We start from the raw sequence: 276,045 nt of genomic DNA, 5'->3' as shown, positions 1-276,045 counted from the left end.
GTGACAATATACAGCCTTGACATACTCCTTTTCCTACTTGGAACCAGTCTGTTGTTCCATGTCCAGTTCTAACTGTTGCTTCCTAACCTGCATACAGTTTTCTCAAGAGGCAGGTCAGGTGGTCTGGTATTCCCATCTCTTTCAGAATTTTCCAGTTTATTGTGATCCACACAGTTGAAGGCTTCGGTGTAGTCAATAAAGCAGAAATAGATGTTTTTCTGGAACTCTCTTGCTTTTTCGATGATCCAGCAGATGTTGGCAATTTGATCTCTGGTTCCTCTGCCTTTTATAAAACCAGCTTGAACATCTGGAAGTTCACGGTTCACGTAATGCTGAAGCCTGGCTTGGATAATTTATTAGGGCAATGCAAATCCATTTGGTTTTTTTTTTTTTTAGATTGATTTTACTTCAGCATATATATCATTATTTAGTTTATTTATTCATTGGTCAGTGGACACACTGTGAGTGAGATGGAGCCAGAAGCGTGCTCTGGGGAGGGGAGGGGCCTGACTTGACTCAGATCTTTACAGATTCCCTCTGGCTTCATGTGGGGATCAGACGAAGGGTCCACAGCAGGACTGGGGAGCCCAGGTTGCCGCCATGGTCCAGCTGAGAGAGGGTGGACAGGAGCAGGGTGGGGTCAGTGAGGGAGTAAGCAATGGTCCAGTGCAGCATATTCTTACAAGTAACATCAACTGGATTTACTAATTGGATGTGGGAGATGGCAAAAAGAGAGGAACCAATGATGATTCCAAGGTCTTTGGCTTGGGGATCTGAAAACATGGAGCTTCCATTTTCTAGGATAAGAAAGATTGCAGAAGAAACAAGTTTAGGGTGGGGAAGAGCAGGAGTTGCATTTCTGGCATGATAAGTTTGAGAAGCCCATTAGATATCCAAATGAAATTGTTCAGTAGTGAGTTTGATGTATAAGCCTGGAGTTCAGGAGTGAGGTCTGGAGAGCTACGTTTGGGAGGTGTATCAGTCAGTGTGTGCTGTGTAATAAACAACCACAAAAATCTCAAAGACACAATAACCATTGACTTAGCTCAGCTCTCTGCAGATGAGCTAGGGATGGCTCTGCTGACTTCTGGGGTTGGATGATTCCGATTGGGTTCAGTTGGGTGGCTCTGATTCAAGCTGAGGGTCTGGATGGCTCAGGTCTGAGGCCAGGCTAAAGGAGAGTAGCAAGCCAGGAGAGCTCTTCTCATCATCAGAGCAAAACCCCAGGAGAGCACAGGAAACCCATGAGGCTTCTTGAGGATTGGACTGAGAACAGGCACATTGTTGTATATCATTGCATATATATATATACATACCATTGGCTTTAAAAAGTCACATGGCTGAGTCCAAAATCAAGGGACAGAGAAGTAAACTGTGCCTTCAATGAGGTCATGGGAAGGGTGTAAATGCAGGGAAGGGGAAGAATATGTACCAAGAATTCAATCTGCCACAAGAGCCATGACTATAGAGATGGGATTGGGTTCTAAGCCATGAGAATAGATACATACACCACAGATAGATGAGAGATGAGCACTGTGATGAGCCCCAGGAGATGGAAAAATCAGAAAAGGAACTGAGAAGGAGCCACCAGAGAGAGGAGGAAAACCAGGAAAGTGGGAACCAGAGACAGATGTGTTTCATGGATCAAAGAATGAGCACCCATGTCAATTACTGCTGAAAGATTAGGAAACATCGGTCTGAGTATCAACCATTGGGTTTGGCAATGGAAGGTGGATTCTTAACCACTGGACCACCAGGGAAGTCCCTAGACAATTCTTTTGACAAACATTGCTGAAAAGGGCATGTGATGGTCAACTTTATGTGTCAGCTTGATTAGGCCATGGGGTGCCCAAACATTTGGCCAAACATTGTTCAAGATATGTCTGTGAGTGTGTTTCTGGATTAGAATACATTTGAACTGGTAGAGTAAGTCAAGTATATTGCCCTCCCTATGGTGGGTGGACCTCATCTAATTAATGGCAGACCTGAATAGAGGGAAAAGGCTGAGTAAGAGAGAACTCCATTTGCTTGACTGCACTGAGCTGAGATTGTGCTCTTTTCTGGCTTTCAGACTCGAGATGAACACTGGCTCTTCCTGAGTCACAAACATCCTGGTTTTTGGACTAAAACTTACACTATAGGCTCTCCTGGTTCTCAGGGCTTTGGACTTAGCCTGGAACTACACATCAGCTCTCCAGGTGGCCAATGGAAGACCCTGGGACTTGGCCTCCATACTGCATAAGCCAACTCCTTATAATAAATATATATGTGTGTGTGTGTGTATATATATATGTATATATATGTATGTGTATATATATGCATATATGTATATATGTGTACATATATGTGTATATGTATATATATGTATATATATGTATACACACACATACATACACACACATAGGGCATCTCTGGTGGCTCAGCTGTAAAGAATCCATCTGCCAATGCAAGGGACATGGGTTTAATTCCTGGGTCAGAAAGATCCCCTGGAGATGGAAATGACAACCCACTCCATTATTTTTGCCTGGGAAATCCCATGGAAAGAGGAGCCTGGTGGACTAACGTCCATGGGGTCACTAAAGAGTTGGACATGACTTAGTGACTGAACGATATATATATATATATATATATATAGATAGATAGATAGATAGATAGATAGATAGATATAGATAGACATGTTGTCTATATCTGTATCTGTATCCAGTCAGAGTTCTGTTTCTCTGGAGAATCCTGACTAATACAAGGAGGCAGCGAAGTGTGGTAGCTGGAGTGGGTATAGGATTGAGCTGGAATTTCTTTAATTTTTAAAATATTTATTTGGCTATGCTAGTTCTTAATTGCAGCACATGGGATCTTCAATCTTCATCTCAGCATGGGAGATCTTTAGCTGCAGCATCTGAGATCTAGTTCCCTGACCAGGGATCGAACTTGAACCCCCGACACTGGGAGCATGGCATTCCAGCCACTGGACCACCAGGGAAGTCCCTATTTTTATTTTTTATTTATTTATTTTTTGACCACATTATGGCAAGTGGAATTCTAGTTCCCCCACCATGGATCGAACCCATGCCCCCTGAAGTGGAAGCTCAAAGTCTTAACCACTGGACTGCCAGGGGAGTTCCAGTAAGTAAGCACATTTACGACATGTTAGAAGGAGATATTTGCTGGGGGGAGAGGCAGAAAGTCGAGCACTGGGACATCAGGACCACTAGGGCTTCCCTGGTGGCTCAGTCGGTAAAGAATCTGCCTGCAATACAGGAGACCCTGATTTGATCCTTGAGTTGGGAAGATCCCCCAGAGGGGGACATGGCAGTCCACTCCAGTGTTCTTGCCTGGAGAATCCCCATGGACAGAGGAGCCTGGTGGGCTACAGGCCGTGGGGTCACAAAGAGTTGGACACAACTGAGCGACTAGGCACGGCACAGAGGATTTGCAAGTTTTTAAAACTATTTACTTATTTGGCTATGTCAGGTCTTAGTTTTGGCCCACAGGACCTTTTGTTGTGGTGCATGAGCTCTCTAGTTGTGACTTGCAGACTCAGTAGTTATATCACACAGGGTCTGAGACATGTGGGATCTTAGTTCCCCAAACAGGGATTGGATCCACATCCCCTGCATTGCAAAACAGATTATTACTCACTGAGCCACCAGGAAAGTCCTGGGATTTTCTCTTTTTAACGGTTTGTTGGTGTGGGGTTTAAGGGAAGTCTGCTAGGGGGCTTCTGGGAAAGGTTTTCCTTAGTGATAAGCAGGACACATGGATATTCTTTCCTTTTTCTTTCCAAAGAATTGCCCAAAGGATTTAATGTCTGGAACTGTGGTAGCCACCTTACAACCTGAGATGATCAAACCTGAGGATGCAGATGAAACGCAAGGCTGAAAGATGGGAAGAATTTGAATTATTAATAACATGAGTGTGGTTTTCTGAATTAGCCAACTCCTGATCTATCTTACCATCAGGTTTCTTGTTGTATGAAATTACAAAGTCCAGATTGTTTAAGCAAGTTGAGTTGAAGTTTTCTGTTATCTAAGAAAAAAAAAAAATCCCTGTAAACTTATTTGCATTTCATACACAGTAGGATTGTTCCATTTGATCTACAACCACATGTATGTGACAATATTTCATTTAAAATATCTGTAAGTGCTGAAGAAGTTAACAGGCATTCACCAAGCTCCCAGCAATGGAAGAAACCACCTTCTTCTACCTGTCAGTGGTATTCAGAACCATGGAGAATGGACGCTTACCCTGCCTTCTCAGCCCTGTGGACTAGCTCTTCTTATGGGAGTTTCCACCAGTCCCTTTCTAAGGACCATTATTCAGAAGACGGCAAGAGAACTTCTAGGGACAGAGTCTTTGTTGCTATTGGCTTATCAGCTGGTCCAGTTTGGATCTGAACTTGAGCTGGTTTCTATGCACAATAATAATGCCAATTTATCCTGTCTTTACAGTCAGAGTTGGAGATAAGAACTTAAGATGTTTTATATTGTCTTATCATTCAAAATATCTTCTTCCCGGGGACTTCCCTGGTGGTCCAATGATTAAGAACCCACCTACCAATGCAGCAGATGCGGTTTTGATCTCTGGTCTGGGAGCTAAGATCCCACATGCTGTGTGGCAACTAAGCCTGCGCTCAGCAAAAGAGCCCCTGCACCACAAGTAAGACCAGGCAGAGTCAAAAATAAATAAATATATCTTCTCGCCTTCCAAAGAGAAGAATCCATTTCTTGTGGGAAATTATTAATGTCTACCCTATTGACCTCAGGCATGGCTGTGTCACTTGTTTGAGCCAATGAAATGGGGATGGAAGTGAAGTGATCTGTATCATTTCTGAGCAGAAGTTCTAAGAGCCAGTGACTAGTCCATCGTGTACTCTTGTCTCTCTACTCTCTCTTAAGACCATCAAAGTCCAAGATAGAACTGCACCTTCCTCTTGGGTCCCAGTGAGGAGCTGAGAGTCAACCTGCTCAAGATGGTTGTGTTGCATGAGTAAGATATAAACCTTTGTTGTTATAAGCCTCTGGTTTGAGGGTCATTTTTTACTGAAGCATAACCCAGCCTAAGCAGACTGATACAAAAGTAGTCAATGAGAATATAGTTGGTGAATCCATGAGGATTTGTGAGAAGACTCCAAAGAGAGTATAGAGAAGAGAAATGAGAATCTAGGACAGGTCCCTGAGACACTCCAGTATTCAAGAGATAGGAAGAAGAAAGAGAATCAGAAAATGTGACCGACAGGAAGCAGTCAGATGTGGAAGGAAGACAAGGAGAGGGTGGTATCACGAAGGTCAAAGCAGGAGAGAGTTGCAAGAAGGAGTTACTGAGGAATGGGTTAGATGCTGCTGAGAAGTCTTCTAGGGTGGGAACTGGAGAAGCAATGCAGGATTTAGCTATAAGGAGATTGTTATTGGGGAGTGCAGATCTGGGAACAGAAGCCAACTGTAGGGGTTACAGAGACTTGGAATCGAGAAGGAAGTGGAGCCAGTAAAGGGAGATGGAGAAATAGTTGCAGAAAAGAGGACAGATTAAGAAAGGGATTTAACAAAAGAGGAGACTACCGATGGGCAGGTACTTGTAGAAAGGAAGTTTTGGAAAATGGAGGCTAAGAGAAGGATAATTTATGGAGGAAGGACATAAGAGGGACCAGGATCAGGCACTGGTCCAAGTTAGAAAGAAAGGCGACTCACTGATCTTGATGGGGAAGCAAGAGGAGGGTGGGGACAGGTAGGGTGTGGTATAGACGATGTGGAATTTCTACCTGGTAGCTTCTGTGAAGAAGAGAGCAAAGTAATCTGTTTGGAGAGAGGGGAAAGACATGCTGGAGTCACTGATAAGAGTAAGCAGAGAAGACTTCAAAGAGTTGGAGTGAAGCTTTCAAGAAACAGAGGTTTGAAGGAACAGTGATGTCATAGAGACTGAGGTAGGGAGAAGAGCCTGTTTCCCTGGATTGTAGCCCCAGATTATTCATCTTTCTGCCCCCTTTCCATGGATACTGATTATGAGGACACTTTGCAGCTTTGTATCAGTGACAGTCTTGGGTATGGAATGGAGGCATAACAATCCCATGCAGCCAGAATTTGTCAGCTCTGTGGGAAACCTGCCTTTCATTTCCATGTGTATCATTAAGGATGCTTTTGGCTGCAAGTAATAGTAAGTTTTGGGCTTACCTAGTGGTTCAACAATAATGAATTCTCCTGCAATGCAGGAGACACAAGAGATGTGGGTTCAATCCCAGGGCTGGGAAGATCCCCTGAAGGAGGCATGGCAACCTACTCCAGTATTCTTGATTGGAGAATCCTATGGACAGAGGAGCCTGGTGGGCTATAGTCCATAGGGTCGCAGAGTCAGACATGACTGAAGTGACAGAGCACAGCACAGCACAACAGTAAGTTTTAACTCAACTGGCTTAAAAAATAATTTGAACTTGTTATCTAACACAAAGTAAAGTAATGCATATAGACACAAAAATCCTTAACAAAATGTTGGCACATAGACTTCAGCAGTACATCAAAAGAATTATACCCTACCACCTAAGGGATTCATTCCAAGGATACAAGATTGGTTCAACATTTGAAAACCAATCAATACAATTCACCAAGACAGGCTAAAGAAAAAAAATCACATGATCATATCAATGAAGAAAAAACATTTACCAAACACAAACATCCATTTATGATTTTTGAAAACTCTTAGAAAAAATAGGAGTGAAAAGGAACTTCCTCAACTTGAAAAAAAGCATCTTGGGACTTCCCTGGTGGCCCAATGGCTAAGTCTCCATGGGGGCCAGGGTTTGACCCCTGGTCGAGAAACTAGATCCCACATGCAGCAACTAAGACCTGGCACAGCCAAATCAACATATAAACTTTAAAAAAAGAAAGAAAGAAATGAAAAAAGTATCTACCAAAAAAAAACCTACAGCTGACATTTACACTTACTGGTGAAACTGAATGCTTTCCCCCTAAGATTAGGAAGAAGGCAAACATGTCCTCTCTCACCTTTCTTACTCAACATAGTGGTGCAGTCCTATCCATTCCAATAAGGCAAGAAAAGGAAATGAAAGACACACAGATCAGAAACAAAAATGATTTGTAGCCAACACAATTGTCTACATAGAACAATGCTCACAGTGGAACTGAATAATTTTTGGTGATAACTTCCTCTGTGATATTTCTCCCAGCAAATCTCCAATCTGACAAGCCATCCCAGGTTCAGAACCACAGGTGGTTGGGGTGAATGAACCATGAACACAATTTTAGCACATATCCTTAGACACACTCACAGATACAGACTGTTAAGTCCATGATAAAGACATTGTCCCACTGATCTGACCTAGACCCAGCCACCTCTAGACATCTTATTTCTTAATGTAATGACAGCTTGTGGTGCAATAAAATCTTCCCTTGTTGTGTGGAAAACTCCTTAGTGATTCTTTCACTCCTTGCTCATTCATTCTTTTATATTCTCTTTTTAAAAATTATTTACTTCTTTATTTTTGGCTGTGCTGGGTTTTATTGTTGCATGCAGGATTTCTCCAGTTACAGAAAAGAAGGGCTACACTTTGTTTCAATGCATGGGCTTCTCATTGCAATCGTCTCTCTGTTGCTAGGCACAGGCCCTGCGTGCATGTACTTCAGTAGCTGCACCTCGAGGGCCTACAGCATGTGAGCTGTAGAGTGCTACCTCGTGGCTGTGTCCCACAGGCTTAGCTGCTCCATGGCATGTGGAATTCTCCCCAACCAGGGACTGGACCACATTCCCTGCACTAGCAGGCGAATTCTTTCCCACTGTGCCACCAGGCAAGTCCCCATTCTTTCATATTCTCTTCATTTCTCTCTTCCCATTCCCCCTGCCACATATGCAGTCACATATTCAGACACATATAAACAAGGTCAATGTTAGGAACAAATAGTTTATTTTCACATATTGTATAAAAAGTGCAAAAATAAATATAATTTAGGGGCTTCATAAAAAAATAGGATTCTAGAAACAATAATCCAGTGGAGGTAGTTGGTGCATAAAAATTATCTAAAAAGGTGGGACAGGTTGCAGGTGGGCCTCCAGGGTCAGACACACTGGTCTCCAATGGCAACACATTTCAGGTCCTGGGTGAGGAGGCGGAAGAGGTTGAACATCACAGAGGCTTCGAGGCAGTCCTGGGACTCCTGAGGGGAGAGAGGGATGGTTCAGTATCTCCCACGCCTGGGATCCCAGCTGCCCCAGACATCAGTCTGGCTTCTCCGCTCACTCACCTTCTTCTGGGCCTCCTGGAGCCGGTGCAGCCAGTGGTGGAGGCGGCCCCGGGGCCTGGGGCCTGCTGTGGGCTGAGCTGGGACCTGTGGGCAGAGGAGAGAGGGGTGAGGCTGTGAGGTGGAGCCGGGGGCCGAGGGGGACGTCCGAGTGGTCAGAACCCAGACCCGGCCAGGGGCCCCAGCACTTACACAGGCCTGGAGCTTGGAGTGGATGTGCCGCAGCGTGAGAAGGGGCCGCTCCAGGCTGTGGTCCAGGGATGAGTTAGCCATGGCCTCCAGGACTGTCAGTGTCAGGGCCAGCTCTGCCTTCAGAGCCACGGGGCGCTCCCACACCTGAGGAGGAGACAGAAGACACGTGAGAGCTGCATGTGAGAGAGGGACAGGTGAGGGGACAGGTGAGGGGACAGGTGAGGGGGTCAGGTGAGGGGGCAGGTGAGGGGACAGGTGAGGGGACAGATGAGGGGGACAGGTGAGGGAACAGATGAGGGGGACAGGTGAGGGGACAGGTGAGGGGGACAGATGAGGGGGACAGGTGAGGGCACAGATGAGGGGGACAGGTGAGGGGACAGGTGAGGGGGACAGATGAGGGGGTCAGGTGAGGGGGACAGGTGTGGGGGCAGGTGAGGGGGTCAGGTGAGGGCACAGGTGTGGGGGCAGGTGAGGGGGACAGGTGAGGGGGTCAGGTGAGGGGGACAGGTGAGGGGACAGGTGAGGGGGGTCAGGTGAGGGGACAGGTGAGGGGGACAGGTGAGGTGACAGGTGAGGGAGTCAGGTGAGGGGACAGGTGAGGGGACAGGTGAAGGGGTCAGGTGAGGGGGACAGGTGAGGGGACAGGGGAAGGGACAGAGGAAGGGAAAGTCAGGGTCAGGTGAGAGACACAGTCCGCGTGGTTGGCTGAGGGGAAGCGCAGGGGAGGACAGGGAGAGAAGGACACGTGAGAGGAGGGAGGGGCACCTGCAGAGCCAGAGCAGGTGAGGGCAGGTGGGCCTGACTCTCCCAACTCACCTGCAGGTGCTTCAGGTCCCGGGTCCTGGGGAACAGGCGGGCGCTGCAATTCCAATCCTTCTGCAGGAGCGAGTCCTCCTAGAGAGCAAGGGCAAGGTCAGATCACAGCGGGAGGGACGGAGGGGGGACCCCGGGGAGACCCGAGGACGGCCAACAACAGAGGAGGGGAGGTGAACTTCCCAAAGGATGGTAGAGGCTCATCCAGGGCAGGACAGGCGATCGCCCACTGCGGGGAGCGGGGAGGCCAGCCCCGTGAAGGGAGGGCAGGCCTGCCTGCAGCCCAGGCTCCTAGGAGCCCACAGGAGGGGGCTGGGGGCTCACCCACCGCAGGAGGGGTGGGCGGACTCACAAAGGCATCCTTGGCCGTCTTGAAGGCCTGCAGCTCTTGCGGGGACAGAGACTTGAACTCGGCCACGTGGCAGCCCCTGGCAGGAGGGACGGCCCTGGGGGCAGAGGGCGCGGGAGCTGCCCCTGTCCTGCTCAGCGCCGCGGTCAGCAGCATCAGCACCAGCACCAGCGTGCAGCCCGGGGCCATGTCTGCTTCAGGAAGGATAGAGAGGTGAGGGGGGAGGGCGTCAGGGAGTGAGGGTGCAGGCTGTGGGGAGGCGAGGGTCCCAGACAATGGCGTGGGGGCTCACCCAGCTTCATTCCTGCTCTCTGGTCTCTGTCCGAACGGGCCATCAAGTGTCCACTCTGAGGCTGTTGCCTGGGATCTCAGTCTTGTCTGGCGTCTCTGACTTCAGACTCCTCTTCTGGATCTCAGCTTGTTGCTCCGTTTGTCTCTGAACTTCCAGCTCCGTCTGAGGTGTGACTGCTGCCTGAGCTCCATGGTGCAGCTTTTAGCCTGTGCAGCCGGACAATCCCAGCTGATGTACGAAAAGTGAAAACCCAGCTACAGGCTAACACTGGGAAAGCCCAGAGCAGGGCGGAGCCAGTGAGCCAGGTGAGCAACTTAGCGAAAGAGAAACTGACGTTGATTTGTGCTCACCTCCGAGGAAGTGAGTAATGAAGACGAAGTCAGGACTGGAGTAGCTTCAGCCCCACAGGGGAGGGTCTCCTGCAGAGACCAGGTTGATTTAGGACTGGGCAGGGAGGGGATAGAGGGATTTTCTTTTCTGCAGATGCCCCAGTGCAGGGAATAGAAGGAAAAGGCACTTGTAGAAGCTGTTACCTTGAACAACCTGGACCTTCCAAGAGGGAGGCTGTTCAGAGGATGAGAGAAGATCCAGGGGTGCTGTTGAGGGTGGGGAGAGGGGGTCAGAAAGGCAAAAACACTCTAGAACTAAGAGAGGAGACCAGCTCCTCCCAACCTACTAATAGTGACAGAATGGGGGAGGGGTGGAGTCTGCACTAACCTGTTCTCTGATTGTCAGGCACAGAGTGACCCAGGAATAGGATATGCTATGAAATTGGGATGTGACTAAGACTTCAGAGAAATCAGCTGGGTTTGAGAAGAATGCCTTCATTCACTAAGTAATTATTTATTCCCCACTTTGGGTCAGACCGTTTTTAAGGTGCCAAGAAAACAGTATTGAAAAAAATGAAAGACATAAAATAATCCTTCATGAAGCTATTTACAAGAAAAAGGTACCAGAGAGTATGGGATGGGGGATTAGGCATGTGGGATGTATTATGTCAGATAACATCAGATAATGGAAAATGAAAGAAATGAACCAGGGTTGAGAGCAGAGTGGAAGGGAAAGTTTGCATTAAATAAGGTAATAAAATGACACTTGAGGGCAAACCTAAAGGAAGTGAGGGAGGAGCTCTGTGGAGATCTTAGAGGGAGCCTTCTAAGAAAAGGGAACAGTCAGTGCAAAAGGAAAAGAGAGAGAACCTCCTCCTTTTGTGAGCCTGTCTATGTCTTTGCTGCAATGTGGTCTTGAATACTCGTGATAGCACCAAAGACATCCATGCTTACCTACATTTTAAATACTGAAGACACTGCAGGGACTCAGAAAGGTTAAGAAAGTTGTTCAAGGTCACACAGCAAATAACTAGTGAGAGCAGGATATGAACTGAGTTTTGTCTGACAGCAGACAAGTAACTACTGCACTCAACAGCCCCAGTGTGGCTAGATCTGGACTTAGAGGGAATGGATTTCTCCAACAGAAAGTGTGGAGTCCTGGAGAGGGTGGACCACAGTCCTCATCTGGGAATATCTATGAGCTCCAATGCATAATCATGTTTCCAAAGCAACCACAGGGATGTGCCTTGGGCACCTACCAGTGTTCTGGCCAGTTTCTGTCAATTGCACGCACCTTATATCAGGGGAGAAGATATCCCTACAACAGTGAATCATGAAAATTGACTGTTTATCTGAAAATTCCTAAATACTGTTTCTCTTAGAAAGGAAGTTCAGGGGAGTGGTTAGGAGCATTGGAGCTGGAGGTAAATATTCTGAGTTCAAACCTGGTTCTGATCACTAGCTATGTGACCTTGGGAAACAGTCTTTGCACTTGGCTACAATGGTTGCCCATCCACAGGTCAGGACAAATGAAAGAAGTATAGTTTTTGTGCGTTTATGTGTGTGGTGATTTAATGGAGACCAGTTATTAAGGCCATTCTGTGACTTCAGCTAGAAGCTTCAGAAACATTATCTCAATGTATATTACTCACTGCAAGAGAAGTGCAATAATGTCATGGCATAGATGAAAAAACTGAGGCTAAAGAGAAGCAATTTGTCCAGACACACATCTATAAAGTGGCAAGGACAGAACCAAAACTCAAGTCACCTGATTTCCCTGTCTCAGCATTTTGTGATCAACAGCCCCCCTCACAATGATCACAGGAGAAACAACCAACAGAAATGCAAAAAAATATTTAATAATTGGCAATAAATTAACAACAGAAGACAGAATAGCAAATATACACAGAAACTTCAATACAAAACACACAAGTTATGGAATTAAAAGAAAAAACAAAAAACTGCTTCTCAGGATCTTTGGCCCCTTCACTACCCAGTCTGTCAGGGAATGAGGCCTCTCCAGGGGGGAGCTCCAAAACTCACAGATTCATGGACTCTCAAGGTGACCACTGAAGGTTCAAAGTTGGAATTGGAACCTGTCATGGGACAGGGGTTCCTGTAACTACAGAAGTAAAAACTGGTCCAAGAATCACAGATTCATGGAATCTCAAGGCGACCACCAAAAGTTCAAAGCTGGAATTGGAACTTGTCACGGGACAGGGGTTCCTGTAACTGCACAGTTAGAAACCGGTCCATGGTCCGTGGTGGTGGTCAGCGACCAAGGCAGACACGGACTCCAGTCTTTTCCTGGGAGGTTCTTAGGGCAACGCATCCAACGGGAATACCGCTGGTTTCAGGGAAATCCTCCGGTCTTCAGGGAAAGGGCGCCTCTGGCACCAGCGCAGGCGGCTGAGAGACCCCCTGGGTCAGTGTACCCTCGGAGGAGGGCGGCGCCCGCAGCCAGGCGCCCTGAGCGCTCCGGGTCCAGGCGGAGAGGCGGCGGCATCACAGACAAGGCCCCGAGTGCGCCACCAGACGCAGGTCCCACGCGAGCAGGTGCAGGAGGTGGAAGATGACGGTGGCTTCGTGGCACCGAGGCGAGTCCTGCAGCCCGGGAAGGAGGCAGAGCGAGGCTGAGTCAGGAATCTCCTTCCCGAGAGACCCCCCGCTCCGGACCCTCCGGGCTACAAGCCCGGCCCCCGCCCCGTCTCCACCTCCCGCGGTCCTCCCTGCGGTTCAGCCGCGCTCGCGCCGGCTCCACTCACAGCTCGGCGAGTCTTGGGACGCCTCCCGGGCCGCGGCGGGGGCCTCCTCCAGGAGCCTGGCCGGGCCAGCCCGAGCTGGAGCGGGGAAGGAGGTCAGCGAAGGCGGTGGAGACCCGAGCCGCCCCTCCCCTCCCCGGTGACTCGGGCCCTCTCCCTTCCGGCGGCCGCAGAGCAAAGCCGGGAAGCTGCGAATCGTGTCCGTGCCCGTTTCCGGGCTCAGGGGGACAGCTTCGCAGTGCGGGTCGTGGCCCTGAGACCAGGGGCGCAGAGCGAGGCGGGAAAGGCGCGGGGCCAGGCCGCCGAGCACTCACGCAGGCCGCCACGTCCCGCCCCGCGGCCGCCAGCAGCTCCAGGGTCTGCCCGACGCCGGGGAAGAGCTCAGGGCTCGGCAGGCTGCTCAGCACGGCCTGGGCGTCGGCGAGGTCGCGGGCCACCCGGCGGAGCATCGCACAGGACTGCGGGGACCCGGCTGGAGTTAGACGGGGCGGCGCCCGAGCCTCCCCCCACCACACACGCAAGCCCGCCGGCCTCGGGCCTCACCGACGGCCGGGGAGGGTTCCTCTTTGCGGGGATCGAGCAGTTGCGAGGCCACCAGCTCACTGTCTCTGCTTCCTAACGGACAAGAGCTGGGGTGAAAACAGGGCCTCCTGGCCAGGGCCCCTGGAGCACTGGGGACGTCGAGGATTCCTGTACGTGGATCAGGACTGGTCGGAACGGCGGTGTTTTTCGTGTCCCGCACCAGGCTGCGCTCTGATGAGTGAGCGGAGCTGTAACGCTCCCGCCTTCCCGGTGCGGAGCCTGCGCCTCGACGTGGAGATAAGTCCGCCTGGAGGGGGCGCCCCATCTGTGATGCGCGTCCTCTTGTAGGACAGACCACCAGAGCCTCAGGGAAGGGGTCAGGGTTCACAGTTCTGGACTCTGAGATCCGCCATGCACCTACTAGACTCTAGTTCGCCAGGGCCCCTCGGGACAAAGACTGGCATCTCTGAGCCTGGCGGTGCCAGGGGCGGAGGGGCGGGGGCCTCCTAGCATCACTCACATAGTGGTTCCTCAGCGCCTTGACAGCCAGCAGCGCCCGGGGGTCCAAGGAGCGATAGTGTGAGAGGAGGCAGCGCCGAGGCTCTGTCACGTCGGGGTCGGCAGCTACACCCATGGTCGCCAAGACCCACAATCCCACGACCACTGCGGCCGCGCCACTCCGCCCCATCTCTGCTCCTGCAGCAGGCGAGGGATGTCAGCGAGCCCAGAGAGAAGGCCCTGAGTCCAAGCCCCTGCCTCTGGTTAGACTGGCACAAGGACGGCCCCTCACAGCGTGGATGCTGATCACACCCAGGGGAAGAGGCAGGGAGGGTCCTGACACCCCTCCTACCCTCAGCCTCTCTCCCCGCACTCCTCACCTGCACTGTGTCTTGGGTTCCTGGCACTGCAGCAGGGCCTGTCTTCCACTGGCCTCTGCGTGGTGTCCAGAGTGGTGCCCACCTGGGTCGGCGGTGCCTGCACCCTCCATGGTGGCTTTTAAGTGTTTTTAACCTGGACCAGTGAGCAACCGGGCTTCCCCGGTGCAGAGTAAGCTTTCCCAACGTCAGTGCTGGCCGCTGGCCAGTGTGTGTGGACTTCTACCCTCCTTGGGCCAGTGCCAGCAATGACTCTGCCTGACACTCGCTCCTGAGCCAGTTGCTACTGTTTGCTTTCTGGACTCTGTCTTTTCTGTATGTTGATCTTTCTTTTGCTCTCTAGCGATGAACTGAAAACACACCTTTGCCTTCAACTGGGAGCTGCAAGCTTGGCAGAGGTACCAATACAAGTGCCTGCACTCCAGGAGCTCATACTAGGGTTTCTAATGCTTGCTCTTCCATCACTCTCTTTTGTCATTACATCCTGTCTTCTCTCCCTGTCTTTTGCTTTCTCTTTCCTTGCACAAATATCCCTCCCTTCTGTTTTTCAGCTTTTTTACTCATCCAGGTCTTAGTAAAATTCTATCTTCCTTAGAGTATTATTTCGTGTGTGTGCATGTTAAGTTGCTTCAATCGTGTCTGACTCTTTGTAATTCCATGGACTGTAGTCTGCCAGGCTCCTCTGTCCATGGGATTCTTCATTCAGGACATGCTCAGCATGTATCAGCTATAATTATTGTTAACAATGTCTGAGAAAAACATGTCTGCAATTCCAATTTTCAAAAGCAAATGAACAATAGTTCTATAATTAGTAAATGAATAAATATTATTTAATAACACTCTATTAAATGATATGTAGTCCTTTACCAACTACCAAGTAACAGGCTTAGTTGCTTCACAGTATGTAGGATCTTCCCAGGCCAGGGATTGAACCCATGCCTCCTGCATTGGGAGGCGGATTCTTTACCACTGAACCACCAGGGAAGCCCCACATGTTTAGTTTTTTGAGAAACGACCAACCCTGTTTTCCAGAGGGGCTATACCATTTTGCATTTACACCAGCAATGAGTGATCAGTTTCCTGTATCCTCACTAGCATTTGATGTTGTCACTATTTTTTTAGGCATTCCGATAGCCATATTATATTATCTCATTGTGGTTTTAATTTGCATCTCTCTAATGACCTGTCTCTTGAGAAACCTGTAGGCAGGTTAGGAAGCAACAGTTAGAACTGGACATGGAACAGCAGACTGGTTCCAAATAGGAAAAGGAGTGCGTCAAGGCTGTATATTGTCACCCTACTTATTTAACTTATATGCAGAGTACATCAGGAGAAATGCTGGGCTGGAAGAAGCACAAGCTGGAATCAAGATTGCCAGGAGAAATATCAATAACCTCAGATATGCAAATGACACCACCATTATGGCAGAAAGTGAAGAGGAACTAAAAAGCCTCTTGATGAAAGTGAAGGAGGAGAGTGAAAAAGTTGGCTTAAAGCTCAACATTCAGAAAACTAAGATCATGGCATCTGGTCCCATCACTTCATGGCAAATAGATGGGGAAACAGTGGAAAGAGTGTCAGACTTTATTTTTTTGGGCTCCAAAATCACTGCAGATGGTGACTGCAGCCATGAAATTAAAAGACACTTACTCCTTGGAAGGAAAGTTATGACCAACCTAGATAGCATATTTAAAAGCAGAGACACTACTTTGTCAACAAAGGTCCATCTAGTCAAGGCTATGGTTTTTCCAGTGGTCATGTATGGATGTGAGAGTTGGACTGTGAGGAAAGCTGAGCACCAAAGAATTGATGCTTTTGAACTGTGGTGTTGGAGAAGACTCTTGAGAGACCCTTGGACTGCAAGGAGATCCAACCAGTCCATCCTAAAGGAGATCAGTCCTGGGTGTTCATTGGAAGGACTGATGTTGAAGCTGAAACTCCAATACTTTGGCCACCTCATGAGTTTCCAATGAGTTGACTCATTGGAAAGGACCCTAATGCTGGGAAGGATTGGGGGCAGGAGGAGAAGGTGATGACAGAGGATGAGATGGCTGGATGGCATCACCGACTCGATGGACATGGGTTTGGGTAGACTCCGGGAGTTGGTGGTGGACAGGGAGGCCTGGTGTGCTGCGATTGCAAGGAGTTTCAAAGAATCAGACACAACTGAGCGACTGAACTGAACTGAACTGAATGGCTAGTAATGTCCAACATCTTCTCATATACTTATTTCCCAACTTTCACTCTTTGGTGAAATGTCTCTTAATGTCTTTTGCCCATTTCCCAAATGGGTTGTTTAATTTTTCTACTGTTGAGTTTTGAGAGTTCTCTATCTATTCATGATACTAGTCCTTCATAAGGTGGGTGGTTTGCAAGTATTTTCTCCCAGTCTTTAGCTCATCCTTCTATCTTCTTTTTTTAATTAATTAATTATTTTTGGTTGTGCTGAGTCTTCATTGCTTCACGAGGGCTCTCTCTGGTTGCAGTGCTCTGGCTTCTCATTGCGGCGGCTTGTTGTGGAGCACAGGCTCCAGGCACATGGGCTTTAGTAGTTGCAGCACTTGAGCTCAGTAGTGTGGCTCACTGGGTCTAGAGCATGTGCTCAGTAGTTGTAGAGCACAGGCTTAGTTGCTTCCAGGCATGTGGGATCTTCCTGGATCCAAGATCGAACCCATCCCCTGGATTGGCAGGTGGATTCTAATCCAGTGTACCACGAGAGAAGTCCTATCTTCTTAACATGGTCTTTCACAGAGCAAAAATTTTTGACCCAGTTCAGTTGATCAATTTTCCTTTTATGGATTAATCCCTTTGTCCACCTCTAGACCTTGAAGATGGTCTTCCTAAATTTTTCTAACTTCTATAGCTTTATGTTTTACATTTAAGTCAGTGCTCCATATTGAGTTAATTTTTATTTTCATGTGAGTTTTAGGTCAAGGTTCATTGTTTGGTGTATGGTTGTCCAATTCTCCAGCATTGTTTTTTTAGTTAATTAATTTACTTATTCTTAGCTGTGTCTGGTCTTCACTATTTCACAGACTTTCTCTAGTGGCAGCAAGTGAAAGCTACTCTTCATTTCAGTGCATGGGCTTCTTATAGTGGTGGCTTCTCTTGCTGCGGAGCAGGGGCTCTAGGGTGCTTCAGTGGGGGCTTCAATAGTTGCAGTTCCTGGGCTCCAGAGTACAGGCTCAATAACTGTGCACAGGCTTAGTTGGCTTGGGTCATGTGGAATCTTCCCAGACCAGGGATCAAACCAGGTGTCTAATGCATTGGCAGGCAGATTCTTCACCACTAAGCCACTAAGGAAGCCCAGCATGGTTTTTGAAAGGGCTATTTTTTTCCAGTGAATTGCTTTTGCATGTATGAGTATTTCTAAACACAAGGAGTATCACAACATGTGTATTGTTCTCAACAATTTCCTATTTTCATTCTATGTCTTGAAGATTTTTCCATGTTAATACATATAGATCTACTTCATTCTGTTTAAAGTCCAGCTTAACCTGGGGTTCATGAACTACCCCTATGGTAGGATTCAGGGGAAGGTGAACTTGCATGGGAGAAAGTTACATCTCCTTCTTCACTAACCTCTAACTGAAATTTAGCATTTCTTTACCTTATGAATGTAAGCAACAAGCTACAATAATATTAGCAGAAGTTGTGACTTTGTCATAAAAGAAGGCACAGATATTTCATAGCATATTACAGATATGGTACATGTCTTGCAATATCATTTACTCCTATTACTACTTCAAAAGTATAGTAGTTGTTGAACCTATTGCTCTATCTTGTACTTAGATCGTTAATAAAGAGAAGTATGTATCACTTATTGCAAAGTTACTCTCATGTTTTGATAACTGTGTTTCAATATAATCAATTTTCTTAATAGTCCTGTGTATTTAATTTTATGTCTTTAAAAACACATAGAAAAAAAAACCACATTTTTGAATCAATAAGCAATTACAGCAAGGTGTCAGTATAAAAGGTTAATACACAAAAGCCTATTACTTTCAATGAACAATTTGAATTTGAAATTAAAAATACCATTTACATTCAGCATCCCCCAAAATGAAATATTTAAGTATTAATACAAATCTAACGAAATATAAACAAAATCTGTATGAGAAACACTATAAAACTCTGATGAGAGAAGTAAAAGCACATCTAAAAATAGAACTCTTCTATGAATATGGATAGGAAAATTCAATATTGTCAAGATGTCAGTTTTTCCTAACTTAATCTATAGAGTCAATGCAATCCAAAGTTCCAGCAAGTTAATTTGTGGATATTGACAAAGTGAAAGTTTAAACAGAAATTCAAAAGACCCAGAGTAGCTTTCACAGTATTAAAGGAGAAGAACAACGTTGAAGGATGGACACTCTCACATTAAGACTTACTATAAAGCTATAATCATCAAGACTCTGTTATTAGTGAAAAGATAAATAAATCAATGTAACAGAAGAGAGTGCCCAGGAATAGACCCACACAAATGGAGTTAATTGATTTTCGAGAAAGGACCAAAGGCAATTATTCAATAAAGAAAGGATGGTCTTCCCACAAATGGTACTGAAACAACTGGATAGGGAATTCCCTGGTGGCCCAGTGGTTTAGACTCTGAGCTACCACTACAGGGGGCGAAGTTTCAATCCCTGGTCAGGGAACTAAATCCTGCATGCCTTAGGATGTGACCAAAAATAAATGTAAACAAAAAAACCTAGATGCAGACTTTGCACATTTTCACAAAAATTAACCTAAAATATATCATAGACCTAAATGTAAAGTGCAGAACTATAAAACTCCTATAATGTAGTATAGGAGAAAATCTAGGGAACCATGATGATGATTTTTTTGTATACGCTGAAAGCACAAGACATGGAAGAAAAAAAAATTGATGAATTAGACAAATTTTAAGTTTCAGCTCTATGACAGACACCGTTAAAAGAATGAAAAAGTTACTCCCTTTCTCTCCCCTAGTCTTAAGAAGCATGACTTTGACAAAAGACTGGAAAGAATATCAATGCCCACCAATAGGAGTTTGGGATTGGTTATTCAATAGTCCCTTTAGATTGGAAGCCTTACTAGTGGTACATGCAAATTGTCTTCCATCTGCCCCTCCAAGGTCATTCTTCCCACTTCTCGAGCTTCCTCTGGGCCCCAGAAGCTGGCCTTTGGCTTCCGTTGAATGCAGTCAATGGGGAGCCTAGTAATAGAGCCTGAGAGGGAAAGTAGAATACAGTCAGTGTATTTACTTCTCTTCTCCTCCACCTGTGTGTATGACTCTTCTTCCGGGGTCAGGTGACCCCTCCCTCCCCCATCCGCTTTCTTCAGGCTGAGGGATGACAGACCCACACCAACTGGGCCCCAAGACCTTGAACTACTCGTCCTCTGCCCCTTCACCATCCAGTCCCTTGGTAAACACGCCTGGTATTAAACCACTTCAAGTTATCCTAAATTGATTAGGCCATCTGTTTCCTGCAGGGGACCTCACTGATACAGTATAATTAAAGACGTGGGGGAATACAAATGAGAGATAATGGTAAGACACAAAAAGCAGACTACCAAACTGCATACAGACAAGCTCCAACTTGGCAGAAATTGTTCATAGAGGAAAAAAGAAAAAAAAGGAGGATTAGCAACTAACTGCTCAAAAGATTACCTCCAGGAAGTGGGATTAAAGACTTTTTAAAGTCTCCAAATTGTGTTTTTTTAATTGCCTGAATCTTTATAACGAATGTGTTACTTCAATATCAGAAAACATACACACAAATCAATATATGTAACATTTCTACACATTGGAAAAATTGTTCCAGAGCTGGGGTGAGGCGAAACAGGGTGAGGTGGGTGGTGAATTTACAGATTTTTTTTTTCTCCTTTATGCATGTCTCTATTTTTCAGGCGTTATCCTGCATTACTAATTTTATCAGGAAAAGTAGTAGGTTTTATTATTTATTTATTTAATATTTTTATTTATTTATTTGGCTGCACCAGGGTCTTAGCTGTGGCATGTGAGACCCAGTTCCCTGACCAGGGATCGAACCCAGGCCCCCTGCATTGGGAGCCCAGAGTATTAGCCACTGGATCACCAGGGAAATCCCTTTTATTTATTTTTATTTTGACTCTGTTGGGTTTTTGTTGCAGGCCTTCTTCAGTTGCAGCGAGTGAGGGCTACTCTCTAGTTACAATGTGCAGGCTTCTCATTGCAATAGTTTCTTTTGTTGCGGAGCATGGGCCCTAGAGCACTGGCTCAGTAGTTGAGGTGCATGGGTTTTGTTGTCACTCATCACACGGAATCTTCCCAGACCAGGGATGGAACCCATGTCCCCTGCATTGGCAAGTGATTCTTTACCACTGAGCCACCAGGAAATCCCAGTAGATTTTACTTTTAAACCAAAACAAAGAGACTGACTGAGACACACAAAGACAGAGACACTTGAATGTTTGCGATGTTGACTAAAAAAATAGTCACAATCTAAAAGTTGAGTTACATTTTATTCGGTGGAAATTTTCAGGACTTAAGTCCAGGAGGCAGCATCTTAAGCGGTCCTGGGTTTCAGGACTTAAGTCCAGGAGGCAGCGTCTTAAGCGGTCCTGGGAGAACTACTTGGAGGAGGTGGGAGAGGGAGGGAGTCAGGTTACATTGAAATTTGCATCAAGGGGCAGGTAGTCTGAACATCAAAAGTATTTTTGTGAATTAAAGAAAATCAGATACCACAAGTTAAGGAATTTAGCGCTTTTCCTTGTATGCAAAGATGGAAGAGTCTGGACTCACTGAAATCATTCCTTTCATATGCATCTCCGCTATCTGGGGCCAGTATCCTGAGTTCCCCAGCATTCACCGTAGGAAGTGGTTAAGTTTGGTGGCTGCCGGATGTTGTTCTCCTTCCTGGGCTCAGAAATTCACCTTTGGAGGGCCGGAATCACTGATGGCTGTGACATCCTTGTCTATTGATACGGCAGGAAATACTCCATTTCTCAGTGAGAAAAAGGAATAAGAAACAAATGAAGTTACTGACGGAGACAAAAACAGGATCAAAGAGGTGGAGACAAAAGGGGAGGCAACTAGAGAGGGAAGAAAGAGAAACAGAATGAAATGAGGACAGAAAAGGAAAGAGGAGGCACTAAATCAGATATGGCTGGGGGGTGGTAGTTATGGCTTAGAGATAAGCTTTGAAGCTGGTTTGAAAACAGGTTTAAATTCTGCCTCTGCCGATTATGAACTGCATATCTTGGAGAAGTTCCTTCGTCTTACTGTGCCACAGTTTTCCCATCTGCAAATTGGAGGTATAATAGAACAATTCTTGCAGTGTCATTTTTTTGAACATTAAGTGAGATGAGTACATATCAGTACCTTGGAACAGGGCCTAGTAACTGTGTAAGAGCTAATTGGCATTACAGAAAAGAGATAACGACACCCAGGGTGATGAAAGTGAAAGGATATAGAAAGGGACTGGAAGTGTTGGCAGTTAGCTGGGGTGGCATCATTGCTGGCATTGCCCCACTGTGGGTTAAAGTCCTCACATCCCTGCCTACAACCCTCTGGGCCGATCAATGGCCAGCACTGACGTTGGGAAAGCTTACCCTGCACCGGGGAAGCCCGGTTGCTCACTGCTCCCAGTTAGAAACACTTAAAAGCCACCATGGAGGGTGAAGGCACCACCGACCCAGGTGGGCACCACTCTGGACACCACGCAGAGGCCAGTGGAAGACAGGCCCTGCTGCAGTGCCAGGATCCCAAGATACAGTGCAGGTGAGGAGTGCGGGGAGAGAGGCTGAGGGTAGGAGGGGTATCAGGACCCTCCCTGCCTCTTCCCCTGGGCGTGATCAGCGTCCACGCTGTGAGGGGCCGTCCTTGTGCCAATCTAACCAGAGGCAGGGGCTTGGACTCAGGGCCTTCTCTCTGGGCTCGCTGACATCCCTCGCCTGCAGCAGGAGCAGAGATGGGGCGGAGTGGCGCGGCCGCAGTGGTCGTGGGATTGTGGGTCTTGGCGACCATGGGTGTAGCTGCCGACCCCGACGGGACAGAGCCTCGGCGCTGCCTCCTCTCACACTATCGCTCCTTGGACCCCCGGGCGCTGCTGGCTGTCAAGGCGCTGAGGAACCACTATGTGAGTGATGCTAGGAGGCCCCCGCCCCTCCGCCCCTTGCACCGCCAGGCTCAGAGATGCCAGTCTTTGTCCCGAGGGGCCCTGGCGAACTAGAGTCTAGTAGGTGCATGGCGGATCTCAGAGTCCAGAACTGTGAACCCTGACCCCTTCCCTGAGGCTCTGGTGGTCTGTCCTACAAGACGACGCGCATCACAGATGGGACGCCCCCTCCAGGCGGACTCGGCTCGAAGTCTAGGCATAGGCTCCGCACAAAGAGCGCGGGAGCATTACAGCTCCGCTCACTCATTAGAGCGCAGCCTGGTGCGGGACACGAAAAACAACACCGTCCCGACCCACTGATCCACGCCCAGGAATCCTCGACGTCCCAGTGCTCCAGGGGCCCTGGCCAGGAGGCCCTGTTTTCACCCCAGCTCTTGTCCCGCAGGAAAAAGAGATGCTGAGCTGGGGGCCCCAAAACTGCTCGATCCCCGCAAAGAGGAACCCTCCCCGGCCGTCGGTGAGGCCCGAGGCCGGCGGGCTTGTGTGTGTGGTGGGGGGAGGCTCGGGCGCCGCCCCGTCTAACTCCAGCCGGGTCCCCGCAGTCCTGTGCGATGCTCCGCCGGGTGGCCCGCGACCTCGCCGACGCCCAGGCCGTGCTGAGCAGCCTGCCGAGCCCTGAGCTCTTCCCCGGCGTCGGGCAGACCCTGGAGCTGCTGGCGGCCGCGGGGCGGGACGTGGCGGCCTGCGTGAGTGCTCTGCGGCCTGGCCCCGCGCCTTTCCCGCCTCGCTCTGCGCCCCTGGTCTCAGGGCCACGACCCGCACTGCGAAGCTGTCCCCCTGAGCCCGGAAACGGGCACGGACGCGATTCGCAGCTTCCCGGCTTTGCTCTGCGGCCGCCGGAAGGGAGAGGGCCCGAGTCACCGGGGAGGGGAGGGGCGGCTCGGGTCTCCACCGCCTTCGCTGACCTCCTTCCCCGCTCCAGCTCGGGCTGGCCCGGCCAGGCTCCTGGAGGAGGCCCCCGCCGCGGCCCGGGAGGCGTCCCAAGACTCGCCGAGCTGTGAGTGGAGCCGGCGCGAGCGCGGCTGGACCGGGAGGACCGCGGGAGGTGGAGACGGGGCGGGGGCCGGGCTTGTAGCCCGGAGGGTTCGGAGCGGGGGGTCTCTCGGGAAGGAGATTCCTGACTCAGCCTCGCTCTGCCTCCTTCCCGGGCTGCAGGACTCGCCTCGGTGCCACGAAGCCACCGTCATCTTCCACCTCCTGCACCTGCTCGCGTGGGACCTGCGGCTGGTGGCGCACTCGGGGCCTTGTCTGTGATGCCGCCGCCGCTCCGCCTGGACCCGGAGCGCTCAGGGCGCCTGGCTGCGGGCGTCGCCCTCCTCCGAGGGTACACTGACCCAGGGGGTCTCTCAGCCGCCTGCGCTGGTGCCAGAGGCGCCCTTTCCCTAAAGACCGGAGGATTTCCCTGAAACCAGCGGTATTCCCGTTGGATGCGTTGCCCTAAGAACCTCCCAGGAAAAGACTGGAGTCCGTGTCTGCCTTGGTCGCTGACCACCACCACGGACCATGGACCGGTTTCTACTTGTGTAGTTACAGGAACCCCTGTCCCGTGACAAGTTCCAATTCCAGCTTTGAACCTTCGGTGGTCCCCTTGAGAGTACACAAATCTGTGACTTTTGGAGCTCCCCCCTGGGGCGGCCTCATTCCCTGAGGGGCTGGGTAGTGAAGGGGCCAAAAGTCCTTCTGAGAAGCAGTTTTGGGGTTTTTTTTTCTTTTAGTTCTGTAACTTGTATGTTTTGTATTGGTGACGTTTCTCTGTGTGTTTGCTATTCTGTATTCTGTTGTTAATTTATTGCCAATTATTAAATATTTTTTGCATTTCTGTTGGCTGTTTCTCGTGTGATCCTTGTGAGGAGGGCTGCTGATCACAAAATGCTGAGACAGGGAAGTCAGGTGACTTGAGTTTCAGTTCTGTCCCTGCCACTTCTTAGTTGTGTGTCTGGACAAATTCTCTTTGAGGTTCAGTTTTCTTATCCATGCCATGGCATTATTGCACTTCTCTTGCAGTGAGTAATATACATTAAAATAATGTTTCTGAAACTTCCAGCTGAAGTCATGGAATGGCAGTAATAATTGATCTCCATCAAATCATCACACATATAAATGCAAAACAATTGGACTTTAAAATTTTGTCAGGGGACTTCCTTGGTGGTCCAGTGGTTAAGATGCTGGGCTTCCAGTGCAGGGGACTTGAGATAGATTTCTGGTTGGAGAATTAAGATCCTATTTGCCCCACTGTGGGGCAAAAAAAAAAAGTCTGAACCTGTGGATGAACAATTTTTATGGATAGCTACAGGCCTGTTTCCCAAGGTCACACAACTAGTGATGGTCAGAGCCTGGTTTGAATCCCTGAATCTTTGACTCCAGCTCCCAGGCTCCTACCTGGTGTCTCAGAGTGTAAAGAATCTGCCTGCAATGGAAGAGACCCAGGTTCAATCCCTAGGTCAGCAAGATCCCCTGGAGGAGGAAATGGCAACCCACTCCAGTATTGTTGCCTGGAGAATCCCATGGACAGAGGAGCCTGGTAAGCTACAGTTCAAGAGTTCAAAAAGAGTCAGATGTGACTGGACTAACACGTTCACTTTCTTCCCAAGCTCTTAACCACTCCCCTGAACTTCCTTTGTAAGAGAAGCACTATTATGTATAAGAATTTTGAGGTATTTTGTCAATTTTCAGGATTCCTTTTAGCAATGTCTCCTCCCCTGATATAAAATCCCTGCAATCGACAGAACTAACCAGAACACAGATGGAGAAGCTCTATACAGTCAGCAAAAACAAGACCGGGCTGACTGCGGCTCAGATCATGAACTCCTTGTTTGCCAAATTCAGACTTAAACTGAAGAAACTAGGGATAACCACTAGACCATTCAGGTATGACCTAAATCAAATCCCTTATGACTATACAGTAGAAGTGAGAAATCGATTTAAGGGACTAGATCTGATAGAGAGCCTGATGAACTATGGACAGAGGTTTGTGACTTTGTACAGGAGACAGGGATCAAGACCATCCCCATGGAAAAGAAATGCAAAAAGGCAAAATGGTTGAATGAGGAGGCCTTACAAATAGCTGTGAAATGAAAAAAAGCGAAAAGCAAAGGAAAAAAGGAAAGATATTCCCATTTGAATGCAGAGTTCCAAAGAATAGTCAGGAGAGATAAGAAAGCCTTCCTCAGCGATCAATGCAAAGAAATAGAGGAAAACATCAGAATGGGAAAGACTAGAGATCTCTTCAAGAAAATTAGAGATACCAAGGGAACATTCCATGCAAAAATGGGCTCAATAAAGGGCAGAAATGGTATGGACCTAACAGAAGCAGAAGATATTAAGAAGAGGTGGCAAGAATACACAGGAGAACTGTACAAAAAAGATCTTCACAACCCACATAATCACAATGGTGTGACCACTCACCTAGAGCCAGAGATCCTGGAATGTGAAGTCAAGTGGGCCTTAGAAAGCATCACTATGAACAAAGCTAGTGGATGTGATGGAATTCCAGTTGAGCTATTTCAAATCCTGAAAGATGATGCTGTGAAAGTGCTGCACTCAATATGCCAGCAAATTTGGAAAACTCAGCAGTGGCCGCAGGACTGGAAAAGGTCAGTTTTCATTCCAATCCCTAAGAAAGGCAATGCCAAAGAATGCTCAAACTACCGCACAATTGCACTCATCTCACACGCTAGTAAGGTAATGCTCAAAATTCTCCAAGCCAGGCTTCAGCAATCGTGAACCAAGAACTTCCAGATGTTCAAGCTGGTTTTAGAAAAGGCAGAGGAACCAGGATCAAATTGCCAATATCCGCTGGATCATCAAAAAAGCAAAAGAGTTCTAGAAAAACATATATTTCTGCTTTATTGACTACACCAAAGCCTTCGACTGTGCGGATCACAATAAACTGTGGAAAATTCTGAAGGAGATGGGAATACCAGACCACCTGACCTGCCTCTTGAGAAACCTGTATACAGATCAGGAAGCAACAGTTAGAACTGGAGATGGAACAACAGACTGGTTCCAAATAGGAAAAAGAGTATGTCAAGGCTGTATATTGTTACCCTGCTTTTTTAACTTATATGCAGGGTACCTCATGAGAAATGCTGGGCTGGAAGAAGCACAAGCTGGAATCAAGATTGCTGGGAGAAATATCAATAACCTCAGATATGCAGATGACAACACCATTATGGCAGAAAGTGAAGAGGAACTGAAAAGCCTCTTGATGAAAGTGAAAGAGGAGAGTGAAAAAGTTGGCTTAAAGCTTAACATTCAGAAAACTAAGATCATTGCATCTGGTCCCATCACCTCATGGGAAATAGATGGGGAAACAGTGTAAACAGTGTCAGACTTTATTTTTGGGGGCTCCAAAATCACTGCAGATGGTGATTGCAGCCATGAAATTAAAAGACCTTTACTCCTTGGAAGGAAAGTTATGACCAATCTAGATAGCATATTTAAAAGCAGAGACATTACTTTGTCAACAAAGGTCTGTCTGGTCAAGGCTATGGTTTTTCCAGTGGTCATGTATGGATGTGAGAGTTGGACTGTGAAGAAAGCTGAGAGCCAAAAAATTGATGCTTTTGAACTATGGTGTTGGAGAAGACTCTTGAGAGACCCTTGGACTACAAGGAGATCCAACCAGTCCATCCTAAAGGAGATCAGTCCTGGGTGTTCATTGGAAGGACTGATGCTGAAGCTGAAACTCCAATACTTTGGCCACCTCATGCAAAGAGTTGACTCATTGGAAAAGACCCTGATCCTGGGAGGATTGGGGGCAGGAGGAGAAGGTGATGACAGAGGATGAGATGGCTGGATGGCATCACTGACTCGATGGGCATGAGTTTGAGTAAACTCCGGGAGTTGGTGATGGACAGGGAGGCCTGGTGTGCTGCATTTCATGGGGTCGCAAAGAGTCGGACACAACTGAGTGACTGAACTGAACTGAACTGACTGAACCAGAACACTGTAGGTGCCTTGGGCACATCCCTGTGGTTGCTTTGGAATCTTTATTATGTATTAGTGTTCAAAGATATCCCCAGCTGAAGACTTTGGTCCACCCTCTCCCTGGAATTACGAATGAAGGGAAGAAGGGGTGGGAGGAATACTCAAAAGGACTCCACACCTTCTATTGAAAAAATCCAACTCCCTCCAAGTCCAGGAGATCTAACTATACTGGGGCTGCTGAGTGCAGTGGCTATTTTCTGGTTCCAGACAAAATTCAGTTCATATCCTGCCCTCACTGGTTATGTGCTGTGTGACCGTGAACAACTTTCTTAACCTCTCTGTGTCCCACACCCCCCCCCACCCCCGTCTTCTGTATTTGAAATGTAGATTAAAGCATGGATGTCTTTGGTGCTATCACGAGTATTCAAGACCACATTGCAGCAGAGACATAGACAGGCTCACAAAAGGAGGAGGTTCTCTCTCTTTTCCTTTTGCACTGTTTCCTTTTCTTAGAAGGCTCCCTCTCAGATCTCCACAGAGCTCCTTCCCTCACTTCCTTTAGGTCTGCCCTCAAGTGTCATTTCATTACCTTATTTAATGCAAACTTTCCCTTCCACTCTGCTCTCAACCCTGGTTCATTTTTTTCGTTTTCATTATCTGATGTTATGTAACATAATACATCCCACATGCCTAATCCCCCCATCCTATACTCTCTGGTACCTTTTTCTTGTAAAACAAACAGACAAAAAACTCCATGAAGCATAGTTTTATGCCTTTTATTTTTTTAGTGATCTCTTCCTGGCACCTTAAAAGGGTCTGACACAAAGTGAGGGAGGGGGTGAGTAATTACTCAGTGAATGAATGAAGTCATTTTTCTCAAACCCAGTTGATTTCCCTGAAGTCTTGGTCACACTCCAATTTCATAACAGATCCTCCTATTCCTGTGCCTGACAATCAGAGAACAGGTTAGTGCAGACTCCGCCTCTCCCCCATTATTCTGTCGCTATCAGTACCAGGTGGGGAGGAGCTGGTCTCCTCTCTTAGTTCCAGAGTGTTTTTGCCTTTCTGACCCCCTCTCCCCACCCTCAACATCACCCCTGGATCCTCTCCCATCCTCTGAACAGCCTCCCTCTTGGAAGGTCCAGGTTGTTCACGGTAACACCTCCTACAGGTGCCTTTTCCTTCTCCTTCTGCACTGGGGCATCTGCAAGAGAGAAAATCCCTCTGTCCCCTCCCCGCTGCTGCTGCTGCTGCTAAGTTGCTTCAGTCTGTGCACAGTCGCACAGTCGACTCTGTGTGACCCCATAGACGGCAGCCCACCAGGCACTGTCGTCCCTGGGATTCTCCAGGCAAGAACACTGGAATGGGTTGCCATTTCCTTCTCCAATGCATGAAAGTGAAAAGTGAAAGTGAAGTCACTCAGTCGTGTCCGACTCTTCGTGACCCCATGGACTGCAGCCCACCAGGCTCCTCTGTCCATGGGATTTTCCAGGCAAGAGTACAGGAGTGGGTTGCCATTGCCTTCTCCAGTCCCCTCCCCATCCTACCCTAAATCAGCCTGGTCCCTGCAGGAGAAACTTCCCCACCCCTTGTGGAGCTGAAGCTATCCCCGTCCTGATTTTGTCTTCATTACTCACTCATTACTTTATTACTCATTCGAAGTGAGCATGAATCGATGTCATTTTATCTTTCGCTCAATTGCTCACCTGGCTCACTGGCTCCGCCCTGCTCTGGGCTTTCCCAGCCCGGGTCTCCCCTGGTGGCCACTGTCAGCCACTACCTGGGTTTTCACTTTTCCTACATCAGCTGGGATTGCCCGGCTGCACAGGCTAAAAGCTGCACCATGGAGCTCAGGCAGCAGTCACACCTCAGACGGAGCTGGAAGTTCAGAGACAAACGGAGCAACAAGCTGAAATCCAGAAGAGGAGGCTGAAGTCAGAGACGCCAGACAAGACTGAGATCCCAGGCAACAGCCTCAGAGTGGACACTTGATGGCCCGTTCGGACAGAGACCAGAGAGCAGGAATGAAGCTGGGTGAGCCCCCACGCCATTGTCTGGGACCCTCGCCTCCCCAGAGCCTGCACCCTCACTCCCTGACGCCCTCCCCCCTCACCTCTCTATCCTTCCTGAAGCAGACATGGCCCCGGGCTGCACGCTGGTGCTGGTGCTGATGCTGCTGACCGCGGCGCTGAGCAGGACAGGGGCAGCTCCCGCGCCCTCTGCCCCCAGGGCCGTCCCTCCTGCCAGGGGCTGCCACATGGCCGAGTTCAAGTCTCTGTCCCCGCAAGAGCTGCAGGCCTTCAAGACGGCCAAGGATGCCTTTGTGAGTCCGCCCACCCCTCCTGCGGTGGGTGAGCCCCCAGCCCCCTCCTGTGGGCTCCTAGGAGCCTGGGCTGCAGGCGGGCCTGCCCTCCCTTCACGGGGCTGGCCTCCCTGCTCCCTGCAGTGGGCGATCGCCTGTCCTGCCCTGGATGAGCCTCTACCATCCTTTGGGAAGTTCACCTCCCCTCCTCTGTTGTTGGCCGTCCTCGGGTCTCCCCGGGGTCCCCCCTCCGTCCCTCCCGCTGTGATCTGACCTTGCCCTTGCTCTCTAGGAGGACTCGCTCCTGCAGAAGGACTGGAACTGCAGCGCCCGCCTGTTCCCCAGGACCCGGGACCTGAAGCACCTGCAGGTGAGTTGGGAGAGTCAGGCCCACCTGCCCTCACCTGCTCTGGCTCTGCAGGTGCCCCTCCCTCCTCTCACGTGTCCTTCTCTCCCTGTCCTCCCCTGCGCTTCCCCTCAGCCAACCACGCGGACTGTGTCTCTCACCTGACCCTGACTTTCCCTTCTTCTGTCCCTTCCCCTGTCCCCCTCACCTGACCCCCTCACCTGTCCCCCTCACCTGACCCCCTCACCTGTCCCCCTCACCTGTCCCCTCACCTGTCCCCTCACCTGTCCCCCTCATCTGTCCCCTCACCTGTCCCCTCACCTGCCCCCTCACCTGCCCCCACACCTGTCCCCACACCTGTCCCCTCACCTGACCCCCTCACCTGTCCCCCCTCACCTGTCCCCTCACCTGTCCCTCTCTCACATGCAGCTCTCACATGTCTTCTGTCTCCTCCTCAGGTGTGGGAGCGCCCTGTGGCTCTGAAGGCAGAGCTGGCCCTGACACTGACAGTCCTGGAGGCCATGGCTAACTCATCCCTGGACCACAGCCTGGAGCGGCCCCTTCTCACGCTGCGGCACATCCACTCCAAGCTCCAGGCCTGTGTAAGTGCTGGGGCCCCTGGCCGGGTCTGGGTTCTGACCACTCGGACGTCCCCCTCGGCCCCCGGCTCCACCTCACAGCCTCACCCCTCTCTCCTCTGCCCACAGGTCCCAGCTCAGCCCACAGCAAGCCCCAGGCCCCGGGGCCGCCTCCACCACTGGCTGCACCGGCTCCAGGAGGCCCAGAAGAAGGTGAGTGAGCGGAGAAGCCAGACTGATGTCTGGGGCAGCTGGGATCCCAGGCGTGGGAGATACTGAACCATCCCTCTCTCCCCTCAGGAGTCCCAGGACTGCCTCGAAGCCTCTGTGATGCTCAACCTCTTCCGCCTCCTCACCCAGGACCTGAAATGTGTTGCCATTGGAGACCAGTGTGTCTGACCCTGGAGGCCCACCTGCAACCTGTCCCACCTTTTTAGATAATTTTTATGCATCAAAACCAGTTTTTTTAATTTATTACCTCCAAATAATTATTTCTTTATTTATGGATGACATTTCCCAAACTCAGACCCAGTATGTTTATTTTTCTACTTTTTATAAAAAGTGTACAAATAAACAATGAAAAAATGATACTTCCTCTGGTGTGGGTCTGTGTGTTTGTGTATGTGAATTTTTTTTATTTCTTATTTTTGCTGGCACAACAAATTCTCACAAATTGAAAGACTCCACAGAGCACAAATTCATTATCTCACACTTATACAGGTCAGGAATCTGGGTGGGCTTGGGTAGTTTCTCTGCTGTGGGTCTCACAGGCTAAGTCAAAGTGTGGCTGGCTGGATAGTTTCAGAGGCTCAGGAAAGGACCCCCTTTCAAACTCATTTAAGTTTTCAGCAGGATTCTGTTCCTTATGGTTGTCAGACTAAGGTTCCATTTCCTTTGCTGTGATGGCCCATCCTTAGCTCTTGGTCCGTTAAGGAGGACCCTAGATCTCAGAGTCAACAATCGTGAGTCAAATCCTTCCTATGCTTGCAGTCCTCTCATTTCTCCCTTTTCCACATTTCTCTTCTACCTTCAGCCTGAGAAATTTCCCTGCTTTTAAGAACGTGTGTGTAGATTGAGTCTACTCAGGGAATCCAGAATAATCTCTCTATTTCAAAGTCCATAAATCTTAATTACATCTTCAGATCCTTTAATTACACCTGCATGTGTAATAGGATTTATTCATAGGTCAGGGATGGGAGGTTGGCATCTTTGGGGGACATTATTGATCCTCCCACAGTACCTACGTGATGGTGTGACAGTGTCACTAGAAAGCATTCTTTCTTAAACCCCTTCTTTTTAATTTATTTTATTTAATTTTTTTATTTTTATTAGTTTTTTGGGGTTTTTTTTAGCCATGACTCAGCATGTAGGACCTTAGTTCCCCAATCAGAGATCAAACTCGCACCCCTTGCATTGGATGCACAGAGTCTTAACCACTGAACTACCAGGGAATTTCCTAGAATGCATTCTAAGTAAAGTAATATTAACTAAAAATGCCTTAATAATGAGAACATTTATTACTATATAGGATGAGAAATCTCGAACAGTGAGGTCCATTTAAGCTGAGCTGTTCAGTATGGTCTCCAGATCACATGTAGCTATCGTGTATTTGAGAGGTAGCCAGTGAAAGTAGGGCTGTGTTCTAAGATAAGATATCCTCCAGAATTTAACAACTTCTTGTTTTTCTTATTTTTATTTTTTCAGATGGTGCCTGCGAAGTTTCTCCACTGTACAGTTACTATTTTTCTCTTTGGAGTAAATAAGGATGTGGGTAGACTGATACCATGTAAATCCTATTACTTCTCAAACTCTGACCCATTTGTTTTAGCATCTATTGATGGAGTTTGCCTTACTGTTACTGTGCTGCTAAGTCAATTCCGTTGTGTCTGACTCTTTGCGACCCCATGGACTGTAGCCCGCCAGGCTCCTCTGTCCATGGGATTCTCCAGGCAATAACTCTGAAGTGGGTTGCCATGCCCTCCTCCAGGGGATCATCCCGACCCAGTGATTGAACCCAAATCTCTTAAGTCTCCTGCATTGGCAGGTGGGTTCTTTACCACAATGCCACATGGGAAGCCCAAAATAAGTGCTAGTTACTCAGTTGTGTCCAATTCTTTGCGACCCCATGGACTGTAGCCCACCAGGCTCATCTGTCCTGGAATTCTCCAGGCAAGAATATTGGAGTGGATAGAACAGCAGCAGATGGCTTCTCTGCCACCATCGACTGAACCTTGACCCACCCACAGTGGGTGCAAGAGACACTAGTTCTTCCCCAAGACTAGAACACATTCCCTGGATACATCCATTTCTGTGGGATGCACAGCCACAGAATATCATCTCGGATGGTCAGTAGAAGACTTGATTGCTGGGTTGCTTTGGTCACTGACCCCCACATACCAGAAACCAGTCTTACATAATTGCGTGGGTTCCTCTAACCATTATAGGGCTGGTCCTCTGATTTGAACCTTCAATGTCTTTGGGGGATTCTATGAGTCTGTCACTCTTGGCTCTCCACACCCAAGCAAGTCTCATTCTCTGAGGGATCTGGGGATCACAGATGCCAAAGTTCACAGTTATAATACTCTGGGTCCTGCTATTTGTGTGTCCCCATGTTTGCAAATCCCATGTTTCTGGTGGTAGTCTTTTCTCCTGGTGTCAGTTCATTTTCATTTATTAAGTGGTGTTACACTTACTAGTGAGAGCAATCATTCTGAGATAGGGAGAGTGGAGGAAGCCTGACTTTGAACTTGGACCTGAATTTGATACCCAGATGGGACATTTATCTGCTGAGTGACTTGTCGTAATATATTTACCTTGCCTGGCCTCTAGATTTCTTCATCTGAAAATAACTTAAGGGGACTACCTTGGTGGTCCAGTGACTAAGACCCCTTGCTCCCAATGCAGGGGGTCCGGGTTTGATCCCTGGTCAGGGAACTGGAGCCCACATGCCGTAACTAAGAGTTCGAATGCCACATCTAAAGATCCTATATGCCCCAGCAAAGATAGAAGATCCATGTGCTTCGACTAACACCCAGCGCAGTCAAATAAATAAATAATAAAAATTAAAAAAAAATTTTTTTTTAAAGAAAAGAACTTAAGGATACCTCTCTTTGAAAGATTCATTTATTCATCCCTGCAGCCATTCAGTCGTCTACTCATTCTACACAGATGGTGTTTCCTAGTCGCCTGTTATTTGCCAATATTGTGGATACAGAGCCACAGGCTCCTGTCCTCCCAGGAACTTCAGTCTGGGGAGGATGCTGGTTATTAAAGTTTGAGAAACAGAAAGAAGGCCAGTGTGCTGGAGTCCAGAACTCCTCAGAGGGATGGCTGGGAGTGAGGTTAGACTGTCCGATTGGGACCAGGGCCTTTGGTGTCTATGAAATCTTTAAGCATTTGGATTTTTCTATAAGATACACAGGGAGTCATTTCAGAGTTTTAATCAAAGATACAACTGCTCAGATTTATGTTTCTAAAAGTTCAGGCCTCAGAAGAGGAGAGCTCCCTAGAGTACCTAAGAATAGATGAGGGAGTTTGGGTGAGAGATGATGGTGACATGTATTCAAGTAAAGAGATTCTTCCATAAGTTAGAAACAATATATGCCAAGAGATTAGCATCTCATGTGATAGACAGAAGTATCTCAAGTCTGAGAAAGAATGACAGTCATGGTTGAAAATGCGAGCTCTGAGGTCAGAGAGATCTTGGAATCTCAACCAATGCTCACTTAGTGACTGCATGACCCGGGGCAAGTCAGTTAAGCTTTTAGTTTCCAATCAGTAAAATAAATTATAATATCCTGCCCCCATTGGGAGGTAGTGGGAATTAAATGTGTTAAATCATGTCAAGTACCAAGACACAATCCCTGGCATAACATAAGGACTCATTATTAAATCAATTTATCATCATTAAAAATTTTTTTTCTAACGTGTGAACTGTCGAATAAGAGAGGAAGCTCTATTTTAAGGCCCTATCACTAAAATGGTTAAAGGAGACACGGTTGTGGGCAGCCCAACAAAAATGTCTCAGGTCATTCTTTTTGGCACAGTCCCTTCCCCACATTACTCTTTTAGTAAAAAATAATTTATATATTTTTTATTTTTGGCTTTCTGGGAACTGGATCAGGGATCAGGGATTGAACCTGTGACCCACACAATGGAAACATGGAGTCCTAACTACCGGAATTCTTCTTCCCCCTCCCCTCCATCAACGTCATTCTTGATTGACCTTAAACAGCCTGCAGTCCTCTCGCTGAGGACTAGCGTAGGCTTGACCAGGTGACTGCATCAGCCACGATCCTCTTGATCTTCTAGGGAGACCAAATGATCAGATGGGGCAAGGGATTTACTGAAGCAACAACTGTACAAGATGCGGGTGCATAGCTAAGTGAAACCAACAGAGGGCAGCACCCTCGGCCCAGCCAACAGCCCGAAACTGCCACCGTTCCTCCAGAAGGGACCTGGGAGGGAGTGATTTCCAGTCCCCTGACATAGATTCTTGCAACATCACTGCTGCCAGCTCAGCTGGGAGCTAGTCAGGAGAGTCAATATCCACCTGCTCTTTTCCTCCCTCCAGTTTTCTGCTAACACCTCCTATGGCTGAACCCAGCTGGAAGGCAGAAGGCAAGGGAGTCCCAACGGATGTAATCCACACACCCCCACCTAGAGCAGAGCAGAGAGTGAATCTAGAGGGAAAAGAGAGGACGTGTTTTGGGACTTCCCTGGCAGTGCAGTGGTTAGGACTCCGCATTTCCATTGCAGGAGGATCCATGTGTAGGATCCTCCTGCAGGAGTTTGATCACTGGTCGAGAAACTAAGATCCCTTCGGGCCATAGAGCAGGCAAAAAAAAAAAGAAGAAGAAGACAGACAGGACATTTTTCACAGGGGTCAGATTCTGAGGGAAATTTGGCTTGAGAGGGAGTGACTACTCTAAGAAAGATTTTATTATCTTTCTTGTGGTAGGCTGCAAAGTGACTCTCCCAGAGATATCCATAGCCCAACCCTGGGACCTATAAAAGTGACCTTACTTGGGGAGCGAAAAACAAAGATTTTTTTAAAGATGTGATGATTAAATTAAGTATTTTGAGATGAAATTATCTTGAATTATCAGGCTGAGATGGAAATGCTCAGGCAAGCATCATCATAAGAGAGATATAAAGGGAGAGCCCCTAGGAGAGATGGTTCAATTGCTCTGGGACCCCAGAAGTCATCAAGAAATGTCCTCCCAAATAATTTTGTCCACTTAGTCAATAAACATCTGCTCTGTGCCAGGCCCTGAACTGGGTGATGAGGGGACACCGTGATGACAAAGAGAGCCCAGGTCCTGCCCTCACAGAGTTCCCAGTCCGGTTACTCTCAAGCTCTCCAGCACTTGATTTTATTTTCTTCATTTTGTTTTGTTTGTTTGGGGCTGTGTTGGGTCTTTGTCATGGTGCGCTGGCTTCCCTATTTGCAGAGCATGGCTGGCATGTGGAATTTTAGTTCCCTAACCAGGGATCAAATCTATGTCCACTGCATTGGAAGGTGGAGTCTTAACCACTAGACCACTAGGGAAGTCTCAGCACTTGGTATTTTTAATCCTTATGTTTAAAGTCATTCAGGTGGATGAATAATGGTGTCTTACTGTGATTTTGTTGCCGCTGTTTTTCAGTCACTAAGTCATGTCCAACTCTTTGTGACCCCGTGGACTGTAGCACCCCAGGCTCCCCTGTCCTCCACTATCTCCTGGAGTTTACTCAAACTCATGTCTATCGAGTCGGTGATGCCATCCAACAATCTTATCCTCTAGCATCCCTTCTCCTCCAGCCTTCAATCTTTCCCAGCATCTGGGTCTTTTCAAATGAGTCAGCTCTTCGCATCAGGTGGCCAAAGTATTGGAGCTTCAGCTTCAGCATCAGTCCTTCCAATGAATATTCAGGTTGATTCCCTTTAAGATTGACTGGTTTGATCTCCTTGCTGTCCAAGAGACTCTCAAGAGTCTTCTCCAAAACCACAGTTCGAAAGCACCAATTCTTCAATTTTAATTTACATTTCCCTAATGACTAACAATGATAAGCATGCTTTCCAATTGTTATCTGCAATCCATATATCTTTGTTGGTGAAGTGTCTGTTTGAATGTTTTTTTCTCAGTTTTATTGGGTTCTTTGGCTTATTACTGAGTTGCAAGTTTTCAAAAACATATTCTGGATAAAACATCTTTATTCAAAAGTAGTTTTGCAAATATCTTCTCCCCCTCCATGGCTTGTCTTCTCATGTCTTCACCATGTCTATTTTTTATGTATAATTTATATGTATTCTTGATATACAAATGACACATAGTAAATGGCACATATTTAAATTTACAACTTGATCACTTTTGATATATGAACTTATCTGTGGAACCACCACCACAATCAAGATAATAACCATATCACTAGCCTCTATAGTATTGTCCTGCTACTTTGTAACTCTTCCCTTCCTTGCTGATTTTTTTAAAATAATTAATTGATTTTATTTTTGGTTGCGCTGGGTCTTCATTGCTGTGCATGGGCTTTCTCTAGATGCTGCGAGCAGGGCCACTCTGCGCTGCGATGCGTGGGCTTCTCATTGTAGTGATTTCTCTTGTTGTGGAGCACAGGCTCTAGGCCCACAGGCTTCAGTAGTTGCGGCTTGTGGGTTCTAGGGTGCAGGCTCAGTAGTTGTGGCCCACGGGCTTAGTTGTTCTGCAGCATGTGGAATCTTCCCGGGCCAGGGATCAAACCCATGTTCCCCTGCATTGGCAGGTGGACTCTTATCCACTGTACCACCAAGGAAGGACTTGCACCCACCTTGCTTATTAACTCACTTCTAAATAAGTCAGAAAACTATCACATACTGGGTGACTCATTTATATCATTAGGACTCGGGCCCCAGAAACCGCTCACACTGGGCCAAGCCTTCCTCTGCAGGCTGAGGCAACACACGTGGACATCATTAGGCAGAAACACTGTTCATCTGGGGGCTTTTTCGCTCTTTTTTTTTTTTTTTTATGTTTTTGTTGCTTCAGTGATACATTACCACGCATGTAGATGGGAATTTTGAGTGGGCTCCACTGGGTCCTCTGCTTAAGGTCTGTCACCAGGCCAAAATCAAGGTGTTATCAGGGCTGCCTTCCTTCCTGGAGACTCAGGGGAAGAATCCGTTTCTGAGCTCAAACACGTTGCTGGCAGAATTGTCCCCACAACTCTAGGACTAAGGTCTTGCTTCCTCCCGAGGTGTCCAGCAGGAATTGGTCTTTACTCTTAGAGGCTGCCTACATTCCTTCTGGTGGTTTCTATGCGGGCCCCTTCCAGCAACCCTGGGTGGACTCCTTCTAACACTTTGAACCACTCTGATTTCTCCTTCAGGATCAATTCTCTGACTCCAGCCACAGAAAGTCCTCTGCTTTTATAGGGTTCATGGGATGAGACTGAGCCCACTCATCCAAGCTGCCTGGTGGCTCAGACAGTAAAGAATCTGCCTGCAATATGGGAGACCCGGGTTCGGTCCTAGGTTGGGAAAATTCCCTGGAGAAGGGATTGGCAGCCCACTCCAGTATTCTTGCCTAGGAAATTCCATGGGCGGAAGAGCCTGATGGGTTACAGTCCATGGGGTCGCAAAGAGTCAGACACAACTGAGTGACTAACACTGTTGCTCAGATAACCCAGGATTATCTCTCTACTTTATTGCCTGAAACATCAATTACATGTGCAAAGTCCTTTTTGCCATGTAACATACTTCTGTCATTTTTTTTTTTATTTGGCCATGCCACTCGGCTTGCGGTTTCTTAGTTCCTCCACTAGGGATTGAACCCAGGCCCTCGGTGGTGAAAGTGAATTTTTTTTTTTTTAATTTTTTTTTTTTTTTTTTAATTTTTATTAGTTGGAGGCTAATTACTTTACATCATTACAGTAGTTTTTGTTATACATTGATATGAATTAGCCATGGATTTACATGTATTCCCCATCCCAGTTCCCCCTCCCACCTCCCTCTCCACCCGATCCCTCTGGGTCTTCCCAGTGCACCAGGCCCGAGCACTTGTCTCATGTACCCAACCTGAGCTGGTTATCCGTTTCACCCTAGATATACATGTTTCAATGCTGTTCTCTTGAAACATCCCACCCTCTCCTTCTCCCAGAGTCCACAAGTCTGTTCCATACATCTGAGTCTCTTTTTCTGTTTTGCATATAGGGTTATCGTTACCATCTTTCTAAAGTCCATATATATGTGTTAGTATACTGTAATGGTCTTTATCTTTCTGGCTTACTTCGCTCTGTATAATGGGCTCCAGTTTCATCCATCTCATTAGAACTGATTCAAATGAATTCTTTTTAATGGCTGAGTAGTATTCCATGGTGTATATGTACCACAGCTTCCTCATCCATTCGTCTGCTGATGGGCATCTGGGTTGCTTCCATGTCCTGGCTATTATAAACAGTGCTGCGATGAACATTGGGGTGCATGTGGCTCTTTCAGATCTGGTTTCCTTGGTGTGTATGCCCAGAAGTGGGATTGCTGGGTCATATGGCAGTTCTATTTCCAGCTTTTTAAGAAATCTCCACAGACATTTCTCCAAGGAAGACATACAGATGGCTAACAAACACATGAAAAGATGCTCAACATCACTCATTATCAGAGAAATGCAAATCAAAACCACAATGAGGTACCATTACACGCCAGTCAGGATGGCTGCTATCCAAAAGTCTACAAGCAATAAATGCTGGAGAGGGTGTGGAGAAAAGGGAACCCTCTTACACTGTTGGTGGGAATGCAAATTAGTACAGCCACTATGGAAAACAGTGTGGAGATTTCCCCGTCGTTCACTTCTGTCTTATCCATCCAACAACTGTCTCAGGCCCTGTTGTCTCTTCCAATCAACCTGAATCTGCTCAAACTACCTCAGCTTCTCAGTCTTCTAGATTCACCCCAATTCTTCACTCAACCCCTACAATCTGGTCCCCAGCCTCGCCTGCCTACCATGACTGCCAGTGGTAAAGTTTTTGGGCAGCCTTTTGTTGATGGGGCCAGAAGGTCTAACTGGTCGAGAGGCATGCTTTCCAACCTCCTTCCACTGTGTCAACATGAAGCTGGAAACTAAAAAACCTTTCTCAGACTCATTTCCAGTTAAGCTCTGGATGCAAGTTAGTTTTGGCCAATGAGGTGTAGTCTAAGAGATTTAAAAGGGAGGAGTTAGATACAGATCTTCCTCCCACTGTCTTGATTTTGTTCTGCAGCAGGATCCCAGTTGGGCTCCCCAGGTGGCACTAGTGGTAAAGAATCTGCCTGTCAATGCAGGAGACACAAAAGACTTGGGTTCCATCCCTGGGTTGAGAAGATCCCCTGGAGTAGGAAATGGCACCCCTCTCCTGAATTCTTGCCTGGGAGATCCCATGGGCAGAGGAACCTGGAGGCCTATAGTCCATGGGGCCACAAATAGTCACGTATGACTGACCACACACACACACACACACACACACACACACAGCATTCCAGTAAATTCCTACCAATTCACAAGTATTAAGAATCAGTAGGACAGGACTTCCCTGGTGGTCCAATGATTAAGACTCTGTGCTCCCAATGCAGGGGGTATAGGCTCAATCCCTAGTCAGGGTTAGATCCCAATGCCACGTGGCTTGACCAAACAAGAAACGGTAGAACAACCTCATAATCACTGAGTCCCAACACAAGATGTATTGTTGAAGTCATCAGTTTCAATGATAACCTTGTGATCTTCCATCTCCACCTATTTGTGGCAGAGGGATCAGTCAGGGTTCAGTCAGGAAAATGGAACCACTCTAGGTTATTTCAGGCAAGAGGGTTTTAAATTCAGATATTTGTGCAACTGGAGATGATCATTTGACTACTAAGCGAAGTAAGTCTAAAAGTGAAAGACAAATACCGTATCACTTATATGTGGAATCTAAAATGTGACACAAATGAACTTACCTGTGAAGCAGAATCAGGGACACAGAGAATAGACTGGTGGTTGCCAAAGGGGAGAGGTGTGGGAGAGGATTGGATTGGGAGTTTGGGATAAGCAGATGCAACCTGGTATATATAGAATGGATAAATAAGATCCTAGTGTATTCAACATCCTGTGATAAACCATAATGGAAAAGATTATGAAAAAGAGTATTTTTTGTATTCTTGTATATGTATACATATATACATGTATATATATATATACATGTATGTATATATATATATATATATATATATATATATATACACATGCATGCACGCTAAGTTGAACCCATGTCATATATGTATTAATAACCAAGTCACTTTGCTGTACAACAGTAATTAATACAACATTGTAATTCAACTATACTTCAATAAAAATAAATTTTTAAATACATAAATCAGGTTAATTGGTTGCACAGGTGTTGGAAGGCTGGATGAGCAAAAAAAAGATGTCAGGGTAGCACAAAGATTGTAATGGAATAAATCCACTATCACCTCTGGGACTGAAGGAGCAAAGGAAGACAGGTGGTACTCCCAGAATCCAGGGTTTTAGAGATGAGGCCCCGTTTGGTGGATTCCAAGATTACCAAGAGCTGGGGCTGGGACCTCCCAGGAGGCACCAAGGCAGTTCAGCTCTGGCCTCTGAAGGGAGCCCCTGCAACAGGTGTCCAAGCTTCAAAAGGAGAACCGTGAAGCTGATTTTCTGATGTCCAAATGCAGGTTCCCTGCAGCTGGTTCTTTGATCATCCAGGGTGCCTGACATATTATCCTGCTGATATATTTGTCGGGGGAGGAAACGTACAAAGTAACTAGGACTGGGAACACTGCAGTATTCCAGCTGAAACTAGAGCTATCCATTGTGTAGTAGATGCCATAATAAATGACCCAAACTCCCAAACTCATTTAGGAATGACAAACTTACTTCTCCAGGTGTTGGGAATGCTTAGCCGTCGGCTGTCTTTAGGAATTGCCTAGGTTGAATAAAACGGCTTTGCCTAAGTTCACACCTCACTCCAGTGTAGCCAATGACTGATGAATAAGGAAATGTAAAGACCCAGGAGTCCAACAGGAGTCCAACTCAATACAGGAGTGCAACTCAAGACAATTTGAAGAGCCATCCAGAGCCCCCGGAAGGTCAGGAGAGGTCTTTATTGGGAATACATCACAGCTCAACTTCTCTGCACAAGCCTCATTCAGTCCCCTCGCTTTCACAGGTGTTGATCTCAAGAGCCCTCCCTAGTCTCTCCTCAGGGACCCCAGCCATAATACACAGAGACTGAGAGGATGCAGAGCTGAAGGAAGTTCCTGCTCTATTCTCTCATTGGCAGAATTAATCAGAAGATGGCAAAGGAGTCTAGGCAAATGTAGTTTGTAAGCTTTCAGCCCTATAATCACACAGCAGAGACGAGACAAACAAGCTTGAGGCTGAGACTACAGATGAATAAACAGTCTTCCCAACATGCTCTTGAATTCAACAGTCCTGCAATAGTCTCTTGAATTCCATCTTCCATTTATGGCCAAAATAGCAATTTCTGGTTCAGTTCTGCAGCATTATTTGAGAATCATTTCTGGAGGCCAAGCCCACAGCTTTCTCCTCTGAGCCTTTAAATGATTTTATAAGTGTATTAAGGTTCTCCAGAGAAGCAGAACCAATAAGAAATATAGATACAGATTTACATATAGATCAAGTCAAAAAGAAAGAGACAGAGATTTATTTTAAGGCTCACATGACTATGGAAGTTGGCAAGTCCAAGATCTGTAGGGTGCCCTGAAAAGCTAGATATCCTGGAAAGAGGGGATGTTGCAGTTCAAGTCCAAAGCCATCTGCTGGCTAAACTTCCTCTTGCTCAGACAAGGTCAGTTCTTTGTTCTATTCAGGCCTTCAACTGATTGGACGAGGCCCACCCTTATGGTGGAGGATAATCTGCTTTACTCAAAGTCCACTGATTTAAATGTTAATCTCATGGAAAAGCACTCTACAGAAACATCCAGAATAATGTTTGACTAAATACCTGGGTACCATGGCCCAGGCAAATAGACACATAAAATTAACTACCTAATTTTTACTATTACACTCCTTTCTGTCTAAAATAGCTAGACTGGTTTATTCCTTCTAGAAATGAACCCTGACTGATATCAGTATTGGTCTTTTCACAAGACACTTGTTAACTGCTTCAAAGTCTTTCTCTTTACAAAGTCTCTTTGTTAAGGGCTGAGGTGAGTCAGATGGATAATCTCAGGTGAGATCACTGGATTCAGGACCCAGATCTGCCACTGACTAGGTATATGCCTTTGATCAAATCTTCTAACCTCTCTGTACCTTGCTTTCCTCTGAAATAAAGGTAAAAATAACACCTAACTCATAAGGTTGTTTAAAATCTACGGTTATTTAACATCTAAGTCACAGAATAATTCTCAGCACATCATCTCTGCTCAATAAATGTTAGTTATCATCACGAGCATCATCACCTATTCGTGTTCCTGAAGCTTTATTGCCCACTTGAGTATAATGTTTTCTCCACAAACACTGGAATATAGGGACTCTTGGCCAGTCTTTCCAAGAAGTTCTGAACCAGAAGAGGGAAAAAATCAATAAGGATGGGAACAGGGACAGACAGATAAATAGATTCAGGCTGGGGGCAATCTAGCTACAAAAAGACTTAAGAAAAAAGAAAGAGCAACTTGTTTCTGTGGAAAATCTGCACTGTTTAAGCTAGAACAAAGACGGATATTTTGAAATCTTCAAGGCATTTTGTAACCACCAGTGGAATAATTGATTCAGAAGAGGATCAGCAATGGACACTAAAACCTTTGGGTGAAAAGTTGTTGGATAGGAGTTCTCTGGTGGTCCAGTGATTAGGACGCTGACCTTTTACTGCAGGGAGCACAGGTTCAATCCCTGGTTGGGGAACTGAGATCCCACGAGCTGGGTGGTATGGCAAAAAAGTAAACTAAATAAAATATTTTTAAATTTATTTTTTAATTGGAGGACAATTGGTTTACAATGTTGTGTTGCTTTCTGCCATAAAACAATGTGAATCAGTCATAGTTTTATATATATATATATATATATATATATATATATAACTCCTCCTTGAACCTCCCTCTCCTCCCTCCATCCCATCCCTCTGGGTCATAAAATATTTTTAAAAAATAAATAAAAGTTGTTGGAGCACAGGATATTCACACAATCTCCAGTATAATCCCACAGATGACTCATTAACTAGAAGGAAGGAAAGAAATCTTTACAATGGAGAAATCTGGCAGACTCCACCTTAACCCAAGGACTTCCCAGGTGGTGAAGTGGTAAAGAATACACCTGCCAATATAGGAGACACAAGAGATGCAGCGTCGATCCTTGGGTCAGGAAGATCCCCTGGAGGAGGACATGACAACCCACTCCAGTATTCTTGCCTGAAAAATTCCATGGATAGAGGAGCCTGGCAGGTTACAGCCCACAGGGGTCACAAAGAGTCGGTCAAGACTGAGCACACACACACACACACACACCTTAACCCAATCAGCAAAAAAGGAGAGAAACTGACAGCATGTCCCTCGAGATGTGATACACCAAGGACACAACATCATCTCTGAATTATTCTTGGCCAAAACGTTTAACTTGAATTGAATCATGAATAAAGAATTAAACAAACCCAAGCCAAAATAACCTACAAAACAACTAGCTTAGAGTCTTCAAAAATGTCAGTGTCATAAAAGAAAAAAAAAAAGGCTTGTGGAACGGCTCCAGATCAAAGGACGGCAAGAGAGATGACATTCACATCAAAATGCGACGCACAGTCCTTGACTGGATAGGATCCTGAATTTGAAAAAATATGAAGAACAAAGCTATTGTTGGTATAACTGGATACATTTTAACATGGAGTGCATATTAGGTAATATACAGTTGATCCTGTTACTCTAATGTTAAAATTGTGGAGTATTGTGATTTAGGTAGGAGATGTCCTTGTTTCTAGGAGATTCGAAGACAGTGTTTAGGTGGGAAGCATTGTAACGTCTGCAACTTACTTTCAAGTGGAAGAGAGAAAGGAAATTAACAGTGGTGAATCAAGGTGAAGGGTATACAAGTGCTCATTGTACTACTTTTGTAACTCTTCTATAAGAGTGAAAGTTTTCAAAATAAAAAACTGGAGGCAAATCAACAAGTATATTTTTTTAAAACTTCTCCCACATTCCAAATGATTTTAAGTTTTCTTCCTGCTCCTTGGATTGTTACCCAGAAGCACATTCATTCAATTCTTATTGAGAGCCTATTGTGTGCTCGGCATTATTCTAAGGCACTGGGGAAGCAGTGGTAAACAGAACACCTAAAAATCCTTGCTCTCATAGAACTGTAGCAGTCTAGTGGAAAATGCTTCCCAAGCTCACATTTCTGGCATTCTCCACACCAGCACATTCACCACCTGGCTACAAATGTGTGGCAAAGACTGCTACTGGCCTAGGCTATATCCAACCTCCACTTCTTTAATAACAGAATCCTGATTTAATGGCAGAAAGCAATGGTCCAGGCTAAAAGATGTTTACCAGCCTCCCTTGCACCTAAGACAACAAAAAATCCCTCAAGTTAAGGAATTCCCTGGTGGTCCGGTGGTTAGGACTCTGAGCTTTCACTGCCAAGGGTGCCAGTTCAATCTTTGGTCCAGGAACTAAGATTCCACAAGTCTTGTGGTGCAGCAAAACAAACAAAAAACTCTCAAGTCATCGGATGGGGCTTCCAGGAAAATTTCTTAAAGGGAATAGGCAGCCGGCAGACACCCTTTATGCCTTTTATCCTTCCATGTAAAATCTGCTTTGAATAATGGCTTGGGCTCCAGCAAACACAATGAATGAAGAAATTATTTTTTCTAACATTTATATATTTGACTGTCTTGTGTCTTAGTTGTGGCTTGCAGGCTCAGGGATCTCTAGTTGCAACACATGGACTTAGCTGCTTCTAGGCATGTGCAATCTTAGTTCCCCAACCAGGGATCAAACCCACATCCCCTGCATTGCAAGGTAGATGCTTTACCACTGGACTACCAGGGAAGTCCCAAGAAATGATCTTAAGATGGGAACACATTGCTGAGACTGGCAGAGTAGAAGGCTGAAAGGAGCCTGGATCCCTACTGTGGAGCTGAAATACTAACCCTGCCTCTGGATTTGTTTTGCATGGGGTAGAAATAAACTTCTATCTTGCATAAGTGACTTCTGTTCTAGCAGTCAAATATAATTCACAGCTGACACAAGAGCCCTTAGGAACACCTACAAACCAACCAGAGCTGAAGGGGAAAAGTGTTAATGATGACACTGTTTATTGAGTGCTGTCTACATGCCAGGCATGGATTTAAATATTCTGCATGCATTAATTTTTCTAATCCTCTCATCAACCTATGAAACTGTTGTTCCGTCATTAAGTCATGTCTCACTCTTTGTGACCCCATGGACTGCAGCATGACAGGTTCCCCTGTCCACCACCATCTCCTGGGGTTTGCTCATATTCACATCCATTGAGTCGACAATGCTATCTAACCATCTCATCCTCTGCTGCCCCCTTCTCCTTTTGACTTCCATCTATCCCAGCATCAGGGTCTTTACCAGTGGACTGGCTGTTCGTATCAGGTGGCCAAAGTATTGCAGCTTCAGTTTCAGCCTTCTTTATGGTCTAACTCTCACCTCTGTAAATGACTATCATTTCAGTTCAGTTCAGTCACTCAGTCGTGTCCAACTCTTTGCGACCCCGTGGACTGCAGCACACCAGGCTTCCCTGTCCATCACCAACTCCCGGAGCTTATTCAAACTCATGTCCATTGAGTTGGTGATGCCATCCAACCATCTCATCCTCTGTCATCCCCTTCTCCTCCTGCCTTCAATCTTTCCCAGCATCAGGGTCTTTTCCAATGAGTCAGTTCTTCCCATCAGGTGGCCAAAGTATTGGAGTTTCAGCTTCAGCATCAGTCCTTCCAATGAATATTCAGGACTGAGTTCCTTTAGAATGTACTGGTTGGATCTTCTTGTAGTCCAAGGGACTTTGACTATATGGACCTTTGTCAGCAAAGTGATGTCTCTGCTTTTTAATACACTGTCTAAGTTTGTCAGAGCTTTCCATCTAAGAAGCAAGTATCTTTTAATTTCATGGTTCCAATCACTGTACACAGTAATTGGGAGTCCAAGAAAATAAAATCTGTCACTGCTTCCACTTTTTCTCCATCTATTTACCATGAAGTGATGGTACAGGATGCCATGATCTTAGTTTTTTTTTAATGTTGAAACAACATTGAAACAAGCCAGATTTTTCACTCTCCTCTTTCATATTTATCAAGAGGCTCTTTAGTTCCTCTTCACTTTCTGCCATTTGAGTGATATCATCTCCATATCTAAGGTTGTTGATATTTCTTCCAGAAGTATTGATTCCAGCTTGTGATTCATCCAGCCTGGAATTTTGCATGTTGTACTCTGCATATAAGTTTAATAAGCAGGGTGACAATATACAGTCTTGTATTCCTTTCCCAATTTGGAACCAGTCAGTTGCTCCATGTAAGGGTCTAACTATTGCTTCTTGACCCTCATACAGGTTTCTCAGGAGACAGGTAAGGTAGTCTGGTACTCCCATCTCTTTAATAACTTTCCACAATTTCTTATGATCCACACAGTCAAAGGCTTTAGCATAGCCAATAAAGCAGAAGTAGATGTTTTTCTGGAACTCCTTTGCTTTCTCTATGATCCAATGAATGTTGGCAATTGAGCTCTGGTTCCTCTGCCTCTTCAAAACCCAGCTTGTACATCTGGAAGTTCTCTAAAGCCTAACTTGAAGGATTTTGAGCATAATCTTGCTAGCACATGAAATGAGCACAATTGTACAGTAGCTGGAACATTCTTTAACATTGCCCTTCTTTGGAATTGGAATGAAAACTAACCTTTTCTAGTCCTGTGGCTACTGGTGAATTTTCCAAATTTGCTGTCATATTGAGTGCAGCACTTTAACAGCATCATCTTTTAGGATTTGAAATAGCTCAGCTGGAATTCCATCACCTTCACTAACTTTGTAGTAATGTTACAAAATTTCAAGTAAGGTCCACTTGACTTCACACTCCAGGATGTCTGGCTCTAGGTGAGTGATCACACCATCATGGTTATCTGGGTCATTAAGATCTGTTTTGTATAGTTCTTCTGTGTATTCTTGCCACCTCTTCTTTATATCTCCTGATTCTCTTAGGTCCTTACCTTTTCTGTCCTTTATCAAGCCCACAAAAAGACTTGTACATAGATGTTCATAACAGAATGATTCATAATAGCCAAAGAGTGGAAAACAACCCAAAGGTCCACCAACTAATAAATGAATGAACAAAATATGGTATATCCATACAATGGAATATTATCAGCCATAAATAGAAAAGAAGTATTGACCCATGCTACAATATGAATGATCCTTGAAAACATCATACTAAGTAAAAGAAGCCGGGCACAAAAGATCATATGCTATATAATTCTATTTGTATGAAATGGCTAGAATAGGCAAATCCATAGAGACAGAAAGCAGATTGAAAGCGTGTTAGTCACTCAGTTGTGTTCATCTCTTTGCAGCCCCACGGACTGCAGTCCGTCAGGCTCCTCTGTCCATAGGATTCTCCAGGCAAGAATGCTGGAGTGGTCTGCTATTTCCTTCTCCAGGGGGTCTTCCAACCCAGGAATAGAAATGGGGTCTCCTGCATTGCAGGCAGATTCTTTACCAACTGAACCACCAGGGAAGGCCTAGAAAGTAGACCAGTGGTTGTCTAGGGCGCAAAGAGTCAGAAACAACTTAGCAACTACACCATCACCACCAGGGCTGTATATGAGAAAAGATTGAGAGGAAATGGAGAGTGACTGATCAAACATACAGGATTTCTTTGGGGGGTGTTGAAAATGTTCCAAAATTGATTGTGGTGATGGCTTTGCAACTCTGTGAATCTATAAGAACCATTTAATTGTACTCTTTTGTTTTACATTGAAGAATAGTTAATTTACAATGTTGTGTTAGTTTTGTTTTTTAATAATTTTTATTTTCCCAGTTATACTGACAACACCAAGATTGCTTTGGGGAGAGAAGAACAGCCTCCTCAGATGAAAGGAGATGTCTCCACTGGCCAGGGAGACTAGGTTAGGGTGATGTAGTCGCTGTTTAAAGGGCCCTTTTATTTTATATTTTTTTCTTTTTTAATCTGACCAGGCTGCACAGCATATGTGATTGAACCTGCACCCCCTACATTGGAAGCATGGAGTCTTAACTACTGGACTGCCAGGGAAAATCCTAATGCTGTGTTAGTATTGAACTGTACACTTAAAATAGGTGAATTACTTGGTGTGTGAATTATATCTTGATAAAGCTGTTACCAAAAAAAAATGTAATATAATGTCAGGTAGAGATACAGACTCCTTGCCACGCCATCTGCCAGGCTCCTCTGTCCATGGAATTTTCCAGACAAGAATATTCCAGTGGGTGGGCATTTCCTACTCCAGGGAATCTTCTCAAACCAGGGATCGACCTGTGTCTCCTGAATCTCCTACACTGGCAGGCAGATTCTTTGCCACCGAGAATCTGCAGTTTGGAGTACATAAGACAGACTTGAATATAAAGCCTGGAGCCACATAATAATTGCTTGAGTAGGTTGCTTCACCTTGCTGACCCTCAGTTTCCTCATCTATATAACTGGAATAATAATAATATCTACTTCATGTACTTGTTGTGGGAATTAAATGAAGAAGGCAACAATATCTGGGAGATAAAACGTGCTCAATAAATCTTGGCTTTTGTTGTTTAAAAAAGGAGAGGAGAGAGCTACAGTAGGTGGCCACAAAAACGGAAAGCAGTCATTCAGTGGCTTTTACAATAAAATGCCTCTGGGAAAAGAATCTATGGAACTTCCCTGGTGGTCCAGTGTTTAAGACCCTGCACTTCCAATGCAGAGGGCATGGGTTCGATCCCTGATGAGGGAACTAAGATCCCACATGCCTCCTAGCATGGTCAAAAAAAAAAAAAAAAGACTAAAAAAGAGTGGACATATGTATATATGGGCTTCCCAGGTGGCGCTAGTAGTAAAGCATCTGCCTGCAATGCAGGAGACACAAGAGTTGCAGTTTCAATCCCTGAGTTGGGAAGATCCCCTGGAAGAGGGCATGGCAACCCACTCCAGTATCCTTGCCTGGAGGATCTCATGGACAGAGGAGCCTGGTGGTCTCCAGTCCATGGGATCACAAAGAGTCAGACACGACTGAGCGACTAAGCACAGCACAGCATACTTCAATAAAAATCTATTTAAAGCCTCTGGTTCTTTGGGGGAGGCTGTGAAGGACATTCATGGAGGCTGATCCTGACCTTTAGCGATTCTAAGCAGCAGGTACAGGGTTTTTTTCCCCAAAGAGGCCCTCATGGTGTGGTTGGAGATTAGTCCGGGCTTTTGGCTTCCCTGATGGCTCAGTAGGTAAAGAATAGAGACCCCCGTTCGATTCCTGGGTCAGGAAGATCCCCTGGAGAAGGGATAGGCTACCCACTCCAGTTTTCTTGGGCTTCCCTGGTAGCTCAGCTGGTAAAGAATCCATGTGCAATGCAGGAGACCTGGGTTTAATCCCTGGGTTGGGAAGATCCACTGGAGAAGGGAAAGGCTACCCACTCCAGTATTCTGGTCTAGAGAATTCCATGGACTGCATAGTCCATGGGGTCGCAAAGAGTCAGACATGACTGAGCAACTTTCACTTTCACTTTGGCTTCATAAGCTACCATTCTGCCCTTTCTGATAATCTACAAGCTTCCCAAAGTCTTTAACTGAATGTCTTTACTGCTCTAGCCATTGTGGATTCCGTTGTTTGCAACTAAGAGCCCTGACAGATATAGACAGGAAGGGGTTTGTTGAAGGGACAGTAATAAGGCCATTTGGTAGAGGAGAGAGGGGTGAAGAGGGAGATGAGGTTAGAAGACCTGGAGGGCCAGCCCTCAAAGGGCTCTGTAAAACATGGTAGGGGTTTGGATTTGATTCTGAGTGAAATGGGAGTCATGAGAGGCTCCTGAATAGAAGGGGAACGTAATCTCTGTGTGTGGGAGACAGACTAGGGTGGGAGTGAGCACCAGGGAGGAGGCTGCTGTGATTGTCTGAGCAGGAGGTGGGCATAACATGACCAGGATGGGGAATGTGGAGAGGATGAGAAGTGGATAAATTTGGAAACACTTTGAAAGTACCAGCCAGCAGGATTTGCTGATAAATTGAAAACAGTATGGGCTAGGTGTGAGAAAGAGACAGACAGACAGACAGACGGAGAAAGAGAAAAATCAAGGATGATTCATTGATGGATACAATGAAGCCTCAATTTTATCAACAGGAAAAGGAAAGCAACATTGCATAGGTTCATCTCAGGGAATCTCTCTAATGATGGGTATAGAGCACTTAGCACATTTCGTATACCACCATCATCATTATTTATTATGGAAGGTGTTTGAGACAACTCATCTAAACCCATCTTCTTCATTCTGGCACCCCCCCCAACCCTACATATGTCCCCTAGGATTCCAAGAAAGCCCTCTGCCATGTTCCAATTTATCCAAAAACATCTGCTCCTTTATTTTGTGCTCCTCACAAGGAAAATAGGGGAGACTCAGGGCAACGTCCTCCCCTCCCACCATTCCATGAATGCTAAGGATGTGCCTGTCCAGGGTTCTCTCGAAAGGATCCCAGGATCCCTATTCTAGCCTCCTTTCCTTTTTATTTATTTATTTATTTGGTTGCTCCAGGTCTTAGTTGCAACACAGGGGACCTTCGATCTTCCTTGCAGCATGCGGGATCTTTAGTTGCAACATGAGGAATCTAGCTCCCCGACCACGGATCGAACCCTTGTACCCTGCATTGGAAGCATAGTCTTAGCCCCTGGTCCACCAGGGAAGTCCCTAGCCTCCCAAATTCAGTTTTTCTGGTACTCTCCCAAATTCAGCGTTTCATCTGCCATCTCCTGGCCATGCCCACCGAGGCTTCCCCAGGCTGGACCAAACCCTGACAGCAAATTACAATTCAGCTAGTGGGTTTGTTTACTTACATAAACTAGGATTGTCCCTCCAGCCAATCCAGTGGTTCAGGGTCTTTGCTTGCTTTACAATCACTTGGGGAACTGTAAAGACACCAGTGTCTGGGCTGCAGTCCCAGAGATTTGATTGGTCTTAATTGTTATACTCGATCAGTGGTGCTCTCAAGCTTTAATGTGCATCAAAATCAGCTGGAGTTCTTGCTTAAACCCTAGGAGACTGGACTCCACAACCAGAATTTCTGATTCACTGTAGCTCAGAGAATTTGCATTTCTAAGAAGTTCCCAGGGGACTTCACTGGTGGTCCAGTGGCTAAGAAGCCACCTGCCAATGCGAGGGATATGGGTTCAATCCTGGTCTGGGAAGATTCCACATGCCAAGGGGTAACTAAGTCTGTACGCCACAACTGCTGAGCCCACGCGCCCAAGAGCCCGTGCTCCACAAGAGAAACCATCACAATGAGAAGCCCACGCACCACCACTAGAGAGTAACCCCCGCTCGCCGCGACTAGACTTTGCAAAGCAACAAAGACCCAGCGCAGCTAAAAATAAATAAGTAAATTAAAATTTTTTTAATTAAAAAAAGAAGTTCCAGGTGAAGCTGATACTGCTGGCCCAAGGACCACACTTTGAGAACCACTGCTCTATACCAAGAGGTGGTAACTTATAATGGTTAAAACTCTTGCTCCTCAGGTGTGATCCACAGACCATCAGCATCACCTTGGGAGAGTATTAGAAATGCAGAATCTCAGGCCCAACCCCCCACATACTGAATCATAAATCTGCATTTTAACAGTATCCCCAGGTGATTCATACATATGTTAAAGTTGAGGGAGTACTAGGTTCAATCCCAGTGCTGCCTATTATTAACTATGAGATTAGGAAGTGGTTTCTTGAGGTCTCGGTTTCCTCATTTATAAAATGAGAATAATAATAATACCTACCTTATAAGGACATAACCAGGATTAAATGAGTTAACCTAACTATAACAGTGTCTAGCATCAGATATGCACCCAACAAACACTTGCTATGTTTGCTATATTATCAGCTTCCCAGCTGTTTCTAATGTGAAGCTGAGGCTGAAAAACACAGAGCAAGGCTAAAAGCGGGCCCCTCCCCGGGGGGCCTCAGGAGCCACGAAGATATTGATAAAATATGAAAACAGACTGAAATGGAGATGCACACACCCAGATAGAGGCCAGAGCCGGAAAACACAGCAGTAAAGAGCCAGAGTCTGAAACCCAAGTCAAAAGCTGAACTGAGGGACTTCCCTGGTAGTCCAGTGGTGAAGAATCTGCCTTCCAATGTAGGGTACATGGGGTTCGATCCCTGGTTGATTGGGGATCAGCCTGAGAGGCGCAACGAAGACCCAGTGCTGTAAAAAAAAAAAAGCAAAAGCCGAACCCAGGCTCACCCAACGAGGGAGGCAGAGATTCCAGGAGAAATACACCCATAGAGAAGAAGTACCAACCCTTTCCCCACACAGAAGTTAGAGGCAAATCTGGGTGAGGCCGTCCTCCCTCCCCTGATCAACATCTGTCTGTCTATCCATCTATCCCTCTGCCCAATCTGTGGCCCAGCCATGACTCACCTCTCCCTGCCATGTCCTTATCCCTTCAGCCTGTCCATCCAGCAGGTAGGGCCACAGGTCCAGCTGTGGCCCAAGTGGCACATTTAGGGGCACACACCTGGGAGATACAGCTGTGTTGTGAGGTTGGAGTCCCCAGGAGTTCAAGAGAACAGCTCAAGCTCACCATCTTTGTGAGCCTTCCCCATGAATGTTGCTTCCCAGGTGGTATTAATGGTAAAGAACCTGCCTGTCAATGCAGGAGACATAAGAGACATCAGTTTGATCCCTGGGTCAGGAAAATCCCCTGAAGAAGGGCATGTTTACCCACTCCAGTATTCTTGCCTGGAGAATCCCACAGACAGAGGAGCCTGGCGGGCTACAGTCCATAGAATCACACAGAGTCAGACACAATTGAAGTGACATAGATGCACGCATCCGTGAGTGTTAAGCAGTTCTGAAGTCAGGCAGACCTGGGATGGAATGGACTCCACCACTCATAAGCGGTGTGGCCTAGGGTACTTTGCTTTACTTCCCTGTGTCTCAATTTGCTCATCTGGAAAACAGAAAATAGAAAGAATATGTCTGACTTAGGTCCTGAGACTGTCCTGAGGATTTAGGGGGATAACACAAGTGATGCATTTAGAACAGGGCCTAGTATAGTGTAAGCATTCAAATATCACCACCGTGCTTTATGACTTCCTACTTGTCCCGCTAAAAGCTTACCTCCAGGGCTCCCACTCTCAGCACGCCTCTCTCAGGGCCTCTGTGGACTCACATTCTCCTTCACTGGGAGACAACAGAGATAGCTCTTACTATTGAGGTCTATCCCCCCTCCCCATCCCTCATGCTGTGGGCTGAGACCCCCTCCCACTCTGCCCACGGTACAGGCTCATTAACATATGACGAGAGAGGGACCTCCCTGACAGACCAGTGATTAAGAATCCCCCTTAGAGGGGAAGAGATAGTTAGGGGCTTTGGGAAGGTCATGTACACACTTCTATATTTAAAATGGATAAACAACAAAGACCTATTATATAGCACATGGAACTCTACTCAATGTTATGTACCAGCCTGAATGGGAGAGGGGCTTGGGGGAGAACGGATAACTGTATATGTACGGCTGAGTTCCTTTGCCGTTCACCTGAAAGTATCACAACATTGTTAATTGGCTATACCCCAATACAAGGGGCTTCCCTGATAGCTCAGTTGATAAAGAATCCACGTGCAGTGCAGGAGACCCTGGTTCAATTCCTGGTCAGGAAGATCCCCCGGAGAAGGAATAGGCTACCCACTCCAGTATTCTTGGGCTTCCCTTGTGGCTCAGCTGGTAAAGAATCTGCCTGCAGTGAGGGAGACCTGGGTTTGATCCCTGGGTTGGGAAGAATCCCCTGGAGAAGGGAATGTCTACCCACTCCAATATTCTGACCTGGAGAATTTCATGGACTGTATAGTCCTTGGGGTCACAAAGAGTCGGACATGACTGAGAGACTTTCACTTTCACCCCAATACAAAATCTTTTTGGTGTTAAAAATAAAGAATCCCCAATGCAAGGGATGTAGGTTCAATCCCTGATGGGGGAACTAAGATCCTACGTACCATGGGGTAAGTAAGCCTGAGCTCCACAGCTAGAGAAGCCTGCACTCTGCAAGGGAAGAACCTGCACAGCCAAAATAAACAAACTATACATACATACATACATACATATATATATATATGTAAAATAAAAGAATTCTCAGGGAGTTGGTGGACATGGCTCCTGCTCGCCCCCCAACAGGATGGGAAAACTGAGACCTGCCATAGCATGCGAGGAGTTGGGGAAGCCTAAAGATGGGTATATGTGAGGGTCAAAGCTGAACAGGACAATGGGGTCGGGTTAAGGGGGACAGGAGACTCTCAAAGTCAGGTAGAAGACAGAGAGGTGAGGAGACACATTTGAGTGGTGCAGGCGGTGGGTGCGGGTGGCGGGCACAAGCAAGGAGCAAGTCAGAGAGAAGGAGGAGAGTCCTAACTCTCCTGCCTCTCGGGGTCGCCCCACCCGGCCATTTCATCAGACTCTTCTCCCCAGCCTCTCTCAACTGTCTCTCCTCACTTTTCTCCCTCCCCTAACTCCCCCTCAACTCCCTCAGGGTCCCAACTCCCTGAGCGCGTCACTCCACCTTCTCAGTTTCTTATCCAGCTGTGGCTCCCCTCCCCTACCTTGCCCACCTGTCCCCTCTCAGTCACTCCTCACAGATTTACCTTTACCCTCTTCACCTTTATCCTTCCGCCTCCATCTTTTTCCTCTGTCCCCTTTCACTTGTTTTCCACCTGTCCCCTCTTACGTATCCTTTTTGCTAACAGGGGCTCCCTGTTTCCCATACGGGGGTCCCCTCGACGCCCTCGGGGCTTCTGGGCACCCTGGGCAGGGCTGAGCAGGGTTGGGGACCTCAGGGCGCAGAAGGGATGTGGGGTCAGCGGGTCTTCTCAGACCTGCCAGTGAGGTTGGCAACAGGTGGGGAGGAGCGGCTGCCTAGGAGATGGAGGCCCCTGGGACCTCGGGGCAAGTAGGTGGAGCCAGTCTACCTCCCTTACCCTAGCTGACCCGAAGGGCTCCTTCCGGCCATCTCCCAGTCTCTGCCCCTGAAAACGCTCCCGGGTATTTGCCTCTTGAGGCCCCGCCCCGCCCCGCTTCGCCTGCCCCGCCCCGCCCCGCCTGCCCCGCCCCGCCCCGCCCCGCCTGCCCCAACCCCGCCCCGCCCCGCCCCGCCTGCCCCAACCCCGCCCCGCCCCGCCCCGCCTGCCCCGCCGCCACCACCCAGCCTGCAGTGAGGCTCCTGAGAGGCTCCCCAGAGATTCAAGGTGGCTCCGCGGGTACCGAGGGAGGGGTGGGCAGTGTGAGGTGAGCTGAGAGCACAAGAAAGGTGCCCTGACTCAGCTCTTCCCACCCCAAGCTGGGAAGCCGTGACTTCCCCTTCCTGCTTCCCAACCCTGACCACCCAGGACAAAGTTGGCCAGTTTCAGGAGCACTGTGAAAGGAGAAAAGCAAACTGCAGAGAAATACGTGACCGATGCCACTTTTGTAAAACCAAAGGAGAATATGTGCGTGAGTCTGCATTTCACATAAGTGTACAGAAAAGGCTGTGAGTTAATGATTATCTAAGGTGGTTGGAGTGGGGCAGGGAAGGGTGAAAAGGGAGGTAAGGAAGAAAGGGGGAAAGCTGAACCGAAAAAAACTCATGCAATCTCTTGTTCTCCTTTTAGTACATTTACTGCGTAAAAAAATTAAAGTTTCTAAAATTTTACGATACTGTGGACTCACAAGAAGTTGCAAAAATACTAGAGAGAAGCTCCTTGGATCCACTATTACATAGTTGTAGCACTTTCCCAAAACTAGGAAACTGACATTGTCACAATGCAATTAACTAGACCACAGACCTTACTGGGACTTCCCCAGTTTTCCAATGCACATTTTTTTTTTAAACTTGTATATAATTTGGTGACATTTATATCACATGTGTAAGATGCATAAGTACAACAATCAAGGTACAGATTTATTCTGAATTTCCTGGCAATCCATTGGTTAGGACTTTGCACTCTTACTGCCAAGGACCCAGGTTGGATCCCTGGTGAGGGAACTAAGATCCCACAAGCCCCGAGACATGGCCAAAAAAAAAGATCATTATACAGTCACACCATCTCTGCTCTTCTGTTACCCTTGACAACTACTAATCTGTTCTCTATCTCTATAATTTGTCATTTCAAGAATGTTATATAAATTGAATCCTATAGCATGTAACCTTTTGAAATTGGCTTTTTTCATTTGGCATAGCGTCCTTAAAATCCATTCAATTTGTTTATCACTAGTTCCTCTCTTTTTATTGCTGAGTACTGTTCCATTGAACGGATGTGCTGACAATGGACTATTAACCATTCACCAGTTGAAGGACACAGAGATTGTTTTTAGTTTGGAGCTACTGCAAACTAATAATATTAACTAGTTTAGCTAGTATTAAAAAAGCTTAATGGGCTTCCCTGGTGGCTAAGTGGTAAAGAACCTTCCTGCCAATGCAAGAGAGGAGGATTCAGAAAGATCCTTTGGAGAAAGAAATGGCAACCTTCTCCAGTATTCTTGCCTGGAAAACCCCATGGACAGACGATCCTGGTGAGCTACAGTCCATGGGGTTACAAAAGAGTCGGACATGACTTAGCGACTAAACAACAACTGTTTAATGAGCTATGGAAGCTGCCATGAACATTCATATCAGATTTTTATGTGAACATGCATTTTCATTTCTCTAGGATAAATGCCCAGGATCGTGACTGCTGAGTAATGCAATGTAAGTGTATGCTTACTTTTTAAGAAATCTCCAACTGTTTTCGAGAGTGGCCATACCATTTTACACTCCCATCAGCAATATATGAGTTATAGTTTCTTCTAATTCTCACCAGCATTTGGTTCTCTTATTGTTATTATTATGATTAGCCAGGCTAGTTAGGTGTGTACTGCATGATGGATCATCATTTTATCATGATTTTAATTTGTATAATTTTAATTTGCATCTTCCTAATGGCAGGGCTTCCCAGGTGGGTCAGGGGGTAAAAAATCTGCTTGCAATGCAGGAGATGAGGGTTTGATCCCTATGTCAGAAGATCTCCTGGAGGAGGGCATGGCAACCCACCTCCAGTATTCTTCATGGACAGAGGAGCCTGGCGGGCTACAGTCCATAGGGTCGCAAAGAGTCAGACACAACTGAAGGGACTGAGCATGCACAGTGGCAAGTGATGCTGACATCTTTTCTATGTTCATTTGTCAACTGAATACACCATTCAGTGAAATTTCAATGTTTTCTGCCCATTTTCTAATTGAATTTTTGGGTTTGTTTTCTAATTGATAAGTTTTAAGGGTTTTACAATGTATTCTAGACCCTAGTCCTTGTCAGATATGTGGTTTGCAAATATTTTCTTTCAGTCGCTTATTTTCTCATCATTTTAACAGAGCCTTTCTCAGAGTAAAAGTTTTAATTTTGATGAAGTCCAGTTGATCCTTTTTGGTTTTTCAAGGATTCTGCTTTTTAGTGTCAAGTCTAAGAACTCTGCCTAACCCTAGATCATGAAGTTGGTCTTCTATGTTCTCTTCTAAGTTGGTCTTCTATGTTCTCTTCTAAGTTTACGCTTTTGCATTTTACATGAAGATCTATGACCTGTGTTTGTTTTTTTAATGAGATGTCTTTCAATTTTTTTAAATTTTATTTATTTTTGGCTGTGCTCAGTCTTTGTTGCGGCCCAGGTTTTTCTCTAGTTGTGGTGCACAGGCTTCTCATTGCAGTGGTTTCTCTTTTTCCCGAGCACAGGCTCTAAGGCACGCAGGCTGCAGTAGTTGTGGCACATGGGCTCAGTAGTTGCAGCTCCCAGGGTCTAGAGCACAGGCTCAATAGTTGTGATGTTTGGGCTTAGTTGCTCCACGGCATGTGGGATCTTCCCTGATCAGGGATTGAACACCTCCTGCATCGGCAGGCAAATTCTTTACCACTGAGCCACCTGGGAAGACCTGACCTATTTTTTTTTAATTAATTTTTATTGGAGTATAGTTGCTTTACAATGTTATGTCAGTTCTGCTGGACAGCTAAGTGGATCAGCTATACATATACATGTGTGCTATGCTCAGTCGTGTCTGACTATGTGACCCTATGGACTGTAGCCTGCCAGGCTCCTCTATCCATGGGATTCCCCAGGCAAGAATACTGAAGTGGGTTGCCATTTCCTCCTCCAGGAGATCTTCCAAATGCAGGGCTGGAATCCTCATCTCCTGCATTAGCAAGCGGATTCTTTACCGCTGAGACACCAGGGCAGCCCATATGTGTGCATATATATGTATACATACAAACATACATACATACATACATACATATATATATATACTCATTTTTGGATTACCTTCCCATTTAGGTCACAGAGCATTAAATGGGGCTTCCCAGGTGGCGTTAACATTGAACAGAGTTCCCTGTGCTATACAGTAGGTTCTCATTAGTTATCTGTTTTATACATACTCATGCGTATATGTCAATTCCATTCTCTCATTGCATTCCACCCCCCTTCCCCTCCTTGGTATCCATACATCCATTCTCTATGACTTTGTCTTTATTTCTGCTTTGCAGTATGACCTGTTTTGAGTTAACCTTTGTATGTGGTATGAAGTTTAGGCCCAGGTTCATATATTTGCCTACTAATGTCCAGTTGTTCCAGCACCATTTCTTAAAAAGACTATCCTTCTTTTATTGGATTGTTTTTCAGTTTTTGTCAAAATTCATTTGGGCGGACTTATGTGGCTCCATTTTGGGGTTCTCTATTCTGTTGCATTGATTGATGTGTCTGTACTTCCCCCAGGATCACGCTGTCTTGATTACTGTCACTATCCAGTAAGTCTTGAGATTAGGTAGGGTGATGTCTCTAGTACTTTTTCATTTTTAATATTGTTTTAGCTGTTCTAGTTCTTTTTCTTTTCTGTATAAATTTAAATATAATAATCCATATAAATTTTAAGATAAGTATATGTGTATATATACCAAAAAAAAAATCATGTTGACATTTTGAGAGGAGTTACATTGAATTATAGATCACTCTGGGGAGAACTGACATCTCGACTACATTGAGTATTCCAGTTCATTAACACCATATGTCTCTACCTTTATTTATTTCTCCTTTGGTATCTGTCTGTAAAAAAGATAACAAGCTTGATTCCAATTGGATCTATGCCTTTAATGCTAACCCTTTGTGTTCTGTTGCCCCCACTTCCTGATTCTGGATCTGCACCTTTGTAAAAGCATGTTGCCGCTAGCCTGAAATAGACATGACAGGCCATTCTCAAGCCTCTGACCTTTAAAGATATAATCCTTTCCCTTTCATATAGAGATTAAAAGTTGCAAAAAGAGAAAAACATTGGTCTTGTTGGACATTTATAGGATTGTTGTAATTAAACCTACAGTGAACAGCTGCAAGACCAAAGGATTCCCATACCAAGAAGTCTGCAACAACCAGGCTTACTCAGCTCCCCTTTTAGTATAAAAGGAGCTTGAATTCTAACTCAGGTAAGATGCTTCTTTGGGGCAGTACTCCACCATCTTTTTGGTCTGCTGGCTTTCCAATTAAAGTCACTATTCCTTGACCCAACAACTCATTTCTCAATCTATCTGCCTATGGTGCAGCAAGCAGGATGCACATGGACTCTAAACATTTCAGCAGAATTTTGTAACTTTTAACATACAGATTCTATTCATATTTTGTTGATTTATAGCTAAGTGGGTTTTTTTAAGCAATTATAAGGGGTATTGTATTTTTAATTCTGGTTTTCAGTTGTTTTCAATTGTTTCATGCAGCTATGAAATTAAAAGATGCTTGCTCCCTGGTAGAAAGGCTATGACCAACCTAGACAGCATATTAAAAAGCAGAGACATTACTTTGCCAACAAAGGTCCATCTAGTCAAAGCTATGGTTTTTCCAGTAGTCATGTATGGATGTGAGAGTTGGACTATAAAGAAGGCTGGGCACCGAAGAATTGATGCTTCTGAACTGTGGTGTTGGAGAAGACTCTTGAGAGTCCCTTGGATTGCAAGGAGATCCAACCAGTCAATCCTAAAGGAAATCAGTCCTGAATATTCATTGGAAGGACTGATGCTGAAGCTGAAACTCCAATACTTTGGCCACCTGATAGAAAGCACTGACTCATTGGAAAAGTCCCTGTTGCTGGGAAAGATCGAAGGCAGGAGGAGAAGGGGATGACAGAGGATAAGATGGTTGGATGGCATCACCAACTTAATGGACATGAGTTTGAGTAAGCTCCAGGAGTTGGTGATGGACAGGGAAGCCTGGTGTGCTGCAGTTCATGGGGTCGCAAAGAGTTGGACACGACTGAGTGACTGAACTGACTGATCATTTTGAATTAGAGTTTTGGGCTTCTTTTGGGATATATACCGAGGAATGGAATTGCCAGGTTATATGAATGATAATTTTATTTTTAGTTTTTTGAGAAATTTCTTTACTGTTTTACGTGGTGGCTGTACCAGTTTATACTTTCCACCAACAGTGTAGGAGAAGTCCCTTTTCTCTACATCCTCTTCAGCATTTGTTTTCTGTGGTCTTTTTGATGATAGCCATTTTGACAGCTGTGAGACCGTATCTTATTATGATTTTGATTTGCATTTCCGCTGCCATCTATGGGGTCTCACAGAGTCGGACACGACTGAAGCGAGTTAGCAGCAGCAATGGTTAGCCATGAAATTAAAAGATGCTTACTCCTTGGAAGGAAAGTTATGACCAATCTAGATAGTATATTAAAAAGTAGAGACATTACTTTGCCAACAAAGGTCCGTCTGGTCAAGGCTATGGTTTTTCCAGTGGTCATGTATGGATGTGAGAGTTGGACTGTGAGGAAAGCTGAGTGCCGAAAAATTGATGCATTTGAACTGTGGTGTTGGAGAAGACTCTTGAGAGACCCTTGGACTGCAAGGAGATCCAACCAGTCCATCCTAAAGGAGATCAGTCCTGGGTGTTCATTGGAAGGACTGATGCTGAAGCTGAAACTCCAATACTTTGGCCACCTCATGCGAAGAGTTGACTCATTGGAAAAGACCCTGATGCGGGGAGGGATTGGGGGCAGGAGGAGAAGGGGACGACAGAGGATGAGATGGCTGGATGGCATCACTGACTCGATGGGCATGAGTTTGAGTAAACTCCGGGAGTTGGTAATGGACAGGGAGGCCTGGCGTGCTGCGGTTCATGGGGTCGAAAAGAGTCGGACACGACTGAGCGACTGAACTGAACTGAACTGAATGGTTAGCAATGTTGTGTATCTTATTATGTGCCTGTTGGTCATCTGCAGTTCCTCTTTGGACAATATCCATTCAGTTCTCCTGCTCATTTTAAAACTGGATTGTTTGTTTTTTATGATGTTGAGTTGTATGAGCTATTTATATATGTTGGATATTAATCCCTCATAGGTCACATCATTTGCAAATATTTTCCCTTATTCAGTAGGTTGTCTTTTCAGTTTGTCAGTGCCTTCCTTTGCTGTGCAAAAGCTTTCATTATCACATAATTTTTTTTCTTTAGTCTGTTAATATGGTGGATTCCATTGATAGATTTTCAAATGTTGAACCTGCATTCAGTTCTTCAGGAACTGACTCATTGGAAAAGACCCTGATGCTGGGAAAGATTGAAGGCAGGAGGAGAAGGGGACAACAGAGGATGAGATGGTTGGATGGCATCACTGACTTGATGGACATGAGTTTGAGTAAGCTCTGGGAGTTGGTGATGGACAGGGAAGCCTGGCATGCTGCAGTCCATGGGGTCCCAAAAAGTCGGACATGACTGAGTGACTGAAATGAACTGAACTGAACTGAACTGAACCTGCATTCATGGAATAAATCTCCACTTGGTCATTGTATATGTTTTTTTTAAAATATAAAACATTGGGATTCCATTCTTCTAGTAAGGTTACCTTTTTAAACCTCCTTAATTGTTGTAATATATATACACATAGTAAAATTTGCCACTTTAAACTTTTTTTTTGTCCATACCTCGTGGCTTGTAGATCTTAGTTCCCTGACCAGATATCAAACCTAGGCCCCCTGCAGTGGACATATGAGGTCCTAACCACTGGACTGTCGGGGAATACCTAACATTTAAACCATTTTTAAGTGTATACTTCAGTGGCATTAAGTAAATTCACTATATTGTAAACCATCACCACTATCTGTTTCCAAAACTTTTTCAGCATCCAAACAGAAACTCTGTACATATTAAGCAATAACTCCTTCTCCCCTGCTACTAGTCCTGGGTATCTGCTAAACTATTTTCTGTTTCTATAAACTGCCTATCTTAGATATTTTCTATAAGGAGAACCACACAATATTTGTCCTTTTGTTGTTGTTTTTGTTTAGTTGCTAAGTCATGTTCAACTCTCTGTGACCCCATGGACTGTAGCCCACCAGGATCCTCTGTCCATAGAATTTTCCAGGCAAGAATACTGGAGTAGGTTGCCATTTCCTTTTCCAGGGGAATCTTCATGGCCCAGGGATCAGACCTGTGTCTCCTACATTGTCATGCGGGTTCTTTACCACTGAGCCACCAGGGAAGCCAAGTATAGGGCTTGCAAGTCTGCAAGGTAAATCCAACAAAGGGCAACCCAGATCGAAGGAAACAAGACAGACTCACTTCTTGAAGACATGTTTCAAAGCTACTACAATCTGCTTTCTGGCCATCAAATATTTACATTCCTTCCACATGCAAAATTCACTCATCTCTTTCCTCAACCTCAAAAGTCGCATCTATTTTGCATCAAGCTCATAGTCAAAGACTAGGACCTCATCATCTAACTCAGAGCCAGGTGCTGAGGCATCCACCCTCTTACAGGGATACAGGGTCTCTCAAGCATCTCTGAAGGGAATGAAGCAGGTGCAACTGTATGGGAGAACAAAATGAGTATTTAGAACTGCACTGCCCATTATGGTAGCCACCAGACACGTGTAGGAATTAGATTTAAATTAAAGAAAAATGAGGCTCCGCTTCCGGTGGCAGGGTCTGGGGAAGGGGCGGCAGGCGCCATGTCGGGCCGCGAAGGTGGCAAGAAGAAGCCCCTGAAGCAGCCCAAGAAGCAAGCCAAGGAGATGGACGAGGAAGATAAGGCATTCAAGCAGAAGCAGAAGGAGGAGCAGAAGAAACTCGAGGAGCTAAAAGCAAAGGCCGCGGGGAAAGGCCCCCTGGCCACTGGTGGAATTAAGAAATCTGGCAAAAAGTAAGCTGTTCCCTTGTGCCTGAGGCAGTGATGACCCTTAGTTCCATTCCTGTTTAAACACCTGGATTCCCTGCCATGATATCTGTTGCCGCCTATAGCTAGAATGAAGCGTTGTCTTGGAACCTATTGTACATTTAAGAGTAAACTTTTGTAAAAAACAAAACAAAACAAAACACTTGGCTCATCTAGTCTTTAGATCTTCTCAGCCATTTCTACCTTAGCTATGAGATCTATATAAACCCAGTCCAGAATCCTGAAAAAAAAAAGAAAAATGAAAGAAACTGAAATTTCAGTTCCTCCTTTGCACTAGCCAAATTGTAAGCACTCAGCAGTCACATGTGGCTAGTAACTACCATACTGGACAGTGCAAATACAGAACACTTCCATCATTGCAGAAAACTCTATTGAATGGTGCTAAATAGACAATATAAGGACAGATGTGCCCTGTAATGACTCAGAAATCCTGCTCCTGAATAGGGATCAGGATTTAGTTTGGGGTCTCCCAAGGGCATGCCCTGAACCAAGGGTACAGGAAGTTTATCTGGGAGGTATCCCCAGGAAATTTAAGGGAGTGGGAAAATTGGGATTCAAGAGGAAAGAGCTATGAGTTCCCTAGTGGCCTAGTAGTTGGTATTTGCTGCTATTACTGCTGGGTTCAATCCATGGTCGAGGGGTGATGGTTCCACAAGCTGCATGGTGTGGCCAAAATATTTTTTAATTTTTAAGAAAAGAAAGAGGGGGGAAAAGGCAATAAGTGGCGCAGAGTGAGGCACTTTGGGTGACTCCTTAAATTTTGCACCCTAGCTATCTTGCTTCCTCACATTAGTCCCAACCCCCAAACGGTGACCACCATGAACAACTCGAGGTCATTCCTACCAGGGACCCTCTAAGGAGTTTAGGAATCATGTAGAGCACACCTCAGAACTGAGTCACCAAAGAAAAGGAAACAGAAATACTTCATCCCAGGCTCCTGATCCTCATTGATTGAAGATTGCCCCTGGGGAATTAATCTTAGCACTTCCTGTCCTGCATGCAGACAGGAGAAAGACCTCAGATGGAGAAGCAGAAGGATACAGGGCACATGAGGTGAGAGGTTGTCGATGTGTGTGGCAACCCACTGGATGCACAAGTGAGGGAGAAAATGAGCTGAAGGGACACAGTGGGGGCACCAGGTCAGGGCTATGGTTGTTCCTGTTCATCCTCTGAGTCATGTCCAACTCTTTGCAACCCCTGGACTGCAGCACACTAGGGTTCCCTGTCCTTTACCATCTCTTGGAGCTTGCACAAACTCATGTCCATCAGGTTGGTGATGCTATCCAACCATCTCATCCTCTGTCATCCCCTTCTCCTCCTGCCCTCAATCTTTCCCTGCATCGGGGTCTTTTCCAATGAGTCAGCTCTTTGCATCAGGTAGCCAAAGGATTGGAGCTTCAGCATCAGCCCTTCCAATGAATATTCAGGACTGATTTCCTTTAGGATTGACTGGTTTGATCTCCTTGCAGTCCAAGGGACTCTCAAGAGTCTTCTCCGACACCACAGTTCAAAAGCATCAATTCTTCGGCACTCAGCTTTCTTTATAGTCGAACCCTCACATGCATACATGACTACTGGAAAAACCATAGCTTTGATTAGACTGTCCTTTCTCAGCAAAGTGATGTCTCTGCTTTTTAATATGCTGTCTAGATTTGTCATAGCTTTCCTTCCAAGGAGCAAGCATCTTTTCATTTCGTGGCTGCAATCACCATCCGCAGTGATTTTGGAGCCCAAGAAAATAAAATCTGCCACTGTTTCCATTGTTTCCCCATCTATTTGCCATGAAGTGATAGGACTGGATACCGTGATCTTAGTTTTTTGTTTTTTGTTTTTTTTTCCATTTATTTTTATTAGTTGGAGGTTAATTACTTTACATCATTGCAGTGGTTTTTGTCATACATTGAAATGAATTAGCCATGGATTTACATGTATTCCCCATCCCGGTCCCCCCTCCCACCTCCCTCTCCACCCGATCCCTCTGGGTCTTCCCAGTGCACCAGGCCCGAGCACTTGTCTCATGCACCCAACCTGGGCTGGTGATCTGTTTCACCCTAGAAAAAATATGGAACGCTTCATGAATTTGCGTGTCATCCTTGCGCAGGGGCCATGCTAATCTTCTCTGTATCGTTCCAATTTTAGTATATGTGCTGCCGAAGCGAGCACGATCTTAGTTTTTTGAATGTTGAGTTTTAAGCCAGCTTTTTCACTCTCATCTTTCACCCTCATCAAGAGGCTCTTTAGTTCCTTTTCGCTTTCTGCCATTAGAGTGGTATCATCTGCGTATTTGAGGTTGTTGATATTTCTTCCGGCAATCTTGATTCCAGTCTGTGATTCATCCAGCCCAGCATTTCACATGATGTACTCAGTACATCCTAGAAAACCTCCCACAGAGAGGATGTGTGTGAGCCTCATGGTAATGGAGAGCTGAAGGCAACCTAAGTGTCCTTCACTGGGGAAATAAATAAGTAACAGACTGCTGCAGACACACCGTGGAACACAATGCAGCAGTTGGCAACAGAGAGCTTGAAGTACACCCCTATATGGGGAGATCTCAGAAACATACTATTAGGCTAACAAACAAACAAAAAAAAGAGGGGGAATAAACAGAAGATATATAGCCCAATCCCGTTTATGTAAATTGGAAACAACATATACACATTCAAAATCATTAAGTATAAAGCTACATCTTTGTAGCTATATATCAAAGGCATTAAAGTGGGTGTCTGTGAAGGGGAAGGAGGGTAGGGATTGGGCATGAGGCTGGGGGTAAAACCTTAGAGAGTCTTTCATGGACCAATGGTGATTCTATATTATGATCTGAAGAATATGATTAATATCTTTCTGCACCTTAGGGCCAAGAAAAAGAAATAAAGGAACAAAAAATAGGAAGTTCCTGTACATCAGAGCAATTCCCTCCTCGCTGCACAATGTTTATTACCGCAGGGGATGATGCCAGCAAAGCAACCAGACTCTGCCTGCATTCTGAAAGCCCTCCTCAGTGCCTGCTTTTCAGGTAACCCCAGCAAGTGCTCTTGCCCTGCGAACAAGGAGCCTCCTACCCTTTCATGCTACCCAGAGGGAGAGAAAGGAAAGCTAGGCATCTTGAGCCCCAGAGGTTTCCATCTTATATTTTGGCTGTGCACAGAATAGGGAGTAAGTGCATGGATCTTCATTCAAACCCCGACTCTGCCATTAAACACCTGTGGGACCTAAGGTTAAGTCACTTTACCCTCTTGTGCCCTCGTTTCCTCACCAGTAAAATGGGAGTGATCATAAAAATAACTACCCATGGGAATGTTCGGAGCATAAAATAAGTGGGTTCGTGAAAAACACTTAAACCAATGGAGGAAGCTTCCTCTCTGCCACTCCAGCAGCCTCACCCACACCCACCCCACCCCAGCCCCTGCCCTGTTGTGGTAGCTTCCCACCTCTCCTCCTGCCTCAGCCTCCATCAGGGGCTCCCCAACATCCCAGGGATTCATAGGAACATCTCCAGAGCCCTCCTGGGATTTCAGATTCTCTTTTCTTCTGGGCGTGGTGCTGAGCTCACCTTGCCTCACCCACACATGTCAACTCACCTGGCTCAGTCAACTGGCCATACCCAATCATGCCTTTCAAGTCAAAGTCATTTGCCTTTTCGCTTCACAAACCTCAGCCAGGATAGCTCATTTAGCCTGACTAAAAAGCTGAGCTATGCAGCTGGAGAAGCAGTGGAAATTTGGCCATGGCTGCAGCATGAATGCTAGTTCTGGTGACCAAGGGGCTGGGCTTGGCCAGAGCACGTCCTGTCCCCACCACAACCAGGAAAGGCTGCAACAATGGCATGTTCAAATCTCTGCTGCCAGGTGAGCTGGTGGCCTTCAAGAAAGAAAAGGATGGGAATTCTCTAGTGATCCAGTGACTTCCCAGGTGATGCTAGTGGGGACACGAGACGCAGGTGTGATCCCTGGGTCAGGAAGATCACCTGGAGAAGGGAATAGCACCCCACTCCAGTATTCTTGCCTGGGAAATCCCATGTACAAAGGAGCCTGGTGGGCTACAGTCCATGGGGTTGCAAAGAGTCAGACATGACTGAGCAACTAACACAACACAACCAGTGGTTAGGACTTTGTGTTCTTACTACCAAGGGCCCAGATTTGCTCCTTGGTTGGGGAATTAAGATCCCACAAGCCATGTGACACAATCCAATACAGATTGTGGCACAACGAAACACACACACACACACACACAACCATTAAGTCCCTATTATCATGGGCTAACCTCTACCCCTTCTTCCATAGCCAAGCTGCTGCCCTGCTACTGATGGCTTAACCTCTCTCCTCTTGCTACAGGCTGTGTCTAACTTTTTGTCTACAACTAATCTCTAATCTCTTCAGTTCAGTTCAGTCGCTCAGTCATGTCCAACTCTTTGCGACCCCATGGACCATAGCACACCAGGCCTCCCTGTCCATCACCAACTCCCCGAGTTTACTAAAACTCATGTCCACTGAGTTGGAGATGCCATCCAACCATCTCATCCTCTGTCTCCAGCTATTCCAAAGAATAACACGGAGAGATAAGAAAGCCTTCCTCAGTGATCAGTGCAAAGAAATAGAGGAAAACAATAGAATGGGAAAGACTAGAGATCTCTTCAAGAAAAAAAAATACCAAGAGAACATTTCATGCAAAGATGGGCACAATAAAGGACAGAAACAGTATGGACCTAACAGAAGCAGAAGATATTAAGAAGAGGTGGCAAGAACACACAGAGGAGCTATACAAAAAAGATTTTCATGACCCAGATAACCACGATGGTGTGATCACTCACCTAGAGCCAGACATCCTGGAATGTGAAGTCAAGTGGGCCTTAGGAAGCATCACTACGAACAAAGCTAGTGGAGGTGATGGAATTCCAGGTGAGCTATTTCAAATCCTAAAAGATGATGCTGTGACAGTGCTGCACTCAATATGCCAGCAAATTTGGAAAACTCAGCAGTGGCCCCAGGACTGGAAAAGGTCAGTTTCATTCCAGTCCCAAAGAAAGGCAATGCCAAAGAATGTTCAAACTACCACACAGTTGCACTCATCTCACATGCTAGCAAAGTAATGCTCAAAATTCTCCAAGCCAGGCTTCAACAGTATGTGAACCACGAACTTCCAGATGTTCAAGCTGGATTTAGAAAACGCAGAGGAACCAGAGATCAAATTGCCAACATCCACTAGATCATTGAAAAAGCAAGAGAGTTCCAGAAGAACATCTACTTCTGCTTTATTGACTATGCCAAAGCCTTTGACTGTGTGGATCACAACAAACTGTGGAAAATTCTTCAATATATGGGAATATAAGACCACCTGACCTGCCTCCTGAGAAATCTGTATGCAGGTCAAGAAGCACCAGTTAGAACCAGAAATGGAACAACAGACTGGTTCCAAATTGGGAAAGGAATAGGTAAAGATAGTATATTGTCACCCTGCTTATTTCATGTGAAATGCTGGGCTGGATGAAGCACAAGCTGGCATCAAGATTGCTGGGAGAAATATCAATAACCTCAGATATGCAGATAACACCACCCTTATGGCAGAAAGTGAAGAATTAAAGAGCCTCTTGATGAAGGTAAAAGAGGAGAGTGAGAAAGTTGGCTTAAAACTCAGCATTCAGAAACCTAAGATCATGGCATCCAGTTCCATCACTTCATGGCAAACAGATGGGAAAACAATGGAAGCAATGACAGACTTTATTTTGGGGGCTGCAAAATCACTGCAGCCATGAAATCAAAAGATGCTTACTCCTTGGAAGAAAAGCTATGAGCAACCTAGGCAGTATATTAAAAAGCAGAGACATTACTTTGCCAACAAAGGTCCATCTAGTCAAAGCTATGGTTTTTCCAGTAGTCATGTATGGATGTGAGTTGAAGAAGCACCAAAGAATTGATGCGTTTGAACTGTGGTGTTGGAGAAGACTCTTGAGAGTCCCTTGGACTGCAAGGAGATCAAACCAGTCCATACTAAAGGAAATCAGTCCTGAATATTCATTGGAAGGACTGATGCTGAAGCTGAAACCCCAATACTTTGGCCACCTGATGGGAAGAACTGACTCATTGGAAAAGACCCTGATGCAGAGAAAGATGGAAGGTGGGAGGAGAAGGGGATGAAGAGGATGAGATGGTTGGATGGCATCACCAACTCAATGGTCATGAGTTTCAGCAAGCTCCAGGAGTTGGTGATGGACAGGAAAGCCTGGCGTGCTGCAGTCCATGGGGTTGCAAAGAGTCAGACATGACTGAGCAACTAAACCGAACTGACTGAATCTCTCGACTCAGGCTTTCCTGGTGGCACTAGCGGTAAAGAACCCACCTGCCAGTGCAGGAGACATAAGAGACTCAAGTTTGATTCCTGGGTCAGGAAGAGCCTCTGAAGAAGAGCATAGCAACCCACTCCAGTATTCTTGCCTGGAGAATCCCATGGACAGAGAAGCCTGACGGACTACAGTCCATGGGGTCACAGAGAGTCAGAAATGACTGAAGTGACTTGGCATGGCACAACCGCTTGCCTCTTGCCTATGGGTTAAACTCAAGCCCTCCTGCTAGACCCTCATCCCTGCTGTTAGCCTCCAACCCTCCCGCTGTGATCCAACCTTGTCCTTGCTCTCTAGGAAGACTCACTCTTGCAGAAGGACTGGGACCTCACCTCCCGCCTGTTCCCCAGGACCCGGGACCTGAAGCACCTGCAGGTAAGTTGGGAGAGTCAGGCCCACCTGCCCTCACCTGGCCCCGCCCCCCTCTAGCTCTAGCTCTGCAGCTGGCCTCGCGCCTCCTTTAGCTCATCTGTATTTCTCTTCCTCTGGTCTTTGCTCATCTGTCCTGCACCCCTGTCCCTCCTCAAATGCTCCCCTGACCCTGTCCCTGTCCCTCCCCGGGGTTCACTCTCCTGTCTCCCTCACCTGTCCCTCTCACCTGCCCTCTTCCCTATTTCCTTCTCATTTCTCCTTTTCTCTCCCAGCTCTGTCCCCGACCTGTGACCCTTGCCCTGCCCCCTCTCCCGCCTTATCATCATCCACTCTCAACACTGACTCCCTCTTCCCCTCGCCACTGACTCCCACCTCGGTCCCTCTCCATCCCCACCTCTTCAAACCTCTGTGAGCCCTCCCGTGATTCACTTTTCATTTGTCCCTATTTCAGTTTTTCACCTGTCGCTTCCCCTGTCACTCTGCCTCACCTGTATCCCCTTCAACATTCTCCTTCCACGTGTTCCCCTCTACTTGCTCCCTCGTAACCTGTCCCATCACCTGTGTCCATCATGTGTCTCGTGTCACCTGCCCTCCTCCCCTGGATTCCCTACCTGTCTCCACTTCACTGAGTGTTCTTGCCTATCCTTCCTCACCTTCCCACATCACCTGTTCTCTCTCACCTGTCAGGTGTGGGAGCATCCCATAGCCTTAGAGGCAGAGCTGGTCCTGACCCTGAAGGGTCCTGGGAGCTGTGATTACCTCATCCCTGGACCACACCCTGGAGCAGCCCCTTCTCACAATACACTACATCCACTCCAAGCTCCAGGCCTGTGTGAGTGCCCGGGGCACCTGGGCTGGATCTGTGGGTTCTGGGAAGATGGGACCTCACCCCTCTGTCCCAAGTCCTGTCTCACACACCACACTTTTTTGTGCTCAGGTCCGGGCTCAGCCCACAGCAGGCTGCAGGCCCCGGGGCCACTTCCAGCACTGGCTGCATCAGCTCCAGGAGGCCCCAGAGAAGGTGAGGGACCCTGGAAGAGGATGAATATCTGGGCCCTGGGTAAGGTGGAGGCTGATGCCCAGGCAATGGGGAAACTGGGCATCAGTGGGAAACTTCTCATCTCTCCCACAGGAGTCTCAAGAAAGCCTCAAGGCCTGCCACATTCAACCTCTTCCACCTTCTCACTTGGGATGTGAATTGTGTCACCAGAAGAGATGTGTGCATCTGAGAACCAGGACCTACTCTCAGCCCATCTGAGACCCCAGACCTTCTTTATGCATTAGCCCCAGTCCTGCCTGAAGATATTTCTTCTCACCCCCTTTTAAAAAAATATGTATTTATTTGGCTGCACTGGTCTTAGTTTCAGCACATGGGATCTTCCAGCTTCATTGCAGCATGCAGGATCTTTAATTATAGCATGCGAACTCTCAGTTGTGGCATTTGAACTCTTAGTTGCGGCATGTGAGATCTAGTTCCCTGACCAGGGATGGAACCTGGACTCCCTGCATTGGGAGTGCAGAGTCTTAGCCACTAGAACACCAGGAAAGTCCCTCACCCCTTATTTATAGAGCTGCAGAAATAAACTGTAAGGAGTTGGAACATTCTGCAATAAGTGAATCCTTGAGTGTGTCTGTGTGTGTGTTACTGTGGGTCTGTGACTGAGTGTGGATGTCTGTGTGGTACAAGCAAAATTCATTACAGGGTGCATATACTTGTGTGTGCCTGCCTTCTGTGACTGTGTGTATATGCATCCAAGCAAGTATCTGCCCAAACCGGAGTCTGAAGATGCATAACAGCATATTCATGCCCACACGTGTGTAAGTGTATGTGTATTTGTGCACATGTTTATAAGTCTTTCCATGTTTGTGTGAAATGTGTATCTCTCTTTTCCATGTGTACCTAGGACAGATAGAAGTCTATATCAGGATTCTTTATCCTATAATAGGTGTCAGAAACCCAACTCAAATGGGTAGAACAGAAATGAATGTATTATCATACATAATAAAAAGTAAATTGGCAGGGCAGTTCTAGGATTCATTCACTTAATAATGTCACTGGGAAACCAGATTCTTTCCATCTCTGTTGACCAACTTTACTCTGGCTACCTCATGATCTCAAAATGGCAGCCATGGCTCCAGCTTTCACACAAACAATATCCTCCAAGTTATAACAAACACCCTAAACATAATGGAGTGAAACAACAAATATCTTATTATGCTCACAGATTCTGTGGATTATGAAATTAGAGAAGGCCTAGTGTGGATCATCTGCCTCTGCAGTGGAAGGGCCATGAAATAAGCTAATTTATGTAAATAATTGAAAACAATTGGCAGAGGTTAAGCCCCATACATGCATTTATTGCTGTTATTTTTTTTATTTTAGGATTTTTTTTCTTCCCCAGCAGAGAGAAAATTCTATTTTTTCCTTTCCTTCCTGCTTAGTTCACTGATATGAGGATGAGAGACATGAAGCTGTGGTGGCCATTTTGTGACCATAAGACAACAAGCCTAGAGTGTGAAACTGTTCTTCTAAGGAAGGTGGAACAAAAAGAGTAGGAAAGTTGGTCATTGAGATAAGAAAACATCTTGAGTCATGTTAATTAGGTTTTGTTTCTTGCAGCCTAATGTATCTTCAAAAGTCCATCTCTGTATGCCCAGCCAAAACCCAGAAAAAGTGACCAATTATTATTTGATAATAAAAATTTGAATCATGTAAGACAAAGCTGAGCTCAGACATGAGTAGTGTAATTGAAATAAGATTGCAAACCTCTGTTTGGAGATGCCAAGGCCTAAAAAAGAAAATTTGAACTGGATATATTTTGGTTTTGCCTGCCCAGAATCCCTGTCTCCTGGTAAAGCTTGTCAATTCTCCTTTGGGGCATGAGCCCCCTTCCTCACTCCCTCATTGTTTGGACACGCAACTCAGGTTTGCCCAACCACAGCACTCCATCTCCAGAGTACAAGGACGTCTTCCCTTGTAACTCCTTCATGACAGGCTTTGCATAAGCTGTTCCATCTGCTTGGAACATGTCCCCCCTACTCTCCCATCACCACTATGTCTTCATCTAATTTCTATTCATTCCCTATGTCTCAGTAGTATCACTTCCTCCTCCAAAAATTCTTCTGAGTGGTACTCTGGGGTTTCTATTGCTTTTATATACCCAACAAGTTTTACCATCCTACTTTTCTGATGACTATTTCATTTCAACTGATGAAATTGCCAGTATTCTGCCATTTCTAACCTACAGAACTGGCAATTTCATATGGTTCAACCTAATATTTTTAACTCTCCCCTCTTTTTCCAGGGTCACACAATCTGAACATGTGACTGTGATCTGGCCAATCAAAGCATTCCATTCCCTTGGATAGCCCAGTCAGTGCAGGGTTGGCATGTGACCCTAGTCAAACCAACCAGAGCCCTTCCCTGGGATTTACTTTTATTTAGGACTGGAGGAGATTCTGCCATTTTACCTCTGGGCTGTGGTGCTAGAAGGATTGAGTCTGTGTCTGTAAATATATAGCCATTTTCCCCACTACATGCAGTGGAAGGGGACACATCTGAGCTGAGACAAGTGGAGAAGAGAAATGAATGGAAAGAGTGTCCTATGGAATTGAGTCTCGATTCCAGTCTCTAAGGTCAAATTCCTTATAGTTTTGCCCTTGATTGTCTCCTTCCTAGCTCTAGGAGCCAACAAATGCACACTTTTCCACACCTAATCAAGTTAAGCTGACTTCTTTTCACTTGCAGCCAAGACTCTGGCTAATACACTTCCCTGAACCTCTGGGCATGGTCAGGCAACTCTTCTGTGCTCTGATAGGCTTTATGTTTCTCCCATCACAGCCCTATTGCCATCTGTCTGTCTGAGCTTCAGGAGGGCAAGGACTGGTGCTTTCTGGCTCACTTTTGGATCTCCAGTGTCCAGTATAGGGCCAGGCACAGAGGAAATGCTCCAACGCTCCCCTTGAATGATATCATGCTCTGTCTCACCTAATGTACTATCCCGTGGGTTTAAAGCTCTCAGTTTGGGCAGGGGGGTGGGGGTGGGGGGAATGTCACTGCCATTGGTAAATATTTCTCTGTTAAATGACAGACCTGATGTTACAGAGGAAGGTGGGGGCTATCATTCAAAGGGCTGACCTAGGGACCATGTGGGCCCCAAATATGTCAAAGGGCGCATGCCAAGTTCTGAGGTGGCAGTTTCTGATTTTGCTGTGAGGACAGGCACACTTCAGTCAAAGCTGAATTCCTCACATCAAGTCAAACACTTGACTCAAGTCAAGCCAAACACTGCCCCAGCTGAAACTCACAGCTAAGAATAAAATCTTAACTCTTGACCACAGCCCAAGAGGCTCAGCAGAAGCTTCTCCCTGCTTGCCTCTCCCACTTGCTCTCCTCTCACTCTCCCCCTTACTTCAATCCAGACACACTGCCTCCAACACACGAAGCACACTCCTGCCTCAGGGCCTTTGCACATGCTATTCTCTTTGCTAGGAATGCTCTTCCCTAGCTCTTTCCACGGGAGGGGGGAGGGGTGCGGTTCTCAGCTCCAATATCACCTTCCTTGACCTTCCAGTCTAAAGTAAGTCTCTCACCCAGATGTAGAGAATGGACATGTGGATACGGGGGCTTGATTGAGGGGAGGGTGAATTGGGAGACTAGGGTTGACACATGAGCACAGCCATGTATAAAAGAGATAGCTAGTGGGATCTTGCTGTATAGTGCAGGGAGCTCAGCTCAGTGCTCTGCGGTGACCTAGACAGGTGGGAGGGGGTGGTGGGAGGTCCAAGAGTGAGGGAATGTGTGTATACCTATAGCTCATTCCCTTTGATGTACAGCAGAGGCTAACATACCACTTTAAAGCAACTATACCCCAAGAAATAAATAAAATAAACCTCTCAGTCACTCCATCCCATCACCCTGTTTTGTTTTTTTTTTAATTTTTCTGCTGCACCTGCAAACCACAGGTTGATATCTTTGACCAGGGATCAAACCCTGGCCCCCTGCATTGGGAGTGGGGAAGTCTTAACCACTGGTCCATCAGGGAAGTCCCCCATCAAAATGAGAATGTTTTCATTCTCCATGTGACACTTATTCACTACCAGACACTCATAATTTACTCGCTTGATTACTGTCTCCTGCCTCTAGAATATAAGCTCCATGGGGTAGGGGCCTCTTGTTTCATCTGTTTTGTTCACTGCGGCATCCCTTTCACAGAGCCAGGTACATAGCACATGCTCAGTAAAGCTTTATCGGGTGGAGCTGAGACAGTACAGTCAGACGGTTAGGTGTGCAGGATAAGAAGGCAGTAAATTCTCCAATCATGGCGCTGCCGTTTGCAGACTGCATGGTCTTCGGCAAGCTGCTTACCTGTCTGAACTTGTTTCCTTGTCTAGAAAAGGGGGTGCACAAGGCCTCTCACCTTCTGAGATGGCCCACACTCTGTGGAGTGTGCTTCCCTCTAAGCAAATCAACTTACCTAGCCTAAAATAAATAAGAAGGTGCACACACCGCACACATCTGTTTTGGAGTGTAGACGTGATCACGCTTCCTCTCCGAGTAAGTCCGTTTGGTGCTCTGTGCCAGGGGCTGAGCTGCACGCTCTATTCATGCTTCAGGGAGGATTTGTGAGCACCAAGGCTGGTGTGTGGGAAGCCCTCGGTACCCAGGAGTCGTGATGACTGAGACAGATAAGCGCGGCTGGGCCGCTGGGTGATGCAGGCCTGTGATTCTCTGGTGCCTCTGTCCTTGCTGCCTCCCACCGTCTGCCCAGATCCATCCCCCTCCCTCCTGCTCCGTTTCTATTTCTGTCTTTCTCTCCTCCTCCCCAGGCCTCAGGAGGCTCCTGGTTGGCATGAAGCCTTCTTCCTTCTTCCCTAGGATCAGAAAAGTTTTCACTGCAGGACCCATCCACCCTCCCCCAAAAAACTTCCCTTCCCCAGCCATAGCCCACACCCTTGTCTGAGAAACCCTCCCCCACCCCATGCCAACCTCTGTGCCCTCAAGTAGATCCCTTCTCTACCTCCTAAGATCCCTCAGGTTCCAGGCAGCATGACCCGTGAGTCCTTTCCCATGTCCCCTCTCCCACCAGGCTAGCTTTCGATACCCAGGCTCAGTTAATTAAGGTCCTTGAGGCCATTCCCCAGCCTCCAGACACAGACATCAGAAGCTACATCTTGTAGTAGAGTGGAACAGATACTGAGGTCAAACTGCCAACTCTATTTCTTCACCAGGGGAGCATTGGGCAAGTGACTTCACTTCTCCCTGGTGTAGATTCCTGTCTGTAAAGTGGGGCCAAGTGTATCGACCCCCAACAGCTGTCGGACCTCAGAGAGATGAGCTGTGTGCTTAGCAAAATGCCTATGTGGAAAATGAACACTCCCTAGTTGCTCAGCACTAAAGGCTCAGAAGGCTGCCTGCCGTTTTAAATCCCAAGTTTGTTACCTTCTGGTTATGCGACCTGTAACAAGTTGCTTTAGTTCTGGACCCCCGTTTTCTCATCTATAAAATGGAGTCATGGTACTGATGTCCTAGGGTTGTTGTAAGGATTAAACAATTTAAGTGCTTGGCAATAGTAAGCACTCATTTAACCTTAGCTATTGTTTCTGTTTTTTATGTATTATTCCCCACCTCTAAGTCTCTCAAAGGATAGGAAACTGCAAATCTCCCTGGTCGCAGTCAGCAGTCCTACCTTCAGTCTCACTTAACGTCCTAGTGCTGTAATCGAGGGCACGCACCGCCGCCCCCCCCCCCCCCCCACCTCCCAAGGCACATGAACACACACAGAGGTCAGCAGAGCGGCCTCAGACACAGAAAAAAGTTTAATTCTCCTGCGGCGGAGGGTCCCGGCTCCGGTAGCGAGAGGGATTTGGTTTTGGATTTTGTTTCCTGTGGGGATTTCACTTGGGAGTAAGAGGAAGGAGTCGGGGAGAGTCTGGTCCTTCCGGTGGGACCTGCCCGGGAGAATAGTGTACTGGGGGAGATAATCTGGTGAGACAAGGCTGGACGCCATACGGGAGAACAGACGACGGGACAGAGAAAAGAGATACGAACGGGGAAGGACGGAAGACAAAGACACAGGGCGGGACAGAGACAAACGAGGGGAACAGAGAAAAGGGGACCCCAAGCCAGACCCGACGACGGGACCAGGGAATTAAATGGGGTTGGGGCGGGGGGGGGGCTTTGGAGGCCGCCGCGGGACAGAATAGGATCTAGTCCAGCCAGATACGTGAAATGGGCCCCTCGCCCCTGCCCCGGGTCCCGGGCGGGGGGAGGGGGCTCGTGTCTCAGTGCTGCAGTGTCGGGGGGGCCCTGCCCCTCCCCGCGCTTCGCTGTGTAAGGCACCGGCTCCAGCGAGGTCCGCGAGCGCGCGGGGGGAGGGGCAGGAGGGGGCGTGGCGTCCACGGGGAAGGGGAGGCCGGCGGCCCGCCCTCAAAGCCCCCTGAGCGCGGGGGCGTGGCCTCGAGTCACCGCCCAGGCAGCCCGCGCCCCGCTCCAGGGAGAAGGGTGCTTCTCCCCTCCAGTCCGACGACGTGTTGGCTCGGCGCTTTCACCCCCGAATCCTGCCCTAAACGTCAGAGCGGCTGGGCGTTTGTCCGCGGCACCCAGGCGTCCCGGCGCCCGCCCGCCCGCCGCTCACACGGTACTTTCCAGCATCCACTCGGTGCTGGTAAAGGCCAGGCGCGCCCTGGCGGAGCCCAGCCCCAGGTCTCCGTCCTCCCCGGCCGCGCCCCCTCCGGCCCCGTCCAGGTGCGGCGTGGACCGGTGGCGCTTTGTCCGCCGGGCGCGGCGCGGGTAACTGTGGCTCTGGAAGAGCGCCCCGTAGTCCCCGTCGAACGAATAACGCTGCTGAGGCCTCGGCCGGGCCGGGGCTCCCCCAGGAACCAGAGCTAAAGTGGGGGGCGGTGAAGCCGGCGGTCCCAGGGCTCCGGAACGGCTCCTCCGAGGGCCCGCCGCGGCCCGGGACTCCTCCCCGGAGGTTTCCTCGGATGGCAGCAGGCACAGCGAGGTGGCAGAGCCTCCCAGGGAACGTCCAAGGACCGCCTCCGTTTCCGCGGAAGTCAGGTCGGCAGCCGCGGCCTTCGCCTCGACGGCCGCCGCCGCAGCCGCCGGAGCCGCCACCTCGCGCAGCGCCTCGTAGTGGTCGGGCGCCGGCGGGGGCGGGGCCTGCGTTGCGCCTGCGCCGTTGGTCTGCGAGCACACGTGGCTGACCCGCGGAGGCGACCTGGAGGTGCCCTTGACTCGGCGGCCATCCCCATCGCCGTAGACCTTGTAGCGAATCATGAGCAGAACGATGAAAACGAGGACGGAGGCGACAATGACACCCCCGATGGCGATGATCATGGTGCCGCCCAAGAAATGGGCCCTCAGCGGGCGGCAGGGTGCCGGATCCCCAGCGGTAGTAAACTGCACGCAGCCCACCACTCGGGTGGCCGGCAGCGCCGTGGCCCCATCATCGTAGACGGCCAGCACGCACAGGTCGTAGGCGCGGCCCGCTGCCAGATCATTCACCAGGAAGGTCTGGCTGGTGGATGGGATCATCCTGCAGGAGGGGGCGGGATCAGCGCCGGGTTAGCTCCACTCTGAACCAGGCTGCTTCACTTGCATGTCCCCACCACCCGTGGGGACCTATCCATGCCTCCCTACCAGTGTCTCACCCCTACTGGGACAACAGCAGCCACTCAAGCACCAAATTCCCACCCTCTCAGGACCTTTGGTATAGGCCACGCCCCTTATCTGCAGGCCCCACCGTCAGACCCACTCCTCACCCGTCAGACCCACTCCTCACCCGTGTCTCCCTTCATCTATATACCCTGGCCCCTGCCAGGAAGGAATGCTACAGCTTTTATGCCCTGCTCTCAAGGGGCTTGCTCCCTAGCAATGGCTCATTCCTACTGGGACAAGTGCCATTCAAGCGCTCTTATCTACATATTCCCACCCTTTAAGGGGATGGATGCTACAGGCCATGCCCCCTTACCTGCAAGCCTCACTCTCACTGGGGTGGACTAGCAGGTTACCTCATACTCCCAGTCTTATTCCTACTGGGACAATGGATGCTCTTCTAGTTCCTCTCTTCTACATGTTCCTGCCCCTTCAAGGAAACCGTGATACAGACCACTCCCCCTCATCTGCATATCCCACCCTTGGGTATACATACACCTCTCCTAGAAGCATCTATCTTATCAGACAATTTCCAAGCCCCTCCACTACATATTCCTGCCCACCAAGGAGCCAGGGCTAAAGGCCACTTCCCTTCTGATTGACAAGTGCCTTCCAAACCACAATGGCCCAGGGGAGATGGTTCCCCTACTGGGCCTAGGACCATGTCCACTCTTTGCATGTCATGCACTGTACCCAGATATGTGCACGCCCTGCCCTATACTACCTGAAGTCACTACACCATGCCCCCAGGTAAGTTTCATCCATGATTGGGGCAAATGTAGCCAAGAAAGCATGCCCCTTTCTTGCCATGAACCCCTGCCCTCAAACAAGTGGCCGTGTAGAGAAGTGACTTAGCTGACCAAGTCTGAGAGCCACGATGCCAGAGTTTGAGTTTCTTTTCTGCTGCTTGCTAGCTCTGTAACCTCAGGCAAGTTTCTTAACCTCTCTGTGTCTCATTTCCCCCCCTGAGGTTATTAAGGATTCCTACCCCATAGAAATGGTGTGAAGTAAGATGAGTTAACATCCCCAAAGCCCAGCACTTAATAATTTCATTAGCAGCTGGCATCCTACCCGATGCTGGCTTTGCTGTGGCTCACACGCTCCTACCAGTTGCTTTCCTCCCCGTCTATAAGAACCATTCCCCCTGGGCCTTGCCCCTCTTCTGTTGGGCACATCCCTTCCATGTTTGATGTTGGCTAAGCTGGGACTGCCACACCCACACAGATTTGCATGCACTCAATCTCACAGGCTCTCCTCTCCCACAAAGCTCTTAGCAGGTCATCAGAGACATGAACCGCCTCTTCATCTGCGTGGGGACAATACTGCAGGAGCACCACCTCCTCTAAAGGCCATGCCCCCACCTCCTCAGGCCTCTTACCTCTCAGAAGCATCACCTTTCCTCCAGCCACACCACCTTCTGGTCCTGAACCCACCTCAGTTCCTCCACCTCCAGAAGTCTCCGCCATCACCAACAGCCGTCCTCCCCCCAAAAGACTACATATCAGGGGCCCACCACCTCTCCAACTCTCCCGCTGCCAGCTATTTCCCAGACCACTGTCCCCCCCCCCACCAACTCCATCCAACCTTGGGCCCCTGGCTCTAAGTCTTCCTCTTCCTCTCGTCTTCCCTCTCAAAGAGTCTTGGGCTCCTTTTGCTCCTTCCCCTAAAATAACCAGTTGCTAGGGATTCCCCCCTTTTCAAGGACAGAAGCTGGCTCCTTAAGAAAGCTTGAGCCCGTGAGTCTCTAATTGGCTGTAAGGCCCAAGCAAGCTGCAGAGCAGGCTTCTGGTTGGTTGTCACCTCCTCCCATGGCAGCAGTGAGGGAGTTAACCCCTGCAGTGCTGTAGCACAGGCGTGCAACGAGGGACAGAGGACTGGGACTGTGTAGCCCTGAGGGGAAGGGAAGAGTCCTAGGGTCTGTTGCCCAGTTGGAGACAGAGGGCCATCAACATCTGCAGAAATGCTGGGTCTGGGGGCCCCTGAACCGCCCTCTACCCCACCATGTAGTGACCACGGGTTAGAGAGAGAAGGAAAAAGAGAAAGAGGTGGAGAATCACAGAAACCAGGAGCTGTTTACACAAATCTATTATCCCTCTCCCCTAATCCCAGCCTAGCAAACAGTAGTCGCCTGATAAACAAGTCTTCAATGTAAAAAGGGCAGAATTGGGAGTTAGAAGGGTAAGAGCTGGAATCTTGGTTCTGTCTCTTTCTGTGTGACCTTGAACAAGTGACTTCTCCCACTAAGCCTCAGTTTCCCTGTCTATAAAATGGGAGGGGGGATCATAGCTGCCTCACAGTGAAGTTGGGAAGGTCAAATGGAGTAGTACCCTTTGGTAGTACCTTATAAAAGTTTTTGTTTTGTCCATTTGTTTGCCCTAATGTTTTTAAGACTGGGCCAGTGTCTTATCCATCTCAGTAGGCCCAGGGCCCAGCATGAAACTGGCACAAAGTAGGCATTTATTCAGTGTTTGGTGACCAAATTCAAAACGGGAAGAAAATGAGCATGACCGAGACAAGAGAAAAGGAAGGCATCACCTCATTCAACCAATGATGGGAAAGCACCTACTGTGTGCCAGGACCATGGCCAAGAGAACTGGGTGAGGTGAAGATGGAAGCCAAGAGGCAGGCTTCTTGGTGCGGGTCTAAGCACCCACAAGATCAGGAGCTGCCCACAGGTGGGGAAATGGCTCCACCCCCTCTGGAGCACCCAAGGTATGTCATACAAAGGATTAAACATTCAGCAAGCACTCTGCAATGTGCCTAAGGGAGGCAGAGCCAGGACAAAGCAGAGACATGCACAGAGCCCACAACCACTGAGCAAACACCTGCTGTATGCCAGGTCAATTGCTGTGAGCCACGCTACCGAGATGGAGAGACAAGGCAAAGCCAAGACTGAAATTCATCATATACTCTCTGCCTCCTTCCTCTGGGCTGTGAGCTCCCTAGGGCAGGGCTTGGTCTCTTGGTCTCCTTGTGTCTCTCCCGCCCAGCTGAGGGTCTGGCACATAGCAGGGGCTTAGTTCCTCATGAGAACAGGAAGGAGAGAAGGTACAGAGACACAGACAGAAATGAGAGCAAGAGAAAATCAGAGATGATGGGGGGGAACATCGGTCTACACCATAGGGATCTGTCCATGCCAGGACAATGGCTTCTAACCCAATGGATGGTGGAAACAACTTACATCCTTTTCTCACACTTTTCTGTTTCTATATTGTACCCAATGTGTTGCTACAGTAGCCTTGTATGTGATTTCTAAATATAAATGCAACTGTAACTATATATATGTGAGTATATTCCCTGCTCTAAGAATGTCTAACTGACAAGGTAGATGATCAGACATCTTTGGTGGGCAGTAATGTAGACCCTGGGCCCCATGAGAGCAGGGACCATGCTGGGTGCATTCATGGTGATAAATGGCTCATGTGGGTACTCCAGGAGGATTTGCAAGATGTGTGAAAAACAAAGATAAGAAACAGAAAGAGAAGGAAACAGGGCAAATGGGAGCCACAGACCACTCTACAAGCCCCTCTAGAATCCCAGCTGAGCAAGAAGGCCGAGGGAGGCGGAGGGAGGGCCCCTGAGGCAGGAGGAGGTCCGGGGACTCTAACACCCACCTGTAGACAAGGGAGTCATCTGCGGAGCTGTTGTACTGCACCTGGTACATGCGGATGCCAGGCACGGGCCTCTGGGCCGGCCAGCGGATGAGCACAGAGTTGGAGGTGAGCTCAGCCGCCACGAGCCGGCGCTCAGCCGCCGACTCATTGGCTCCAGGTCGGCCAGGCGTGGCGATGTCCGAGGAGCCAGGCTCCGTGAGAGGTGGCGGGGCAGCAGGCGGGGGTGCCATCAGAGGCAGAGGCACGACGCACACCTCCACGGGTGCGGTGGCTTCCCCGGCGGCGTTGGAGGCGATGCAAGTGAACGTGCCGCTGTCCCGCAAGGTGGTGATGGTCACATCCAGGGTCCCATCCCCCCGGACCCGGGTCCGGCTCGAGTTCCCCAGCAGGCGCCCATCGGGTGCCACCCAGTGCACCACGGGCTCAGGGTCCCCCACGGCGCGGCACCGCAGGCTGACCGCCTGGCCCTCCACCACCAGGGCCCGGCCGCCCGCCTGCCGCGTGATCAGCGGAGGCTCACACAGAAACTCCTCCTCGGGGATGGACCAGAAGTAGCGGTCGGTGAGGTGCTCCGGCGTGGCACACGTCTCCAGGTCGTCCTCCCTGGTCAGCCGCCGCAGCCACAGCAGCTCACAGTTGCAGTGCAGGGGGTTGCCGCCGAAGCTGACCGTGAGCGGCGTGGGCGGCTTGGGTCCCGGACCTTGGGACCGCAGGAAGAGCCCATCAGGGGGCAGTTTATGCAGGCGGTTAGAGGTCATGTCCAGGCGAACCAGTTTGTGAAGCTGCACAAAGGTCCCTTCGGCGATGTGGTCGATGAGGTTGTGGTCCAGCGTGAGGGTGTTCAGGTTCACCATCTGGCCCACGGCCTCCCAGGGCAGGGCCTCCAGGTTGTTGTAGGACAGATCCAGGTCCTCCACGGTGGACAGGAAGGCGTCGAAAGCGGCCGACTCCACCCGGCGGATCTGGTTGTTGCCCAGGATCAGGTGGCGGAGGTTGCCCAAACCCCGGAGCTGGTCGCCTCGGACCTCTGCCAGCCGGTTGCTGTCGAGGTGCAGGGCGCGGAGGGCGCGCAGGTCCGCAAAGGCGCCGGCCGCCACCTGGCCAATGGTGTTCCGCGAGAGGGTGAGGTGTACCAGGCTGCTCATGTTGGCGAAGTCTCGGCGGCGAATGGCCGCGATAAAGTTGTCGGTGAGCCGCAGCTCTACCACACGCCGGTCGATGGCTGGCGGCACGAAGAGCAAGCCGGTCTTGGCGCACAGCATGGTCAGCGTGGGCGCCACGTTCTGGCAGATGCAGCGGCCGGGGCAGGGCTGGCCCCGTGATGCCCCTGCCCAGAGAAGCAGCAGAAAGGGCAGGGCAGTAGGCGGCAGCGAGAGGAGCGCTGAGGAGAAGGGGCCCGGAGCCATGGTGCAGGGGGGAGGCAGGAGGAGCGGGAGGTGAGATCTGCAAGGAAGGAGAAGGGTCAGCCAGGCATAGGGCTTGACCACCTGCCTGGCCACCCTGGGATGTCCCGCTCGCAGTCTGCCCCACATCCATCCCTTCCTGACAACTGGGTCCTGTAGGACAGTGACAGAACTGACCATAAGCTGGCATGCACTTGTGAACAGATCACATCACTTACATGCTGCTTGGTAAATTACCACTGCCCCACCTCTGAGTGTCTAACCCCCACCTCTGCCCCTCTTCCAGGAGCTCCCAGACCTCTCATGACCTCTCAACCAGAGGGATGACATCTGGTCTGGCCTGTGCCTTCTAGTACCCACAAAATATTTTGAAAGACCACTGCTGACTAGGGTTTAAAGTCATGGATGTCAAAGCCATACTCCCTGGGTTCAAATCCCAACTCTGACACTTACTAGCTATGTGATCTCGGGCAAGTGTCTGAACCTCTCTGAATCTCGGTTTCTTCATCTGTAAAATGGAGACAAAAACAGGCCTTACCTCTGTGAGGATGAACTGGATTAATGAGCAAAGTATACTCAGAACAGTGCCTGGCACATAAAACGTGTTCAATACATGTTAGTGTATAACTATTATTATCATCATCATCAAGTGTCCAGTAGGTGCCATGCATAGAAATGTTCACTATTATTAAGAGCAAAGGCTTTGAAATCTAATAGACTCAGGTTCAAGTCCTGGCTCCCCCAACTTGCTAACTCTGTGACCCCAAACCAATGATTTTCCCGAGCTAGGCCATAATTTCCTGATTTGTAAAGTGGTCTGATAATTGTACTATCGTCATTGGGTTGTTGCAAGAGTTCAGTGAGCTCATTCATAGGGGTCACAGAGCATAGGGCCAGGCACACAGTACATATTCAATAAATGTTAAGGATAACACCCCCCGCCCACCTTTGGCAGTGGGGAGGGGGGATTGTACTGAAGGTGGGAGGGGCTGAGAAAAGAGCAGTCTCCCTGCTCCGTCTTGGGAAGTCCTTCTCTGAGCCCGGTTTCCTTCTGGCCTCTGCTGAGGGCCCAAGCAGGGGGCAGACTTTCATGCTCACGTTAATGGGTACAACACAAGGCCCCATACATGCCTACACACACACACACACACACACACACACACACACACACACACAGGCTGTGCCTCTGCTCCAGGCAAAACCTTCCGGCTGGGATTCCCCCTGCGGCAGCTGCAACCCACGACATGTCAGCTCCCATCACAACACGGGGTGGGTGGGGGGTGAAGAGGAAAGGATGGGAAGGGGGTGTCCCTGACACTGTTTTCACCCCACTCCATGCCCCAGTCCCTGCTGGCCCACCTCCCAGGAATCTGCAGTTTGGGGCTGTGGCCTCATGTGGCCCTGATCCTTCAGCCCACAGGCAAAGGGGGACTGTAGATGCAGAGAAGGGACCAAGAGAGTCAGAGAGAGAGACAGGGGGAGGGAGGGATGAACTGGCAGACAAAGAGACAGATTCAGAGAGAGACAGAAAGAGAGAGACAAAGAGACAACAAGAGAAAGAATCTGAAAGACAGGTGAAGAGACAGGGAGCAAGTCAGAGGCAAAGGAGAAAAACTGAGTGGAGACGCACACAGAAAAGAGAGACTGAGACATCGAGATGGAGAGAGGGAGAGACAGGAAGAGAAAATAAGAGTGTTATACAGGTGAAGACCAGAAGAAAGAGACTGAGGAAGACAGTGATGGGGCTGAAAAAAGAAAAAGAGGCAAAGTCAGAGCATCTCTTCATCTCTGAGCGACCCCCCACCACCACCACTAACTGTCATGCACTCCCTCTGGGACACTGCTCTACATCCGATAGAAAATCCTGGCCTGGGAGGTGGCCAGAAGTAGGAGGCACAGCTCTGCACCGCCGTGGCTGTAAGCTCTCTGGGGCTCAGAACCACTATCTATGAAACCAGAAGGCCCACAGCCAGGGTGGGACTCAAGTTGAAACAGTGTAATACTAACAATGAAAATAGCTAACATTTATTGAGAGGCAGTAAGGCATTGCGGACAGAATCTGGCCCCCAACTGCCCAGGTTCACACCCCAATTCCCTGCCATGTGACTTCCCCTCTTTGGGCCTCAGTGTGTCCATCTGTCAAATGGGGATGATAGCACCTACCTCATAGGATTATTGTGAGGATTAAATGAGATAATCCGCTGAAACATACTTAGAGTAGTTGCTGATGGAGTAAACACTATATAAACGTTAACAGCTGCTGTTAAATGATCACTTGCTCTGGCTCTCTCTCAGCCACCAGGAGGTCTGATTATCAGGAGATGTCCCCACATACATGCACATACACACACAAAATGGTAAACCATATCCATGCCGCCATCCAAATGCAGGGTCATTTCATGTCAGGAAACTCTTGCCTCCTTTACTAACATGAAGAAACTTCCCTTTTCTGACCACTTTACTCAGTCTAAAAGGGGATACCTCCAGGCCTGAGACCCCACCTACCATCCACACCATCGTTCTACGAAGCTCTTACCCAAACAAGACATTCTTGACCTTGTCACCAACCCCCAGCCTGGGGGGCACCTGGCCCCTCAGGACACTGCTATACTTGCCACTAAAATTCATACAAGGCAGCACTCCAGGCCTCTGACTCTCAGAGTAAACCCAATCACTTCACATCTCTCTCCCCAGCCTGAGGGACCCCACTCACCTCTCTTCAGGCAGTCAGGGCCTGGGCCAGTACCTGCAAAGGAACAAAAGCACACTGTTAGCATTCTTCTGGCTCCTCTCCCAAGACCCTCCTCAGAGACCATCTCAGCCCAGGAAGCCCCTGCCGTGATCACTCTCTCAGCCCTCCTGCTGTAGGTTCTGCAGGGTCTCAGGTGGACCCTGGAAGTCACCTCTGGAAATCAAGGAGTCTAAGCCCCAGGCTGTTCACCTTCCAAATCCCCAGAGTCTAGGACTTTAGTCCTTTGTCCTCTGGGGGCTCAAGAGGCCAAGATCCCCATCCTCCCCCTCCCTTGGACCCAACAGTCCAGGTCTCAGTTCCCTCCTTCCTCAAGATCCAGGAATCTGGTCCCTCAGCTCTCTATCTCCTTCAAACCCAGGATGCTAGGCTCCCAGCCTCCTCCTTCCAGAATTCACATCCCAGTCCCCAACTTCAAAGACCTGAACAGTAGCAGGAGCTGGGGGAGGATCAGAAGTTCCCATCTTCGCCATCAGACCATGGTCACCCCAACACATGTGGACATGCCAAAACCCACATGGGCCCACAACTCATGACTCTGTATCTGAATTCCCATGGACACAGCAGCATATGTGTGCCCCTGCCCCCTGAAGGCTCTTGGTCCAGGATGTGGACACATTTGTGTCCATGGATCCCAGCATACCACAGGTCATGCCACGTGGGCCCCCATCTCACTGGGCCCATAAGTGGGGTCAGCCTATGTCAAGGACACAGGCATATGTGCACATATCATCCTGCATGTCTGTAAGTGAACATACACAACCCCACTCTTCAGATACCAACACAAATGTGCAAATGGACTCAGAGTACAGATACAGACCCTCAAGGTTGACACACCTGCACACAACCACACATACAACATTGCCTTTTCCCTTGCACACTCACACACAGAGGCACACACACAACTGTGAAACCCATGTGTCCCCTGGTGCATGCATCTATAACAAAGCTACCCTTGCACACTCAGCAACACACATGTAACAGATGCTCACTCACACAAAGATACACAGGTGCATGCTCTTAAATACCCAACACACTCATACAACTTCATGTACCCCTAGTATGCACGGTCACAAAGCTGGTACATTCCCACACCAACAGATGCACAAATGCACACACTAGCCTATACACACCTCACACACATGCACAGAACCACAATAGGAACAGACACTGACAAGGCTGATAACACACTCCAAAAAGCACATAGGTACAAAAAGACCCACCTTTGCACAGACACTCAGAGATGTTCACTCATAACAGGCACATGCTCACATAACTGCCCTGTGAAGGATTTACACACTTACAAATACACACAAAATATTGAACCCCACTGGCAGAGTCAACAGATAGGCAGAGAACCACACTCACACACAGTCATGGACACACATCCCTCCCAGCCCTGAGGCACCCCCGACCCACCTACTTCCTAGGCCAAGGAAACCCTAAGACCTGTCCCTCCCAGCACACCCCCTTCCCCAGCCAGGTCAGAGTTCAGAGGGCCGGGGGCCTGAGCTGAAAAGCACCTGGTCAGAGGCAATCCTCCCACCAGCAGCCCAAAGGTCCCCAGGCCGGCCATCTGGATGTGGGCACCTCCAGCCCCATCTGCAGAGATCTGGCCGGGAGGGGACTGGGGTGGGATGGGTGGGAGAGGGCCGGGTCTGCATCCCTCCCTCGGGCCCATCTGTCCACCCCTCGGCCTCTCATCCCTCCATCTGTCCACCTACCGGCTGCCCATCCCCCCCACCCAGCCACCAGGAAGGGGAAGACATGGCCGTCTCCCCCAAGGACCGCCGAGGACCCCCCCACAGTTGACATGGACCGAGGGAGCGGCAAACTCCCCTCCCCCAAACCCACACAGAGGCCCCACAAGGCGCTGAGCCCCAGCCCCCCCACCCCCGCGGAGAACCTGCCATGGACGCACAGACACACACCCTTGGAGACATACAACCCGCAGACACACACACACACACAAACACAAATGGACACCCGAGCGGGCACACCCGGCTACACAGACCCTGGGATGGACATCCAATCCGGACACAAACACCCAACGCAGCTAACCGCGCGAATACACTCACGCGGGGTGGGGGGGGGGGGAGGGGGGAGAACCCACACCTGGGCACACAACCCACGCACACACACCTGCACACAGCCCCTCCGATGGGCGCGCGACAGCCCCCCAGGCACACAGCCGAAGGGGCAGCCACCCGGGGGGACACACACGCACGGCCGGACACAGCACCTCGGCTCGACACCCGGCACACACCCGGATGGCCACACAAGCAGGGCGCCGCACACGCCGGCGCCGGGCACACACAGGGCCGCGCGAGCGCACGCCGGGCCCGCCGCAGCGCCGCGGACACACACTCACACGCTCGCACGCTCACACCCGCGCTCACACCGGCGCCCCCGCCCGCCGCCTCCCCGGCCGCTGCGGGCCGAGCTCACCCAGCCCGGGGGGGGCCCCGGGCCCGGCCCCGCCGCCGCCGCCTCGCTCCGCGCCATGGTGGGGGGAGGGCCGGGGGAGGGGGCGCGGTGCCGCGGGGCCGCCTCCCTCCCGCCTCCCGCCCTCCCTCCCGAGCCGCCGCCGAGCTCCGCCCTCCGCGCCGCCCGCCGCCCGAGCCCCGCCGCCGCCACCGCCGCAAGGGGGGAGGGGGCGCAGACCCGAGGGGCCGGGCGCGGCGGCCGCAAGCCCCCGACCCCCGCCCCGGGGTCCTCCGCAGACCCCTCTCCACTGCGGAGCCGCCGGCCCGCCCCCAACCCCTCCCCAGCCCCACCTCCAGCCCAGCCGGCTTCCCCGGAGACCACCAGACCACGCCCCGACTGGCATGGGGACCCTTGCAGCCCCAATGAAGACCTCGGATCTTGTCCCAATACCCAGGGGGACTCCAGATCACGTCTTACCGCCTTTGAGAACCCAGACCATGTTTCTCAGCCACCCAGGACCACAAACCACCTCCTGCTCTCCTTGGCGACCTCAGACTGGGCCCCACACCCATCAGGGACCCTAGACCAGACCTCCCAATCTAGGGGGGCCCCAGACCGTATCTCAGCATCCAAGAGGGTCCCTAAATCATATCTCAACATTCAGGTGGACCCCCAGAGCACACCTCATCCCTCAGGGACCCCAGATCACCCCAACATCCAAAGTGGATCCAGACCATATGTCAACATCTGGGGAGACCCCAGATCATGCCTCACTCCCTTGGGGGACCCAAACCATGTTCCATAGCTGCTCAGGACCACAGACCATATCCCACTCCTTCCTGAGGACCCTCTATGCCCCTCTGCCCTCAAACAATTCTCTGCCCCCTAGTAGAGACTCTAGACCATATCTAACGTCTAGGGGTGCCAAATATAACTCTTTTCCTCATGGGAGACCCTGGACTTTTCCAATTACCCCCATTAGATCCCAGACCTCCCTCACCTCCAAAGCACTCCCTGATTTCCAGAATGCCCAATTTGCCCCAAATTCTTGATCATCTTCCCGACCCATGTTGCTCTCCTGAGGACCCTGCCTCATCCCTGTTCTTATTCTCTCTCTTGAACCCTCCAGGCCCTTCCCCCACCCTGTGACTTCTGTGGAACTGAGGATTCCTTGTTCCTTTCTTGTTCAGACCCCTTTGCTCAACTCCTACAGAACAGCTAACCCCCAGAAGGGGACGACAGGGGATGAGATGGTTGGATGGCATCACCGACTTGATGGCCAAGAGTTTGAGCAAGCTCCGGGAGTTGGTGATGGACAGGGAAGCCTGGCGAGCTGCAGTCCATGGGGTTGCAAAGAGTTGGACATGACGGAGTGACTGAACTGAGCCCCTCTCCCACCAGATATCTCAGACCATTCTCCATATCTTTTTGAGATATTCTGGCCTCTAAACCCAGCAAGCTCTCCCCTCAAAATCTGTCTTATTTCATGGGACTTCTCTGGTGGTCCAGTGGCTAAAACTCTGGGGTTCCAATGGAGGGGGCCAAGCTCAACCCCTGGTCAGGGAACTAGATCCCGTATGCTGTAACTGAGATATAAGGATCCCACATGCCACAACTAAGACCCAGTGCACCCAAATAAAAATAAATAAATAAAGGGGAAAATCTTAACATAAAAAAAAAATCTGTCTTATTGCAATCCCCTAGGTCCTTGGTGGCCCAAATCCCTCCCATTTTGGATTTCATTCGGATTCCAAGGTCTTCCCCTAAACCCCTTCTCTAAATTCTTCCTACTCATATCATCACACAGAGCCTGCCCCGTACCCCCAGATCTAGGACATCTCTGCAGAGCTTCCCTCTGGGGAACCTCACTTTAGTGAACCACTCACAACCCTTAGATCCCCCTGGAGACACTCAAAGTCCCACTCCCCACCCCCGAGTCTCTAGATTTCACCCTCCCCACCACCATCACTGGCTTCCCTGATGTCTCAGTGGTAAAGAATCTGCCTGCCGATGCAGGATACTTGGGTTCCATTCCTGATCCAGGAAGATCCCCTGGAAAAGGAAATGGCAACCCACTCCAGTATTTTTGCCTGGAAAATCCAATGAACAGAGGAGCCTGGCAGGCTACAGTCCATAGGGTCGCAAGAAGTCAGACTTTGTGACTAACCAACAACAACAATCACCATCACCACCACCAACCAGGCACCATTCCCACCTTTCACCCTGATATTGGGTGCTCACTGCCACGACATGGAGGACTAGGGCTAGAAGGACAGATGTGGGAGAACAATAACAATAATAGCAAAATTGGACACATGTCCAACCCTACTATGTGCCAGGATTGGATCTAAGGGCTTCACATATATAACTCCACTCCTCTTTTTTGTTAAGTTGCACACTTTATTTTTTTAAATAGTTAAGTTTTGGTTGCTTTGGCTCTCCTTTGTTGTGCATGGACTTTCTCTAGATGCAGTGAGCAGTAGCTACTCTCTAGTTGTGGTGCACAGGCTTCTCGTTGATGTGGCTTCTCTCGTTGCAGAGCACAAACTCTAGAACACGCTGAGGGCTTCCGTAGTTGTGGTGCATGGGCTTAGTTGCCCTGAGCCACGTGGGATCTTCCCTGACCAGTGATCAAACCCATGTCAATCACCGCCCCCCCCCCACATTAGCAGGCAGACTCCCAACCACTGGACCACCAGGGAAGTCCTCCATTCACTCTTCACAGACACCAAATGAGGAGGTCAAATGACTATGCCCATTTTACAGATGAGGAAAATTAAGCTACAGAGAGGTTGAGTCACTTGCCTAAGATCACATAGATAGCAAGTAGCAGAACAAAGTAGAGGCAAAGAGGAAAGAGGATAGGGCAGGTCTGGGATGGATGGGAGTGAAAAAGGAAGGTAGGGTGAGAAGATAATAAAAACAGAGACAGGGACATCCCTGGTGGTCCAGTGGTTAAGAGTCTGCCTTGCAATGCAGGGTACACTGGTTCAATCCCTGGTCTGGAAAGATCCCACATGCCGCAGCGGAACCAAGCCCGTGCGTCACAACTACTGAGCCAGAGAGCCGAGAGCCACGAACCGAAACTACTGAAGCCCTAGAGCCTATGCTCCACAACAAGAAGCCGCCACAAGGACAAGCCCACTCTCAGGAACGGGAGAGAGCCCTTGACAGCAACCAAGACTCAGCACAGCCAAAAAAGGAAAAGAAAGAAGATGCCACATGCCTCGGAGCAACTAAACCTCTGCGCCACAACTAGAGAACCCTTGAGCTGCACAAAAGGTCCCACAGGGCGCAACTAAGAACTGTTGTTGTTCAGTTGCTAAGTTGTGTCCGACTCTTTGCGACCTGTGAACTGCAGTACACCAGGCTTCCCTGTCCTTCACCTTCTCCCTGAGTTTGCTCAAACTTAGATTCACTGAGTCAGTGATGACATCCAATCATCTCATTCTCTGTCACCCCCTTCTTGTCCTGCCCTCAGTTTTTCCCAGCATCAGGGTCTTTTCCAATGAGTCAGCTCTTTGCATCAGGTGGTCAGAGTATTGGAGCTTCAGCTTCAGCATCAGTCCTTCCAATGCATATTCAGGGTTGATTTCCTCTAGGATTGACTGGTTTGATCTCCTTGCTGTCCAAGGAACTCTCCAGAGTCTTCTCCAGCACCACCATTCAAAAGTATCAATTCTTAGGCACTCAGCCTTATGGTCCAATTCCCACATCCGTACGTGACTACTGGAAAAACCATAGCTTTAACAATACAGACCTTTGTCGGCAAAGTAATGTCTCTGCTTTTTAATAGGCTGTCTAGGTTTGTCATAGCTTTTCTTCCAAGGAGCAAATGAATATGATAATAATAATAGAGACAGAGATAGAGAAATAAAGAGCCTGAGTCCAGACAGAGATAGCCTCACTCACAGAGCATGTCTGGCCCTGTGATCTCTGGCTCCTGCCCACCTTTTGACCTCATCCCTGACCACTGTTGTCTTCCAGCCTCAGTGATGAATTTTCTCTTCCTCCAACATATCATGTCATTCCAGTCCCTGGGCCTTTGCGCTGTTTTCCCCTTCCATGGCTGATTTCTTCTTTTCATTCAATTCTCTTTTTTTGACAGGAAATAGCATTTATTGGTGAGCATGATTACGGAGGGGACAGTGCTGATGCTCATGAGTGCAGGGCCCACCATTTGTCCAGGGGACCACGACTAGGGATGTATTTGACCTCACAGCCATCTGGGATGTGTCGCTTTTCTGCCACCATGTTTTCAAATTCATCCACCTTGAACTTGGTAAATCCCCACTTCTTGAAGATGTGGATCTTCTGGCGGCCGGGAACTTGAACTTGTTCTGCAGCTTGGTGCGGACAGACATTATGACCTGGCCAATGTGGACCCTGACCACTGTGCCCTGGGGCTTTCCAAAGGCACCACACATACCTGTCTGGAGTCTATCAGCTCCAGCGCAAGACAACATCCTGTTGATGCGGATGACATGGAAGGGGTGGAACCACACTCAGATGTGAAAACCATCTTTGCCACAGCTTTTCACCATGTACTTGTCACAAATACGGGGCTTCAGAGGAGAGCTGCTCATACTCATCTGACACCATGTGGCCACAGAGTGGGAACTCATCCATTTTAACCTTCCTACGCCCCAAGTTGAAGATGTGGATCTTAGCATCAGGGACAACTTGGCAGAAGCGGGACTTTGGGTACGGCTTGTTCTTACAATACCGGGAGCACCGGGCGGGGTGGCGGCCCATGGCGACACCAGGATCTTCAATGGCGTGCCAAGGGCAAAGAGAGCTTCATTCAATTCTTAATTCAAATGTAATCTCTTAAGAGAGCCCTTCCTTTACCATGACCAATTTATATCCTCACTGCTACCAGTTGTCCTGATGTCCTCAGATTACTTTGAAATACTTTAAAAGTAAAAAGGGATTAATGATTGGGCGACTTCCCTCGTGGCTAAGACTGTGCTCCCAGTGCAGGGAGCCTGGGTCCAACCCTTGGTCAGGGAACTAGATCCCACATCCTGTTACTAAGACCACGTGCAGCCAAATAAATAATTTATTTTAATGAATTAATGGATGGATAGATGGGTGGCTATGTAATAAAATAAGTACAGTCAAAATGTTCATCTAGAATCTAGGTGGTAGGTATATGGGTGTTCACTGTAAAACTATTTCAGCTTTGCTATATGTTTGAAATTTTTCACAATAAATGTTGGCAAGAAGAAACTGGAGGACTCTTCTAGATACTAAAGAAGCAACAACAACGACAAAAAAACCCAAACAGGTCCCACCCTGTTTGGGATTTCTATCATGCCATCACCTCATTTTATTTCCTTCATAATCTTTATCACTCTTGTTAACATTCTTGCTTGCTTGTTTGTTTACCTATTTATTCATTTGTTGCTTACTGTCTCTTAATTGAAATGTAAGCCACCTGACATGTGGCTTGCGCACCAATTTTCCCCAGTCCACCAGATTTCTCCAATAGTCTTGGCACCAGTTGTTGTTTAGCCCACCAGACTCCTGTGTCCATGGGATTCCTCAGGCAGGAATACTGGAGTGGGTTGCCATTTCCTTCTCCAAGGATCATCCTGACCCAGGGATTGAACCTGTGTCTCCTGCATTGGCAGGTGGATTCTTTACCATGCAAACCACCTGGGAAGCCCAATAGGTGCTTGGTAAAAATGTGTTCTTGAACTCCTCTTAGGAGAAGGCCTGGGAGCTCAAGCTGCTGCAGTCTCACTGTAGAGCCTACACTCAGGGATAAACATGATCTTCCAGCCTGGGGCCACTAGAAGGGGAAGGATATACCCCAGAGGCAGGGGAGTGCCCCATGAGGTCAGGGAATGTGAGTTGTCTTGAAAAAGAAGGCAACAGATGAAAGCATATAGTGTGATTATTTCCCTCTGGCCTTAATTCCTGACCCAGACCTCCAAATAGAGATCCAATCTAATGCTTCCACAATTTAGGCCCCACCCAGAAGCATAGGCTCCACCCCCATCTCTAAAGCCCCACCCCACAGCAAAATCCCTGACCTATCTGGTGTAAATAAGAAATACCCCTCAAGCTTAGGTCCCACCCTCACAGCCTGAGCCCCACCCCTTTATCTTAAACACCATCTTAAAATTTGTAATATTCATGTTTCTTCAGTCTGGGTCCTGCCACCACCCAAGTCCCACCCCTCTATCCTAGCCCCACACCTCCACCTTAGACTCCACTCCAAAGGAGTCAAGATTTCAGCCTAGACAAGGGCCCTTCAGGCCTAATTTGGGTACCCCATTCTCAACCCTGACCTAAAGTCCAGTCTTCACCTATTCAACATAAACCCTGCTCACTTTCAAGGTTATCAGGGAGAAATAGCCCAGGGAAAACCTAGGGAGCCTGGATCTGTGGGAACCTAGAAGGGAGTTTTATTTTTTTGCGCTCCAAAATCACTGCAGATGGTGACTGCAGCCATGAAATTAAAAGACGATTGCTCCTTGGAAGAAAAGCTATGACCAACCTAGACAGCATATTAAAAAACAGAGACATTACTTTGACAACAAAGTTCCATCTAATCAAAGCTAGTTTTTCCAGTAGTCATGTTCAGATGTGAGAGTTGGATTATAAAGAAAGCTGAGTGCCGAAGAATTGATGCTTTTGAACTGTGGTGTTGGAGAAGACTCTTGAGAGTCCCTTGGACTGCAAAGAAATCAAACCAGTTCATACTAAAGGAAATCAGTCCTGAATATTCACTGGAAGGACTGATGCTGAAGCTGAAACTCCAATACTTTGGCCACCTGATGTGAAGAACTGACTCATTGGAAAAGACCCTGATGCTGGGAAAGATTGAAGGCGGGAGGAGAAGGGGACAACAGAGGATGAGATGGTTGGATGCCATCACCAACTCGATGGACATGAGCTTGAGCAAGCTCTGAGAGATGGTGATGGACAGGGAAGCCTGGCGTGCTGCAGTCTGTGGGATCGCAGAGTCAAACAAGACTGAGCAACTGAACTGAACTGAACTGAGTTGAGAAGGGAGGTTGGTGGAAAGAGAGGAAGAGGTTCCCAGTTTGTATCGCCCCTCAAAGGTGTGGCCCCAAATGAACAGCCACAGCCCCGCTGTGCCCACTTTGCATTGTACAGCGGGATTCTGTTCTGACCTTTCTGACTGGTCCCTCCACAAGCCCTCTAGTCAAACCTACAGTGCACTGGACTGCCCTTCAGAGTCACCCTCTCTGACTGATGCCTGCTTTCCAAACTCCCTGCTCGTGATGGGGCAAATCCTTGCACATGCCTGTCTCTGATTAGAGCATTTGTGAATGAACCTGGAGGCAGACAGATGTTCAGCTATGGTGCGAGTGAGTAGTAGCGAGAAAAAGAAGACATAGGGGATTCCCTGAATCTCCTATCTAGGAGAGTGGCCACTGACCACGGGCTAGCCTTGGGTTAAAGTTCTAACAGTACAGACCACTAGGTGTGTGACTCTGGGAAACTCTTTTTGGTTTCTGTGCCTCAGTTTCTTCATTTGTAAATTGGGGATAATGATACCATCTTCAAAAATAATTGTAAGAATTAAATTAGTTGTAAAATGCTTATAGAAGTACTAAGCACATAGGAAGCCCTGGGAGTAGTAGCTATTATTACCCATTTCATTGTGTAAGTTCATGACCTTGGACAAGTCCTTTTGCCTCTCTGACCTTGGCAGACCAGGGGAGTTGCTTGACCTCTTCATTGAATGACCCCTCCCATTCCCTCATCTCTAGCCTTCAGGGACTGAGGCTGTGAACAGACAACCCTAGCAGAGAAATGGGGTGGAGGGGTACCAGTATAGGTGAAAGAGAAGGGTTGAGCACCTCAACCCAAGCCCCCCCCCCCCCCGAAAATTGAGAACTATCAGGATCTCTCCATGGCCCAGTGTAGAGTAATTCTATCCTGAATCCCTCAGGCAAGGGGCGTGTCCTGGCTGGGGACGAGGGGGCAAGGGATGGGACAGTGTGGGGCAATTGAAGGCATGGTGTGTTCAGGCTGGGAAGCTGGAGGAAGGGTTGGAGCTGGGCTTGTGGACCCTCCCCCAGGAACGACAGGACTGGAGGAGGGGCTGCCCGGGCCCAAGGTCACTCTGTCATTGTTACCATGGCAACAGCCACCTCTCAACTGGGAACCTGGAAAGGGGTGGGGAGAGGGAGTTCCCAGATCCCCAAATCTGGGGGTAGAGAGAGGAACACTCAGAGACCTGGAGGAAAAGCAGAGCGAGACAGTGATTCAACTCTTTGAAGACCTACCCATCTCAGAATCCTCAGAGCCTAGTACACTGTGGGTGCTCAATAAATGTCCCTCAGAAACAGAAAGCCTGAGAGAATCAAGCAACCAAAGATGATGAAAGAAAGAAGAATCACCACAGGGGGAGGGCAGTGTCCCTTTCCTGCCTCCTCAACTTTTCGTACTCCTCAGGGGTCCTCTGAGAGTTCTGATTCCTCTTAATCTTTCCCAGACCTGGGCCCACAGGCCCACCCAACCCCGCAAATCACTCAACCCCCAGCAACTCCCCAGCCCCTGAAGCTATTATATTTGACATTTGTAACAACTTCAACAACTTTTCTGCCTTCAAAATCTTCCTGCCTGGGGGATCACTGAGAAAATTAGCATAGGTGCAAATACTGCCTGCAAGGGCCTCGCCTCCTTTACTCTCAGGGACTCAGGTGTCCTTGTTCCTCTTGGAACAAGCCCCTCCACAGCTTCAGATAGTCCCCCAATTCCTCTAGGAGACCCTGGCCTCCCTCATTTCTCCTTAGGAAACCTTACAGGCCCCTTCCTTTCTTTCAGAGGAACAGGTATGGTATCCTCCTTGTCCCAGCACCCAGCAGGCGTCCACTGGCTCTGTCTGCCCTCTACTGGTCCAAGACTGGTACTGCAGGAGTGCCACCTAGTGCCCACAATGAGGAACAGAAAACTGAGCCAGCCAGAGCTGAGGGTCTCTGAGAAGTGGCATTTTAATTTCTTTAAGGTCTGAGGTGTTCAGGCCCTAGGGGGTTTGAGTTCAGGTGCCCGGCCCAGAGGTCAACGAAAGAAAGACAACTTCTCTTTGAGCCAGGCCTCGGTGAGGTCATCAGTGGTGCGGATTTCAAACACCTGCGCAGAGAGAGGGTTCAGTTTTATAATCCACTCAAGAACTAAAACAGTGAGGGCTCCAGCCCCTCCCTCCTTCAGACCCAGAAACCCAGCTCCCTCCTCCCTCAGACCAAGAGTCCTGACCCCCCAGTGGGGGACCTCCAGGGGTGGAGCCCCCCACCCTCCATCAGCCCTCAGATCCCAGACTCTCCTCCCTCACACTCAGGAGCATCAGCCCCAGACTCAGACCTTTGTGAGCTCTGCTGTCTGCACCAGCCTGTTTTTGCTCCCTGCGTACATCATCTGTTGTTCAGGCTTGCAGCCTGTGTGAAAAATAGAAGAGGGAAGTATAACTGGGGGATGCCAAGGTGTCCTCTAAGGCCCTGGTAATGTCCTACCCTGGAAAAGGAAATGGTATTTCCCACTCCAGTATTCTTGCCTGGGAAATCCCATGGACAGAGCAGCCTGGTGGGCTACAGTCCATGGGCTCGCAGTCAGACACGACTTGGTGACTGAACAATAACAGTGTCCTAAAGGCCCCAGAGTTTTCTAAGACTCCCAGGCATTGTTCTAAGGAGGTCCCTGGAGGCTACAGTCAGAGTCTTCAGATTTGTTTGGGGGCTGGAAGTTATTCTAAGGCCCCTGGAGATGGTTTAGGGGCCAGACAGGGGTTGCCAGTAAAAGGAAGAGGTGAATGTGCTTACACACCTCAGAACTAATGAAGATGGGGGTTTGGTGCCCTCACCTCCACCCCATTGCCCTCTCAGCATTCACTAATCACACACACCACACTCTACCACAGGCATCTATACACACGCACACAGTCACACACACAAAATCACCAGTCACGTGCACATACACACACTCAAAACACACACACTTACACATCCCCACACATAATCTAAGAGCCCCTTCTCAGGAGGAGTAGAGCTGTGTCTCACCCACGGGGCTGGAGAAGATGAAACACAAGGGGTAGGACACTCGGCCATCGGCGTGCACGTACTTGTAGCTGTAAACCACGAACCTACAATAGTGAAAGGGAATTCAAACTCAGGACTTGGCCTGGAGCTCAGGCCTAATGCTCATCACCTGAGACCACAGCCTAGAAATCTTGCCTGAGTTTGAGAACCTAGGGTTAACAACCGAGACCAAGGGTACTGGCTTCAAACACAATAAAAGATTTAAAAAATAATAATGGGGGAAAATAATAATAATAATAGGGGAATTCCTTGGTGGTCCAGTGGTTGGAAATCAGCCTGCCAATGCAGGGGTCATGGATTCGATCACTGATCTGGAAAGACCAGGGCCGCATGCCATAGAGCAGCCAAGCCTTCACCCAATGGCTCTTGAGCCCATGCTGCAACCTACTGAGGTGCACATGCGCAGAGCCTGTGCTCTGCGACAAGCGAAACTACCATAACGAGAAGCCCGTGCACTGCAGCTAGAGAGCAGCCCTCACTCACCACAGCTAGTGAAAGGCTGTGCATAGCAACGAGGAACCAGTGCAGCCATAAATAAGTTTTTAATTAAAAAAATAATAATAGTAAATGCTAAATAGAATTACCATCTGCTCCAGCAATTCCACTGCTGGGTATTTATCAAAGAAAATGAAAACAATAATTCAAAAAGATATATGCACCCCTATATTTATTGCAGCATTATTTATAATAGCCAAGATGTGGAAAAAACCTAAGTGTCCATTGACGAATGAATGGATAAAGAAGATGTGGTCCACACACACACACACACACACACACACACATATGCACACAATGAAGTACTATTCAGCCGTTAAAAAAGAATGAAATCTTGCTATTGCAACATGGATGGCTCTTGGAGGGCGTTATGCTAGGTGAAATAAATCAGACAGAGAAACACAAATGCCTTATGATCTCACTTACATATGGAATTGAAAAAATAAAAATAAAGAAACAAACCATCAAGCTCATATAGAGAGAGAACAGATGAGTGGTTGCCAAAGATGGGAGTGGGTGAAATGGGTGAAAGCAGTCAAAAGGTACAAACTTCCAATTATTTTATTTCCAGTTATTTATTTTTAAAAAGTCCTAGGGATGTGATATACAGCATGGTAAGTGTAGTTAATAATGCTGTATTGTATATTTGAAAGTTGCTAAAGGAGTAGATATTAAAAGTCCTCGTCGTAAGAAAAAAATTTTTTTAGAAACTATGTATGGTGGCAGATGTTAACTAGATTATCATGGTGAACATTTGGTAATACAGTATATACAAAAAAAATCAAATCATTATGTTTTACACCTGAAATTAATATATCATACATCAAATATAACTCAATAAAGAAAAAAATGTTTAAGAAAAAACGGTTTGGAACTTCCCTGGAGGTGCAATAGTTAAGACTGCAGAGGCAGGGGTTCTATCCCTAGTTAGGGAGCTTAGATCCCACATGCTGAGTGACATAGCCCCCCCAAAAAAAAAAATAGTAAGTGCTTATTTGATTATTCACAACAACCCTATGATGTAGGTACTATTATTATCCCCATACTACATACAGGAAAATCGAAGCCCAGAGAATGAAGCCATTTGCCCAGGGTTCTATGGGTAGATTTGAACCCAGGAAGTTCACTGGTAGAGTGTAAGTGCTCAACCACTATGTTTTACTGTCTAGCAGTCTAGAATCAGGGGCTGAGACCAGGGCCAGCTATATAATTTCCCAAACCCAGTGCAAAATGAAAATGCAGGGCCCCTTGTAATAAACACAGGAGAAAGATGTTTTTCCCTTTCTTCTGCAGTCTCTTTCCAGACTGATCTTGGTCTTTTAAAATTTCCTGTTTCAAGTCATGTGCTGTCTTGGGCTTGGAGACACTCATGGGGGGAGTGAAATTGCTCACGGGCACACTCTGGAATTTATCTTTCAGGAGTGAGTGCTGCCCCCTGGCCCTGACACTCCCTGAGGCTGCGATTAGGCCCCCTGCCCAGGGCAGAGGGCACCAGCCATCATTGGGCAATGTGGGAGTGGGGAGCTGAGAACCCATCTAGGGCTGGAGGTGTGAGTTGAAGGAGGCTCCAAGCCTCCAGCACAGGCTCCACTGACCTGTCAGACTTCACACGAAACAGATTCAGAGATAAAACTAGAAAGAATTTCAAGATAGCAGGCATCAAGCCCTGCCTTCAAGGCTCCCTTCTGGGTAAGGGGCCCTGTGTGATTGCACTTGTCAGATGCCCAGGGTGCTGACTGAGATCTAGAGCCTGGGATTGAGTTTCAAAGTCCTAGGACCCCCAAAACTCACCCCAGTCAAGATGAAAAAATCTAGAGACCAGTTTTCATAGAAGTGTCAAAAAACTTCTCCATACACAAAAAGCACCAGGCTCCTCTGGCTTCACACAGGATTCTCCCCAATCATTAAAGGTCAAATAAATCCTTTCCTACTCAAAGTCTTCCCAAGCATTGAAAAATAAGGAAATTTTAACTTTTTTTTTTTAATGAAACAAGTGCAATGTTGAGACCAAAACCTTACGAAGTATGTACTAACATCACATATGACTATTAGCATAAAATTCTGCAATAAAATCCTGGCATACAAACCAAAAGTCCTGTGATAGGAACTCAAAGACATAGTTTCAAAGTCCATGAATAAGACTGGACCCCAAGTAGTCCCTCAGTCTGCATCCCTCCATGGCCTGACCTTCCCCTTCCTTGCCCCAGGATACCTGGGCTGTCTCTCAGGCAACTCCATTTTTAGTTCCTCTGGAGAAATATTCTGTGAGGGGTGGGGGGAGGAGAGAAAAAAAAAAAAAGACTGCCATTAAACGAACTTGTGCTGTGTCAAGGCACTCATCCAAGAAACACATGTGGATTATTAGCCCATTGATCTCTCCCCAAACCCAAAGGGGTAGGTCCTGTTATTACCCCCATTTACAGGTGAACAAACTGAGGCCCAGAGGTGTTAAGACACTTGCTTTTTTCTAAGCAAACTACAAGGATTAAATCACTGCATTCACAGACAACCCTCAGAGGTAAGGACTGTTATCACTATGTCACAGATGAGAGGCCTATACAGGCAGAGTCTCTCGCCTAGGGTCACAGCTAAGCTGGAACTTGACTTCCTGGTTTTTCTGGCTCCCAACCCCAGGCTCTTAGCCTCAGTCACAGCCCTCTGGGTCTCCCAGTCCCACCCCCCAGCCCCTCACCTGAAATTCTTCCTCCAGCACCACCAGCTGCCGGTCTTTGTCCACCTTCACTGAGGAGGGAGGGCATGGGTGGGTTAGACGCCCCTCCCATCTGTCCCTATGCTCCCCCCACCCCCCATCCGTCAGGAGGGAAGAAGACACTCACTTATTATGGCTGCATTGTCCGTCTCTTTTCGGAAGCGGAATTTCCTCAGCTTTTCCTGTAGCTCGGGGTCCACCTCACACACCACCAGGGAGTCGGACTGCCAGAGGAGCCCAGTCAAGAGCTGAGTCGCCTGGCCTCAGCCCTGCCCCTTTCCCCAAACCTCAGTTTCTCTGTCCACTAATAACGAGGAGGGGGCCATAGCCCATAGATTGCCTGTGTAAACACTGGGGAAAGGTACCCTTTCCTCTGAGCGGATGCTGCCCCTCAATGAGCAGAGGCTGGACTGGGGAGCCCTTTCGGCAGGTGCCCTTGGGCAACGCCCAGGGAGGCTCGGGGATCTGCTCGCCTGGGGCTAAACCCGGAACCGCCATCTCTCTTTCCCCAGCCTTGACCTTCCATCCACAGCCTGACGTTCACCCCGGCGTCCTCCCAGCCCCAGTCCCACTCCAGCCCCTAGCCCTTCCCATACGACCCTGGCCCCCGACCATGACTTTACTGTCCAGGGGCCTCTTCTTTCCTTGGTTCCGCTGTCTTCTAGGGGTGGGGACCACAGCTACAGGGGCGGAGTGTGGGGTAGGGGAAAAGTTTCATCCAACACCACATCCTGTTTATGCCCATTCTGAGACAACTGTCACAGATGGCTCCTCCCTCTCCTTCCTTCCCCTCATCTGTTGGGACCTCCCAGGCTTTACAGTCACCCAGACTGGGGTTCAAGTGCTTCCTGACTGTGTGGCTCTAGCTAAGTAACTTCACCCCTCTGATTCAGAATGGTTACAAGGCTAACATAACTTCACATATCTCCCAGCATGGTGGCCAACACCCAATACACCACAGGTGGTGATGAGCTCTTTTTTTTTTTTTAATTTTTCTTGGAGTATAGTTAATTTACAATGTTGTGTTAGTTTCAGGTGTAAAGCAAAGTGAGTCAATCAACTATATATATTTGCACTCTTTTTTAGATTATTTTCCCAAGTAGGTCATTACGGAGTATCAGATGGAGTTCACTGTGCTATATAGTAGGTTATTATTAGTTATCTATTTTATATACAGTAGTATATACTTGTCAATCCTGATATCCCAATTTGTCACTCTCCCCCTTTCCTTCCTGGTAACCATAAGTTTTCTACATTTGTGACTCTTTTTCTGTTTTGTAAATAAGTTCATTTGTAACTTTTTTTTATATTCCACATACAGCAATATCATATAATATTTGTCTTTCTTTGTCTGACTTACTTTATTCAGTATAACAATCTCAGGGACGGTCCATCTGTGTCATTGCAAATGGCATTTTCACTCTTCTTTATGGCTGCATAATATTCCATTGTATATATTGCTATGTACCACATCTTTTTTGGAGTGTACCACATTTTCTTTATCCACTCCTCTGTTGATGGACATTTAGGTTGCGTCCATGTTTTGACTATTGCAAACAATGCTGTGTGTACTTTTTCAAATTATTGTTTTCTCCAGCTATATGCCCAAGAGTGGGATTGCTAGATCATGTGGTTGTTCTGTATTTAGTTTTTTAAGGAACCTCCATACTGTTTTCCATAGAGACTGTACCAATTTACATCCCATCAACAGTGCAGAAGGGTTCCCCTTCTCCACACCCTCTGGCATTTTTTTGTTTGCAGACTTTTTTGATGATGAAATAAGCTCTTTAACTGTTCCTCCAGGAAGCCTTCTTGGATTCCACTACCCCCTAATCTGGAATATTTTAATTCCAGAGCTAAAAGGGGGAATTTAGAAATGTTTGCTGATCAAACTGCAACTTATTAGGTTGATGGGGAAATGGAGGAGAAAGAGGAAACTCACCAGCGCTCAGGTAATGGTGTATTTTTTTTCTGCAGTTATTCAACCTCATGGGCCTTATAATGGGTACTACAACAATGGTGTTTAATCCTATCACACCAGTACCTCCTTTATTATGAAGAGCATTTTGTATTGTCCTCCTCAGTTCACATCCTGGAATGAAATTCCTAGATAAGGCAACCTATTTATACACATAAATTCTCCCTAAAATCAATATAATGTCCTAACTATCATATAAAGTAGAAATAAAAGGGAAGTAATTTATGAGAACCCCCTCTGTATTTCTATGAAAAAAACACACACAAACGACAGAGTGTGTTCAGAGGACCTAGCTTCACAATGTCTGGCCCGCTGTGCTGAGTTCGCTCGCGTAGCAGAACGCAGATCCCACCCTCTCTAACCTCCTCAAGGCCATCGCTGCAGCTACCCTTCTTCTCCCCGTATCACCAATATCCTTATCTCTACTGGATCTTTCCCCTTGGCCTACACACCATGGTATATCTTAAAAACTAAAAACCCTGGGACTTTTCTCGTGGTCCAGTGGTTGAGAATCCACTACAAAATCCCTGCTTCCATTGCAGGGGACACAGGTTTAAACCCTGGTCAGGGAACTAGGATCCTGCATTCCACAAGTTTCAGCCAAAAATAAATAAGCAAAATTTAATACTAACCTATAAACTTTCTCTCTCCTGCCTATTCATTTCCTTCCCTTTTCAGCAAGACTTTTGAAAGAATTGTCCACACTCACTGCCTCCAATATCTCCTCCTAATTTGCTCTTCAACTCTCTCCCAGCAGGCTCACTCCTGTCTCTCTCCAGTGACAGGGAGGGCCAACGACCACCGTCAGAGGGCCACCAAGGAGCTTTGTGGCGCTGGACCCAACAGTCAATTCTTAATCTTCATCTGCCGTGCCCTGTCAGCTGCATCTGATATCATCCATCACTCCTGTGCCCAAAACACTTTCTTCACTTGGCTTCCGGAACACCACCCCAGCCTGGATTTCCTCTGGCTCTTCTGGCTGCTCCGTCTCAGTTCCTTTCTTAAAATTTTATAGAAGCATAGTTGACTTACAATGTGTTAATTTCTACTGTATAGTAAGGTGATTCAGCTAAACATGTATATACAATCTTTTTCATTTTTTGGCTGCACCATGAGGCTTGTGGGATAAAAGTGCCCAGACCAGGAATTGAACCTGTGGCTTTGGCAGTGAAAAATGCGAAGTCCTAACCACTGAACCACCAAGGAAGTCCCTCATATTCTTTTCCATTACGGTTTATGACAGGATATGAATGCAGGTCCCTGTGCTATACAGAGGACCTTATTGTTTATCCATTCTCCATGTAACAGTTTGCATTGGCTAATCCCAAACTCTCCATCCATCTCTTTCCCACCCCTCTCCTCCTTGGCAACCACAAGTCTATTCTCTATGTCTGGGAGTGTATTTCTGTTTCATAGATAAGCTCATTTGTGTCATGTTTTAGATTCTACATATAAGTGATATCTTACGGTATTTGTCTTTCTGATTTACTTCACTTAGTATGACAATCTATAGGTGTGCCCATGTTGCTGCAAATGGCATTATTTTTTTCTTTTTTATAGCTGAGTAGTATTCCATTGTATATGTACCACATCATTATTCATTCCTCTGTTGATGGACACTTAGTTTGCTTCCCTGTCTTAGCTCTTGCAAATAGTGCTGCAAGGAACATTGGAATGTATATATCTTCTTGAATTATAGTTTTCTCTGAATATATGCCCAGGAGTGGGGTTGCAGGATCACATATCAGCTTCCTTTTAAGAGTCATGAGTCCCAGGGCTCAGCCCTCAGTCTGCTTCTCTTTTCTATCCTCCTTCTCATCTTCCTGAAAGCATCAGTCTCTTAGTATTCAAAGGGGGATGCCCTAGTTACTTCCCCAGTCTGGGCCTCTCTAGGCTCTTATGTCCAACTGCCAGCATGACTCCATCTGGATGTCTTGGAGTCATCCTTGACCCATCTCTTTCCTCTGACAATGTACCTTTAAACCTTCCAGCTCTGAACTTCCAAATATAACCAGAACTGGCTCTCTCCTCCCCTTCCACAGCCTATATTCTGCCCTTGCCACCTTGAACTTCTGCCTGAACTCTCATAGTAGCTTCCTCACTGTTTTTCTGCTCCCACCCCCTCCCCACACTCTATTCTTTATAGGACTGTCAAGAGAGATCCTAATAAAACCCCAAACCAAACTTAACCCTGGTGGTCCAGTAGTTAAGGCTCCAAGCTTCAACTGCAGGGGGTATGGGTTCAATCCCTGGTCAGTGTGAACTTCAAACATTGTGCAGTGAAGCCAAAACAAAAACAAAAACCAACTGACATACCTGTTCACTCAATACTCTCTCCTGTCTCCCATATTATCTGGGTAAAAGCAAAAGTCCTTATAGTGGCCTTAAAAGCTCTTAATTACCTGCCACCATCCCTCCTCTGTTACCTCCTGGATCTTGTCTTTTCAATACTCTCCTCTTTGCTCACTCCTCTCCAGCCACACTAGCCTCTTTCTGGTTCTATGAGTGATCCTGACATCAGGCCTTTTCACGTGCTGGCTCCTTTTTCTTGAACCCTCCTTCCTTCATGGTTCACCTCTTCACTCCTTCAGATTTCTGTTCAAATGTCACCTGATCAAAGAAGCCTTTCCCTTATCTAAAATAGTGCTGATCCCACCTCTCCATCCCCTTAGTTTGCTTTAATTTTCTCCATAGAACTTATCACCAAGTTACATCGAAATATACCAAATAAACATTGAAAGTATCATTTGTTTCTGTCCCCCAGCTAGAATGTAAGCTTCATGCCTGCCTCATTCGTTGTTGAATTTTTAGTACCTTGAGCAGTGCTTGGCACATATGAGATACTCAAGAAATATTGAATAAATAAATGAACTAGTGTCCTTGGAGCCCAACCATTCTATATGGCATTGAAAGTTGTTGCTTAAATGGAGGTGGCAATGCTTGCGGTTAGTGATGTACCCCCGCCGTCTTTTAAAAGGGCCTATCCTCACAGCACCAGAGATGCCTGGTTTTCCTGGTTTACCTCCTCTCTCTCTCTGGCTGCTGCTTTTCAATCTTTGTTGAAAGTGTCAATTTCTTTGCTCAAACCTTATGTGTCTCTTCAAGGTTCTATCTGGTGTTTGTTTCCATTCATCCTTCATACCCTCCCCAGGATAGGTCACTAACTCCCACAGCTTTACTATCTTTGATCATCCTCAAATATAGGTTTCTGGCCCCAGACCCAGGGGTTGTGGAGCCTCCTAAATCCTGATGCTGGGTAGCCAACACTGGACTCAGCAACTTCCTGACCTGCTTCACCTCTGGGTCTCCTTCCCAGGGAAGCCCCCAACCCCTTCCCCTCAACCTTCCAGCCAGAGGGCCTTGTCTTGAATTTCTCCCTCCCTCACCATCTGTGCCCTAGGAGTCCCAGAGCAGGTTCTCCGAAGCTCCTGGGCATCGGTCCCTGGCACCTACTCCTCCTCCTCCTCCCTCCTCCCCTGATGCAAACGCCCCTCTCCCACCCCAGCTGGCTCCCCGAACACCCAGCTCCAGTTCTATTCCCTCCAATCCATCCTCCATATAGAAGCCAGGGACAGCTTTCCAACTTCCCTCTCCCTCCAACCCCCAGACTCTCCTTGGGGTGAAGACCTTCCATGGCTCCTCAGTGCCCTCAGGACAAGTCCAAACTCTTTCAAGTGGCCAAATTTCTGGCCACAGGTTATTTCCCACCACTCCCTGCCTTCAATTCTACATTCCTCTCCGACTCCCTTTCTTTGGGCTCCTCTAACAACCACGTCATCTGGTCAAGGCTATGGTTTTTCCAGTGGCCATGTATGGATGTGAGAGTTGGATTGTGAAGAAAGCTGAGCGCCGAAAAATCGATGCTTTTGAACTGTGGTGTTGAAGAAGACTCTTTGAGAGTCCCTTGGACTGCAAGGAGATCCAACCAGTCCATCCTAAAGGAGATCAGTCCTGGGTGTTCATTGGAAGGACTGATGCTGAAGCTGAAACTCCAGTACTTTGGCCACCTCATGCGAAGAGTTGACTTATTGGAAAAGACCCTGATGCTGGGAGGGATTGGGGGCAGGAGGAGAAGGGGACGCCAGAGGATGAGATGGCTGGATGGCATCACCGACTCGATGGGCATGAGTTTGAGTAAACTCTGGGAGTTGGTGATGGACAGGGGGGCCTGGCGTGCTGCGATTCATGGGGTCGCAAAGAGTCGGACACGACTGAGCGACTGAACTGAACTGAACAATCATGCCTCTGTCACCTGGGAGCCTTCAGTGAGTGCCCCCGATATGCTTACTTAGTTCACGCTGCTCCAGGGCAGTATGTGAAATGAATAGGTTACTACTGGCAGAGCAATGACTCCCATTTATTGACCGCCTGCTTTGTGCCCAGCGCTTTGTATGCATCGTCTCTTTCACTCCTACTCCCAATTGAGAGAAAGAATAGACTCAGAGAGGGTTGCGATGGAGAAACTGACTCCAGCTGCCCTAGCGCCTACCCGCAACCTGGATGATCACCTCGGGGCGTGGCGGGGCCCAGGCCTAGACCTCGGCTAGCGTGCCAGGCGGATCACCGGGCCTTGAACGCCACAATCAGGAATTGTGACTTAGTTGCAAAGCTGAGGTAGACAAGCGCGAGACTGCCCCCTGCGGGTCGGGAGGTCCAATCCCGCGCGCCGCCGGGCCTGTTGCCCATGGCAACGCCGCGCGCGCCCCGCCTCTTCCCCCCCACCCCGCAGGACCGACTGCCCATCAGCTGAGCAGCCGACCAATCCGACGGGGCGGGGGTTGGGCCTCGTGGGCCTTCTTCAACACCCCCGGCCCCCCTCTCCGCCGGGACCCCGCCTTTCTCCGCGCACACCTCCCGCCCTTCGGGCTGCCCTCGCCGCCCGTTGGCGAGTGCGCCGTTCGTCACCGCGGCGTCAACTAATGCTGGCGCGCGGCGGTCCCGTCGGGGAGGGGCCAGGGGCGGTGACGCACGGCGCGGTGACGCAGCGCGACGGCGGCGGTGGCGGCGGCGGTGGTCGGTGCGGGAGGAGGGAGGGGAGCTCGCGGGCCGGAGAGGGGGCGACGGCGGTGGCGGTGGCCTGAGGAGGCCCGGACGGCGGCGGCTGCAGCCGAGGCGGTGAGTGGCGATCAGAGCCGGGCGGACGCGGGGCGGCGGCGGGTCGGGGCGCTCGGGGCTCACCTCAGGGCGCCCCAGGCCGCGCGGGCGGCCCCGCCCCCTCAGGGACCCCGGGCGGCGGCGGGCGCGGAGCGCGGGCCTCAGGGGTCCCGACCCTCGAGAGAATCCCTCACACCCGTACCCGGAGTCTCCCTCACAGGCCGCTTCTCGAGCTTCTCCCCGAATTCCTCGCCCCTCGGGGTGGCCTGGGAACCCGGCCAGCGGCCCATCTCGTGACCCCCCCCCCCCACAGGTCTACCTCAGACAGCTCCCTAGAGGGCACGCCCACAGACGCCCCCCCCCCCAATCCACTCGAAGCCTTCCGTCCCCTCCCGCCGTGCGCAAGGCTTCTCGAGAGACCACCCCTGATATTTCCATGTCTGCTCCAGACCCTGTCCTACGCCTCAAAAATTTTCCTCAGAGAACCCTGCTCTGGCCCCGGATCCCCCATCCTCCTCCTCAGTCTAGAAATATTCCCCCGGGGCCACTCCTCGTATTCCAACAATATGTGTCAGATATCTTCTCCAGGAGCCTCCCTCATAAGCCCTAAAAATCTTCAGATCAGAGACTCCCCGAAATCCCCTCCAGACCCCGTGCATTCCAGAAATCTCCCCCGGCGACCTACTTCACACATCCCAACAATATCGCCCAGACTTCCTTCTCACACATCCCAAGAATTTTCCCTCCCACCTACCCCCATACCAGCAATCGCCTTGGAGATTTTCCATTCATGGCCCCCAAATCTCAGAGCCCCTCCCCTGGAATGCTCCAGAATGCCCCTGATATCCCCTGGAAAATCTTCCGAAGTGACCCTCTGAAATGGCCTCGGATCCTCAAAACTCACCTGGAGCCCCACCCCTCCCCCAATTCATCTCCCATATACACTCCCCCTTCACACATCCCAAAAGTCATCTGTTTGGACCCTTCCACAGGTCCCAAAAATCCCTCCCAAAGATCTCCTCATGTTCCTCAAATCTCCCCACCCTGAAATGCTCTATAGAGCACCCTCACATACCCCAAAAATCTTCCCCTGAGACCCTCCTCACTTACGCCAAAAATCTTCTCCAGAGATTAACCTGAATCTACAGAGAACTCTTCTTCCACATTCCATGAGCCTCTTCCAAAACCCTTTTTATGTATCCCAAATCTTTCCCAGTAACCCACACAAAATGTTCCAAAAATTGCTTCCTCAGGATTCCAAAAGGTTTCCCACAGTTTCTCTCTGATATTTTCTTCAATCCCCCTTAGAATCCTCCTTTCAAGGTCCCTCCTTATAGACCTACTTTCTGATGAACTTTCCTCCTGACAACCCTTGTAAACCCTAAGACCCTTTCTTCTCAACCCCTCTGAGATACAGTTTTTCAAGACCTCCTCATACCTTCTCAAAGACCCCAACAACCCCCTCGAGCCTTCTGAGATATACCCTTGAATTGAAATCTCTTCTAGAGACTCTTCCAGTAACCCTTGGATCACCACTTACAGACCTCCTGCCTTACTGAGAGTGGAGAAGGAAATGGCATCCCACTCCAGTATTCTTGCCTGGAGAATTCCATGGACAGAGGAGCCTGGGGCACTACAGTCCATGGGGTCACAAAGAGACACAACTAAGTGACTAACACTACCACTACTACTACTTACTAAAAGACTTTTCCTAGATAATTCCCTCCCTGAACTCACCATCACAGCTTCCCTCAAATCCTCTAGAACCCTCTGTGGAAGACACCCAACACCATGCAGTCTTCCCTCAAAATAACTCTGAGCTCAATTTCTTAGAAAGTCCCAGAATTCTTTCTGAAAAACCCTTTACTGTGACATTCCCACATTCCCCCTCAGAAGAGCCACCTTCCCCATATACCTTATTGAAGGCTTTACTCAGAGATTTCTCATCTTAGCTCTTTGAGAATTGTTCCTAAAAAGACCTCTGTTATCCTGCTCCAGTAAACCTAAGATCTCTCACAAAAGACCATACATCCACAGATTCCTTTTAGAGAATTTTCTCCAAAATTGCTATGCATCAACAACCCCACCACTTTGTGAGACTTCCTCAGAACACACTCTCAGATTCCCCCTCTGACATCTCCAAGAAACCTTATTCAAGGCCTTATTACATATCCGTTTTAGAACCTCCATTTATACCCTTTCATCTCCTCCATTCTCTTTCCTGTGAAATCAACTTAGAGATCCTTCTCAGATTTGAGCTTCTTTCCCCCATTATCCCACCATAGGCCCCCAGCATCCTACAGACTTCCCCTATCAGGAGCCTCTGTGTCCCTTTTTATTAAAAGATTCTCAGGAGATACCCTTACCCCTTGAAGTTCCAGCCCTCAGAGCTCTTTCTCTCAGGACATTTTTCTTTGGTTCTATCTTCATAGACCCCTCCTCCCTTCAGATCTTCCCTTCAGAGATAGACAGACCCTTCCTTAGACTTTTCTTGAGGACTCCCTCAATTTTCCTGTCAGAAGTTTTCTCCTTCCTTTTCCACATTGAGAGCTTCCTCAAAAAAGAGTCCCTCCCCCTATAGTAGTCGTTCTCAAAGTGTTGTCCCTGGACCAGCAGCACAAGCATCACCTGGTAACTTGTTAGAAATGCAAATTCTTGGGTCCCAACCCGGACCTGCTGAATCAGAAAACTTGGCAGTAGCTATCTGTTTTTAGGAACCTTCCTGGTGATTCTGATGCATGCTCAAGTTTGAGAACCACTGCCCTCTAAGAGGATTTCCCTTTCCCCACATAAAGGCCCTTGAAAGATGCCTCAGGGTATGCCGCTGTGCCCTTCTGCTCACCCCCATTTTCCTGGGAGCCCCCTTTGCGAAGTCCCCACCTTCCAGAAGATTCCTTACCTTCTTTGAAAGGTTTCTGGCTTCTCTACAAGGTTACCCCACCCTCTGAGCAATTACTTCAGATTCTGCCTTTGAATGGTTCCCTTTTAGATCTTCCTCAGCATTTTCTCCTGGCTTCCCCTCTATTGCTCCATACCATCCCATATCCTTCAGTGCTTCTGCTTCCAGTTGCTCCCTCCTTGAACACACATGTCCATCTCTTCTGACCTATTCCTCATCTGTCCTTCTCCACATAAACACCCTTCCCTTAAGGCATCTTCCAATCTTCATTCTCTTACTACCCAGAGCCTTCCATTGTACTTTGTAGAGCGCCACTCATCTTCTCCCTGGTAATTTTTCATGTACTTGTCCACTCACACTGACTAGACTCGGAGCTTGGAAAGTACTGGGATGTAACTTGTTCTTTGAATTCCACAAAGTGGGCTCTTCCCTCTGTAAGTTGTAGGGAATCATTGGCTAACCGGCAGCTAAGTTCGAGAAGAATAAACAGATCACAAGGGTAACACTGGGGCCTGCCTTCAGGGAGCTCATAGCCCAGTAAAGAGGTTGGTCAGGTACATGGGACAGAATGTGAGGTAAAAATTATATACTGTGGGAATTTGGCAGTGAGAGAAGGAACCCTCTATCTGGAAAGACTTCATAGAAGAGATGGTAAGACTGGGTGCTGTTCCACAAGAGTTGGGACAAGGATGATTGGCCTTCCAGGCAGAGGAAGTGGCTTATGCAGTTGGTCAAAAGCAAGAAAGACTCTTCACGTCTAACCCATGGCATCTCTTCTCTTCACCTGAAGGACACAGATGAAAGAAAACAGATCTCCTCCATCTGCACTGTATTTGCCAGGTGCACTTTAGTGACCCAAAGAGTAATAATGTTAATGATCATTGTTTATTGAGTAATTATTATCTACCAGTCACTGTTTAAGTACTTCACGTGTATTGTCTCATCTCATATTCACAGGAACTCTATAAGGTAGGTAAACTATGATTATCCTCATTTTACAAAGGATGAAATTGAGGACAGGTGGCTCAAATAGGTTTCTGGCTCTGTCCACCCCAGGATGATAGTGTCTGAAGTCAGAGTTGGATATTCTCTTCAGGTAGACAGGATTTGCATCCCACTCATTGCTTACCTGTTTTGTGACCTACAACAAATTACTGAATTTCTCTAGTTCTTAGTTTCCAGAGTTAAAAAATGAAAGTAATGACGATACCTTACTTCATAGAATTGTTATAAGGCTTAAATAGTTAATATGTATATAGTACTTAGAACAAGGGCTTCCCTGGTGGCTCACATGGTAAAGAATCTGTCCACAATGCAGGAGACCAGGGTTGATCCCTGGGTTGGGAAGATCCCCTGGAGGAGGAAATGGCAGCCCACTCCAGTATTCTTACCTGGAGAATTTCATGGACAAAGGAGCTTGGCAGCCTACAGTCCATGGTATCACAAAGAGTCGGACACGACTGAGTGACTAACACACAAACACACACTTAGAACAATGCCCTGTATATGAAAGTGCTCAGTTTCAGCAGAAAAAAAAAATAAAGCTCACATCAGCCAAGACTCTAAAGATGTAAGTGGCATTACCTTAGCTCAAGTTGGCTTAATAAAAAAAGAATTAATTGCCTCATGTTACTGTAAAGTCCAGAACTAGGATGGTTCCTAGATAGACCTAGTTGCATCCAGAAGTTCAAACAGTCTTCCCAGTAATCACCCCATTTCTCCACTGACTTAACTTCATCCTCAGCTGGTTTCTGCTTTGTGACAACAAAATGGCCCTTAGCAACCCCAGATTTGAACTCACATCCTTAGCAGTCTCAGTGGAAAGAGAACTCTTTACTGAGAGCCCCAGTTTGAAAAGTTTCTTCTCTGAGCTAAGTGTGAGATGGTGACAGAAGATCCTCAGAGACGTGTTTAGGTGAGTGATGCTCTTAAAGATTCTCTTGCTTGCTGAACCAGATAGAACTGTGATTCCATCCTTTGACCTTTGAGTGTTGATGGTAGTCCCCTCCTCACTGTTGCCCAGCTCCATTCATTTCTCTTCTCTATGATTGTTTGGATCCAGAGATTGTTTATGACTAGTCTGACCCCACCAGACTTGACTTTGGGATCTCACTGGGAGAAACAGAGCTTCCCTGGTAGCTCAGCTGATAAAGAGTCCGCCTGCAATGTGGGAGGACACGACTGAAGTGACTTAGCAGCAGCAGCAGCAATGCAGGAGACCTGGGTTTGATCCCTGGGTTAGGAAGATCCCCTGGAGAAGGGAATAGCCTCCTACTCCAGTATTCTGGCCTGGAGAATTCCATAGACTGTATAGTCCATGGGTCTAGACATGACTGAGCGATTTTCACTTGGGAGAAACAGGAATGAGATGACTGACTTGGTTTGGTTATAGTCTTGGGGTAGTAGAATCCAGGACTACTGGTGTTCAGTTCCCTACCTCAACTTTGGGTTTCCAGTACTCAGAGCTTTAGAAGAGGGTTAAATAGGTTTCTGTGAGTAAGTTTTGTTTTGTTTGTTTTAGGGTAAATTTGTTCAATAGAGTCTGCTTGAGGGCAACAGAACAACATTATTATATAGAGTATGCACATCTCAAATGTCTGCAGCAATCAAACAGTTTATGAAGGCACTTTTTAGGTACTGGAGATACAGCAGTGAATGAAATAGGCAAGGTCTTAGAGCTCTTGGATCTTGTATTCTGATGGAAGGAAGATATATGAACAAGTCAGATAGTGATGTGCTAGGAAGGAATTAAAACAGATTGAACGGGGTAGGGAGTTGTCCACTGTACACAGGGTGGTCAGAATTGGCCTTTTTGAGGAAATGACAGTTGAACCCGATAACCTGAAAGATGAGAAGGCACCAGTTGTGGGAGGATCTGAGATTTGGGCCTTCTAATCTAATCGTTGTTACATGTGAAGAAAAGACTGCTGCAAGATAGGGAAATTTTAACAGTCTGTTATGTTCCAGGCACTGTGCTAGAAATTGAATATATAACAGTGAATAATACAGCCACAGTCTTCCTTCCCCTCATGGATCTTCCAGTCTAGGTGTTTCTGGAAGAGCTATAGCCTTAGAAGAAACACTTTTTGACAATGATATCAAACCAAAGACTCCTTCCTACTGGGGAGATGAGGAAGATTGGGGCACACATGAACCCAGATCTAATTGATGAAAAGGAACCAGCCATATGATGACCTGGGGAAGGACATTTCAGGTAGAGGAATCAGCCAGCACAAAATCCCTGAGATGTGTAAGGAGATCAGTGTGGCTGAAGCATAAGTGAGGCAGAAGAGGCAGGGGCTTGGAGTGGTTCATAGAGGCCAGATTATCTGGGGCCTTGTGGGCCATGGTAAGGAATTTGCATTTTTACTTACAAGCATTTGGAAGCTCTTACAGGATTTCTAAAGCAAGACAGTAACATGATTTTAAAGTTAAAGTAACATGTTTTTAAAGAAAATTTGGTTTCTGCAAGGAAAATGGGCAAGAATGGAAACAGGAGGCAATACATTCATCCAGATGAGAAAGGACGATGACTTGAATATGGTGATAGTAGTAAAAATGGAGATACAGATACATGTTTCGTGTTGAGCAAACAGTTGATGGTGGGATTAGAGAAAGGAATCCAGGATGATGATACTAGCTAACATCTCTGTGAGGGTATTTATGCCTCACAACTCTGTGAGAGTAGGTGCTATTATTAAACCCATGTTACAGATGAGAAAACAAGCACAACAAGGTAAAATCACTTACTCCAAATTATGCAAGTTTCCCATAGCTCCCCAGGCTGTGTTATCTTCCAGGAGGCCCTTCCTGGCTTTTCCCCTCCTCTCCTTCCCTCCTCCAGGACCATTCATACAAAAGCCACAGTCTTCGTTGAGGCAATAATATATATATATATAGTATATGTATTTTAGGAGTTTCTAGAAGTTGGGCTCCCTTGGCTTCTCACATTATCCTATTCTTCTCCAGTTGAGATAGTGAATTAACCATAGGTAACTAGCCTATTACTTTATTCATGAAATGAACAAGTTCCTCCAGGGCCTACATGGATGTTCTACGAGGGCTAGGGATAGGTGGGAAGGCTAATAGGACCCCTCATTTGTCCAGAGATGTTGGCATTAAAGAGTGTACACTTTGGTCAAACTTTCTAGGCAGTAGAAGGGAACATACGGGAGGCTGTAGCATTATACACAGAAACAAGCAAGAACTCTAAAACCAGACTGCTTGGCCTTAAAAATCTCAGCTTAGCTGTGTAATCTTGGGTAGGTGACTTAATCTTCTCTGTGTGCCTGTGTCTTCATCTGTAAAATAAGAATATGTATATATATGTTTATAGTTTTTGAGATCATACAAGCCCATCAGTGGAAAGCTATTAGCATAAGGCCTGGCACATAATACAATATGTGATATGTGAAGACATGTGAAACATCATTCTAGGTATCTTATATACATTGTTTCATTTCATTCTTACAACAAGCTTCACTGAGAAAGAAACAGTTACTTGTGGAAGATCAGCATGGCAAGTTAGTGTCAGTAGGAGAGCTCTGGTTCAGCCAGGTCTGACTGACTGTGCTGTGCTACTTCTGAGAGAGGATAGCTGACCTCCAGAGGAGCTTCCTGTATGAGGGCTGCTTTTCACTGTTTGGAGAAAGAGCCAATGACTAGTTTTTCCTGGAACATCTTAGCCAGTTTTTTACTCCATTTCCCACCTTCCAGGGTTGGAAGATGTTCCTGAAGGTTCCTTGGTCTCTTAGAGACCAAATATGGTAGCCATATTGTTGGATTATTTGAAGGACTTAACCAGAGGGGTTCCCTCTAGTGTCTTTTCTCAAAGACAGGGAGTCATTTTTGGTCACCTAAGCATAAAGATCATGGCATCTGGTCCCATCACCTCATGGAAATAGATGGGGAGACAGTGGAAACAGTGTCAGACTTTATTTTGGGGGGCTCCAAAATCACTGCAGATGGTGACTGCAGCCATGAAATTAAAAGATGCTCACTCCTTGGAAGGAAAGTTATGACCAACCTAGATAGCATATTAAGCAGAGACATTACTTTGCCAACAAAGGTCCGTCTGGTCAAGGCTGTGGTTTTTCCAGTGGTCATGTATGGATGTGAGAGTTGGACTGTGAAGAAAGCTGAGTGCCGAAAAATTGATGTGTTTGAGCTGTGGTGTTGGAGAAGACTCTTGAGAGTCCCTTGGACTGCAAGGAGATCCAACCAGTCCATCCTAAAGGAGATCAGTCCTGGGTGTTCATTGGAAGGACTGATGCTGAAGCTGAAACTCCAGTACTTTGGCCACCTCATGCAAAGAGTTGACTCATTGGAAAAGACCCTGATGCTGGGACGGATTGGAGGCAGGAGGAGAAGGGGACAACAGAGGATGAGATGGCTGGATGGCATCACCGACTTGATGGGCATGGGTTTGGGTAGACTCTGGGAGTTGGTGATGGACAGGGAAGCCTGGTGTGCTGCAATTCATGGGGTTGCAAAGAGTTGGACACAGCTGAGTGACTGAACTGAACTGAAGGATAAAGAGACCAGAGCAGTGGTGAATTCTCCTGTATGGGAACAGTCAAGGCTTAAAGTTGAAACGTTAAGTGGTAAAAACCCAAATCAGACTGGCCTCGGCCCAAAAGGAATTTGTAACGGGAAAGTCTGGGATGGGGAGGTGGGATGAGAGGCTTCCAGCTAGGTAGAGATAGGTCTTCTAACAATATGAACAAGTCTCTCTTTTCCCTCCACTTTTGACTTTGCTTTCATCTGTATTGGCTTCATTCTGAGATAGGCAGTCACTGTGAGGTAGCAGCAGTAGCAACCAGGAATATCAGGAGATATGTATAATCTGAGCAGCCCTAACCAAGAACTTACTTTCCCTAGTATTTACAACAGAGTCCAGGGAGGGCTTTCCATGGCCAAGTTTTATTTTATGTCTACTCTTGAATCCAAGAAGGACAGTTAATTCTTCAAAGGGAATTTAGGGGCCTGGTACCAGAAGATGGGTGTGGATGTTTGGCAGGCAAATCCACTGAATCCATCATAATAATTTGCTACCACAGTAATATGCCTTCAAATAGTCAGTGCTGATGCTTCTTCCCTGGCTAATCTCATCAAGCCAAGTCATCCTTTCTCACTATTGCCAAGCACCCAGGAGAGAAGCTGGAGGCCTTTGGCCCTTTGGACGTAGAAAGTCATCCCATCCTCATCTCCATTCACCATCCAGACCAAGCACCCAGCATTCTTCTTCTGTCTGAAACATAGGAACACTTCCTTTAGGGGTTATTTTTTACTTATGCATTTATTTTTATTGAAGTGTAGTCGATTTGCAGTGTTGTGTTAGTTTCTCATGTACAGCAAAGTGAATCAGCTATGTATATGTAGTGTTTTTCATGTTCTTTTCCATTATTGTTTATTACAAGATACTGAATATAGTTCCTGTGCTATACTGTAGGACTTTGTTTTATCTATTTTATATATAGTAGATTGTATCTGCTAATCCCAAACTCCTTATTTGTCCCTCCCCTAATAGTGACCGTTTGTTTCCTAAAGCCCCAGGGTTTCATGCTGTGTCTCCAAACCTTCCTTGGACACTAGGTCCTCTCTCCCCATCACGTTTCCTGAATGGTGGAGTGGCTTGAAGATGTAGGACCTTCTCTAGGCCCCTGAAAAGTAGCTGCTCAGTGGTGTCCAACTCTTTGCAACCCCATGGATTGTAGCCCCCCAGGCTCCTCCTGTCCATGAGATTTCCTAAGCAAGAATACTAGACTGGGTTACCATTTCCTTCTCCGGGGATCTTCTAGACCCAGAGGTCGAACCCCGGTCTCCCGCATTGCAGGCAGATTCTTTGCTGTCTGAGCCACCAGAGAGGCCCTTGAGAGGCATATGTATCAGACTTTTGATCTTTTCCCAGTTTGTGTCTATCTGGCCTGAGCCACAGGCTTTGTTTGTTCTATATAGGGTTCATGGTTGCTGTTTTAATATGAATTCATTTCCAACATTTAAAAATAGGGGAATTTTAATTTAAAAATCTAGATTTCTGGCTCCTCTTAAAAAAAAAAAATCTAACAACACTGGACCCAAATTCCTACATGGCAGCAGTTGATTAGAGCTCAATAGTAAATTTTCCCTTTAGACAGTGTGTGTGCTTTTCAGCTCACCATAGCCCTCACTGGCCTGCTCCATTCAAAATCTGGCCTTGTAAGCATCATATTTGAGATCCTACTGTGTCCCAAGGCTTTGCTTCTAGCATTTGGCTTTGGGAAGAAGCTGGATTAATGTTCAGTCAACAGTTTCATTTCGGGGGCATGGTACTGTTACTTAGGAAAAGTAGCCACCCAGTGAAAGTGTTTATAGGAAAGAGTGCACAGCTTAGGTCTGTTTGTGAATTTGGTCATCTTTTTGCTGTAAACACTGTTGGCATAGCAAACCTCCCATCACAAATGTTCCCTCTGAAATAGTAACATGTCCTTCTATCTTATGAGTTGCCACCCAGTGAAGGAATCCCTCCCACTCCCAAGGGATGTTCATCCAGCCTCTGCTTGACCACTTCCAGCAGCCAGGGAGCTTATTACCTCCTCACATGGCAGCCAGTTCCATTCTTGGACAGATACATTATTTTAAAATTCTTCCTTATGTTGAGGCAGCTGCTGTCTCTTTAGGACTGAAAGCCACAAAATACTGGAGCCGGGAAGAGAAACTGACTTTTTCAGGCATATGAACTACCACTCATCTGTCCGGTGTCCAGGGCAAACATTGATAATCAATCACAGCACTCATTCTCCATGAGCCAGAAAGTAGAATGCTGCCTTAGATTTCTTTAAAATTAAATTTATTTTTAAAAATTACAAAAGTAATTTGTGTTCATGTGGAACTAGTGAAATAGCACAAAGTTATATGAAAAGAATATAACTAATTTCTCCTTCTCCCCAAGGTAACCAATGTGAACGGCACAGGGTGTATCATTCTACACATTTCTCTATATACATAGGTGCATAGGCATTCATATATAAGATATATAAGGGGTTTATATACAGCTCTTTTTTTTTTTCACTTTACAAAAATGACATCACTGAACATATTACTATGTACTTATGGACTAACCGTAACACTCTACATTGTAGTTAAAGATCAAACACTGCACTTAGCTAGAAGCACATTGTTTGTGTTGAGCTGTCAGAACCAAGCACATTTTTAATTACTACATAATATCCCCTTGTATGAGGTATTTTCCAATTTATTGATCATTTGCCACTGATGGATATTCCTATTGCTTCATTTCTTTTTTTTTTTTTTCTTTTCTGCTTCATTTCTTCAGGATCCTTCTCACCTCAGTGTTCCAGGCAACCACTACTGATCGATTGGAGTTAGCCTGTGAGTTAAACCCACTTGTCATGTCTGACCAGTCTAGCTCCTTATCTCACACATCCTAGAGAAGCTCAAAGATTAAAGTGACACAGTGGGGCAAGACTAGAACTGAATTTTCTTGAGTTTCAACATTTTTCATGTCTCAGGTTGCCTCTCACTTAGAGCCATCTATCCTGATTCTCCTCTGGAGTAAATAAACAACTCTTAATTCTTCTGTGTGCTACCCCTTCAGGTATTTCAAGTCAGTTATGCCATTCCTCCTGAGTCTTCTCTTCAGGGGAAATTTCCCCAGTGCCTTCAAATTTTTCTCTTAGGGCAAGGTTTCCAAATCACTTTACCATCCTTTTGATCATTCCTTCTATCATCTTTGCCCCAAGGGCTGTAGAAGTCCCAAGTGTGGCTTCCATGTTCACCTTCATTCATCCATTCATTCAGTAAGTATGTATTGAACACCTTCTAAGTGCTAGTCACTGTTCTGGGCCCTGGACAACTGTGTAGCTTGCAGTTGTTGGGAAGAGAGAAACAACAAACAAATAAGAAATCTGAGGGTGCCAAGCTATATAGAATAAATTCAGTAGAGTGACAGAAATTTCTTAGATTTGGATGATCAGGGAAGATCTCTCTAGGAAGTGACAGTGAGCTGAGACCTGAGTGACAAATAAAAGCAAGCCATAGATAGGTTGGGGAAAGCTGTGGATAAGTCCAAGTGAACAAGAACTTGGTACACCGTGAGGTTGGAGAGGCCACCAGAGTCTTGCAGGGAGCCCTCTAGGCATTTTATTTAAATGCAGTGAAAAGTCATTGGAGGATTTTAAGCCAGGGAGGCAATATTTGATTTGTCATTGGGTTGTTTGTTTGTTTTAATGTATGTATTTTTATTTTTGGCTGTGCTGGATCTACATTGCTGCTCGGGCTTTTCTCTAGTTGCAGGGAACAAGGACTACTCTCTAGTTGCGGTGCTTGGGCTTCTCATTGCAGTGGCTTCTCTTGTTGCAGAGCACAGGCTTTAGGGCCCGCGGGCTTCAGTAGTTTTGGCACGTAGGCTCAGTAGTTGCAGCTCATGGACTCTAAAGCACAGACTCAGTAGTTATGGCACCCAGGCTTAGTTGCTCTGTGGTGTATGGGATTTTCCTGGACCAGGGATCAAACCCATGTCACCTACATTGACAGGCAGATTCTTTACCACTGAGCCACTGGGGAAGCTCCTGATAGGTCGTTTAGAAAGATTTCTGGGAGGGTTGTTTAATTGGGAATAAGGTTTCATTTCCCCCCACATTTTCTCTCGCTTCTTGTATCTAAAGGGATCGACAGCCAGGCCAGTTTGCTTTGTTCAGGTGACCCATGAGGATCTGTGAGGTGAGTCACAGCCATTGTCAGGTGCACCTCACAGCTGTTCTCAGCAGGAGCTTGGACATTCAGGGAGATGGCAGTAGCTCCCTAAGACCTAGCCCAGCAGGTTCAATGAGTCTTTGTATGGAGTTCTCAGTCCTCTTGTCAGCCAGAGGGAGATGGAGCCAAATGTGGTTTGGGGATGGAGCCAAGGGCACTGGTTGCAGGAGAGACAGGGGAAATGTGAGTGGAGACCTAAGGCTTCAGAGTAGTGTCCAGAAACCAGTCAACTGAAGAATAAATCTGTTGTCTGCCCAGTCGACACAGCTCCTGTGTGGTTCCTGCCTAAGAAAGGAATTTGGACATTTTCTTGCTTTGGAGTTTTTAACATTTGATGTATCCCCTTCTCAGGTTAGTATCCTCTTGGCTTTTAGGAAAATGGATGACAAGCTGGCATCTCTGAATGCCAAGGGGGCATCCCAATCCAGCGGACTTGAGTCAGGAGTATCCTTAAGGGAATGAGGAAGAAGTCTGGGAGAGATTCACCTCAGATCAAGGGTAGATGGAATCTTAGAGATCAGAGTGGGAGAGCTGGGTTGGAGGCGATGAGATCCCCCCTGCCCCACCAGCATGTTAGAGATCTTTGAAAAGACCTCCTACCTTTGAAAAGGCATCCAGTTGCTGATCAGATAGCTGTCCATGTACCTGAGATCTCCACTGGGGTCACCACTCACCTGTATCCCAGCTTTGTGGGTCTTAGTTTGAAATAATACACAGACTCTGTAGTATCCTTTCAGCAGGCAAGCAGTGACTCTGCCCACCCCCAGAGGAGATGACCAGAGATGAGCAAGGTCAGGACATGTGCTCAGCATCACATGTCTGCTTAGTCATGTCACCTGGGGCCAGGTCTCCATTAATTCACATCTTTTGCCATAGTGTGCATTGTCTCCTATTTCCATCTAGAAAATCTTATCAACTTACTCTCAGCTTTAAATCCACTTCCTTTGGCCCTGTGACAGCCAAACATGAGGGGCAGCATCTTCTCCTTTGTCTGAGTCTCTTAAGTCCCAATCAAGATTGGAGGGAGAGTTGGCTTAGTACCTGGTATTGGCTTTGTCTTTCTCCCAGGAGCTCAGCAGAGTTGAGCTAAAGGGGAAGATGTGAGGCCTCCTTAACCCCTGAACCCACACTCACCAGACCAGTTCCAACCCCTTCTCTCTGACCCCCTTGCTTCCTTTTCCAGGAGCCTGGAGAGGCGTGGCTGGACCAAGACCTCCCCCGATGTGAGCAGGTGTCCTCTTCCCTGCATCACCCATTGCCACTACGCCAGGGAACGTCCTCAGGCCCTGGCCCTCAGGGTAGAGGTAACAGGAGCCCGGAGCCGAGACCATGTGACGGCGCTGGCCCTCGCCACCGCCGTCCCCCCCACCCTGGCCCCAGGCCTGGCACCATGATGTTCCGAGACCAGGTGGGCATCCTCGCTGGCTGGTTCAAAGGCTGGAATGAGTGTGAACAGACAGTGGCCCTGCTGTCACTTCTGAAGCGAGTCACCCGCACCCAGGCTCGCTTCCTGCAGCTCTGCCTGGAGCACTCACTGGCGGACTGCAATGACATTCACCTGCTGGAGTCAGAGGCCAACAGTGCTGGTGAGTCTCCATCCCCAGAGATGGGAGCAAAGCGAGAGGGAGAGATGGGATGGGAACAGATGTCAGGTGGCTGAGGAGGCCTCCCCAGCAATGGTGCTAAGAAATGTGGGTTCTAGGCTTGTTGGTAGGTGAGGAGTCCCTGACCTCTGTCTGAAGTCATCATCATGTCTCTTCTGGGGCTTTGCTGCCAGAAATCTTCAGACGTGAAATGGGACACTCCTGGGGGAGTGCAATGCAGACTGGAAACTACCCACAGCAGAGGAAGTATCACATAGGGCGGCTGACAAGAATAGACTGAACCCATTACCTATGAAAGGGGGATGGAATGTGAGCATTCATTCATTTCTCAAGCTCTAGGACATCAGAGCTAGGAGGGAATTTTAGAACTCTTCCAAAAATTGCAAGTCATGTTATTCTTTACCCCCTCAAAGGTAGGTTGCACCTTAAGACATACAGTTTCAAGAGAGTTTTGAATTTACATGTAGTCCATATCAGTATCCTGAACACTCAGTAAAGAAGTACTCTTTGTCATGAGGGTGACACTGGTGTGGGTGAGCAAGGCTTCTCTAGAACCTGTCCCTCAGACCCCAAGTGTAGATAGAAGTCAGTCCAGAGAACTATCTCACAGGGCACTGCTGAAGCCATTCAGGCCTTCTGGGTTCCCCAAGGCTGGATGGAGAGGTGTTGACCTTGGTGACAGGTGGGAGAGATGGAAACCAAAGTGAAATGAAAGTTGCTTAGTCATATCTGACTCTTTGCGACCCCATGGACTACACAGTCCATGGAATTCTCCAGGCCAGAATACTGGAGTGGGTTGCCTTTCCCTTCTCCAGGTGATCTTCCCAACCCAGGTCTCCCTCATTGCAGGCGGATTCTTTACCAGCTGAGCCACAAGGGAAGCCCATGGAAACCAAAGAGAGGGAGTATAGCTAGCTTTCAGCTAGCACCTGAAAGCTAGCTGGATGGGGGTAGTACCCAGGGACCCATGTAGAGTGTGCCCTAACCTTTCCACCTTCTTCCTCATGACAGCAGTTCAACCTGAGTCCCTGCAGCAAGCCAAGTAGTGACTTTACTTGTGTAGTAACTTTGAAAAGTATTCTTCATGACTCTAGAATCAGACTGTCTAGGTTTAAATCCCAGTTCTGTCACTTGCTTTATAATCAAGTAACTTTACCTTTCTGAGCCCTGGTTTCCTCACCTTTAAAATCAAGATGATAACTGTGCTTACCTTATAGGTTAGTTATGAACCCTGAGAACAGTGTCTGGCATGCAGTAAACACTCAGTAATGTTAATTGTTGTTTTTATTGTCAGTAACTTCGTTTAGCCCATATAACAACCCCTTGACATAGGTAATGTTGCTCTCCCCTTTTTATAGGTGAGAAAAATCAGCATGGGATGCTAGGATTGGAATTTGGGGACCCCCCAGAGCTGCTTCCTCCTCTTTTCAGGCCTACCCACCTTAACAGTCACCTTTACTTTGAGTTTTAATTGTACAAATCACAGAAGTGCCATGGTTATAGGGAAAGTCAGTTCCTCAGGCCAGGAGTCACCAGCTTATGTTCCTGTCTCAGACAGTGAGCAGCAGGAACCCAGCTTGGCTGCAGCAGGCTCAGACCTCAGCTGTTTCACAGTTCTCCCATCCTCCCCACCAGGGAGGGTTCTTCTGTGCTCTAGGTCCAGGGCAAGGGATCTGTGGTTGTGCTATGGCTGTACCCCCAGCATAGGGGCTTCTTTGGGGCAGACCAATGTCTTAAGCAGCTTGGTCATGCATCCCCACCATCCCATTCTGAGCAGAGAGTTGGATGAGCACTGGGTGCCAATCCTGGCCATCTGTCAGAATCACTGGTTGCTTACTGCTGTTTATTTACTAGAGCATTTTTAGTTTTTGCTTTTGTTTTCAAAATTTGCAGTAAAATCAAACCATATGAAAGATGAAAAGTGAGGTCTCCCAGACTTCCACATTCCCAATTTGTATATGTTTTATGAGAGATTCTGTGCACATTGAAGCACATTCTGCACTTGAGTACATTCAAGTTCTCCTTCCAGCTTTTTCATTATTTTGATGGTTTTAGCACATAGAACAGAGCATCACACAATTTATTTGGGTTTTTTTTTTCTACTTAAAAATGGAACTTGAAGATCATTCCTTATTCAGCACATACACATATACCTCATTATTGTTAATGGCTGCTTGATAATAAGAATAGTAAAGTAACAGAGAGCCTGACCTGTGTATCAGGCAGTGCTTTACTTATATTATTCATAATCCTCACAGCAGCTCTGTAAGGAAGATCTTTTAACTCCCCCATTTACAAATGAAACAGCTCTGTCCCTTGCCCTGGATGGTACAACTGGTCAGAGTTAGAGCTGGAATTTGACTCTAAAGGTCTTGCTCTTAAAAGGAGTGCTGTATTGAGTACCCTTTAAGCATCTCTAGGATAAATTCCTAGAATTCTGTGGGACTGCTAGTTTGAAGTTATGTACATTTGAAATATCTGTTGTTACCACATTGCCCTTGGAAGACATGACATACCTTATACCAAGAACCTGAGACCAATCTCAGACAGTTGGCTTTAAGATGTTGTGGTTAATGCCTGTTCTTGATAATTACCTTGCAATGACTTGACTGGTGAATGAATATATGAGTCAAGGTCTTTATCCCCAGCCCCATGTCAGGTGGTAAGAATAAAACAAGTTGGTACTTAGGTGGATGGAGAGTTAGGGAAAACTTAGAGTGAGGGAAGAGAGGGCAGGCCATGGTGTGTTCCAGAGTCAGCAGGAAGCCTGCCAGGATTAGAGCAAAAACATGACTGGAGAGAGAGAGGTGATCACAGAGATCAGTCCTTTGGACCTTGAATGCCTCTTCCTAATAGGCATGGGGGCTCCAAGCCTGTGTTTGCTGTCTCACTCCCAACCTCATTGGTGAAGGAAGGAGCTGGCCCTGGACTTGGAGACCTGCCTTGTAGGAGGAGCTCTGCATCCTCTTGTCCATTATGGCTTTCCCATCCTGTTGTGTTTCCCAAATTTGCATCATCATCAGAATCATCTGATGGGGGAGAATGTGACCTAAAATCAGATTCCTGGGCCCCTGTCCCAGACCCACTGAATCAGAATCCTTAGAGGATAGGCCTGTTAATGGGCACCCTGGTTCTTCTGCTGATCAGGCGGTTTGAGAGATGATTCTGTACTGATGATTCATTTGTCATGGGACATGAGAACAGGAATCAGGACACCCAAGAGTTCTAGATCAAGCTCTGCCACTAACACCTCTTGTGACCTGGGCCAGCCCCATCCCTCTTGGGCCTGAGGATTGTCATCTGGACAAGGAAGAGATTGTTCTAGATACTCTCCAAGTGCAGCAGTAGTTCCTAGTATTTTATGGAATGGGCACCTCAGAGAGCCTGTCCCTCCTTCCCACCAAGATGCACACTTACCCTGCAAACCAAATCTTGAGTTCAGTTGGTCTACCTTTTCTTGGATGAGGATTACGTATTGGTCTGATGCTCTCTTTCAGCTTTTCCAATCCCATTGGGCCAGGAGAGCAGAACAGTGAGGCAGATCCTCTGCCTTTTTCTGGGGATTTGTACTTCGTGTCTCACCCACCCAAGCCTGCTGCTAGTTTAGTTCTCCCAGGGAAATCCTGGGTTCAAGTTTGGGTCTGGGTCAGAGCTGCTTACCCTCCCATATCCTCTTCAGAAAGGGCCAGAGAGTACAGAGAGCTGAATTTTGGTAAGTGGGTCCCCGTGGTGCCTTCATGTCAGAATCACTTTATAAAAAGAACCTGAGGGCTAGGTCCTATCTCCAGAGATTTTGGTGTTTTTTAAGCTTGCTGTTTGGCACTTGTGTGCATTCAGTGGAGAACTGCTGGTCTTGCTGACACTGACTCTGGGTGGGCCCATTAAGGTGGTGAGGGTACTGTCACATGACCTACTGGAAGTGGAGAGTTGGGAGGCATGGAAGAGGCACTGGTCTGGGCTGTCCCTTCCTCTCAAGCATCTAGAAGGGTAGAAGGAAGTCCCCCAGCCCATGCAGCCAGTGTTGGTTTCATGGGAGCAGAGTCTGAGATAAATCCTGGAAACAGAAAAGCAACACCCCAAGAGTCTCTGGAACCAGGGAAGGAGAAGCCCCAGGTTTCCCCTTGTCATTATCCCTGTTCCTTGTCTCAGTGCTGTCTGCCCTGCCTACTTGCAGCTACAACAGTAATCCTATCACCCACCCCCCCTTCCCATGATGACTTGGAGCCCAAGGGTGGGGCCAGGGAAGCTGAAGTCTCCTTCTCCCCCTGGTCCTCTGGCTTCGTGGGCCACATTTCCTGCATTTCTTCTCTCCTCCTGTTCTCTGAGTCAGAATCCCTGTATCCAGCAGGTTTAAGCCCTTCCCTCCTTGGCTCATTGAATCTGGGTGGGGAAACTGAGGTCAAGAGGGGGCTGTGGCTGAGTGAGTCACCCAAGCTCAACTCTGATGCCTCCACCCTCCCCTTTCAAGCTCTACTAACACAGTTCATCAAACAAAAATGTGAGCCCCTTTGCCCTCCCCTACATTTGTGTGAGATGGGGTGAAGCATAGAAGGACATGTTGGAGCCAAAACCCAGCCCCTCTGACTAGTGCCACAGGCTGCCACAATTGTTGCAACAGCCCAGCATGTAAAAATGAGTTTCTTCTTATGGCAGTGTCCAGGATATATTTGGCTCCTGTGATTTGCAGCACCCAGGGTCATGACCTACTTAGCTCTGGTCACCTGGCCAAGAAGAACACTCTTACACAGTGTCCCTCATCCTCTCTGGAGTACAAGTTTTCAGCTTGGTGAGCTGCAGTCATTGACGTCATGGCATTCCCCAGTCCCCTCCCCCATCCGCCCACCTCCAGAATTTCATCACTGCTTATTGTGCCTCTAGCTCAGAGGAACCAGAAACGTGTCTGTTTTTGGTAAATAACTGCATGAAATTCCCCACCCTTGTCGGGAATCTTAAGGGGGAGACCCAGATGTGCTCTCCTATGTGAATTGCTCCCTCCAGCCCCAAAATAGTTTAAGCTCTAGATCTTCAACCAGCAGCCAACAACAATAATAGTTGAAGTGCATGGAGCAGTTAACACAGATCAGATGCTTTGCACGATTATCTCATTGAATCTTTAAAACAACCCTGTGTTGTAAGGGCTTTTAACTACCCTCATTATACAGAAGAGGAAACCAAGGCTCAAAGAGGTTAAAGGACTGACCCACAGTTATATTGACCTGTGTCTTAGAGGGAAAGCTAGATTTTGAATCCAGGCAATTTTGCCTCTTGAACTTGTACTCCTTACACCATATAATCTGCTAGGACATGAGACAGAGTGACCTGAGGACAGAGTGATCCTAGACAGGGTATATTAAACACGCAGAGACACCACTGCCTTCCAGGGGACCATCTGGGTTCAGCTGTGCAGGTATTCATTGGGGCTCTGCTGTGCCTCAGCTCTGGGCCAGACTTCTGATCTGGGCAGGAACCTAGAAGTTTCATCCCCACCCTTCATCTGCAGCCCCCGCTGGGCTCACCCCAAGGGCCCTGAGGCTGCACAGATTCCTTGGACCAGCTCCAGTGTTCACTGATGCTTTCCAGTCTTGAGAGGCCCACCCTTTTCAGCACATTGCTGCACAGATACATGAACACATATTTCCCTGGGGTCAGCCTCCATTCATCTAAAACCACTTCCCCCTTTCACTGCACTAGAACAAGGTCCTTCATTGAGCCCAGCCCTTGGGGCTCTTCTGTCATGTCCCCTGGCAGTACCAGAGGAGAAACTGTGTCCCTTAGCCCTGGAGTCCTGGCAATACTCTGGAGTGGGGGAGGGACTAGACAAGGCTTTTCTCTGTCCCAGATGCCTCCAGCTACCCTGTAAGGCCTAAACAACAGCAACTGAGAGCATCAGATTAGAACTAAAAGGGTAGGCCAACTGTGCTGGGGGAGAAAGGAGAAAATCACCTATCACTGAGTCACATACTAAGTGTTTACCATGGGCACACTCTGTCAGGTGCTTTATATGGATTGTCTTCCCTAAATCCTCTTAGCAGTCCTGTGATCCTTCTTTTACAGAGGAGGAAGCATGTTGTCCCAGCACCTGTGCCACACAGCTGGGGTGCAAGTCCATGACTTTCTGTCCCTCATCTTCAATCACTGTATTTCTTCTTCCTTCTCATCAGGAACTAAAAACTCAGGGACTTAGTCAAGGAGATAGAGTGCCAGGGAGTTCCTTTCCCTGTGATCCAGTGCCATATGGAGGTGGGAGAACTCAAACAGTGAAGGCTCCCTGAAGTCAGGAAGACTCCTCCCACCTTGAAAAGATCTTTTGATATGGAGATGACCTAAGAGAACATTGTGGTCATGGGGAGCTAGTTCAGGAGATTAAGGATGGAGGGGATGAGGTTTCCTGGCCTTGTGTGCCAGGTCCTAAAAGGGATCTGGAAGGCCAGGAACAAGGGGAAGAAGATAATGGCATTGGAGAGATATAGTGGAGGGTTGTGGGATTATGCATTAGTACTGTTATTGTGTAGTTAGTTCTATTTTGGCCAGTACTGTGGATAAGCATGAACTGATGACTCTGAATAAATGGATGACCCCTTGAGCACTTTAACAGTTTGGAGTAGAGAGGCCAGGCAAGAAAATGTGCACTGATGTGGCCAGGAGTTTGGACTTGTATGTGTTTTGTTTTCTTAGAGCTACAAATGTAAGAATTAAAAGTTCATATGAATTCCCAAGCCACAGATTTCCAGACACATCATTAAGAGAAAGAAATGTGTAAAAAAGGTATTTCTCAGGTTTTTATGCCATGTTCCCAGTGGCCAGGTGTCCAGCCTGTAGTGTGGGCAGAGGTGACCAGAAGTGCCTAGAGTATTAAGCCTTAAGGATATTGAGTTGAGACACCATTGGAGGCAGAGGGATCCAGATCAGGGCTCACTTGAAATCCAGATGCCTGAAATTCTGAGATTCTCCTGTATATGCCCATTCCTAGCCTCTCTGTTTCCTGGTCTGGGAGTTAGCTTATGCTTTGAGAATCTCTGTGGATATTCAAAAGGAAGAAGCCATTGTAAGGTATAACCACCATGGTGTTAGGAATGACAGCTGATGTTTACTGAGGACTTTCTTCGTGTCCTGCTTTGTGCTGTGGTCTCAATTCATAGCAACCATGCCAGGTAGGAATGATTCTTAGTCTCTCTTTAAGATAAAGTAGAGCTCTCTGCAGTGATCACGTTTATATCAGTAAGTAGGAGAGGAGGGACATGGGCCACATCACTGCCTGTTCTTTTTCATCACCCACCCCTCTGGGGTCCTAGCTCCATTCAGCTCCTTTTTGCCTTTCTGAGACCTTACCATTAACCCAGTAACTCACCTCTCAGAATTCCCTTGTTTATTGTTGGAACATCGTCACTGTGGATGCAGGTATGACCTCAGTTGCCCAAGAATGAGAACAGAGTTGGTCCTGATCATTGTCTTTTTTTTCTCAAGTGTTGGTATTCTTTGTCCTTTTCCCTTTCCCTGTCAGCATTACCCACCATCCTCCACTCCATTGAGCTAGTTGTAGAAGTGGTAACAAGATTTTCAAGGAGGGACAGCCAGTCCTATAACAGTTCCTTCCCAAGGCCTCCTTTGTGGGGCTAGCTTGGGGCCTTATTCTCGGGGAGCTCACTGCTGGGTAGAACAAGGAAGCCTCACTCATCTTCACAGGACAGATAGGCCCTCAGACTATGGGTTGGGATAGAAAGGAGACATCACCAGAACCCCAAGGCATGGAGTAACCAGGAAGACATCCTGAAGAAGGACAGGTTTAGGCAATCCATAAAAGACTTATAATTTGGATAGGAGGAGGAAGACTGTTGTAGACTAAAACCTTGATTCTCAGCCTGAGTGTGGAAGTTTGGATGAATATGGCATTTAGAGAGCCCCAGGGAAGATGAGGTATCCTAAACCAAGTCTTTATCTGGAAGAGTGCCCTAGAAATGAAGGTGATGTTGGGCTAGGAGCTCTTGAACTTGAGTCTGTTGATGCTGGTTGCCATTATAAGCTTCAGGTCAGGAACATGATATCCTGGTGTGCTTTAGGAAGATAAATCCATCTGGTGTATGGAATGAACTGGAAGGGTAGAATCTAGAGGCTGACTGCAGTTTAAAAAACAGCCATCAGCATTTATTAGATATGTTTTACATTCCAGGCCACATTCCATTTTTTTATTAACTCATTGAATTGCAGAGCAACACTGTGAATTGGGTACTGAATTTTTCAGGTGAGGAAATCAGTGCTCTGTGAGGTTCAAGTGACTTTTCTAAGGTCAAGCTAGTAAGTTGGGGGAGTTCAGACCATCTGATTCCCAAGCCCAAGCTTTTTTCTTTTTTTTTTTTTGGCTACACTACACAGCATGTGAGATTTTAGTTCCGCGACCAGGGATTGAACCCTGCCCTCTGCACTGGACCACCAGGGAAGTCCTGAGCCCAGGCGTTTAACCAATATATTCTGTTGTCCTCCAGGACAGGATGAAGGCTGTTTTGATAGGGGAAAGAAGGTAGAGGCCATGAAGGTAAGGAGTAGGGATACAGCAAGAAGAGCAGGCCTGGAGCCAGCAGGAGGTACTCAGGTTCCAGAGTAGCATGTTTGGCTGATTAGGAGCCGTAGCAGGTTTCTGAGAGTAGGAGTGATGAAACCAGTAAAAAGAAAATTACCGTGGAAGCAGGCAGAGTATGTTAGATATCACCTATATGGGGGACAAGGTTGGAATCATGAAAGGAGAAGGGAAGTGAGATTGAAGCTGAGGGAATGGATTATAGACAACGTTCCTGGTTTTATGAAGGGTCCCCCACCCTGGCTCCCCTGACATTCCCTCTTGTCCCCTCTGCAGCCATCGTCAGCCAGTGGCAGCAGGAGTCCAAAGAGAAGGTGGTGTCCCTCTTGCTGTCCCACCTACCCCTGCTTCAGCCAGGCAACACGGAGGCCAAGTCGGAGTACATGAGGCTGCTGCAGAAAGTGCTGGCCTACTCGATCGAGAGCAATGCCTTCATCGAAGAGAGCCGCCAGCTGCTTTCCTATGCCCTCATCCACCCGGCCACCACACTGGAGGACCGCAATGCACTGGCCCTCTGGCTCAGCCACTTGGAAGAGCGGCTAGCTAGCGGCTTCCGCACCCGACCTGAGCCCACCTACCACTCTCGCCAGGGCTCAGATGAGTGGGGTGGCCCTGCAGAGCTGGGCCCTGGGGATGCAGGGTCAGCCTGGCAGGACAAGCCACCCCGGGAAAATGGACATGTGCCCTTCCACCCACCCAGCTCAGTGCCGCCAGCCATCAACAGTATTGGGAGCAACGCAAATGCAGGTGAGGAGGTGGGAGTTCCCAGGAGGCCATGCCTATTTAAAAAGGGCTCTCTCTTCACTCACTCTGTCCCTGGGCAAGTCACATAACCAATCTCTCTGGGCCTCAGCTTTATGAGGCAGTGTAGAGGTTGTGAACTGGCATTCCCAGAGCCATTTCTGACATGCCAACATGCTTTATTGAGCCCAAACTCAACAAAACTTTGGTTTTATTTTGTTACATTTTTAAATAAATTGGCAGTGTAAGGAATTTTCCCCTAAAAATCCAGATTTCAGCTTTTCTTAAAAATCAAACAATCTGGCAAATCAAGGCCTGTGTTCTAGTGGCAGCCATAAGATGGAGTTAAATATTGGTCACCTTTAGACCCTACACATGTCCCAGTAGGGCCCTGCTGCAACCATCCAACTTTGGGCATGTGTGATAACTGCCTGACCTCTGAAAGCGTTGAGTTAATGACCATAATTTGAAGTTCTTTCTAGCTCAGGCATTCTGGATTTTTGTATCTGGTTCCAACTTACCAGACTCATTTCTGAGAAGTGTTATGTTTGTAAGCCTGTCCATATAAGATGTAACTCATACTGCAAGCCATTAGTAATAGTAGGTAACATTGTTTAGCATTGACTGTGCTAGGTACTCTATTTTTAAAAGCATTTTGCAGGCATGATCTCCTTTAATCATCATCACAACAATATCATTAGCCCCATTCTGCAGATGAAGGCACTGAGACTCAAAGAGATAAAGTCTTGTATTCAAGGTCACAAAGCAAGTAGTGAAGCTGGCCAAGGTTTAGACCCAGGCAGCCTGATACCAGTGCTTGCTTCTGACCACTATGCTATCCTCCAACTAAGTGGTCTCAAAATGACTCTCCTAGTGAGCACCTCCAGAGGCTGGGGTGAGCAGGAGGGACTGGTATTCCAATGAGGTTTTTGTTTTTTGTTTTTTTAATTTTTGTTAGAGTATAGTTGCTTTCTAGTTAGTTTTTAAAATGTTAGTTGAAATGAACCGGGTAAAAGAGATCGACATTTCCAAGGATTGATGAGGTGACGGTCACATGACCTGACTCAAGGCAAGAAGTTGCCAAGATTTAACTTCAAGATGCCGGCTGCCTTTTGCAAGCCCTGGTTAAAGCAGGCCAGGTGAGGATGACAATAAAAATGTTACCTGTGCCAGTGGTAGGGTGAATCTTGGATCTTTGGTACTGAGCTGTATGGCACCTGGTACATACCAGTTACCCCTGAGCCTCTTTCTTCCCCAGTTGAATATGGATATCCTGGTCACCTGCTTCTCTCCCAAGTGTTGGCAAGAATCAGGGAAGATAGAGGGATAGAGGGGCATTTCCGGGAGCTCTAGCAACCCAAGGTGTCTTGGACCTTTTTTTCCAGTCTCAGAGCGTGACAGTTTCTGTGTCCAAATTGGGAGGGTATATTAATAATGACAATTCTAGCTAAAATATATTCAACATTTAGTCTGCCAGGAGCTGTTCTGAGAACTTTATACTTAAAAATTCATTGGCTGAGTCACAGGAAAGTCACTTGCCCAAGGTGGTGTAGCCAGAATTTAAATCCAAGCAGTCTGGCTCCATAGCTCATGTTCTTTATTACTGTGCTACACTGCCCCCACCTAAAAGTGGCCCTCCCGAAGATGCTCATCAAGGGGAGGGGTCACCCATGCAGGGTGCCTATACTTGCAGTAACTTTAAAAGATCAAGCTGGAACAGTATTGGATCGGGGATTTGAACCAGAAGAGAAACTGGACATTCCAGGTAGAGGGCATAGCATAGATTGAAGGTACAGGGATGTCAAATTGGAGGGGACAGTATGTAGACAGGTCTGGCAAGGATGGAGAGGTGCAGGGATTTAAATGAGTAATAGCCGTAGCAAATACTCATGTTTACCATGGGCCTGCCCCTGTACCAAAGACTTCACATGAAAGTGGGAACAGAGGAGGAAATGAAGTGACTTGCCCAGGATCGTGAAGTTAATAGGTGGCAGAGCCAGAATTTGAACTCAGGTCTGTCTTGACTCTCAGATCTCAGTATGTTAGGATCACATCTGGGGGCAAGGACAGGGGGACTTGAAGGATAAGATGAAGCTTTTCAATTTCAGGCAATTGCAGGAAACAGGAAGTCATTAAAATATTTTTGAGTGGGGAGCAAAGATTGGCCTGTAAGGGCAGGCAGGGTGGGTTTGGGGTTCTGCCAAGGACAGACCAGGGTTTCTTGGAGAGTGCGAGGCCCTGGATATCTGGCCAGCATTCCTGTTTTTATAGTTCTCATGCTGTGGCCAGCCTCCACCCTAGTGCGGGGCCAAGCAGGGCTTCTCAGGAACTGCACAATCGTTCCAATCAGGATAATTTCCTGTCCTCTCAGCCTCGCCTGCCCCCTTCTTGGCTGAGAGGGGAGAAAGGAGGAAGCCAGGGGCACCAGGACAAGTAAAAAAAAAAAGGCCTGTGTTAAGGGTCCTCCAGCCCCCCGCGCCCAGAGGGTGACATCTTTTATGAGTCTAGAGGCTTTGGAGGAGCCCCATGCAGAGGACCCCAGAGGTCACAGATGGGTGGAGGGTAGCCTTCATGGGTGGGGTCAGTGCACTGCCCTCTCCCTCAGGTGACTTCCTGGCTAGGAGCGTAGATAACTGTCACAGATGAGGGAAGGTGCTTTGGGACCCTGTACCAGGCTGGGTGTCCTGAATCTGGGTGTCAGTGAGGCACTCACAGGAAACCCAGCCATTCCATCAGAAATGAGGCTAGGGTTCTTCTGTCTCTGCCTCCTAACTCTTTGTAGGAACTGGGGTGAAGGACTTCTGTTTCCTAGGCCTTGATGTTCTCACCTACCCTGTGTGATGCTTTTTGGCTTTGTTTTCTTTTCATTTTTGACTTGGGGTACTTCTAGATTTCCTGTGTCAAGCTCAGAGGCCCCCTTAGCACTCTAAGGTTGATGGGTGCCCTCCTTTTGGAGTCAGTGAATTTTCAGGCATTCCTGTGTCTTGGCCTGTCTTGGGGATGCAGAAATGGTTGGGCAGGCTTACTGCCATCCTACACAAGCCCAGATTCGACTGGGAGGCAGCCTAGGGAAGGGACAGGAGGGCTGGACTTGAGCTAGTAGCACAGGGGCCCAGGGCACACAGAGGAGACAGTCGCAGAAGAGGAGACACTTGAGCGAGGAGTGAAAGCCAAATTGGCTGGCAGTTAATGGTGGGTGACTGGTGAGCTGGGGGAAGGGAGTAGCATGCGTAAAGGTCTGGAAGCTCGTGGGAACCTGCCTTGTCCTTAGAATGGTTAAAAATCAAATTGAATCCCTTTTCCTATCCCAGGAATGGGATGGATGGAGGATATGAAACATCCTGTGAATGAGGGCCTGGATTCACCCTGGTTTGGGCTCAGAACAAGGAAACATCTTTTGGGAGGTGTTGAAGCCCAATAATAGATGTTGAGGAAGCAGTTTATGTACCTCATTCACTTACTTTACACATAATTGTGCAGAACCTCCTCTAGTAGAAACCTCCCTGTAATTACTGAGTTTAATTAATAATGTTTAAGACAAGAAGGGCCCCTGTTGTCACAGGTCTGGAAGCAGGGGGGTACAGTTATAAACAAGTGAACAGATAATTAGATAAGGTCATTTCAAGTTGTGATCGGTGCTGTAAGAAAGACAGGACATAGTAATATGATAGGGGATTGGTGAGGAGGAGCTACTTCTGACTGAGGGTTCAGGGAAAGCCTCAGAAGGAGTGATGCTTTTTTGAGAGGAGTCCTGGAGGAGCCAGCTGCCAAGATCAGGAGAACAAGGAGGAGGAGCAAGCTCAGAAGTCCTGAGACTAGAACAAGCTCCACTGTTCCAGGAACAAATTGGGGGCAGGGGTGTGGCAAAGGCTGGAAAAGCTTGAACCAGAGGGGGATGAGTTATGAGAGATGAGACCTCAGAGATGAGCAGGGCCAAGGTCCTGCAGGGCCTTATAGGTGTTGGGAGGAGGGTTTGAATTTTATTCTTCTTGTAGAGGGAAGCTACAGGTAGGATTTAATCAGGGACTGAGTGGGTCAGATTTGCATTTAAAGGAAGATCAGTGTGGCTGTTGTGAGTTGAATAGACCATAGGGGGTGAAGATGAAGGCAAGAAATTTTGTGAGGAGGCTGTGATGGCAATTCCAGCTAGGGACTCCAGTGACTTAGCCCAGGGTGCTAGCAGAGAAAGTGGAGCAGTTCAGAGAAGTGGCTGACAGCTTGCTGATGGTTGGGTAGGTAGGGGAATGAGGGAACTAACAGTAGCTGGTAGGTAGTTCCCCTCATACCCTAGGGTCCTTTCCCCTTGTTGGGTTCTGGGGCTGAGCTGCCATCCATGGCACTGACCAGGGGAACATGGTCTCCTGTGGTCAGATTCCCAGTCCTGACCTCTTGTCTCTCTCCCACTCTGGCCAGGTCTCCCCTGCCAAATCCACCCCAGCTCGCTGAAGCGCTCCATGTCGCTCATCCCCACAAGCCCCCAGGCCCCTGGTGAGTGGCCGAGTCCAGAGGAGCTTGGGGCCCGGGCTGCTTTCACCACGCCCGACCACGCACCCCTCTCACCCCAGAGCAGCGTGGCCTCCTCTGGCAGTGAACAGACGGAGGAGCAGGGCTCCAGCCGGAACACTTTCCAGGAGGACGGCAGTGGCATGAAAGGTACAGTTGGGGAGACTAGCACTAGGACCTCCTCAGGAGGCTTGTGCAGAGCTTACAAAGACAGAAGAGAGCTTGGAGCTGCCACCCTTCCCCACCCAATTCTTCCTCTTCCCGCCCCCCCACCCTGAGAAGGAGATACAGGTCTGAGGAAAGTGGACAGTCCCTGCTGTAAGGGCTCAAGACTGAGCAGAGAGACCCCCTCAAGTCCCAGTCTGATTAGGGAAAAGCCCCTGTGCTCAGGCAGCCCAGTCTGACTAAGAAAGCCAGGACCTAGAGGTAACTGATGGAACAGAGGTCCCAGGAATACTTCTAAGGACATCAGAGGTTATCCTAGGACACGTCCAACCCAGCAGCTCAGAAGGATAGGGTGTCCTGACCAGGGAAGGCCACCTGGAAGGGTCTGGCTGGGCAGAAGAAAAGTAGCATATGGATCCTGGGCTTCTCCCTACCTCCTTCCAATGTCTTACAGCTTTTAAGGCTGCCTATGATTGCTGCCTGGTCCTTCCTCACAACTGTCACCAGAGCCAGATTCTTGGCCTTATGCCCTCCCTTCTTTTCACAGACGTGCCCTCGTGGCTCAAGAGCCTCCGCTTGCACAAGTACGCAGCCCTCTTCTCACAGATGAGCTATGAAGAGATGATGACACTGACTGAACAGCACTTGGAGTCTCAGGTGAAGCTGAGGGGACCATCAGGGCATGGTTGAGGGCAGTACCATTTTGACATGACCCTTGCAGTCCAAGCCTCCTCTCTTTGGGTCTTGTTGGGGCACCTTGAGTACCTTAACCTCCCATTTCCAGCTTCCTGTCCCCTCTGCCCTCTCCACAGAATGTCACCAAAGGTGCCCGCCACAAGATAGCCCTGAGCATCCAGAAGCTGCGCGAAAGGCAGAGCGTCCTCAAATCCCTGGAGAAGGTAAGGACCTGGTATCCCCATCTCCAAGGTCAACTGACTGCCCAGTGGTGCTAATGGCTGAGGGCTCTGGGTCAGCCTTGCTGCCCATGTGGCCCCCCACCTCGGGATCTCCTCAACCCGAGGGATCCAGGCTCTGGGAACCAAGTGCAAGTCAGATCACAGGGATCACTTGCTGTGGCTAAGCTCAGAGGCTCTCCTCCCTGTCTGTCCTGGTCTGTGTCTCCGGAATCTTATTTGTTGACTCAACCCCTTCTCTTCATTTCACTTTTCCATCTCTAACAGCTCTTTCTGGTAGAGCAGAGTGTCTCCCTGTGCACACAATCTCTCTTTCCAGTTGGTTGTGTCTTATCTGCGCCCTGTCCTTACATATCTGCCTTGATTTGAATCCCTTTTCCTCTTTCCCTGCCACTTGCCTTCTGGTTTTTGCTCCCTTCAGTGTCTTAGTCCAAATCTGTGGGTTTGAATCTGGTACCATCCTCAGTGGGACCCTAAGACCCCAGCATTAGCCCACCTTCTCCACATCTCCATGGGACTCCACCTTGAAGTGGGGAAGAGGGAATATGTGTGTATAAATGTGTGTGTATGTACACTCTAACAGCACCTTTACCTGCCTTCTCTGTGGTGGAACCCAGGGTCCCGCCAGTTCTTTGCAGGGACTGTTTGACCCCATATGCATAGTCATTCTGCAGAGCTGTAGGGATTGGCCTGTGACCCAGGCTGTGTCTTTCCCACTCAGGATGTGCTGGAAGGCGGAAATCTGCGAAATGCTCTGCAGGAGCTGCAGCAGATCATCATCACCCCCATCAAGGCCTACAGTGTCCTCCAGGCCACCGTGGCCGCCACCGCCGCCACCACCTCTACTGCCAAGGATGGGGCCCGGGGGGAGCCACCACTGCCAGGTCCTGAGCCTCCCCTGGCTCACCCTGGCACAGACAAGGGCAGTGAGACCAATGACCCTCCAGCTGCAGAGAGCTACCCCCCTCCACCAGCTCCGGCTCCCACTGATGGCAGTGAGCCAGCCCCAGCTCCCGTCGCTGACGGAGACATCCCCAGCCAGTTTACACGGGTGATGGGCAAAGGTGAGACCACCCAGGGCCCAGCAGGAGGTTCTGGGCCAAGGTACCAAGTGAACCAGGCATCAGGGGTCAAATCCAGTTTAAATGATGGGAGCAGAACTTTTCAAAGCACCCTGGGGACTAGAGCACTAAAGAAAAGGGACTAAGACTAGGATGACAAGGCCCCTTCCCTCCGGCATGTCCAGGCTGATGATGGGAGACAGCCCTTACCCTCAGAAGACAGCCTAAGCAGAAGATGGGATATTATGTCAGTGGAAACTGCATACAGCAAAGAGTAAACAGATAAGGCGGATCCATTGGTTCTTTCAGAGGGCACTGAAGTCCACGGGATGGGTATCCTGATGCTCTTAATGGGCTCACCTTTTCCTAAGGCAGCACAGCGTAGGCAGGTTTACACTTGGGTCTGAATTCTTTTAGCTGTGTGACCTGAGGCAAGTGACTCAACCTCTCTGAGCCTCAGACTCGTCAGGCTAAAACTCCCTCCATTGATGAGACTATCATAAGACTTAAAAGGAGAAAAAGTATCATTGACTTCATATCTGCCATATACCAGGCAGTACGGTGGACCCTTTATATAGCCTCGTAATAAGCCAGGTGCAATGCTTGGCACATAGCTAGTACTCATCCAGCATGAGTTTCCTGACCCATCTTCTCTGCCACCCAGCTGGGGCCAGGGGAGCTGGAACATGGCAGAGGACATTCTGGGGGCTAACCTCCTGCCTTTTTCCATGTCCCCAAGTGTGCACCCAGCTGCTGGTGTCCCGACCAGACGAGGAGAACATCACCAGTTACCTCCAGCTCATCGAAAAGTGCCTGTCTCATGAGGTGAGGCCTTCCCTAGGGCTCTCAGGAATGGAAAGGCTGCCCCCGTCCTCTCAGACCAACACTCCTTATGTGTCCAGCAAGGCCTCGCCTAACTGACTCCTGCCCACCTCTCCTCATCCTTCCAGTGTTGGGTTCAGTGGATGCCCTGAGCTCCCATTCTGAGAGCCTTAGTACCTAATTCTTCTCTAGGGAGTAAGTCTCCCTCCCACCTGCTGATCCCTCAGCTTTCAGTAAAACAGGGATGCCTTCACCAGCCCCTCATAACATCAGGTTTCTTGTGCCTCCTGTGCTGCTTCCTCACAGCATTTATCACAGTTACAATTTCGCATGTATCATCTCCCCAGCTAAATTGTAAGCTGTGTGAGCACAGGTCACCTCTTTGTCCCAGCGTTGCCCAGCACAGGAGAGGCAGTTGTTAATACTTGAGCAAATGGATAGAAGGCAGATCTGAAAGAAGCACACACATCTCTTTCACCCCCCTAATTCTAGGCTTTCACGGAGACACAGAAGAAACGACTGCTGTCCTGGAAACAGCAAGTGCTGAAGCTCCTCCGGACCTTCCCTCGCAAAGCTGCACTAGAGATGCAGAACTACAGGCAGCAGAAGGGGTAGGAGGGCGGCCAGGGCACAGGGACCTTCCTTTCGTAGGCCCCTGTTGGTTGACAGATAGTGCTTAGAGGGGTGATTGCATCCTGGGCTGGGAGTCCAATTGTCCTCATTCAGTAACTGAGTGGCCTTATATAAGTCACTCAGTGAGGACTTTCCCATTAGAAAATCAGGTGGTGCCTGATTTTCCATTAGAATAGAGCGCTGAGCTAGCAGAATCATTACCCATCTCGGTAGCTGGCCCCTTGTCTGTCCCTTGTTCTCCTCACCTGTGTGCAGAGGGCTCTGAAGTCCCTTCTCTCCCTAAACAAACAACAGAAACATCACACTTGAGAACTGAAGTTAGAACTGCTGTGAGTGGACTTGAGGAACCCTTTGGACTCTCCCCATCTTCATCTTAGGAGTCCCCTTGGGGCAGAAGGAGACAGAATTACAGTGCAAGGACTTGGACAGGGAATCCCTGCTCATGCAGGTCTATGTTCTTTCCTGCCACAGGGGTTGTGGAGGGTGAGAGGAATAGGTAAACAGATGGGCCCCATACACCTAAACTGATACCCTGCCTTCTGCTCTCTCACAGCTGGGCGTTTGGCTCGAACTCACTCCCCATAGCTGGTTCTGTGGGGATGGGGGTGGCCCGGCGGACCCAGCGGCAGTTCCCAATGCCTCCCCGGGCCCTTCCGCCTGGCAGGATGGGCCTTCTGAGCCCTTCGGGCATTGGGGGCATCTCCCCTCGACACGCCCTCACCAGCCCCAGCCTTGGGGGCCAGGGCCGACAGGTGAGCCAGCTGGAAGCAAAGAGCCTGGCACTTCTGGGGTTGGGGTGGTGGTGCCTGTGATGTGTGTCTCCATATGTTTGTGTCCAGGTGGGCCCAGCTAAGTGGGGAGGGGACTCTGCCAACTCCGCCACTCCTGGGCCTGGGTCTTTTCCCTACCCACCCACTGCTCTCTGTCTTCCTGTGCCCCATGCAGAACCTGTGGTTCGCCAACCCTGGAGGCAGCAACAGCATGCCCAGCCAGAGCCGCAGCTCTGTGCAGCGCACCCACTCGCTCCCGGTCCACTCGTCACCCCAGGCCATTCTCATGTTCCCTCCAGGTAAGGTGCCCGCCCTCAGGACTCTGCCTCAGCACTGCCCTCAGCTGGCCTTTCTTTTCTCTTCTGGGTATTATACACACTGTCCCTTGCATACGTCTGTTCTCTCTCTCTCCCTCTCCCCCTCTTCTCTCACTCCTTACCCCCACCCACCCCCATCTCTCTCTCTTCTCCGTGTCATAATCTCAGTGCTCATACCGGTGTCTGTCTGCATCTTTTTCAAGAATTGTTAAGTACTCAGTTTGAAAGGAATGGAGGGGATGAGACACAGTGGCCAGGTTTCTGTAGAAAGGAGTCCTGGTTATCAGTCCACTAGTGTTTTTTTCAGAAGCCAGGTGACCAAGCAAGAACCTGTAGACTTCGTCTCTTTGAACAGGTTCTACCCTAAGGGCTGTCTTCCCTCTGCTTACAGATCAGCCTAGAGATGGGAGATCAGAAGGAGGGCAAAGTAGGCAAAAGGGAGATTAGAGATGCGCTAGCCCTGCCTTGCTCAGCAAGTCAGGGGTGACTCCCCTGTGCCAGTCTTGCTGCTCGGCACTGAGGCTGCAGAAGCAGAGAAGGCTGGTCTGGAAAGGGCTGCCTCTAGAGAGAGCTTAGATTTGCTTGTGACCCCAGACTCTTTATGTCACAGAGAATTCTTTTATGAGATTATGTGAGAGGCAGGAGACCCCACTTGTCCTGTTTATCCTGCACAGGGCTTGGCACATGGTAGGCATCTGTAAACGCTATCAAATGACTGGATGGTTGAATTGCAGGAGTGAAAAATGAGACCAGTTCTTTTCACCAGTAGGCTATGTGTCAGACACCCTTCCTGCACTGTTCAGTCAAATCCTCCAAGCTGCACATGTGAAAGCACTGATATTCCCATCTTATTAGTCATGAATCTGAATCTGAGATTCAGAACTCTGAATCTCAGAGCAAGGTTCACCTTGCCCAAGGTCAACTTTTTTTTTTTTTTTTTTTTTAATTAAGGAGAGACAATTAGATGATCTGACATGGCTTGTGGATTTATGGGAGACATCATGAGAGGTGAGGCTGGAAGGTGAAAGAGCAGGGTCTTCTGAACCCAGGTAGAAAGCTGAGAGTTCCTCTAGAATCAATGAGGAGCCCAGAAAGGCTTTTAAGCAGTGAGTGGTGTTAGGTCTGCCCAGTAACAAGTGTGTAAAGGCTCTGTGTCTCTGTTTCTTGCCTCTCCTTTCCTTCTCATCCCCCTCAGCCTCTCCCTCACACCAGCGTCTGTCTTTGTGACTCTACCCTTCACCCTAGTCCAGTCCTTACTGCTTCCGTTCTCCTCTCTCCCACCCAGACTGCCCGGTCCCTGGGCCTGACCTGGAGATCAATCCCACTCTGGAGTCTCTGTGTCTGAGCATGACAGAACACGCCTTGGGTGGTGAGCATTTCCTCTTTCCCTGACCCAGCTCCCACCTACCCAGCAGCGTCTCCACCTCTGAACTGAGCAACTCAGAGTCATCCTGAGGGGTCCCTAGGGGAGGCCGGACTCCAGGGAGGGCCTGACTGGGATGACAGGCTACCTGAGCACCTTTTCTTGGGCCTCCCGCCAGCTCCTGATCTTCCTCCCTTCCTCCCTTTCTTACCACAGATGGGACAGACAAAACCTCCACCATCTGACGGGACCCACAGCCCAGCGCACCCATAGGCTCCCTGGGCGGCGGGCGGGGGCCAACCCCCAACGGGCTTCTCTGCGACAGCGAGAGGGTGGGCTGGCTCAGCTATACATTCTAATATTTTTCTACTCTCTCACCCTCTTAACTTTTGTTTAACATTGGCACACGCCTTGCTCACTCCCAGGCCCGTCGAGGGATCTCTGCTGAGGCCCAGGGAGGTAGGGGGCAGCCAGGATAAAGGGGGCAGGGACTGGCCAGCCTGCCTGCCCCCTCCTTCCCCAATTCACCCCCAACCTGGCCCTGTCCCACCCCTGCCTCCTCTAGACTGCCGGCCACATGCCCCTCCCAAGGAAAAAGTCTCCCCAGACTCACTAACCCACTCTCTTGTGGGGCCTGCTCAGAACCATCTGACATTTGGGGAGAGATGAGTGGGGTAGATAATCTGCTCTCCTGAATGTTATTTGAGAGGAGCTGAGGAGATAAAGGCGGGTGAGGAGAGGAGCGTGTCTGCCTATCTCTCTCTCCCTCACCTCCTTATACCTTCTTCTTCCCCATTCCCATCATTCCCCAAGGACAGGAGCCACCCTCCTCTCACTCACCTCCTTTTGCCCTGTTTATCAGAGATTCTCTGCAATTAATTTCTTAGGTCTATTTAAGATACATATTTATATAGTTCTTAACGGTTTTTCTCTCTGATCATTCCCTCTCATTTTTAGAATCCTCAGGCCTCTCTCTGAGCCAAGAAAGTGGCAGGGGGAGCCTGAATTTTATGAGGGGAGAGGGCAGAGCCCCCTCCTCCACACCCCCTAGCCCTTCCCCACCCCACCCCTAGCCCTGGCTCCGCAGATGCAGAGGTTGAAGGCTGGGAGCCAGGGCAGCCAGTGAGGTCAGGAAGTCTGTTGCCTTAACGTCTCCTACCCCCGCCAACACAAATTCTTCTCCACTCCCAAGTCTGGCTGCTGAAAGACTTGGGGGTAAAGAATAAGGGAAAGGGGTTGGTTTTTGGTTTCCTTCCCCACCCCTATCCCCTTTTCTTTTACCCTTCCCCCACCCCACCCCCTCATTTCTGTCATGACCTCACTTAAGTGGAACACTATATATCATAACCCAGAGGTTCGTCCCAGCCCCAGAGTCATACCAATCTCTGTTCCTACTGAGGCGTTGTGCTGGGGCCCAGTTGGAGGGAGGGAATTTGGGGGTTCAGGCTGTGGGGAAGCCAGGGTCTCCTCTTCCAACCCCATCCCCTCAACTCCCCCCTCACTGGGACATTCTCAAGCTTTTCACACCGAAAAGGAAAAAATGTTATTTTTAGATACATTTTATGAATAACTTTTGTTATGAATATGGCTGGTAACCATTGTGTATGTTATTAAAGATACAAAATGTTGGGAAAAAACAAAAAACCAAAAAAAAAAATTTAAAACCACCACCCTCCCTGCACTCACCCATTCCCCGGACCTTCTTGCCTCTGCCCTCCTGGTCTGGACCTCCCTCAACTCTGACCCAGGGTGGGGGAGGAAGCCAGGGGGTGGGGTGGCCCTGGGGACCTGCTCCAGGTCCCTACCTCCTCTCCCAGTGCCGGGCTGGGTGGGGTGTCAGGTTTATTTATGTACCTCTTGCACACTCATCAACCTATGCAAGTCCCCCATCCCGGCCCCTCCATGTTTCTGTGCCTTTGCTCATTCCCCTCCAACTCCCAGGGCTTCTCCAATCCTCCTCCTAGCCCGGGGAAGTGGGATGGACAGGGGCCACCTCGATTTTTGGAATCAGCAGGGTGTCCCTCTTAAGAGACCCTCACCTCCTCCCAGCCAGTCCTGTCTTGTTCACTACCCATCAGGGTGAGCTGGGTCTGCCTGGCACTGGGAGGTGGTGAGGGACACCCCCCACGTAATGGGAGGCAAGAGCTGCCCCCTTCCCCCCACCTGTCAGCAGAGTGTGCAGGACGCAGGCGGCCCCACTCTGATGGGCAGGATCCTGACCTACTCCTGCCCCTCCCCAGCCCCCGTTCCCTCCACCATGATTTCACCCTTCCTTCTATTCCCAGCCCCACTGGCAGAATCAGCTTTGAGTAACTGTACAGTTTTTCTCGCTGTTGGAGAAGACTTATTTGTTGGAGTTTCACTTGTTTAATGGTCTGGGCTTATTTTGGAAAAAAAAAAAAAAAGAACAAACAAATGAAAAGGATTCTGATCTTTGTTATGCTATATTTCCTGAAAAAACCTAGTGACCCTGCCTTTGTGGCCTTTGCTTTTGTGCCTTAAGCACCTGGGGTGGTTCAGGGGGGTATGCATGGGGCAGGCAGAATGAGACCATGGTGCCTGGGAGGGGAAGTAAAGAGAAGCTGGCTTTATTAACAGCAAAGGTTTGGAGGAGAGGAAAACAAAGCAATAGGCTCACAAAGAGACCACGCGAAAAGTGCCTTCCTGCACAAAATAACTATCTGCACCCAGGGCTGAAGGCTCTGGGACTCAGTCACTGTCACTGTCAGCTTCACTGGAATCAGAAGCTGCAGCTTCACTGCCATCCTCCTGAGCAGAATGCTCGCTGCCACTGGGGAAGGGACTGGCGCTCCGGCTCCGGCTGTGGCTCCGCTGGCCACCCCCATCACTGCCACTGTCTGAGTCATTGTCACTGCCACGAACCCGTCCTCTGTCCTCATCATCAGAGTCGGCGTCATCCTCCGAATCAGCATCACTGCCGAAGATCTCCTCTTTGTCTCTGGCTGCCCGGGCCTCATCCTCACTGCTTTCATCCTCGCCACTGCCACTCTTGTCACTCGCCTCGTCCCTGTCTCCCTCCTCCCGTTCACTCTCACTGCCAGAGCGCTCATCCTCGCTGCCTTCCTTCTCGCTGCTGCTGCCCTTCTCTCGTTCCTCATCTGCAAGGGAGCAAGAAGTGAGACCCAAGTTCCCCACCCACCCAGACTCCCAGAGTCAGAGTTTGGTCTGTCCAGCTTTACCTGAGCCCCCAGCTTCTTTCTCTTCTGTCTCCATTTCCTCTTCCTCTTCCTCCTCGGGTTCATGGTTCTCCAGCTGAGCCTTCCGTGCCTCCTGAAAGCAGGACAGTTGAGGGGAAGGAGAATGTTCAGTCTGGTTCCTGTGCCACTCCACCAACTACCATCCTCCCCATGGGAGACCTGGGTCAGTGGTGCTTGTTACCTGGGCTTCTAATTCCTTCTCATTCATGTCCCGGTGTTTGACCACAAGCAGGGCGTTGGTACCTGACTGAACCCCAGCCTTGGCTCGGCGCTTACTCAGGCGAACCCTGCAGTGATAGAATTGGGGAGAAGTACATGAGATTCAGTGGGGAATCTGGTCTAACTTGGTTCTTACTCATCTTTACTCATTTATGCTTAGCCCAGAAAAGACCAGAATAAATACAGACTGAATAAGGGAAACTAAATTTGGAGTAGGGGACAGGCAAGAAAAAAAGGAGCCCCTGGTGGCTCAGATGGTAGAGTCTGCCTGCAGTGCAGAAGACCCAGGGTTCAATCCCTCTGTCAGGAAGATCCCCTGGAGAAGGAAATGGCAACCCACTCCAGTATTCTGGCCTGGAGAATCCCATGGATGGAGGAGCCTAGCAGGCTACAGTCCATGGTGTAGTAAAGAGTTGAACACGACTGAGCAACTTCACTTTCACAGGCAAGAAAATAGCTCCAAAGGTATCAGTTTGAGTGCCCTGTACTTTATATATGTGTACATGTATGCCCTTTACATAAATGTATAAAGAAGTAGATTTTAATGTGAATTAGATACCAACACTTAAAGAGAGAATCTGGATTTCTGGCTTTTAGAAAATAAGATTCCGAGATTCCACTGGGCCTCTGATTCCCTTCCCACCCCACCCCCCAACATAGCAGCAGTGGGTTGGAGCTCTTTGCTGTGCTGGGTCACAGTGCCCCTTGAAGGCTGCCAAGGGCTCCAGGTCACCTAGACCCCAACAGCCTACTGTGCATTTTACACTTTTTGCCTGGCTTAATGAGGTCAGAATTTGTGATCTCTGCTTTAAACAGAAACTCAAGGTCACACTTCCCCAACCTTTACATCAAGGGTCCCAGCACAGCAGTAAACTTGTAACCATCAGGGAAGTTTTGGGGTCATGTTTTTTGAACTTGGGTATGTAGCATTTCACTTATTTAAAACATTAATTTTAATTTTACATATTACTCCATATTTTTGGCTATGTCTACTTTTACATGGAGTCTCTTATTAATATCAGGGGAAACTTGGCAGTCCGACCCTACATGAAAGCTCCGAATAACCTCCAAATATCTCCAGTGTTAGGTAGAGATTTTTCTTCTGGGTTCTTGTGTGAGAACTGGCTCCGGCTTTATAGGCTTCCACTCTTACAAATGCATGTGGCAAATCCCTAGATACAAAGCCACCTCCAAGGTGGCTCTTCTTGTATACCCCAAGATCCTGATTCTGAAGCACAAGCCCAAGCTAATCTTAGTGAGGTAGGATTGTGCTAAGTACCTGGTCTCCAATTCATTGTAGTAAACACCATCACCCTCTCGGAAGATAAAGAAGTAGTTTTCCTCATAGCCTTTGCTAGCCTTGTTCTTCACATTCCAGTTGTACTCTCGAGCTATCTTGTAGTCATACCTGAGGATGAAGGGGACAGGGTCAGCCCCATTTCTTCCCTGAGGAAGAAAAGGAGACACTTCTCAATACCCAAAACCTAACCCCAACCCACGTACACATCATCTGGTGCATAATCCATCTCCTCTTCCTGGTCCCGTTTTCGTTTCTTCAGTGTTTCCTCCACAGGCAGAAAGTAAGCCACAAACTGGTTCCCTTCCTCATCCATCATGCCCCTGTTTGAGGGGGAAAGAGGAGCCGTTAAGACTGAGTGAGGACAACAACAATAAAAAGCAGGCCAAGGTGGACAGCAGGGCCACTTACCTGATCATGGCCTGAGACATCATCTCTAATGCAGCTGCACCACTTGTGTCCTTGGGGGCGGGGTCTGAGTCAAAAATTACCTGAGCGCAAGGGTTGATCCACATCTGGGGGATGGAGGGCACTGGGGTTAGACTAGGATAGGCAGAGATGGCAGGCTGCCCCTCTCTGCCCCCTGCCCTGGGTCTGACCTTAAAATCTGGAAAGACAGGCATGACCTCCACTGGGGTCACTCGGGGCTTGCTATAATGCTGGGAGATCTGGCAGAGGCAAAAAAACAGGGTAAGAAAAAGTACAAAGTGCTCTGGAGCCGCACCTTTACCCCCCGCCCCATCCCAGTCCTTCAATTACAGATTTCTGGGCATCCTCAAAAGTTTTCTCGATAGCTGTGATCTGGCTATCCCTGTCTTTGTATATTTCCTCCTCAGTGAATTGCTGCTTCACAGAAACCCCAATCCTGGGGAGAAAGAGAAAAACATTTAGAGGTCACTGGACACACCTGAAATCTACCTTCCCTCCCTACCCACCACAACTTACTTGACCTCAGGTTTCTCATTGGAAATGCCATAACGGTTGAATTCAGTGGAGATGTACTCTGTCTTCCGCATCCACGGCACCACCTTCGCATGCTGCTGGGATCTGGAGTGGGAGAATCAGGCACCTCAGGACCCCACTGCCTTTCCATCAGTGCCAGTCCTAAGTCCCCACTCAGCACCCCCTCACCTCTTGGAACTGGTGGGGGCCTGAATCTCCTCTTCCAGAAGCTTCTCATCAGCTGGGTCTAGGAGTACTAGAAGAAAGCAAGGTGAGAGGAGGACTCTGAGGGAGGCCCAGAGCTGGCCCTCGTGAGCCTAGAGCAGGCCCTCCCTGTCTCCCAACACACCATTGGGGTCGATGCGGTAGGTGTCAGGGTTGATGAGGTCAATGGTAACTCCCAGGTCTGGCTCAGTCAAGAGATCATGTTTGTGCTGTTTTTCCAGGGAAGTTGCTTTGTACTGAACAAACCTGGGTAGGGAAAACATGCTCATTATGGTTCCCTGATTCCAGCCTTACCCCTCACAGCCCAGCTTCCTAGAGGCTAGGTACTCCAGGGAGGAATTCAGAATGAAATAGCCTCCTCGTTAGAATCAGAAAGCTAGCAGCTCTTAAGTGTAAAGAGACTTGGATACTGCTTGCTTCTTAACAGATACCTATGGAGCACCTACTATTACAGGTTAACTACCATTCTGTGCCCTGACCCACCAGAAAAAGCAGTCCTTACCCTCAAGGAACTCATATTCTAAGGTGTATCCCAAAGCCCCACTCTTAGTCTCACCTGTTCTGGTCGAAGGGATAGGTGATGAACTTCGGGTCGAAGGGGATGTCAGGGAGGCTATTGCAGTACTTGACTCGGCAGACCACTCCAGACCTGGGAATACAGTGGCTCAAAACCTGGCCCCTGCTGCCCCACCTCTGTGCCCACCTTGGCCCACCCGTCCTGGGGAAACACGATGGAGCTCACCTCTCAGGCAAAGTCCGGTGAGAATTGGGCCTGGTGGGTAAGAGACAGACACTGACAAATGATGGAAAGAACAGGATTGACAGGAGAGCGAAGGGGGCTTTTCCAAGCTTTTAAAAGGGAAGGAATGGGTGACAAATGATAATTCTTCTTGGTAGAGGTACCTCAAGTATTCTAATGGAGGGAGTCAAATATGCCTCTTGATTAGAGTGTCCCTGAATGTTTTTCAATCCCTTCTGAAGGACACGTCTTCAAGTACTTTAATAATAGAGTCAAATAATTGTTTTGGGGGGAAAGGGGTCTCCAAACGCTTGACTGGAAGAATAAAAACTCAATCCTCAACAGCTTAATTCTAAAACTCTATTTCAGGAAAGGTGTTGGGGGAGCTGGGGAACACCACGTCCGGGACCCGCCCCCCTGAACGGGTGTGCGCTCCGTGACGACACGGGCAGACCTGGGGGGCTAGCAAGGTTGTAGACTGACAAACCCACCTGACCCTCTCACCTCGCTGACGCCCATCCTGACCTAGAGAAAAGCGGTACAGTCAGGCGGCGGAGTGCCTACCTGTGGCCATCCTCGCGCTGGGCCTGGGTCTGGATAGTGGGCGCCATGGCGATGAGGCGAGGGCAATCCTGATGAGAGCCTCACAGAGCCACGGCAAACGGCGTGCCGACTTCGGCGGGCGCCCAATCCCAGGCAGGGCTCGGGCTGGCACCGCTCTCCTCACGGATAGGGCCGGAGTGAGGTGGGCTGGCGAGAAGAGTTCCCGGAACACTGGAGTACTACGTAGTACTCAGGTAAACGCGCAAACAACGCCAAGGACTGCCCCACAGCTCCGTCTCCACCAACTGCCGCCAAGACTCTAAGGACCGCAGGTCGCCTCCGCCCGCTAGGCCTTCTGGGAAATAGAGTCTGATTGGCTCCACACCCGGATTGGCCAGCGACTGTTCAAAGGACGGAGCGAGGCGGAAAGAGCCTCTTGTGATTGGTTTATCGATCTCATCGTAGCCGTCGGATTTGAGAGTCACTAGTTGGAGGGTGGGTTCTTTCCTCTCATTGATTGTATTGTCTGGGAGGCGGAGCTAATCAGCAAACGGGGCCCAGAGACGAAGACGCTAAAAAGAAACCGGGAAGACGCACTTGTGACGCACTTCCGGCGCGCGAGGCGAAGATGGCTGCATCCCAACAGCAGGCTTCAGCGACTTCTTCTGCCGCTAGTGTATCGGGTCCAGGTTCAGCTGGTGGGTCGGGTTCCCAGCAGCAGCCTCAACCACCAGCACAACTTGTGGGACCGGCCCAGAGCGGGCTTTTGCAGCAACAGCAACAGGACTTCGATCCTGTGCAGCGTTATAAGATGCTCATCCCGCAGCTGAAGGAGAGTCTACAGGTGATGGGTTGGGAGATTTGGCTCTCTGCCATCCGGGGGGTGGGCGGAGGGATTGTTTAGTCAGGGAGAGAGCAAAAGAAGCGTTAAGAAGGAAAGAGGAATGAGACTGTCTTCGTGATGCCAAAGTGAAGTTCTGTGGATTGACAGTGTAAGGTGGGATCAGAGAGAATCTTGAGTTTGAGACTGACCAGAATTCGAGTTGGAGGGAATTTAAAGAAAAAACCTAGCTCTGGATGTTAAAGCCTGAGGAAAGGACTGGCCTTTACTGACCGTGACTAGTGGGTGAGGGAGGACCCTAAGGTATGTCTGGGAAATTACTGGCAAGAGAGCGCGGGCCTCTGGAAAAATATGGATAGTAATTGCTATAAAGGAATGGAAGTTGGAATTACTTCGCAGTGATAGGACAAGTAACAACTGAAGAGGAGGCCTGAAATTGGATGTATCTTAAGGAAGAGTGTAGATCTACCAAAAGTGTCCTCTTCTGTTTCTTCATCTCCCACACCTTTTTTTTCTCTTTCCCTCTTTAGACCTTGATGAAGGTTGCAGCCCAGAACCTGATTCAGAACACTAACATTGACAATGGACAGTGAGTACTCCCCTTTCTCCAGGATGTCAGTATCTCCATCCTAGTCTCAGAAACATACCCCTTGTACCCCACCCACCCCTCTTTTCTCTTTATTTTGAAGCCTACTCCCTATCCCCTGGCCTTGCCCTTTTTTTCCCTTCTACTATTAGCTGTCCCCTAGGTCTTACTTTGGGTCTCCTGGGTCTATACCTAGTTTTCTGATGGATACTTGGTTGGGTAGTCACTTAGTCCCAGAAACTGGAAATTCATCTTCCACCTTATTCTCCTGGACTGTAGAAAGAGCAGCGATGGACCCATTCAGCGCTTTGACAAGTGTCTGGAAGAGTTCTATGCACTTTGTGACCAGCTAGAGCTCTGCCTGGTAAGGGGCCTTCTAGCCACCAGGTGACCACAATTACCTCAGTTCCTGTGCTTCAGGAACCTTCATTCAGTCAGTTGACACATGCTCACTGAGCACCTCCTGTGGCCCAGACCTGTGTGGATGCTGCACCTGATACTGGGGACAGAAAGTTTCCCAGTCCTTGCCCTCATAGAGCTTCCAGTTCAGTGGGTGACAAATATATCCTCCAGCAGTGATAGCTCAGAGAGTCAGGGCTCTGACAGGAGAAGCTCAAGACATGGAAGACCATGAAGGGGAAAACTTGGGCAGAAGGCCCAGGGCTGGGATGTGGGGGTGGGGGTGGGGGCCAGGCAGAGGGGGCAAGGTTAAAATAAGGGACGTTTAGGGGGCTGTAGACATCCAGAGATGGCACCTGACCCCACCTAGGGTGGGTCTAGGAAGGAAGTGGCTCAGGATAGACTACTAGTAGAGAGAACATCTGAGCCAAGGCTGGAACAAAAAGGGAAGAAGGGCAGAAGTTGAGAGGAGGGCAGATGGCTCAGAGCACAGCCTTTGGAGTAAGAGGGACCACCAATCTCTACCTCTGAACCGTGGATTCCTCCTTTGGAAAATGGATTTTGGGGAAGGACTCGTTAAGATCTTGCATGTAAAGCACTTAACATGGTAGTAGACAAATGGCAAATGTTTTATAGTGTCATCGTCATTTTGAACTGGATTTTGAAGGAAAAGGCAGTTTGAGGAGCTTCATAGTGGTAGAAAGATGTTTCAACCAAGAGGATCAACTCTGCTTTAAGTTCCCTTTAAGAATGTCATGAAATTCAGTCTGGCTGAGGTGTGGTAGGCACTGGGGCTTGTTGGAGTTTGCATATAGCCCAGAGGTTGCTAGGGAGCCATGGAGGATTTCAAGCAAGGAAAAACATCAATCCATTTGTTTTTTTAGGGGTATACCTCTGATCGCCAAATGAGGGATGGGTTCAGGGGGCTTAGAGTGGAGGCTGGGGACCCATGGCAGGATTCAAGAGCCGCTAGGTTTCACCAGGGCAGGGTCCTGAGGCAGTGGGGAAAGGCAGGTGGGAGAGATACTCAGAAGGCTTTGTGCATGGGCAGTGGGACTGATGGGCTATGGGAGGATTCTCCAAGATGAGGCCCAGGGGTCTGGTTTGGATGGTAGGACCGTCCCTGAGACAGGGACCCAGGAAAGGGAGTGGTTTGGGGTGCAGAGTATAGGAGCTCTGGAATTTTAGGGGAAGTGGGCACATCAGTGCAGAGTTCGGAGCAGAGTGGTGTGTATGTGGGCGAGACACCTCCTAGAGGGCATGAGAATGAGAGGAGGAGACAGGATTCAGGAATTGCCACACTTAAGGCTTAAGTAGTTTAAGAAGCATCTAGAAGAACCAGCCAGAGAAGTAGAAGGAAAACGAGGAGGGGCAGGTGCCATCAGAGAAGCCAGTGTCAATGCCAAGCCTAGGGTTAGGAGAGTCACAATAGTAGTAGTTGACATCCATCAACTGGCACTTAAATAACTTGCCAGGACCTGTGCCTATGTCTCACACACTGCGCTCACCATTCTCATTTTAAGAGGTAGCAGAAGTAGTTATCAAACCCATTTTCCAAAGGAGTTAACAGGCCCAGAGAGGAGAAGCCACATGCCTGAGGTCACCCAGCAAGTGAGTGGCAGGGCCAGGCTCTGACCCCAAGACCCCAGGATTCCAGAGGCTGAAAAGCCTACCCCAGGCTGGCTCTTGGGGTGGGATTGGCAGTACCTCAAGTGAGGCTAATGCTGCACCTTGCTTGCCTGTCCACAGCGCCTGGCACATGAGTGTCTGTCACAGAGCTGCGACAGTGCCAAGCACTCTCCAACATTGGTGCCCACAGCCACCAAGCCTGATGCCGTCCAGCCTGACAGCCTGCCCTACCCGCAGTACCTGGCGGTCATCAAAGCCCAGATTGCCTGTGCCAAGGACATTCACACTGCCCTGCTGGACTGTGCCAACAAGGTCACAGGCAAGACGCCTGCACCACCTACGGGCCCTGGAGGCACCCTGTGAGCCAGCAGGGCTGGGAGTGGGGGAAGGGACAGGGAGGGAATGAAGAGTGTCTTCAAAGCAGCTTTGTCTCTGGCTTTTCTTCCTGCCTGAGCACTCCCGCCGGCGCCAGCAGGGGGCAGCAGAGGCCCGCAGGGCGCGTGCAGGGCGGGGCCTTGCCTCTGCCGGCTGCCTTCTCATCCCTGGCTGAGGGTGGACTTCGGATTGTGCCCCTTGGTGATCTCTTCCAGGGGGTCTCCCCCTACCTAGCCTAGTTGTGGAGTCCTGACCGGGGCCCTCTCCCTCAGTCCATTCTTAATTTTGTCCCAGTTTGGGGGGTGGTCTCTGTGTCTGCTCCTTTTCTAGCTGCTTCTCTTGGTGTCTTCTGTCATTCGCTCTCCTTTTGTTCCCACCTCCCTCTCTCTGACCGTCTCTTGCCCAGTGCGCCTTTGCTACTGGGGACTGTCCCCAGCTCCTAACAACTTCCCTGGTGGCTCCGGACAGTATAGCATCTGCCTACAGTGCGGAAGACCAGGGTTCAATCCCTGGGTCGGGATGATCTCCTGGAGAAGGAAATGGCAACTCACTCCAGTATTCTTGCCTGGAAGATCCCATGGATGGAGGAGCCTGGTAGGCTACAGTCCATGGGGTCGCAGAGAGTTGGGCACGACTGAGCAACTTCACTTTCACTTTCCAGCTCCTAACTGGGATTCTGTGCCTGTGCACAGGGCCAGAATGGAAGCCAGAATCCCAGGGTGACCTGGGGCTAGAAGGAGCTTCGTTTCCAGGGGCCATAGCCACACCCAGCAATCCCCAGCACCTCTCATGTCAGCTCAACCCCCAGTCTGCTTGACCCAAAAAAGGGGAAGTGGAAGGTCTGGGCCCTGACAGCATACCCAGTCCCAGTCAGGGAGCAACACAGCGTGCCCCCCCCCACCCCCCCATACCCCGGGCCTGCGTCAGCAGCAAACAAGGGGTGTTATGCAATCCGCGGTGTAGCCAGCCCAGCTGAATGCCTGGGTCCCTGTATTTTTAGCCCTAAAGGAGAAGTGAAAAGGCCCTAGCAGGGATGAATCATCAGTCCTGGAGAAGAACCCAGGCACCTTGGCCCTAGCTCCGGGAATTAGACCTTGAGGAGGAGGCTTCAGGAAGAGTGTGCCCCACCGGGCTCCCCACTTCCCCAAGAGGGAGCTTCAGGGAGCTCAGCCATGGCTGTCAGGCCTGGGCAAGTGTAGGGTGGAGCTACCAGCTCAGGCCTAGCTGGTGGGGTGTGAAAGGCCCAAGTGACTCAGCCTGGTTGGGGGACGGATGGCCCCACCCAGAACCTTCTGTACCCTGCTTCCCATGGCACCGCCCAGAGGTCTGCTGTCCTGGACCCCACATCAGTGTGGAACGCCCGGGAGCATGGAGCCCTGCAAATCACCCAGAGCCCAAGTCCCCACACTGGAGTTCTGGGAAATGGCCAGTGTGTGTGTGTGTGTGTTTGTCCCACACTGATGGCCAGCGTGTGTGTGTGTGTGTGTGTGTCCCACACTGATGGCCAGCGTGTGTGTGTGTGTGTGTCCCACACTGATGGCCAGCGTGTGTGTGTGTGTGTGTGTGTCCCACACTGATGGCCAGCGTGTGTGTGTGTGTGTGTGTGTCCCACACTGATGGCCAGCGTGTGTGTGTGTGTGTGTGTGTCCCACACTGATGGCCAGCGTGTGTGTGTGTGTGTGTGTCCCACACTGATGGCCAGCGTGTGTGTGTGTGTGTGTGTGTGTGTCCCACACTGATGGCCAGCGCGTGTGTGTGTGTGTGTGTGTCCCACACTGATGGCCAGCATGTGTGTGTGTGTGTGTGTCCCACACTGATGGCCAGCGTGTGTGTGTGTGTGTGTCCCAGCAGTTCCTACCCTTTCTCCCTGACCTTCCTTAAGTGTGTGTGTTCGTGTGTATCCCAGCAGTTCCTACCCTTTCTCCCTGACCTTCCTTGAAGTGCCAGGCACAGAGGGCAAGCTCCAGGCAGGGCGGCAGACTTCTCAGGCATGAGCTGAAGCTGCTGTCCACAGGGAGAATTTCTTCTGGGAGGAAGCCACAGCTCTGCCCATTTATCTGTCTAGATCAGCCCCCCACCCATGTGACTCCCCACATCTTCCAGGATAATCTGCTTAAAGTCAACTGATTATAGACTTGAATCCCATCCACAAAATTCCTTCACAGCCCCATCTAGATTAAATAACTGGGGGCTGTAGCCTAGCCAAGTTAACAAATAAAACTGACCATCATAACCTTGTCAGTTTGGCACCCCTACACATCTCCTTAACCACACTTAATCTCCAAATCAACACAAAAACAAAGTCCCAGTTCCACCTACCATGATAACAATTATCTGCCTACAACACTCCCCGTGAGAGCCTGCTGGCTTCCAGCCTGGGGGCACACAGCACAGGGTGGCAGAGATGTGTCAGTCCACAGGCCCACACGCTCAGAAGGCATGGCTGGCCCTGTGAGGTGGCATCAGCACAGCATCACACACAGATGGCAGGACATCCCAACAGACAGACAGGAGACACCTGGTGGGCGGCGGGGCGCAGGATGCACAGTTCAGCAGCACACAGGGTAGGAATCGTGCACCAGGAAGCTGAGCTCATGCAACATGCATGTGTGCGCATCTGTTTGGGCCAAGCCCTGTGTGGTGTGGACCTGCTGTGTTCACACTGTGAACTGTGTAGTGCCTTGCTGGAGCTGATATTCTAGTGACAGTGAAGTGTGATAAAAACACTGTGTCAGGCAGTGAGAAGTTCCAAGAAAGAAACCAGAGAGGTGACACCAGAAGTCAGATAGGGGGAGAAAAAGTGTTTAGAAATAAATCTAAAGGTGTAAGGTTTGCAGGTGGAGAATTAATGTTACTTTATTGGAAACCATGAAAGTTTGAGAGTTTAGGTTTGGGGGTAAATAGATGTTACATGTATTTTGTTGGTTCAGTTGCTCAGTTGTGTCCCACTCTTTGAGACCCCATGGATGTATTTATTATTTGTTAAATGGATAACAAGGTTATTTTTAAACCTTTTCTAATCCTTGACCCAGGTCATGAAGGCCTTCCTGAGAAGGCAGTACTGGAGTGAACTTAAAAGAGAGGGAGTAGGTCCTGGACATTCCAGAGGGAACAAGTGCAGAGGCCCTGCCTGAGGCAGAACTCTGGTGGTGCATGGATGGAATAACGTGGATGCCGGGACCACAGTGAGGAGGCAGGGTAGGAGAGGACCTCAGCAAAGCTTCTCACCGGATTAGCAGGCCCAGAGGAAGCTTGTACAGCCTGGAACACAACCACCCACTCCAGGGGAGGGTATACATGAGATGCACAGCTACACAGGGCAAACCAGACCAGGGAGAAACAGGCACACATAACCCCTCTTCTCTAGTAGAGAACAGCGTGACCCGCCATCCTGCGATCATGGTGTCTCGGTCCCAGGGACAGTCCCACAAACAGACTCAAGGAACAATCCAACCATGTGAATACACAAACAACCGTCTAACTACCATTTATGCCGCTATCTCCTGCCCCATCTCAGACTTTGCCCATCATCAGCTGACTCAGCCCTGCCCTCAGCTCTACGTTATCAAAAGCAGTGAGGCTGGCTTTAGATAAGGCTTCTCAGGTTCAAGTGTGCCTGCCTTTTTGCCCCTGCTCTGCCCACAGAGGCCACCAAGAGGAGCAGGAGTGCGCCAGCCACCCTCCCCATCATGCGCACTGCAGACGTCAGGAACCAAAGTTCACCAGTTTCACTGCCTTGTGATCTGGCCACAGAGGAACTGCTTCCAGACAGTGGCCTCCTGGGTGTTTTCAGCTACACCCCAAGGACACAAACACAGGAACAGTATTCACGCACCTGATAACCACACAGTTCCAGGGGTCTTGAACACAACCAAGCCACCTACAGTCACACAGGCTCTCACACACACCCTCAGCTCCCAAGCTGTGTGCTCACAGCTCCTCATCACCCCCAAGGACACACAGTCACCCTCAGTGGCCTCCCTCAAGGAGTTACCAGCTCTTAGTCACTCCAGATCCCACGGTGGTTCAGAGCTACACACAGATGTGCAGGTAGGTATGGAAGTCACAAGTTCTCATGGGATGCCACTTCAAAGGCAGTTACGTTTGAGTACACACTCCCTCACCCAGCAATGGTGAGAGTAAACAGTATGGTCACACAGGCAGAGGCGGTTTCCCTTATTTATTCTCAGAGCGGTGTCAGACGGGTTGTAAGGACACGGCCCTGACATAGGACAGTGGGCTCATTTGTGTCCCACACCTACTTGCCCCACCACACACCCAGGCGCTCCCCCTTCGCACATGTGGCGCTCACGCGGTCCACACGCACCGCACAGCACACCAGCGCACACGGCTCCCGCCAGTCAATCACGCCAGGAGTACACGGGCCCAGGTCACACGTGCCACGCGTACACAGTCCCCAGTTCGCCCGCGCACTCGCGCCGGCTCTCACACCCCCGCGTTTCCCGTCCCCGCTTGTTTTTCTGGAAACTCTGCTCTCCATTCCCCTCCCCCTAGGCAGGAAGCGCTCGCTGTATTTTTAGCCTCTCTGGTTTCCGCCCCTTTCCCCCTGGCCAGCCCGCCCGGGACCTGCCCCCCTGCGCCCCGCGGGGGACCCCGGCCATCCCCTTCCCCACCGTCATTCCAGAGGGGATTCCCGGCTTTCGCCGAGGCCACGGATTTTCCCGCTGGCTACGTGGGGAGCTGGGCGGAGTCCTGCCCTGAACTTCCTCCTGAGCTGGGACTCCTGAGGCCTGGACGGGGTGGAGGGGGGATGGGAGCCAGGCTCCTCAATCGGAGAGAGAGGGGTTGGTGGGGCTCGGACTCCTGCGTTTGAGAGACAGGGTGGCTGGGAACCAGGACTCCTGAGTCTGGTGAAGCCTGGGAGCCGGGTCTCCTGGGTCTGAGCGAGGAGGCGTATTGGAAACCCGAACCCCTTGATCTAAGCAAGGAGGGACAGAGGCCGGGGCTCTTAGTACCCCCGCCCCTGTCAGTGTTTCAGTGGGTGCTCAGTCCTTCGGCGCGCAAAGCCCCTTCCAGTCCCTTCGAGAATCTCCCAATCCGAAGCGCCCTGGCCCTCGGGCCGATGACTCAGCAGATGGGAGAGGGGAAGGGGTCAGCCTGACTCAGGGATGGGAACTGCTCCCGGTCTCCAGGGAATCGAAACTGGTATTCCCTCCTCCAGGATCGCGGCCAGAGCCAAGCCGGCCCCTAGGAACCCCGGAATGCCTCCCACCTCTCGTCCTCCTGCCCCTTAGTCCTACTACGAGCACAGGGATTTGGAGCCCAACTGGGCGGCGGGTGCCGGGCATCTCCTTTTCTCCCCTTTTCCCCCCTTTTCCCGTAGTCCTCAAGCCTCTGTTTACAGGCGACCAAAACCCTGGTTACAGAGAGGAACCCGGGCGTCCGGGTCGAGCCTCCTCGTCACGGCTTCCAGGAAGCCCCCCTCCCCCGCCCCTTGCGAGTGAGTCACTGACGAGAGGGAGGCTGCAACCGTGCCAGAGCCGCCCGCAGCCGCCCAGCTCACGGGACCGGCCGGGAAGGCCCCTAGGCCCGAGAAAGCGCCGCACCAGGGATTCCCTTGCTCTGTCGGACGAGCGTAAGTGTGCCTAGCAGAATCTCCCCACCTCAATACAAGCCCGCAGTCCGCAGTCACAACCTGCAAGAATGAACTTTCCACCATAATAACTGCACTCCGTGGCAATGATTTATTTCTACCACCGTATTTTTGGTCAGGGCAGCCAGCTCTGGAGACCCCTTTAAAAATTAGTGTTTTCACCGTATCTTAAGAAAGCATCACTCAGGGCAACTCCTTGACAATAAAAGACTTGTCAGTGAGAGGAGTCATTTCTGCAAACGCAGAGTTCTTTCAAGGCACATCGCTTTATGAGAGACCCATCCGACCATGCGTTGGGGATGATCCATTTCTTCCATCAGAGACAGCTTTCCGGCAAAGAAACCCTCCACCATAGTAAAAGATCTCCCCCTTTCCAATCTTGAGTTTTCTTGAGTGCAAACTCTTTAATATGTTTTAAGGCCCTGGTATTAGGCTACTGCCATTTACTTACAGGAGAATAACTTGGCCTCTTCATGCCTGGGTTCCCCTGTGTGTAAAATGGACATAATACCTCCTTGAGTTAATGTATGTAAGACACTTTTCTGCAATTGTGCCTAGCCCAGAGGAAACCATCAGAAGCGCCATTATTTGTGTGAGGGGGCGAAGACACAGCAGTCCTGTACTGGGGAAATGAGGCCCCTTTCCAACCTCAACAGGTGTGTGGGACCCCACCTCACCCCCAGTCCTCGTGAGTGGCGGCGAAGAGGGTGGTCCAGGTCTCAGGATCTGGGCAGTTCGGGAGCAAGACCATGCCAGGCCGACAGGTCTCAGAAGAGAATTCTTCACCAGGACTGGGGGGCGGGGGGGGGGGGGGGGGGCGGTTCTTCTCTCACTGTTTTGCTCCTGCGGATTTCTGTCTGTGGATGTTTGTTTCTTCCAGTTTTCGCCCCTTCTGTTTCTGTGACTCTTCCTCCCTCCTAATTCTCGCTCTGAATTTTCCTCTTTGGGGACTATCGACGTCTCGTCTTTTCAAGCTCTGCCTTCCCACCTCCCTTCCTCTCCTCACCCTGTCTCTTCCCCTCTGTGCTTGTCTCCCTGTGTGCGTAGCTCCCCCCGTGTGTGTGTGTCCCCATGTTTTTCTCTTTGCGTCCCTCCATTTCTCTCTTGCTCTCCGTTCGCCTCTCCCCGCCCCCGTCGGTCAGTGTCGCGCGCGCACGCCCTCTCCGCCTCTGCCCTTGTCAATACCCCCGGGAGCCCTGCCCCCCACCTCCGTCCCAGTTCCCTTCTTCGCGCCTCAGTCTCCAGCCTTGAAAACTGGGCCGACACCCCCACACCCCACCCCACGCACTCCCCGCGGGGTCGCGACCGCCCGCGGGCCCCGCTCAGGCAAATTCGGGCCGGGGTCCAGGAGGAAGGGCTCCGAACCCGGGCGGGCCGGGCTGCGCAGGGGGCGCGCGTCCGGGAAGCGCCCCTCCTGGCCCCGCCCTCCCGGGCCAACTCCCCTTGGCCCCGCCCCCGCGTCAGGTCGGATAAAAGTGGCTGCTGTTCCACTCCACCGCAGCGTGACTTCAGCGCTCCCACTTTCTGCCGGTTCCACATCCTTCGGCCATCAGCGCCGCCATGGATCTCGCCGCCATCTACAAGGTGAGCCCCCCCACTGATCGGCACCCCGACGTCCGCAACACCTGACTGACTCCCTTTTCAAACCAGGGCTCTCTAGGGCCGCAAACAAATTCCCGCCCCGAACGCCCCCCCCACCCCCCCCACCGGTTTCCTTTCTCAAACTGGAGCTCCTTAGCGCTTCATACTGGCCCGGGGTTCCTGCCTCCCGTATCAGATCAGTGTGATCCTCTGGGGATGAAAATGGAGCCTGTGGCTTTCTGGTCTCGGACCCAACACGAGTGGGGTGGCCCTCGGAGATGGAAAGCTGGAGAACTTTTCTCAGACCGGGGCTGTCTGGAGGCGGAAATGGCCCCCACACCTGGCTTACCCGAGTAGTTGCTGAGGGCGCGGTTTTGCGCGGAGGCGTTTCTTGGGCTGGAGTCTCAGGGTGAGGGGGAGCCGACTTCTGTCGCTCCCTGCCCCAGAGGATCTTGGAACTCTAAACCCAAAGAGATCCGGACTCCTGGCTTCATTTTGCCCGCTGTTCCACTTGTGAAATTGGAGAAACCGATGAGCGGGGTCAGATCCCGAGAGACCCAGAGGCTTAAAAAATTGGAGGACATTGGTCTGTCCTGACTTCAGGGTCCCTCTGATCCAGCCCGGGGAGCCGAGATTCCTGGGTCCCTCGGGATGAGCTTAAGTCGCGAATAAACCTCCAAATCGGGATCCTTGAGATCCGGAACCCGAGTTGTTTTTTTTTTTCCTTAGGGCGGGTGGGGCTGAGGCCGGGAGCCCACAAACCGGACTGGCAAGCCCTTGGTTGCCCTGCAGCTGGGGCGGGGCGTCACCCTGTATTTTCCGTGTCTTAACCGATCGTTGTTCCCACAGAAACTCCTGTCGCTGAGCCCTGAACTGCCATCCGACCTCGAAGAGACTGAGTCCGGCACCAGCTGGGCTTCCTCGGGACCCTGGAGCCTCAGCTCATCCGACTCCAGCCTGCCTGGGGTCGCTGCCCGCCTGCCTGGCCGCTCCACCAGCCTGGTGGAGGGTCGCAGCTGCGGCTGGGTGCCCCCACCCCCAGGCTTTGCGCCCCTGGCTCCTCGACCCAGCTCGGAGCTGTCGCCCTCACCCACCTCGCCTACCGCGACCCCCACCACCTCATCCCGCTACAAGACCGAGCTTTGTCGGACCTTCTCAGAAAGCGGGCGCTGCCGCTATGGGGCCAAGTGCCAGTTTGCCCATGGCCTGGGTGAGCTGCGCCAGGCCAGTCGCCACCCCAAGTATAAGACGGAGCTCTGCCATAAGTTCTACCTCCAGGGTCGCTGCCCCTACGGCTCGCGCTGCCACTTCATCCACAACCCCAGCGAGGACCTGGCTGCCCCCGGCCATCCCCATGTGCTGCGCCAGAGCATCAGCTTCTCAGGGCTGCCCTCGGGCCGCCGAACCTCGCCACCACCAGCAGGCCTAGCAGGCCCTTCCGTGTCCTCATGGTCCTTCTCGCCCTCCAGTTCCCCACCACCGCCACCCGCGGACTTTCTACTTTCACCCTCTGCTTTCTCTGCTGCCCCAGGGACCCCTGTGTCCCGAAAGGACCCCACCCCAACCTGTTGCCCTTCCTGCCGAAGGGCCACCCCCAACAGCGTCTGGGGGCCTGTGGGTGGCCTAGCGCGGAGCCCTTCTGCACACTCCCTGGGATCTGATCCCGACGAATATGCCAGCAGCGGCAGCAGCCTGGGGGGATCCGACTCACCTGTCTTTGAGGCTGGGGTTTTTGGGCCACCTCAGCCACCTGCCGCCCCCCGGCGACTTCCCATCTTCAATCGTATCTCCGTTTCGGAGTGACAAGTGTCTGCCTAGTACAGATCAGCTGGATCTTAAGGGGGGCCATTTCTCTTGTGCGTGGGTTCCACAAGGGGTCCCGGGGCTGTAGGGAACTGAGGGACTCGTAATCATGTAGTTCTCCCCACCTTCCAAAGTGCATTAACTCACTCCCCTGACCCCCGCACTGGGGCAGGTCCTCAGCGTGCAGGCTGTTCGGGAAGGAGTGTTTTATGGGGTCTTAAAAAAAAAAATGTAGCAAGTTTGAGGGAGGTAGTAAGCCTCTTCTCCCACTTCACCCCTGCCCAATGCTGTGAATAATAAGCCCCCAATGCCCCCTTCCAATTCTTCCTAGATCCTGAGGCTCCAGTGTCTGGTGATTGGAGCCTCACCTGAAAGGGAATCCTGGTGCTCAAAACTTCCCTCCAAAAGCAAGTAGCCAAAGCCATTGCCAACGCCCGGCTCTCCCACCCCCGCCTTTGGGCCCTTTATTTATGACGACTTTATTTATTCTAATAGATTTTATAGTATTTATATATATTGGGTCGTCTGCTTCCCTTGTATTTTTCTTCCTCTTTTTGTAATATTGGACACGATGGAATAATTATTGTTATAAGTACACTATAATAATATATTAAGTAATATATATTGTTAAAAATTTATTTTTGTGGTTTTTTGGAATTTTTAAATAAATCAGTGTGTAAAATTGGAATCCGGCTGTTGTGCGGTCTTGAGGCAGTGAGATGGGAGGGGTAGACGGTGTGGCCTTTTTTAGAAACGTTGTGGAATCAGCTCCTCCAAACCTACCCAGAGCCCAGGCGCTGGCGGCACTTACCTGGCAGGAAGTGACGTCACCGGGCCCAGCCGTTCACCTGAGAAGGCGGGGCCAGGTGAGGTCACCCAGGAGGAGCCGGGAGAGCCAGTTCCCGGGGCGTGGGGGGCGCTGAAACTCCGGTCCCGCTGGACTCCTCGACCCAGCTCTCGGCAGGGCGCGGGCAGGGACGAGATGTTTCCGTCCCCACGGGGCCGAGGGAGGAGGGCGGGGCGGAGTGGGGAGGACGGAATGTGCTGGGGCGCGAGCCCAGGGCGGGCGAAGGAAGGCGGCCGGCGGGGCGGGTGGGGGAGGGGTCGCCCCGGAAGCCGGGGCGTCCTGGGGTGCCACCGCCCGGCCTTCCAGGACTGGAGAGTGTGGGGATACACAGGTTTTCGGAATCTTGGGGGAGGCATCTTGAAAGCCTCAGGATTCTAGAATCTCAACACTGGAATCTCAGACTTGGTCTTCTGGAGACCTAACACTAGAACGTTTAAGAATCGCAGAACTGTAAAAATAAAGTAAAAAAAGAAGAATCGCAGAACTGTAGACTCTGGCTTTCCTGGCCCCTTGAATCTCGAATACCAAAATCTTGGCCTGTCTGGATTCGGGAGGATCGGGATTGCGGAATCTCGACTTAAGCTCTGAGTCGTGGAAACTCGCGGTCTCTCGCCCCAGGCGGGGTGGGAGTAGCGATCGCGAGGGCAGGGAGGGTGGTTTTCGGTCGGGGCGGGGCTCCCGGGGAGGGCCGCGTCCTCGGACCAAACAAGGCAAGAGGCGGCGGGAACCACCCCGGGGCGGAGGAGCCCGGAGCCCGGAAGCTGCCCAGCGTCAGCGCCTGCGCCCCGCCCCCTTCCGCCGCGGCCTCCTCCCACTTCGACCCCTGTTCCTCTCCTTACCCCCGGTTTTCTTCTACCCCATCTTCCCTCTCCTCTCCCCGCCTCACCCCTCCTTCTCTCTTTCAGTTCCTCCTCGTCAGACCCTCCTGCGCCACCCTTCCCCTCCCCTACTTCCCCCACCCTCTCCAGTTCTTCCCTTCCCCCCAGCACTTCTCGCCCCTTCCTCTTTTTACTTTCCTTTCCTTCTTGTCCCCCATCCTCCGTCCTCTATCCCCTGTTCTCTTTCCTTCCAATTCCCTCCCCTTCTCGCTCCCTTTCCTTTACTCTCCACCCCTCCCTCCCTGCCCACACCCTTCGTCCCCTTGGTTCCACCTCCCTCCTCACCCCATTTCTGCCCTACCCCATTCCCTCCTAGAGTGCTGTCTCTTCCCCTCCCACCCTTATGCCTCCTTGACCTCTCACTCCGTGGCCCTCTCCCCTAGCCCACTGGTGGGCCCTAATCTTTGATCTCCTCTCCCATGAAGCCCTCCCATCCCCGCGCTCCGTTTTGGGAAAGGGCTGGGGAAAGAGAGAGACTGAAACCTAGAAATGTTGGAGAGGAAGCGCAAGCTACGCAGATACATACAGACACTGAAAGAACAAAAAGTAACACAAAGGGTCCTTCCCTTTGCAAAAAAACAGATACTCTGCCCCTTGGAAACAAACTAATACACCCTTGTTTGAGAAAACAGCACCTGCCACCAGCTACCAGTGCAGAGAGCCGCTCCTCTTGACTTTTTTTCCCTCAAACCCACAATCCAAACCAACAGCAACCCTGTCTGATTCACTTTCTAAAGAGATGTTACAGTCCACCCTCCTGACTCCTCTCTGGCCCCACCTGCCCTTACCTTCAGTCTCTTACCACTCCCCGACTAGAAAACCAAAGGGAAACTATCATGACACCTCAGTCAGATCACAGTAATGCCAAAGTCCTAAGTCCTCAACCGCCTACACAGCCTGGCTTGGTCACTCTTGCTCTAGTCATTATGACTTCTGCTGGTACACCTCAGCCACAGGGCCTTTGCACTGGCTGTTTCCGTTGTACTCCCCGAAGTATCCCAATAGCTTGCTCCCGTTCTCCAGGTCTCTGCTCAAATGTTTTCTCAGAGATGGTCCCTGACTACTTTTATTGCAACCCCCTTCCTCCCTACCTTGCTCTGCTGTTTCCATGATGTTTATTACCCCCTCCTAACATATAAAATCACTTAGATCTTATGTTTATAGCAATCTGCCCCCCCCCCCAACCCTTCACATTCGAGTGTCAAATCCTCAGAGGCAGGGACTTTGTTTTGTTCACTGCTGTATCACTCCACATCTAAACCCCAAACAGGAACCAGTCACATAGTGGTCCAAGCTTCAGAATTTGTTGAAAAAAATTATCGATTCAGAAACGAGGAGAGAGCGAGAACTCCAACACACACATCCCCACACACACGATAGTAACTGTGAGGTAAATGATGTTAATTAACATTGTCATTATTTTACAATTTACATGTATCTAAAATTATCTTGTTCACCTTGAACTAACAGCGAGTATATCGCAATAAAACTGGAAGAAAAAACTGCAAGATAGAAAAAGATGGACAAAGAGACAGAGTCACTTACATAGTTTGCTGAGGACCTGACATTGCCTGACACATCTACAAAATTCTTTAACTGAGATTTAGACTCAAATTCCCAGACATCTAAGAGGCAACACCACCCCCTGGTGACGAAGATGAAAACTGCACCTCCCCACAACAGAAAAACACTCCCTAACCGATCGTCGCCAGATCCCAGGACTCTTTCCAGCCTAAAAATCCCGACGATCGAAATGTTTATTCTTTTAAGTGATGTAATGTTTCGGTTGATTAATAAGATGTATAAATGTGTAACCTACAAGAGAAAATTAAAAACTGCTCCAGGTGAGGATCGAACTCACAACCTCGGCATCGCTCCGCTCGCACTGCCATATAAGTACCGCGCGCTAACCGATTGCGCCACTGGAGCTTCGGCCGCACCCCTGCGCCGCGGAGTCCTTCAGTCATTCCTTGCCACGTGACCTTGCAGGCTAGCTCCGCCTCTACTTTGCATATATAAATAGGAATCTTTGGATTGGCCTATAGGAGAAAGTGCGTTACCAGTTCCGGCTTCTCACGCCTGGAAGGCTCTTGCTGTAAAAGGGAAAAGTCTGAGAGGCTTTTGGTATGTGGGGGTGTAGCCTGTCCGGGACCGCCTTTCATCAATATTCAGAACCCAGAGAGGAGGGGTCTTAACCCTTTGCGGGCTGGCCGGCCGGAAGGCGGCCCCTCCCCCCTGCGGGCGGGAACAGGATATGAGCCCGGGCGGGGGGGGAGGGGAAGCCCCAGGCGACCGCCCCCCGCCCCACCACTGGGACTGGACTCTCTAGACAGAGGTGGCGCCGCCGCCGCCGCCAGATCCCGGTGCCATCCATCCTGAAGCCTGAGGGGTCTACAGTTGCAGACTCCAGCCGTCCGAAATTCTGCACCGCGTCCTAAGAGACCCCGAAACCCAGGCCCCAGCGTCCAGGCAGGCTAGAGGACCCCAGATATTCAGGTGCCCAGCGCCCCCTCCTGGAGGAGGAGCCAGGAGTCCGGGACATCAGCCCCGCGCGACCCTGGAGGCCGAGCTTCCTGCAACTGGTTTCGAAGAACTTAGGATCTCAGACCGGAGATTCCCTCCAGAGTTTTTCCCAGAAAGCTGAGCCCAAGACTCCCGGGACTGGAGGAACGTGGGATACGGACTCCTAGAGCTCCATCCAGCCCGTTTGGGGCTGAAGCGCCCACTACTTAAAGAGAACCCTGGAATTTGGGACTCTGCGCTACCGTCTGGAAATAGTTTAACCCCTGCTTTTAGAGTTAGGGAACTCAGGAATCCAGCCCTCCCCCCACCCCACGACCCTGTGTAGAAGACTCAGGAATTTGGGTTCCCAGCACCCCCATCTGAGACTCGAGCGTCGAGGCTCCCAGCATCTTCCGTTTAGAGGACGAAAGAAATCTGAACCACTTCGCCCGGTTTTCCGAGAGACCCCGGATTCTGGTTCCCGGAGCCGGAGAGCCCGAAGTTCACACCCCTGACTTGCAGAGACCCGAGAGTGCCTGCTCTGCGCCTCCCCGGGGACCGTGCTAGGGTCAAATAGGAACCGGGCTGCCTCGGTTCGGGGCTGGAGACTCCCGGGGAGGTGAGGGGGGAGGCGAGGGGCCCCGAAGGGCTGGGGGAGGGGGCGGCGCCGCAGCCGCTGAACAATGAGGGGGCGTGCCGGCGGGGGGCGAGCGGAGGCGCCGGCGGGAGTTGGGGGCTAGAGGGCTGTGGGGAGGCGCTGCGGTGGTGGGGACAGTGAGCGGATCTCAGAGGGACTTGACTGGAAGGGGTCGAGGACTCAGGGCCAGCGCCCCGAGTCGCAGCGCTCCGTGGGGGAGGAAGCCGTCTGCAGGACCCTGGCATCCGGTCCCCCAGCCTCCTCCGCCCTCCCCTGGGACCCCGCGGCCTCCCGCCCACGGCTTTTTCCCAGCCCTGCCCCTCGCCCTCGGCTCCAACCGGAGCCCAGACGTTCCCAGGATCCCTGAGCCTCCGGCTCCAGACACACCAGACTCACAGCTTGGGCGACTCTTGTTCGCTTTACTCTTCTTTGTTTCACCCTTTCCGTTTTTTTCCTGTGTTATCTCTTCTTGCTCCCCTTTTTCTATCACTTTGCGACTGTCTCCCCCATTAGTTACTCCCAGCGCCCCCTCCCTGGATTCAGACCATCCTCCTAATCCTCAGCCCCCAGTCTGTTAGTCGGGGGTGGGGGCGGTGTGGAGGCAGGAAAGTCTATGGGGTCCTGGTATCCCAGAAGGGGGTCTTTCTGCAGAAGCCGCTGAGCCACTCAGCCATGCCCGAGGGAGCCCGTGGACTGGGCCTGTCCAAACCCAGCCCTAGCCTCGGCCATAGAGGTGAAGTGTGTGACTGTACGGCTGTGTGTGACACTCGGACAGGTGAGCGGGCGAGGGAGGGGTGGAGCCTGCTGGGCATTCATTTTTTCATTCAAGACCCTGCAGCCTCCCAGGCTGACCCAGTGCAGGCAACAGAGGCTGACCAAGACAACCCCGGCCCTCCTGCACAGAGCTCCAGGTCCGGTAGGGAAAGGGACTCATCTTGAGGCCCTGAGGGAAGCCCAGCACACAGTGGTCAGGGCTGGGTGGGATGGGGAGAGCTCAGAGGGCCATGGGAACCCTGTCTGGGAGATCAAGGGAGGCTTCCTGGAGGAGGGGGGTATCTAAACTGAGTTGAAAGATCAGGCAGGGTGAACTGAGAGAGGCCAGGTATCTAAACTGAGAGTTGAAAGATGAGGCGGGGTGAACTGAGAAAGGCCAGGAAGAGTGTTCTGCGCAGGGGCACAGAGGTGAGAAGAGGCTGCTTATTTGAGTAACCAAGAGAAGCTGAATGTGCCTGGAGCCCGAAGGGTAAGAAGTGGTGTGTCTTGGGAAGAGAACACACTGGAAAGGTCTCTAATGGCCACCGTGCACAGGGCCCTTTGGATCTCAGGAGTTTGGACTTTACCCTGAGGGCAGGAATGGGATTATCCTCGTGAGAGTAAGAGAGTCAGGCTAAAAAAGTTCTCCCAGGATGACACATGGAGGTGGATTCAAGGAACGGGGGGCCAGCAGTTCCGGAGAGGACAGGGCTGATTAGAGGAGAAGGGAGCCCTGGGAGAGATGTTGATCAGGGGTGGGTGAGTGTGGGGGCTGAGCGCACTTAATCAGTTGGGGAACCCCCCTGATGGCTTCTTCCACAACCCCAGCAGCCCCTGCCACCCCTGCCATGACCTCCCCCCGAGGGTCTGGGAGCTCCACGTCCTTGAGCACTGTGGGCTCCGAGGGGGACCCGGCTCCGGGCCCCACCCCAGTCTGCTCAGCCTCGAGGCCAGAGCCCCTTCCAGGGCCCCCCATCCGCCTGCATCTGTCACCTGTGGGGACCCCGGGTTCTGTAAAACCCTCGAGGCTGGAGCGTGTGGCCCGTGAGATCGTGGAGACAGAGCGGGCCTACGTCCGGGACCTCCGAAGCATCGTGGAGGTGAGGCGGGTGGGTACCCCAGTGCCGTGGGGACCTGGGCCAGCCCCTCTACCCTCATAACTCCAGTCATCCCCACAGGACTACCTGGGCCCTCTGCTGGATGGCGGGGTCCTGGGGCTGAGTGCGGAGCAGGTGGGCACGCTGTTCGCCAACATCGAGGACATCTACGAGTTCAGCAGGTCAGGGACGGGTGGGGTGGGCAGGGGAGTGGGCTAGGGAGCTCAGGGAGACAGGCTGTGTTCTAACTCAAACCTTGGCACCCAGCAGTGCCCTGTCCAGACTGGAACATGGGGTCTTATGATATTGGGCAGGGACCACAATGGGGAATGAGGACCCAGATGAGGTCCAAATATCAGGATGGATCCAGGCAATGAGATGGGGCTAGCACCATGTCAGGTCACAGATTGCAGTGAATCAGAGACTCCTGTGGGGCCTGAGGATCATGACAGTGTGAGCATTTGTGTGACTCGTCCTGGGAAACCCTGCAGTCCCGGACCAACCAGGATGGTTGGCCCCCCCAGTGAGAAGGGTGCTGGAGTTTAAGGAGAGCATGACACCTCCATGTCTTGATGACACTTTTCAGTCGCTCCGTCGTGTCCGACTCTTTGCGACCGCGTGAACTGCAGCACACCAGGCTTTCCTGTGCTTCACCATCTCCCGGAGCTTGGTCAAACTCATATCCACTGAGTCGGTGATGCCATCCAGCCATCTCATCCTCTGATGATGCTTAATTACACTTTTTTTTTCGGCCTCACCGGTTGGATTTCGGGATCTTAGTTCTCCAACCAGGAACTGAACCCGGATCCAGCAGTGAAAGCCCCAAGTTCTAACCACTGGACCACCAGGGAATTCTCTAATAACATGTAAAGTTCTTGCGGGAGGTTTGTGAGTCACGACAAGTTTTCAGGATCACAATAGGATCTTAAGATTATCACAGCTCTAAGGGTCCTGACACCCCTCTCCCAGGCTGTGCCCCGTGAGATCCCCAAGGCTCATGCTGCCTGTGACAAGATCTCAGGCTGAGGAACATGATGCTGCCCAAGGACAGCATCTGAGCAGGTTGCGACCTCCCATGTCGCAAGCAGAGGACCCTTCATGTGGATATGACATCCCATCTGGCAGCCCACCGAGGCCCAACCTCCTGGTGTCCTCACAGGGTGGCGGTGTGGGGGCAGGGTGGTCCTTCACCCTTTCTCTCTGCCCCTCCCCAGTGAGCTTCTGGAAGACCTGGAAGGCAGCAGCAGCGCCGGGGGCATCGCCGAGTGCTTTGTGCAGAGGGTGAGGCAAGGGCCTGGGCTGGGGCCTGGGGAAGTGGGGTGGGAAGGGAGGGGAGCAGGTCTGGGCTAGGCTATGGGGGAGGGGTCATGAGGAGCTGGGCACAGGTCTCCCTGACTCCCTTGTCGCCCACAGAGCGAGGATTTTGACATCTACACGTTGTACTGCATGAACTACCCAAGGTGAGGGCCAAGAAGCACCTGCTGGGCCCAGGCTGTGCCCCACAAGCTGATGTGCGCTAGCTGAGTTCCTCCTACCCTGACCCAGTCAGTTCCCAGCCCTGCCAGACCGCGACCATGTCCCCCTTCTCCCTAAGCCCAGGCAGCCCCTGAGAGTTCCCAAACCCTGGTCACTCCCTGACCCCTCCCAGCCTGACCCACTGTAGCTGCCCATCCCCCTAACCTATGCTGTGTCCCCAGCTCCCTGGCCCTACTCCGGGAGCTGTCACTGTCCCCGCCAGCAGCCATGTGGTTGCAAGAGCGCCAGGCCCAGCTCCATCACTCGCTGCCCCTGCAGAGCTTCCTGTTGAAGCCCGTCCAGCGCATCCTCAAGTACCATCTGCTGCTGCAGGTCAGCTGTGGGCCCCCGGGGGGCTGCCTGGGGAGGGGCGAGGTCCTGTCCATTGGCCACCTGGTGGTGCATCTGGAGTGTGGACCCTGGAAAAGCTGGGCCAGGACTGGAGAGGCCTCTGGTCCCTAGAAACTGGGCCAGCTCTGGGGCAGTGTCTTGTTAGCAGTGGGGGCTGGCGCCAGCTGACTTCACTTCCTGTCTTTGCTTGCTTGTCTCCGTCTCTGGCTCTCCGTCTCTGCCCCTGCCTTTCTCTCTCTCTTTCTCCTTGTCACCCGTCCTTTGTTCGTCTTCCTCTCCCTGGGCGCCTGCCCTCCAGGAGCTGGGCAAGCACTGGGCGGAGGGCCCGGATGCCGGGGGCCGTGAGATGGTGGAGGAGGCTATTGTGTCCATGACAGCGGTCGCCTGGTACATCAATGACATGAAACGCAAGCAGGAGCATGCCGCGCGGCTCCAGGTGACCCTGGGGGAGGGCCGGGACCTGCCGTGGGTGGTGGGGCGATGTGGACATGAGGGCCTCCGGTCGGGGGTCGGTCAGAGCCTTGGAGGCCCGGCTGGGACAGCACGGTCTGCTTGCTAACCGCCCTGTCTTGATGTGTGTGCACTGCCCGCTGCTGTGTTCTTGGGGTCCCGGCAGGAGGTGCAGCGGCGGCTGGGCGGCTGGACTGGTCCGGACCTCAGCGCTTTTGGGGAGCTAGTGCTGGAGGGCGCATTCCGAGGTGGTGGAGGGAGCGGCCCTCGGCTTCGAGGGGGTGAACGGCTGCTCTTTCTGTTCTCACGGATGCTGCTCGTGGCCAAGCGCCGGGGACCGGAATACACCTACAAGGGCCACATCTTCGTGAGTTCAGGGATGGGGGCAGGGCCAAAATATTACCTGCCAGGTGTATTCTGTACAGAGCTGTAGAGCCAAAGGCGTGGCTGGGGGCAGGGTATACATGGGTGGGCAACTCGCTTCAAAGGACCACGTTTCCTTGAGTTGAGGAGCGGGGTAGGGTTTAATAAGGAGGGGCGGGCAGGGTCAGAGGTATGCAGAGGTGATGCGGACCTGGAAGGGGAGGACCTGGATTTGCCCACCAGGCAAGCATCTACACTGTCATGCAGTTGCATCTTCTTGATCCAGATGAGCGTGGGAGGACTGGTGAGGGAGAGCTGAGCCCGGCCTGGTGGGGAGAGTTGACAGGGGGAAGGGGACATCGTTTATTTATTTATGGATGCACTAGGTCTTGCTTACTATGAGGGCTTTCGTCTAGTTGAGGCACGGTGGCTTCTTCTGTTGTGGAGTACGGGCTCTAGGGTGCGTGGGCTTCAGTAGTTGTGGCATGTGAACTCACTAGTTGTGGCTTGCAGGCTCCAGAGCGCAGGCTTAATAGTTGTGGCGCAGGGGCTGTTCCGTGTCATGTGGGATCTTCCCTGATGCGGGATCAAACCCAGGTCTCCTGCACTGGCCTGCGATTCTTTACCACTGGGCCAGCAGGGAAGCTTGAAAGGGGACATCTTCTAGGAGGAGGGGACTCAGATACACTTGAGGGGTACAAGGATGAGTCTGAGGCCTCTCTCTGCTCCTCACCCAGTGCTGCAACCTGAGTGTGAGTGAGAACCCTCGAGACCCTCTGGGGTTCAAGGTGTCTGATCTGACCATTCCCAAGCACAGGCACCTGCTCCAGGTGAGCACAGGGTGGGACTGGGCAGGCAGGGATGTCCCACCCCCAAGTCCCTAAACCTCACACCTGGCTCCCCATTCCACCCCCACCCCAACCCCACCCCCAGGCCAAGAACCAAGAAGAGAAAAGGCTGTGGATTCACTGTCTCCAGCGCCTCTTCTTTGAAAACCACCCCGCCTCCATCCCTGCCAAGGTACAGCTCCTGCCACCGCTGGGGGGTCCTCAGGGTGCTGGGGACCCATGCATGCGCGCTCAGTCATGTCCAACTCTTTGTGACCCCCCTGAACTATAGCTCACCAGGTTCCTCTGTCCATGGGATTTCCCAATCAGGAATACTGGAGTGGGCTGCCATCTCTAAGGGATCTTCCCGACCCAAGGGTTGAACGTGCGTCTCTTTGCATCTTCTGCATGGGCAGGAAGATTCTTTCACCACTGCGCCACTTGGGAAGCACCCCCCACTCAATAGCATTGAAACACCCTGAGTGCCAGGGACGGGGGTGGGGGGGCGCTGTCTTAGAACATGGTAGTTACATTCAACGTTGGGTTGCCTGGGTTTCAATCTCAGTTCCACAACATCCCTGCTATGTGATTCTGGGCAAGTAACTTAACCTCTCTGGCTTCAGCTTCCTCACCTGGAGGAATAATAGCACCAACTTCATAGGGTGATGGGGAGGCTTAGTATCAGTTGTGTAAGGCCCCTGACAGGTAGCTGCACCCTTTTATCAGACCGAACCTGGGGTTCTCAGGGCCCAGCCCCCTCAACCCTCATGCTTATCTTTTTCAGGCAAAACAAGTCCTCCTTGAAAACAGCCTGCACTGTGAGTCGGGACCTTGGGTTGGGAGGATGTGACAGTAGAAGAATCGCTTCAAAGAAAAAGTAGATTATTAGCCCCAAATCTCTCCCTGTAGGTGCTCCTAAAAGCAAGCCTATCCCAGAGCCCCTTACACCCCCACTTGGGTCTCCCCGACCTCGAGATGCTAGAAGTTTCACTCCTGGACGAAGGAACACAGGTAAAGGAGATGGAACCCTGAGGTTGCTCCTCATCCCTCCCCCAGGAACCTGGAGTGGGGGTCCTAATAGGGTTCCGATCTACCTCTCCCCACAGCTCCATCACCAGGACCCGCCACTACCCGTCGTGGCCGCAGACAGTCTGGTGAGTACCCTTCCCTAAAAGTGAACTTGGTGTCAGGTGGGGGAGCAGGCCCTGACATCACTGTATCTTCCCCTCAGAGCCTCTGAAGGACCTTTATGTCATGTTCCCACACGATGGTGAGTGACTGCCCATCCCAGCCTGCTGCGTCCCTGTGTGTTCCCTGGGACTCCCGGGCGTCGCGAGGGAGGGGTGAGGGCCACTCATCAATGATAAGGAATAACACTTGTTCCTACATCTCACTCTTTCCTCTTTCTCATCTCTTCCTCCCCAGCTAAGCCTAGACTCAAGGTGAGAAACATTCCGGGACCCGGACTCCTGGGTCTATTGGGGGAGGGAGCTTGAGTTCCCAAGTCCCGGGTCTGAAGAAGGTGACAGGGCCTGGATTCCCCGTCCTCTGAGGGAGGAGGGGATTGGGGCCCCCAGACTCCCACCCTCCTTCCTTGCCTTCCTCACAGCATGCCGGCAGTGCGGGGGAGCTCTACCCGCCCCTGGAGCCTCAGCCACCAGGTCCCACTTCTGGACCCCCTGAGGACCTGGAGGACACAGGACCCCCCACACTGGACCCTTCTGGGACCTCAATCACTGAAGAAATCCTGGAGCTCCTGAACCAAAGAGGCCTCCGGGACCCGGGGGTGAGCCAGGTGTCCCCTCCCAGTGTCCTTGGGGCTCCGGGCCTAGGTGGGCACAGCCTGGGATTCAGGGGGCCACCCCACCCTGACACCTTTTGGCTTCCTCAGGGCCCACTACAGCCACCCCCCGATGATGTTCCCAAGTTCCCCGGAGACTCCCAAGTGCCAAGCGACAGTGACACCCTCACATTCCAAGGCCTGCCCAGCCGAGACTCTTCAGAAGAGGAGGAGGAAGAACTGGACATGGACGAACGGGAGCCTTCCCCACTCCACGTCCTGGAGGGGCTTGAAGGTTCCAGTGTGGCTGAAATTGCCGACATTCCCAGCCTTTCCAAAAGCCCCGACAGACCCAGCCTCCCTGAAATGCCCAACCTTTCTGAAATTCCCCAGATGCCACGCCTCCCCAGCCTCTCTGACATTTCCAGTGTTTTTGAAATGCCCTGCCTTCCAGCCATTCCTAGCATCCCCGACATTCCTAGTCTTTCCAGCGCTGCCCCCCCGCTCCCCTGTGACTCCTGGCTCCAGGGACCCCCGCAGGAGCTGAATGAGACTCTAGCCACCCGGAGGGAACTTTTCCCTGGAAGCACTTCTGGAAAACTGGGCGAGCCCTCCTCAGAAGGCAGGGCAGGGCGAGAAGAGGATGAAGGAGGATCATTCCCAGAATTCCAGCCCCCAGATGTCACCCGGGATCAGGGATTCTCACATGAGCTGGAGTTCCGCTCTTGCTCTGAAATCCGGAGCGCCTGGCGGGCCCTGGAGCAGGGGCAGCTGGCCCGGCCGGGTTTTCCTGAGCCACTGCTGATCCTGGAAGACTCGGACCTGAGTGGAAGCGGTAGCAGTGGAGGAGGGAAGGCAGGAGTCCCGACTTCAGAGAGGTCAGCATCCCGAGTGCGAGAGTTGGCCCGGCTTTACAGCGAGCGAATCCAGCACATGCAGCGGGCCGAGACCCGGGCATCAGCCAACGCCCCCCGCCGCAGGCCTCGGGCTCTGGCCCAGCCACAGCTGTTACCCGGCCTGCCCCAGGAACAGGCCGAGCCAGGTGAGGTCCAGGTATGTGGTCGGCAGAGATGGCCCCACCTGGGGGATCCATCCTAACTCGTCCCATCTGTCTTTGCATGCAGGACCCCTGCCTGCCTTTGGACACGTGCTGGTGTGTGAGCTGGCCTTCCCTCTGACCTGTGCCCAGGAATCTGTCCCCCTCAGCCCTGCTGCGCGGGTTCAAGCTGCCACACCTTTGACTAAGCTGGGAGGCTGCCAGGACAGCCAGGGTCTACATGTTTCAAGTTTGCCTGAGCAAGGCCATCTGAGCCTCCAGGTTCCAGCTGCTACTCCCCTGCCTGAGCAAGGAAGCCTCTGGAATACCCAGATTCCAGCCACCACAACTTTGCCGGAGCAGGATGACCCCCCAGGCAGCCAAGCTGCAGCTGTTACAATTTTGCCAGATCAAGGCCACCTGGAAATCCAAGTTCCAGCTGCCATTCCTTTACAGGAGCATAGAGACCACGTGGATACTCAGGTTCCTTCTAGCACCTCATCTCCTGAGCAAGGAGGCCACGCGGACATCCAGCTTCCCACCAACCCAGCTTCACTGAAGCGGGGAAGTTCCTCTGATGTCATGGTTTCAGCCACCAGTCCTGCACCCAAGCGAGAAGGCTGCCGGGACAGCCAGAGCCCAACCAACACCCTGGCAACTGAGCCAGGAGGCTCCAGGGGTGTTCAATCCCTAGCCACTGCCTGTGGGCCAGCCATCGATCCTTTGCTTATATGCAGAAGCAGCCTGGACCCTCAGATCCCAGCTGACACCCCACTGCCTTTGCAGCATGACCTCCCAGACATTCAGGTTCCGGGTACCTCACCTTTGCCTGTACACGGAGGCCACTTGGACCGTCAGATCCCAGCCGATGCCCCGCCGTCTTTGCCCCAGGACCTCCCAGACTTTCAGGTTCCAGCTGCCACACCTTTGCCCCAGACAGCAGGCCTCACAGACGCCCAGCTCCAAGCCTTCCCGCCTTTGCCCCAGCAGGGAGGCCTCCGATACAGCCAGGGTCGTGCCGCTGCACCTTGGCTTCAGGAACAAAGCCTCACAGACCTCCAGGTTCAGAAGCTGACACCTTTGTTGGAACAGAAGGGCCTCACGAATGACCAGGTTCCAGCCGCCACGCCTTTGCCTGAGCAAGGAGGCCCTACGGACACTCAGGGCCCATTACCCACCCCAGTCCAGACCACCGTGCTTTTGGCCAAACAAGGTCACTCGGTCTCTCACGCTGCCAGACCAGAGTCTTCAGACTTGACCCCACCCCACAGTCCCCCACCCCCGACACGGAAGCTCCTGGGCCCCAGTGCGGCCGCCCTTTCAAGATACCTGGCAGCTTCATACATCAGCCAGAGCCTGGCTCGGCGACAGGGGCCTGGAGGAGAGGCTCCCTCAGCCTCCCGGGGCCCTTGGTCCTCTGCCCCCACGTCACGGGCACCTTCACCGCCACCCCAGCCCCAACCCCCACCACCCCCAGCCCGGAGGCTCAGCTATGCCACTACGGTCAACATCCATGTCGGAGGTGGCGGGCGGCTACGGCCAGCCAAGGCCCAGGTCAGGTTGAACCATCCTGCTCTCTTGGCAACTCCCCAAGAATCTGTGGGTCTCCGCAAAGCCCAGGGGGGCCCCGATGCCCCTTTCCACATGTGAGTGAGGATGTCAGTGTGAGTCAGGATGTCGGGCTCCTTGAAAAGCAAAGACTTCAACCAGATGCCAGAGACCTTCAGAATTCACCCAGAAGTCCAGACACTGAACACAGGTCTAAAAATTGCCACAGCTTTCTGACTCCTGGAATCTTTGGGGAATGGTCCTTGTTACTTACCTGGATTAACCCAACAGGGATGGGGAAGGGGGTGTCATTAATATTTTGTTAACTAATACTATGGAATTATGTATCTTTTCCCATTCTGGAGGCAGTGGGGATGACAGAAGGCAACAATGAATAGGAAGGTCTGATACTGCACAAATCAGTTGTTCTGAAAATTTGGGGAATCTCAGACTCCTTTGAGAATTACTGAAAACGACCCATTACAGTTGGGTGTGAGTTTAGAGGGTTTATAAACTGCTTGATGCCTAACCAGGAAAGCTAAGTTAAGAAGTGCCCCTCCAACCCCCAAAAATGTTTTTCCCAAGCAAATCCCTTGAAATTCCTTCCCTCAGCAATTCAGTTTGTGTCCCACCATCATCCATTCATCTCATCTTCATAGCCAATTCTATCCACCCAGCTGTCTCTCTATCATCTCCCTCTCTGTCCATCTGTCTTCAAATCCATTATCCTACCCATGCTGCTGCTAAGTCACTTCAGTCGTGTCTGAGTCTGTGCAGCCCCATAGACGGCAACCCACCAGGCTCCCCTGTCCCTGGGATTCTCCAGGCAAGAACAGTGGAGTGGGTTGCCATTTCCTTCTCCAACACATGAAAGTGAAAAGTGAAAGGGAAGTCACTCAGTCGTGTCCGACTCTTAGCGACCCCATGGACTACAGCCTACCAGGCTCCTCCATCCATGGGATTTTCCAGGCAAGAGTACTGGAGTGGGGTGCCATTGCCTTCTCCGATCCTACCCATAGACAGCCATCATCCTACCCCACCCCCCATCTAGCACCCATTCCTCCATAAATCTACTCATCCATTATCCCACCTGTCTGCCTTCTTCAGCCAACTCTATTCATCCATTTGTCCCTCCATATTCCCATTGCTGTCTGTCCATTCACACATTTCATCATTCAGTCATCTCCTAATCCATCAAGCCAAGCAGCCATTTAACCATCTCTACCACCAGCCTGGTAGGCTGCAGTCCATGGGGGGTCAGAGTCAGACACGACTTAGCGACTTCACTTTCACCACCAGGCCAGCCCGCCATTTTAATCTTTTTCAATCCATCCTTCCTTACCTGGATTCTTCTGGGTCTTGGTACTACAAAACTTCAGAGATAGTTCCATGCTAACACCAGAATGGATTGGGTTTGGGATTCTGGGAAGTGTCCCATCTCTACCTGATTTCTCTTGGCAACCACCCTCTACCCTCCTAAGTATTCCAGTTCTATACCCACCCATCCAGTTCTTGTATTGATCCTTTTACCCAGCCTCTCTCTAGTTGGGGGACCTCTACAGAACCCTCACCTCCAAAAGTCATTCAGGTCTTAAGAGACAAAGGCTTTTATTCTAAGATTGTTCTGTCACCCTCACAGCAGTGCAAGGCCCAGTAAGCAGCAGTTTAAGTTTCTTTGGTAATGGTAGCTTCTTTCATTGAGCACTTAACCTCTTATGCTCTAGATCTTACTCAGTCTTCCCTGGAATTCTCTTGGGACACCACAGCATTATGGCTGAGTTGAAGCCCCAGCTTTTCTAGTACTCACTGTGGAACTCCACCCCCCTCCCCAGCCTGGTTTCCTCATCTGTATGATGAGGACAACAGTATCCGCCTTTATGGGATCATCATAAAGATTCAGTGAGCATATCCTTACTTCCCAAACGTGTTTAAGCCTGATTCTTTACCAGCTGAGCTATGAGGGAAGCCCCCTGACTTACTAAGGCCCTGATCAAATCAGATGCCCCAGGATCCAGTCCCAACCCATGAAATCAGAACCTTCAAGGCAGGAGCCCAAGAATCTGGTTTTAACAATCAGTTAACAACAGCAAAAAATGCTGTTATTGAGTTCTAAACTGCATACCACAGGCATTAGTCACTATTTCAGCTCATATCCTTGAGTCCTCAATATCCCTAACGGGCAAGTGAGGATCTGTAATCCCCACTTTAGAGATGAGGAAACTCAGGCAGAGAGGATACTTGCCCAGTCACGTGAGTGGGGAGGAGCAGAGACGGGATTCAGCCACAGCCAAGCCTGAGTCAGCACTCTTGACTGTCTTTGTCAGGCACTATTCTTGTCACTCCAGTATTCTTGCCTGGAGGATCCCATAGACAGAAGAGCCTGGTGGGCTACAGTCCATGGGGTTGCAGAGTCGGACACGACTGAGCTACTTCACTTTTTCTATTCTTGCCACTGAGGGTACAACAGGGAACAACTTGCCCACAGGAGGCTTGAAGCCTGGTACTCCTAAGGCCCTAGGTAATGATTATTAGCTAGATAAAGTGAACAAGGCCTGGGTCAGTAAATGTTAGCTGCTGGCTTCCACTCAGTTATTTGAGTGGGTACCATGCCATACGCCAGGGCATGGGCTGAGTCGGGCTCCTTGGCCTGGACCTGCTCCACTGCAGCCTCCCAAAGGTCAGGACTGAGGCTGGCCCTCCCCGCTTCCGCCCCCAGCTGCACATTCCCAGCTTAAGGAAAGTTCCCAGCCTGGCCCAGGCTCCCAGCGGCGCCGGAATTCCCGGTATTTGAGGAGGCGGCAGCAGGGAGGGTGAAGGGGGCTGTCTACGCCAAGGCCTGCAGTGAGGAAGGAGGCGAGCCCCCTTGGCCACTTCCAGATGTGTCCCAGCTGTGCCTCTGGGAGGGAGCCAGGAGCCTCAAATTAAGGGGGTCTTTGGGCCCCGTGGGAAAACCCTGGGTACTAGGCCTGCCTTGGCCCCTCCTGGTCCCTGCCCCCAAATTCCATCCCTCCTGCCTGCCTGCCCAACTCCTACCTCTACTTCATGGCCCCAGCTCCAACGCCTCCTCATGAATACCTTTCTTGCTGGTCTACTACAGCCTGCCTTTTGTAAGCTGTAATTAAGACAGGCTTAAAGAGGGAAAGTAAGGTCGGCTGTCTGTGGCATGACAGCCTCGGGACAGTGCTGCCCTCCTGGGGATGTTTAGGTTAATGCCAGTCAAACCCAGTTTAGTAGTCATTAGTAATTCCAGCTTCAATGCAAAACTTGGTGAGGTGGTTATTTTGCCACTAGGCTAACTTTCTCAGCAGCTAAGGTGAAGATACCTGCCTGCCACCCACCTCACAGAGATGGTGTGAAGACAATCCAATACTGACCCTGGCACATAGTGGAGCTCCACCAACCCCACCTCCGTGTGTAATAACTCTATTTTCTGTACCTGAGTACCATCCCACAGGATTGTCCTGTCAGTAAACAACGTTCTCATCAGTGCAGCCCAGCTTCACGGCCACACGTGGCTACTGTTTCATCAGTAGGGCAAACATACAAAAACGACAAGTCAGTAGGACAAGTCAGTAAATCCCAAGTTCCTTTAAAAAAAAAATAGTAAAACTTTCCCAGTTTTTATTTTTGACAGTGCTGGGTCTTCATTGCCGCACAGGCTTTCTCTAGTTGCGGAGAGCAGGGGCTACTCTCGAGTTGGAGTGCACGGGCTCTAGTTGCGGCTCACAGGCTCCAGAGCTCTGACACACACTTAGTTGCTCCACCCCATGTGAGATCTTCAGGGCATCAAAACCTGGGTCTCCTGCATTGGCAGGTGGATTCTTTACCAGAGTCGCTAGGTAAGCCTTCCCAAGTTCCTTTTATAAACAAAATCTGTGAAGCTACTCCTTGATCAAGTGTCTAATGATGTTCTTACCAGTTTGATCAGCAGGAAGTAGTGAGGAAGGCCACCTGGGGGCAGATCGCTGGCTGCAAAGGCTGTTATAGAAGGACAAATGCCCTTCCCACCCCAGGGATGCTCACTAGCTTCCTTTAAATATGGGAAAGGAAACTGAGAACAACTTAATTCACAAACACTTTACTTCCTATACATACACCAGCACCATCCCACAGAACTTTCCTCCATGATGGAAGTGCTCTAGCCCAGGGGCAGCAACTGAGTTCACCTACATCAGCTCTTTTCATTACGTGGCAGACACAAGAGATGAGCATGTCCTCAGACCTATGTATTCCCGGGCCCATAAGGACAGTCACGTTGAGCATAACTGGGACTTGCTTTAAGGAGGCCATAGGAAGCGGGGGTTACAATCAACATTCTGAAGGATGAAACCCGTCAAGGGAAATCATGCACCCACCCACAACGGGGATTACAGACCCCTACCCAACCCCAATCCTATCTACACTACAGGTTGGCATTAAAAAATTTCCTTTCCCAACACATGCATAGATGGCCCTTAGCTGCCGACTTAAGACCTCACCTCACTTTGTATTAAAGATTACTGATCTTACACATTTCCCCTGCTCTTCTGATACGCCATTAAAACAGCAAAAGGACTGAAAGAGATAAAACCCACAAGGACACTCACACAATCAATGACCAGGAACCACACCCACCGAGCTGTGTTCACACACTGGAAGTTCAGAGAAACTGAGACCAGATCTGGTCCCACCCACCTCTCCTACCCACGTCCTAATCAGGGTGGTAGCTTCTAGAAAGGCTTCTTGGTGTGTTTCTTGCATTCCTTTTAGACAAAGACCCACCACGGAAGACCACAGCATAGTTCCTGAAACCTTAAATCCCACAACATTTATTATAAAGGTGCTATACAGGGAAACCCTGATCTTCATGATGGGCTTATCGGTAGGATTTCTGGTAGCGGGCACGGGCACCAGGACCTCCAAACTTCTTGGATTCGCAGCGACGGGGATCGGCTACCAGCAGGGTCCGGTCATACTGGATGAGGATGTCTTTGATCTCCTTCTTGGAAGCCTCATCCACATCTGGGGGTGAAAGGATGGGAGAAGATTTAGACGCCAGCAAGTGCCCTCCCACTCTTTGTGGCTAAATGCGAGCCCTTGACATGCCCCCACCCACCTGCTGGGAAGGACCCACCCTCACTCACATTTCTGGTAATAGGCCACCAAGGCTTTGGAGATGGACTGGCGGATGGCTGTGAGGAAGACAGACAAAAGGCATATCAGCTTTAGGAGCACCCAGGGGTGGGACCCTGCCCTCAGACCCACCTTCCACCTATGTGCCCAGTGTTCGGGACTCACCGTAAATCTGGGCTACGTGACCACCACCCTTCACTCGGACGCGGATGTCCACACCAGCAAATCGCTCCTTGCCCAGGAGCAGAACAGGTTCCAGTAACTAGGGTAACAGGAAACATTACAGGATCTTAGATCACAACCTGCCATTGAGCCAACTCACGGAACATTCCTCCACAGCTCTCTACAAGTAGCTCTTGCCACTGCTGGCCTCAAAGTATTAGTGGAAGAGGGTTGGGCTGTTACTCAAAGCCCCCTATACACCGCCAGCAGAGCAGGATGATTTCTAAGACAGAAGAGTTTGTTGAAGTCAAACTGAATCCTGCCTGAGCGGTTCCTCCTCCTGTGTTTCTCTCTGGACATCAGACCACCTATTTTTTAAACCTGATTCTCAGAATGTGGGCACCTTAGCCCAATAGTAAGGAAAATCTCTGCAGGCCCTAAGCCTGCCCCAAATGGTGAAAACACCATTCCTGGGCTATGTCAGGTGCTTTCCCCACCTGAGCTCTCTGCTCTCCCTTTGCACCGCACACATTTCCAGAAAAATTACAATGCTATAACCCTACTTTGATTTACCTACCTTAGGCCTCAGCTCACAAGTCCCCCCGACCCTGCTCTGACCCTTCCACCTGAGTTTGAGTCAGAAACCTTCTCTGGGAACCTCTACCCCAGTTCTGACAGTTTGGGCGCAGTGTCCGGTATTGGGTCCAGTCTGTGTCCCCCACTGGATTCGAAGCTCTAGGAGGGCAGGCCCTGGAACCACCCAGGTCACTGCTTTGTTGCCAGCACTCCATACAGGATGCACACACAAAGCCTTTGAGTAAACTGTCAGTGACAATAAGCCACGATATTCATTTACCTGCTCTACAAAACAGTCTCAGACATTGTCAAGTTCTAACTAGCCCTGCAATGTAAACAGTTCTTCACCTTCTCACACACGCCAACAACCTCACACAGACAATCCAATTTACCCTCTCGACAACCCTTCAAGGAACAACCTATTTCCATTTTACAAAGAAGGGACATTACTGCCCCAAATAACATAGCCAGAAGAGCCAGAAATCAAATTCAGACATCTTTCCAGTCTGAGCCAAAGAAACTGAGGCGTTCCAATAAAACTTTATTCAGGAAAGGAAAAAAAAAAAACACTCAGGCTTAAACGGGGAGGGCAGAGGAACTCCTTTCACAGCCAAGTACTACAAACCCAACTTCTGTTCTTGTTCTTCTAATTCTTATTGAGCACCTACAATATTCAAAACCTTATTTTGGTCACAATGTTTGAGGGGCAAAACAGGGATTCCTGTTCTCAGAGTGCGCAGACTACTGTAAAACATCCCCAGTTAACTTACTGCACGTCATCAAGCCCCATAAGATTTGGGAGCCCCCACGCCGCCTCGTCCCAAAGGAGTGACTTTCCAAACAACCCAGTTAAGCACCTGCTGATCCTTCAACATCCACGTTTCCACTCTCAATTCAAGCTTTCATAATATCGCCTGAACCCTCAACACCCAGCTCCATCGTCAAATATCCCATTTTTCTATTCCCAACTCAGCTTCTGAACGTCCCACTCTTGACACCAGACCTTTCAGTTTCCAAGATCGAGAAACTTCAGGTACCCATTTATTTCAACATCTCCGTCTCCAGAGCCCTCCACTCAACCCAATCGCCCGTCTTCAATCCCAGCACCTTGTATTGCAGCGTGCGCGGTTCGATCATCTCCAGGGGTCGTCCGTTCACCTTGATGAGGCCGTTACCTCGTTTGCAGTGCGCCACGGCGGTGGCCGTCTTCTGTGGAAAGCGAGGGGGAGAGAGCGGAGCCACGTGAGCTCTGGGCCTCGGGTCCCAAATAGACCCCAGATTCCTGCCCACAGACTTCTCTCCGACACGGGCCTCCCCTCGTCCCTACCATCGGGCGCCCGTCTCACCTTGCGTCCGAAGACTTGCACTGACTGCAGAGGGCCCTTGGACGGCATGGCTGCAGACGTAGAAAAGAGATCCTCACCTCGCGGGGCCGCAACCGGAAAAGGAAAGCGCGGGGCCACCCTGGCCGCTTTTCAGGGTCTGCGCAGGCGCGTTGTGCTCAGCGTTGCGACGGGAGAGAACTTTACGGCTTGTGGGCGGGACTTTGGGTTGGCGGCAGGAAGGTGGGTCCGGGGAGCGGAGGGGGCGGGACCGGGAATGGAAGGGACTGGTCTGAACGGGGTCGGGGGCTGGCCCGGAAGGGCCAGTTGTACAGTCACTCAGTCGTGTCCGACTTTTGGGACCAAGTGGACTGCAGCCCGCCAGGCTTCCATGTCTTTCACTATCTCCCGGAGTTTGTTTAAACTCGTGTTCACTGAGGCGGTGATCCCATTCAACCATCTCATCCTCTGTCGCATCCTTCTCCTGCCTTCAATCTTTCCTAGTATCAGGGCCTTCTCTAATGAGTCGGTTCTTCGCATCAGGTGGCCAAAGTATTGGAGCTTCAGCTACGACATCAGTCTTTCCAATGAATCTTCAGGCTTGATTTCCTTTAGGATTGACTGGTTTGATCTCCTTGCTGTTCAAGGGACTCTCAAGTGTCTTCTCCAGCACCACAGTTCCAACGCATCAATTCTTCAGTGCTCAGCCTTCTTTATGGTTGAACTCTCACATCCCTACATGATCACTGGAAAAACTGTAGCTTTGACTATACGGACCTTTGTTGGCAAAGTGATGTCTCTGCTTTTTAATACGCTGTCTAGGCTTGTCATAGGTTTTCTTCCAAGGAAAAAGGAGGGTGAAGACAGGCCATAATTCACATCCTCAGTTCTCATTGGCCACCGCCAGCTCTTATTTGCATTTGGACTCTTCACTTATCTCCCTTCGCTCACATCCTCAATAGATTCTCACACATGCACACTCACCACCACCACCCTCCGCCCCGCTTCCCGCCGCCAGGAGGTTGCTTCACAGTCTTCCTCTCTTCTAGAATTCCTCCTCAAGAATCCTGGTAGGATGGAGAAGGAAATGGCAACCCACTCCAGTATTCTTGCCTGGAAAAGTCCATGGACAGAGGAGTCTGGCGGGCTGAAGTCCATGGGATTACATGACTGAGCATATGTGCACGAGGGTGGAGGGAGATGGGTTGGTAGCAATAAACTGGTAGAACTTAAAAAAAAAAAAAAAAAGAATTCTGGTAGGATTCAGAATCCCCCTCCTCCTAGAACCCGTCTCCTTAAAGCATCCTTCCCAGAATCCTTTTCCTCTTAGAGCCCCTTCCCCAGAATCTTTCACCAAAACTCCCTTCATTTTAGGGACTTCCCTGGTGGTCCAGTGGCCAAGACTCTGAGCTCCCAATGCAGGGCCCCAGTTTCTTTTTTCTTTTTTTTTTTTTTTAGGGCCCCAGTTTCTATCCCTGATCAAGGGACTAGATCTCACCTGCCCCAATTAAGACCTGGTGCAGTCAAATAAATAAATATTTTTTTAAAAAAAAACTTTCTTCCTTTTAGAGTCTCCTCCTCCCAAAATCCTCTCAGAGCCCTCATCTTAGACTCCCTCTTTGCCTAAATCTCCCTCCACTCAGGGTCCCCTTACCCCTCTTTTCCCCCAAAATCTTCCTTTCCTCAGAACCCACAATGCCTAGAATCCCCCTCCTTCAGAAGCTTTCTCTCCCCTAATCCACTTTTCTCAGAACTGTCTCCCCCCCAACCCATTTTCACAAAATCTTCATCCCAGGACTTCCCTGGTGGCTAAGACTCCTTGCTCCCCACGCAGGGGGCCCAGGTTCCATCCCTGGTCTTGGAACTAGAACTCACATACCACAACTCATGCACAAGAAGGATCAAAGATCTCCATGTAACTAAGACCTGGCACAGCCAAATAAATTATTTTAAAACAAAACAAAAAACCAAAATCTTCATCCTTCTCAGAGCCCTCTCTCAAAATCTACCTTTCCCAAGAATCCCCAGTTCTCCCACCCCCATCTGAGGACCCTCAAGATGGGGTAGCCCCTTGCTCCCCACTGCTCAGGATGCTTCCTTCCTAGCCAGGAGCTTCCTTTCAGGTGCAGGCAGCAGGCGGCTGACTCAGTTTCTCTGGCAGCCCTGGGTCTGGGATCCAAGGTTCAAAGGGGTGTGGTGGCTCACGGATGCCTGGCGGGCGGAAACAGAGTGGCGATTGGTGGGCGGGTCTGGGGCCAAAGGGAGAAACCTGCAGCTCAGAGTCCAGCTCCTAAAGGGTGACAGAGGAAGAGGGGCAAGGGGCCAGGGAGACAGGCAGGAAGGACCCAGAAGCTGACCTGGAGGGACCCACAGTCCTACAGACACACAGCACCAGAGAGAGAGGCACACATGGAGGAGAAGGCAAAGACTGGGCCAACGGAGGACAGGAAAACCAAGAGAGACATCGGGTCAATCAGAGATGGAGCCAGAAGTCACAAGTGACAGAGGCAGAGAGGCCAACGCTCAGAGAAAGAAGTCAGCAGGTACAGACAGGTATGAAGATTCCAAGACACTCATGGCATAAATAGGAGAAAGGACAGCAAAGACTCCCAAATAAGCACCTGCAGGATTAAAGCTAACTGGTGTTTTCCAGTGGGAAGACAAACAGGCCACAGAATGCACAGGCTGGACACACTCTGGACTGCCTCTTGGGCCTGTTTGGGGACAGGGGACGCTTCTAAACTCTCCGGTCACTCCAGGATGATCTTGATAACCTTGCTGAGTCTGGTATCTTGATTGGGGGAAAGGAAGGGAGGAGAGTTCTCTGAACCACGACCTCACTACTCTAGGGTCACCATCTCCCCCAGCCTCTGGGAGTACACTTCCAGGTATCTATGGATTTAGTAGAGATGGAAAGGCAGGGAAGGGGCATTTCCTCTCCCCCATTCCCCTGTTTTCCAACTTGCTCCTTCTCTCTGTACCTCTTGTTTCCAGGAACCCAGGCTGGAACCAGAGAAAGTTTGCAGGTGGGCAGGGTGTCCATGTGGCCTCTCTGGACCACCCTCCTGCTGGTGCTGCCCTTGGGAGGCCTAGGACCACCCCTCTGCCCGAGGGAGCCTTTCTACTTCCTCATTGCCATCACGAAGATGCTGGTGAGGAGGGAGGGAGGGAAAAGCCAGCAGACAGGGGCAAGCTAGTTAAGGAGTGGGGTGGGTGGCATGTTTGCGGAAGGGTCAGTCTCTCCCTCTCCAAGATCTGATTTTCTTAGTGCTGCTGCTGCTGCCGCTAAGTCGCTTCAGTCGTGTCCAACTCTGTGCGACCCCATAGACGGCCGCCCACCAGGCTCCCCTGTCCCTGGGATTCTCCAGGCAAGAACACTGGAGTGGGTTGCCATTTCCTTCTCCAACACATGAAAGTGAAAAGTGAAAGTGAAGTCGCTCAGTCGTGTCCAACTCTTAGCGACCCCCATGGGCTGCAGCCTACCAGGACCCTCCGTCCATGGGATTTTCCAGGCAAGAGTACTGGAGTGGGGTGCCATTGCCTTCTCGCTGATTTCCCTCCCTACCCCACAATTACAGGGAAACAAAAATGACGGCAGTCTGTACACCCCAGATAATCTATTGGTGAGTATCATGTTCCTTCTTTACTGAGGTTGGACGTTTAGGGAAAATCCACTAGCTCAGGACACACAGGAGGCTGGGAGGCAGGCGGGCTGGTATTCTGGGTGTCCAATTCTTGATCCACCCCCAGTCTTGACAAATGTATTTTGTTCACAGCTGTCTGTAACACCTAGTACAGTGATTGGCACATAATAGCAACAAAGGATGATAATGACTACAACTATTATTTAAAAAACTATATTTATTTGTTTGGCTGCATTGGGTCTTAGTTGTGGCACCTGGAATCTTTCATTGTGGCACAGGGGCTCAGTAGTTGCCTCTCAGCATGTGGGATCCTAGTTCTCAGACCAGGGATCAAACCCCCATCCTCTGCATAGGAAGGTGGGTATTTAACCACTGGACTGCCAGTGAAGTCCCAATAACAGCTATTCTTACATAGTTTCTTACTTGGTGCTGGGTACTGGTCTAAATGCTTTAAGTGTATTGGCCTTTTTTTGGGGGGGGGTGGGATCTTAGTTCCCTGACCAGCGATTGAAGCCTGGGCCCCCAGCAGTGAAAGCGCAAGCATCGAGTCCTAACCCCTGGACCACCAGGGAAGTCCTAAGCATATTAGCATTACTCTTCACATTGACCCTACAAGGTAAACAGGGCTGTCACGTATGGATGTGAAGGTTGTACATTGCACAAGGGTCCCACACCTACAAAGACAGCATTCTCATTCTGGATGTATTTGTCAGTTTCCGGCAGGTGGCAGTAAAGTATCTTGTTCTAACAAAATCAGAACATAGAAGCATTAAGAAGGGAAGATCTTTTCCTAACTTGCATTTCTAGTAAAGGTAGGGATTATTCAGAACTCCATTTACAGATGAGGAAACTGAGGCTTAGATTGGTGAAGGGGCTTGTCCCAGGCTACAAGTCAGAAACTGTGGGGGTGCGGACCTGGGATCAGCCCTTGCCCAGAGACACCAGATCACTCTGTCTCCACAGGTGTGTCCTGCTGAGACTCTCCGATGCTTCCAGCTGGAGCTGTCTGTGATTGGGTTTGAGGGGGGCCCATCCGTGGGGATCGCGGTGTTCCGCCTACAGCGCCTACTGGATGCCCTGGGGTCCCGGCTGTGGGTGGCTGGTCAGGGCTCTTGTCCACCCTGCGAAGGACACCCTCAGAGACCAGTCCCTCTTTTTCTGGCCAAACTCTTGGAGTTATTACAGGGGACTTGTGCTCGGGACCTGCCCTCAGCATAAACTTCAGAGGAAGTCTCCCTAGTACTCCCAAAGAGGTCAGGTGGGGAGGGAGAGGAGACTTGATCTCCAGTCCCAGTTCCTAAACCCTAAGCCTTCTCCTTCTAGGCCAGAAGACCTTACCTGGAGACCCAGGAGCCAGGGGAAGAGGTAAGAAGGAAGAAAATAAAGTGAGATGTGAAGCCTGAAATCTCTGACCTACTGGGGCAGGAGGTTGGATAAATTATCCCACCTTACCCCATTGTTCTCCCTCTCTTTCAGATACTTCCTCCTCTCTCTGCTTCCAGGAAGAGACAATGCACACTTGTCCTTTAAGCTCATCCCCATCCCTTGAGGAAAGGAAGTCTAGTGGCTCATATCCCTGGCTACAAATAAGCACCGCTTGGAGAATTTTAAGTACTGCTGGTGGCCAGGTCCTAGTCTGGAGAACTTGACAACTGGTCTCTGGTGAATCCTGAACATCTGTATTTTAAAAGTCAACTTTGTTGAGGAATAATTTACATACAGTAAAAGGAGAAGGAAAGGCAGAGAGAAGGAAATGGCAGCCCACTCCAGTACTCTTGCCTGGAAAAATCCCATGGATGGAGGAGCCTGGTAGGCTACCGTCCCTGGGGTCACAAAGAGTTGGACACGACTGAGTGAGTTCACGTTCATTTTCTTTCACTTTCAAAAGGTACCCATTTTTTAAAAAAATTATTTATTTCGTTGTGCCGTGTCTTAGTTGTGGCATGTGGAATCTAGTTTCCCAACCAGGGATCGAACTTGGGCCCCCTGCATTGGAAGCATGGAGTCTCAGCCACTGGACCACCGGGGAAGCCCCAAAGGTACCCATTTTAAGTGTACATTTCAAAGGGTTCTGACAAATATATATATATAGCCACATTTCAGTGACCCCAAAGCATTCTTTTATGCCTCTTCCCTATCAGTCTCCATCTCTAGTCCTAGAAACTAACTAATCTGCTTTCTCTTTGTATAGATTGGTTTTGCCTGCTCTAGAATAGCATATGAATGGAATAATACTGTACATATCCTAGTATCTGGCTTTTTCACTCAGTGGATGTTTTTGATATTCATTCATGTGTGTTATCAGTGGATTGTTATCATTCCAGTGCATGTGTGTACTGCAACTTGTTTATTCTTTCTCCTCATGATAGACATTGGGTTGTTTCCTGTTTGGGGCTACTATGCATCTCTCTTATCTTCTCAACTGTTCTCATGTGCTGCCAGATGGAGAGTTGAGAACCACTGATACACCAAGAGTATTCCACAGGGAGAAAATGATGGTTCCCTCTCTTTCCTGGAGTAATTGTCTTCCTGCAGAAGTGTCAATAGGCATTTTTATGTGGAATCCCATTCTAAAGAACTACTGTTTAAAGGAACCAAGCTTAGGGACTTCGATGGTGGTCCAGTGGCTAAGACTCAATGCTCCTAGTGCAGGGGGCCTGGGCTCCCTCCCTGGTCAGGGAACTAGATCCCACATGCCTCAACTAAGAGTTCACAGGCCAGGAATAAATATTCCACATGCTACAACAAAGATTAAGACCCCAAGTGCAGCAACTAAGAACCCCGTGGCCAAATAAATAAATAAATAAATACATATTTAAAGAAGAAAAAAAAAAAAGAAAAAAAAAAGGAAGCAAGCTTATAGAAAAAGAAACTTTTTTGTGTGTGCCACTGTTAGCCCATCAGGAACTCATTCCCTGGATCTAACTAGGTATATATTAAATTTCTGTAAATTGAATCCAGATTTCTCATCACTTACGTGGGAATTTTAGCAATGTGTTCTAAAGGCTCCCGATTTTTTTTTCCCCTCAGGTTAATTTTTATCTCTCCCTGATGCCTGTTCTCTTTGCCATCTCTCTGACAGATAATTCAGTTCAGTTCAGTCACTCAGTCGTGTCCGACTCTTTGTGACCCCATGGACTTCAGCACGCCAGGCCTCCCTGTCCATCACTAACTCCTGGAGTTTACTCACTCATGGTCCATTGAGTCGGTGATGCCATCCAACCATCTCATCCTCTGTCGTCCCCTTCTCCTCCCGCCTTCAATCTTTCCCAACATCAGGGTCTTTTCCAATGAGTCAGTTCTTCCCATCAGGTGGCCCATCCAGTTACATAGATAATTTTTCTGAGCTTAGGTTACCTCGTCTGAGAAATAGGGGTATCTACCTCCCAGGAATGTTTCAAAGGTTGTGAGACAGAATCTGACTTATTTGCAAATTTGTTACTATTTGCTAATTCCCTGCATCCTCACGGCTTAGCAAACTGCGTTAGACATCTGGACTAAATTACTTCTGGCTAGAAAAGGCTGATCAGAAGGGAGTTAAAACACGCCCATTTGACCCTCCGAAAATGTCGGCTCCACGCCCTACTTTAAAAAAAATCTCTGCCACACTCAATATGGCGTCCTGAGGTACGTCATCGGGGACGAGCCTCGGAAGTCTCGCGTTAGGCGGGCGGGGCCAAGTGGTAGATTCTCGCGAGAGGGCACGTCAATCCCAGTTAGGCGTCGTGTGAACAGCAGCTGGTAGAGAAGGCTAAGGAGTCGCTAGAGCGGTGAGGGGGTGGGTTGGAGGCCGGGGTGGCAGGCCAGGGGGTTGCTGGGGGCCAGAGAGGCGTAGAGACTGTATTAGGAGCTCGGGAGGTATGGCAGGTGGCGTGGGGGGGGGTTCTCTTTCGGGTTCACGGTTACTAGAACAAGGCTGCCGGAAGTGCGCTTAGGGGTTTTTCTTCTCCCTGGAAATCCTAGGGGAAACTGAGGCTCGGGGTGGGATTCCGAACTGGGGGTTGCTCTGAGGCCGCTGTCTTTCCCTGCAAGCAGAAGATGTCGGACAGCGAGGACAGCAACTTCTCCGAGGAGGAGGACAGCGAGCGCAGCAGTGACGGCGAGGAGGCCGAGGTCTGTGGCCGGGACGCTGGGGGAGACACGGGGCTTGGGGATAGGACCAGGGTAGAACGGCTCCTGTGGGAGCTTAGAGAGGATCAGGACGAGCTCTGGTCTCTGGGAACTTACAGATTGTCCGGAAGGAGAGAGAGAGAAATAGGCAAGCCCAAGTCAAGCAGAAGCACAGGTGCGGAGGCCTTGGATGTTCCAGATAGAGTGAGATAGCAAGGACATGACACATAGTAAGAAATATTAGTTTTTATTTTTGGGTATGCTTAGTCTTTGGAGAAATATACTTTTAGTGTTTACTGCATGCTAGACACTGTTCTTAACCCTTGGGCTAAACCAGTAAACAAAGCAGGGTTTTTTAAAAAAAAATTTTCTTTGCTCTGGTGAAGGTAAACAAACACAGCTGATCAGTAAGTCATTTATTAAGCTAGAAGACACTGGATAAATGTAGAGAAGAGAAGGGGACTAGGGAGTCCTGGTTGAACTTTCAGTAGGACCATGGTGCATCTGGGAGGAGGGTGACATTTGGTGGTGATGGAGTGAGTCATGTCATATGCAGGAAGAGTGTTCCCATAAGGGGGAAGAGCAAGTGCAAAGTTGGGAGCGTGTCTGTGGTGTCAGAAAGTAAGGAGTCCAGTTTGCCTGTATCAGAGAGCAGCATAGCACTAACAGGAGCCAGATCATGTCAGATCTTGAAGGCTGTGGTGAGGAATTTATCCTTAACTGAGTGAGATGAAGCCGTGAGAAGTTTTTGAGCAAAGGGGGGACATGATCTAATATTTTGAAAAGATCACTGTGGCTTTGGGTCTGTTGAATGTCAGTGTTTAGGAACCAAATACAGACATTTCCTGGGACATATCTGATTGTAGATATTCTTTTATTCTGCTATTAGCCTCTTATTTATTTTTTATTTATTCATTTGTTGAACAAATGAATATTTGAGCACCTTCTGCTCTGTTCCAGAGACTTCCTAGGTGTTAAAGAGAGTGGAGCAAGGCAAATTTCTGCTTTCACAGAGTTTACATTTAGTAGACATTGATTTAGTAGACAATGATTACAGACTAACAAAGAGATGACACTGTGATTACAGAAATACCAGTTTATTGTTAAAGTTAGTTGCAACACTTGTAAAAAATTTTATGTGAAAATCAGGTGAGGCCCACAGCAGCCCTTTGCTCAAAAAGTGGCACACCACCACTCCCCCCCCCCCCCTTTTTTCACTGTACATGGCATATAGGATCTTAGTTCCCTGCCCACAGATCAAACCCGTGCCCCCTGCTGTGGAAGCTCAAAGTCTTAACCACTGGACCATCAGGGAAATCCTGACACCCACCTTTAAAACTGGGAATTTCTCTAGTTCCCAGAGTATATTAATTGCCATTTGTCATTATGCAGATTTGAGAAAAGGAAGATTTCATAACCTGGGTTCTGGAAACATCAGATAGATGGAGAGTGCCATAGGCTTCCCTTGAACTGCCTCATTTACTTATGTTTCCTGCTTGCCCACTTGCAGACATTTGATTGTCAAGCCCTGTCATGCTCTTTGAGGAGTCCTTAGCTTGCCAGAATAGGAATGGGGCAAATGGGAAGATGACAAGAAAAGCCTTTCCTTCAAGCTGTCTCACTGGGTCCTTGGTCCTCTGACTCATGGCTTCAAGACACTGAGCTTGTGGTTAAAGCCTGGTGGTAATGAGACCAGGATCCCCAGTTCCTTTGCCTGGCTGCGGTAGTGTGGTTTGTACTATGCAAGTCTCACTTCCCTAACACCACAGCGGGCTTTTTTTTTTTTTCCACATCAGTCTTTTAACTCACCTGCTGGCCCACCTGCTCTCACCAGGAAAGGCAGGAGGGCAGTGTGAGGGCTTTCCTCACCTCCAGAGATAGGTCTGACTGGGCTTTATAGTTTTATTTTAATTGTGCTGGGTTTTCGTTGTGGCGCAGGCTTTCCCTAGCTGTGGCTCACAGAGGCTTCTCTTGTTGCGGAGCGTGGACTCTAGTTGTGGCACATAGGGTCCGGTGCAGGCAGGCTCAGGAGTTCGCCGCACTTGGGCTCAGTTGCTCCCTGGCAGGTTCCCTGACCAGGATCAAACCTTCATGCCCTGCTCTGTGAGGCTGATTCTTTTCTTTTTCTTTCTTTCTTTTTTTTTTTTTTTTGAGGCTGATTCTTAACCACTGGACCACCAGGGAAGTTCCCTGGCTGGGCTTTTTAGACAGCCAAGTGTTGACGTGGTCCTTAAAGGACTGGCTCCTGTGAATAGACAGGTGTGTGTGTGTGCTAAGTCTCTTCAGTCATATCCGACTCTGCGACCCCATGGACTGTGTGTAGCCCACCAGGCTCCTCTGTCCTTCTCCAGGCAAGAATCCTGGAGAGGGTAGCCATGCCCTCCTCCAGGGAATCTTCCCGACCCGGGGATCAAACCCAGGTCTCCTGCATTGCAGGCAGATTCCTTACCGTCTGAGCCATCGGGAAGCCCTAGATAGACAGGTAGATAAGGCAGATAATGAGCCACCGTTGAGGCAGTTATCTGGCTTATTATTCAGCTTAGTTCCATTGCCAGGGATTAAACCAGTGCCCCTTGCAGTGGAAGCACAGAGTCCTAGCCAGGGAAGCCCCTGCGTGACCTTCTTCTTCATCCATTCAGCAAGTGCTCCTTGAGTTCTTGTTATGTTAGGATCACAGTCTCCCTCATGCGCTCTGTGTTGAGGTCGAGAGAGTTTATAAGCCGATGGTTAACTCCAGGGCATGCTGAGGATGGACTGTGTCAGAGCATGTTCAAACCCTGAGGTAACAGAGATAATAGTAAGAATTGTCTCCTCGGAGAATGGGGAGCCAGGTTTGGAAAGAAGACTGCTGGAACTGACCCAGGGCGATGATGCAGAGTTCCTGGAAATCAGGCTGTGGTCCTGATTTGAGTTAAAATAAGGGATACTATGGGCTAGTCAGAATTCTGTTTTGAGCAAATACAATTGACCCTTGAACACAATGGGTTTGAATTGCTTGGGTCCAAGTATATGTGGATTTTTTTTTCAACAATATATTATACCCCAGGTCCAAGATGGGTTAAATCCTGAGATTTATAATGGTGGATACTGAGAAACCCTGTATTTGGAGGGCTGCCAATAAGTTATGTGTGTATTTTTGACTGCATAGAGGGTCAGTCCCCCTAACTCCCATGTTATCTGAGGGGCAGCTGTATTTTTAAAGTCTTCTGTTCCCGGCCCTGGGTTGAGTGGTTTTGAGGACCTAGGAGTGTCTGAGCTGTCTTGAGCCTTTCACTCAGGGAGCCAGCTCATGTGGTCAGGGCTGTGATTGTGGAAGCCCAGAGGATTGTGAGCCTAGAGAATGTGCCTGACTCTCCCTGGTGGGGAGAGGGCAAGCATCACTTCCTGAAGGAGTATTTTGATAGAGGTCTGAGCGAAAGGCAGAGGAAGATGGCTTTTAATGCTGAGGATGGATGGTGGACAGTGCTAGGAGAGCATGCTGTAAGAGGTTCATTGGGTTTAGACCTAGCACTTAGGACGGCAGCCTGGGGAGGTGGCTCGAGAGGGAGAGGCAGTGGGCACACGTGCACTTCCATACCAGGCTGCTGGGGAACTGGTTCTTTACCTGAGGGCAGTGGGGAGCCCTGGCTGTTTTCAGCAAGGGACTAGATGATCAGATTCATGTTTTAGATCATAGTTTCCCAAGACAGTAGGATGCTTCCCAGGTGGGAAGTAATGAGAAGTGCTTTTAGGTGGAGTAAAAATAAGACCTGAAACCACAATGAATTATTTAGTAAGACAGTTATTCCTTTTTATTTGCACATTTTATCTTTTAATTGGGTCATGGAGTAAGTTTCACTTTAGTGCTACTCTGTCTTGAACACCTGTCTGAAATTTGCTAGTCTCTGTGTTTGGCAGGGAGAACAGGCTTTAGGCTTAGCCTGCAGGAGGCAACAATATCATGTTGGAACTTAGTTAACATTGTTTTTCTTTTAACTTTATGGTTACTTTCTATTTATAACAAGTGAAGTGAAAGTTGTTCAGTCCTGTCTACTCTTTGCAACCCCATGGATAGTCCATGGAATTCTCTAGGCCAGAATATTGGAGTCAGTAGCCATTTCTTTTCTCCAGGGGATCTTCCCTACCCGCGGGTCAAACCCAGGTCTCCCACATTACAGGCAGATTCTTTACCAGCTAAGCGACTGGGGAGCCCTATTTATAACAAGCTAACATTTAGAGTCTTAACTTCTGAAATGTTTAAAAGCAAAAGAAGTGCCTCTTCAGTAAAATTTCCAGTGAATTTAAAGAAAAATATCAAATCGGTTGTTCTGATGTGGAGATGGTGAGAAGTCATGAAGTTAATGAGGGAAAGGTTAATGTTTGAGGATACTGTTTGGTATGAATCATTTCCTTTTGTGATTTGTATGAAAAGAGGGATTGGAGGTCACGAGACAGGAAAGGAGGCTGAGGCAAAGATTCAACTTTAGAGGGCAGTGTTCTGGCCTAGGCTGGGGGACTCTGGGGATGGAGAAGGGACAGACTGAAGAGATAATGTTCAGAAAGTAGAAAGATCAAGAGTTTGGTGCCTAGCGGGAGCTAGAGGAAGCTAGCATGAGTCTAGGGAAAGACCCTGACACCAGTTCGTGACATGGTGAATATGAAGGGCTCAGAGGACATCGGGGGAAGGTATCCAGGAGGCTGTTGGCACACGAGGGTGTCTAGTTCTGGGAGAAAGTTGGGGACTGGAGACAGATGGGATTGTCATCTACAGAGACAGGAAGTGAGATCATGGAAGATAAAAGGGCCAGAAAGAGAGAGTGCATAGAGGGAGAAGGAAAGTGGGCCTTTGGCTGAACCCTGGTGATTGACACCAGCATTTGAGGGGTGAGCCCAGTAAGGGGAGCCTGCAGAGGAGCAGGTGGAGAGGTTAGAGAAAAACCAGGAGAGTGTGATGTGACAGATACCAAGGGTAGAGCATTTCCCTAGGGAGAGAGAAGTCAGTGGGGTGAGAAGTCTTACGGATAAGGACCAGAGACTGTCCACAGAATTAGCTATGGAAGGTGATCAATGACCTTGGCAGGCAGTGTAGACTGGAAACAGATATGGGAGTCATTGTCACAAAGATGTTACCACAGCCAAGGGAGTGGATGAGATGGCCTGGGGGAGTCGTAGTATAGAGAAAGACAGGAACCAAGGATCAAGCCTAAAGGAGAGATGATGTTCAAAGGCTCGGCAGAGGCTAGCAAGGAGGTCTAGCGGAGGGGGAGTCCGGGTCGGCTCCCAGATGCTGGTTGGGTGGATGGTGGTGCTGTCACTGAGATAGGATGGCTACCAGGGAGGCCTGGCCAGGGTGGAAGGGCGTGTTCATAGAGCAGAGGGGCCAGTGATCGGCCAGGTAGAGCTGAGGTCAGATTTAGGGATGGAGAGCATGGTGTCTGGATTTGGGGGGTTCAGAACACTGGTTCCCCAACCTCCCTGACCCTGCAGGTAGAGGAGGAGCGGCGGAGTGCAGCGGGCAGTGAGAAGGAGGAAGAGCCCGAGGAGGAAGAGGAGGAGGAAGAGGAGGAAGAGTATGATGAGGAAGAGGAGGAGGAAGATGACGACCGGCCCCCCAAGAAACCCCGCCATGGCGGCTTCATTCTGGATGAGGCTGGTATGTGGCAGGGCCGGCGAGTGCTGAGCAGACACTGGAAGTGTACCGTACCTGTTGAACTTTTTCTTTCGGTGAATGTCAGACACGCAGCAGTAGGACTGTATATGGTGCCCTGTGTGCCGCCAGCGGTGAGCAGCTCAATGCTGCACTGGTTTTGTGTATTCCTCGTCACTCCCACCCACTCCCAGAAGATGCTGAAGCAAATCTCAAATACATAATTTTACCCCCAAATATTCCTCTGAATAACCTGTGAAATAGATCCTTTTAAAACACAGAATTAAAATACCATTGTCATGTTTTTAAAAAACTAACGATATGTCGTGCTAGTCCTGAAAAGCTCAGGTGACCTAGAAGTAGGCAGCTAGACAGGGCAGTGGAGGCGGACAGATCCTGGCCTGGCTCTGCTATTTTCCCCAGGGGCCCTGGGCAAGTGACTGCCTGTCTCTCTCAGCCTCTTTCCTGTTCTGTACAAGGCAGCCTGTTCTGTACAAGGCAGCGGGCAGGTCCACCTACTTCAGCAGGGATTTTTTCAGGGATTTGGGGGATCAAGCATGTAAAGCACATCAAGTTGGTGGCAACCCAAAATGTAATGGCCAGCCTGCAGTAAGCCCTCAGAAAACAGGGTGGTTATTTATTCATGTTACGTGGGCCCACATCATATTTAACTGTTCTGCAACTGCTTTTCTGTTCAACAATTGTGGAGGTGTATATAATGTAGATAGCTTAGGTTAAATGAGTTCAGTTAAAGGTAAGGAAAGTTTTCTGAACATTTGGCAGGTCCTCAGTACATTTTGACTGTTAGTATCATCATCACAGAAATATGTTTTTTCTGATGGCTACTTAGTGTTCCATTCTAAAATGTGCTTTGTGGAGTCAGGCTTTCGGTGGACATTGAAGCTGTGTAATTCTCAGCAGTGTAAGCATCATTGCTGTGAATATCTCCATGTATATCTAAACACAGATATGCAAGTTATTACCTTGGCTAGGGGTTCTTAATCTTTTTTTGTGCTGTGGCCCCTTTTAGAGTCTGGTGAAGCCTATGGAAGTGAGTCCCTAACCCTCCTCAGAATCATGTTGTGAAATGCATTTAAAAAAACTACATAGGATTCCAAAGAAAACAATTATAGTGAAGTACGGTATCTAAATATTAAAAGAACATTGTAATGTGGATTTCTTTGGTGGGCTAAAGGTTAAGACTCTGTACTTCCATTGCAGGGAGTGTAAGTTCAGTCCTTAATTGGGGAAGTTCTGTATGCTGTGCAATGCAGCCAAAAAAAAGAACACTGTGATATATGTGCTCTTTATTTTAGCACATTGAAAAAGCAAGGTTTAATGGAGGATCTGTTAAGAATCTAATTTTGAAGTAGCAATGACTGTGAGTAATATTTTGAGGTATTTGTAGTTATACTATGCTATGAAAGTACCAGACTTCACTGCTTAACACTGCTGTGGTTTATTGCCATTGTTCATGATAGATGTAAATACTTAGAGATTAGTGAAAATGAAGATGCAGTTTTTTTCATCTAACATAGAGCCTGCAGATTTTCTATATGGTAAATCCCTAAGTCAAACTGCCGGACAAAGGGGATACATATTTTTTTTTAAGCTTTTTGATACCTTTGGCCAAATATGAGCTCCCAGAAAGGTCACACTACTTGATACTCTCACCATCTGTACAAGCAATGCTTGTCTCTGTGCTTGTCTATGCCCAGGCAAAGGGGAGCGACTTGGAATGCCACCCCTCATTTTCTTGGGACCCTCTTACCGGGGAGGAAACCAGGGAACAGAAGGACAGGAGATGCCCTGGGTATACCTGGTTCTCAGAGAGCTTCAGGCCTTTTCTCAAAGGCTGAGGGGGAGGGAGTCCTTGCTTAGAGAAAAGGTCTTAGCAGATGGGCTCAGATCAAGAGAGTGGATAACATGCCATCTGACACAGATGGTTGTCACTAGGGACACCCACTTAGTGGCGGTGGGAGCGTCACTAGGTACTGCAGTGGGAAAGCTATGTGGCAGTGCCCATTAACACTCACCATGCAGGGACCCTCAGAACCAGCAGTTCCCTCTGAGGACTTCACCCCCAGGTACGTAAAGATACGAGAACAGATGCTTGCTGCAGTCTGCTGTGCAGCTGCAAATGTTTGGTGACTTCAGTGTGCACTGATGAGTAGGGCCTGGTGCAGTGAACTCTGGGCTTCCCTCGTGGTTCAGCAGGAAAGAATTCGCCTGCAATGCAGGAGCCGCGAGTTCAATCCCTGGGTCAGGAAGATCCTCTGGAGAAGGAAAAGGCAGTCCACTCCAGTAGTCTTGCCTGGGAAATCCCATGGACAGAGGAGCAGGATACAGTTTATGGGGTTGCAAAAGAATCAGACATGACTTAGCAACTAAACAGCAACAGCAAGATGAGCTACAGGGCTGATAATCAGGTAGCATTCGAGGCATGTGCTGCTGTGGAAGAGCTCCAAGCTAGTCTTACTGCTTAAAGAAAGGGTGAGACAGAAATGGGTTAAAAAATTGTGTGGAGGGAAAATAGTAGTGGGGGGGGTTTATAGGCATTTCTTACGTGTGGCCAGATTATCTCTAGACTCGAAGCTGGTCACACAGTTGCATCTGGGAAAGGGGACTGAAAGGGCTTAGAAATGGGAGGGAGACTCACTGAACACTTACATCTTCTGTACACTTCAGAATTTTTTGTCATGTTGTTTTTAGTGTAGTCTTTGATACATGCAAAAGAATATATGTAACTAGCGAAGAGGTGAAGTGCATGGACCCTGGAGCCAGACTGCTTCTCAGGTACCAGTTTAGCGCCTTTGGACAAGTTAGATGACCTCTTTGTGTCTTGGATCCCTTACTGTGAAATTAGAAGGATGGTGGTACCTCCCTTAGGGTGGCCAGGAAGATTCAGTGAGTAATCTGGCAAGTACTCAGAGGAGGGGCAGGGCACTGGGTACCCTCACATTAAGTGTTGGCTGTTAGAAATGTAAGAGAATAGTAATAAAACCAACAAACCATGAACCCTGTCTTTAAAAAAAACAACAACAAAAAACTATCTTCCAGTCTTCCCTTAATAGTTAGGAGGGAACTTTTTTGCTTGCTTATTTGGATCTTGTTTTTAAAATGGATCTGTGGGTGGTGGGAGGGAGAGATGACTTAGAGTCAGGTGGATCCACACATGCAACTGACCCTGGGGCTTAAAGCAGCTCTGAGGCCTTGGGCAGGAAGGACCCTTGCTTGTCCAAGCCTCAGCGTCCTGATCTGGAAGCTGGGAGTCTGTAGTACCTGTTGTCCGGAGGAGATGTCTTCTGGGAACTGGTGTTATGAGGTCACCTTTGCCCTGGTTGCACCCCTGACCACTTGGCATTCCTGTTTCAGATGTGGATGATGAGTATGAGGATGAGGACCAGTGGGAGGATGGAGCAGAGGACATCCTGGAGAAAGGTGAGGGGGGCCCCACCTCTGGGAGACCACCGGGGGTGTGGCCGAGAGGGTCTTGAGAGCCCATCCCCCACCCCCCTGCACTATCCTACCCCACACCCTCCTCACCTTGCTTCTTTCTGTCGTTGCCAGAGAGACCAGCTCTGTACCTTTTTCCTTTTAGGCCCATGAGTTGGGGGGTTGGGGGCTGTGGGGAGAGGACTCTGGGATCCCAGGGCCCCAGTGAATCCCTTCTGGGGGTTGTGTGGTGGGGGGCAGGCTGTATCCCAAGATACCCCCCACTTCTTGGGCCAGTGCCACCCCTTCCCTGTTATTTTCCGTTCTGTGCGCCTCATACATTTCGGCTTCTCCCCCAACCACCTGGTGCCTGGCCTTTACTTTTGATTTTCAACCTTCTTGTGTCCCTCCCTTCCCCTCTCCCCCACCCATTGGTTGATTTCGCTGCTATAATTTGGCTCATACTTTGTCTGCCCTCGCCCACCACCACCACCACCACCACCACCACCACCACCACCACCTCCTCTTCCTCCAAGTAGAAGAGATTGAAGGTAAGTGTGATTCCCCACTCTCCCCCCATATCCTGACATCTCCTTTCTGCCCGTGACACCCTCCCTCACCCCTGACCCTGTCCAGCCCTGGGGGCTCTGACTCATGCAGGGTCCACAGGCAGGGGCTTCTGGGGCCAGATCTGGCCTGGGGAAGTATGTGTGTGTTTAGTGTGTGCGTATATGTGTGAGTGTTGTGGGCTGCAGGGGTGAAGGGCTGGGTGAGTGGCGTGGGACGGAGTTCAGGGTGTGCTTAGACAGTGGTTGTGAGTGGCTATGAACAACTGGGTATCCCCAACTCCTGGGCCCCACCCCCAATGGTCACCGAGAGCAGGATGCTGGCGGGCCAGAACAGGGCCTGGGGGGTGGGGCTATCCTCAGTGAGGTGTCTCCTGCCCCAGGACCCAACTCTGACCCCCAATCCCCCACTGCTTTCTCCAGGCCCCCGCTCTTCATCTCCCCTTACTCACCCTGTCTGCCCATTTCTTCGCAGCCTCCAACATCGACAATGTTGTTCTGGATGAAGACCGGTCTGGGGCTCGCCGCCTGCAAAACCTCTGGAGGTGAGCTGAGATGGGAAAGGGTGAGACCGGCTTCCATGGGGAGATCTGGGGGCAGGTCAGCCCACCCTTCTCTCCTCAACCTTCCATTCTCATTCACTTTTTCTCACACACCCCAGGGACCAGCGAGAAGAAGAACTGGGCGAGTATTACATGAAGAAATACGCCAAGTCATCTGTGGGAGAGACGTAAGGGCGTGTGCTGGGCCGGGGTGGGGCTGGGAGCATGTGGTCTCTTAGAAGGGTCGGGTCTGTCAGGCCCCTTCCTGCCTGACTGCCCCTCTCTCTCCAGGGTGTATGGAGGGTCTGATGAGCTCTCGGATGACATCACCCAGCAGCAGCTGCTCCCAGGAGTCAAGTAAGAGGGTGGGACAGGAGGGCTTAGGTGGGAATTTTTATGGGGTGATGTGCCAACATGGCTCACTCCCTGAAGTAAATCAGGTCACAAAGTTGCACAGATGGAGTGGTGGCTGGTGGGGAAAGAAGGGAATGGCAAGTTGGCACTTTTCTCTCTCCTTCGTTCTGCCTGCGGATGGCAGGATGGAGAAGGGAGAGGGTGTGGAGGAAGAGGAAGAGGGGTGGGTGTGGTGATTTGTATGTTTCCCATGAGGAGATAGTTTTACTAAAGGGCTTCTTTTTCCTCTCCTGTCAGGGATCCCAATCTGTGGACTGTCAAATGTAAGGTGTGTGCCCTGGCCTCACGGCTTGAGGGAGGCAGAGGATTGGAGAAGCGGCCTTGTCAGGGGAACTCACCTTCTGTCCTTCCCGGGTCTCCTTGACCTGTCAGTCTCTTGGTCCTTCTTTCTCTGCCTCTACATCCTTCTCTCTCCTTCCCCCACCCTCTTCATCCCCTCCCCTCTCCCTCACTTAGTGAGGTTTTCTTGCTATCTATACCTCTTGCCCTCTAAGCCCTCCATCTCTCTTGTTCTTCTCTCTTTCCTGGTTTTGTTTGTTTGTTTTTTTTGACCGCACTGTGTAGTTTGTGCAGTCTTAGTTCAAGCAGGGATTGAACCCAGGCCCCTGGCAGTGAGAGCACCGAGTCCTTTCTAACCACTGGACAGCCAGGAAAATTCCTGCTATCTTACTTTATCTTTTGCCCAATGACACTGTCTTTGTTTATTTTTCTAATTGAGTTGTAATTGACTTATGATATTACGTAAATTTCAGGTGTACAACATAGTGATTTGCAATTTTTAAAGATACTGCTTTCATATTTATTATAAAATATTGGCTGTGTCCCTTGTGCTGTGCAGTATATCCTTATAGCTTTATTTTATTTTATACATAGTAGTTTGTAGCTCTTAATCCCATACACCTATCCTGCCCGCCCTGACTCTGTCTTCCTTACTGCTCTCTCCTGCCCACTTTCTGTGTCCTGTTCTCCATCTTATCATTTCTCTTAAGCCTGCCTTTATTCTTCCAGATTGGGGAGGAACGGGCCACAGCCATTTCCTTGATGCGCAAGTTCATTGCCTACCAGTTCACAGACACGGTAAGTCGGATAGGCAGGCAGCCTCAGTGTGAGAGATGGGTAAAGCCCAGAGTGAGAGACAGAACAGGTTCAGGGGTACCAGGTACCCCAGCTGAGCAGCACTGCCTGTTAAGAGAGTTGCTTCAGCTAGAAAATGACTCCATTCTGGATTGAAGGGTTCTTTTGTGCCTGTCGAGGTGCTGTCTTCATTCTTTCTGCATTTCTGGCAGAGTTCCCTGCACCCCTATGAAAGTCAGCCATCTAGCTTCCTGAGCCTTTTCTGCCTGAGAGTGAGTTCTTCCTGTTCACCAACCCTGGTGGGCAGCTGTCACCCTCTTACTGTTTGGTTGAGAGTCCTAGCAGAGGGCAGTGTGGCTAAGTGCATCACAGAACAGGCCTGTCAGGAGAATTCCTTGCTTCCCTTTTTCAGTGTTATCAGAGTCTGTTGAGCCCCTCCTCTGGGCTGGCCCCGGCATTCAGAGATGCTGAGGGTACAGCAGTGAGCATGCCAGAGCTGGTCCCTGCCCCTTCAGGGCTCACTTAACGTGCAGCACACAAAACATGAAGTAATGCTGACTGCATGCAGGGCAGCAGATGCTGCAGGAACGGCACAGATCTGTCTTTAGACTCGAGTTTTGAACCCCTGCCCCTGCAGCTTCCTCAGTCTATGACCTTGATCAAGCCGCTTCCCCTCTCTGCGCCCCTTGTTTGCACCTCAGCACCTTTAGAATTAAGTTCTCTTTGAACACGTCCAACTGTAAGCCAGGGCTTGTTCTACAGCTTGTGTTCGGTACTTGTAATTGTTTTCAGAGGCGTAATTGTTAGTTTTGGAACCAAGTCGTGCTGACTGGTAACTTTTTCACTGAATGTAATTTGTGTTAGACCAAGTGCATTGCTTTTACCTGCGAGCAGTGGGTGTGTGTCAGTGGCACTAGTGGACAGTTGCAGGATGTGCAGATCGTGATTTGAAATGTGCTCAGAGTTCTGCTTTGTGCCCTGGGCAAGATTCTAGTAACCCCATTTGAGATAGGACTGAAGTGGTACATGTATATCATAAAAGCCAAAATCTCTCCATACCCAAGTCACATTTTCCAGAAGTAATTATTGTTGATTTGTGTGCCTTGGCTTCATAGGTGGCTCAGTGGGAAAGAATCCACTTGCCAATGCAGGAGCCACAGGAGATGCGGGTTCAGTCTCTGGGTTGGGAAGATCCCCTGGAGGAGGAAATGCAACCCATTCCAGTATTCTTGAGGGGAAAATCCCATGGACAGAGGAGCCTAGCGGGCCACAGTCCATGGGGGGACACGACTGAGGGACTGAGCAGACAATCTTGTGTGTCTTTCCAGACTGTCTTCTCTGCATCCTGAAAAATGTGCTGTGTGCTAAGTTGCTTCAGTTGTGTGACTCTTTGTGACCCCATGGACTGTAGCCTGACAGGCTCCTCTGTCCATGGGATTTTCCAGGCAAGAATACTGGAGTGGGTTACCATGCCCTCCTCCAGGGGATCTTCCTAACCAGGGATTGAACCAAGTCTCTTAAGTCTCCTGCATTGGCAGGTGTATTCTTCACTGCTAGCACCACCTGGGAAGCACCATTTTGGGTATATGTATTGTCAAAACCAGGAAAACATGGAATAAAAACTTGAGTTTCTGTATTTAAATGAATATTAAAATATCTAATACCTAATAGGTATTTTAAAAAATAAAATAGTATTATATACATATCATTCTGCAGAGAGCTTTTCTCAGCACCATGATCATCTTTCCATGCCCAGGAAATGTAAAGTTGTTTCCATTTTTCGCTATTAGGAATAATACTGAAACAGTCTAGTGCTTTTTTAAAAATTGAAATGCAGTTCACATACTGTATGAAAATATATTGCTGGATTTAATGTTCTGTTTCATTGAAGGTTTTTGCATCTATGTTTATAAGGGATTTAGTCTGTAGTTTTCTTATGTTGTCTTTCTTATGGTTTTGGTATCAGGATAATAATGGATTCATAGGACTGGTTGGGAATGTCCCCCTCCTGTTTTTTGGAAGCTTTTGTAAAGGAATGGTGTTAATTTTTAGATGTTTGGTAAATTTCACCAGTGAAGCCATCTAATCCTAGGCTTTGGGTGAGTGGGTGGGTGTGCGTGTGTGTTTTTTGATTATTAGTTCAAAATCGTTACCTTGTATAGGTCTATTAAGATTTTCTATTTCTTTTTGAGTCAGTTGTAGTAGTTTATGTTTTTCTACAAAAAAGAAATGTTCATTTCATTTAGGTTATCTAATTTATTGGCAGGCAGCTATTCATAGTATGCCTTAAAATTCTCTAGGTTTGGTTGGTAGTAATGTCCTTTCTTTCATTCCTGAGTTTGGTAATTTGAGTTTTTTCTCTTTTTTCCCTTGGTCAGTCTGGCTAAAGATTGGTCAAATTTGTTGATCTTTTCAAGCAACCACCTTCAGTGATATTCCCTATTTTTCTAACCTCTATTTGACTTATTTCCAGTCTGATCTTTATTGTTTCTTTCTTCTGCTTGCTTTGGGATTAATTTCCTCTTTCTTTTCTATTTTCTTAAGGTGGAAATTTAGGTTATTGATTTGAAAAAATGTTTAAGTTGGTGTTTACAGGTGTAAATTAACCTCTAAGCACCTTTTTTCTCTACGATAATAACTGCAGTGAACATCCTTGTGATGGGGTCGTTGCACAGCATGTTTCTGTGGGATAAATCCCTAGAAGAGAGCTTGCTGAGCTGGCAGTCTTGTCTCACTGTCTCTGCCCGCCGGCTTGGCCCTCCAGCCCCTGCAGATCAAGTCGGTGGTGGCACCAGAGCACGTGAAGGGTTACATCTACGTGGAGGCCTACAAGCAGACCCACGTGAAGCAGGCCATCGAGGGTGTGGGCAACCTGCGGCTCGGCTACTGGAACCAGCAGATGGTGCCCATCAAGGAGATGACGGATGTGCTCAAAGTGGTGAAGGAGGTGGCCAACCTGAAACCCAAATCCTGGGTCCGCCTCAAGCGGGGCATCTACAAGGATGACATTGCTCAGGTGCCTGGGGCTGGGCTAGGGCAGCTGAGGAGGCCAGGGCTCTCTGTTGTATCCTCCCTTCCGTTTGCTTTATCCTTTCCAGCCCCCTAATTAGAGAGCAGAACCCCACTCAGGTTAGGTGAAGCAGAGTCTGGACTTTGTTGCGAACACATAGGAAATGGAGGACCATTTTCTGTGGGTGTTGGATGAGTGTTAGGTAATGATCTGAAGATGGTGAGGAGTGAGCCATGTGAAGTGCTCAGGGAAGAGGTGTGGCAGAAAGCAGCATGTGAGCCAGCACCATCCCTGGGTGAAGCGGAGTGAGTGAGGGTGAGAGTAGCAGGAGATGAGCTCAGGGAGACAGTGGGGTGTGTGGCCCATCCAAGAACTTTGCCTTTTACTGGAGTAAGATGGGAGGCTCCAAGGGAAGCCTGATTCTCAAGCAGGGGTACCCCCAGGGGACCTTTCACATAGAATGGAGACATTTCTGGTGGTTTTAATTGGGAAGTGAGTTGATTCTAACATCCAGTGGATAGAAGTCAGGGATGCTGCCAACATCTGACAAGCCCTGGGACAGTCCCCCACAACAAAGGATCACCTGGCTAAGGAAACCCTGCAATAGACAAGATTGGGCCCCAGGAGCAGGGAGACCAGTGAGGATGCTGCTGTCCGGGGTGCAGGTGACGGTGGACAGGACCTAGGTCGCAGTAGTAGAGGGGGAAGAAGAGGGCAGAATTGTTGAAGGCAGAGCTGACAGGTTTGCTTCCAGGTTGGGTGTGGGTGTAACAGAAAGATGGGAGTGAAGGATGCCTCCCACTTTGTGTGCCTGAGCCAGAGGAAGAATGGAGGGGACCTGTGGGGAGAGGAGCAGGTTTGGAGGCAATCAGGAGGTTAGCTGCAGTTATGCTTGGTTTGGCGGGCCTTTTAGACATCCAGATGGAGTTGTCACGTCGTCAGTGGGTACTTAATTTCAGGCTGGCGGGATGACAGGCTGGAGAATGAATCTGGAGGAGTTGTCAGCAGTTTCATTTCCTCTCATCATGCTCTGTCCCTGGCCTTTCCTGGCATCTCCTCGCCCTCCCTGTGTCTGGAGTTGGGGAGGGAAGTCTGGGGCCCTGCTAACCTCCCGACTGGACTTCTCAGGTGGATTACGTGGAACCCAGTCAAAACACCATCTCCCTGAAGATGATCCCACGCATCGACTACGACCGCATTAAGGCCCGCATGAGCTTGGTACTGTGGGGATGTGCTGCTGGAGGCAGGGAGGGAGTGCTTGATCTCTGCTGGTGGCCAAGCCCTCATCCCTCACCTTCCGATCCATGTCTCTTTTCCTGCACAGAAAGACTGGTTTGCCAAAAGGAAAAAGTTTAAGCGGCCCCCACAGAGGCTGTTTGATGCAGAAAAGATCAGGTGAGTGTCCTTGGGCTGGGCTGGGTGCCCAGATCTGTGGTGTAGGATGTCCCTTTGCAGGTTCTCTTGTAGAGCTGGACTCCCAGAGCTGTCGAGGGTTTAGTTCGTGAGTGGTTAGCTTGGCAGTGTAGCCGTAGCCAAATTTAACATACCTGTGCCTCAGAGTTTCCTCTGCTGCAAAGATCAGTAAGAGTAACCCCTGCTTCCTAGGATTGCACTGAGACTCAGGAGAATTAATATGTGTGTGCACCCAAAATAGCACTTGTTACCTAGTCAGTGTGATGAATGGTATCACGTATTGAAATGAGATTTATCGACACATCAGGCCTTATAGTCTCTTTCCCTGATCTCCTAGTGCCTGGACACCTCAGATGGGGCTGCAGAGCCCCTTCTGCTCAGGACATCTCTGTCCCCCGCTCCCCGCCCGAACTGAGTGGACCTCTGGAGCACCCCAGGGTTTTCATTGTCCTAGGGCTGCTGCGGTCTCCGGCGGGGAGGAGATGGAGAAATAAAAGCAGCCAGTGACACTTGCCCTCTGGTCCTGCTCTGGAACACATCATGAGCGTGAGCAGCCAGTTTTTCATTCTGATAAAGGCTGGATTGTAGAATGAGCCTTTTGATCTGCCAGGCTGGGCTAATGCCTCTAGGCCAGGCCAGATTAATACTTCACATGCCTGAATTGGACTCATTTACAGCACTGGCCTCCCCCCAACTGGAAATCCCCTTATTGAGAACAAACCAGAGTGACCCTTCCCTGCCCTGCAGCTGTCAGTCTGACGCAGTGCCCAGACCTGCCCAGCTGAGCACACTCGATCCCCTCTCCCCAGATACACCCAGTGTGTAAGAAGATGGTCGGCAGGAGGAATCCAGCCTGCTCCACACACTCCCCTTTTTGAGAAGGGGACGGGCTTTCCCTCCCTACTCTAGCAGCATGAGGCAGGATCTGAGGGTCCGCCTGCTCGACCCCACGTGCAGGCCAGTAGAGTTAAAGCACAGGCTTGGGAGTCCTAACCCCTGCATTTGAACCTTGACTCTTAGGCTCATAGGCTTGGCCACCTTGGCCGTATCGTGTACCCTCTCTGAGCCTCATTCTCACACTGCCCTGGAAAATGAAGGTCATATTACTGATGTCACGGGCTTTGGAGAGGAGTCAGTGAGGTCACGTGTATGTGAATGTTAACTGTTAGCACAGTCTGATACTTTGTCTAGCTCGTACTCACCAAGTGAGTGCCTGCTGGGTGCCAGGCACCATTGTAGGTTAAATAGTGAATAAAAGATGCTGAGTCCTTGCCCTTCTGGAGCTGCCATTCTAGGTTGATGTATCAAACAGGAGCTCATCAGAGGGTGTTAATGAGTTGTTCTTAAAAATAAAGCAGGGAAGGGGGCAGCAGAGTGCAGAGGGGTAGGAGCTGTGTACCCTTCCATTGAGGCAGGGCCTTCAAGCTTTGTGAGAGGTCACTCCCACCCAGAGTGGGTGTTTGGGATGGGATGGCTCAGACACCCCGTGTCCTCTTCCCCCTTTGCCAGCAGAGGAGACTGAGGCCCAGCAAGCCTCTTAACACCCTCTTCTCTCTCCCACAAAATCCCAGATCCCTGGGGGGTGACGTTGCCTCCGACGGTGACTTCCTCATCTTCGAGGGGAACCGTTACAGCCGGAAGGGCTTTCTCTTCAAGAGCTTTGCCATGTCTGCTGTGGTAAGGGTCCCAGAGGGAGTCATGCTAAGGGTGGTGGTGAGCAGGGAGGCCCAGCTTTCTCCCTCCTGCAGTCCAGGCCCCAGAGCAGTGGGTTATCTGGGTTTGTCCCAGGTAATCCTCAAAGGAGTATCCCCAGGAGAAGAACCTCACCAGCTTTCCAGCCCATTAAGCTGGGCTGTGCCACTGACCTTCATCTGCTTCCTTCTCTTCCTCTTGTTTTGGGGCTCAGATCACAGAGGGTGTGAAGCCCACACTCTCTGAGCTGGAGAAGTTTGAGGACCAGCCAGAGGGCATCGACCTGGAGGTGGTGACTGAAAGCACAGGTATGAGGTCACGGTCAGTAACCCAGTCCAAGGAGAGGGTGGCCCATGGTGAGCAGCCCCCAGGTTAGCCCTGTGTCTGCCCCCATAGGGAAGGAGCGGGAGCACAACTTCCAGCCCGGGGACAACGTGGAGGTGTGCGAGGGCGAGCTCATCAACCTGCAGGGCAAGATCCTCAGTGTGGATGGCAACAAGATCACCATCATGCCCAAGCACGAGGACCTCAAGGTGGGGCCATACCTCCCATGTGTGTGCTGGGTTGAGAGCATGATAAAACCATGGAGTATTCTTGAGGTCACTGGTTTTAGTTTGCTTGGGGGTAGGTGCGTTTGACACTTGTCCAGATACTTGTCTAGTGTGTGTCTAGGGTGGGGCTGTCTCCAGGTGGGTCTGAGGAGGTCTCTGTAGCCTGGTGTCATATGTCCTGGGGATGGCCCAGGGTTAAGGCTTGTCCAGGCTGATATCCTGGGTCTCTGGGGGAGGCTGAGGGTGGTCCCCGTGGCCTGAGATGGTCTCCGGTTGGGGGTGTGAGCCTGGCGTGGGTTGTGGCCTGGACTTTCTGGGAATATGGAGTGGAATCTGAAGGCGGGTGGCCACGTGGTCTGTGGTGACCTCCTTAACCTGCTCGCTGCCCTCACCCCCATCCCCAGGACATGCTGGAGTTCCCAGCCCAGGAACTTCGCAAGTACTTCAAGATGGGGGACCACGTGAAGGTGATCGCTGGTCGGTTTGAGGGTGACACAGGCCTCATCGTGCGGGTGGAGGAGAACTTCGTCATCCTCTTCTCTGACCTCACCATGCACGAGGTAGCTGGTGGGGGGCCGGGAGCGGGGTGGATGTGCACGGAGGAGACCCAGGCCAATGAGCCACGTGGACCCTGCTTCACCCACTCCCATCTCCTACAGCTGAAGGTGCTCCCCCGGGACCTGCAGCTCTGCTCGGAGACGGCATCAGGTGTGGATGTCGGGGGCCAGCACGAATGGGGGGAGCTGGTGCAGCTGGACCCCCAGACCGTGGGTGTCATCGTGCGACTGGAGCGGGAGACCTTCCAGGTGTGTGTGCTGCACACAGGGGCCTCCTCTCCCTCTGGCTCTTCATCCTGGGAGGTGGCGGAGCAAGGTGGCTGAGAACCCAGACTGCTCCGGGTGCAGACCCGGCTCTGTCACGCAGGGCCGCTGTGTGACATCGGTCGGGCAAGTGCACTTCAGGTACCCTCGCTGTGCCTCAGTGTCACACCTTGTGAAAAGGCAATAGTAGCGGCACATGCTGCATTAGCTGTGACTGAACCCCTGCAGTCAGATGTGTACCTGGGCACTGGGTGCTTGGCTAAGGGCTGGGTACTGCCCGTGTCTGCCTCCCCTCATTGAGGGTGTGGCAGCCAGAGTATAAACGCTGAGGACCCTGGACTCTGGATTCACATCTCACCTCTTTTATGTTCTGCTGTGTGACCCTGAGCTACTGACTTGCTCTCTCTGGGCCTGAGATTTACCCTCTAAAATGGGAGCTGTGACAGCACCCATCTCAGGGAGCTTTTGAGGCCTCAGTGGAGTCTTGTGTGAAGAGTTTAACACCCGTCTGGCACAGAGTGATGGATAGACATTAATTATTATGTTAATGTTTGTTCCTCTGCTCATCTCAGGTCCCTGATGCTCAGTCAGAATGGAGTCTCCTTCTAGAGGGTGTTTTGGAATGATGGGGGACATTTCTGGTTGACCCGGTGCCCAGGGGGTGGTTGCCAACATCGCCTGCCCCAGAGTCAGGAAGTCTAGACATCCTGCAGCGCTTGGGACAGTCTCCTATAGGAAGAACCATCCCACTGCAGGGAGGCCCTGCCCCACATGACCCCTTTCCACTCTCAGCTGCTCGGTATCCCCTCCCCTCCCTCTGTAGGTGCTGAACATGTATGGGAAGGTGGTGACTGTCAGGCACCAGGCTGTGACCCGGAAGAAAGACAACCGCTTTGCTGTGGCCTTGGACTCAGAACAGAATAATATCCATGTGAAGGACATCGTCAAGGTCATTGATGGCCCCCACTCGGTGAGTATAAGCTTTGTCCATCTGTTACAACTGAGAGATTTGGGATGGGGCATGGCCACGAGCTGACTGTCCTTCCCTTGTCCAGGGCCGGGAAGGCGAGATTCGCCATCTCTTCCGCAGCTTCGCCTTCCTGCACTGCAAGAAACTGGTGGAGAACGGCGGCATGTTTGTCTGCAAGACCCGCCACCTGGTGCTGGCAGGGGGCTCGAAGGTGAGGCGGGCATAGTGGTACCCTGTCTACTGGCTACCTGGCTCAGTCCTCTGGGCTCCCCTGGCCTCAGGAGTGACACAAATGGGCTTGTGGAGGGTTAGGGCAGATGTCAGTGTCAGGTCCTTGGCAAATTGTGAAAAAAACGGTTTTGAGATTCTGATCTATTTACCAAATCATTTATTCATTCAGTTTTATTGAGCACCTGTTGGGTGTCTGACACTGGAGTTGCGCCGGTGAACAATACAAAAAACTCTGTCCTAGTGCTGCTACTCTGGAGATGAACAGATAAATAAATACATGCATAGTACAACTTGGGCTGATGATGAAGAAAAATAAACCAGGATAAGGAGATGGAGAGTATGGGGGTTGCTGCTTTAGAGAGGACGTTAGGACAGACTCACCTCCTTGAGGAGGTGGCATTTGAGCCAGAGACCTGAAGGAAGGGTCGGGGCGCCCCATGAATGTCTCGGGACAGCACAGTCCTGAGGTGGGATTTGTAGGAAGTTGTGCAGAACTAGGTATTCGAAAGGAAATCAGATGTGGGATCTGGGGAGCTGGGGTCAGGAGATGGTTTCCTCGGGGCCCTGCAGATGGAATGCTGAATCCCCGTGGCTTACAGTTTGTATGTCACTAGGGGTTTTAATCCCTGACCGCCACATGGTAGTCCCACTCCTTGCCTCTTGATTGACAGGCCCACAGTGGCGTAGGGGTGGCAGTTTTCCTAAAGGGAAATTGAGGCATTGTGACCAGGAGGGAGGGATGGCTGCTGGGCAGGTTCAGACAGCAGATGTGGGATGTGTGGGGCCTGGGAACCTGTCAGTCGGGCCCTGGCTGCCAGTTCACTTCTTGTCCCTCCCCCAGCCTCGAGATGTGACCAACTTCACAGTAGGAGGCTTCGCCCCTATGAGCCCCCGGATCAGCAGCCCTATGCACCCCAGTGCTGGAGGTGAGGGGGATCAAGGGTGTGGATGTGTCTGGGGGGTGGAGGAGGGAGGCTGTTCAGCCTGCACTCACTATCTGCTCTGGGCTGGCCTGCACATGGTGAGACTCACAGCCCAGGGGATACCCGACCCCCAACCCCCCACCAGCAGTGACAGCCCAGGGTGGTCAGGGGTGTGAAGGGAAAGCCCAGGGCTCTGGTGGGGGGCCCCCAGAGGAGACTCCTAACCCAGAGGTTTGGGGGAGTCAGGCGAAGAGGGGGCTGGAAGGAACCCTGGCTATGGGCACAGCATGTTGGGGGTGGACCGGGGACTAGTGACATTCTGCCTTCCAAGGTCAGCGCGGTGGCTTTGGCAGCCCAGGTGGTGGCAGTGGTGGCATGAGCAGGGGCCGAGGGCGGAGAGACAACGAGCTCATCGGACAGACTGTGCGCATCTCCCAGGGGCCCTACAAAGGTGACCTGCGGGGCCATGTGGAGGCCTGGGGAGGGGTGTGGGGAGGAGAGCCCGCCCGCTGACTTTTAGCCTCCCCACTAGGCTACATTGGTGTGGTAAAGGATGCCACGGAGTCCACTGCCCGCGTGGAGCTGCACTCCACCTGCCAGACCATCTCTGTGGACCGCCAGCGCCTCACCACTGTGTACGGGCCAGGGCAGGGCTGGGAGGTAGGCTGTTGGGCAGTGCGAGGGCCCTGCTCACCCCACTTGTTCTCTGTGTCTACAGGGGCTCACGGCGCCCAGGCGGCATGGCCTCGACCTACGGGCGGACACCCATGTATGGCTCCCAGACGCCCATGTACGGCTCTGGCTCCCGCACGCCCATGTACGGCTCTCAGACGCCCCTCCAGGATGGTGAGCGCTCCCGGCAGACAGGGATGAGGGGCGATATGGAGGGGTCTGGAGACAGGACAGAACTGATGGACACACCTCTCTCCCGTTCCAGGCAGCCGCACCCCGCATTATGGCTCTCAGACGCCCCTGCATGACGGCAGCCGCACTCCTGCCCAGAGTGGGGCCTGGGATCCAAACAACCCCAACACACCGTCACGGTGAGCTGCGGCTGGGGGCAGGGTTCCCTGAGTGTGTGTGCCCGTGTGCACGAGTGGTTCCACTGGGTATCTGTGGAATGGTCAGGTCTGTGTGACCTACCCTGAGTCCTCTGCTCCCAGCCCCAGGCTGGTCATATGAAGGAGGGTAGGCCTTGCTAGAGCTGGGGGCAAAGTAATTTCCCCAGCTCCCATCAGAGTAGTGAGCTGGGATTAGACCTGGGCCTGAAAACTGTGTGTGACCGTCGTCATGTGGCTGGTTGCGTGACGTTGGACAGGCAGCCTCATCTGTTTCCCAAGTCTGCTCACCTGTGAAACGGAGGCCTCTGGATGGGGCTTTTTGTGAGGATGAAGTTGCCTTGGTTTTGCCTGGTGTTCCGTGCTGTCCTGGAGGCATTTGCTACATTGTTGTGATCACCATAGTCATTCTCAACAGACCTCTCTCCCCAACAGGGCTGAGGAAGAATATGAGTATGCCTTTGATGATGAGCCTACCCCATCCCCACAGGCCTACGGGGGCACCCCCAACCCCCAAACACCTGGCTACCCAGACCCCTCGTCCCCGCAGGTCAACCCACAGTACAACCCACAGACTCCAGGGACACCAGCCATGTGAGTCCATTGGGGCTAGCCCTTATCAGCTGCTGCCAAAATCTTCCTGCTGCCAAAGCTTCCTCACTGCCATCACCTCCTTTTCTCCTTCTAATATTTATTTATTTGGTGCATTGGGTTTGCGTTGCATCATGTGGGATCTTTCATTGCAGCATGTGAACTAGTTGTCGCCTGTGGGATCTAGTTCCCTGACCAGGGATCGAACCCAGGTCCCCTGCATTGCAAGGCGGATTCTTAACCACTGGACCACCAGGGAAGTCCCTTCTCTCACCTTCTAATGCCCCCAACTAATACCCGCTTCGCTCCTTGTCTCTGCAGGTACAACACAGACCAGTTTTCCCCCTATGCGGCCCCCTCCCCGCAAGGCTCCTACCAGCCCAGCCCCAGCCCTCAGAGCTACCACCAGGTGGCGCCAAGTCCAGCAGGCTATCAGAATACCCACTCCCCAGCCAGCTACCACCCCACACCCTCGCCAATGGCATATCAGGTACTGGTCAACTTACACGTCCTTGAGTGTGGTGGGCTAAGATGGGCCTTGGGCCTATAGGGACACCCAGGCCAAATGACCTGTTCCCAGCAACCGCATCCCCTTTTCCCTACAGGCCAGCCCCAGCCCGAGCCCCGTGGGCTACAGTCCGATGACACCTGGAGCTCCTTCCCCTGGTGGCTACAACCCGCACACGCCGGGCTCAGGCATTGAACAGAACTCCAGCGACTGGGTGACCACTGACATCCAGGTGAAGGTGCGGGACACCTACCTGGATACACAGGTGGTGGGGCAGACGGGAGTCATCCGCAGTGTCACGGTAAGTAAGGCCCCAGCTGGCGGGTGGGCAGGCATCCTCTCTTTTGGGGTCCCCAGTCTCTGTGGTTACTGGTTTGTTCTGGTTTTCATTGTTGTTTGTTTTTCTTACTGTCTATCCACATCTTCCAGTAGCTGTTTATAGCTCAAGATGTAGATGTGGAAAGGTTTGACATGCAGAATTTCACAAGGCAGGGAGTTCTGCCTTTTATGCTCATGGCCCCCGTCAGCCTGGGAGATCTAGTGACTGGCGCCCAGGAGTATGGTTATTTTTTGACATACTTTTCTATCAGTTCAGTAACAGGAACTGAGTGCTCCTCTGTGCTAGGCTTTGGCTTAGCACCAGACCCCCAGACCCCACGGCGCCCCTGCTTCAGCTCTGCCGACCTTCGTTCTTCCTAGTCACTGAATTCTTCTCAGCCTCAGGGCCTTTACTCGTTAAGGTCCTTTGTCTAGAACTCTTTTCCCTCCATTCTTTGTCTAGTTAACTCCTACTCATCCTTCAGAGCAACACCTGGGCTGTCCCAGGTCTGTCTCTTGCAGGTCCGTGAAATTCTTTTTCATGTTGTCTACCTGCTGCCTAAAAGCTTAGTTTACCCATATGTGATTCTTTGATTGCCAGATCTGTATTTTCTTCCTAAGTGGCTCCAGTTTCTCGATGAGGGACTGGCACTTTGTTGGCCTTTCAGTAAATATTAATTGAATTAATTAAACACTAGAGATGAAGATAGCTCCAGCCCTACCCTCACAGATCTCACATTCCAGTGGGAGAGATAGACATGTCCCCAGACAGCCTGAATGGCCAGAGCTGGGATATGGGAAGCACAGAGTGAAAGGGGAGCTATGTGAAGCCTGGGGAGGCACCTTACGCAACGTTATAAGTGTTCATGGAGCGCTTCAGGGAGAAGGTTACGTCTGCGTCAAGACCTGAAGAATGAATAGGAGAAAGCCAAGGGAAATGGCCAGGGAGCGGGTTGAGGGTGCTCTAGCTAGAGGGCATGTGCAGAAGTCTGGAGGGGAGGGAAAACCTGGCACATGTGGGGAATTGAAGTCTATTCATTGTGGCTGGAACTTAAAGGGTCAATGGGGAAGGTGAGTCATGAGGCCAAAGGGGAGGCTAGAGCAGGTTACATGCCAGCCTGGAGAACTTGGATTGTGCCCTGAGGACACTGGTGGGTGGGCATCTCAGCAGGGATGGAATCAGATGTGTGGTTGGGAATTAACTCACTTGTTGCTGTGTCATAGACGGATCAGGTGTGGTGAGACTGGATCAGGGGCTGGGAGCCCAGGGGGAGGTCAGGTTGCACTACTGGGCTGTGGGAAGGAGGGAGGTGGGAGAGAGCCTAATTTAGCCTCAGGAGCCTAAATGGACAGGCCAGGGACCTCGGGGCCATCCTTGAGACAGAGGCCCAGGAGGAGGAGCAAGTGTCAGGGAGAAGCTGAGGCCAGCGTGGGACACGAGTGAAGGGCCTGAGCAGCAGTCTCCCTTTTGCCCTAAGTTAGCTTCATGCAGATGCTTCTCTTGCTGGTTTGATCACCCTGCCCCCCAATCCCCTCTGCACCACAGACCCCAGGCCTTGGAACCAGGCCCAGCCTTCCCCTTTCCTGCCCCTGTGTCACCTTGGGAAAGTGACTTCTTAGAATGAGTCCTGATCCTGTGTCCCTTGAGGGCAGGGGAGTATTAGTCCTGTGTTGGGCGCTGGCCAGGCTGACCAGGCTCTCCCCACCCCCAGGGAGGCATGTGCTCTGTGTACCTGAAAGACAGTGAGAAGGTCGTCAGCATCTCCAGTGAGCACCTGGAGCCCATCACCCCCACCAAGAACAACAAGGTAAGGGAGGGCAAGGGGACATGGGGGCATGGGGCTGCTGCCATGGCCCCTGACCCTGTGTATTGTCCCCCTCCAGGTGAAGGTGATCCTGGGTGAGGATCGGGAAGCCACAGGTGTCCTGCTGAGCATCGATGGTGAGGATGGCATTGTCCGCATGGACCTTGACGAACAGCTCAAGATCCTCAACCTCCGCTTCCTGGGGAAGCTCCTGGAGGCCTAAAAGCAGGCAGGGTGGACTCTGGCAGATAACCTGGCAGATGGAGAGCATCCCTCTTTCCTTCCCTGGCCCTTGGCTCTGACTCCGGATCCAGGGCCAGGAGCAGGGCTAGCCTGGTGGTTCAGGATTTCTTTTATTTTCCTTTCTGCGTTCCTATCTCCCTCCCTGATATTCATGGGAATCTGAGTAGAGTCTGGGGAGGGTCCCCACCTTCTTATTCCCCACCTCCTCCAGCTTGCTTTTGTGTTACGGTCTTTCAATAAAAAACTGTTTGGTCAAAAGGCCTGTCTGTTTGTGTTCTGGTTTGTAAGTGGGGTCACTTGCAGACCCCACTTAATACCTTGCTGTGGGGTCTTCAGCAGATAATGGTCATACTTAAGCCTCATGTTACTCAATGGATATGAGTGTGAGTAAACTCCAGGAGTTGGTGATGGACAGGGAGGCCTGGCGTGCTGCAGTTCATGGGGTTGCAAAGAGTCGGACACAACTGAGCGACTGAACTCATCTCAGCTAGGAAATGATACTCCCTGCCCCAGAGACTATTGAATGTATGAGAAGACACTGGACAGAGATTTTAGAACAGAGACTGCTATGTGCTTGACAAAGTTACATCTAACTCATGCTTGAGTTAAGTGAAAGTCAGTATCCCTCCGCGAGGAGATCAAACCAGTCAATTGTTTGGAAGAACGGAATGCTAAAACTGAAGCTCCAATACTTTTGCCACCTGATGCAAAGAGCCGACTCAATAGAAAAGACCCTGATGCTGACAAAGATTGAGAAGGGGACGAGATGGTTGGATGCCATCACTGACTCAGTGAACATGAGTTTGAGCAAACTCCGAGAGATGGTGAAGGACAGGGAAACCTGGCGTGCTGCAGTTCATGGAATTGCAGAGTCGGGACACAACTGAGTGGCGGAACAACAATCCCTCCACAAATCTAAATAGGAGGACCTATGGTGCAGGCTACAGCATCTGATGGTCCTTTCCCTTGAGTCCACCTAGCAGTAACATCAGAATCGCTGTAGCTTGTCTAAGGGCTTGGGTGTGGGGCTGGGGAGAAGTGGAGAGAATGGGGCTTAGTACTTTAACCACCTTCACTTTTCTCATTTGATGTTCACATGTCTTTTTACAAATGTAATATAACTTGTATTATATTAAAATAGTTCAAATGTTTTAAAAGATAAGTCAGGAGCACCCATGTCTCCACCACCCAACTTAGGAGCCATCTGTGTACCAGATAAGAAGGACCAGTCCATTCCCCTCCAAAAGTAACACAACCCTAAAATTCTGTGTCTTTCGCCTAACTTCGTATGTTTACTACCTTAGTTGTTGCTGTTGTTTAGTCGCTCAGTCCTGACTCTTGTGACCGACCCCATGAACTGTAGCCCAGGTTCCTCTGACCATGGGATTTCCCAGGCAAGAATACTGGAGTGGGTTGACATTTCCATCTCCAGGGGATCTTCCCCACCCATGGATGGAACCTGCGTCTCCAGCTTGTCAGGCGGATTCTTTACCACTGAGCCACCTGGGAAGTCCTTACTATCTTAGTATTTATCTCTAAATGCTGTATGGTGATGTACATGTGGAAGATTCATCATGGCTCCCGTAGCCTCTAATTCTCGGATTTCCTCTCAATACCCCGAGCCCTTAGCTGTCCGTTTAGCTGAGCCTCCATGAAACTGTCTGACTTTCCAGACCCAGTTTAAGAAACTCACGCAAGAAAGATTTGGTAGAAGAGGAGGGAAGGTGGATGAGACCTCTCGGCCGCTCGTGAGGAAGAAGGTGTGTGAAGCTGGCTTTTAGTTTTTAGGACAAAACCAGCAGCAACTGGGTCCCTTCCTTATGGCCTCCGCTTGACCTCGGGCAGTGGGTGTCCCGCCCCATCCTGTGGCGTGGGCGATGGAACGCCCTCCGGCCTGAGCAGGACGCGGCGCCGGCCGACTCACAGTCCTAGCGGGAGAGCCCGCGGCAGTGCGCCCGCAGCCCTTTGTCTCTCTCGGCTCCCGTCCACCCGCCCCGCCCCTGCATCACCATTGGTCGCGGCCCCGGCCCGGGGCGGGGAGGAGAGAGTGAGGAGGCGGAGCCGCGTGGCGTCAGCGCAAGATGGCGGCCTCGGCGGCGCTGTTCCTGCGATTGCGGAGCGGGCTCCGGCAAGGCGCTCGGGGGCTGTGTGCGAGGCTCGCGACGCCGCCCCCTCGGGCCCCGGACCAGGTGAGCCGGATGGGGTTGGCCCCCGGGTGCTGGGGCTCCTTCCTGGAGTTCCGGGCGGACCGGGGCCACCCGGAGCTTCTGGAACGCAGCACCTCAGGGTGCTGAATGGAACGCCACCCGCGTTTTGAGTCTTTTCCCCGCTTCCCGGGGTTGGCAGCGCTTGCTCCCCCGGGATAGATGCTTGGGGACTCAAGTGTGTCCTCTGAACCTTACCTCCTCTGGATCCCACCTCTTCTGGACCCCACCTTCTCGACCCCACGTGGGCGCCGGGGAAGGAGGGGTCACCCGTTCTCCTGTCTCAGTGACTGTCCAGGTAATACTTGAGGGGGAGGGGCCCGGAACATGAGTCCCAGCCTGGCCTCGCGGGTATTTTCCCCGCCATGGTGTTGGTGGTGTTGCTCGGGTTTCTGATTCGACCTGCCTCCATCTTGACAGAGACCCTGTCCTTCTGACCTCCGGGTTCATTACTTCTGTGCCCTGCTCCCCAAGTCCCAGCAGGCGATTGCCCCTCCCATCCGTCCCCCTCGATACACCGCTACTGTGAGTTCCAGACGTCCGGAGGACTTAAGTCCCCGTCCTATCCTCTTGCGTGTCCTTCAGTGCTTCGCTCCAGGAATTTAGTCAGTGTTCAGTCAGGGTCCCTGATCGTATCTCCCTGCCCTGCTCCCCCACCCCTGCTCCGGGCCTGTAGGATCCTGGGCACCGGGCTTGTTATCTCTTGAACCCCTGGGATCCTAGCGCCAGACGGTTTAGTTCTTGACCTTTTTGAGAGACCCAGTCTCCTGCCTGCCCCTCCAGGGACACAACACCTGGAGGCCATATGGGTGTCCTCTTCCTGGCTCTCTACGTTGATTCTTCTCAGACCAGGGTGATGGAACCACCCTGACCTTGTTTCTCTCCTCTCTTGGCCAACCTACCCCTTCTCAATTGCAGGCTGCAGAGATTGGGAGCCGAGCAGGCACTAAGGCCCAGACCCAGGGACCACAGCAGCAGAGAAGCTCCGAGGGTCCCAGCTATGCCAAAAAAGTCGCACTCTGGCTCGCTGGGCTGCTCGGGGCTGGTGGGACCGTGAGCGTCATCTATATCTTCGGTGAGGGACATATTCCTGTCCCCCAATTATGTTCTGTTGGCCCTCTATTCTGCTGGGGGGACTTCCCCCTCTTCCCTCTAAGGGCTTCACCCATCTTCATTCCCTGGCTCCTTCCTCAGGAGGGCAGCCAACTGAAGCTTGGAAATGAGGAAAGTCCCCCTACTACCCCTCTACTCAAGGTTCTACTCCTTCTAGTTAGTTCCTGTACTAAGCTATAGGGAGTCAGTTTGAAGAGGGGGAAGGAGAGGTCTGGACTAGCCCCCTAAGCTACCTCTTCCCTCAGCACCCAAAATTCCAGTCCTCCCTCTAGTCCCTTTATTCCTCAGAGACCCAGGAGACCTTGCCCCAGCCCTCCTGGTCTCAGAGGCCCAGGTATTCTGGCTACCAGCCCCCTCCTCTCTCTCGGAGACCATGCCTCTAGCCCCCTTCCCTCAGACCCAGGAGGCTAGGCCCTCTCCCCTCTTCCTCCCATAAGTCCCAGGAGACCAGGCCTCAAGCTTCTCATTCATCACTATCTCCCTTGCAGGAAACAACTCTGTGGATGAAAATGGTGCCAAGGTGAGTGGGAGACCCACCCAGAGGTCTTACCAGGAGTCGCATCCTGTGGGTCTCCTGCCATCTGGTCTGTTCAGGCTCCTTTCTGGTCTGGAGTGAACCCTCCCTCCCAGGGACCTTTGCCTGCTCCTCCCAGAGCCCCATTCTTTGTCTGGGTGTGATGGGGGCCTCTGCCTCTGCCATCCCAAACCCTTCTTTTTTCTCTCTACCTCCCAGATTCCCGATGAATTCGACAACGGTGAGTATACAAGCGTAGATTCTGGGGTCCCCTGATCCTCTCTACTGTGCCCTCCCCATTTGGTGCCCCCCACTTCCATTGGGAGGTGGGGGAGTCAGCAGCTGTATGGCTTGGGGGGAGAGGGGCATACAGAACTCCATCCCCCTTCCCTGGCCCCTCAGCCCAGGAGCAGATGGTCAGGGACAGTGGGGGAGGGGGATCCTGGGTAGGTGGGACTGCTTGGGGGAGAACTGGGCTTTCTCTGCCAGACACATGGCTTCTTGTGCCTTAGATCTGAGCATCTGCAGCCCCTCACCCCCGTCTTTATGACAGCCTCTTTCCCACCAGGCCATAGCCCATCCAGCTCATTTCCAAAACAATGCCTCCTTCCTCCCTCTCCGCCTTCTGATTAGCCAGCTTTTAGGGAGTTTTTGACAAATTGGATAGCAGAGGGGAGCTGCCAATTCTATCACACCTGGTCCTTCCCAAGAGAAATATAAAACTGGTAGGTCCAGAAAGCCACTTGTTTGTGCTAGGGATGTTTGCAAGCCGGCACGTTATTATGTTGGTGTTTTAAACTGGGCAGGTAGGTAAGTATGTTTTAACTGGGCAGATGTAGAGTCATACTATTTTAAATAAGTCAACATACTGGTTTAACGTGAACAGGTAAACCTGTATGTTTAAAGTGTGTGTGTTCACAGCTTAAGTGGTGTTTCAGTATTTTGGTTTCAAAAAGACAAGTCTAGAGATAGTAGTTTAACTACACTAAAAATACCGTATTGAAATAGGGAGTCATGTAAGATTTCCCTTTTAAACTGGACTTGGTGTATTCCTTTAAACCAGGGTTTGCTCACCTCAGCCGTGTTGATACCTTGGGTCATATAATTCTTTGTCGTAGGGGAGTGTCCTGTGCATTGTAGGATGTTTAGCAGTGTCTTGGGTGTCTGTCCACTAGATGCCAGTATTGTAACAATCAAAAATGTCTCCAGACATTGTGAAGTTTCCTGGGAAGTGAGGAATAAAATTGTGTTTTTAGTTGAGAACCAACTAATTTAAAGTATAGAAATGACGTGCTACGTCGCTTCAGTTGTGTCCGACTCTTTACGACCCTATGGACTATAGCCCGCCAGACTCCTCTGTCAATGGAATTCTCCAGGCCAGAATGCTGGAGCGGGTTGCCATGTCCTCCTCCAGGGGATCTCCCCTACCCAGGGATCAAACCTGAGTCTCTTATGTCTCCTTCATCGGAGGTGGGTTCTTTACGTACCACTAGTGCCACCTGGGAAGCCAATGTAGATGTGTGTGTATCTTTATCGTGGCTTACCTAGATTCCACATGCTTAAAGTGGGCACACCTGGAGACCTAGAGGTTGAGAGGTGACAAAATATACTGCCATAATGTTAGCAGATTTATTTACACACATGTGGGATTTAAGTGGGCAGATAGAATATTCTATTTTATACCTGGGGTGATGTGCAGATATGAGTATTCAGATTAAAACTTGACAGGTGAATAAAAACATTTGTTCCTACCCAGCAGTGGGTTATGTCATTCCCTTTTGCCTTGGTTCTTGGAAATGAGCTGTTTCAAACCAGGTGGGTGTTTTAGGCCTGTTTGTATCTGGTAGATAAATAAACCCCTGGTTTGTCCAGGGAGTTGAGCAGCAGCTTATCCTGGAATCCCTTTTTGCCCTGGTGTTCTCCTAGATCCAATTCTGGTACAGCAGTTGCGCCGGACATACAAATATTTCAAAGATTACAGACAGGTGAGCAGGAGCCCTGGGCCGCAGCCCCGCCCACCCCCCCACCCCCCCACCCCCCCCACCCCCCCTTGTCTGAGTGCCGAGACCTGGTCTCTTTTTCACAGATGATCATCGAGCCCACCAGCCCCTGCCTTCTCCCAGACCCTCTGCGGGAGCCGTACTACCAGCCGCCATACACACTGGTCTTGGAGCTCACTGGCGTCCTCTTGCACCCTGAGTGGTCGGTGTGTCTTGGGGAAAGCAGCGGGTTGGGGACACCGCATAGGCCTGGGCGGCTGCTTGTGGTGACATGGTCAAGAGCATAGATGCTGGAGCCAGGCTGGGGTGCAGCCCCCATCCTGCTCTGCGGTCTTGGGGAGAAGGTGTCACCCCTCCTGGCCTTGCTTTCCTCCCCTGTGCCGCTTCCCCGCCCGTAGTGATTGCAAGTATCCCTGGGCACACAGTCAGTGCTAGAGGGGAGTCGGCTGTTACTGGGGGACCCAGATCCTGCAAACTCCTAGAGCCTCAGTCGCAGCCCTGTGCCCGTGAATCCCTCCACGAGCCACAGAGACGGGAGAGAAGGCTCTGGGTCTCAGTGTATCCCTGTTCTCACTGCATTTCCAGCTAGCCACTGGCTGGAGGTTTAAGAAGCGTCCAGGCATCGAGACCTTATTCCAGCAGCTCGCCCCTTTGTATGAAATCGTCATCTTTACATCGGAGACTGGCATGGTGAGGGCCCGGGGCTGGGATGGGGTGGTTGACATGGTAAGAGGTGAGGGAGAGCTACAAGGCCAGGGCTCAGCCTGACTTTGTTCTTCCCACCCCCATGTGCCACCCCCAGACTGCCTTTCCACTCATCGACAGCGTGGACCCCCATGGCTTCATCTCCTACCGCCTCTTCCGGGACGCCACGAGATACATGGATGGGCACCATGTTAAGGTGCCGTGTGGGGGCCATGGTGGGCCTCTGGGATTTGGGGGAAGGCTGGCACTTGTTTGACTTGGGATCTGTTACTGTGACTGGTGATAGGGGTCCAGGAGTCTGTGGGGCTGTGAATTGGGCCTCTTTATGGGTTGTTGTCCGAATACCCATGCATCTTGATGTCTGTTGGGTTTCTGACTGTCTTGGTGGGTCTAGGGGTCTGTGGAGTTTTTCAAGGTTCGGAGGGACATGGGTTGTAATGGAGGCTCTTGAAGGGTCTGTGTGGGTGCCTGTCTTCGTGTGACTCCATGTGTGTTGCTGTGGAGCAGTCTGCACCTTTACCTGGGAGAGGTTCACAAACTTCCAGCCTGTCACAAACCCCAGGGGTCTGTGGTTAAATGCACAAGTGCCCACTTCCCTCCCAGGGAACCTCCAAATCAACCTGTCTGTGCGCCCGGCCTCGGGTCCAGGAGCCTGTATGACTTGCTCCCCACTCCCTGGGAGGTTGGGTGTCATCATCCCAGCCTGGTCTTTGAGAGGCCCTTTTGTGGCGCTCTCAGTGTGTGTGTGGTCTGTCTGTCTGCCTCTCTCCTCCTCTTTGGTTTCCTGCCTGGAAGAGAAGGAGCACAGGCCTTGACCTGACCTTTGACCCATTTCCAGGACATTTCGTGTCTGAATCGGGACCCGGCCCGAGTAGTAGTCGTGGACTGCAAGAAGGAAGCGTTCCGCCTACAGCCCTACAACGGCGTCGCCCTGCGGCCCTGGGATGGCAACTCTGATGACCGGGTCTTATTGGACCTGTCTGCCTTCCTCAAGAGTGAGACTGACCCCTGACCTCCTGGCCTCTGACCCTGAAGCCCTTGACCCCAAGAGGAATGATCGATGCTTGATCCTGGCTTGTTTTTTATGGAAAACTGGGGATTTAAGATGCAGGAGGTCCATAAGCATCTTGCAGTCTTTAGAAGCTTCCTAGAATGTTGGGGATGCTCTTCTGGAATGGTTAGATGATGCCCAGGAATGTTCAGGGGGAGCCCTTTTAGGCTACTGAGAAGGGTGCATGTAACTCCAACCCCCCCGCCCAAGTCTGGCCTTTACCCTTGTGGGCCCCACCTCCCTGTGGCCTTCAGCCTGGCTGAACCCCACCTGCTGTGTCCACAGCCATTGCTTTGAATGGTGTGGAGGATGTTCGAACTGTGCTGGAGCACTACGCCCTGGAGGAAGACCCACTGGAGGCTTTCAAACAGCGGCAAAGCCGGCTAGAGCAGGTGGGTGCTCAGATCCCCACTGTGGGTGGGGGATGTCCCATCAGTTCCCCAGGCTCTTGATGGAGGAGCCCTAAGCAACCTGTCTCCACTCTGGCTGTGTGACTTCATTACAAGGGCCTTCTCTTCCACACCACCCATTCCAGAAGGCCTTTGTAATGAGGGTTGAATAGATCCTATAGCCTACTCTGAGGACAGGAGGCAGGAAATGCCAGGCATTTGAGATAGGTCCAGAGACCTTGAGGTTTCCCTGGTGGCTCAGATGGTAAAGAATCTGCCTGCAATGCAGGAGACCCAGTTTGATCTCTGGGTCAGGAAGATCCCCTGGAGGAAGGAATGGCAACCCACCCCAGTATTCTTGCCTGGAGAATTTCATGGACAGAGGAGCCTGGTGGGCTCCAGTCCATGGGGTAGCAGAGTTGGATACAACTGAGCAACTAACACTTTTGTCTCTCTTTTCAGAGACCTTGATGTTCTGGGGGCCCTAGTATTTTGTGGGGTGGGGGTTTGGATCAGGTCTGGGAAGAAGGATCCTTGGACACTTGGCCCGAGGTTTGGGCAAGTTCTGATGACCTTGGTGTGATCCTCATCATTTGTAGGTGGGGCTAAGAATATAGATTGAGAAAGAGATTCCCAGGCGTCTAGGCTCAGGTTGACCAGGTTTGGGGTTGTGTTCCTGGCTGGTGCGCCTGAGGGCACATAGAGGGGGATCCCTGGAGATTTGGGCCTGGCATCCTTTAGCATCCAGACAGGGGTCTTAGGGCTCAGGGAGCAAGATGACATCATCAGGGTGGGGCCTGAGCTAGGTGCCCAGGGTTCAGGGGACGGGGATCGTGAGAGTACCTGGGGTTTGAGTCTGGGCTTCTGTGGCTCGCAGCTGGCTTTCCTAGTGTCTGACCGCAGTCTTTGCAGCCTGGCCTCATCCTGTGTCTGGGCTGGTGTTCTGAGATTGTGGGTAAAGGAGTCTGGGCTGGGCAGAGGTTTAAGGAAGGAGGTGGCCCTCAGGCTGACTCTCCTCTCTGTCTGCCCCCAACTCCAGGAGGAACAGCAGCGCCTGGCCGAGCTCTCCAAATCCAGCAAGCAGAATCTCTTCTTCAGCTCTCTCACCAGCCGCCTGTGGCCTCGCTCCAAACAGCCCTGACCTCTGGGCCTCCGCAAACTCAGTGCCTGGGTTCCAGGCCGATGCCCAGCGCTCCCAGACCATGGCTTGGGCAACCACGTGTCCAATAAAGTTAATCCCAGACGCCACACTCCAGTGTCCAGAGGGTCTCCAGATGGGCGCGTCAGGGTGCAGTGCGGGACAGGGGGGGACCTCGTCCCACAGTGGCTGATCAGCTGCCGAGCACAGAGTGGGTGCTCTGGTGGATCAGGTTGGTCTTTGAGCCTGGCCTGGGAATCTGAAACCCTGGGCAGGACCCTGCCCTGCCTGCGTCTTCCTGTGTGCCGTGTTGTCTGCGCAAGTGTGTCTCCCTCTTTGGCCCGATTCCCTACAGAAAAAGAAGAGAGGACGGCGCTGTGGGCTTGGAAGATGGAGCCACCAGGCTGCTGCGTAAATGTATCAAATGTGGGCTTTTGGGGCACCTTGGACCAGAGATGCCTCATGTCAAGGGGGCAACTGCTGCCTGGCTGGGGCCCTGGAGTGGGCCTGGAGTTGCTTGATCCTCTGATTTTTCAGTAGAAGCCAGGAAAGCGGATGTTTATGTTAAATCTCTCAGTTTTAAAATGTTGGCCCCTAACAAACAGACTGTAGCAGAACTCTGCAGTGGAACTTTCCACCATGTTTATCCCATGTACTGTCCAGTGCAGCTGCCAGGGGCCATGGGACCATGACGGACTTGAGATGCGGCGAGGGTAACTGAAGGATGAGATTCTTTTTTTTTTTTGGATGAGATTCTTAATTTTGTTTCTTTTTAAATAAATAGCCACCTGCGGCTCCTGGCTCCTGCATTGGACAGCACATTTGGGTATCATTTAAGAGTGTGAATTCCACACTTTGTCTTTGGAAGCACAGAGTCTCAACCACTGGACAGTCAGGGAAGTCCCTCCAGACTCTGAAATAATACCCCAATCCAAGTTCAGATCCAGGCCCTACCACTGCCTGACTCGTGTGGTCACAAGCAAATGAGCAAGTTAACGTCTGCACTCAGTGCCTCAATTTCCACATCTGTGAATACTAGGACCTACCTCACAGGCTAGGCTTGAGGGTGGACTGAGACCCTCCACATAGACAGATGGTAGCTGTGAGAACCTCGGAAGCACCTTTCTGCCTCCCTTTCCTCAGCTCTAAAATGGGGGCGATGGTAACACCTGTCTCAGTAGGGTGGTCGTGAGGAGTAGGGAGACAGCTTATGCTCAGGCTGTATGTATGTTCAACGGAGCTTATTGTTGCCAGGCCATATTGGTTCTTCACAGGCTGAACTATCCTGTACCATCTTGGCAGTCCCCCCCCCACCTGCCGTCTGTCCTAGCCTGCTCCAGCCAGCATTTAGTGCCAATACTAAATACTTTCAGAATGCCCTTCCCTGGTATTTGTTAAAATAATTAAAATGTATTTGAAACTGTGCAGGCCAGATTGAACTTCTGAACTCTAATAGATTTTTTTTTTTTTAAGCTCACAGATACCTATAAAGAATTAAAAATTGCAATTCCCCATCCCCACCTGGAAGTGTTACCATGAGATATACCGTTTGTAATCCAACAAAGTTGCCCAAAATCCAGGACACCCAAGCTTGAGGTCATCTGCAAAGCTTGTGTTTTTGCACGTAGCTTTGAGAGTTGGAAACTCCTAACTGAATGCAACATATTTGGGGCTCATGATCCTGGGGAGAGTGGATTGTGGACAGAGGGAGCCATTGCAAGTGAATGTTCACCTACCACAGGAGGTGACACACGGGACCTTCTGAACGAAGACTCGGATGTGTTCACCCACGGGGCATGAAAGGAGCAAGTACCTCTGTTCATTGGCCTGTAGCCCCTGGGAATTAGGGCCAGCACTCTGGGTAGTGCTTCAGTCCAGTGGATTCTCCCAGGCGTTTTCCCCACCGCTGTGCTGGTTTGGGGATGGTGTGGTCAGGTCACACCTGCTCAAAGCTGGAAGGGAGGAGAGGGCATTTGACTTGTGCCAGGTGGTCTCTGCCAGGAGACACTGCTTATGCGATGATGTGGCCTTGGGTGTTTATATTAAATGCTGGGGCATTAGGGCATCCTTCAGTGGACAGGTCTGGGCCAACATTAGGGCAGAATTCCCAGGTTGCACACCACTCACAAGCCATGTGACCCTGGGCAAGGTCTCAGCTTGCTCATTTATAAGAGGGTAGTAATAGGACTTCTCTCAGCAAATATAAGTACCAACTGCCAGGCCTCATTTCAGGCACAAGGGTGCATCAGTGAACAAATTATACAGAAAAAGCTCTGCTCCCGAGGTGATGTTTTCATGGAGGAGACAGAAAATGGTCTGATTGCTTGGGGTACAATAAGTTCATAAAGAAAAGTATAATGAGATAGAGTGGTTTGGGGACTGGAGCACTGTTTTAGATTGAATGGAACAGTCAGGGAAGGCCTCCTGGAAGGGTGTATTTGAGCAGAGATCAGAATGAAATGAAGCAAACCATGGAGAGATTTGTGCCAGGCATGGTCACCCCAGGGCCTTTGCACTTGCTATTCTGTTTTCCTGAACTTTTTTTCTGAGATCCATAGGGCTCACTCCTTTCCCTCCTTTAGGTCTTCGCTCAGATGTCACTTCAGCATGGCTTTCTGTGGGCTCTAAGGTGGGCACACAAGGGAGAGTCCTAAACAGCCAAGAAGATGCTTGGAAAGCCCTTAAAGTACACATGTAGGCCTAAGAGTTCACAGGAAACATGCCTGGCACAAGCCCTCAATAAAGGCTGGCAATTTTTACAATCTTTAAAATTTTTGAGCTGTATCAGACCTGGAATCTGTTACCTTTCCCAGTTATGATTCAGGGCAGGAATTTGCCTTCTCCAACAGCTAACGGCTGTCCAAACTCCATGTGACTATCTCCTATGATGGGACGCTCACTGCTCTACCTATCCCAGAAGAGGGCCTGATTTGCCTCCCAATAACTCTGTGATCCACAAGGTTCTATGGCTTCCGGGCCACAGAACTTGTTGAGTGTGGGGAACGTGTCAGTCACTCAGTCATGTCCAATCCTTTGCAGTCCCATGGACTGCCAGGCTCCTTTGTCCATGGGACTCTCCAGGCAAGATACTGGAGTGAGTAGCCATTCCCTCAAACCCAGGTCTCCTGCACTGCAGGCGGATTCTTTACCATCTGAACCATCGGGGGATCTCAGAAGTCTGAAGGCACTGGGGAGCCATGGTCAGATGTGTGCTTAGAAAGACCTTATTAGCCACAGTGGTCGGGGCTGGCATAGAGGAGATATGGGGGGAGTGGGGCTGTAGGAACTCAGAAGAGGTGCCTGACCCCCTTGGGGAGTGTTAGGAAAGGCCTCCTACAGAAGGAGAAGTCTGATTGGTAAGAACAGAATTAAAGAAGGAAGTGGAAAGCATATACAAGTAGAAGGAAAATCTGTGCAAAGAAAGCTGGGATGTTCTGCACAATTGACCATGGCCCTCCCCGCCCAGAATCGTCCCATGACTTCCATCCTCAGGATGACAAGCAAACTATTTAGATTGAGTTCTTTCATTCATTAAAAATGACAGATCCCTCACTGTATGCCTGGCTCTACTGAGCTGTGCTGGATTGAGCATCTTTTCTAAAAGAAAAATATGTACGTATATAACTGAACTTGTATTTTCCTTTATAATTATTAGCCTCTAAGTAGGATTTCTTTTTTTTTTAATTTTGGGAGGCGGGGGGTGGGGGGGAGTTTACTACATCTAAAGGGCTTTGCCCAGCACCTGGCACGGAGTGAAATGATTATGGCCAGCGGGCTGGAACATCTGCTCTAACTGGCTGGCCTTGCGGACGTCCTGGAACACTAAGGGGCTTCTGGAGGGCGCGGGGGTGGCCCCCTCTTCCATTCATCCTAGAGTGGAGGGAGCGGGCCCCTGATCCGCGAGGACAGAATTTCCTGCCCATTTGCTGCTCACACCTTCCGGAGGCCAAACGGGCAGCCCAGCTGCGGCCCGAAGGGGGAGGGGCGCGGCCGCCCGGCAGATGGCGGCATTTACATACAGCTGGGAGTCCCCTCTGGGGCGGGGGATCCTCGCCTGGGCGTCTGGTGCGTCTGTGATGGGGTGGGGGGGTAGATTGGGAGGGTGGCTTTGTTTTGGGGAGGGGAACATACTCGAGCATGCAGGCACACACACGCACACAGAGGTCCACAAAGAACGCTGGATCTTCATCCACACAGGGCTACATACACCCCTGGACCTTCCACACCCAGACTCCTGCACACACAAAGCCTCAGTCGTCCACAGCCTCGCGCAGACCTTACCATGTACACAAACACAGCCACCTAGAGGCACCTGCACAGACCACAAAGTCACAGGTTCCTACATCTACACAGGAGCTCACATTCACTCATCTACACAGCCACGGCAATCTCAGAGAGTCACACAACCATGAGATCATGGTCGTCGTCGTTCTCCCATGCAGCTGTGTGCATGCGACCACCCCCACGCCTCCCCCCACCGCACACACAATCTTAGAATTACTTACGACTTCGCGAAGAGGTTTAACCATACAGTTTCAGGCACACGTGGAGCTACACAATCTCACCTAGACACCCAAACACAATCACGTGTACCCTCTTCTTCCTGTAGCTCTCACACCACACACATACTTACTGAGCCTTAAAATCATACCCAACCTGACACACGAGCTTAACCCCCAACCCCACCCTGTCCTCAGTCACACAAGGTTGTGCCCACAACGGAATGTAAGATCACACACTCACTACATTTTGGCCAGGACAGGATCTCACTGTCGCTCCAGCGCGCTGCTCTCCTTCCCCTGCGACCTCCTCCCCTGGGGTCCCCCGAAGCCCGCGGCTGCCCGAAGGGGCGGAGCCGTCCTCTCAGATATAAGGCTCCGGAGCCCGCAGCTGCGGCTCCCAAGGCCCCCTGAAAGGCCATGGTCGCCCCGCAGATGCCCCAGCTCCTCTCCTCGACGGTGATCCTGGCGCTCTTTTTCCTTCCCCAGGTCAGAGCCGAAGTGGAAACGGGGGATGGGAGGGAGGGAGACCCGGGGGTCTTGGGGATGGGGCGCGGGGCGGATGAGACGCCTGGTTCCCCCCGGTCTCCCTCACGCGGTTCCCCTCTCCGCCCCAGGTACAGCCGGCCGGCGTCTTCGAGCTGCAGATCCACTCTTTCGGGCCGGGACCAGGTCCGGGCGCCCCGCGGTCCCCCTGCAAGGCCGGGGGCTCCTGCCGTCTCTTCTTCAGGGTCTGCCTGAAGCCAGGGCTCTCCGAGGAGACCGCCGAGGCTCCGTGCACCCTGGGCGCGGCGCTGAGTGCGCGCGGACCGGTCTACACTGCGCAACCTGGAGCTCCAGCGCCCGAACTGCGGCTGCCTGACGGCCTCCTGCGCGTGCCCTTCCGGGACGCCTGGCCGGTGAGACCCAGCCCCGGGGCATTCCCGTGTGGGGGCCTCACCAGAACCTCGGCTGCCATCTGCCCTCCAACTTCCAACACCCTGCCCTCCTGGGATTCCAAATTCCCAGTACCGCTGTCTCGAATTCCACATTCTCACACGCAGAAACCCTGCCCATGCGTGCATGCTCAGTAGCTAAGTTGTGTCCGACTCTTTGCGACCCAATTTTCTGACTCCAACTTGCCCTCTAGGGATCCCAAATCCACCCTCCCCCCACCCACATCTGGAAACCCGAATTTCCAGAACCCCATGCTCACCTTCTGGAAATTCTCAGTTCACAGAACCCTCCCCATGTTCCTCGGGGATCCCTAAACACTGGGATCCTAATTTTTATACCCAAATTTCCTTGCACCTGGGGACCCTTCTACACTCTGTCTTGGGTACCCCCAATATCTTCTCACCTTATCTCACAGTTTTCAGTTGGGGCCTGAATCCATGACTTTTTCACCTCCAAAATCCTATTTTCCATCCCACAACCCCCAAAGCATAGAGGCGAACACAGGTTTTTTTCTTTTCTTTTTTTTTTTTTTTTTTAATTCTAGACCCTCGTCCTTTTAGGGAAGAGAGTTTCTCTTTTCCAGCCTCAGCTCCCTCATCTGTTAAACAGCGGACCATCACGCTACATCATAGCGGTCCTTTTTGAGGGATTCAACTAGGTATCTTGAGTATAGTGCTTCCTACATAGTGAGTGCTCAGTTGTCATTGTGCAGTCACTCAGCTGTGTCCGCCTCTTTGCGACCCCATGGACTGCAGCACACCAAGCTTCCGTCCTTCACCTCATCCCAGAGTTTGCTCAAATTCATGTCTATTGAGGTGATGCCATCCAACCATCTCGTCCTCGGTCATCCCCTTCTCTTCCTGCCTTCAATCTTTCCCAGCATCAGGGTCTTTTCCAATGAGTCAGCTCTTCGTATCAGGTGGCCAAAGTATTGGAACTTCAACATCAGTCCTTGCAATGCTCAATAAAGACAGCCAAAATAGTCATTCCTTTCCTGGGCCAGTCCCTCTGGGAATTGTCCTGTCCAAGTCTTGCGTCCAGCACGGTCATCACTCTTTATCCCTAAAGTCTGACCTTGACCAGTACCTGCCCTGACCACTGTCTTCATTCTTTCCTCCCACCTTCCTCCACCCAACCAGGGCACCTTCTCTCTCATCATCGAAACCTGGAGAGAGGAGTTAGGTGGACAGATTGGAGGTGAGTGTCTTCAGTTCTGGGTCTTTGCTGCAGAGTGTGGGGGCTCCAGGGAGTTGGGGCATGATGTGAGGTCAAGGAGAGTGACATTGGGCTGTCCATAGGGTGGGGTGTTCACAGAATTGCTGCCCCCATGGTGTCGTCACAGTTCTGGAGTGTGCTGCAGGGTGTTGACAGCCCCAGGACTTTTGGCATGTCGATACAGAAATGTCCTGACATCAGACAAAGTGGGTTGGGGGCCGGGGGAAGCTCTCTTACTCTCTTGAAATTGAGTCAGTGGACCAGGATATAATATTTAACAGTCCTGTTCTGTCACCATCTGATTTTGAGAACCCAGGGTCCACTATGAGTTACTTTCTCGTTCTTGTGTGTAAAGCTCTGTCACCTTGTCCACATAGAGGGCCCCAGGAGCTCTTTGGGACGTTGCAGTTTCACCAGACAGGTTTCAGGGAGGGACAATGGATGATCTTAACCTTAATTGGAGGGGATCTCTGGTGCTATATAAGACCCACAGTGGGGGTTCTGTCACCATTTTCATATAAGAAGATCCTGAGACACAATTTGGAGGTGTTTTGACCTCACTTCAAAGACTGTCATTGTCCCTTGGCCATAAAGGGGTATCATACGTCCCAGGGTGGTTAAGAGGTCTCTTTAATGTACAAAGATCCCAGGGCAAAATACAGGGGCATTTCAGCTTCGGGAGAACCGTTATCATCATGATTGTCATCGGGATTGCGTCATCAAAGATTCCCAGGGCGCACTGGCGGAGTTTGCAGCCTTGCTGAGTAACTCATCCTCAGGACTCAAAAGGCGTGTTTTGACCTCCTTGAGATGGGCAGGGAGAGTGCGAGCCTGCGCCCTTCGTCTCCAACCTGAGACTGAGTCGGGCCGCACCCCAGCACATCTCCCTTCTTCCCGAAGGTCCCGCCTGGAGCCTGCTGGCGCGCGTGGCGGGCCGGCGTCGCCTGGCGGCCGGCGGCCCATGGACCCGGGACGTGCAGCGCGCAGGCGCCTGGGAGCTGCGCTTCTCCTACCGTGCGCGCTGCGAGCCGCCGGCCGTCGGGGCTGCGTGTGCGCGCCTCTGCCGCTCACGTGGCGCCCCCTTGCGATGTGACCCGGAACTGCGCCCCTGCGCGCCCGTTGAGGACGAGTGCGAGGCACCGCGTGAGTCCTGCGTTCAACCCCACCCCATCCCGTCACTGCCCCCAGGCCCCTTTCACAACCTGCTCAGGGAACCGGGGACCCGAGAACCCCTCCCCAGTTCCATTCAGAGTCTTCAGCCCGCTCCCAGGATCCAGCTACCACCTTCAGGGAAAGCCCTGCCTGGACACTCCAGCCCCGTTCCCTCTTCCCAGCACTCATCTCCCCCAGTTGGAACCCCACACCCATTTCCCATCTTGTACCCCCAGTCCCTCCCCTAATCCATACTCACACCCCTTTCCCGATGCTCGGACCCCAAAGCTCTTCTAATTCTGGGGCTTTCCTACTTCTACTCAGGAACTTGGGAAGCTCCTCCCATTCCCCCGCCGCCCTGCCCCACCAATCCCTGCTCCCTGCAATTGCACTCCAGACCCCACTGTGTTCTAAAGCTTGGGCTCCCCACCTACCTGGATACCCCAATGTCTGAGCCCCTAGAACTCCCAGGCTTGCCATATCCTCCCAAACCCGCCCTAATCCAAGGCTCTCCCATTTCCCCTGAAAGGCCGGGGGTCCCTCCTCAATCTTCTTTCTTCCTTCTCTCTCCAGGCTCAGACCTGGGAGCCTCCACTCCATTCTCCTTCCAAGAGCACAGACTCTGGAACTCATTGGTCTGGGTTTTAAATCCTCCCTCTACTGCTTGCTTGCTGGGTGAATCACCCCACCTCTTGGGGCCTCAGGTTCCCTGTCTGTAAACTGGGGATCTCAATACCATGTAGCCCAGTGGATTGTCAGTCACAAAGATCAAACGAGGGATGCAGGGAAAGTGCTCAGAATCATCTCTGATTTCCTATCCTCCTGACTCTGCTCTTCATCAATATTCCTCTCCCCTCTGCCTCTCCTTCCCCCCCACAGCAGTGTGTCGAGCAGGCTGCAGCCCAGAGCACGGCTTCTGTGAGCAGCCGGATGAGTGTCGATGCCTGGAGGGCTGGACTGGGCCCCTCTGCACGATCCCTGTCTCCAGCAGCAGCTGCCTCAGCTCCAGGGGCCCATCATCTGCCACCACTGGATGCCTCGTACCTGGGCCTGGGCCCTGTGATGGGAACCCGTGTGCCAATGGGGGCAGCTGTAGTGTCAGTATCAACCCTCCCACCTCATCCTGGGCCATACTTTACTTGGGAGTCCCCTGCTTGGGGCTCCATGACTCAGCAGCCTCAGGGAGGCTAGCTATCAGGGAGGGCTTCCTGGAGGTCTCCAGCCTGCATCTGGGGCCCTGAAGTAGGATGAGGTGATGGGGCTTGGGGAGAGCAGGCCCAGTGGGTGGCACCTAGTGGGGTGGATGTGGGAGTGCTGAGGGATCCTGTGGGCTAGGGAACAACTCAGGGCTCAGGTAAGGGTGGTGGGACCAGGTGGGTTGAGGATTTGGGATGGGCGAGCATCAGAGAAGACTTCCTGGAGATGGGCTGGGGCTGGGCTTCTGAAGTCCAGTTTGGTGGATGGGGGTGATTGGAGAAGCTAGACCAGATGAGTGGCCTGGGGGAAGCAAAGGTGGTGGTGGGGGTGAGCCTGGAATGAAGCAGAGCTCAGTGAGGGGGACAGTGACAGAGTTCAAGTTAGAGGCAGGGTGTGAGAAGGGGAGACCCAGGGACGGTTTCATGGAGGAGGTGGGCTTAGAGCCAGGATCTGGAATTAGGCCTGGGCCATGCAGGCAGCACCAGGGAGGACAGACAGGGTAGGCAGCATTTGATCAGCAAAGGTATAGAGGTGGGAATGGAATCTCTCTGGGCCTCCAGAGCCTCCCCTCTGTGGGGCTGGATGGGAAGACCCAGAAACACGGAACAGAGGGGTTGTCTTGGCCCAGGGACTTCCCCCAGGAGGCCTCTGTGGCCTGGGAGGTGGGACTGGACAGGGAGCAGCCCCCCAATGACCCAGAGTGAGGAGCGGGTTTCATTCCAAGGGAATGCTGACCCCAAGTCTTCTTGCCTGTGCCCAGGAGACCCTGGGGTCCTTCGAATGCACCTGTCCCCGAGGGTTCTATGGGTTGCGGTGTGAGGTGAGCGGGGTGACCTGTGCGGACGGACCTTGTTTCAACGGTGGCTTGTGTGTGGGAGGCGCAGACCCCGACTCGGCCTATATCTGCCACTGCCCGCCCGGTTTCCAAGGCTCCAACTGTGAGAAGAGGGTGGACCGGTGCAGCCTGCAGCCTTGCCGGAACGGTGAGGTGGGGAGAGCAGAGCGGGGAGGGATGAAGGTGGGGGCCCTGCACAGTCAGTGGGCAAGAAAAGGGCCTGGCTCACGCAGTCCCGGGGCAGTGGGGGGGTGGGGGCGGGGATCCTGACTTTGCCCTGAGGCCTGAGGAAGTGATCCTCCCCTGGCTGCCCAGCCTCAGTTTGTTCTGTGAACCGGGTGAGATGACGTTCCTATCTCAGAAATCTTTGTTGACCATCCACTGCGTGTCAGGCCCTGTTCTGGGAATGCAGTAGGAAATGAGATGAAAACCCCTACCCTCATAGAGGAACTTCCCCGGTGGCGCGAGTGGTAAAGGACCTACCTGTCAATGCAGGTAGACATAAGAGACGCAGGTTTGATCCCTGGGTCAGGAAAATCCCCTGGAGGAGGGCATGGCAACCCAGTCCAGTATTCTTGCCTGGAGAATCCCATGGACAGAGGAACCTGGCAGGCTGCAGTCCATGGGGTCGCACATGACTGAAACGACTTTGCATTCACACACACATACAATGAGTAAATAAAGGTTAGATGGTGATAAAAACCTAAGAAGAAAAAGCCAGAGGGGGAGTGTGTATGGGTGGCAGATTGACATTTTAGCTAGAATGGGTAGGGAAAGCCACGCTGAAGGGAGGGAGGGAGTCATGTGGGGGTCTGAGGGAAGAGTATATTCCAGGAGGAGGGATGAGCACGTGCAAAGACCCTGAGGCAGGAATGTGCCTGGTGTGCTGAGGACTGTGGGGAAGCGAGTGTGGTTGGAGCAGAGTGAGTGACGGGAGAGTGAGGTCAGGGAGGTGACGGGGACAGAGCCTGTAGGGCTTCATGGGTTACGGGAGGATTTTGGTGTTACCCTGAGGGAGACGGAGCCACAGGAGGGTACTGAACAGTGGAGAGACCTGATTTGATATAGATATTACAACATTAAAGGAGATCATGAATGTGAAGGGCTCAGCGAGCTCTTCTTCTTATAATACTTGTTGTTTAGTCGCTAAATCATGTCGGATTTTCGGTGACCCCATGGTCTGTAGCCTGCTAGGCTCCTCTGTCCCTGGGATTCCCCAGGCAAGAATACTGGAGTGGGTTGCCATTTCCTTTTCCAGGGGATCTTCCAGAACTGAGCCACCAGGGAAGCCTATTAGAAGCCTACTGCTCTCCAAAACACTCATTGAGTGTGTTTACTCTGGGCTGAGTGGTACTGGGGACACAGTAGTGACCAGGACAGCTCTGGGCTCTGTCCTCAGAGGGGTATCAGTCCAGAGGGGAAGACAGAGTCGTCCTCAGACAGAGCCAACAGTGGCTAAGGGAGCGTAGAGCTGGGATGGAGGAAGAATCAGGGATGGCGTCCTGGAGGAGGGGGCGCCTGAGTGCACCTGAGAAGAGAGCAGGGGAAAAGAATGGGAGAAAAGCAGAGAAAGGGGAGGAGGAGGCGTGGGCAAAGGCAAGGAGGTCCAGACCCGTCGTTCTGGAACTGTGAACTATTTCAGTAAGGTAAAGCCGAGACAAAAGACAAGAAACACAGAACTAAAGAGGTGTGAGGCTCAGTCAATCCAAGACCACTCGGGGGGAAAGGAGGCGGGCCGGCTTTCCAGGCAAACTCCCAGAGCCCTTGAATTAAACAAGATAGAGGGGCCCAGAGAAGGGGTGGGGGCGGGGATTTCCGAGCTGAGAAAAAGAAGCGCGGGCGGGTTGGGGGAGCCGCTACCCTGACGCTCCCTTCCCCACAGGCGGACTCTGCTTGGACCTGGGCCACGCCCTCCGCTGCCGCTGCCGCGCCGGCTTCGCGGGGCCGCGCTGCGAGCACGACCTGGAAGACTGCACCGGCCACACCTGCGCCAACGGCGGCACCTGCCTGGAGGGCGGCGGCGCGCGCCGCTGCTCCTGCGCGCTGGGCTTCGGCGGCCGCGACTGTCGGGAGCGCGCCGACCCGTGTGCCGCGCGCCCCTGCGCCCACGGCGGCCGCTGCTACGCGCACTTCTCCGGCCTCGTCTGCGCCTGCGCGCCGGGCTACATGGGCCCGCGGTGCGAGTTCCCGGTTCACCCCGACGGCGCGGGCGCATTGCCCGCGGCCCAGCCCGGCCTGAGACAGGGGGACCCACAGCGCTTCCTTCTGCCGCCGGCTTTGGGACTGCTGGTGGCCGCGGGCTTGGCCGGCGCTGCGCTCTTGCTGGTCCACGTGCGACGCCGTGGCCCTAGCCGGGATACTGGGCCTCGTTTGTTGGCGGGGACCCCGGAGCCGTCAGTCCACGCACTCCCTGATGCACTCAACAACGTGAGGATGCAGGAAGGTCCCGGGGACGGCCCGAGGTGAGGGGCTAGATCGCAGACGTAAGCCTTGTGCTCCTTGGCGGCTTTCGTCAATCTGTGGTGCAATTGGCCTGAGTCCTTAATGGACCTTCCTGATTGGTCCATTTCTGTCCAGCCTTTTTCTGGTTGGGCGGTTTCACAAGTCCCTTAGTTGGCTTTGGGTTCAAAACCCTCTCTGTGGTGGGTGGGAAAACAGGATATGAGAATTTAAAGGGTCTAGATCTTACTTTTCTCCCCCGTAGCCCGTCCTCAGACTGGAATCACCCTGAAGATGGAGACGCTCGTTCGATTTACGTCATATCTGCTCCTTCCGTCTGTGCTCGGGAGGTAGTTAACCCGCCTCTACCCCCTGCGCACTTTAGGCACAGTGGACAGAGGCAGCCCCTGCTTCAGCTGTAGATCCCCTTTCTCTCTAAAATGGGGGTTGGGTGGGGGTGGGTAGAGTCTCTGGAAGATTCTAAAGCCACTTCTCAGTTTTGACTTGCTTTAGTTCTGTTTGCATCCCTTTTACTGTCCTTTTGAGCTCCTTGGCATCTTCTCTTTAGATGACCTTTGGGCCTCAAGAGGTGGGGAGCTTCAGGCTAGAGCTTCTCCACTGATTTGAACTCACTGGAGAAAGGGAAGAGAGGCAGAAGGACAGCCCCTCTCCCCCTTATTTTGGCCCTACCCCTATTTTGCCTTGGGGGATCTTAGTTCCGGTTCATGGATGGAACCCAGATCTCCAGCATTGAAAGCCTGGATTCTTAACCACTGGACATCCAGGGAAGTCCCAGAGGCAACCCTTTCTAATGCTTCCTACTTATTCTGTTTCTAGGCTTGACCTGGCCCCTCTCCATCAGCACGTGGAGACAGAACCTGAATATTTTTGTGCTCTCTGCTTCAGACACTTTGGAGTTCAAGCTGGAAGGGGTGACAGAGAGAATTTTGCCATTGGAAGTTGTACATAGTGGTTATTTATATCCTGTCTCTCTTTCTCTCCCCATGCCTCCAGAGATATCTATAAAAGCTCTTAGTTTGATCAGCTTTGACTCATCAAGTTGAGTGCTTTGTATGTGGTGTTGGGGCTGAGGGAAGAGATTTTTGTCTCCTGAGAAGAAGAATAGACAGGACTCTGTTGCAGAGGGTCGGAAATAACTCAAAGTTGTTTAAATAAACAAGAGAACATATTAGTTAATAAAACTGAAAGCCTCGTGGCAGGTGTCGCTTCAGCAGGACTGATTTCAGAGGCTCAGTGTTTTTCTCCAGTTGTCTCTGGGAGGACTTCATATGTAGGATGGATGGGCTTTCACTGCCCCTGGCTTGTCACGTGGCCTTACTTGAACTAGTGGCCAGGCAAGTATAACATATTTTTATTGGCCAAGTTTGGCCATTTGTCTGGTGTGTGGCGGGGATTAAGTTTAGCCTGTTCAAATCACATGCAATATGTGGGCAAAAGAGTGTCCCTTTCTCTACCAAAAGTCCCGGTTGGTTATTAATACTAGATTAAGGTTAGCATGTTCAAATCACATGCAATATGTGGGCAAAAGAGTGTCCCTTTCTCTAGCAAAAGTCAGGGTTTGTTATTAATACTAGATGTAAGTACTGTATGTGGCAGGCAAACAAACAGAACCAGTTGGTGAGAACAGAAAGAACGCATTCTACAGAGGAGTGGGAGGCTCAGAGAGTAGGGTAATTGTTGCAGCTCCTTCTTAATGAGATGGAGCAAATCTAAGATCTAGTAGAGAGGGGGACACCTTCCTAAATTTGAGGATTATCCTAAAACTGCATTATACATCTAATACTACTTCGACCACTGAAGCTATAAAAAAGTCTGCATCAGGACCTCTCTGGCTGTCCAGTAGTTAAGACTCCACACTTCTCTGTGTGGTGTGGTGCAGCCAAATAAATAAATAAACAATTTTTTTAAAAAGCCCACATCAGCCAATTTCTGCCAGTCCTCCTTCCCCATATTTTCTAATGGCGGGGACAGTGCCCAAACACCTTTGGAAATGAGCAGAATCATAGGGGTGAAAGAAGAGAGAACAGTGAGAAAAGTATCAACAAATGAAGGAGTCCTATGAAGGACATCAGCCAAGGGATCCACATATTCTTTAAAAAAAATTTTTTTATTGAAGTATAGTTGATTTACATGTATTCTTTTAATTTAGTTGATAGATATCGTGTTGAATACATACCTATATGTACAAACTCCTCTTTCACTTTTCACCATATTGAATTTCTGGGTCATGAAGATTATCTGTACCATTAAGGAATATGGACGTTGAGGGACTTCCCTGGTGATCCAGTGTTTAGGACTCCACGCATCCAACACGTGAGGCTCAGGTTTGATTCCTGGTGGGGAGCTCGAATCCCACATTCCACATGGAACAGCCAAAAAGTAAAAATTAAAGAAAAAAAAGGGGGGGGGGAATATGGACATGGAAGTAAAAGCCTATCAACAAATATTTAAATTGAGATTAAAGGCAGACATCAACACCAGCCCCATTATTCCTTCAAAGACAAGTTGCTATTCAGAGCCCAAGTCTTTGCTGCCTTGAACAAATTATGCCATCTGCCTACAGTGCAGAATTCAGTTTATTTCTTTTTAAACTTTTTTCTTTTTTTTAAATGTATGGCAAAAACCACTACAGTAAGAACTCAGTTTAAAAGCAAAGATGGAAAGAACGTTACCCTCATCATGTGTTTTTTGATCAACGACTGCTTAAAATCTGAAAGCGGGCAGCTGAATCCCATGGGCTCTCTCTGATGTAGTTCCTTGTGTTAAGGATGCCTTACCTGTCTCAGAATCTTGGTACCATCACTGTACATATCTCTGAGTCATCACAGGAACAGTACTGGCTGGATTATCAAAAAGCGATGGCCAGAGTTCTGATTCACCACCATAAGGGAAGAGTCCCATACCAATCCTTCACTTTAAAGGTGAAAGGAGGGAGAACCCGAGAGGACTAAGGAGTAAGGTATTCCACACCAAGGAGAAACTGGTCCTTTTTTTCTCTTTTGGCAAAGCTTTAAATCTTTCAGGTGTACACTTACTGCATTTAGCACAATGGCAATAGTAAATAAAGTAACCTAGATGACCACTCCAAAAAAAAAACCAAAACAAAGACAGTTCCCCACAACCTCACCTAGTCAGGGACTTCCCTGGTGGTCCAGTGGTTAAGAACCTGCCTTGCAATATAGGAGTTCGATTCCTAGTGGGAACTAAGATCCCATATGCCTCAGGGCAACTAAAGCCTGTACACTGCAAGCTTACTGAGCCTGTGTGCCACAATTAGAGTTCATGGGCCACAAGGAAAGATCCAGCATGCCACAACTAAGATCCGATGCAGCCAAAACAAACAAAAACCCAAAGCTTACAAACACACAGAAATCCGACTGCTTTGGTTCAGATCTTGGTTCTGCCACTTATTCAAACAAGTCACTTTCCCTCTCTCTTCCATAAAATGAGACTAGTAATAGAACCTGCTTCAGAAGGTTGTGAGTAGTGAGTTAATAACTACAAGCATTTTATAACAGAGGCTGGCATATGATAGCTGCTCAGTAAATGTTAGTGCTCAATATTATGCTATAAGAGGAAAGCCTGTTTCAAGTTCATTTCACAGAGGGGCAAACTGAAGCCCAAAGATGTGGTAGAGGCTTACCCAGCATCACACAGAAAGTTCAGTCTTTCTTGATCCTCCTGGTTTTGGGAAACCAGGCCCAAAATTTACCACAGGAAGGACTCTCAGAGGTTGAGAAGCACTGTAGGCTTGAAACTCTTCCATGAATCTGAATGTTTGTACCTGACCTAACAGTATTGGACTAGTTGGTTTTGATAACATACTGTGGTTACTTAAGATGTTGTTATTGAGGAGAGCTGAGTGAAAGGGACACTGGGATGCTCTGTACTATTTTCCCAATTTCTGGTAAGTGTTACAACTGTTGCAGGGGCTTCCCTGGTGGCTCAGTGGTAAAGTATAAGCAATTTGCCAATGAAGGAGACACGGGTTCGATCCCTGGTCTGGGAAGATCCTACATGCCATGGAGCAAGTAAGCCCGTGTGCCACAACTTCTGAGCCCATGCTCTAGAGCCTGGGAACCACAATTCCTAAAGCCTCTGCACATCCTAGAGCCCGCGCTCCTTAACAAGAGAAGTCAACTGCAGTGAGAAGCCTGAGCACTACAACTAGAGAACAGTCCCCCTTCACTGTAACTAGAGGAAAGCCTGAGCAACAGTGAAGACCCAGCACAGTCAAAACTAAATAAATAAAATTATATTTTAAAAAACTTTCAAAATAAAAAGATTTATTGAGTGCCTACTGTATGCCAGGCCTTGTTGTAGGAGCTGGGGATTCAGCAGTGAGTCAGACAAGTTCCCAACACGGAGGAGCTCACAGTGTGATAAGAGCCCTGTACCCAGGCTTCTGTACTCCGGACCCTGGAGTCTGATAGCTGTGGTTTGAATCCTGGTTCTGCCACGTCCCAGCTGTGGGCATGTGTATAGCATTTAGCGCTATGTGAATGTAAGGTCTGTTGTTATTCTTCTCCGGGTCACCTCTTCTAGGAAGCCTTCTCTGATTGCCTCAGACTTACTCTAGCACCTCTGCTGGGGTCCCACAAGCCCGCATGTTTCCTCACCGTATCTCTAACTCCTCTGCCTCTGCCTCCTCCACCCTCACTCTGACCTCACTGGAATGTCATTGTTTGGTAAGGGGTGTGTCTCCCCTGGACTTAGCAGGTGGCTCCCCTGTAAAGAATCCTCTTGCCAGTCTAAGAGACACAGGCTCCATTCCTGGGTCAGGAGGAACCCCTGGGAGAGGAAATGGCAGTTCACTCCAGTATTCTTGCCTGGAGAATCCCATGGATAGAGGAGCCTGGCGGCCTAGAGTCCCTGGGATCGCAGAGTCGGCCACACGCGCATCTCCCCTATTGGACAGGGAGCCTGATCTCCGGACCCGGTCTTTCCTGACTGCTGTGTCCGAAGAGTCACCCAGCTCAGGAGGGCGCACATTGCAGGCTCTCGATAAACATATAGTGAATGCCTGAACATTAAGGACGTTGGTAACTGGAGGTAGGGATTCAGGGGATGGGAGTTATCAGGTGAGATCCAGAGATCCCTGCCCCATCCCCGGCTCAGGGCGGTAGAATCCGCGCGCCCAATGGAACCCCGCGCAACAGCGCCCCATTGTGGTCGCTAGAATCCCGTGCGAATGAGGCTCTTCCCGCCCCTAGGCAGGAGGGTCGGGTGGGATCCCCACCCCGGCTACCGGGGGTGCGCCCCGAGACCCCATGAACAACCAGCCGCGGACACCAGCCTCTACCCCGGCCCGGGCCTCGACTCCGGTCCGGGGTTCGACCCTGCGCAAGACCTCCATCCAGGTTCGGACTCCGACTCCGGGCCCGGAGTCGGGCCCGACCCGGATCACGACTCTGGTCCGGACGCCGGCTCTCATCCGGACCCTGACCCCCATCCGAACCCCAACTCCGGTCCGGACCCCAACTCCGGCCCCGCCCTCAACTCCGGTCCGGACCCCAACTCCGGTCCCGCCCTCGACTCCGCTCCGGCCCCCGACTCCGGCCCGGACCCCAACTCCGGTCCCGCCCTCGACTCCGCTCCGGCCCCCGACTCCCGTCCGGCCCCCGACTCCCATCCGGCCCCCGACTCCCGTCCGGCCCCCGACTCCTGTCCGGCCCCCGACACCGATCGGGACCCCGACACTGATCCGGTCTCCGACTCCGGTCCAGATCCCAACTCCGGACCCGATCCCAACCCTGATCCCATCTCGGGTCCTGATTTCTGCCTTGGAATCCCTCCCCGACTCGCCTTCGGGCCCGCCCCTGGAACTTGAACCCACGCTCACTGTGTCACCTGCCAAGAAACTTGAGCCAACCCCGAGGGTGAAGCAGGTTTCATCAGCTGCCAGTGGATTTCCTCCCATCCAAGAGCCCCTTCCTGCTCTTACTCCACTGGCCACCGACTTACCGTCCCCATCCCGCGGGTCCCCTCTGAGGACAGATCCATCGACCACCAAGTTGATAGCTTCTTCTGGACATGTCCCAGGGACGCCCATCCTAGGGGCCATCCAGGCCATCTTACCGGTTCCTGCATTAGCCTCCATCAGTGGGAGCCTCAAAGCGGAAAACAAGATCATGATTCAAGTGGTCTACTGGTAAGGAGCTGTCCCTGCCCACACCTGCTTCTGCCTCTGGGCCTGCTATTCTCTTTGGGACCGGAGAGCTCTGGATTCATTCATTCACTCTCCTGCTGCTGTGGGCCAGGCCTTCAGGAGATAGAGGGCTGAGCCAAGCCATGTTTTCCTGGGGTCGGGGCAGGAGATGAGGGCAGGAAGAGGGAAGAGGAGGAATGGGAGAACTTCAAAAGCTGAGGGCTTAGAAGCAGCCTTTCTTGGGAGGTGGGTCTTAGGCTGCAACTTCTCAGTGATGAGGCTACCAAGTGGGGTGGGGAGGGTCGGATAGAAGTAGGGGGACCCGGGTAGCAAGGGAAAGGGGGAACACCCAATGCAAAGGCCAGAGGGGTCCACATTTGTGATCCCAGAGTGGAATCTTTGTGTCAATGACAAGAGTAAACAGCAGTGACCTTCCTTGACTTCCTTGAGACCCAGGACTGAATGTGGCCGGACGTGAGGCTTTGTCTTCCCCTCCAGTCCCCCCCCCGCCCCCGCCCCCATGTGATGGTCTTTCTCTAGCTCTCTCTCCAACTCACTGTCTCTTTTCCTTTCCCCTTGTGATGTGTAGCTCTTTCTCCTTCTGTCTCTCTTTCCCCCTCTCCCCCACCTCTTTTTCTCTGCCCATCTCCTCCTCCTCCTTCTTTTTTTGGTCAAACCTGTGCTTCATGCAAAGCTTTCCTGACCAAGGATCAAAGATCAAACCTGCGCACCCGTCAGCGGAAGTGTGAAATTTTAACCACTGGACCACCAGGGAATTCCCCATCTTCTTTCTCTTTCTCTGACTCCGTGGATTCATTCATTATTTTATTCACTGAACAACCATTTATTCAGCATCTGCCATGTGCTGACCCGATTCTCAGCATCAGAGACACAGCAGTGAATAAGACAAAGATGCCTGTGGCACTGACATTCTGATGTGGAGGGGCAGGAATGGGCAATAAACACAGCACATGGCAAGTTATCTAATATCTTAGAAGGTGACCAGCGCTATGGACAAAAGGCATCTTGGGGGGGGGGGCGGTGTCACAGGTTAGCTGGAGTATCCTCAAGGAGGCAATACTTGACCAAAGATCTGAAAGAGGGGCGAGAAGGAGCCTTTGAGCTACCAGGGAAAGAGTATTCTGCAGAGACAACAGCCAGTACAAAGATCCTGAGGCAAGGCATGCCTGGAGTGTTGGAAGAAGGGCTAGGAGGTCCCTGTGGCTGGAGCCAGAGGGACAGAGGGAAGAGATGGAGCAGAGAGGTGATGGGGGTGGATCCTGTCGGGGCTTGTGGACCATGGGGAGGACTGTGTTCTTTTTGTGTTCAGATGCTTCTGAGCAGGGGAGGGACAAGATCTGACTTAGCTCTTCATAGTGTCTCTCTGGACTTCAAGAGATTCTAATGATGTATCTTCCTTCCACCTCTCTCTGCCTCCCTCCTCTCTGCCCTCGGCCTCCAGTGGCCTCTGAAGCTACAGCCTGCGGGTAAGTAGTTTTGGCTTTGGAGGTGGGGGGAGTTTGGGCCATGATGTCTGGAAGGGGTTCCTGTTTTCCCTCCTCTCAAGCCCTATGACCCTGTGATCCCATAACCACATAATCCTGTCTCCTCCCCACAGTACATCCTACTGAGAAAGAGTCTGGAGCAGCAATTTCCAAACTCTCTAATCTTCGTGAGTGTGCTGATAGCTTGGGAGAGTTGGGAGGGGGGTAATCAGGGCTCCAAGACCCTCCAAGGGACTTGGAGGGGAGTTCTTTGCCTCCACTAACCTCCAAAATTCCCTCCCCAGGAGGAGGAAATATCTGCCCAGGCTACAGGGGAGTTTGAAGTGTTTGTGGATGGAAAACTGGTACATTCAAAGAAGGTGACTCTGAGCAAGGTTCCTGGCCAGGGAGGAAGGCTGGAGCTCCCAGGGGGGAGACACCTACATGTCTGTGCTCTTTCCTTTCTGTGCCCAGAATGGTGATGGCTTTGTGGATGAGGCCAAGCTACAGACAATTGTGAACCTGCTCAATGAGGAGTTCAAGAAAAGGGTAGCAGGCAACTAGTGGGCTAGAGGTGAGGTGAGGGCAGTGAGGTGGGAGGGGTGGAAGTTGGACTATGGGTGGGTGGGCAGGCAGAAGGCAGGGCCCTGTCTTGGAGTCAAAGACACCTTAGCCCCAATCCTAGCTCAACCAGTCCTCACTGTTAAAATCAGGTTAAGTTATCTATACCCTTTTCTGAGCCTCAGTTTCCTCATCTGTAAAATGGGGTTGTTAATTCCATAAAATGCGTCTTATAAGGTAATAAGTAGTGCACGGCTCAGTGTATGTCAGAGTAGGCTCAGCATATATCAACTATACAGTTTTTTTTTCAAATAACTTTTTTTTAAACTTTTAGTTGTAAAGCTGTGCTGTGGCAGTATGTGACAATAACAGCATGTGACTTTTCACCTTAATGGAGTTAGTTAAATTAATACATTAAATATTCAGTTATTAGTCCCACTAGCCACATTTCAAATGTTCACAGCCACATGTGGCAACTGTATTGGACAGTGCAGATACAGAACATGGAATCAACAATTGCAGAAAGTCCTATTGCTAATGTTGTCTTAATGTTTTAAAGCATAGACACAACCATTTGTTTTCCACCAGTACTGGGTTTTTAAAACCACTCACTATGTAGATATTTGTAAGCTGCTACTGATTTAATACTTTGTCTATTGTGTATCTACTTTACAATTGTTTCCAACTTTATTGAAGTGTAAGTGATGCATAAGAACCAGTACATGTTTAAAGCACACAAGTTGTTGAGTTTTGATATACTCATCATAAGTATACCATAATCTGGCAAAGATTCCCATTGGCATGGATCAAGTTACATGTCCATCTCTGAATGAATCACTCAGAGCCAAGGCACTGTCACTACACTGCTATCATTGGCAGTGCTATCATTGGCCCGTCTTGAGTCACGTGTCTTTAACCTCACTGGGTTTCATTTTAGTCAAGTATTTCCTAAGTACCTACGAGGTATGGTTCTAGGTCCTGGGGATGATACAGTGGTGAACCAAATAGACACAAGCCTTTGGCCTAGTGGAGCTGACAGTTAATGGAAGACAGTGAACAAGACCCTAGGTGAAGAGAAGGCCTTTCATTACCTTTTATTTCTTTTTTTGGCCACACCATTCAGCATGTCCAATCTCAGTTCCTCCATGCTATACTGAGTCGCTCAGTCGTGTCTGACTCTTTGCAACCCCATGGACTATAGCCCCCCAGGCTCCTCTGTCTATGGGGATTCTCCAGGCAAGAATACTAGAGTGAGTTGCCATGCTCTCCTCTCTTACTTCTCTACCAGGGATCAAACCTGTGCTTCTAGCAAAGTCCCTAGAAGGCACTTTAGGAGATAAGTGATAAGTGGAAAAATAAAGTAGGGAAAAGGCTTTGGAGGCTGCTGGGGATTTTTTGCATCTCTAAGTTGAGTGGTCAGAGACAATCTCATTGGGAAAATGATATTTAAACACTTGAAGGATGTAAGGGACTGAAGAATGTGGATATCTAGGGGTAAGTATTCGGGGCAGAAGGGACAGAAAGTGCAAGGGCCCTGTGGTAGGAGTGTGTCTGCTTTGTTTCAAAAATGTCAAGGAGACTCTGGCAGGCATTATAAGCCCTGGAAATGGAAAATCTTAGAAAGGTGCCTGAACATAGTAAGCCCTACAAATGCTATTTTTTTTTTTAAGGGTTGCTGCTGTTATTATTATTATTTATTCTTTCTTGTTTCCCCATTTCAGGAGCCTCAGCAGGATGGTGAGAAGGGCTGAAATGATGTCAAGTCAGGTCCTTTTCTGATGGTGGCTGGGACAAGGTCAGGGAGAAGTGAAGAGGGAAATACAGAGTCTGCCTGCCCGTGTTCTCGTCTGATTGCTACTGTCACCGCACTCATTTCTGAAGTCTGGGAAAGTTGCCTGCTACCGTGCTCCCAGCATCTCCTGGACCGGGTGGGCGGGGACGGGGAGGCCAGCTTGAAACTGAAGGCTACTCCTGTTGCTCCCCACCTGGTGTAGCCTCAACGTTCTCACACTGTCAAAGTCAATTTATTTCTTTTGTGGGATCTTTATTTCCCATGGCCTGGTTTGGAATTTGAAAACCTCCCATTTCATTGGCATCTGTAGGGGTTGAGTCAGAAATAGGAATGGTGGCAAGCCTCAAAAGACATTCCAAACTTCGGTACATGTCAGTGTTCACTTTTGAAACCCACAGATCTTAGAATGTCAGTACTGAGAGGGGTCTCAACTACCTGGGAGAAGACCATTTGTGCATTCAGCAGGCATTGATGAGCCCCCTGCTCACCATCTGGCTCCATGGGGTCAATAGGCACGTGCCAGAAGGCCCAGTGCAAGCCGTGGGAGTCAGACCTTTACCACGGAGCTGCTGTCTGACTTCCAACAGGGGACACTACCTCTCTGATTCTCAATTTCTCCTGCAAAATGACCGTCATACTGCTTAATTATGAAATTTCCAAAGTTTGATACAGGATACATAGGTTTCAGTTAGAAGTAGATTTGGGGGGACTTTCCTGGTAGTTCAGCTGGTAAAGAATCCGCCTGCCATGCAGGAGACCCCAGTTCGATAGCTGGGTCAGGAAGATCCCCTGGAGAAAGGGATAGGCTACGCACTCCAGTATTCTTGGGCTTCCCTGGTAGCTCAGAGGGTAGAGAATTCACCTGCAATGCAGGAGACCTGGGTTCAATCCCTGGGTTGGGAAGATCGCCTGGAGGAGCGTGTGGCAACCCACTCCAGTATTCTTGCCTGGAGAATCCCCATGGACAGAGGAGCCTGGGGGGCTCCCATCCATGGGGTCGCAGAGAGTCCGACACGACTGAGCGACTAAGCACAGCACTGTTGGTCCAGTGTTAAGAATCTGCCTACCAATGCAGGAAACATGGGTTTGATCCCTGGTCTGGGAACTAAGATTCCACCTGCTAAGGGGCAACTAAGCCCATGAGCCACAACTACTGAAGCCTGCGTGCCCCAGAGCCCTTGCTCTGCAACAGGAGAAGCCACTGCAGTGACCGCACACCACAACTCGAGAAAGCCCACATGCAGCAACGAAGACCCAGGGCAGCCAAAATAAATAAAACTTATAGACATTGGTTAGGATGGCTCTTGCCTTCGAGTAACAACAAGCTGGACTGTCAGTGGCTCACAAAAGATGTGCTCAGTCGCGTCTGACTCTACAACCCCATGGACTGTAGCCCGCCAGGTTCCTCTGGGATTCTTCAGGCAAGAACCCTTGAGTGGGTTGCTGTTTCCTATTTCAGGGGATCTTCCTGACCCAGGGATTGAACTCATGTCTCTTATGCCTCCTGCATTAGCAGTCAGGTTCTTCACCACTTAGCGCCACCTCAGACAATAGAAACAGCAAATGATTTTGATTTCAAACTGGTGGGAGAGGGCTGAGTTCAGCCAGCTGTCCACCTCTGCCATGGAAAGCCCGGAGTTTTTCTCCACTTCTTTTCTGCCATCATCAGTGTATGACGATGTGTTGGCTTTGGAGCTCATGCATGTGGTTTCATCATTGCGCCCCTACCGGTTATGTCTGTTTTCCAGGCAGAAGAGGGTAGAAGAAGGCAAGGACATGCCCACTGGATCACTTTATTAGGAGAGTAAAACTTTCCCAGAAGCCCCACTCAGTCTTCTGTTGTCACTCCAAGACAATGATCTGCCCCCTGCCCACCCATCCACCCACAGACCAGCCTTCACCCCTCCCCACTGCCCTCCCTCACCACACCTCCAGTTCACCAGCTGCCTACTACCTTTTCCTGATCTCATTAATAATGCATACAAATTTTCTGCATCCTGGGCTCATCCACAAAGCTGTCTGGATTATGAGAACAGGGAGTGATTCAACAGAGATTGAGTAGGGATAGGAAGCAACAGCTGGGGATGCCATGAAGCCCCCATCCTGATATATACACTAGCATTGGGAGCATGTGAGCAAGAGAGCAGTGGGTGAATCAAAGGGTTTGACTCTAGAGTTCTTAATATGTCATAAAGTGAAAGTGAAGTTGCTCAGTCGTGTCCGACTCTTTGCGACCCCATGGACTGTAGCCCACCAGGCTCCTCCATCCATGGAATTTTCCAGGCAGGAGTACTGGAGTGGGTTGCCGTTTCCTTCTCCAAGGGATCTTCCTGACCCAGGGATTTTTTTTTTTAATTTTGAGAAAGTTTATGATTATCAGGATTTGTATACACATTCACAATCAAAACAAAGAGATAAACCAAAGAATAGGACTTTTTTAACCCCTCTGAAAACATAATAAATTACAATTTCTTGTCAAATGTTATTCCTATGCTATATTCATTTTGATCTCATTTTCCATTTTATACTCTGGCATTTCTTTTCTGAATACAGGTTACATATAATATTTCGTGTTAACTCCCTAGTCCTAATACCACAAAGTCACCTGTTTTACCATGGATATATTTTTATCATTTAGAGTAGGATAGGCTTGTTAATAAGCCAGTTATACTTAAGTAACTTTGTGAACGCAAAAACATTGAGAAGTAAGAACAAATAATGGAGTTATTATTTCACAGATCCTCATTCAAGTTCAGGAAAATTACTTCCAGAAAGCTGCAATTCTGCCAAATATATTCTATGTTTAAATGGAAACTGAAAAGTGAAATTACTGGAAGCCTTTGGTGGTTCACTAGACATTGTGTGCTTTCAGTAGTTCAACACTGTTATGCTTGATAATCAAGAGTAAATTAATAGGCTAACATTTTAAAATGTATACTTTAATTAAGGTATAAAGTATATAAACAATCAGGTAAGCTTATAGAGAAGCTGACCAAGATATATAAATTAGAAGATATAAGTATCTATCTAAATTTTCTATTCATCTTTTTTTCCCCTTTTTACAGAATATTTATTAAAGTTGTTTAATATACAATTTCTCATTTGTCATTTTGGAAGTCCTTTTTTGGAAAGCCTCTTCTTTGTCTGATGACAAACAACAGCCACATTGTCAGTGATTATTCTGGACCTCCACATTGGATAAATTCAATTTCTTCATTAGACACAAGTTTCCTTCTGTATTTTTGAGGTAAAGTTTGTCTTATCTCTGCGGTGTCTGGTGGACCCTGATGCATCAGCCAGTCTGGCGATTTACTTCCCTTAGAATGCTGTGAGGGAGAAGGAAATGGCAACCCACTCCAGTGTTCTTGCCTGGAGAATCCCAGGGAAGGGGGAGCTTGGTGGTCTGCCGTCTATGGGGTCGCACAGAGTCAGACAGGACTGAAGTGACAGCAGTAGCAGCAGCAGAATGCTGTGAAATTGAAGAAGTATGAGATGGTAGTCCCGCCGATCTTAGAACTTCTGATACATTTGGTTTAGGATGTCTCTTCTGTCAGGGAACCTTATTAACGGAGTCTGTGGCTTGACTACCTAAACAAACCTGCTGGCAGACGCCATCTTGCTGCCCACCATGACCCCCGAGAAGGGGCAACTTCTGGGGCGCTGGCGAGCCGCAGTTATAACAGGAGTCCTGGGCGGCTGGGGGCCCTGACCCAGGAATTGAACCCGGGTCTCCCGCATTGCAGGCAGACGCTTTTACCGTCTGAGCCAACAGGGAAGCCCAATATGTCATAAGATAAATATAAGGAACCATAGGTAGTAATTTAATAAAGGTTTTTATTGTAAGCAAAATTCTAAGGTGATCCTCAAAGACCTACACCTTCATATAACCCCCATCCCTTTTTTACTAACAAACAAACATGTTTATTTATTTGGCTGTGCCTGGTCTTAGTTGCAGCACAAAGGATCTTCATTGCTGCCTGTGACATCTTTAGTTGCAGTAGCATTTGGAATCTTTTTTTTTTTAAATTGCGGCATGTGGGATCTAATTCCCTAAACAGGGATTGAACCCAGGCCCCCTGCATTGGGAGTGGAGCGTCTTAACCACTGGACCACTGGGGAAGTCCTGGGTTCAGTTACTGTATCCTTCATTTCTGGTGGTTCTTTATATTTTTTAGCTCTTTTGTTAAAAAAAAAAGGTCTAATTTCTCACTCTGTATATCTGTTCTCCTCCTAAGTTCTTTATCATCTTTGGGATAATCACTCTGAAAACTTTCTCAGGTAGATTGCCTATCTCCACCTAGTTCTTCTGGGGTTTTATCTTGTTCTGCCATCTGGGACATAGTCCTCTACCATCTCATCTTGTGTAAGTTGCTGTTTGTCTTTTTATGTATGTGGCAGGTCAGTTAACATTTCTTTTTTTCTTTTTTTTTTTTTTTAGTTTTTTTGAATGTTGAGTTTTTCTTTTTAAAAATTTTATTTATTTTTAATTAATTTATTTTAATTGGAGGATAATTACTTTATAATATTGTGATGGTTTTTGCCATACATCGACATGAATCAGCCATGGGTGCACGTGTCCCCCCATCCTCAACCCCCCCTCCCACCTCCCTCCACATCCCATCCCTCTGGGTTGTCCCAGAGCACTGCAGTTACATTTCTTGACCTTGGAGCAGTGACCCTCTAGGAGGCAGCCTATGTGTCCGAGCAGTGCACTCCCCTCTCGTCAACCAAGTTATATGCTCTAGGGGTTCCCCCTAAGTGGGCTCTGTGGGTCTTTCTGTAACGGAGGGCTCCCTGTGTGGGTAATCTGATAGGCTTGGTTGGCCCCTACTCAGGTTGGTTGCCAGGCCCTGACTTGTGCGAGTGCTGCTGGCTGTTGTTTGTCAGGGGAGCGGGGTCTGGTCATGAGGTGGCTGGCTGCAGAATACTAGGCGCCCCAGGGCTAGCGCTGGCTCACTGGTGGACGGAGTCAGAGTCCTGAGGACTCTGGGGCTGTTGCCCACCCACTGGCAGGTGAAGCTCAGTCTTGGGGTTAGTGCCAGACTACTGGCAGGTACAACTGGCTCCTGGCATCTGGTTGCAGTGCTCAAGGATCCCAGAGCTCATTTCAGATCATTGATGGTGCAGTAGGGGTGGGAGGTGGTTCCTGACACCGTTGGATATGAGGTCTGGCGTGTCCCAAAGGTTCATTGGCCTGCTAGTGGCTTCTGGGGCCAGGGTAGGGTTCTGGCCTGCACTGGGAGATCATAGCTTTCTCTCTCTCTCTCTCTCTTTTTTTTTTTTTGGCTGCACTGGGTTTTTACTGCTGCATGTAGGCTTTCTCTAGCTGTGGAGAGCAGGGGCTGCTCTCGAGTTGCGGTGTGTAGGCTTCTCATTGCGGTGGCTTCTCTTGTGGAGCACAGGCTCTGGGGTGCACCGGCTTCAGTAGTTGTGGTTCATCCGCTCAGTAGTTGCTGTTGAGTCCTGCCCCAGGCTACAGGTACTAAGCTTTGCACCAAGGCCACAGAAGCAGAGCCCAGAACCAAGGTCACCTCTGAAGCTGACTGACCCCCTTTGTAACCTTTCCAAAAGCCCCCTGATCATCACTAACAAGCTGCCTGACTCCCAATTAGGCAAAGATGCCCACTCCAGTAAACACCCTATGGCGCACCACCCAATCACCTAACGCAACCTTCCAGCAGACATTTTCTTTGTCTGGAGGCTATGAAAGTTGGCTAGTAGCCCAGGAAATGCTTCGCCTCTCCCTTGAGCTAAGCCCGCCGTTTTAACAGCATCTCCTGTTCAATAAATTCTTCTCTCCTCTCATTCTGCCTTGTGTTTGGAAATTCTTTTCCAACCAGAGTTCTGACCAAGACAGGAGGGACCATGCCCCTGCCCCTCTAGTCGCCTGGCCGGAGGCATCCAGAACCCATGCCCCGCAGGCAGCTGGGCGGGCCGGGTTCCCGCACCCACGAGCCAACATGGCAGCCGCCGCGCTCTCCGGGCCAAATGCTCCTCAACGTGTCTGCTACTGATGTCCGTGTCTCCACCGGGAGCCACAGTCACCCCCACCTCCGCAGGAGGCTCTCCAAAACCAGCAAGGTAGGTCTGGCCCAGGCTCCCACCAAATCGCCGCTTTTGCCCTGGGTTCAGTGCAAAGTGCCTTTTTAAAGGGACGTCTCCACCTCCCCGAGTCCTGTGGGGCTCCCGCAATCAGGCACTGAAGTGAAGTGTTAGTTGCTCCATCCTGTCTGACTCTTTGCGACCCCATGAACTATAACCCACCAGGCTCCTCTGTCCATGGGATTCTCCAGGCAAGAATACTGGAGTGAATTGCCATTCCCTTCTCCAGGGAATCTTCCCCACCCAGGTCTCGTTGGTAAGAGAGAGGTCTTCCCTAGGTCTCCTGCATTGCCGGCAGATTCATAACCCTTTGAGCCACCAGGGAAGCCCTGCTGAACTTTAAAGCCAAATGCTCTGGGGGCTCATCTTCCTGGCGCCGGGGTCAGGGCTGGGGACCCCGATGTGGTGCTCAGAACTCTCTCTCCTGAGGGAGAGCCTCCACAGGACATCTGTTCTCCAGCTTGTGGGTTGCCCACCCTGGGGTGTGGGATTCGATTGTATTATGAGTCTGCCCTCCCACCTGTCACACCATGGTTCCCTCCCTGAGTCTTTTTGTGAAAGTATGTGGGTTTTTTCCTACTTACGTGGCTACACCAGGTCTTAGTTGAGGCAGGTAGGCTCTTTAGTTGGTGCATGTGGGATCTAGTTCCCTGACCAGGGATTGAACCTGGGCCCTGGAGTTGTAGCCACTGGACCACCAGGGAAGTTCCCCTCCCTAGGTCTTTTTTTTTTTTTTTTGGTCCCACGGTGAGGCATGCAGGATCTTAGTTCCCTCACCAGGGATTGAACCCGTGCCCTATGCAATGGAAGCACGGATTCTTAACCACTGGACCACTAGGGAAGCTCCCATTTGGTAGGCTCCAATTCCTTTTCATTGATGGCTGTTCTGCCGACGGCCGTGACCCCAGCGCGCTGGTGAGAGGAGGTGAGCCCAGGGCCTCTTCACTCTGCTGCCTTGGCTGCTTTTCTATTATTTCTTTATCTTTCTTTTTTTGAGTTGGAGTAGACCCAGGGTTACAACAGTGCCCCCTCCCAAGCCCATTTTTGTTATTTTGGTTTTGATGCTCTGTTCTGCTTGAGGGAACAATGTCCAAATCTACATGATGGGGTCATGGTCCATCAGAGTCATAAGGCTAAAGAGGCTTCATGTAGCTCCTTGGCAGCTGGGTTGGTGGCCTGGTATTCAGGCCTCCTCCAGAAGCCTGTCCTTTCTCTTCCTGGCTGAGCCAGCGCTGGCTTTTCTTTCCCCCACACTGCTTGGCTTCTGAGATCTTAGTTCCCCAACCAAGGATCGAACCCCGGCCCTTGGCAGTGAGAACGCAAGAGTCCTAATTCCCTCCTATTATTTCTTTTTTAAAATATAAATTTATTTTAATTGGAGGCTAATTACTTTACAAAATTGTAGTGGTTTTGCCATACATTGACATGAATCCCCCACGGGTGTACATGTGTTCCCCACCCTGAACCCCCCTCCCACCCTATTATTTCTTTAAATAAATTCTCAGCCCTCTCCTCTCTTCTCCTGAGACACCCACTCCCCTAATGTTGCCATTGCTAGAACAGATAGCCCTCCTAGAATTTCCTCATTTAAAAAATCTTATTGCTATTTTCTCTTCTACTTGTATTACTTATAGATTTCTATCTTCAAGCTTGCTAATTGTCTTTTTCAAACATTGTGTGCTCTATTTCCAATGCTTTCTGGTGCATTCTTCATCTCATCTACTGAATTCTCCCGCTCCAGAATTTCTAATTTCTCTTTAGAGTTTCAATTTCTTTGGTAAAGTATTTCATCTGTTCATTAATTTTAATCCCGAGTTCACTGAACTACCTTTCTGAATTTTCTTGTAGCTCTTTGATTTTCTTCGTAGAGCTATTTTGAATTCTCTACCAGGGAGATCTCAATACTCTGCGACTTCAAGTTTAGTTTCTGGAGGACCGTCATTTTCTTTTGGGTCACAGTGTTTCCGTGGTTCTTCATGGTTCGTGACGCGTTGCTCCTCTGCCGTTGTATAGGGGACCCTTTTCTGCTTGGTGCTAACAATTTAACAGGTTAGAAATTGAGGCGTTCCGGAGAGTTCCCTGGCGGTCCAGTGGTTAGGACTCTGAGCGCTCATTGTCAAGAACCAATGTTCAAACCCAGGTTGGGGAGCTAAAGTACCGCGAACGAGGGGAGACCTGCAAAAAGAAATTGAGGCGTTTCTCCCGTTTTCCAGTAGGTGGTGCTATAGCACAAGGTTTGGATTTCTCTTTTCGGCGCTGCCTCTGCTTACACTGGCCTTTGCCACCCTCCATGGCTTTTATGGTTGCTCCAAACCCTCCTAATTGCTCCTTGTGCCTCTGGGGTCACCGATGCCTTGTTTCTGCCTGTATTGCTGGCATCGCCGCCTGGGGCTCTTCGCTTACTTTCGGGATCCGCGCTCCTGGCAGACTCCGCCCCTGAGGGGAGGGCGAGGGTGGCGGGGAGCTGGGTTGCACCTGGCTCCGCTGCCGTGTCCAGTAAGGTTTGTCCCTGTCCAACCCCCTCTACGTGTACAGATGTGTGGAATTCTCTGGACACCTGGTCTGGTGGACCGAGGTGCCTTTATTGTGTTGTGAATGTTTTAGTGGTTGTAGACTGAAGAGGAGAGAGTTTTTCATCTGCCAAGTTGCTGATGTTATTCTTCTGAAAGTTATTTTTCGTGCCTGCTTCAGTCATTTCAGTTGTGTCCAATGCTTTGTGACCCTATGGGCGGACTGTAGCCTGTCAGGCTCCTCTGTCCATGGGATTCTCCAGGCAAGAATATTAGAGTGGGTTGCCGTTTCTCCTCCAGGGGATCTTCCCGACCCAGGGATCCAGCCTGAGTCTCCTGCATCTCCTGCATTCTTTACCCACTGAGACACCTGGGAAGCCCAGCTATTTTTCATTAAATATTTAACATGTAATTTTATTTCTTTATTTATGGCGGCTGTACTGCCTGGCTTGTGGGATCTTAGTTCCCTGACCAGGGATTGAACCGGGCCCTTGGCAGTGAACTCAAAGTGCCTTAAATATGGGTTGTTGTTGTTTAATTGCTAAGTAAGGTCTGACTTTTTTGCAACCTGGTGGACTGTAGCCCGCTAGGCTCCTCTGTCATGGGATTTCCCATGCAAGGATACTGGAGTGGGTTGCCATTTCCTTCTCCAGGGGTTCTTCCCAACCCAGGGATGGAAACTGCATTTCCTGCATGGATGGGTGGGTGGATGGCAGGTGGATTCTTGACCACTGAGTCACCAGGGAAGCCCTCTAACCACTGGACCACCAGGGAATTCCCTAATGATTTTTAAAACATTTTAAAAATGAAGCAAATACATATTTTAGAAACCTTAGTCTTAATTTCTGATACAGTAAATATTGACAGACATAATGCACATAAACAAGAGCTCTTTGGTGTTGTCAATAATTTTTATGAGTCTAAAGAGGTTTTGAGACCAAAACATTTCAGAACCATTGTTCTTGAGAATTCAGTAATACTTAGCTGAGCCAGTTAAGCAAGTCTCAATGTGACATTGAAAGGGTGTGCAGTCATCAATTGTCTTACTTGCAGACTGTGGATGATTTTTCATAATGTAACTCCATGAGGTCAAGACCATTAACATCACCCCCATTTTACAGATGAAAGACTGAAAAGTTGAGTAGTTCCCTTCATGTTCACTGCTGGTAAGAAGCAGAGCAGGGATTTGAACCGTGACAGTCCAGGTCCAGTATTGGAGTATCTCATTGGCTTGGCCTAGTTGAAGTGCCACCATCGGTCAAATCAACTATCGTTGCGCGGGAAGTAAAGTCATAATGGTCACATATCATTAAGAGGGTGGAATGAGATTCTTGGAGAAAGGAGGACGTAGTGGGTAGACATCTCAAGAAGTGTCTGCTCAAGTCAGAGTGGAGTCCTGGGAAAAAAAGTTTTCTCATCAGCACTCCAGTTCCTTTCTAAAGGTGGTGCATTTTGGCAATCACTGATGAATTGATTATGAGTATCAGTTTTGGAAGTCAGATTAGGGTTTGAGTCCTAATTGTACTGCTTCTTAGCTGCATGAACTTGGGCAAGTGTGATGGTTAATTTTGTGTCTACTAGGCTAGACTGTGTAACCAGTTGTTTGGTCAAATTCTAGTCTAGGTGCTGCTGTAAAGGCATTTCTTAGATGTGATTATACACAGTTGGCTCTAATCGAAGCAAATGTCTTTTCATAATGTGGGTGGGCCTCATCCAATCACTTGAAGGCCTTAAGAGCAAAAACTCAAGTTTCTTGAAATAGTGGACTTCCCTGGCAATTCAGTGGTTAAGATTCCTCACTGCCAATGCAGGGAGCATGGGTTTGATCCCTGGGCAGGGAACTAAAATCCCACACATGCTGAGCAGCCAAAAGGTTTTTTAAAAAGTGGAATTTTCCTTCAGATTGCAACATAGATATTCTGCCTGAGTTTCTAGCCTTCACATTCAAGACCACAGCATGAGCTTTACCTAAGTTACCAGACTGCTGGCTTCCCCTTTGACTTTTAGACTTGCCAGCCTCTACAATCTTGTGAGCCAGTTCCTTAAAATCTCTTTCTCTCTTTGTCTATACAGTATGCATGTTAAGTTGCCTCAGTCATGTCTTCCTCTTTGAAACCCTATGGATTGTAGCCCACCAGGCTCTTCTGTGTGGGATTCTTCGGGCAAAGAATACTGGAGTGAGTTGCCATGCCCTCCTCCAGGGGATCTTCCTGACCCAGGGATCGAACCCATGTCTCTTATGTCTCCTTTATTGGCAGGTGGGTTCTTTACCACAAGTGCCACCTGGGAAGCCTGTATACAGTATATATGTATACATGTATAATGTATGTTATATGCACATACACACAAACATAAATGACAGAAGTTTTTCCTATTAGTGCTATTTCTCAGGAGAACCCTGATTGAGACAGCTAGTAAGCCTCAATTTTCTTATGTGTAAAATGCATATGCTAATGCTAATAATCTTTACAACTGTGAAAATTCCATGAGATGCCATACATAAAGCACTCTTAATGAATGACCATGGTGGGTATATCATCTATGTGACTGGTTTCCAAAGATGGCCCCTCATGAACCACAGCACTCAGGATTCGCCTCCTTGGGTATGGCCTCCCCTCCCCTGAAATGAGCTGGGACTTTATAACCCATAGAATGAGGCAGAAATGTGCTAGCTTGGGGCGTGAGCTATCGGAGGGCCTGGCAGCTTCCCACTTTTGCACTTTTGGAAGCCCTTAGGCAGCCACATAAGAAATCTGGCAGGACTTCCCTGGTGGTGCAGTGAATAAGAATCTGCCTGCCAATGCAGGGGACATGGGTTTGGTCCCTGGTCCAGGAAGATCCCACATGCTGTGGGGCAACTGACCAAGCCTGTGTGCCCCAACTACTGAGCCCGCATCCTGCAGCTACTAAAGCCCGTGTGCCTAGAGCCTGTGCTCTGTAACAAGACAAGCCAATGCAATGAGGAGTTGGTGCATCTAAATGGAGAGTAGCCCCTGCTCTTCACAACTAGAGAAAGCCCAAGAGTAGTGATGATGACCCACTGCAATGAAGAAGAAAAAATGAAAGAAAGAAATTTGGCTAGTGTTGGAGAGGAAGAGGGTTTGGAACTCCATGAAGGGAGAGGCCCAGCCTCCAGCCTGCCCCTACCAGGGTGACAGACGTGTGAGTGACATGTCCTGGACGTTCCAGCCTAACTGAGCTTCTGACCAACATCACAGGAGCAGAACTGCTGAGCTGAGCCCGTCAACCTACAGAAGAGAGAAGAGTGAAAAAATAGTTGTTGCTTACAGCCACTAAATTCTGGGGTGCTTTGTTGCGCAGAGAGATAACTGGAACATCAATCTTAGGGGCAGAGACTCTTCCCCCAGAATTCATAAAGAGAGGCCAGTATTAGTTTGGAAGAACTATCATGTTAATTTACCTGGACTTTGTCCCTGGTTCCCAGAAGGTGTCATGTAAGTCTTTGGAATTTCCAGCGACAGTGTTTCTGAATGCAAGTCCAATGCACAGCGAGGTCAAATAACACCAGGACGTCGGGGTTTGGAACAGAGAAATGTTTATTACAGGGCCGCTCAAGGAGATGTGGCTCGTGCCTTAAAAATCCAAACTCGAAAGCTTTCAGCAAAGCCCTTTTACAGGCAAGGTGAGGGAGAGGCATGGTTGGTTGTTGTAAGCTTCCTGGTGTCAGATCCTTTGTGCTTGAAGTTAGGTCAAAGGTCAGGTGATGATGTTCCTGTAAATCTCCTAACACGTTACTCTCTAAAGAAAGGGCAAGGTCCCAAGGCACAACTTTCACCCTCTGAATCTGGGTCCTGGCTAAGGGGGGGTTCCCTGCAGGGGTCGTTACCCCGCCGGGGAGCGTTTATCCAGCACAGCACCCAGTCTGGGTCCTCCCACAGTGCCCAGGTCTGGCTGAAGAGGCAGATCTCAGCTGGCGGTACCCTCCAGGCCAGGTCCCCAGGCCCTGCCCAGCTGTCATGTCTGAGGGGCTGGGTGCCCAGGGTCTAGCAGGCCCTCAGACTTCAGGCTGCCTAAACAGGGGCCGGGTCCCGCAGACTGTGACCCATGCTGGCTGCCACCGTTAGGCCATGGTGGCAGGGACAGAAGCGGCTCACCGCTGCCTCAAGGCCTGGGCCCTGCCAGGGTGGCCTTGGTGAGGACCCTGGCGTCCTGTTGGACACAGGCCCAGCCTGTTCTCTGGGCCTCTTAGCTCACCCACCAGCCCGAGGCTGGAGAGTCTGGGGGGCCCCTGGGAGAAGGTTGTGATCCACCTCTTACCTCAGTCTCCACAGGAGAACCACCAACCGCAGGATCACTGGCCAAAGGAGGCCTCTAACCTCCGAGCCAGCAAGCGGAATGGTGATAATGGTTGCCTGGTAATGGTAATCTGTGCCTGCTAGCAGCTGTCCCCGTTATAATAGGAGTGTCTTTGTTACTCAGGTGGGGAGAGGTTTGGGCCACCCCGGGGTTTTAGGGACTTTGAACCTTGCAATTTAAGTCTGAGCCTGGTGACCCAGAAGGTAAAGAATCTGCCTACAATACAGAAGACCTGGGTTCAACCCCTGGGTCAGGAAGATTCTCTGGAGAAGAGAATGGCTACCCATTCCAGTTTTCTTGCCTAGAGAATTCCATGGACAGAGGAGCCTGGTGGGCTACAGTCCATGGAGATGCAAAAAGTCGGATGTGACTGAGTGACTAACGTGTTCAGGGCTCGGTGAGCTTCCCTGGTTGGTAAATACGCTGCATGTTTTCAGGCTTCCCTCATATATTAGTTGGTAAAGAATCCACCTGCAATTCAGTTTTCAATTAGCAATAATCGCGCCTCGGATAAACCTCATTGGCTACGATACTGCCACTGCGCAAAGCTAAGAATCCGCCTGCAATTCAGGAGACCCTGGTTCGATTTCTGGGTCAGGAAGATGCCCTGGAGAAGGGATAGGCTACCCACTCCAGTATTCTTGGGCTTCCCTTGTGGCTTAGCTGGTAAAGATTCCACCTGCAATGTGGGAGACCTGGGTTCAATCCCTGGGTTGGGAAGATCCTTTGGAGAAGGGAAAGGCTACCTACTCCAGTATTCTGGCCTGGAGAATTCCATGGACTGTATAGTCCATGGGCTCACAAAGAGTCGGACACGACTAAGTGACTTTTACTTTCACTGCATGTTTTCATACACGGATGTGTTGGCAGGAAGATGTGTCCCTGCGGATGGCAATAATGTCACATTTGGGAAACCCTCCCAGATCTGGTCCTACTTGTCTCTTTCTCTGAGCTGGGGTTATGATTTGTATCTTTGGCTATCATGAAACTGTAAGCATAACTATGGTGCCTTCTTGAGTTCTGTGAGTCATCTTAGCACATTATTGAAACTGTATGGGGAATGAGAATCCTTGAACTTGAAGCCAGCCGGTCAGAAGTGGGCGAAGCCGGGACCCCTGAACTTACAGCAGGTGTCTGTAACTGAGCGCTGTGTCCTTGACCTGGGGAGTTGGTGTGAAGTCACTACATGATGACACTGCCACTTAAATTGTCCGGGCAAAAGCAAAGGCTCCTTAAAGTGCTTTGAGAGACAAAAAGAGGACTTGATTTTGCTCCTGAGATGAAAGGGGAAGAGGGGAGAGGGGGAAAAGGGCTGAGGTACAGAGAAGTTGAAAGGAGCCAGCCAGGTGGGGAGGACTGTCCTCCATGGGGTGACCCTGTGACCGTCCCTCCACCCCACCCCGCTCCAGATCTTCAGTCAAGGCTACCAAAGTGAAAGGGTCTGTTGTGAGAGTGGACTTGATTGGAAAGGTATGAAGGAACTGGTAGGGAAGGGGAAATCTCGCCCTGCATCCATCCTGAGGTCTCGTGGCTGGACTAATAGTAAAATTAACACAAGACAGATTAACAGGAGAAAAAGAAACAAAATTTAGTTTCTGTGCATGCAGTTCTCATAGAAATGGAGTCTAAGAAGTGGCCAGGGGGATTCCCTGGTAGTCTAGTGGTTAGCACTTGGCGCTTTCACTGCTGAGCCCTGTTCGGGGAACTGTTCCCCAGTTTGGAGAACTAAGATCCTGCCAACTGCTTGGCAGGGCCAAAAAAAGGGGGGTGGATTATACCTCCTAGGATCATTGACGAATGAAAGAATTGCAAGAACGCAATCATGGTGGTAGATAGAAATATAATACCCTCATAGATTATGAAAAGGCCTTTGAGAGTGTCCCTGGTGGCTCAGTGGTAAAGAATTCGCCTGCCAATGCAGGAGACATGGGTTAGATCCCTGATCCGGGAAAATCCCAAAATCCTGTATGCTGAGGGGAACTAACCCCCTGAGCCACGACTACTGAGCCCAAGCTCTAGGGCCTGGGAGCTGCACCAAGAGAAGCCGCCACAATGAGAAGCCTGAGCACCACAACTGGAGAGTAGCCCCCACTCTCTGCAACTAGCGAAAAGCCTGCATGGCCGTCAAGCCTGGGCACAGTCAAAAAAAAGGCTTCCGACAAAATTTGGGACATTTCACTATCATTCATATTATTTTACATTACAAAGTACTAGCCAAGGAACTAACAAAGAGAAAGAAGTCAGAGGTATGAAGGTCATAAAAGGGCCATACTGTCACTATTTGCATGAAATGTTCCCCAATCTAGGAGATTCAAATGAAAAACTACGGTAAAATAGGGAATTCAGGATGTTAACAGGCTATCAAATAAATATGCAGCAATGAACTATTTTCAAATATACGGGGGCAAGCTTTTAGGAAATATAACACAGGGACTTCCCTGGTACTCCAGTGGCTAAGACTCTGAGTTCCCAATGCAAGGGGCCCGGGTTCAAGCCCTGGTCAGGGAACTAGATCCCACAAGCTACAACTAAGAGCCCGCATGCCACAACTAAAGTTGCTGCCTGCTGCAAATAAGACCCGGCACAGCCAAATAAATAAATATTTAAAAAGGAAGGAAATATAACACAGATAATCCTCATTTACTATAGAAAAACCATAAAAGATAAAATACCGACAAACGATTAGATCCATGAAAGACCTACTTTAGCAACTTTCATTTAAGGACAAACATTGATACTCTTCTGGAAGACACAAAGGAAGTTTTTAACAAATGAAAAGACAGGACTTACTTCCCTGGTGGTGCCGTGGAGAAAAATCTGCCTGCCAATGCAAGAGACGTGATGGGGCGAATTCCACATGTAGCGGAGCAACGAGGCCCGTGAGCCACAACTACTGAGCTTGCGCGTCCAGAGCCTGTGCTCCACAACACGAGGAGCCACCGCAATGAGAAGCCTGCGCACCGCACCGAAGCGGGGTGACCCCCGCTCGCTGTAACTCGAGAAAAGCCTGCCCAAAGCCATGAAGACCCACCGCAGCCAAAACTAAATAAATAAAGTTCAATTTTTAAAAAATGGAAAAACGAATCATTTGGGTATGTTAGAAATAGCAGTTATGCCAGATTTATTAAGTATTAAATGTAATGTGATTCTAATAAAGAACTTTGTTCGAAATAAGGTAAGCTGACTTTAAGGTTGATATAGTAATAAGCAGAAACAAAAAGAGCCAGAACACTCTGAAAATGGAGTATAACGAGATGGGCTTCCCTGGTGGTTCAGCAGCAAAATATCTGCCTGCCAATGCAGGAGATGCAGGAGACGTGAGTTTGATCTTTGGATTGGGAAGATCCCCTGGAGAAGGAAATGGCAACCCACTTTAGCATTCTTGCCTGGGAAACTTCATGGACAGAGAAACCTGGTGGGCTACAAACTTTGGGGTCGCAGAGAGTGGGACACAACTTAGCGACAAAGACCATTGCCATTACATGTAAAATTAATTAGAAAATTTAAGCTACAGTTTAGTATATGATGAAGAAGCATCTTTAAACAAAGTTAGGAGGGAACAGCTGGGCTAGTCAGTAACTGGTTTTGGGGCAGCCATCTAAAAAAGGAAATTAGATCGTTACTTTATACCGTATGTACATCAGGACAAATTCCATATGGTTCAAAGATTCACATATGAATAATGAAACCATACACATACATGCATACCAAGAAAACCTTGAGGTTCAAAGTCTTGCAGGTTTCTCTCTCTTTTTTTTATGGCCATGCCTGGAAGCTTGCAGAATCTTTGTTTCCCCACCAGGGATCAAACCCATGCCCCAGCACTGGACTGGTAAGAAATTCCCCAAATCTGGCAGGTTTAAAAGAAAAGAGGAAACAAAAGCAAAAATCTCCATGCCAAAAGGCTTTCAGGAAAATGAAAGACAAATGACAAAACAGGAAAAAAAAAATCCATAACTCACATTATAATCTATTATCATGTCTCATCTCACTATGTCATTAGTAGTTACCACAGTCAATAAAGAAAGGACAAAATGATTCAGGAGAGAAAGAGAGAAAAGATATGAACAGGGGCTTTCCTGGTGGCTCAGTAGTAAAGAATCTGCCTGCCAGTACAGGAAACACGGGCTCAATCCCTCATCTGGGAAGATCCCAAAGGTCTTGGAGCAACTAAGCCTGTGCGCCTCAAGTATTCAGCCTGTGCTCTAGAGCCCGGGAACTGCCTACACGCCACAGCTACTGAAGCCCGCAAGCCCTAGAGCCCAAGCTCAAGAGCGGCCACCACAATGAGAAGACACGCACTGCCAACAGAGAGTAGCCCCTGGTGTCTGCAACTGGAGAAGGCCCACACAGCAAACGAAGACCCAGCACAGCCAAAAATAAAGTAATAAATAAAATTACATACATACAAAAGAGATGAACAGACAGTTCATGGAAAAGGGAATACATGTGAGGCAAACGAAGAGACATTTAACTTCACTCATAATGAGAGAAAAGCAAGTTAAAACTCTTATGCCATTTTCCACCTTTCTAGATTGGCAAAATTCAGACATCTGATAACACTGTTGGTGAGGCTATAGGGGAAATGCCGACCAGCAGCAATTGCTGGTGGGAGTGCAAAGTGGTACAACAAGGATGGAAGGCAACATAGCAATATCTATAAACTTTCAAATGGGTGCATTCAGCTCAGAATTCTCACTTCTGGAAATCCTACAAACTTACGTACTACGGAGAGCTTCCCAGGTGGAGCTAGTGGTGAAGAACCTGCCTGCCAATGCAGGAGATGTAAGAGATGCAGGTTTGATGCAGGTTCAATCCCTGGGTCGGGAAGATCTTCTGGAGGAGGGCATGGCAACCCACTCCAGTATTCTTGCCTGGAGAATCCCATGGACAGAGGAGCCTGGCAGGCTACAGTTCATAGGGTTGCACAGAGTTGGACATGATTGAAGCGACTTAGCATGCACGCACATACTACAGATATTCTATATAATAAAGAATCTAAGATGTGCCATTATTTTTATGAAAATGCTGTATTCACCATCAAATGTAAGATAGACCTCAATTTCAGAGATGTCAATATACAAAAACTGCATTTAGAATCAGAGTAATACTATATTTATGCCCATGCTATGAGATATGCAGACAAGATTATTATAGCTTTTCATTTTTTGGCCAATAGAAAATGATGGGAAAAAACCTAAATGCCCATCAGTATGTTCCTGGTTATGTAAATTACAACGTAACCACAGAATGGAATGAAATGCACCTCCTTCGGTTCTTACTGAAAATGCAATGGATAAATCAATAAATATAATTTGCCAACTTCTGTAATGAAGAAAGCAAAACCAAAAAACCACCCAGGTTTGCATTTACTTATGTATATATAGGGAAACTGGAAAGACAGAAGTACTGTGGTTACAGACGGGAATTGTACTCAGCACTGGGTGGAGGGAGGACAGAGATAGAAGATTTTCATTGTGCACTTTATATCTGGGGGCCTTATAAATATTTACCAAAAAGGTATTAAAAAAGAAAAAAATCCAGAAATTTCAGATATTCTTGAACACACAATTTATCATATAATATATACAGCATTGACTTTGCTTGTCCTTTGAAATGCCTCATAAAACACAAAACCAATCTTACACTAAAAACTTCTATTGAAACTGACATGAAGAAAACTCAAGAATCATCAGAACTGACAATTTCCAGTTCTCTCCATGGCCTTCCAGTCCTACAGGAATTCCTGTTCCTATCACTGCTATTTGATGATTTCTTTCGTCACCATGGGCTCTATTGGCAGTTTTTCTTCATCAAGTCTCAATTTTAGAAAACCATTCTTTTGTGTGTGTGTGTGTTCAACAAATTTATTTTTATGCCCACAAATTATTTTGTTCAAACCCCAAAGATAAAATGTTGCTTCAAAGAATTCCTGACTCCAGGAAGGTGGATCCTCCAGTCTGCAGGGGGCTGGGAGAGGATTCCTTTCAATACATTTTAGGGTTCTTGTTCATTTTTACCTGTGGTCAACCTAGGACCTCTTAGGGCATGATGTTTCAGTGCTCCTCTTCCAGGAGTTAAAGGGCCATCCCAGCGACCACTACTAGTGCAGCGGGCCACACCACAGACCTTATGGCTATTAAACCCACAGACGCAGAACCCTTTGCCAAGAAGAAGATTATCCCGCTTTTCACGCCAGTCATCTCAAGGTATCAGAGTTCACCCCTTTTGAAAGAAGCCGAGCTCTCTCCTCTCCGACTCTCAGCTCTAACTCAGCCAGACCCGCAAATGGACTTGTAGAAAACCATTCTTCACTTCAGTGAAGCAATTTGAAAAGCCATTTCCACAATGCTGGGAAAAGAATCTAGGTCAATCACAAACTCAAAGGACGTCAGAAGAGTCATAAGGTTTTGACCTTTTTTCCATTTCTTCTGAGTTTTTCTTGATAAGCTTCCTTTTTTTCCCCAACTGTGCTTTGCCTTATTCTCACGTACTTTGACTTTGTAAAATCAAGTTAACAGGAGTGGTATATAATACTGTCTTGAAGGCAGAGGTTCTGAAAGTAGTTGCATCATTAAACTATTCTCTACTGATATACTTATCACAACCAAGTTCCTCTATCAGAGGATTGATAATTTCAGATGCAGTCAGAGTTATACTAAATGTTAAAATATCAAAATCCATCCTCTGAGGATTCCGCTGATACTCGGCGTCAAACGCAGCTTCCCTGGCTCTGCAGGCTTCCACAAATCTCCTGCGGCGTCCTTCAAGCTCCTGGATTCGGCCAGGAGCAATCGGGTAGTGTTCCAGATAGTGGCGGAGGAACTGCTGGTAATTAATTCCTAAAACGCCAAGTGGGTGACGGAGGCGGAGATAGGGCAACGCAGCAAGGCCTGGGCCGTTCCCGGGCCTGGACCGGGGTCTGCCCTCGGGACCCTCTTCCTCCGCTGGCTCCGCCAACAATCGGGCGACCTCTGCCATCCGGGCTTCCCTGGCCGCTGCCCCCAGGCCTTCTCTGGACGCCGCCATCGGACCTTCCCTGGCCTCCGGCCCCGGACCTTCCCCGGGTGAAGCCATTGGACCTTCTCCGGCCGCCGCCATCGGACGGTCCCTGGCCTCCACAGGCTGCGCGGGGGCCGGCTCCGGCCTCCTGCCGCCTACCTCCGCCTGCCGGACGTCGCCGTTGTCATTTATTGCGCCCGCCGGTGGGACACCTTTGTCCGCGGGCAGCTCGGACATCCCGGGTCGTGGGGTCAGCTCGGCCGCTCCCACAAATACTGGGGTAACGGCACAGCGCGGTTAGCGATGTGCACGTACGTGCACGTAACTGCGCGTGCGTGAGCGCTGTGCACACTGCTCCACGCTGTGTGTGCAAACTCAGGTGCACGGGCGGAGGGTGTGCGGCTGAAATTGAGCACTGCGCATGCGTCTTGCCCGCGCGCCTGCAATCTTCCAGGTGCCACCTAGCGGCTGGAAGAGCCAACACACCTGAAATCTTCCCGGGAACGTCTGAGGGCGGTGTGTTAAGTCGCTTCAGTCGTGTGTCCCACTCTTTGCAACCCTATGGACTGTAGCCCGCCAGGCTCCTCTGTCCATGGGATTCTTCAGGCAAGGATACTGAAGTGGTTTGCCATTCTCTCCTCCAGTGGACCACCTTTTGTCAGAACTCTTCACTATGACCTGTCTTGGGTGGCCCTGCAGGGCACGGCTCATAGCTTCATTGAGTTCGGCACGTCTTTTCACCCCAACAAGACTGTGATCCATGAAGGTGTGCGCCACCAGGAAAGTCCTCTAAACTTTTTTTTTTTTGGTACAACATACCATGCAGGAAAAAATATACAAAATATAAATATACAACCGAATGACATCGCAAAGTGAACATCCGTATGACCACCACTCGGGTCAAGGAATGATTTCTAGTATCCCGGAATCCTTCCTCCCTTCTTAATACTTTCTCCCCGGGGGTAACTGGTATAGTAGTGATAATGGTAGTCATTTTCTTGCTTTTCTTTGTTTTACTACCTAGGGGTGCATTCCTTAATTTTGCTTGTTTTTTTTTTTTTTTTTAAAGTTTATATACTCTTGTGTCTGGTTTCTTTCACACATTATTTTTACGATTCACCTATGTTTTTCATTGTAATTATAAATAGATAATTTTCTTGATAGTTACACGTTCATTACCATTATTTTTGTCTCATTGCAACATGCATCTTAAGTACTGACTCTCCAATTATTTTTTCTTTATTCTAATTAACATGAGAAATATAAAGAAATTCCCCCTTTAATGTTGCTCTTAATAACCCCCGTTGTGATGCCATGATTCACGGGCATCAGCAAATATAGTGACTCACTGTTTTCTGCCCTGTCAGGAGCAGTTATTTTGAGACATTAGGTCTCATCTGCAGATCATAAAGTTGAATTTTTATTTTCCTAAGCACTACATTGATAAAACACAACATCCAGCCTGTGTTGCTTCAAACACAGCTTCCCCCAGCCTCTGTGCAGTCTCTTAAGTGTATGTGGCTCCTTTAAGGTGCCCAGGCTAGTTTGGAGACCTAAGGTCCATTGCTGCCACCCTCAGGCTACCTGGAAAATCACAAGTATTTAATAAAAGAATTTCCAGACTTAGATGGGATAGGACTAGCTCTAAATAAAATCATGGTTTACTCGGGTCTTCCCTGGTGGTACAGTGGATAAGAATCCGCCTGCCAATGCAGAGGACACAGGTGCAATCCCTGGTTCTGGAAGATCCCTCATGCCACAGAGCAACTAAACCTGAGAGCCACAACTACTGAAGCCCGTGAGCCTAAAGCCTGTGCTCCGCAACAAGAGAAGCCACTGCGATGAGAAGCCTGTGCACTACAATGAAGAGTAACACCTGATCGCTGCAACTACAGAAAGCCCGTGCATAGCAACAAAGGCCTGGGGCAGGCAAATAGACAAATAAAATTATGATGTTTCGGGAATTCCTTGGCAGTTCAGTGGTTAGGACTCTGATCTCCCTGACGAGGGTATAGGTGTGTGATGCAGCCCCCAAAAATCCAAAACTCCTCCCCCCAATTTTGGTGTGTTGAACAAAAATGCTCATGTGGGGGAGATGAAAGCAAATGTTTGAGATAGATTCCAGGCTAGCTATTGCTCCCAATATTTTTCCTGTGTAGTGGCTGCAGGATCCTTGTCTCTGACTCATTACCAGTGTTTCAGAGTCATTTGAGGACAATTTCAGTCATGCTGCAGACTAAACAATCAAGGGAGCTGATATATTCTCCATGCTGATATATTCTTTACAGGAAAAATAAGAGAGATTATAAGGAAAGAGACAGGATCTGCTTTTCCCAAAGGCTGCAAAGTCTGTGATAAATAGCACTGATGGGAAATTTGTCCTTACTCTGACCAAAGATATCCTTTAAAGGATAAATACCCATGTTAACCTCGAAATTAAATCTGTACTTTTATGGATATGGGATGAAACCACAACTCAGAATGTGCACTTGGCTTAAATAATTGGGGGAATCATAACATCCTTCTTGCATCTGTTTTTCCCCCAAAGACTATTTTTTTTTAAATTACAATTTTATTTATTTGTGGCTGCGCTGGGTCTTCACTGCTGTGTGTGGGTTTTCTCTAGTTGCAATGCGCAGGTTTTTCTTTGAGGTGGCTTCTCTTGTTGTGGAGCACAGGCTCTATGTGCATGGACTTCAGTAGTTGCAGTACTTGGGCTTAGTCTCTCCAAGGCATATGGAATCTTCCTGGACCAGGAATCGAACCTGTGTCTTCTGCATTGACAGAAAGAAAGAAGAAGAAAAATGTAGCTCAGTTGTGTCCAACTCTTTGTGACCCCATGAGCTATAGAGTCCATGGAATTCTCCAGGCCAGAATACTGGAGTGGGTAGCCTTTCCCTTCTCCAGGGGATCTTCCCCACCCAGGGATTGAACCTAGGTCTCCTGCATTGGCAGGCAGACTCTTATCAACTGGACCTCCAAGGAAGTCCCATTCTTGCATCCTTATTACCCATGATTATCCTAGGCTTTACATCTCCTGTTCAGTAGATGGGCTTGAACTGACTTAATGGTAGATATGACCAACCTAGACAGCATATTAAAAAGCAGAGACATTACTTTGACAACAAAGTTCCATCTAGTCAAAGCTATGGTTTTTCCACTAGTCATGTATGAATGTGAGAGTTGACTATAAAGAAAGCTGAATGCCGAAGATGATGCTTTTGAACTGTGGTGTTGGAGAAGACTCTTGAGAGTCTCTTAAGCAGTAAGGAGATCCAACCAGTCCATCCTAAAGGAAATCAGTCCTCAATATTCATTGGAAGGACTGATGTTGAAGCTGAAACTCCAATACTTTGGCCACCTGATGTGAAGAACTGACTCATTGGAAAAGACCCTGATGCTGGGAAAGATTGAAGGCAGGAGGAGAAGGGGATGACAGAGGATGAGATGGTTGGATGGCATCACCGACTCAATGGACATGAGTTTGAGTAAACTCCAGGAGTTGATGATGGACAGGAAGAGCTGGTGTGCTGCAGTCCATGGGGTCTCAGAGAGGAACATGACTGAGCGACTGAACTGAACTGACATGGTAGATATAGGTGCCTCTTTCTCTAAAGGGCTTTTCCATATTTGCCTCTCTCTTCTGAGCTACTTAATGCTGCCGTGAGACCTAAGCATGATGTTACAAGCCTTGTCTCTTTTCCCAAGATTGTTACTGTGCTAGATTAATGGTAAAAGTAGCCCACGTTCTCCATCCTCTCTGTTTCCTACACCCTTTGTGATAAGAGTTTGCAGTTCTTCTCATCAGAAGGTGGATTGTTTTTCTCTATCCCTTGAACCTGAGCTGGCCTTGTGACTTGCTTTGACCAGTAGGATGAGGCAGAAATGATGGTGTGTCAGTCTCGAGACTGGGCTTCAAGAAGCATTTCTTCCATTCTCTCTTGGACTCCTGTCTCGACCATGAGAACAACCCTGGACCAGCTTGCTGGATGGTGGAAGACAATTTGGGGCTGAGGAAGGTGGTCTCAGACAAGGCATATAAGACCAGTCAGTCCTTGGATTTTTTTTTTTTTTTTTTTCGGTCCTGGGAATTCTGTCTGTTCAGTGCTTAGGACTCTGGGCTTACACTGTTGGGGCCTGGGTTCAATCACTGGTCAGGGCAGACCAAAAAAAAAAAAAAAATCAGTCCCCAGCTGGGCTAGACTTAGGCTTAGGCTCATAGGCTAAATAAATGCTTGTTATTTTATGTTGTTATGATTAATGTGAATTGCCATGCAACATTATTACCATGACAGGTAACTGTTCCAGAAATTGGTATCAGGAGGTAGGTAATGTCCTAAGAAAAGGCTAAAATACAGAGCGAAAGCTGTGAGGAAATTGTTAGTGGAGCAGAAAAAATGATGATGCATGTTACATTGTAGTGAAATAATTGGCCAGCTGTTGCCTGTGATTACCCAGAAATAGAAACAGAAATAGAAAATGGAAAGTATTTGGCTAAGGCAATACTGAGACATAGTGCTGGTTACTCACTGCTAAGTATCATAAGGGTTAGCAAGAAAGGGCTGACCTATAGAAGGAATTGACTGATTTCCCAGAATTTAGAGGAATTACAGAAGGCCTTTGACTTGCTAGTTTGGGAAGGAAAAGCTTTGCTCATATCCAGTCTCTCCAGTCACAAAAGGCGGTCAAAGTGAAAAAGCCTGTGAGTACTGATCAAATTAAAGGTGTGGCTTTATGACCCTTTATTAAGAGCTCAAAAATATGAGGCAGTGCCTCCCAATGAGACAAAAGGATTTCTAGAAAGTTTATGGGCATGGTCCTGTAGAAAAATGATCTTAATACAGGAAGAAGTCTAGAAAGCGAGGTGCCCCCAGCTTTTTGAGATGAAGTGACATGTAATATTGTTTAAGTTTGGGGCCTCCAGGTGGCTCAGCTGGTAAAGAATCTGTCTGCAATGCAGGAGACCTGGGTGCGATTCCCGGGTCGAGAAGATTCTCTGGAGAAGGGAATGGCTACCGACTCCAGTATTCTTGCCTGGAAAATTTTCATGAACAGAGGAGCCTGGGGGGCTACAGGCCGTGGGGTTGCAAGGAGTCAGACATGACCGAGTGACCAATTCTCCCCACTTCCCCCACTTCCCAGTCCCTAACAACCACCAATATACTCTCTGCTTCTGTGACTATGGATTTTTTAGTTTCCACATATAAGTGATAACATACAGTATTTGTCTTTCTCTGTCTGACTTATCTCACTTGGCATAATGCCCTCTAGGTCCATCCAGGCTGTCACAGATGGCATGGTTTTCTTTTTTCTCACAGTGGAACAATTTGTTGTTGTTCAGT

The 276,045-nt window shown here is 49.8% G+C and overlaps 18 protein-coding genes, 1 long non-coding RNA gene, 2 other non-coding genes and 3 pseudogenes across 36 annotated transcripts; 12 read left to right on the top strand and 12 right to left on the bottom strand.

The window, feature by feature from the left end:
* Positions 1-8,060: 8,060 nt before the first annotated feature.
* LOC139030039 (interferon lambda-3-like) lies at positions 8,061-9,786 on the bottom strand. Its single transcript, XM_070451911.1, has 5 exons — positions 9,601-9,786; positions 9,252-9,329; positions 8,436-8,579; positions 8,247-8,330; positions 8,061-8,159 (listed from the first exon to the last, which is right to left on the bottom strand). Exons 1-5 carry the CDS (start codon positions 9,784-9,786, stop codon positions 8,061-8,063), a joined length of 591 nt encoding a protein of 196 aa, XP_070308012.1.
* A 2,937-nt stretch (positions 9,787-12,723) lies between these two features.
* LOC110134533 (interferon lambda-4-like) lies at positions 12,724-14,490 on the bottom strand. The gene is made up of 6 exons (XM_070451877.1): positions 14,463-14,490; positions 14,023-14,198; positions 13,524-13,595; positions 13,295-13,438; positions 12,984-13,058; positions 12,724-12,822 (listed from the first exon to the last, which is right to left on the bottom strand). The coding sequence occupies exons 1-6, from the start codon at positions 14,488-14,490 to the stop codon at positions 12,724-12,726; spliced, it is 594 nt and encodes a 197-aa protein (XP_070307978.1).
* Positions 14,491-22,362: 7,872 nt separating this feature from the next.
* On the top strand, positions 22,363-23,852 carry LOC110134534 (interferon lambda-4-like). The gene is made up of 5 exons (XM_020889116.2): positions 22,363-22,476; positions 22,901-22,972; positions 23,058-23,201; positions 23,438-23,512; positions 23,671-23,852. Exons 1-5 carry the CDS (start codon positions 22,363-22,365, stop codon positions 23,767-23,769), a joined length of 504 nt encoding a protein of 167 aa, XP_020744775.2. The 3' UTR covers positions 23,770-23,852.
* Positions 23,853-29,581: 5,729 nt separating this feature from the next.
* On the top strand, positions 29,582-31,069 carry LOC110134541 (interferon lambda-3-like). The gene is made up of 5 exons (XM_070451910.1): positions 29,582-29,767; positions 30,039-30,116; positions 30,551-30,694; positions 30,800-30,883; positions 30,971-31,069. The coding sequence occupies exons 1-5, from the start codon at positions 29,582-29,584 to the stop codon at positions 31,067-31,069; spliced, it is 591 nt and encodes a 196-aa protein (XP_070308011.1).
* Positions 31,070-63,755: 32,686 nt separating this feature from the next.
* Positions 63,756-64,100, top strand: LOC110134542 (translation machinery-associated protein 7). Its single transcript, XM_020889124.2, has one exon. The coding sequence runs from the start codon at positions 63,816-63,818 to the stop codon at positions 64,008-64,010; it is 195 nt and encodes a 64-aa protein (XP_020744783.1). The 5' UTR covers positions 63,756-63,815; the 3' UTR covers positions 64,011-64,100.
* Positions 64,101-66,095: 1,995 nt separating this feature from the next.
* On the bottom strand, positions 66,096-66,202 carry LOC139030123 (U6 spliceosomal RNA). Its single transcript, XR_011482430.1, has one exon. It is a non-coding gene; the product is annotated as a U6 spliceosomal RNA (small nuclear RNA).
* A 1,655-nt stretch (positions 66,203-67,857) lies between these two features.
* On the top strand, positions 67,858-72,345 carry LOC139030016 (interferon lambda-3-like; annotated as a pseudogene).
* Positions 72,346-77,540: 5,195 nt separating this feature from the next.
* Positions 77,541-89,809, bottom strand: LRFN1 (leucine rich repeat and fibronectin type III domain containing 1). Of its 4 annotated transcripts, none has more exons than XM_070450891.1 (5): positions 89,619-89,809; positions 87,135-87,167; positions 84,875-84,929; positions 83,019-84,461; positions 77,541-79,285 (listed from the first exon to the last, which is right to left on the bottom strand). In XM_070450891.1, the coding sequence occupies exons 4-5, from the start codon at positions 84,422-84,424 to the stop codon at positions 78,379-78,381; spliced, it is 2,313 nt and encodes a 770-aa protein (XP_070306992.1). In that variant the 5' UTR covers positions 84,425-84,461; positions 84,875-84,929; positions 87,135-87,167; positions 89,619-89,809; the 3' UTR covers positions 77,541-78,378. The 4 variants fall into 4 exon arrangements, with proteins under 4 accessions (XP_070306992.1, XP_070306993.1, XP_020744763.1 ...); XM_070450892.1 differs by lacking the exon at positions 89,619-89,809 and adding an exon at positions 89,313-89,610; XM_020889104.2 differs by lacking the exon at positions 89,619-89,809 and adding an exon at positions 89,413-89,610.
* A 1,806-nt stretch (positions 89,810-91,615) lies between these two features.
* Positions 91,616-95,590, bottom strand: LOC139030038 (large ribosomal subunit protein uL16-like; annotated as a pseudogene).
* Positions 95,591-98,551: 2,961 nt separating this feature from the next.
* Positions 98,552-103,608, bottom strand: GMFG (glia maturation factor gamma). Of its 2 annotated transcripts, none has more exons than XM_020889099.2 (7): positions 103,502-103,608; positions 103,006-103,102; positions 102,861-102,910; positions 102,381-102,430; positions 99,635-99,717; positions 98,943-99,016; positions 98,552-98,714 (listed from the first exon to the last, which is right to left on the bottom strand). In XM_020889099.2, coding segments are annotated over exons 2-7 (330 nt in total). In that variant the 5' UTR covers positions 103,007-103,102; positions 103,502-103,608; the 3' UTR covers positions 98,552-98,642. The 2 variants fall into 2 exon arrangements, with proteins under 2 accessions (XP_020744758.1, XP_020744757.1); XM_020889098.2 differs by having other exon boundaries at positions 103,491-103,600.
* Positions 103,609-109,863: 6,255 nt separating this feature from the next.
* SAMD4B (sterile alpha motif domain containing 4B) lies at positions 109,864-146,492 on the top strand. 5 transcript variants are annotated; one of them, XM_070450900.1, is made up of 14 exons: positions 109,864-109,971; positions 121,164-121,219; positions 123,786-124,188; positions 133,055-133,525; positions 137,933-138,172; positions 138,735-138,844; positions 139,000-139,086; positions 139,823-140,165; positions 140,902-140,987; positions 141,477-141,595; positions 142,171-142,369; positions 142,563-142,686; positions 143,990-144,073; positions 144,284-146,492. In XM_070450900.1, the coding sequence occupies exons 3-14, from the start codon at positions 123,993-123,995 to the stop codon at positions 144,310-144,312; spliced, it is 2,088 nt and encodes a 695-aa protein (XP_070307001.1). In that variant the 5' UTR covers positions 109,864-109,971; positions 121,164-121,219; positions 123,786-123,992; the 3' UTR covers positions 144,313-146,492. The 5 variants fall into 5 exon arrangements, with proteins under 5 accessions (XP_070307001.1, XP_020744752.2, XP_070307002.1 ...); XM_070450901.1 differs by lacking the exon at positions 109,864-109,971 and adding an exon at positions 113,555-113,689; XM_020889093.2 differs by lacking the exon at positions 121,164-121,219 and having other exon boundaries at positions 109,865-109,971.
* A 147-nt stretch (positions 146,493-146,639) lies between these two features.
* PAF1 (PAF1 homolog, Paf1/RNA polymerase II complex component) lies at positions 146,640-151,548 on the bottom strand. 2 transcript variants are annotated; one of them, XM_020889095.2, is made up of 14 exons: positions 151,272-151,548; positions 150,711-150,761; positions 150,525-150,617; positions 150,093-150,214; positions 149,933-149,999; positions 149,747-149,848; positions 149,561-149,666; positions 149,401-149,469; positions 149,213-149,316; positions 149,008-149,124; positions 148,784-148,912; positions 147,467-147,572; positions 147,268-147,358; positions 146,640-147,186 (listed from the first exon to the last, which is right to left on the bottom strand). In XM_020889095.2, exons 1-14 carry the CDS (start codon positions 151,316-151,318, stop codon positions 146,777-146,779), a joined length of 1,614 nt encoding a protein of 537 aa, XP_020744754.1. In that variant the 5' UTR covers positions 151,319-151,548; the 3' UTR covers positions 146,640-146,776. The 2 variants fall into 2 exon arrangements, with proteins under 2 accessions (XP_020744754.1, XP_020744755.1); XM_020889096.2 differs by having other exon boundaries at positions 150,711-150,740; positions 151,272-151,547.
* Positions 151,549-151,781: 233 nt separating this feature from the next.
* On the top strand, positions 151,782-155,128 carry MED29 (mediator complex subunit 29). The gene is made up of 4 exons (XM_020889097.2): positions 151,782-152,094; positions 152,622-152,680; positions 152,957-153,041; positions 154,826-155,128. The coding sequence occupies exons 1-4, from the start codon at positions 151,879-151,881 to the stop codon at positions 155,066-155,068; spliced, it is 603 nt and encodes a 200-aa protein (XP_020744756.1). The 5' UTR covers positions 151,782-151,878; the 3' UTR covers positions 155,069-155,128.
* Positions 155,129-162,173: 7,045 nt separating this feature from the next.
* Positions 162,174-164,766, top strand: ZFP36 (ZFP36 ring finger protein). The gene is made up of 2 exons (XM_020889092.2): positions 162,174-162,278; positions 163,125-164,766. Exons 1-2 carry the CDS (start codon positions 162,255-162,257, stop codon positions 164,076-164,078), a joined length of 978 nt encoding a protein of 325 aa, XP_020744751.1. The 5' UTR covers positions 162,174-162,254; the 3' UTR covers positions 164,079-164,766.
* A 2,873-nt stretch (positions 164,767-167,639) lies between these two features.
* On the bottom strand, positions 167,640-167,732 carry TRNAI-UAU (transfer RNA isoleucine (anticodon UAU)). The gene is given in 2 exon segments: positions 167,640-167,675; positions 167,695-167,732. It is a non-coding gene; the product is annotated as a tRNA-Ile (tRNA).
* Positions 167,733-168,057: 325 nt separating this feature from the next.
* Positions 168,058-180,576, top strand: PLEKHG2 (pleckstrin homology and RhoGEF domain containing G2). 2 transcript variants are annotated; one of them, XM_020889089.2, is made up of 19 exons: positions 168,058-168,924; positions 169,594-169,717; positions 170,527-170,795; positions 170,874-170,974; positions 172,007-172,073; positions 172,206-172,252; positions 172,490-172,640; positions 172,957-173,094; positions 173,275-173,475; positions 174,209-174,301; positions 174,405-174,491; positions 175,083-175,116; positions 175,208-175,309; positions 175,405-175,452; positions 175,530-175,568; positions 175,724-175,740; positions 175,908-176,084; positions 176,190-177,120; positions 177,203-180,576. In XM_020889089.2, the coding sequence occupies exons 2-19, from the start codon at positions 169,615-169,617 to the stop codon at positions 178,762-178,764; spliced, it is 4,167 nt and encodes a 1,388-aa protein (XP_020744748.2). In that variant the 5' UTR covers positions 168,058-168,924; positions 169,594-169,614; the 3' UTR covers positions 178,765-180,576. The 2 variants fall into 2 exon arrangements, with proteins under 2 accessions (XP_020744748.2, XP_020744747.2); XM_020889088.2 differs by having other exon boundaries at positions 168,059-168,924; positions 170,524-170,795.
* A 2,878-nt stretch (positions 180,577-183,454) lies between these two features.
* Positions 183,455-185,969, bottom strand: RPS16 (ribosomal protein S16). Its single transcript, XM_020889085.2, has 5 exons — positions 185,859-185,969; positions 185,620-185,721; positions 183,940-184,036; positions 183,786-183,833; positions 183,455-183,663 (listed from the first exon to the last, which is right to left on the bottom strand). The coding sequence occupies exons 1-5, from the start codon at positions 185,904-185,906 to the stop codon at positions 183,518-183,520; spliced, it is 441 nt and encodes a 146-aa protein (XP_020744744.1). The 5' UTR covers positions 185,907-185,969; the 3' UTR covers positions 183,455-183,517.
* A 7,173-nt stretch (positions 185,970-193,142) lies between these two features.
* On the top strand, positions 193,143-219,641 carry SUPT5H (SPT5 homolog, DSIF elongation factor subunit). Of its 3 annotated transcripts, none has more exons than XM_020889083.2 (29): positions 193,143-193,248; positions 193,514-193,591; positions 199,055-199,220; positions 202,590-202,655; positions 203,691-203,760; positions 203,877-203,945; positions 204,049-204,114; positions 204,409-204,439; positions 205,180-205,248; positions 208,010-208,261; positions 209,384-209,473; positions 209,580-209,650; positions 211,240-211,345; positions 211,575-211,668; positions 211,757-211,893; positions 212,316-212,471; positions 212,571-212,717; positions 213,556-213,702; positions 213,788-213,913; positions 214,775-214,859; positions 215,188-215,307; positions 215,389-215,491; positions 215,575-215,702; positions 215,794-215,899; positions 216,350-216,508; positions 216,827-216,995; positions 217,111-217,314; positions 219,044-219,139; positions 219,216-219,641. In XM_020889083.2, the coding sequence occupies exons 2-29, from the start codon at positions 193,517-193,519 to the stop codon at positions 219,357-219,359; spliced, it is 3,252 nt and encodes a 1,083-aa protein (XP_020744742.2). In that variant the 5' UTR covers positions 193,143-193,248; positions 193,514-193,516; the 3' UTR covers positions 219,360-219,641. The 3 variants fall into 3 exon arrangements, with proteins under 3 accessions (XP_020744742.2, XP_070306991.1, XP_070306990.1); XM_070450889.1 differs by having other exon boundaries at positions 193,176-193,256; XM_070450890.1 differs by lacking the exon at positions 216,350-216,508.
* LOC139029867 (uncharacterized) lies at positions 214,078-219,049 on the bottom strand. The gene is made up of 3 exons (XR_011482119.1): positions 218,539-219,049; positions 216,206-218,237; positions 214,078-214,634 (listed from the first exon to the last, which is right to left on the bottom strand). It is a non-coding gene; the product is annotated as an uncharacterized lncRNA (long non-coding RNA).
* Positions 219,642-221,438: 1,797 nt separating the features above from the next.
* Positions 221,439-228,605, top strand: TIMM50 (translocase of inner mitochondrial membrane 50). Of its 3 annotated transcripts, none has more exons than XM_020889080.2 (11): positions 221,439-221,568; positions 222,502-222,658; positions 223,185-223,216; positions 223,430-223,451; positions 225,137-225,195; positions 225,297-225,416; positions 225,796-225,900; positions 226,013-226,111; positions 226,754-226,910; positions 227,252-227,358; positions 228,395-228,605. In XM_020889080.2, the coding sequence occupies exons 1-11, from the start codon at positions 221,461-221,463 to the stop codon at positions 228,494-228,496; spliced, it is 1,068 nt and encodes a 355-aa protein (XP_020744739.1). In that variant the 5' UTR covers positions 221,439-221,460; the 3' UTR covers positions 228,497-228,605. The 3 variants fall into 3 exon arrangements, with proteins under 3 accessions (XP_020744739.1, XP_020744738.1, XP_070306988.1); XM_020889079.2 differs by lacking the exon at positions 221,439-221,568 and adding an exon at positions 221,605-221,881; XM_070450887.1 differs by lacking the exon at positions 221,439-221,568 and adding an exon at positions 222,087-222,108.
* A 4,723-nt stretch (positions 228,606-233,328) lies between these two features.
* DLL3 (delta like canonical Notch ligand 3) lies at positions 233,329-242,000 on the top strand. 2 transcript variants are annotated; one of them, XM_070450886.1, is made up of 9 exons: positions 233,329-233,481; positions 233,610-233,891; positions 235,068-235,125; positions 236,044-236,286; positions 237,178-237,392; positions 238,253-238,475; positions 240,210-240,789; positions 241,032-241,116; positions 241,604-242,000. In XM_070450886.1, the coding sequence occupies exons 1-9, from the start codon at positions 233,413-233,415 to the stop codon at positions 241,607-241,609; spliced, it is 1,761 nt and encodes a 586-aa protein (XP_070306987.1). In that variant the 5' UTR covers positions 233,329-233,412; the 3' UTR covers positions 241,610-242,000. The 2 variants fall into 2 exon arrangements, with proteins under 2 accessions (XP_070306987.1, XP_020744736.2); XM_020889077.2 differs by having other exon boundaries at positions 233,330-233,481; positions 237,175-237,392.
* A 3,891-nt stretch (positions 242,001-245,891) lies between these two features.
* SELENOV (selenoprotein V) lies at positions 245,892-251,007 on the top strand. Its single transcript, XM_020889121.2, has 6 exons — positions 245,892-246,938; positions 248,398-248,422; positions 248,554-248,607; positions 248,725-248,799; positions 248,894-248,993; positions 250,702-251,007. Exons 1-5 carry the CDS (start codon positions 246,058-246,060, stop codon positions 248,981-248,983), a joined length of 1,125 nt encoding a protein of 374 aa, XP_020744780.2. The 5' UTR covers positions 245,892-246,057; the 3' UTR covers positions 248,984-248,993; positions 250,702-251,007.
* Positions 251,008-264,173: 13,166 nt separating this feature from the next.
* On the bottom strand, positions 264,174-264,251 carry LOC139030119 (U4 spliceosomal RNA; annotated as a pseudogene).
* A 5,006-nt stretch (positions 264,252-269,257) lies between these two features.
* Positions 269,258-271,120, bottom strand: LOC110134537 (EP300-interacting inhibitor of differentiation 2). Its single transcript, XM_020889119.2, has one exon. It carries the CDS (start codon positions 270,938-270,940, stop codon positions 270,281-270,283), a length of 660 nt encoding a protein of 219 aa, XP_020744778.2. The 5' UTR covers positions 270,941-271,120; the 3' UTR covers positions 269,258-270,280.
* Between the last annotated feature and the right edge of the window lie 4,925 nt (positions 271,121-276,045).

This window comes from Odocoileus virginianus, chromosome 20 (assembly GCF_023699985.2).
Source record: "Odocoileus virginianus isolate 20LAN1187 ecotype Illinois chromosome 20, Ovbor_1.2, whole genome shotgun sequence".
Taxonomy (NCBI): domain Eukaryota; kingdom Metazoa; phylum Chordata; class Mammalia; order Artiodactyla; family Cervidae; genus Odocoileus; species Odocoileus virginianus.
Note: the sequence above shows the minus strand (reverse complement) of the source record. Positions and strands in the feature narration are given on the sequence as shown.

What these genes read in the sequence shown, in the direction of transcription:
- LOC139030039 (XM_070451911.1), bottom strand. Translation starts at nt 9,786, where the DNA reads ATGGCCCCGGGCTGCACGCTGGTGCTGGTGCTGATGCTGCTGACCGCG. An exon ending in GGGACCTGAAGCACCTGCAG is followed by an intron (nt 8,580 to 9,251) that starts GTGAGTTGGGAG and finishes TCTCCTCCTCAG; the next exon opens with GTGTGGGAGCGCCCCGTGGC. An exon ending in TCCAGGAGGCCCAGAAGAAG is followed by an intron (nt 8,160 to 8,246) that starts GTGAGTGAGCGG and finishes CTCTCCCCTCAG; the next exon opens with GAGTCCCAGGACTGCCTCGA.
- LOC110134533 (XM_070451877.1), bottom strand. Translation starts at nt 14,490, where the DNA reads ATGGAGGGTGCAGGCACCGCCGACCCAG. An exon ending in GGAACCCTCCCCGGCCGTCG is followed by an intron (nt 13,439 to 13,523) that starts GTGAGGCCCGAG and finishes GGGTCCCCGCAG; the next exon opens with TCCTGTGCGATGCTCCGCCG. An exon ending in GGCGGGACGTGGCGGCCTGC is followed by an intron (nt 13,059 to 13,294) that starts GTGAGTGCTCGG and finishes TCCCCGCTCCAG; the next exon opens with CTCGGGCTGGCCCGGCCAGG.
- LOC110134534 (XM_020889116.2), top strand. Translation starts at nt 22,363, where the DNA reads ATGGGTGTAGCTGCCGACCCCGACGGGACAGAGCCTCGGCGCTGCCTC. An exon ending in AGGCGCTGAGGAACCACTAT is followed by an intron (nt 22,477 to 22,900) that starts GTGAGTGATGCT and finishes CTTGTCCCGCAG; the next exon opens with GAAAAAGAGATGCTGAGCTG. An exon ending in GTCCCAAGACTCGCCGAGCT is followed by an intron (nt 23,513 to 23,670) that starts GTGAGTGGAGCC and finishes CCCGGGCTGCAG; the next exon opens with GACTCGCCTCGGTGCCACGA.
- LOC110134541 (XM_070451910.1), top strand. Translation starts at nt 29,582, where the DNA reads ATGGCCCCGGGCTGCACGCTGGTGCTGGTGCTGATGCTGCTGACCGCG. An exon ending in GGGACCTGAAGCACCTGCAG is followed by an intron (nt 30,117 to 30,550) that starts GTGAGTTGGGAG and finishes TCTCCTCCTCAG; the next exon opens with GTGTGGGAGCGCCCTGTGGC. An exon ending in TCCAGGAGGCCCAGAAGAAG is followed by an intron (nt 30,884 to 30,970) that starts GTGAGTGAGCGG and finishes CTCTCCCCTCAG; the next exon opens with GAGTCCCAGGACTGCCTCGA.
- LOC110134542 (XM_020889124.2), top strand. Translation starts at nt 63,816, where the DNA reads ATGTCGGGCCGCGAAGGTGGCAAGAAGAAGCCCCTGAAGCAGCCCAAG.
- LRFN1 (XM_070450891.1), bottom strand. Translation starts at nt 84,424, where the DNA reads ATGGCTCCGGGCCCCTTCTCCTCAGCGCTCCTCTCGCTGCCGCCTACT. An exon ending in GATGACTCCCTTGTCTACAG is followed by an intron (nt 79,286 to 83,018) that starts GTGGGTGTTAGA and finishes CCCCTCCTGCAG; the next exon opens with GATGATCCCATCCACCAGCC.
- GMFG (XM_020889098.2), bottom strand. An exon ending in TGCTGGAGGAAGAATTTCAG is followed by an intron (nt 102,431 to 102,860) that starts GTGAGGGGCTGG and finishes CACCCCTCACAG; the next exon opens with AATATTTCTCCAGAGGAACT. An exon ending in TTGCCTGAGAGACAGCCCAG is followed by an intron (nt 99,718 to 102,380) that starts GTATCCTGGGGC and finishes TCACTATTGTAG; the next exon opens with GTTCGTGGTTTACAGCTACA.
- SAMD4B (XM_070450900.1), top strand. Translation starts at nt 123,993, where the DNA reads ATGATGTTCCGAGACCAGGTGGGCATCCTCGCTGGCTGGTTCAAAGGC. An exon ending in AACAGCACTTGGAGTCTCAG is followed by an intron (nt 138,845 to 138,999) that starts GTGAAGCTGAGG and finishes CCCTCTCCACAG; the next exon opens with AATGTCACCAAAGGTGCCCG. An exon ending in GACAGAACACGCCTTGGGTG is followed by an intron (nt 144,074 to 144,283) that starts GTGAGCATTTCC and finishes TTCTTACCACAG; the next exon opens with ATGGGACAGACAAAACCTCC.
- PAF1 (XM_020889095.2), bottom strand. Translation starts at nt 151,318, where the DNA reads ATGGCGCCCACTATCCAGACCCAGGCCCAGCGCGAGGATGGCCACAG. An exon ending in CTACCGCATCGACCCCAATG is followed by an intron (nt 150,000 to 150,092) that starts GTGTGTTGGGAG and finishes GCTTTCTTCTAG; the next exon opens with TACTCCTAGACCCAGCTGAT. An exon ending in GAAAGAAGCTGGGGGCTCAG is followed by an intron (nt 147,187 to 147,267) that starts GTAAAGCTGGAC and finishes GCTCCCTTGCAG; the next exon opens with ATGAGGAACGAGAGAAGGGC.
- MED29 (XM_020889097.2), top strand. Translation starts at nt 151,879, where the DNA reads ATGGCTGCATCCCAACAGCAGGCTTCAGCGACTTCTTCTGCCGCTAGT. An exon ending in ACTAACATTGACAATGGACA is followed by an intron (nt 152,681 to 152,956) that starts GTGAGTACTCCC and finishes CCTGGACTGTAG; the next exon opens with AAAGAGCAGCGATGGACCCA. An exon ending in ACCAGCTAGAGCTCTGCCTG is followed by an intron (nt 153,042 to 154,825) that starts GTAAGGGGCCTT and finishes GCCTGTCCACAG; the next exon opens with CGCCTGGCACATGAGTGTCT.
- ZFP36 (XM_020889092.2), top strand. Translation starts at nt 162,255, where the DNA reads ATGGATCTCGCCGCCATCTACAAG. An exon ending in ATCTCGCCGCCATCTACAAG is followed by an intron (nt 162,279 to 163,124) that starts GTGAGCCCCCCC and finishes TTGTTCCCACAG; the next exon opens with AAACTCCTGTCGCTGAGCCC.
- PLEKHG2 (XM_020889088.2), top strand. Translation starts at nt 169,615, where the DNA reads ATGCCCGAGGGAGCCCGTGGACTGGGCCTGTCCAAACCCAGCCCTAGC. An exon ending in AGCACAGGCACCTGCTCCAG is followed by an intron (nt 174,302 to 174,404) that starts GTGAGCACAGGG and finishes CCCCACCCCCAG; the next exon opens with GCCAAGAACCAAGAAGAGAA. An exon ending in CCGCCTCCATCCCTGCCAAG is followed by an intron (nt 174,492 to 175,082) that starts GTACAGCTCCTG and finishes TATCTTTTTCAG; the next exon opens with GCAAAACAAGTCCTCCTTGA.
- RPS16 (XM_020889085.2), bottom strand. Translation starts at nt 185,906, where the DNA reads ATGCCGTCCAAGGGCCCTCTGCAGTCAGTGCAAGTCTTCGGACGCAAG. An exon ending in TCACGTAGCCCAGATTTACG is followed by an intron (nt 183,834 to 183,939) that starts GTGAGTCCCGAA and finishes TCTTCCTCACAG; the next exon opens with CCATCCGCCAGTCCATCTCC. An exon ending in GGTGGCCTATTACCAGAAAT is followed by an intron (nt 183,664 to 183,785) that starts GTGAGTGAGGGT and finishes TTTCACCCCCAG; the next exon opens with ATGTGGATGAGGCTTCCAAG.
- SUPT5H (XM_020889083.2), top strand. Translation starts at nt 193,517, where the DNA reads ATGTCGGACAGCGAGGACAGCAACTTCTCCGAGGAGGAGGACAGCGAG. An exon ending in TGTGGACTGTCAAATGTAAG is followed by an intron (nt 204,440 to 205,179) that starts GTGTGTGCCCTG and finishes TTATTCTTCCAG; the next exon opens with ATTGGGGAGGAACGGGCCAC. An exon ending in CCCCCACCAAGAACAACAAG is followed by an intron (nt 219,140 to 219,215) that starts GTAAGGGAGGGC and finishes GTCCCCCTCCAG; the next exon opens with GTGAAGGTGATCCTGGGTGA.
- TIMM50 (XM_020889080.2), top strand. Translation starts at nt 221,461, where the DNA reads ATGGCGGCCTCGGCGGCGCTGTTCCTGCGATTGCGGAGCGGGCTCCGG. An exon ending in TGGATGAAAATGGTGCCAAG is followed by an intron (nt 223,217 to 223,429) that starts GTGAGTGGGAGA and finishes TCTACCTCCCAG; the next exon opens with ATTCCCGATGAATTCGACAA. An exon ending in CCTGTCTGCCTTCCTCAAGA is followed by an intron (nt 226,911 to 227,251) that starts GTGAGACTGACC and finishes CTGTGTCCACAG; the next exon opens with CCATTGCTTTGAATGGTGTG.
- DLL3 (XM_020889077.2), top strand. Translation starts at nt 233,413, where the DNA reads ATGGTCGCCCCGCAGATGCCCCAGCTCCTCTCCTCGACGGTGATCCTG. An exon ending in GGACGAGTGCGAGGCACCGC is followed by an intron (nt 236,287 to 237,174) that starts GTGAGTCCTGCG and finishes TCCCCCCCACAG; the next exon opens with CAGTGTGTCGAGCAGGCTGC. An exon ending in CCTGCAGCCTTGCCGGAACG is followed by an intron (nt 238,476 to 240,209) that starts GTGAGGTGGGGA and finishes CCTTCCCCACAG; the next exon opens with GCGGACTCTGCTTGGACCTG.
- LOC110134537 (XM_020889119.2), bottom strand. Translation starts at nt 270,940, where the DNA reads ATGTCCGAGCTGCCCGCGGACAAAGGTGTCCCACCGGCGGGCGCAATA.